The following is a 288358-nucleotide window of genomic DNA, read 5'->3' on the forward strand; positions in this document are numbered from 1 at the left end:
GGGCCTTTTAACCATTTCTGGTGGGATGGATAATCAGTGAGAAAACATACCCACATCCCAAATCCTGAGTCTGTGTGTGCTGAGTATGACAAAGTTCATTAAAATGGCTTAGGTGTTCAGGCTCTCTAGTAGGGTAGGAAGGTACACACAGAAAGAATTCAAGGTGTTTCAAATTAGAATGTAAAATTTAGCAATCGTCTCGTGTTATGACACACTCTCCCACCTCATTCCTTGCTGTGTTCACCTGAAACCGGAGGTGAGCATGCAGAAAGCATGGTCATGTCTGTTGCTCTGGGCAACTCTTGGGGTTCTTGGTCTTACTCACTTACATTATATTGAGAGTTTTCAAAGTCTCTTCACTGATGAAAACTAAGCTCATTTTGCTTGGGGCAATCACACTTACCCTTCCAACAATAACTCCTTTCTTTGAGAGGAGCTGTGAATGTTGTGGAACAAGATACAAGTGATTGAAAGTGAGTTTTACATACAGAACTGAATTTCAGTTCAATTGCAGGAGCTCAAAATAAGGACAAACTCTTACAGCTTGATGTGAAGTTTCTCCAACAAGGTTTTAAATAAGGTGTCTTAATGACAATGCAGGTAAGTTAAAGATAAAGGAGTGTTTACACTGTTCAACTTTCCCCTTTCAGAAACTCAACCATTAATAAATGGTCACTTTTAGTCTACATTCGCCCTGTCTGGTACAAACTGAATACAGCTGGTCTGTACTAGGGAAGTATTTGGCATTAATGAATGACCTTGTATGTATTTTTACAGAAAGATATGTGTGTGTGTGTGTGCGTGTGTGTGTGTGTGTGTGTGTGTGTGCCTGTGTGTAAATGTCTGTGTGTCTGTGTCTCTATATATGTCTGTGTCTGTGTATTTGTGTATATGTGTGTGCATGTGTGCATATTGGCACATCACTGGGTATGTACAAAAATATCATGTTTAGAAATGAGTATGCTTCAGGGAAGGGTTTCAACTGGAGATAAATAGAAACAGGAATACATTTGCCAAGTTAACATTCAGGAAACAATCAGACATTTCTGATGACAAATGTACTTCTTTGAATAACATGTTTACTTCTTGAAGTGAAAGTTACCTATTTTTGCTTCAATAAAAACTTGTTTATCTTGTTCTACAGCAACCAAAGGCTCAGAAAGAAATATTTTCTCAAGAATGTTCTGTTCTGGAAAACAGGGTCATTTAAACAGTTGAGAACCTGCTGAAGGCTCCAAACATTTGCAGCCTGTACACAGATCAAAGGACTCTGAACCATTTGATATTCATATTCACCACCATTTCTGCTGCAGAGAGGACTTGCTTGATTATATTTGTGTTAAGAAATATATGTATTACTTAACAACTGAATTTAAATAAACATGCATTTTCCCCTGACTAAATATATACAGCCTAACATTTCTCAAAAGGTATTGAGCAATATATATATATATATAATTTTTTTAAATAAACTTGAGTGTATAATGTATAATAATCTCTTACTTTGTATTTCCTGTAATTGTATATCCCAAGTTCAGTGCTATTTAATGTTTCCCAAATATCTTCAACTATGCAATATGTATGTGTGTATGTATGTATGTATATATATATATATATATATATATATATAAAATTGTATTTGTCAGTTTAGTGTTACCATATGAAAATACCTTAAGTAATTAATTATAAAGAGAAAAAGATTCTAGAGTTAGAAGTTTGCAATCCAAGATAGGGCAGCCCTTGACTTTAGGACCTCAGATGAGGTAGGCTTGTGGTAGGATCACACAGCAAAGGAAACCTCTTCATGCTCATTAGCCTGAAAGTAAAGCAAAGCAGAGAAAACAAAAAACAAACCAGGAGTCTCACAAACCCCTTGAGGGCATGTTCCCTGTGACCTCTTACTTCTCAAAGTCCCCACCTTCTAAAGATTCAGCATCTTCCAATAATGTCACTTTGGGGATCAAACCTTCAGCATATAGACTTGGGAGGACACTTAGCCAAACCAATGAGACTGATCTCTTGACATTCACTTCTTACTTACTCTCCTTGGTTTTTTCCTCTTCTAAGAAGATAGAAAGAGGAAAGAAATTGCCAGTATCTGCTTAATAGAATGGTTAATGAACGGCTTAGCAAGCAACTCTAACGCCATACCTCATTTGTGCTTATCATCAGTTTAGGGGGCGGGGCTCTTTCTTCAAGGCCAGCTTTGGTGTCCCTTGTGAGGCTCCACTGTCTCTTTTGCTCACACCAGTAGTTGGCAATGACACAACGTTTCTGCAAAGCCAGTGCTCTCTGTGCTACATTGTTGCCATCCCCTCCCCATGTTGAAGCTCAGATCTCATCTACCTACTGAAACCAATATTGAATTTTAACTCTTACAGGAACTCGTAACTTAGGAAAGGAAGGGGACCCACAGCCAATTTCATCTCATTCTGCTAAATGCCACCTCTAAATGAGTCAGGAATAAAAGCGCTCCTGGAACTAATAAGTGAGTTCATTAGGCCACACGATCACAAAATAAAGAAGAAAAAATGATAATATTTCTATATACTAGCAATGATTACATGTGAACTAAAATAAAAATATACTGTCTACAACTGCTAAAAGTAAACGTATATATAAATGTAAAATAGTGTATAAGACTTGTACACTGAAAATAATGTAACTCTGATAAAGGAAAGAAATCTAGATAAATGGAAAAGCCAACCATTTTATGGCTTAAAATGTTAATATTGTGGAGCTATTATTTCTCTTTATTTGTGTACAGTTGACAGAATGACTAAAAATCATTTTACTATTTTTGTATATGTGAAATAACTTTGTAAAATATTTTAACAAAGAGTCAAAGAAATTGGACAATTTTAAACACTAATAAGAAAGTGGTAAGACTCGATTTGCCCAGTTGCAAGATTTATTTTACGCATCTAATAACCAAGACTGCATGCTACTAGTAGATGTAGACAAGTAGATCAATGAACTGAAGACTCCAGAGAACCAATATGCCCAACTAGCATCTGCAAAGCTGTGGAGAAAGTTCAAATGACTTAAAAGGAAAACTTTGAATAAACCACAGACAGCAATTGAACTATAAATTTATAAAGGAAGTATCCTGCTGTAAACCTCATATCATGTGCAAAAATTGAATTATAGTTGAGCATGAATTTAAACATAATGTACAAACTATAAAATATATAAAAAAGCAAAACTAAAAATGTTTCATAAAGCAGTAGGTTTTTTAAATTCCATACATTTATACAATGCATACTATGTATATCTATCTATACACTATCTCCCTCCAACTCCCCACTAAGGCCCTATTTCAACTCTTTCTGACCTCATTGTGGTAATATTGTATTCCCCAAAATATTGTGCACCCTAATAAACTTATCTGGGGTCAGAGAACAGAACAGCCACTAGATATAGAGGCCAGAAAATGGTGACACACACGCCTTTAATCCTGTCACTTGGGAGGCAGAGATCCATCCATAACTCTGTGAGTTCAAAGCCACACTGGAAACAGCCAGGCATGGTGACTCAAGCCTTTAATCCCAGGAAGTGATGGCAGAAAGCAGAAAGGTATATAAGGTGAAAACCAGGAACTAGGTTGGTTAAGCTTTTAGGCTTTTGAGTAGCAGTTCAGCTGAGAGGCATCCAGTCTGAGGAAACAGGATCAGCTGAGGAATTGGCGAGGTGAGGTGGCTGTGGCTTGTTCTGCCTCTCTGATCTTCCAGCATTCACTCCAATACCTGGCTTTAGGTTTGATTTTATTAATAAGACTTTAAGATTCTTGCTACACCTCATGGCCTCTTTTTATTTATTTTTTGTTAGAAACAACACCAAGTCCAATTAATGCTGCCCCTGTGTGCATGAGCGTGTGCCCATCCACTTCTGTTTTCCCTGAAAAGACTCAGAGTTTACAAAGACAAACAGAAGACTGGGGAAGGTATTTACAAACTACATATTTAACAAGGGACAGGAATATAAAAGACTAAAACTCCACCATCAAGAAAAGCAAATAATATAGCCAGGCATGATGGCACACACCTGTAATCCCAGCACTCAGTATGTGGTTGCAGGGGGGAATCACAAGTTCAAGAGCATCTTCAGGTACATAAGGAGTTCAAACCCATCCTGACCTGTATAAGACACTGTGTCAAAAAAGAGAAAGAAAGCCGGGCGGTGGTGGCGCACGCCTTTAATCCCAGCACTCGGGAGGCAGAGGCAGGCGGATCTCTGTGAGTTCGAGGCCAGCCTGGGCTACCAAGTGAGTCCCAGGAAAGGCGCAAAGCTACACAGAGAAACCCTGTCTCGAAAAACCAAAAAAAAAAAAAAAAAAAAAAAAAAAAAAGAGAAAGAAAGACTAATATGCAAATTAAACCACAATGAGCTACCACTATACAATAACCAAAGGGAGCAGAGAAACTGAATCACTCACAACACTGTTCTTGAAAATGTAAAATAACTATTCTAGAAAAAAATATAGGCAGTTTATTCTAAACAATTAAACATGCAGCTATAATATGACCTGTTCCTGAATATTTATCCCAAAGCAAAGACTATTTATGTTCACACAAAAACTTCTATATAGATGTTTACAGAAGAATTATTTGTAATAGTAAGAGGGGAGGTGACAAGCCGAATTCCTTCCACAGGTGAATGTTTAACCTGTAAGTTGTATTATATCATTTTCCTGAAGTACTATTCATTAATAAAAAGAGTACATTGGCATAATTCTCTGGAGAGTCATCCAAGCTCAGAGCATTAAATGACTTGGGTCCATTTATATAGCTTTCTTGAACTGGCAGATGCACAGAGGAGAACAAAGTGATTGTGAAGGGGAGAGAGCAGATGTGGCCATAGATAAGCAATGTGTGGATCCTATTGATGACCAAGATGTTATTTTCCATGACAGCACTAGTGTCAGTCAGAGTTGTAGAGCTCCAGAAGATGCTGCCACTAAGAGAAACCTGGCAAACAGCACACAGGGTCTCTCTGTAGCATTTCTTAAAACTAATGGGAATACAATTACTTCAAAAGTTCTTTTTAAATGCACTGAAAGAGTACTACACACCACTTGAATGATTAAAACTAACAATGAATGAAAAAGCAAGTGTCTATAAGGATGCAAAACAAAAGCAATTCACATTATATTCTAGGGAAACTGCTTACTATTACCTACTAATAACAAGCAATTTACAACTATATGCTTACCCTAGGGGAAAAAAAAGTGTCCCCAAACAGAGACATTTTTCTTAATACTCTCAGATTGGAAAGAACCTAGGTGCTAATCAACTATAGGGTATATAAATTTTAGTAAATATAAACCTCACAAGCAGAAGATTGCTTGAAAGAGATCAAATGTAATGTGTGTCGATTTTTATTATTTCCAAAAGATAAGCAAAACTAACTGATGAAGCTTTAATGGTGCCTTGGAGGATGAAGAAAAAAGTTGCACTTGGAGGTAGTTGAAGAGAATCCTTAACCTTGTTGATTTCACTTTTTAAGAAACCTCTGTGGTGAGCACTATGGTTTCCCATGAATGTCATGTGCATTTCTATATGTGTATTACAGGATTTTAAGTCTAAACGAAAAATAATAAAACTGTATCTGGCATGCTATCTTAGCACTTAGGAGGCCAAGGTGATAAGACTGACTAGAGTTCAAGACTAGAGTGAGACCTTGTTTCAAAACAGAGACAAAACGTAGAAAACTTTGGCCACTGTATTCTCTATGAGGAAGATGCTACTGCACCAACCATTGACAGAACCAATAGAAGAACCTTCCAGGGGTGCAGATTTCGATAAGAAAATCAGACATTGTATCAATAATTGGAACACACAAGAAATGCTTATAAAATGTTAACTAGACTGCTGCCTGGACATTCTCTTCATGCTTGAATTTATTTCCCCTCTCTAGGAATCAGGTTTTTCATTTCTGAAACAAGACATTCACAATTTCTTTTTCTTTCAACACTGTACCATGTTCCTTAAATCAGGAAACACAGTGAATCACGTAAAAATTACAATAGAAAATAAAAAATCCAACTAGAAAGCTGTTATAAGATCTTTAAACTGCTTCTTAGCTTCCCTGGGGACCTGGCCTCTTAGTGTGGACCCATGGTCCTCCCAGATATTTACTACCACCCTTCTCAGCTTTCCCTCCTAGCCCATCTCCATCCATTTGCGTCAGCTGTCAATCCACAGAAACACTGTCTACCAGGGACCCCCAGTGGCCGCACTAGACTGGAAAGCACATAGGTAATTTTCACTTCCTCCTTGCCCTCCATTCAGGTCTCTCAAGAGTTACAGTTAGTCCTGTAGCAGCCTGCCTGCAGGACTCCCTCCCCCCACCCTACCTCCATTACCAGAGACTCTGCCTCTTAGTGTGTCCCTCTAGTCCCCCTAACCATCTTCCACTCTGCCTCCCACTCTTTCCTCCTAGTGAATACCCATTTGGCTGACTTACAGAAGCTCTCTTTACCAGGGACTCCATAGCCACCACACTTGCCTAGGAGCCAGAGTTAGCAACAGCAATCAAAGAATGGAACATGCATCCAACAAAGTCAAGAAACAGCAAGAAACACCAAAATATCATAACTCCAGGTGACTAGGTCCCAGCAAAAACAATAATAAACAAAAGTCAAAACAAAACCAAGCCAAGCATGAACAACCAAAACAATGCACCTCTTGCAGAAGCTAGTAGCACTATTATAAATGGGACCTTGGAAAAGCAATTTAACTTAGGTACAAGACAAGGACTTCAAAACAGCAATAATGAATAATGATCAAGAATCGTAAAGAAGATATGAGTGAATTCCATAATGAAGACCCTGAAAATACAGTTGAATGAAATAATGAAAATATTTTAAGACAAGAAAGAAGTAATGGAATCACTAAAGAAAATCCAAAATGAAATAAAATTGGAAATTAAAAACTTAGAATGTCAAACAAAAATCTCAGAGGTAAGTCTCACCAACAGGTTACAAGACACAGAAGAGAGAATTTCAGGTTAGTAAGACAAGTAGGAAGAAATGATAGTTCAGAGAAAATGTTAAACCTAAAAAATTCTGCCACAAAACATCCAGAAAATATAGGACACTACAAAATAAAAAAAAATGATATGAATAATAGGGATAGAAGAAGGAGAAGAAACCCAGGTCAAAGTCACAGGACATATTTTTAACAAAATCATGGAAGAAAATTTCCCTAATTTAAGGGAAGAGACTTCTATCAAGTTATAAGAGGCATACAGAATACCAAATAGACAGGATCAGAAAAGAAATTCCCCATGATGCATAATAATCAAACAATAAGTGTATACAGCAAAGAAGGATAATAAAAGTTGCAAGGGAAGACCAAGTTGCAGATAAAAGCAGGCCCATTAGAATGATATCTGACTTTTCAGTAGAGAATCTGAAAACCAGTAGGGCCTGTGCTGATATTCTACAAACTCTGAGAAATCACAAATGTCAGCCCAGATTACTATACACATCACAATAGATGGAAGAAGAAAAATATTTCATAATAAAACCAAATATCTACCAATCCAGCCCTACAGAAGGCATTAGAAGGAAATCAGTCTGAAGAAATTAACCACACCCAAGAAAACACAAAGAAGAAACAACCCCAGGATAGTAAATCAAAAGAAGGTGAAAACGCCCACACAATAGCAATAAAATAACAGGAATCAATAAATACTGTTCATCAGTAACTCTCAATATTAACAGTCTCAATTCCCCAATAAAAAAGATGCAGACTACAGAAAACAGGATCCATCTTTCTGCTGCATCCAAGAAACATACCTTAACATCAAAGATAGACAACACCTCAGTGTAAAAGGACAGAAAAAGATATTCCAAGCAAATAGACCCAAGAGGCAAGCCAGTTTAATATCTGAATAAAACAGAGAACAAGCCGGGCGGTGGTGGCGCACGCCTTTAATCCCAGCACTCGGGAGGCAGAGGCAGGCAGATCTCTGTGAGTTCGAGGCCAGCCTGGTCTACAGCGTGAGATCCAGGAAAGATGCAAAGCTACACAGAGAAACCCTGTCTCGAAAAACCAAAAAAAAAAAAAAAAAAAAAAAAAGATAAAAAAAAAAAAAAACAGAGAACAAACCAAAACTAATCAGAAGTAACAGGGCAAGGACACTACATACCCAATAAAGGAAAAATCCATCAAGATGATATTGTAATTCTTAACATCTGTGTACTGTAGCAAGAGGAAATTGGCTCCAACCAGTTGCCCAGGCATGCACATGATGTACTTCCTTATGAGCCAACCTGGAGTCTGCCTGAGGGCCTAGCAACAGGTGCTGTTAGAGTTCCTGATCACTGTCAGAGTTCCTGATTGTGCTCAGCCAATGAGAGACAACCATGCAATGCCACCAGATTGGGACATAGTTTGGGTCTTATAATAAAATAAGGCCTTTCCAGTTATTGAATAAACGAGTCTGCTGTTTGCCTTCAACTGACTCCCAGTGTCTGTATCATTGAAGCTACGCCTTATCCCTTCCTCCCCAAGGGAGCTCTTAGGATCCAGCAACAATGCACCAAACATAAGGGTACCCAAGTTCATAAAACAAACTCCTATAGCTAAAATCACACATTGACTCTCATGCAGTGATTGTGATTGGCTTAAACACCCAATTCTTGCTGATAAGCAGGTCATTAAGACAAAAATTGAACAGAGAAATTCTGGAGTTAAAAAACAATATAAATTAAATGTCCCCACCAGACATCTATAGAATGTTCTACCCAAACACTAGAGAATATACTTTATTCTCGGCAGCTCATGGAACTTCCTCCAAAGTACCACATACTAGGACACAAAGCAAGTCTCAACAGATGTAAGAATTTAAATAACACCCTGCATCCTATCTTACCACCAGGGATTAAAGCTGGAAAGCTATAACAGAAACAACAGAAAGCTTACAAACTCAAGGAAATTGAACTCATTAGTGAATGAGAAATGAATCAAGACAAATCAAAAAATTAAAAATATTTTAGAATTGAATGAAAATGAAAACATAACATATCCAAATATTTGGGACACAATGAAGACAGGTCTGAGAGGCAAGTTCATAGCACCAAGTGCCTACAAAGGAGAAGAAGGAGGAGAGGTCTCATATTAGTAACCTAACAACACACTTGAAAGCTCTGAAACAACAAGAAGAAATAATAAACTAAAAAAAGTAGATGGCAAGAAATAATCAAACTCAGGTCTAATGTCACTGAAATAGAAACAACAAACAAAAACTAATACAAAGAATCAATAAAAAGAAGAGTTGGTTCTTTGAGAAAATCAACAAGATAGACAAACCCGTAATCAAATTACCAAAAATATGAGAGAGAGGATCCAAATTAAACAAATTAAAAATGAAGAGGGAGACATTACAACAGCCACTGAGGAAACTCTGAGAATCATGAGGGTACTTTATATATAAAGTGTTTATATATATATAAAAAAAACTGTACTCTACCAAACTGGAAAGCCTAAAGAGAAATGGATTAATTTCTTGGTATATTTGATCTCCCAAAGTTAAATCAAGGCTAGATAAGTCTTTAAATATTCCCATTATCCCTAGTAAAGTTGAAGCAGTAATTGAAAGTTCCAATAAAAATAACAGAAGGCCAGATGAATTCAGTGCAGATTCTACCAGATCTTCAAAGAAGAATTAATGCCAATAATCCTCAAATAATTTCACAAAATAGAAACTAAAGGAATGTTGTCCAATTCTTACTAAAAAGCTACTATTATCCTCATACCAAACCACACAAAGACCCAACAAAAAATTATAGAACAATTTCCCTTATGAATAAAGATGCAAAAACTTGTCAATAAAATACTTGCAAGCCGAATCCAAGAACACCTCAAAAAGATTATCCACCACGATCAAGTACTCTTCATCCTAGAGATATAGGAGCAATTCAATATATAAAAGTCAATAAATATAATCCAACATATAAACAAACTGAAAGAAAAAAATCCACATGATCATCTCATTAGATTCAGAAAAGGTCTTTAGCAAATCCAACTCCCTTTCATGAAAAAGTCCTAGACAGATTAGGAATACAAGGGACATAACCTCAACATAATAAAGGCAATTTACACCAAGTCCATAGTCAACATCATCCTAAATGGAGAGAAACCTGAAACACTTCCACTAAAATCAAGAACAACAGTTGTGTAGCTTGGTCTGCTTAAGGAACCTCCTGGCAGTAGAATCAGGATCTATCCCTGTTACATTAACTGGCTTTTTGGAGTCCATTATCTATGGTGGGACACCTCGTTCATCCTTGATGCAGCAGGGAGGGACTTGGTCCTGCCTCAACTGATGTACTAGTCTTTGCTGGCTCAGCATGGGAGGCCTTAGCTTTTCAGAGGAGGGAATGGGGCATGGGTTGAGGGGTAGAAGGCTGGGGAGGGGGGTGGTGCCGGAGGAGGGAAGAGAGGGAGATCTGTGGTTGATATGTAAAATGAATAAAAAAAATCTTAATAAAGAAAAAAAAAGAACAAGACAAACTTGCTCATTCTCTATGTTACTAAACTAGTCACTGATTGTACAAAACCTTACTCAAAGACATTTGACCCTTAAAAATCATGGGGACTTTGGTACTAACTCTAGTGATCACGACATGCTATATCCAAAGAGCAAGCCACTGCTAGAAGGTTCTACACTACGCAAAAGAACCATATCTACCAGTTTCAATTCATAATTAGGTTAATTTTCAAAGTTACACATTTCCACAAAACCTTTATTGTATCTAGAAGTGGAAAATCTGTATATTTACAGTGATTTTTTTCATCCTATATAGCAACAAATAAATGAAATAATTGGTTTTGTTCCTAAAGGGTTGGTTGTGATTGTTAGATTTTGACTTTTTAAGGTAATGTAAGGTTAAAAGATATCTCAATGTCCTCACAGTATCCCAGGAACATTTACTTCTAAAGGAGGAGCTGTGATTTTGGATGATGTACTGATTATGATCCATCTTTACATTTTTGAAAGCCTGATGGTTTATTGTACAGTCTAAATGTTTCATTTTGGACACCATAGGAAACCAAGTCATATGACATTGACTTAACTACTGTACACAGCCAAAGACTCTTTAAAATCTCCCATGGTCAGCATACATTAAATCCCCAACCAGAGGTTCTATATGAATCAAAATTTGCAAAACTATATTGTAAATGAAAGACTCTTTAAGCATTTAAATACCTTAAAATCTTTGATTTGTTTTTTTTTAATTTATATTTTATTTTTGGCAGAATTTCCTTGCTCTTCATCTTAAGAATAAGAAACCATAGGTCAAAAGAAATGTATTAGCTTATTAAAGGTCATCTGGATTGTAACCACTGAGACACAGCTCCATCTCTTTGATGGCTGTTAACTGTGCACCGGTTCCTGGAGATCTGGCAGAATGGGTCTGTCTAGGGTGATCTTGGATGTTTTCTCATGTTGTAAATGGTGAGTAAACAATCACAGGTGGGAAGTCTGCTTCCAGGTGGAGCCCTAGAATAGTTAAAAAAGAATTCCCCTCCCCCTAAATTATCTGAATATCATGCTCATACTGTTGAATACTGTGATGGTCCTTTAAAGTCATGTCTAGGCTACAAAGACAATATGTTTGCAATAACAATAGTGGGAACCGATGAAAAAGATTACTTCAGTGCCTAAACAACTACTCATTTGGGTATGTGTGTATGTGTGTATGTGGTGGGGTGGGGGTAAGTCCAAATTTACCTATAAAATTTGTGCATTTGAATTATAAAGTGCTTCACTGCTACTGAGAGTGTTACATACTTTTCACTAATGTAACTACTCTACCTTTTGGGGGGAGATATTCTTATTCTAATTTTTAACCATCTGGAAGCAGTGTCATTACTCTTTCCTGATTGCTATTTTAGATAGTAAATGTCTGACTGATGGCTTTGGAAACTTTTAATGCTAAGCTCTTTAATTGATTAGGGATTTTTGTCATGTGGTAATTATTCCCACCTTCTGGCAAATTAGGCTTTCTTCAATTGCTTAAAAGCAAGTGATGCTTGGTTGGATTTTCACACAAATGTGTACATAGATTGCATATAGGCAGTCATGGCATGGGACTCCAGGAGCCGTGATGATGAATTATGTTACTAGACGGTAACTGAAACGAAATGAGCCTGGAAAACCTGACCTGGTCTGGAATATATCATTACCATATCAAATCACACACATACACACACACACACACACACACACACACACACACACACACACGGGGGGGAAGGGGAGTGGAAGAGAAAGGGAGATGGGGGAAATAGATTGTAGCATACAAGTATGTGTAGATTGCACCATGAAAAAAAAATGGAATTAGGAAAACAAAGAAGGACCTGATGAGAAGGCAATAGTGTGTGCAATTTTGGGGTTATGACCTCAAAAACAATACAAAATTCACTAACTCTGGATGGTTTCTAATGAATAATAAGAAAATAGAAGCACACTTTGCAGAGTAGAAGAGCATGGTTTGAGAAGACAGCACATGTGTACTGTGGCCTAGAAGACATTTTGCAAGACAATGGGTGACATTTTTTTCTTCCACATTTGTGTACAAGACTTAACTTGCCAATACCAGTAATTGGAAGTATAGGATCCACAATTCGTTTGATGATCTAGAAAGCTCTTCAGTCTCTTTAGGGCTTCATGAAAGCATTAAGCATGATCCAGTGAAAATGTCTTCGTCTGTGAATGCAGACAGCGAACCCAGCTGAGAGATACTGTGAACAAAGCAAAATAAAGAAGAGAGTCCTCAGGCAACCAAACTCCAGGCAGTTGATAGCCAAGAGGATGACCCAGAAAAGTTGATATACAGTTCCTCTTCAGTTCTTACTTTCGTAATGAGCTCTGTGCTTCCCCATATCTAGCCTTTGCAAGACTATCCAAATAATAAGCTTCTCCTACTTCTCAATCTTACCCTTGGCTTTCCCACCATATTACTTTAATGAAACTTCATGAATTCAACAATGAATTGTTTCTCTTGGCTGTTATAGTAGCGCAGTCATACTTTACCTGTATCACGGTTCTTCATTTGTCACATATCTGACTCAAAAACTGCTGTTTTACCTTTCTATAAATTTTATTTTGTGGTGATGTATTGCTTGTAATCTAAGAAATAAAAGCTTGCCTAAAGATCAGAGAACAGAGCTAGCTACAGAGTTAGCCACAGAGGTCAGGCAGTGTTTGCACTCAGCAAGCAGAAGCAGAGATCTGTCTGGATCTCTTTGAGTTCAAGGCCACACTGGGATACACAAGATTAATCCAGCCTAAAAGAGAAACAGCTGGGCAGAGGTGGCACACACCTTTAACTCCAGCACTTGGGATCACACACCTTTAATCCCAGTTCTAGGAAGGTCAAAACAGGAAGTGATATAGTTGGGCAGAGAAAGGAATATAAGGTGGGAGGAGACAGGAGCTCAGGTCTTTTCAGGCTCTTACAGGCTGAGGAATTGGTGAGTTAAGAAGTGGCTTACACTGCTTCTCTGATCTTTCAACTTTCACCCTGATATCTGGCTCCGGGTTTTTATTAAGACCGATTAGGATTATGCAACATTATTTTTTATCATTTTTGAGCATATTTTAAGGCAGCTATTATATTTTTCAGCTAGTGAGGAACTCTCTACATTTTTTTCAGTGACCCTAGTCTATCTGTGTGATGTGTCAGTCTTAAGAGAGAGTTTGAATGAACAGAGTTCACCTATTCCCAAGTTCTAATTAGTGTAGAAAATTCTTGGTAGCATTTTCACTGTTAACAGAATTCTTTCCACCATCATCAATTTTTAAGTAGCAGAGCTCATTGGGAGTGATTGGAAATGTAGGGTGGATTCTTTGAGGAACTGAAGGGTTTTTCATTCATATAAGGCTTTTCTAAAAACACAACCTCTCTATGTGATTCTAGAAGTCCCCTTGGCTGTAGCTACAAGGAAGTAGGAGTAACGTGCCTGACTGAGCAGGTAAATGAGCAAGCACATGGGACCGAAGACCTGGATAAAGGAAAAAACTGATCTGTTGGATTAACTGCATTCTCTGTTGGACTACTTTATCTACTTACCTAAATAGACACTAGACACGGGCTAGATTCTGTGTTACCTGGTTATAATGGAGACACGTGGAGATAATTTCCCAGCACATGAGTCTCTTCTTCCCACTATCAAGAGTCACTAGAAAACAAAACAAACAAACAAAAGGGACCATTCCTTTCCTTCCTTGTTGTTGGATGGACGGGATGGGTCTAGACTTGTCAAATGAAGACTTTGAAATAAGAGTGCAGAGAACTTGACTCACAGCTTTGAGAGCCTCCTTCTGAAATGGGTGGGATGAGAGAATCGCTGAGTGTGGTCTGCCTCTCTGCAGAAGAGAGAAGGAAGCAGAATGAACAGGAGAAGAATGGAACAAGAAGGGGAGAGATAGACGGAGCAGGGAAAGAAGAGGCCTGGGTTGGATAGGAGACACCGTGAGCAGTGAGTGAGCCAGGCTCTGTTCTAGCACCTGCCGAGCTCGGCTGCACGGCTGAGTTTTTGTTCTGTTTGGTTGCTCTTCCTTCATGCTCAGTCTGGCTGGCTTTGCCCTCTGCTATAGGAAACACAGAAAGCCCCAAAGGCAGATTACTTCAAAATGGAATTGAAGCAATATTCTTAAATTCTGGAATGACTTCAGAGAGATACCAAGGAAACAAAAATGATTACAATTCTGTTTTAGACGAACTAAAAATGCTTTTTAATGTTCATTCTTTTTAATTTTAATAACTATTAATTTTTTTTACCTGATATTTAGGAGTTAGGATAAAATTTGGTAATGTAAAACATTCAACCTGGCCAGGTGGGGTGGTATACAACTTTAATCGTTGCACATAAGAGGCAAAGGCAGGCACACTTCTATGAGTTTGAGGCCAGCCTGATCAACAAAGCGAGTTCCAGGACAGCCAGGGCTACACAGAGAGAACCAGTTTCAAAACAAACAAACATAAACACACAAAACATCGATCTGTAGTGAAGAAATGAGGATAATTAGTATGTCCCTATACTTACATCATATATCATGTCTTCTCAATGAATTTAGCACATTTATGTTGCACATAGGTTGCTTACACACAAGATGTATATGACTGAAGTCCCATCAAAATTGTAGCTATGGGACTTTGGAATTTTTCTCTGATCTTCCCCAATGTGATATTATATAGTTTAATTACTTTCTTTACTTCTTGTCTGTACTTCCCCTTAAATTGTAAGCTAAGTTGATTTGGTTCTTTTAAAAAAAAGTTTTATGTATTATTAAGTCCTTGGTGCTTTAGAAAAATAATGCCCAACATTGGTATGTACTTGGTGAGTAAGAGTTGAAGGGAAGGGATGAATGGATGAACTCAGTCCATCAGCCTGGCATGTCTGAAAGCCCTGGCTATTTCAGATGTATTAAACTGTATGTATTTTTGCCGGGCGGTGGTGGCTCACGCCTTTAATCCCAGCAATCGGGAGGCAGAGCCAGGCGGATCTCTGTGAGTTCGAGGCCAGCCTGGGCTACCAAGTGAGTTCCAGGAAAGGCGCAAAGCTACACAGAGAAACCCTGTCTCGAAAAACCAAAAAAAAAAAAAAAAAAAAACTGTATGTATTTTTAATGAAAGTGTGTATATGGATGGGTGACACAATATTTTTCAGCTTTCACAGTGGCCTTCTTCAGAACAAACATCTTCCTGTAGGAAAAAATCATTCTGATTTTTTTATCTAACAGAGGTCTGCTTCCTTGTTTCTTACCAGAGCTTACAGAGAGAAACTTCCTTCCAAGTATATTGAAGAAATTCATATCTATAGTAAGTGGGAGGAATCATTATAGGATTAATTATTCATAGAAAACAAAGGAATGATTGTGATGTCTATCTCCACATGTATGTATCTGCATTTATACTTCTGCCATCCACGAGTCTGGCTTAAAAAGGAATAAATAAAATGTAAATGGAAGCCGATTAGACAGTAATTGTCATAAAACAATAGTTTCTCATCCTCCAAAATTTATATTTAAAAATTGCTAAATGTATCTTTGTTCACCAAGCACTTTAATTAACACCTATAACATGGTGATTATATTATTCAACATTTAAGTGCTTAATTTGCAATCTGGAATTACAGGCATTCCCTGATAAAGATATATTTTCATTTGTTGCATTTGTATTTTTAGTAGAAGACAAAAATAAGCAGATACTTATATGATAATATGATGCTAGATCCATAAACACAAGTTTTCCTCCCTCCTTTCCACTGCACTTGAGACTAAAACACAGTAACATCTATTTTTATGTACTGAGCTGTTGGATTTTTTTTTCACATTGTGAGATGTTGAAAGTACTGTACCTGCCATCTACTGGAAGTCTATGGGAGGTACATTTCCCTAGGAACAACTCCAGTCCCACAGAGAGAGAAAGAGAGAGAGAGAGAGTCTAGAAAAGGCTACCAGTGCTATTTGAGGAAATTATATCACAGGCGTTGAGGTCTTTTAGTGCTATTAAAGAAAATTAAAGAAAAAAATGACCTCATTAATCACTGGTACAAAATGGACCTACTAAAATTTGAAAGGGAAAAAGGAAAGAGTGACTCACCTTTGAAATGTTAAAGTTACTACAAGGCCAAGAGGGAAAAGAGCAACAAATGTCCTTCCCAGCATTCCCACTAAAAGGAGTGCTCTGGCTTCGGATGCTCTCTCTCTCTCTCTCTCTCTCTCTCTCTCTCTCTCTCTCTCTCTCTCTCCCTCCCTCTCTCTCTCTCTCTCTGTGTGTGTGTGTGTGTGTGTGTGTGTGTGTGTGTGTGTGTGTGTGTGTGTGATTACTACTGCAGGAGGCTCTTGGCTCATGAGGCAACTAGGATTCTAAGTCTCGTTGGTGTCTTCTGTTGAGCATTTCTGGCCTTCATTAGATTGTGTGACTAAGGCCAAGTATAAAAGTAGGAGGAAACAGGATATGGAGGCTGTACTGAGTGACAATGAATTGCAAAGAATGAGACACCACAGTTAGTTCTTTAATTACAAGCTCTGGGGACTATATTTAATTCCTCCACCTATGCTCTGGGTCAGATAGTTCCAGACCTTCATGTAACCTCCACACCTACTAGGCTAATTAACAGACTCCTATTGAAATTTCACCAGTCCATTTTCTTACCTAAATAGTTTTAAGTCAACCTATGTAAAGACTCCTTTTTCCTGAGATGAGAAAAAAACTCCACTGGGTTGCCATTTGACTCCATTTTTGTGAATGACTTTAAAATTATTGTTTTAAAGATTTAAAAGTAGGATTTAGTATTTCCATGCTCTGATAGCTAGATGAAAATCTCAGATGAGTTACATATTTTCACCTCTCTCTCTCTCTCTCTCTCTCTCTCTCTCTCTCTCTCTCTCTCTCTCTCTCTCTCACACACACACACACACACACACACACACAGCTTGAGAGTTTTAAGACAATAGTATTAGGAAGGATGCTTTCATTGAAGGTCACACTTAGTAGTGTACAAGCTCTAGTTTAGTCATTTCACACCAGCCAGTGCTATTTCCATTACCTCACATTACCTCTAATGAAATTGTAAAATAAACATCTGATTTGAAATTGAACCAGGAATGTCCTTGAGCCACTGTTATGTGAGCAAAGGAAAAAACTATGTGCTAGAAGTGTCCTTGACATTGTGCACTAGGAGTATGCACTCAAACTCAGAAATACAAACAAGGAGACCACTCTCCACACAAGGCTCAGCCTTGAATTAGCATACTCGAGCATATCAGAGAGAACACAGTGGCAAATGTTATTCCCAGGGCTAGTGGGACTGTCAGAAGGATGAGTCGCGCAGAGGGTTCCGATGCTAAGTGATGAAACAGTGGGACTTTTATGTTGAGTCACAGGACAGATTAGAGACACAGAAAATCCTCTGACACAACATCAGGAAGTATTGGGGGAAAGCACAAAGAGCCATGTTTAAAATGCACAGCCAAAATTCACAAAGACATACACAAAATCCTCAGGAGCTAAAAGCAAGGAGACAAGAGAATGGATTAGGAAACCACTGCTGCACTTTAACAGCTTTTCGGGGTGCAGGCGGGAGTAGGGAGGCATTAGTCAGTTCTGCAAATTAAAGGAAGATGATAGATCATAAAACAAGGCTTGGGAGCTGCTTGAGCTGGAAAGTAAGACTGTGCAAACCTTCACCTCACACACAAGCTTACAAAGCTGGGGCACATATAGGACTATGAGCTCCAGAAGGGGCAGAGAGGGGACAGTCTATCTACCAGCAAAGCCAGTGGGGGAAAGTTTATTAACTTGATCTGGGATCTTGACAGGAAAAATTATTTCACGAAAGATTATCCATTTAAGGAACAAAGATCAGAATTAGACCATAGGGACTTCAAATGATAAATTTGAAGGAATTGCACAATTAATTTGATTGAAATAGAGGAAGGAATCAAAAGTCTAAGAAAGTAATACAATATTACCCAAAGTACATATAAAGAGTTTCTATCTATCCATTATCTATCTATCTGCCTCTCTCTCTCTCTCTCTCTCTCTCTCTCTCTCTCTCTCTCTCTCTCTCTCTCTCTCTCTCTCTCTGTGTGTGTGTGTGTGTGTGTGTGTGTGTGTGTGTGTGTGTGTGTGTGTATACATATAGAGAGATACTTGGAAATTTTACTCTTAGAATCAGGTATCACACAGGGGCCAGAAAGGTGACTCAATGGTTGAGAGCCCTTTCTGCTTTTCTTGAGGACCCACACCAGGTAGCTCAGGACCACCTGCAACTCCAGGTCCAGGGGGATCCAATGGTCTCTTCTCATGCAAATGGCTACACACATACATATGGTACATACACATACAGATACACATACCATTAATAAAAATAAAAGTAAACCTTTAAAAATAAATGTTTTGGGGCTCAAGAGATGGCTCAGTGGTTAAAGGCGCTGGCTGCTCTTCCAGAGGACCTGCATTCAAATCCCAATACCCACCTGGCAGCTCATTACACTCTGTAATCCAGCTCAAATATGACAACCTTATACAGACGTACATGATGGCAAAATACCAATGCACATAAAATAAAAAAATAAATAAATGTATCATAAAATATATAATTCCATCATTGTTTAAAACATTAAAAAGTCACTTGCATGTTTGCATAAAGGAATTTTCTTTATATCAGACTCAATCTAACTGCTTTGTTTTCTATACTTTTTACTGAGAATAATCAAAGATGATTGCTAGGGAAAGCCTGGAACAGGAAAATTTGGGGAGAAATAAATAGTAACTTATAAAACTAAAAAATATTGGGCATGGCTGAAGAGTAACTCAGTGATCAGAAAATTAGTTTAATAGCAATCAAAGGACTCCTAATGACATTCTGCTGTACCCATAAATCAGTGCCTCGCTTGACCCTCGTCTCAGAAGCTGCCTTTGCAGCAGATGGGAACTAATACAGAGACCCACAACTGGACACTTTGCAGTGAGTGAGAGACTTTGGAGCACTCACACCCACATGGAATGTCAACATCAAATCCCTCTCCTCAGGGACCTGGGAGCTTTGAGTAAAAGGAAGCAGAAAGATTCTAAGAGCCAGAGAGGATGGGTAAGCACAAGTAAACAGCATCTTCCAGACACAGTGGGACTGATGCACTTGTGAACTCACGGAGACTGTGGCAGGACGCATAAGGCCTGCATAGATTTGGGGTCCCACCCCTAAGCAAGAGTTTTCTGTAACTGACACTCAAAGGGTATTGATACTGTCCAAGGGGAAAATCCATTTTCTTTAATGGAAGTGTCACTGGGTACATCATCCCCATGCCCAGGAGAAGGTGTTCAACATAACACAAAATCATATTTTTGTGGACCTTTTGTTTTGTTGTGACTTGTTACAGGTTTGGGCGGATTTGTTGTTGTTGCTCTTATTGGTCTTTTGTTGTTTGTTTTGATTTTTGGTTTTGTGTTATTGTGTTGATTTATTTGGTTTATTGTTTTTGTTTGTTTTTGCTTTCTTCGAGTGACAGTGAGATAGAAAGAAAGAGAGAGAACATAAAGTTGGGTGGGTACAGCAGTATGAGGATCTGAGAGGAGTTGGAGGAGGAGAAAAATGATAAAAAAATGAAAAAATGTAATTAGGAAAAGTAATGAAAAGGGGAAAAAGCGGGGAAATCAGTTTAACGGTTGAGAAAAACACAGAGACTAACAGGAAAACACAGGAGGCCAAAGACAGAAGTAAAATGAGAAAGTTGCACACACTGCTAAGGGTGCTCCAGAGGAAGAATGCACAAAGTCCAGTCAATAGTGGCTGGAAGTGATATGCAGTTCTCAGATTCAGGAAATCCCACTGTGGTGGTATTTTATTTGTGCTGTAACAAATAAAGCTTGCCAGGGGATCAGAGGACAAAGTCAGCTACTATATTAAACATAGAAGTCAGGACATAGTAGCACAAGCCTTTAATCCTAGCATTCCGGAGACAGAGATTCATCCGGATCTCTGTGAGTTCAAAGCCACACTGGGAACAGAGCCAGGTATGGTGGCACATGCTTCTAATCACAGTGCTAGTTAACCATAGAGGTCTGGAGGTCTGTACAGACAGACAGGAAGTGATAGAGCTGGGTGGAAAGAGGAAGTGATGTAGCTGGGTGGAGAGAGGAAGTAAGATGGAAGGATACAGAAAGGTATATAGGCGTGAGTATACAGGAGGTAGCTCTCTTAGGCTAAGGATTTCCTAGCAGTGAGAACATGTGGCCGGCTTGTTCTATTCCTCTGATCTTTCAGCTTTCACTCCAATATCTGGCTCCAGGTTTTGTTTTGTTTTTTTATTAGTAAGACCTTTTAAGATTCGTGTTACATCCCACAAAATTCAAGTCGTCTCTAGAGCAGCAGCGGCAAATAGATGACTGCAAAACACGCGAAGAGGAGACACAGACAGCCATCAACAGAGAGATGGGCTGGCTTCTCAGCAGCAGCAAAGAGGGGGGAGATAGTGACTTGCCCCCCCCCCTTCGTGAGCTGAAGAATGTTTAAACTCTCATAAAAACAGGTATTTTGGATTCATCTAATATCATGTAAGTTAGAATCAAATGACAGTTCCACAAACGGAAGTAGATTACAATGACTATCCAAAGACCCACAGAAGGAATTTCTCACTAATGTTCTTCATGCAAAAAGATGTTGATTCAGAAGAAAACAGAGGGAGAGGAATAAAGAGTGAGTAAATGACTTGGTACACAGTAGACAAGTCCAAATGACCACAGCTTTATTATCATGGAACAATAACAACCATTTACCTGAGAAGGGGAAACATAGCAAGACAAAATCTCAGCAAAAAAAGACAAAGGCTCAGATAACCTTGACTGGTACTAAAGTCCTAAGGCCATTCTATTTCTGAGTGTCTTGTGAAGATACCAATTTCTGTTGGATAGTTTGTCAATTGGATATGCTAAAATTTTCAGAGTAGCTACTTGAAGGATGAAAATATATTTAACTCCTGTCTTAGTCAGTTTTCTATTTCTGTGAAGAGACACCATGACTGTGGCAACTCTTATAAAGGAAAGCATTTAGTTAGGGCTTCATTACAGTTCAGGGGGTTAGCCCATTTTCATCATGGCAGGAAGCATGGCAGCATGCAGGCAGACATGGGACTGGAGAATAGCTGCAAGTTTTATACCTGGATTCACAGGCAGCAGGCAGAGGGGGACACTGGGCCTGGCTTGAACATTTGAAACTCCAAAGCCCACCCCCAATGACACACTTCCTCCAACAAGGCCACACCTCCTAATCCCTTTCAAGTAACACCACTCCTGAATGACCACACATTTAAATATATGAGCCTATGGGAACCATTCTTATTCAAACCACCACAACATCATACCCAGTAGAGGGGGTGGGAAATAGGGAAGCAGAGAAAACAGAAAGTGGAAACTGCAAAGTCAGCAGCACATTGTTGGTACTATCAATAAATATAAACATACTAAGGTGGCAGCTCAAAGACTACTGAGTCAGAACTCTTTTTACATTGTTTTCAGCAGACAAGCTTGAAGTCTAAGGATATGCAAATGTCAAATATATTCCTCATAAGTTACCTCAAAATACAAAATTTTAAAGATATCTTAAAATTTAAGAAATATAAATAGAATTGCAATGAGTTAAGCAGAGTCAAACCAGATAATTCTAAAAGTTCTCTCTTTCAGTTTACCAAATTAACAAAAAATCATGAAAACACAGCAGTTTAAATGACACAATTAAGTATGATCTACTTGCTACAATAAAAAAAAAAAGAGCTGGGCAGCAGTGGTGTATGCCTTTCATCCCAGCACTCAGGAAGCAGAACCAGGTGGGTCTCTGTGAGTTCAAGGCCAGCCTGGTCTACAAAGCAAGATCCAGGACAGGCACCAAAAGTACACAGAGAAACCCTGTTTTGGAAAACAAAACAAAACAAAACAAAATAATAATAAAATAAAATAATAAAGAGAGAGAGAAAGAAAGAAAGAAAGAAAGAAAGAAAGAAAGAAAGAAAGAAAGAAAGAAAGAAAGAAAGAAAGAAAGAAAGAAAAGAAAGAAAGAAAAAGAAAGAAAATGGAAAGACTAGTCAGTCATATCAAAACCTCTCAGGATTCCTAGGAAAAGTTACTGAAATACCACAGGGCAATTATATCCAATACCCCTAAGAGCTCAAGTTGTGGGGAGTAAACACTTGAGTTTTCCAAGCTGAGAAAGAATGGCAGCTGACTTGAAATCTGACTGGATACAAAACAACTAAGAGTCAGTAGGAGAAAAAAGGTTACAAACATTGCCGTTCATGGTCTTGGGGATAAGTGTGGAAAAGAGTATATCATCTAAACATATTTGTTTAGTTTTTGCTTTTTTTTAATGAACTCTGAACAGTAATCAACAATTTTTTCTTACCTGTAATTTTATCTGAGGAATCTTGGGATATGAGAAACTACATTGATGAACTCCGAAAGTACAGTGGGGTAGCAGGTTCAGCAAGTCCTTGACTTTCAGCAGAGTTTTACACTGGGCTTAGGTATGTGGGCTGCATCCCAGAAATACTGACACCTTCCGGTCTGTTTGTATCAGCTCTTCATGTTGTTGTTGTTTGTTTATTTGTTTGTTTGTTTTTCCTGTTAAAAAACTCTCTTATCCTTATTTTTCCATTACTTCAATGCTTTCTTTTTCTTTTTTTGTAATAAATTATCTGAATTAAATCACTTACTTGATGTATTAGACACAGTTATTGCTTTTCTGAACAGACTGTAACTGTTGTAATGTCTAGGGATTAAATAACAAAAGTAGTTCTGTTTCTTCAACAGATACACACACACACACACACACACACACACACACACACACACACAATCTTTCACTGTGCATTAAAGAGCTAAATGTTAAAAGAAAATGTGGAACAAACAAAAAAAAACAACATATTCTGATCTTCAAGTTTAAAAAGATTTTCTTTCATAAGACAAAACAGAATACAATTCAAAAGGAAACTATTGATGAATTTGACTGTAGCAAAATCTAAAATTCTATTCACTGAAAGACCATGCAAATTGAAAAGATAAGCCATAAATGGAAAAAGACATTTCTAATTCATATAACAACAAAAGAAAAACACATCAATAATATAAAAATTTCTAATCAAAAAATGAAAAACAAATCTCAAAACTGCAAAGGAGAACTACTTCTAGGAGAAGAAATCCAAGAGGCAGCTGGATGTACTGTCGGCGGATACACAGAGTTGAGGAATGTGAATTGAAACTACAAGGTCTTTACTTCAACGAAGTAGGAAGTCAGAAGTGGGATAATGCCAAATATTGATGTGATATGAAACCAATAGGAAAGAATACACACCACCCTTGGGACTGCTGTAAGGAGACACAAAACTTTTGTAAGCAATTTGACAGCATCTAATAAATTTGAGAAAACAGCGTACCCTTGACTCAACAAATCCACTGCTAGCAGAGATTCCCAGAGACTGTCACACGCTGTTTATTATTACCAAAGACTAGGGATGCTGAAACACGTGTGTAGGGTAATATGTGGATGCTCCTAATATGATTTACACAGGCCTACCAAGACATGCATGCTCACTACCTGCAGGACAGAAGGGAGCTCTTGGAAATCATGGCTATGGGCAAAGTTTATTTGGGCCACTGTGTCATGCAAATGTGATAATTTTATAAACATAATGCAAGTTGAAAATAGGTTTAAATTATCAAATCTTTTTTTAAAACAGGGATTCAAGGTTTCTGGGGTTTTTGTTCTGCATTTTTTTTTTTTTTTTTTTGGTGTCTATTAACACATACTTTGCAACTGTTCTGAAAACACCTGCAATGTTTTCTTCTAGCCATTACAGTTACTGTGGGAGATTTAAACAGTTCTTGTTTTACTATGGCCAGTGCAGGAAAGGTGACCCCACAGACCCCAATAAGACAGCAGGAGGGGAAGCTAGCCTTCCCTAATGTTCGGTAGGCAGGATGTTGGTCTCTTTTCCTTCATGGTCATCTAGGTTCCTTGGGAAATATATCAGGTGATCTTTGGAAGGGAAGAAGGAAGGCTTGAGACACTGAGTGGGAACATTTTCTTTCAGCCCCTTCAAAATTAGCTGGAAAACCTGAAACCCGAGAGTGAAAAAGAAATTAGAATGAAGAATTTTGAAAAGAAATACAGTAAGTATAAGCTATGGTTATAATAGACAAATTGAAAAATTGGTCTCCCCCAGTCTCCTAGTGTCCAAAGTAGTAGTCATTTAAAAAATTCTACATTCCCGTAAGGAAAAAGAAAAGGGGGGGCTATTTATAGCACCCAAATATTGTTGATTATCTTTTATTTGTTTGACACAAGGCAGAGTTTTCCAAGGGGCTCACGCATTAATTATCTAGAAAAACAGCAGTCCCTATCTGCTTTTAACAAGTAAGATTGAAGATACATTCATTATTATTAAGTCTAAAGTATAAAAAATATAAATGTACCAAAATCAAACATGAGGGGAGGGTTCTTACCTCTGGTGGATAATACATTTATAGACCAGGTATAAAAACTTGGACATTGAAAAATACAAATAATGAACATCTCTGCACAGTTTAAAAGAAAAATGTCAAAGGACTAGGGACTAGGGATGCTGGAAGTATATGTAGTATAATGTACTAATGGTCCTACCATAAGATATTATTGAGAGATGGACATGCCTATGGAAAAAGGTCATGAACAGATAGTGAAAACATGTCCAACAAATATAAAAATATTTAGCTCCATTAATAAAAATTCTATTTACAGGACTAACATTTTGTTAAGTGGACAGTGACATTGAGAAAAATCCTACCTGGGACCTAAAGTTACAATGGCTATGTGAGTCTTTAGAATTCACAACCAGAGGGTACTAATGAATTTTACTCTTTGTTATAAGCAGTTAGTGTCACCATAGGAAAAATCCTGTAGGAGTTCTATAAAGAACCTGTTACATATGAACATGGCTTAGGAAACCGAGAAGGTATGGTACACACTCCATGGCTAGTGACAACATGATGTGGACACACCCTCAGACTGAAGTCAAAAGACAGAGGAACCCCAAGAAAGACACAGGGATCTCCCAATGACAGAGAAATGGAATGAGATCTACATGAACAGCCTGGACATGAGTGGGGGTAGTGAAGGGCGAATGGAAACACATGAACTATGAACCAATGGCTGAGGGGTCACCAACTGGATCAGGCCCTCTGAGTGGGTGAGACAGTTGATTGGCCTGATCTGTTTGGGAGGCATCCAGGCAGTGGGACCAGGTCCTGTGCTCATTGCATGAGTTGGCTGTTTGAAACCTGGGGCCTATGCAGGATTGCTTGGCTCGGCCTGGGAGGAGGGGACTGGACCTACCTGGACTGAGTCTACCAGGTTGATCTCAGTCTGTGGGGAAGGCTTTGCCCTGGAGGAGATGGGAATGGAGGGGGGGGCTGGGGGGAAGGTGAGGGGGGCGGGAGGGGAGAGAACAAGGGAATCCGTGGCTGATATGTAGAACTGAATTGTATTGCAAAATAAAAGTAAAAAAAAAAGAAATTAATAAAAAAAAAAAGACAGAGAAATTACTAGAATTGTAAAATAGTTAAGAGAGGTCAGGAGAGGTTGCTTGGCAGGACTACATCTCTTGGTGGAGAACTACAGTCACTATGAATGGAAACTACCAGGGAAGCAGCTGGCAACAAATACCCTGGCCTTATCCCACTACCACCCAGCCATGGTGCCTGGCCATTGCCTTCCCATTGCAGGAATTCACCAGGAGGCAGAGTGCAAAGATCACAGGTACAGTCCATCCAAATCAGACCCCAGGGCACAGAGGAGGGCAGAAAAACATGTGAATCTGAAGGCACATATGGCATTTTCAACTATGCTAGCCAAACTCTCTGAGACTGCCTAGAATTATAAGGAACACAGAGGTGTTGCTGGGTCCTAACAGCTCCCTCAGGGGAGGGGGGGATGAGAAGGTGCAGAGTCAACGACAAAGACCCTGGGAGTCAGGTGTAAGGCTAACAGCATACTCCTTTATTTAGTAACAGGGAAAACTTCATATACCCTCCTCCCAGCACCCAGGCTGTGTCCTGATCTGGTGACATTGCATGGTTGTCCCTTATTGGCTAGGCATGATCAGGAACCCTAACAGTGCCTGCTGCTAGGCCCTTAAGCAGATTCCTCATGATCAGGAACTCTGGACAGTGCCTGTTGCTAGGCTCTCAGACAGAGTCCAGATTGGCTCATGAAGAAGTACATTACGTGCGTGCCTTGGCAATTGGTTTGAGCCAGTTTCCTCGACCCTATGGGCCTGTCCTACTACACACAGGTTAGCTGAAGAAAACTGTCAGTCTTTGCTAGGATTTTTGCCATTTTGATATGAAAAATCTTAACTACATTAGAAGATGTAGGAATCATTATTTCTTACACAAAGGAAAAGAAATCTAATGGTATTCACTCATGGAGGAAAATACAATGAGGGTTTTTCATCAGAAAATATTGTGGAAGTTGGGTAGTGTTGGTGAACAACTTTAATCCATCCCAGCACTAGGGAGACAGAGGCAGGTAGGTGTATTTCTGAGTTTGAGGCTAGCCTCATCTTCAGAGCAAGTTCCAGGACAGCCAGGCCTACCCAGAGAAATCCTATCTCAAAAAACAAACAAGAAAACAAAAAAAAAAAACCAAAACAAAATGAAAAAAGAAAGAAAGAAAGAAAATACTGTGGAAAAGAAACAACAAACCACCTACTCCCTAAACTCCTGTATTCTAGACATGAACTGAGCAATGACACCTGAGACCAGCATAATTTCCTCAATTTAATTTCCTCACCTTTTAGGTATAAGGCTGAAAACAAGACAAATACCTAAAAACTTCTGGTAAATTATGTTTGATTGAGAATCACATGTGTTAAAGTATTTGATCAGGAGCAGAGTCCTGAACTTTTATTTTTCTGAATTTATATTAAAGGCTCAAAGTCTAGCATAGCCTAGATTTGATGAAGCACAAGCACAGGACTTAATCCTTAATTGGGGTAGAAAATTAAAAAAATAAAAAAAGGTTGAGTTCATTCTCAGGGAAATCTGGGCCTGGCCATCTCTACGGAAACAGGGTGTGTAGGTCTTTAATTGCAGATAAGACCACATGGGTTCTTCAAGTTGTTCAAGTTGGCAATTATATCTGAGTCTCTGATTTTTTTTTCTTCTTAAGGCTCCAATGGCACTCAGTAAAAACTTCCCAGTTCCACATAGTTATCTATGTCTTGATACTCTCAAGAACAATCATGTGAAAATCAGCACTTACATGGCTAATATGCCAACAAATGACCAACACTCTACCAGTATCCAGGAATGCAATTTGTGTGTGTGTGTGTGTGTGTGTGTGTGTGTGTGTGTGTATGGGTGTGTGTGTGTGTGAGTGGGTTTGGGGGTGGGGTGTGCTCTCTGGCTAGAGAGAAATCTACTTCCAGACTTGCATTTGTGTAGATTGCTTTCTAGAATCATTCCTGATACTACCCTTGGTTAGGTTTCCAAAAATCAAAGCCAAAGATTGAACTTCTTGTGCAAATGATTAGCATGGGATTCTCTTTGGAGAACTGAGTTATAAAGAAAGCAGGGTAGAAAAGAATTTTTTAAAAATGCATCCTTGGAAGATGCAGCAGGAAGAAGCCAAACCTCAGCTTGATTACCTGAGAAACTACAAATCATGAATTGAACCATCCTCCCATGAGGCAAGATGGTTGTGCGCCCAGACAAGCCTTCTCTGAAAGGAAGAATTTTCGGGGTGAGAGGCTCCAGCAGGCCAATGGCTATCCAAAAGTGAATGGTCTACTCTGCATGAGCTGCTAGCAACTGCTTCTTTTTCATAGCTGGTCTACAGAAAGGGATGAACAAGGCACCAATGCTCAGCTACAGGAAGAATAAAACTCCCTGCTGAAACATTTTTAAAAAATGTTCCATGAAGATGCCAATTGGCTTGTAAAGAAGAAGAAAGAATTAATTAGGCAGACAATGAGGACGCAAGGGTATTCAGGCAACAAGTTCTCAGGGTTCAAGTTTGGAGAGGATTTATATTCAGAATCAAATACACCTGATTTTAATTCTTCTGAATTCAGGAGAAGCTTATCTACTGGGTGTTAATTTTTGTTTCCTTTTTTTTTTCTTTTCCTTAGACTATTTTCTTTAAGCTAATAGCCTGCCAATTCTTCTTGGCAGTAGTATCATTGAATATAGCTAGTTAATTAGGTACACTGGGGTTAGTTTACAACATTCATACCAATTAAGGTATTTAAACATCTCACTCGAGTAATAATAGACACCTTATAGAAAGGCTGGCTACTTTGGCAGCTTAAAAAAGTGTGTAAGCAAAGTTGTCTTGCTATTGGCCCCAGACTTTCTGAAATCATGTGGCATAGAAAGGTTCAAGTTTAAAGAAAAACAGTCAAAGGGAAACATACAAAGAGAAGCCTGGAAAACTTTGAATTAACCCAATTTATTATTTTTAGGAAAAAGTAAAAAAAAAAAATTAAAAATAACAACTGTTCTATAGTATCTACTTACAAAATATCTAAATCTAAAACTCCTATAATTGAAGTTATCATGTTCCCTTATTATATTGACATTAGGATCATCATTACTCAGTTCAGTCACAACTCCCCCATGAAGAAAATGGTTTAGGGAGGTAATGACTCAAGAATCAATGTTATTTTTGGTGAGAATGCAAATTTATATGCATGCATATACATATTTGTGTTCATGTGAACCTGTGTGAGGGATACACACACACACACACAGAGAGAGAGAGAGAGAGAGAGAGAGAGAGAGAGAGAGAGAGAGAGAGAGAGAGAGAGAGAGAGAGAACTTATATCTAAGTGTTTTTATTTCAAAACCAAACATAAATTGTTTCAATTCTAAATTGTTTGTGCGTGTGTATCTCTGGCATAGCATGGAGGTGATCAAGAATTGACACCACGATACAGTTAGCATTTGAAATTGTGAGATAAGAAAAGCCTTCCTTTAGAACTTGCCAGCCAGGATCTAATGTTGTGCAGTTGGGAGCTGTGGGTTATTAAATGAAATCAAGAGCACATCAGGCCAGCAGCGCCTTACAAGCCATTAGTGTTTCATTTAAAGGGAGTGTCTTGTTTCTGAAATATTCATAGCTGGAATCCACCACCACTGCTGAGATTTACATCTTCTTTCTCCCTATTATGCTTGCTGAATCTCCTCAGTTGCTATTGTAGGAAAAATATTCAAAGATTTATAGGCAGCAAAGAGAAGGCAGCAAATTATGACATCCATTATTGGCATCTGCTCTTGTCTGTATCCCCAGGAAATGCAAATACAAACGGCTTCCAATTTCCTACTACAACTGAGTTGCAAAGGGAACTGTTATATGCAGATGAGGCAACTTCTATTTGGACAGAGATAAAATGGAAGAAATTTCATTCTACCACACTTGGCACACCATTTGCATAACTCAGAGAAAGCTGTCACAAAGGAATAATAAAAAATCATAAAGCGCTGAAAGAGCCACATACAATGCCGGTAGCTAGACTGCTTACCGCAGAAAAGGCATGGCTGCGAGTTGTATGGGCTGGTGCAAGATCTAAAAACAAAAGGAAGACTAAATTTAGAAGCTTCTATATTCACCAGTACAGTGATCCCACTTCACGTGCCTGGCAAATGGATTACGCTAGGTTTGAAAATAACTTATAACTCAGTAAGCAGAAAATACACAACCCACATGACCAAGTTTTAAGAATATTTTGGCATGGATTATTGCTTCTCCCAGAGCAATGACTATAAAGTTGATTCTGTAGTTTGTTTTATTTATTTTTTTGTGAGGGCAAAGACTGTATGTATCCACTGTATTCTTTATCCCACATGAGTTTTAAATATAAATAAATGCTATAACTGTTTAGTGATCAAAACTGAGTGGGTTCAGGAGACGGCACCCTAGGGTGGCCTGTCTCTATGAGACTGGTCCTTGGCTCCTGTGTCATACGTATCCCAGTTGTTTGATGGTTTGGATATTGTTTATCTCCTGGGATTACAGGTGCTGCAACTTGGTCCATGGTAGTTGGTGAATTGTTGGGATCCTTCAGAGCTAGAATAGTGGAAGTAATGAGCCCACAAAAGTACTACTCTTAGGAACTGGTTAAAGCTGGCTTCCAAATTTGGGTCAGGTCTCATGGAACTTCTTATACCCAAGAGTACGTTGTTACAAAAGAGAAAGACTGACCCCTATTTTGATATTACTTCTTACCTCATCCTTTCTCTCACTTTCTCACAGACGCTCTCTTCCTGGTCCTGTCAACTCTCCCTTTCTTTGTGCATTCCTATCATAATGCCATCTTCATGTTCTGATCAAAGCCAAAATGCCTTCACCAGAAGCCAGACAGTCTTGAAGAGGTTCAGCCTCTAAGATTGTGAGCTGAGTCAACCATTTTCCATGTATAAAATATCCAGCATCAGTTATTTTGATATAGCAATACAAACACACCAACATAGTTGGTTCAGGAATAATTACATGAAATATCATGGTTTACAGCCAGCACAATACCTGATACAGATTTAGTACTTGAGACGTAAGTTCTTTTTTCCTAGGCTTCTACATCTTCCCCAAAGTGTTTCAACTTGAAAAATAAGAAAGTTAGAAGTTTTTGACAATTTTAGACCTTAAGCTCAGGTTATCCAATTACTTGTTTTCTCCCTGTTCTTGTCTATAAGGTTCTCTCAGTCTTAAAGCCACGCCCAGATGTATGAAAACTTTGATCCTTGACTCAGTTTTCCTTTTATTCAAGTCATGACCATCTTGCTGGATAACTCAATGTCTAGGTAAATGACACATTCTATTTTTGAATCATGTTATATTCATCTTGCTGGTGAGAGCTGATTCTGACCATAGTGTTATGCGAATGAAAAACACATGACAACCAAAATTATATAGATGAGAGCCACAAGAAACTCACAGATCAGGGCAGAAGAACACCAAATGCCACACAAAACCACATGGGCTGGACTTGGGAGCCAAGCAAACCACCAGGGTTACGAGGAAGCAGGTGGCAGAGTATCTTCAGAATGAAGCTCCTCTCAGTTCCCATGGGAGGTTATGAGTAGATGGAAAGACTATTTCTGTTGGCTGGCACAAGATTGAAAGCTATTCCTTAGGAATAAGCAGGAATAGTGTCTGCCCCCATGGCAGGGCTTTCTTGCTTGGGAGATGCTGTCTGTGGGAAATAAGAGGGCCCTGGGGCTCTATCCATAGCTGTTGTTAATGTCATGGTAGCACATAAAATTGACCTCCATGTAAGCTGTGTGCCTCCAAACTCATATCTCATGCCCTCAGCTCTTTGAACTCTTGTACTGTAAGACTCTTAGCCTCTGTTCAATGGCTGTAGCATTTATACTTCCACCTAAATAATGTTCAGCATCATAATCACCAGTCTGTTCCTTCTTACAGCCTGCCCAGTTCCAGCTAACTGTTCTACCAGCTCCCCTCCAAAGCCAGGTCTGAATCTATTCTACCTCCTGAGTTCAGAACTACTAGAGAGAAAACAGAGCTAATGACTCTGTTACTATATTACTGGACTTTCACTGCCAGTGGTTTGTAGACTGCCTAAAATCAAGTGTTCTGATTGCAAGAATTACTGGGTAAGGTCATCAAGGGCTTGAGAACAGTCCTAATGATTCTATCTACACTGCAATTCTACCTTTAACTTCAGTTGAAGGGGTAACATCTCTCTTGTTCCTATGACCCAGTCCCACACTGATCTAGTGCTGCAAATCCTTTCCCACCTCATCTCCTTGACAACCTCATTCCATCCTCACATTTCTTCTTTTGGTCCTCAATCTCCCTCACTCACTTGTTCTATCTTAGAAAATATTATCTTTGATCTTTATCTACTGTCATATCTTTCTTCCCTTCATAAACAGGCTGCTTTTAAAACCAGATTTCATTTTTTTCCCATAAACCCCTCTATCTACGTTCCTCTCAGAACATTAGGGAAATGCATCGGCCAAAACACACTGACAAACTGGCTTTATCAGGCCTCCTGGGAGCCTTAGAGTCCTGAGTGTTCTAGAACACAGGACAGCCAATTCCATAGCTTTGCTCCACCCGTTTTTGTTTTTTTTTTTTTTTTTTAACTTTCTAAATAGTTTCTTATATGTCCTATCTCCCCCACACCTGCCCACTCTGCATGCTCAGTCCTGATCTGTGTCCCTGAGACCATGGTAACCACACCTAGCATGGCCCACTCTCAAAGTAGTGTTTCTACCCGGAACCCTCCCCCTGGCTCCTCAAATTCTGTGTACCAGCGAATAGCCACTTTTTGTTTTGTGTGTCCCAAGAACTCGGGCCACACTAAGCTCACCACTGGTTTCCTAGAGTCACCATTGTTCCACTACCTTGATATGCCTGCATTTCATCTCCTGCTGTGGCCATCACATTGACACCTGTTCCTCCTTGCACTTTCAAATGTCTCTGTGTTTTTGGGTTTTTTTTACAATAGTGTTGGATCTTTGACCAGTAGAGAGGTTTTAGTTCTCCATGGAGTTGAAGATTTCTTTATTCAGTTACTTCAGACCTGAACTAATCTAGACACCTTAAGAAAGATTTTTAACATAGATTAATTATATATACAAATATGTTCTTCTTCCTTACACACAGTAAATCGGGAGGACACAAGAATAGTATTCATTTGAGTTTCCTCAAATTATCACTAAACTTTCCCCCCAAAAAACACTGGATGCCCCAGAGTAAGTATTGTTTATAATGTTATTTCAGAGAGAGATAGCTCTTGAAGGATTTGCAGAATCGCTTAGAAATTGATGACATGTTGTAAACACGATCTTCACATAAAATTCAAAAGGTGGGGCTAGGGAGGTAACTGGGTTGGTAGCGTGTTTATCTAACATGCATGGAACCTTAGGTTTGATTCCCAGCACCAGGTAAAACCATACATGTTGATATAAACCTGCAATCTGGAGGTGTAGGCAAGAGGATCAAAAGTTCAAGGTAATTTTTCCCTATATAGGGATTTCAAAGACAGCCTGAGATACATTATACTCTGTCTCAAAAAAAAAAAAAAAATAGAGGCCATGGAGATAGTCCAATGGGCAAGGTTGTTTCTGTGTAATAGCAATCCTTGTTCCCAACCCTAGCACCAACATATAAAGCCTATAACATTAGCATCATGGACATAGACAAGATATAATGATAGGGGAAGACCCCAGACAACTTCCTCTAACTTCCATATCCATGTGCACACGCACATACAACCCAACACCATATGTGCATAACACACACGATAAAGAAAGAAAATTAATAATATTAAAAAATGAACTACTCATAGCCATGTCTACATATACTCAATAGAATCTCTGTATGTATTCTCATGTTCCTACAATTACCCCCTACTACCATCCTCTTTCCTTGAAAATGACTGACAGCTGCTGACAGTAACCAAGAAACTCCAAATATTCATTGATATTCATCAGATCACATTATAATCTTACAGCATAAGCGAAGATGAGATTCTTGAGGTTTTCTGACTCCTGGTTTTGCACAGTTCTTACTGAACCAGTCCACTGAACCAGTCTAAATCCTAGAGACAGGTTATCATCATGTCTTCTTTAAATAAGTCATTCCAGTAGCTTATGGAATTAACCAACATCTCATTTCCTCATTATCAGAGTGTTCAGGCAATCAAATCTACTCTCAAGCCTGTGCCTTCCAAATCAGTAGAAGGTTCAAATCTGAGAAGTGAATACATTTATCTAAGCAGAGCCTGTCAGAACATTTTTAATAAAGACTTGGCCCAATTTCAGAGCTTTCTTTTCATTAGGGCAGGTCTGAAAGCAAAGGCCTTGAAAGTGGTTAGAAAAACATAGTGTAATCACTATGGTCCCATTATCCTGTCCCTGGGTAATCATTAGGCATCAGCTTGCCAAAGCGAAGGGCGGCAAATTATTCATTTATTGTTGCCTGAGCTGTGCAGAAGATTGAAACTGGACTACTAATGATTTTTTTCACCTTATTTGGGAGGTTCTGTAGAGGAGTTCACATGCAGCACTGAGTCTGACTGGCTTAGAGGCCGTACTTGGAGAAAAATATGAACGGGAAGCAAAGCATCACCTTCCTGCCAAGGCAAGCCCAGGAAATGTCCCCACCTCACCAACACAGCTCTACAGAACAAAAAAAAAGTGATTAAGGTCTGCAACCAGGAAAGAAACTAGTGAGGTGGGTCTGAATACCTCTTCATGGACTCCAAGGGACCAGATATTTAAACACAAATCAGGGTTAAGACAAATATTTACCAAGTGCAGGAAAAAGTTATTTTAAATATCATTTAGTTTTATGTTCAGTAAAGATTCCAAATCTAGATGTGGGGATAAACAACCAAACGTTCCCAATTTCATTAGAATATTTACCTATTCTAGCATGAGCAGGTAAGCTTCTACATACCAAGTCACCCATTACTAAATTTATATCTACCTCCAAAACAAACATCTGTCGTGAGCGTCTGAGTAGATCTGACATGTAGGACCAGAGTGAAATTTCACACATCACATAAGGGAATACAATGGACTCTACAAAGCAGATCTGAGTATTTATATGGCTGTTCTAACTGAGGTGAAATTACTAAAAAATAAAGCTTATCAATCTAAATGAGCAAAATGGCCCTATTATAAGTAAAATACAATTTATATATGGAGTCCGATTCTAAGGTAGAAAGGTGCTGGACAATCACTGAAACAAGCAAGAAGGAAGGTTCTGGAAAGTCTTAGGTAGTTTTTTGAAGTCAAAATGTTACATTTGAAAGTAAAGATAGAAAGCTTCTTGCTTCTATAGGAAATGGTACATTGTCTGGAATGGGGATGTAGGAATCAAAAGGCATTGATTTCTATTGCCAGCTCGGCTGGTGACTGCTTCTGTAGTCTCAGGCAATTTCCTTAGCCTATTTGTGACTAAATCTCGGCATCTACAAAATGAGGTTAGTAATCTTTTCTGCTTGAGAACAGCGAGTATTATTATTAGGACTTTTGTTCATATTATTAATGTTTGCGATGCCTTCAGGGATTTTCAAATAAAAAGCATTATGGAAGCCCTAGTGTATCATTAATACTATTTTCCATGTTACTGCAAAAGCGTGCTGTGGAAGCTGATGAATTAACATTTGCAACATTTATTTAGAAATAAGCTGGAATAAGCAGCATTATTTAATGCATGGATTTCACCCTTGAATAACATTTAGGAAATCTACATGGACTAGCTTCTGATCAACTTTATATTATGCAAATAACCAAATTCAGAGCATTTAGCCAAAGATTTGGCATGTTTATCTATTTCACTTTCTAAACTCGTGGCTCCATTTCAGTCATAACTTAGATAAAATATGCATTATGATTTGTCCGAAACTCAGAAAGCTCTTGTTATTGGTAAACTGCAATCCTTTCTTTCACCGTGGATTGCTTAAAACATGTCTGATGCATCCTTATTCAGTTTTCCAACTGACTGTAACATGATGATGCCCTTTGAGGCTTGGAAGTTTTCAGAGCTTGCTTAGCGTTTAATGTCTTACGATGCTGGGTGCATTCTGATGGCACCTGGCTTTCGAGGGCTATTAAAGAGTGCATTATGGGCACAGGGCTCCTTCGATTTACGGTATTTTACCTACGGAAACCATTTGTAGGGCTCTCTATTGTAACATTATCATTAAGGTTACCGGCCCTCTGCTGCAGACAACATGATTAAATCCTATTGCAATTACTCTTGTTAGGAAATCTTCTGCTTCTCGGCACTAAAGGTGCACAGAGCCTTGCAGGTGGTGATGTGAAGAGGGACAGCACTAAGCCCGAGAGTTTGGGGAGCTCTATGCTTGGAAAGAAAATGGATCCCTGAAGTAAGGCATTACTGGACTCTCTGGGGACAGATTTGCTTTTAAAATCCATTTCATGATACTAAAGTGGGTTTTATTCTTATTTTGTTTTCCTCTCTGGAGGAATGAAGGAGAAGGGCCCAAACAGGAGGAGGTCTTGCCAAAGAAAGACACAGAAAAAAGTCCCAAGGATGACTGGGAAAATGGCATGCTGTTTTAAGAGAAATAAAAGAAAGTCTAGTCAATGAAACCATGCTTCACTTTTCATATACAAGGATGGTGCTCCTTACATATGGGGTTAATGAAGTGTGAATTGGGACCCACAGCTCCCCAGCTCTGGTGGTAGGGAAGGATTCAGCAATCCTCACCTAGAAACAGCATCTTGTACCACAACTGACGACAGGGCAGAGACATTATAAGTTAAATTTTCTTTTGCAACAGTTTAACTTGACCTAGTCAGTCTCTTGATGTAAGCATCCAGAGTCCAGGCAAACAGTGTGATCCTAGTGAGGGTTGCATGTGTGTGGACACATGCCAGCAGGTGCACAGGATTGTGAGAGTAAGTGCAGAATGCTGGGGAAAACTCCCCAGGTGTAGAAAACTATGAACATTTACTTCCAACCTTTAGTGCTTATTGGTGCATTTTTCAGGAGAATGATTCTGTTTATTGTCTCCATTTGTTTCCTCATGCTTGTCAGGGTTTTTGAGGATTGACTCCATTGGTATTGATGAGACACCCAGAAGCATGTAGGTGCTCTTGAAAGTGTCATACTCCATTGGGTGCAATGGTGTGCTGTGCTGTTAAAGTGTTCCTGAAGTTGCCAGGCACAAAGATATTTAAGTCAAATAGTGAAAAGTGGCATTTTGTATATTTTTTCCTATTGTGTTTTATGAACAAGCAAGAGTGAGGAAATCCAGCAAAAAATAAATGGAACATATGCATATGAAACTATAACAAATTCTCTGGAACAGAAGGTGTTTAACATAAAAATAATAGCCAATAAGTGTTAAATGAACCTGAAGTAGAAGTGTGCCATGCACCAAGTGCATCAGTTCACTAAATCCTCCCCATACTTCTCTGAGTACTAGCTTGAGTTTACTAAGAGAAAAATGAGGCACAGGGAGATGAAAACCTCATTACTTAATTATAAGGAGCTAAGGTTATCCTGAGTTCAGTCTTCTGAATTAGCTCCCACATATACACACATAACATACATACATACACACATGTATATAAAATATACAATATACACATGTATATATATATATATATCTTTAGTTTGTAACTACACATACACAGTTTAGTTCAATTTACAGTTCTTACTCTTTTTAAAACAATTTTTATTCTTGTTCGTACATCTTGTGTACACATCACTTGCAAACACAAAGTTCTAGGTCCTATTTTGATGTGACCATATTTTCATGTATGTTCATTTGTACCTAAGTGTGAAATAACTGTCTGTCTTCTTGCGGCTCATTATGCTTGCCTGGCTCCTTTGCTAAGGCTGTGATCTTTCCCAGGCACGGGCTGTAAAGAGTTAAACTACCTAGAGTGACCTTAAAAACAATAATAAAACCTACTGACGTCCAGTTTACCTATTCTCACCACCAAGCAATTCTAAATTATGTTAGAGACGATGACCTGATCCTCACCACATAGTCCTTTTCCATCCCAACCCCTTTAGGAGGTCACTGTAGATCACATAGTAGGAAATTATAGTATGATCAAAAGGAAGTACATATAAATTAAAGTTCATGCTACTGTCATTCACACATCTATTTTGCATATTGATATTAGGACTATTCTGATACTTTCATTACAGAACAAAAATAAAACTCTTATATAAACAAACTCATAAGCTTGGAGACAAAGGCAAACAATTGTCTGCAAATCCCCATTGTTCAATCCATCCCTTATGTCCACAAGGACCTGGAGACAGGTATCTGCCTCATTTTGTTCCTGTTCTTTGATGAGGAGAGGAGAATAGACGAAGTAGTTGAGGATAAACCCTTTCCCATTTAGCTGCTCCATTCTTCTCTTCTCCCCAAGGAGGCATACGGAAAGGAACAAGAATTCAGAACAGTGTGACTAAATCACACTTGTTAAAGTTAGAAAAGCCCCGAATAGGTCAATTTTACTGACTTCACAGAGGGAAGCAACATAGGAACCTTTTCATGAGGGGGAAAAGGCACCGCACCACCCACCTGAGTTTACAATTACTGTTTACTCACCTGCCTACTGCCATTATTGTCATCAAACTTTATTGATAAGGTCATCTCATGTCAAAACTACAAAATACAGGAGTTCTGTTCAGGCTATCTGTCTTTCAGAAGGCGCCTGCGGTCTTTCTAGGCCCCATCCCTGAACCTCTACAAGCTTGCCAACTGTCTTCAGCATCTCTGTCACCACACACAATATCCGAAAAATTTTGCCTATATTTTTTGTTTTCAATTGTCTTTCCTTCTTTCCCCTATGAACGTATTCACCTTCTGCATCCCGTTCAGCACCTGCCGTGTTAAAACCACTGATGGGAAGCAAATCAGATAAGCCAATCTCTGTACATAGAACGATTAGCTACTGTTGCTAAAGCAAAAATAATATATTTGCTAATAGGAATGGTATTAAAATAAGTTTAAAGTAATAAAAATATATATATAATATGCATTGTTAGTTTTTAAAGGATATTTCTTAGCCATTTTTGTTTTTCCTACTGAGAGCTCTCTATTAAGATCTTTAGTCCATATTTTAATACATTCCTTATTTTTTAATTAAAATATGATTACATAATTTCCCCTTTCCTTGCCTCCTTCCCACCCCTTCCCTATATTTTACCTTGTCCCTCTCATGTTCATGGCCTTTGCTTTTAATTGTTATTACATATATGCATAAATGCACAAATATTCTCCATTACTAGGAGTCCTCACTAGGGTCATCCTCATAGAAACCTGGGAGTTTTTACTGCAATAGGTTTCCATATCGCCCCCCCCCAATACCCTTCAATTTCAATCATATCTCCCAGTTCTCTCTTTCTATCTCCCTCCATCTGATCTCTCCTGTTCCCATTCTCACCCAACCTCTAATCCACCCACAAAATCTGTTCTATTGCCCCTTCCCATGCATAACCCTTACAGCCCTCCTTGTTACTTAGCCCTTCTGAACCTGTGGATTGTAGCATGATTACCATTTATTAAGAGATAATATCCACTTATAAGTGAGCACCTACCATGTTTGTCTTTCTGGGCCTGGGATACTTCACTCAGGATGATTTTTTTTCTAGTTCCATCAATTTGCCTGCAAATTTCATAATGCCATTTTTTAACAGCTGAGTAATACTGCACAGTGTAAATGGACCACATTTTCTTTATCTATTCTTCAGTTGAGGGACATCTAGGCTATTTATGATGTCCATAGTGGTTGTACAAAGTTACACTCCCACCAGTAGTGGAGGAATGTTCTCCTTGCTCCAAATTCCCACCAGCATGAGCTATCACTTACGTTTTCTATCTTAGCCATTCTGACAGGAATAAAATGGAATCTCAAAGTAGTTTTGATTTGCATTTCCCTTGTGGCTAAGGAGGATGAACATTTCAAGTGTTTCTTGGCCATTTGAGATTCTTTTTTTCATTTATTATTATTATTATTATTATTATTATTATTGAGATTTTTCTATTCATTTTACATACCAACCACAGATTCCCATGTCCTCCCTCCTTCCACTCCCCAGTCTTCCCCCCTAACCGACCCCCCATTTCCACCTCCTCCAAGACAAGGTCTCCCATGGGGCATCAGCAGAGCCTGGTACATTCATTTGATGCAGATCCAAACCCCTCATCTCTGCACCAAAGCTGTGCAAAGTATCCCACCATGGGCACTGATGGAAGCAGATGCAGCTATCCACAGCCAGATGCCAGGATGAGCTCCAGGAGTCCAATCAATAAGAGAAAGGAGGGATTCTATGAGGAAGGGACATCGAGACCATTTGAGATTCTTATATTGAGAATTCTGTTTAGATCTGCGCCACATTTTTTAATTGGATTTTTTGGTTTGTTGATGCCTAGTTTCTTGAGCTGTTTATAGATTTTAAATATTAGCCCTCTACCAGATGAGGAGTTGGTGGAAATCTTTTTCCATTCTGTAGGCTGCCTTTTATCCTACTGATGGTGTCCTTTGCCTTGTAAAAGATTTTCAGTTTCATGAGATCCCATTTATTAGTGGTTGATCTCAGTGCCTGTGCTATTAGTGTTCTGTTCAGGAAGTGGTATCCTGTGCCAATGAGTTCAAGGCTCTTTCCCACTTTCTCTTCTATCAGGTTCAGTGTATCTGGTTTCATGTTAAGGTCTTCGATTCACTTGGACTTGAGTTTTGTGCAGGGTGTTAAATATGGATGTATTTGCATTCTTTTTTAAAGTTAATTTGTGTTGATTCTTTGGTAATTTTATATCATGCACCCTAATACCACTCATTTCCCAGTCCCTTAGTATCCCTTCACCCTTCACCCTTGTAGTGTTCCCCCAAAGGAAAACTTCAGAAGAAATAATAAAAATAAAATAATAAAAATACAAATAATATTAATTAAAACAGCCCTCCATGAAAACAAATACAAAAACAAACAAAGCAAAAACAAAAACACTTCCCTCCTCTGTCTTTCCCTCCTCTCCATTGCCTGTTCATTCATCTTAGTGGCATTGGGACCTGCTGTGTGTCACATAGTAGACCCTTTTGTACAAACAGCTTAACTTATGAATGTTCATTGCAGTGAGTCGTAGGTCTCCTTCAAGGCCTCTGACTTCTGATACACCATCAATACTGGACCCTCACTGAAACTCCTCTGGGATATCCTGCTGTTGCCACAAGTCATGGAGATTCTGCAACTATGGTTCCACAGGGTCAGTCCCTTCATGCACTCCAGCAGGTCATAGATGGGGTAAATGTTGGGGTGTGCCAACTCAAAGCCCTGGACATGGGCTTGGGTGGTAGCTGGGAGCACCCTCCTCAAGTGAGGAGTGGAGCCAGTTTTCCCAAGTGTGGGAGCCAGCTCTCCTATGATGGACAAGGCAGGGGTCATAAGGTTCTACTATTCCAGGGCCTTCGAGGGATGAGGTCAGCTGCCTCTCTGGTGAGGGTGGGGGGCTCTCTCAGGGCTCAGCATGGCTGCCCTCATGCTTCAACACAGGGTTCAACACATGGTTCAACACATGGTATACATGCCCCCCCCCACCCCTGTGATAACATGGGCAATGGACATCAACACAGACCCCAGCTACAGCAGGACCATGGATCCAGAAATTGCCATAAGCAGCAGCTTGTGCCCAGATTTCACCACGGCCTCAGGTGGCAGTGCCGGCCTCTCAAGAGCAGCATGGGCCCCGCAGCAGCATAGTCCCTGGACTCTAACATAGCCCTAGGTGGTGGCCCAGACTCCAGACAACCTCATGGCCTTCATGAAAACAGGAACCACAGACATCAAAACAGACTGTGGGTACAGCAGGGCCAAAGACCCAGTCATGGCCTTTGGCAGCAGCCCAGGCTCAGACATCACCATGGCCCTGAGTGACAAGCTGACTGCCCACATCGGCCTGCACCTCACCACCTTCACGTCTTCAGATCTGCCTCTCTCCACAGCATATAAACAATTTTGCATCTGTCTCTGTCTGTCTCTGTCTCTCTCTCTCTCTCTCTCTCTCTCTCTCTCTCTCTCTCTCTCTCTCTCTCTCTTTCTCTCCCATACCCCACCATACATTTGTTTATCATAATGGCAACTTGCAGTGCTGGACAGGCCCATGGTCTCTACTACCTGTCCAGGAAAAGTGGCTCCAGAGTATTTGCATTCTTCTACATGCACATATCCAGTTAGATGCTTTCTTTTTTCTGTTGTATCTTTCTGGCTTCTTTAAGAAAAATCGAGTGTCCATAGGTGTATGGATTTATATCTGGGTCTTTGAGTCCATTGACAAGCTATCTGTTTTTATGCCAATACCATGTGGTTTCTAATTACTACAATTATGTAGAACAGTTTGAGATCAGGGATGGTGATGCCTCTAGAAGTTCTTTTTAATGTGTAGGGTTGTTTGATCTATCCTATTTTGCGCGTGTGTGTGTGTGTGTGTGTGTGTGTGTGTGTGTGTGTGTGTGCATTTCCATGTGAGGCTGAGTATTGTTCTTTCAAGATCTGTAAAGTATTGTATTGGGATTTTGATGGGGATTGCATCTACTCTGCAGATTGCTTTTGGTAGGATGGCCATGTTTACTATGTTAATCCTACTGATCCATGAGCATGGGAGATCTTTCCATCTTCTGATATCTTCTTCAATTTCTTTCTTCAAATATCTGAAGTTACTGTCATACAAGTCTTTCACTTGCTTGGTTAGAGTTGCCCCAAGATATTTTAGATTATGTGTGGCTATTGTGAAGAACGTTGTTTCCCTGATTTCTTTCTCAGCCCGTTTGTCATTTGTGTATAGGAGAGCTACTGATTTATTTTTTTAGGTTAGTCTTGTGTCCAGCCACTTCACTGAAGGCATTTATCAGTTTATAGGATATATCATCTGCAAATAGCATTATTTTGACTTCTCCCCTTTCAATTTGTATCTCTTTGATCTTCTTCAGTTGTCTTATTGCTCTAGTTAGAATTTTAAGTACTTTATTGAATAGATATGGGGAGAGTGTATGGCTTGTCTTGTTCCTGATTTTCCTGAAATTGCTTTGAGTTTCTATGTAATTTGATATTGGCTGCAGGCTTGCTATAAATTGCATTTTTTTTATGTTTAGATGTGTCCCTTGTAACCCTGATCCCTCCAAGACTCTTACCATGGAGTGGTGTAGGATTTTGTCAAAGATGTTTTCAGCATATGATGAGATGACCCTGTGGTTTTTGTCTTTCAGTTTTCTATATGGTAGATTACATTGGCAGATTTTCGTATTTTGAACCATCCTTGCATCTCTGGGATGAAGCCTACTTGATCATGATGGATGATTTTTTTGATGTGTTCTTACACTCAATTTGCAAGTATTATATGGAGTATTTTTGCATCAATGTTCGTGAAGGAAATTGATCTTTAATTCTCTTTCTTTGTTGAGTCTCTGTGTAATTTGGGTATCAGAGTGACTATGTCTTCATAAACTGAATTTGGCAACATTCCTTCTATTTCTATTCTGTTGATAACTTGAGAGTATTGATATTAGCTCTTCTTTGAAAGTCTGGTAGAATTCTGCTCTAAAACTATCTGGTTCTAGGCTTTTTTTAGGGAGGGACTTTTAATGACTGTTTCTATTTCTTTGGGGGTTATTGGTCTATTTAAATTGTTCATACGATCTTGATTAAACTTTTGTAAGGGCTATCGATCAAGAAAATTCTCCATTTCTTTTGGATTTTTCAACTTTGTGGAGTACAAGTTTTTAAAGTGTGACCTAATGAGTCTTTGGATTTCCTCTGTGTCTGTTGTTATGTCTCTCTTCTCATTTCTGATTTTGTTGATTTGGATATTCTCTGTGTGTGTTTTGTTAGTTTGGATAAGGGTTTGTCTATTTTGTTGATTCTTTCAAAGAATCAAGTCATTGTTTCTTCATATTGTTCTGTTTTAATTTTATTGATTTCAGCCCTTAGCTTCACTATTTCTTGCCAACTACTCCTCATGTGTGCTTACTTCTTTTTGTTCTAGAGCTGTCAGATGTGCTGTTAAGCTGCTAGTATGAGATCTCTCCAACTTTTTTATGCAAACACTTAGTGCTATGAAATTTCCTCTTAGCACTGCTTTCATTGTGTCTCATAAGTTTGGAAATGATGTGTATTCATTTTCATTGAATTCTAGAAAATTTCTAATTTTTTTGGTAGTGGTGGTGGAGTGTGTTTTACTGTGTGAGATTGACTGTGTGTGTGTGTGTGTGTGTGTGTGTGTGTGTGTGTGTGTGTGTGTGTGTGTTGTGCTTCCCCTCTTTTGGCTTTGCTGGTGTGAGATTATTTATTTCCCATGTTGTCATGGGTGTATTTAACTTCCTTAAGTTGAAGTTTCCCTTCTAGTATCTTCTATAGGACTAGATTTGTGGACAGATATCATTTAAATTTGACTTTATTATGGAATATCTTGTTTTCTCCATCTATGGTGATTAAAAGTTTTGATGGATATAGTAGACCTTTTCCCTTGCAGCTTTTAGTATTCTTTCTTCATTCTGTAGGTTTAGTGTTTTGATTATTATATAGTGAGGGGACTTTCTTTTCTGTTCCAATCTAGTTGGTGTTCTGTAAGCTTCTTGTACCTTTTAAGCATGTCCTTTTTTAGGTTAGGAATATTTTACTCTATGGTTTTGTTGAAAATATTTCCTGGACCTTTGAGCTGGGACTCTTCTCCTTCTTCTAATCCTATTATTCTTAGATTTGGTCTTCTCATAGTATCTCAGGTTTCCTGGATGCTTTGTGTCAGCTAATTTTTAAATTTAACATTTCCTTTGACTGATGTTATCTATTTCTTCTATTGTATCTTCAATGCCTGAGATTCTCTCTTCCATCTTTTGTATTCTTTTGCTGATACTTGTGTCTGTAGTTCTTGTTCGCTTCTCTAGATTTTTCATTTCCAGAATTTGCTCAGTTTGTCTTTTCTTTATTGCTTTTATTTCCATTTTCAAGTCTTGAACAGCTTTATTCATTTCCTTCATCTGTTTGTTTTTTCTTGGGTTTCTTTAAGGGATTTATTAATTTCCTCCAATATTTGGTTTTCCTCAGTTTATTTAAGGGATTTATTCACTTCCTCTTTCAGGACTTCCATCATTCTTCATAAAGTTGGTCTTAAGTTCTTTCTCTAATGCTTCACCTGTGTTGGAATGTTCACGTCTTCCTGACATAGGATAGCTGGGCTCTGGTGGTGACATATTGCCCTGGGTGTTGTTGATTGTGTTCTTATGCTGGTGTCTAAGCATCTGGGTTTGGGGTGATTATAGGCCTAGGTGCCAATTTCTGAGCTTTTCTTTGTTTGATGGGTATTTTGTTCCTTGGTTTCTAGTATTCTGGCTGGTGTGGCCTTTGATTAAGCAGGGTTCTCCACCAAAGTTGGAGGCTGGACTTCTGTTTATTGGCATAGCCTCTAGTCAAGCAGGGGGGTTTCTGCCTGAGTTGGGGGCTAGGACAGGGCAATGAAGATGTGAGGGGTTTGGGGGGTAGGGTGGGTGGGCACTAAAAGAATGATGGAGGTCTGTATGTTGCAGGGGGCCTACCTTGGTTTCTGTCTGCTGGCCAGCTGGTTTGACCTCTGGCTGAACAGGGGTCTCTGCTCAAATTTAAGGCTAGGACATGGTGACCTCAAGATTCAATTCTTAATAGTACATATTTACCTTTGATCTGTCATCATGCTTATTGATTCTTTAATTTGAAATCTGCTGTTGAGTGATTGTATATGAAATTCTAAACGGTCTTAGTAAATAAGAAACACAGAGCCAAATACAGCATTAAAGCCTAAGAGATCAGAGCACTAGCAAAGCCCAAGACTACCTTTAGCTTACCAATTGCTGCCATCTCTTCCCCTGAGAGAGAGATCATCTCCTGCGTGACCTGTCTTTTTATTGTCTTTCTGTTCTATCTTCTCATTGGCTCTAAACCCAACCACATGATTTCCTTGTCACTGCCTGTCTATAGAGATCTCCAGGTCTCTATGCTTGGTACTGGGATTAAAGACTCAGGTCACCACTTGGCTGTGCCCTTGACCACACAGAGACCCTGCCTGCCATGTGATAGGATTAAGGGTGTGTGCCACAACCGCCAGGCTTCTGCTAAATGGCTTGCTTTTAGCTCTGATCCCCAGGCAACTCTATTTATTAACATACAAATAAAACCACATTTAAGCACAAATAAAATATCACCATAAGTGATGATGGTAAATTTTCATTTTAGTTGTTGTTCTTTTCAAGTTTAAAATTCCCATTTGTTTCTTTTTCTTTATGGAGACTGTCAATCTTAATTTTATACCATTTACATTATATGCCCATGATTTCCTTCAAGCATTGAACATTTTTGCAGGGACTATACCAAATTCTTTATCTGATTATACCAAAATGCAAATGTATTCCAAGTCAGGATCTATTTTTTTTTCTCATAGAATCTAAGTTGCATTTTCATTTCTTTCCATGTTCTCTACTTTGTTTAAAAACTTTAGAGGCTGCATTATAGCACCTCTGGACTCTGATTTTTCTAAGTGCTCGGGTTAAGAGTTTCTCTCTACTGCCTTGTTTTCATCTTCTGTTACTTGGTTGGACCTACACTGCATGACTCCAGCCCTTGTGTTATAAGCCACCACTAATGTATCATGTAAGATGTTTTAATAATTTTGGCTTTTCCATGGTCACCTGCATGGTTTAATAATCAGCCCATGACTGATCAAAGATTGTACTAAACACCTTGACCTGTAAAATTGACCTTTTACTTATAGACATACATGTGACTGGAAGAGGACATTCAAAGCTAAGATAGCTTTCATGTCATTTTCATTTTCTTCTTAGCATCCTTGGGTCATTCTGAGTACATGCAGTCCCCAATACATCAAGGATATGTACAAATGCATTCCTCTACTGGTCCCTCACTTTCAGCATCTCCCAGTTGAAGTCCTAACACTTTATCAGTCTTCCTCTGATCCCAATCAGGACTTCAGTCTGAGCTAGGAAAATGGCCAATTTCCTCAACCACTTCTAAAGAATTTTGCTTTTATTGAAAACACTACTAGACACTTGCTTTTGTTTTCAGCTCCAAGCTAATCTTCCTGAACCCTGGCAGAAAAGCTGATGGCTTTCACAGGCAAGCCTATCTTTTTCTACCTACTGTGCTAGCCATGGTTGTGGAACAGGAGTGATGGACTGACTCAGTCCAGGCTTGTGCAAGAAGGCCACTCCACACTACTTCTGCCCAAAGTTCTAGCAGCTTTTCCTAAGTACATAACTGTTTATATATGTTTCTGGATCCCTAAAATGCTTAGGCATTTTCTTAGATAACTGTCTATTTCGTTGTTAGATCTTGAAAATAAGATTCTGTACTTTCGACCCATCCTTGTTCTAGAGTATTACCTCTCAGTCATGTATTTTATATTCTACTGTGACTTCTTTTCTGTCAGTTTGAGGTATGGGAGAAACTGTTACCTGCAGTGTCTGGTTAAGGAGGTACAGAAAGTGGGGCTAGACATCTCTCAAGTAAACAGAGGAAAAAAGTAATGCCTGTGGTGAAAAGTACCATCATGCTGTGAGAGTCTGGTAGCTGTGGTTCATGGCAGAAATGGTAGATAAAATACAAAATGGACTGAAACAAAAGTCTAATGATTTTAGAGATTTTCGAGACAAAAAAAGATTACTATTAGTGTTCAAAGTTAGGCATACATCTTCATCTCAATGTGGTTTTAATTTGATTCCATGTCCTCTTCCAGAAAAATGTCTTCTACAATCAAAACAAAACAGAAACAGAAACAAAACAAAACAAAAAACCTGCATGCTTATTTTCTTCAAGAATTGATAATTGTTCTAGTTGAAGCAGACACAAAGAGGATGCAATTTTAGAATAGAGTAGTCTTACATGAGTCCAAAAATTGGGGGGAAAAACTAACCATAAGAATATGAGCTAAAATCTGAAATATTATGACTAATACTGCCTACTTGGCTTTAATGAAGGCTCCCATTGCAAATCTGAGTTTCTGGTAGCTCATCTTATTCAATCACCTATTTTCCTCTGTAAGTCAGCTTCCTTTCTGGTCCATGATCTTTCTGATCCTACAAAATGTGACAGTCTTGGATTGACATTCACTTTGATCTGTCTACAGACACTGCAGGTCCTCCACCTCAACAGATGCTTAGAGCTTACTTTTCAGCTCTCAAAAGGAAAGATCTGAAGCATGCATTTTTTCAATTATCTGTGGTCTGTGGATTGGAAATATTAAGGGACATATGATTGTCTCTAGTCTGCCTTCATGAAGGAATATATATATAGAGGGAGTTTTCTTAGGAAGAGTCATAGAGTGAGAATAAGAACAATAATTAACATCTATAATTTATTCTAAAATGAGTTTCTCTAAAGCTATAGTTTTCCCCTTCTGAGGCAGATTCATATATACAGAATGTTTATGGAATTTGCTCTTGATAATATTTGGATAGCAAATATTATATTTTGTTTTCAAATTTCCATAGTTTAGGTTCTCTCCCCTACTTTGTTTTGAATCCTAATTTTTTTGACAGATAATTTTACAAAAGAAGCCTTTGTCTCTTTTGAGTTACCAATGATTGTCAGCAAGATTTGGCATTCACCATTTCAATTTCCGCCGCAGTCTTCCCATGACTGTTCTCTCTTTGTGTGCTTTTATGCACCTCTTCTCCTTGTAAGATGACACTCATTGCACTGAAGGGCTGTCTGATACAATATGGCATTATACACACATCTAAGAAGCCTATATTTCCAAGTAAGATCACGTTCACCGCTAACAAGGGTTTACATCTTAGTAGTTTTTCCTCAGGCATACATTTAAGGCTCCAACAGTGTAAGTAGGAAGTAGTTCAAATAGAATAGAGGATATGATCAATAGAAGCATAAGGAGAATCGTGGGAATGGAATTCATGAGACCCAAGTTATGAATATTTATGGTGACATTAAAAATCTCTTCCAAAATTGCCTTCTGTAAAGTAGCCTATAGAATTTATGCATATTGGAAATATCTCTTCTAAAACTCCATAGTGTCGGCATCTTCTCCACCGCTCTTGAGCAATGTTGAAGGATTTCACTTTTCATTGTTTAATACTTTCACTGCTTCTTTTTTACTGTGAATTTTTACATTTTTCTCTCATATTTTTAGACTATTAACTATTACTGTATCATATGTGCTCTTACCAAGAGCCTATTCTTAACTGCACTCAAGATGGTGCCCCTTCTACTGTTCAGGGCCTCTGCTTCTTTACAATTAGTTTACTTTGTTGTTGTTGTTTTAACCTAAAATGTATCATGCCCTTTAACACATGTAAAGATCACAGTGTTAGTTTGGGCATAAATTTAAAAATTAACATCATTCCAATTAATGTGCTAGATACTGCAAACACACGTTGTTTCCATTATAGCAAACCTCTCTTGTCTGCTTGCTTTCTCCATCCCCTGGTATCCACTCCATTCTAGATTTCACGACCATGGCTCCACTTAACATGTTCCTTTCATGGTAACCGATAGAATTCACATTGTTAAATTCAACAGTCAATGCTGAGTCACCATCTTTGACCCATCAACAGCACCTGGCACAGTTGGCTACTCTGGTTTCCTTATTGTACTTTGACTTCTATGACATTTTATTTCCCTGAATTTATTTCTTTACTTCAGTATTTACTCCTTCTAGTCTCCACTGATGTTAATTCTTTTCCTGCCAATTAATATCTGTGTTTTTGAGAGCTCAGTTCTAGCACTGAATTTTTCTTTCTGTACATACTGCTTTGGTATGTCATTCTCTTGGCCTTAAACGCCATGTATATGATAATTCACAATTTACAACATTGATCTATCCCTTGCCTGTAGATGAATTTCTAAACAGTCTTATTAAATAAGAAACACAGAGCCAAATACAGAGTTAAAAGCCCAAGAGGTCAGAGCACTAGGAAAGAGATAGGACCATCTTATCTTACCACCTGACTGCTGTCACTTCCCCAGAGTTTTTCTCCCTGTGTGACTTGTCTTTTTATTGCTTTTCTGTTCTGCCTTCTCATTGGCTCTAAGCCCAGCCACATGACTTCCTCGTCACTGCCTGTCTATACAGACCTCCTGGTCTCTATGGTTGGTGTCACCACACTTGGCTGTGTCCTTGAACACACAGAGACTGTGCCTGCCATGTGATCGGATTAAGGGCATGTGCTACCACCCGGATTTCTGCTTAATGGCTCGCTTTTACCTCTGATCTCCAGGCAACTTTATTTATTAACATACAAATAAAATCACATTTCAGCACAAATGAAATATCACCATACTTGCCTCTGTGCTCTTGGGTCTCATTGACTATTTCAATATCTGCTTGAGAATATAACACATCTTGCAGATATATTAGAAGCTAAAATCAGCCTGCCAACAAACCTGCTTCTTTTGTAGTCATTTCCATCTCTGATGGCAACCTTGTTAGTTTAGATATCTATGTCAAACACTGCCTGCATCAACTTCCCCTTTTAGTCCACATCCCACATCCAAACCACAAAAGTTTGTTATTCAAAATATAAAGAAGTTTCAATGTAATTAGAATCCAACCACTTTCTCTATCTGTACTGGCAGATAAATCCCCAGAAATCCACTATCATCTCTTACTTGGATTGTTATTGTAGTATCTTCTAATTGGCCTGTGTTTACTACATTTTCCCACATTCCATTTTCATCATATCAGCCAGACTACAATTTCAAGAACCTGAGTCATACAACATCTCTTATCATCTCAAAATCCTCCAATGGTTTCCTAATTTATGTATAATTAATGGTCTTTATAGGGGCCACTAAGATGCTATAAGAAAGGACCCATGACATCTTGGACCTTATCATACCCTGTGTTCTCCAGCACTCATTCCACACTAGTCACATTGGCTTTTTCCCATTCATCAAACATGCCAAATTTGCCCATGTCTTCAGTCTCTTGCAATGGCCCTTCTTTCTGCATAAAGTCCTGTTCTGGTTATAGTTCTAATGTTTCACCCCTACAAATCGAATTACCCTTTTCACAAGGCTTATTTTAACAATCACCAAAACTCCTTCCAAGTACTCATCATTTTGTACTTACCATTGTTTATGCATTACATATTATTTATGTAATATAATTTGCTTACTGTTTTATTTATGAACCATGAATGCAAGACTCACCACAGAAATTTCCATCCATTTTTCAACTGATATATTTTGATCACTAAGACGCTTGAATACTTTATTTAGCCTTTAAAACTCGACCATCAGCTTCTGAAAGGAAATAATATTTATTTTCTGCTTTTCTCTAGTAATTCTACCATTGGAAGTATGCTCACCCTCTAGAGCAGTGGTTCTCAACCTTCCTAATGCTGCAACCTTTAATATAATTCCTCATGTTGTGGTGATCCACCAACCATAAAATTATTTCATTGCTACTTCATGACTGTAATTTTGCTACTGCTATGAATCATAATATAAATATCTGATATGCAGGATATCTGATATGTGACCCCTGTGAAAGGGTCATTGGACTCACTAAGGGGTCATGACCCACAGGTTGAGAACCAGTGTTTAGAGACAGACAATATAGCAAAGAGTAACGCTCCTTTGGCACACTGCTAGACCTAGTTTCAGAGCCCTTTGTATTGTAATTAATCCATCAGAGATGTTCTGAACAGAAGAATGTGGGTGGAAATGATGTATTGTACTTCCTAGGTTGATTCCTTTAATCTCCCTTGTGATTTTTATTTTCTCCCCCATCCCCTCTTGAGCTAACACAAAGGAAATTTAGGGAACACTGGGAGGAAATATGGTGGGTCTCTGAATCACGAAGTATAGGTTGATGAGGACTGAAGCCTTTTAGTTTGAATTTATTGATTACACTAGATTGTTATGACATCTTCTAGTTATACCAATAGTGCCTATTCCTAATATTGTCATCTTGGGAAGGTAGGATGAAACCCAATTATGCAAAATTATGAAAATGGTACATATTTGGTTTCAAAGAAACTTGAAATCTTTGATAAAGTGGAATTACCATTTCTGAAGCAATTTCTTTAACTAAACATGCAATATACTAGCATTCTTTTTGAACTGAGAAGGTTTGTGCCTTTGGGGCTTGAGATGTGAATCTCTGGCCTGTTATGATTCACCTTTCAAAAGCGGTGTCAATAGGAAAGTGAGGTGGCTCTTTGTGCTTGGCACCACCTGGCTGCAGTTACATCGCTCAGCACTGAACATGCTGACTGTGTCAGAGTTGAGTACTGTCATTCTGATGAAGTGGGGAGTGTGTTGCCCTAGTAGGAAGCCTTTTAAATTGAATGACAAGGTTTTTCTTATTTGTTACATCCCCAGGCCATTGTCAAATCATATAATGCCAGCCCAGGAAAGTAATTACAGAACTGTAGTGAGGCTGTTAGCAGCTGCTTTTCATTTTCCCCATTGTGACTGGGAGGTGGTGGAGAAAAATTGGGATGACTAAGAACCACAACACAAACGCCACCCAATCTACCAGGCAGTCACACACAGCACTCACATTCAGGTAAAAGGAAAGGAGCGGGCTCCTACAAAGTTATTATGCATAGGTGCTGAAGAAAGGACAACACCAGGGGGGTTGCGGGGGTGGGCTGCATGCATTAAAGCATCAGCAACATTAGGCCACAAAAATACTTATTTCTAAAAACAAAATCATGTGTTGATCCTCGTAAGAAACTTCACTTCCTCTTAAACATCATTCTTTTTTTTTAATTCTTTTCTCACTACTTGTGAAAAAGCCACAACAAACCTTGATATGTTACTCAAAGTCTGACAGATAAAGTTGCATGATACATTCAAATTTTCATTAAAACAGAAGGACTAGAATATATGAAAGGGAAACAAATCATGTTTAATCTTACCAAATTATCTCAGTCTGGTCTTTAGACCCTTATAAACCCACCAGCGCTTGCTTTCAAGGTCAATTTATTTGCTGAGTTCTCCTGGCATTACATTTTAAAAGAAATAAAACAAAAATATATGTGGATTACTTAAAATTTACAAAGACTAAAATTTACAGAAACTCTTTAAAATTCTTAACACAACTGGGTGTTACGTTTCCAATCCATTGACAATCTAATCAGGATAAAGCTTGTGACAGTCATTATTCATTTTCTTTAAATAAAATTGTTTAACTAACATGTTAACGTGCTACCTAGCTATTGGGTTCATATATAATCCTCTCTCACTCTGAATGCCATTGTTTTCCTCTCTGGCTATTGAGATACGGTAGGTATATCTGTCTGTTCTAGAGAAGTTACAGAAAGTCATCCCTTCTCAGGTTCTGGACAAAACCTCTTCTACTCAGGATGTGGAAGCCATTTCCTAGGATACAATTCATCTGCAAATGCCGAAAGTGGCCAGAGACTTGGGATCCAACAACATTCCAAATGAAAATAATTAGAATTTGATATAGAGTGAGATTTGAAACCTGTCGGTACACATCTCTAAGTAGAAATAAATTATGGCTTGTCAAAAATGACAGATTTCTGCAAGGTGCTTCCTTTTCTCTTTGAGTAAGACCTTTTCCCACCCAGCAATTAACTTTATTCCCATTAATATTCAGTAGCATTGACAAGGCTGACAGAGTAAATCTGGGTTTTATAAAACTAAAGACAGATTGATGGAGCCTCGTTACTTTGTCTAATAATTTTATCATTGTAGGTTAGCTCTTAATAAATGAAGAACAGAGCTGTTGACTACAGCACTGAGTTGTTGTACCAGGTAAAGGACTCAAATTTTCTGTGTGTAGTTTCTTTTTGTGATTCATAAATTTGTTTTTGCAAATAAACAGTAATTTTGCCTAAAGGGTTGCAGAGGTGACAAAATAATATATTTATACCATACCATAATACTCTTACTACTGGCATGGTTTTCTTTAGATATTTCTTCACAATCTGTAAATAATAATTATGCTACACAGTTAAATTAAATAAAATGAGTGACTGCATTCCAACGACCCTTTGATTATAGATTGAGGAAGCCTAAGAGCAAGAATTTGCTTGTGGTGTGGTAGAAAATGTGTACATGCTTAACTAACAATGGAACGGATTATAAAAACCAAACATCTTGTTCTTTCTTTCTGTATTGTATAAAAAGTTAGAAATTAAATTGAGCAGGTTTCACAAAACTATGAGATGTGTCAAAGATGCCACTGCTTGGAGATATAACATCTGTTCCTTTTTTGTTTTTGTCATACTTCCTAAAAAATTAAAACTGAAACATGTGCTTCTCTAGGCCTGAAGACTCGTGTGTGTGTGTGTGTGTGTGTGTGTGTGTGTGTGTGTGTTTAAATAAGAACATTTTGGTCGAGTTTAGCTCTGCACTCTCTTCTGGAACTGTGAGAAAAAAATTCTCACTGTTGGTGAGAAAGATGTGATATTTGCCCATAAAATCATCTTGCATTTTTTTAACCTGGAAGTTTCTAATTTGTTCTTCTCCCTTGCTGTGGCAGGTGTCTTTGCACAGGTGAAATCCTGTCAACATTCTTCAAGAGTTCTGTTTCCTTAGTGCTATATAACTCAAAAGATTAAAAAAAAATAATAATGCCTTCAGCTTATTAGTGAACCCTAGGTGTCCTACTGACGCAGAATGTTGCCACTTGTATTTATTTTCTCCGCTGTGACAACGTTCTGTTCTTTGGTAGAAAAGACATACATTTAGTCTTGATCAAATTCATAGTTTTGGCATAAGTCTCATTTTCGTAAGTGAAAATTCATGTAGTGAAAATGAAATCGTTTCACACGGGTCTCCTCTAAAGTACATCCACTGCAAAGCACAGCTCTTTCTTTCCCTTTGCACCGGGACCACTCTGCAGATGGGCAACTCACACCTGAACACCTGGAGCAGAAGGTCTGTGGGGACCACAGCTGTGACTTTGACTTGTCCACACCTTGAGCTTCTCCTGAATGTTCCTTTCTCACACCCCACAAACCCTGCATCGTTAGTTCCAATTACCTCGTGTGTATTTTATTTAGTATGATCTACATCTGCAATTTTAATTTTATTTAATTCCATTGCTTTCTGTCTGTTAAAGTCTCTCCAAATTGTAGTGCCAATATTTTCTTGAAGTAATTATCTTCCTTTCCTTGTGGTTATTCTATTTTTAATCTAGTTATGAATTTCCTTCTGCTCTTCATCAAAGAAGCCTTCTTAGAGAAGATAGCAATTATTTGAAATGCTGAATTTTCCTATTAGTTGAAAATGTATTGAAAAACAGTGTGGGAGGACACGGAGGTGCTTCATCTGGTCTTACCCTCCAGGAACCGCTAAGCCTAACAGAGCCCTATGGCATGCCATTGTGCTGGCTAGGTTTTGTCAACTTGATACAAGCAGGAGTCACCTGGGAAGAGGAAACACCAACTGAGAAAATGCCTCCATAAAGACTGATCTGTAGGCAAATATGAGGGGCATTTTTTTTTTTAATCAATGATTAATATAGGAAAGTCCAACCCATTCTGAGTAGCTCTGCCTCTGAGCAGTAGTCCTGGACTTTATAGGAAAGCAGACTGAAGAAGCATGGAGTACAAACCAATAAACCAGAGTCCCCGCTCCTTCCTCCAGGTTCTTGCTTTCAGCTCCTGCTCTGACTTCCCTTTGTGACAGACTGTGATACAGAGACATAAAACAAATTAATCCTTTCCTCCCATGCTGCCTTTGTTCCTGCTGTTCAATCACAGCAACAGACAGCAAACAAGGACAGCCAGTCTTTGATCTAGGCTTTGATCCATTTGCCCAATACACCTTAGCTTTCAAAATGTATACTTTATGATTCAGGAAGTGAAGACAAGAGATACAGATACTGCTGCCACTAGAGAGATAGTTTGTTACTCACAGTTCTCAAAGAGAGACGAGGACCACACAGAGAAACATCAGGCTTATTTTTATAAGTAAAGGCAAAGTGAATAGAGGAAAATGTGGTTAAGAGTCTTTATTGTAATTTAATGATTTGGGAAAGCCCACAGTCTGTAGTAGCTATCCCGAGTTGTTTGAATCTAGGATGATTAGGATAGGAAAATACTGTCACTGAATGTAAGAGTCTGATGGAAGAAGTATCTGGAATGTGGGCTCTGAATTGGTGGGTTTGTGTATGAAGAGTATACTAGCAGATAAATTAGTTATTCCCACTGGGACTTTCTTAAACTAAGATGGAATTGTCTACATAGCATCATTAAGGCACAAAGATCAAACTATTAGAATTTTTGAAAGGAGACTCAGTACTATTATTATCTTCATTTTATAAAGTAGGAGATTGAGGTATATGGTTTTAAGAGACTTTCACTAAGTCACAAAACTAGCTCTATTATTTTCTCTCTCTCTCTCTTATTCTTTAAGACGCCTTAATAGATGGGTATAGCAATTAGTCATTAGGAATCTGTTTAGTATTATGTTCATTTAGCAGGATAACTGTAGCCGGTTCTCCCCTAGAGCATATGACCTATCTGGCCACAGGTTCTTGGCCTAATGACACCAGGTATGGGTTTTATTTTGTGAAGTGGGTTTTTAATACAATCACAAAGTTGTTGGTTACCCCCATGTTGTTTGTGCCACTAATCACCAGTGGACATGTCTTGCCAGGTCAGTCGTTATTGTAGTTTGCAGGGTTCACAGCTGGGTGAAACCAATAGTTATGTTTATCCCCTGGTCATGTGCACAGCACTTCCTGGCTCTATGAAATCTAGCCAGTAGTGATAAAGTTTCTTAATTCTATGCCAAGAGACTGGGATTTAGCTCAGTGATGACGCACTTGCCTAATATGCATAGGACCCTTAATTTTATTCTCCACTACTAAATAAATGGATAAATTCCATTATTATTTAATTATAAGCCATGTTGCTCCATTAAGGAACTTAGAATAAAAAAATTCATTCAAACCCACCCCCCCCCAACACACACACACACATACACACACACGAGATTCCAGAACTCAAATGAAGGTGATAAATCATGCAAAGGCACATGCAAACATTCAAAGGAAAATAACAATCAAGTGTGCATTTGAAGGAAGGCACATATGCTTAAACAAAAGTGTGGAGATTTAAAGTCAAGGGATCTGCAAACCATGAGCAAAGCCTGTGTACAAACCATTAAGAAATAACACCAAGAAAAATGTCATCTTTAGAAGGAAGCAGTACTTAATTCAGTAAATAAATTTGCAACTAGTAAGAGGTGTTCGTAGTTGTTGTATGCCTTTGATTGAAATGGGCATGTCATCACACCTGTGCTTCAGGGGTTGGTTACCCTGGTTTCCACGGACAACATTTGGAGGAGAAACAGAGGTGAAAACATCAATTGAAGACATAATTAACACTTGGAGCTGGGGAGATGGCTCAGTAGTTAAGAGACTATGGATTGCTCCTCCAGAAAAATCAGATTTAATTCCCAGCACCATATGGCAGCTTACAACTGTCTGTAACTCCAATTCCAAGGGCTCTCACGCCCCCTGACCTCTCCACATGCACATGGTACACAGACATACATGCAGGTAAAACACTCATACACATAAAAATTAAATTTAAAAAAGAAATTATTGGATTTATGTTGAGGACTTTGATCCACTTGGACTTGAGTTTTGTGCAGGGTGATAGATATGGATCTATTTGCAATCTTCTACATACTGTCATCCAGTTATGCCAGCACCATTTGTTGAAGATGCTTTCTTTTTTACATTGTACATTTTTGACTTCTTTGTCAAAACTCAGGTGTCCATGGGTGTGTGGATTAATGTCAGAATTCCATTGACCCACATGTCTGTTTTTATGCCAATACCAAGCTGTTTTTATTTCTATAGCCCTATTGTAGAGCTTGAAGTCAGGGACGGTGATGCGAGGGAGAAACCTAGTGCTAAGGAAATTCCCAGGAACCCACAAGGATGACCCCAGCTAAGACTCAAAGCAATAGTGGAGAGGGTTCCTGAACTGGCCTTCCTCTATAATCAGAATGATGATTACCCTCATTGTCATCATAAAACCTTCATCTAGTAATTGATGGAAGCAGATACAAAGATCCACAGCTAAGCACTGGGTGGAGCTCCAGGAGTCCAGTCAAAGAAGGGAGGAGGGATTATATGAGCAAAGGGGTCAAGATCATGATGGGAAAACCCACAGAGACAGCTGACCCAAGCTAGTTGGAGCTCACTGACTCTGGACCTACAGCTGAGGAACCTACATGGGACTGAACTAGGTAGGCCCTCTGGATGTGGGTGACAGTTGTGTGGCTTGGGCAGTTTGTGGGGCCACTGGCATTGAGTGGGACCAGGATTTGTCCCTAGTGCATGAGCTGGCTTTTTTGAGCCCATTCCCTTTGGAGGGATACCTTGTTCAGCCTCCATGTGTGTGGGGGGAGGCAGGGTTTTGGTCCTGCCTTAACTTGATATGCCAGACTTTTTTGACTCCCCATGGGGGGGCCTTACCCTCTCTGAAGAGTGGATGGGGGATGGAGTGGGGTGAAGGTAAGGGGTAAGCTGGAGGAGGGGAGGGAGGGGGAACTGTGGTTGGCATGTAAAATGGGAAAAAAATCTTTTAAAGAAAAAAAAAAGAAATTATTGAATCTCAAGAGATTGAAACCAATCACATGAAACTTCAGGATAATATTAGAGAGACTGATTTTATAACCATTGTAGAGACAGTATTTAAGGGACCCTGTTGCTGATGTTAAAACCAACCCAAATAAGAAAAGGAAAAGGGAACTGAAATTTGTTATGTAGGAGAAAAGGGCAGACACTATTATTCATCTAAGTTAGACCTCAGAGGCTACTCTGAACTCCAAGGTGGAGGAGAACGAAAGCTTGCATAGGACACAAGAATGTGTGCACTTTATTCATTTCATTAGCTGATATTAAGTAGTAAAATGGAGCCTTGACTACACAGTGATTCAGACAACTCTGTTACTGAAATTAACAAAATTTAATTGGTAGCAAGATAAAATGTATTTCTTTATCAAATGTATCTTGGTAGCAAGATAAAATGTATTTCACTCCAGCAGAGCTATCCCAGAAAAGTAGATGACACAGACCTACATATAATGACTACATTTGGATTAGGAGCACTAATATCAGAAGAATTTTACTACAAGAAATTCAGGAAGACACAAGAGTCAAAATTTAAGTGGTTGCTAAAGAAACAAATTAGACTTATTTGTCTATAAGAAAAAAGGGAAATAATCTTAATTGAAATACAGATAACATGCCAAGACAAATTATAGACTTTAGAAATAAATGTGAAGTATGATATTAGCACAAATGAGCTAGGCCTTATTTATAAGAGCAATGTCAAAATAATTCTCAATGTTATGATGGGATAGTGACAAAGTAGCTCTGAAAACATATCTCCTGCCTTGAAATTCCTCCACACACTGAGACTCACAACCAGTTTCTGGCTCTTAGAAAGACCTAGAAAACCATATACATTGGTAAGTTACAGGGATCAAGGATGTACTGTGAAAGTGAGCAAAACCACACACACACACAAAAAAAAATCACAATTATACTGTGGAAGAAGGAAGATCTATGAAACGGTAGGAAGAGCAGATAACCCAGACATACATTAATTATTTGCATATGAACATAAATGAATTATCTTTTCATTGCTAGTCAAAAAGACAATTAAATACACTTAACAGTGAGATCAAAAAATAGTCTTTACTAATAAGATTTACTGAGATGTCTGCATCTTACTTTCATTAAACAGTACTTAAATCCAAGTCTATGAAAGAGAGCTTTAAGTTTCCATCATTCTATATTTACCTGTGGCAGCTATATTATCTGACTAATACTGATATTTCATGTTGGTGACTCAATGCTCAAAAGTGTCATTGTTTTGACAATGTTGTTGTTGTTGTTTTATAAATGCTGGACAATATTCAGGAAACTCAATGCACTATTCCTTTCACTCTAATAGTTTTGATTCACAATGTCTCAATATCTGTAAGTGTGAGGGAAGAAACTTCAATACGATATGTAAAATTATTTTCCAGACTCTCAAATAATTGTAAATGTTTCCCCCACCTGAATATTGATGGAATATTTGAGAGTCTTGCTTTGTGAGCCCCACTGTGCAAAGCTAACACATATCACAAAACATCTATTATCACTGTTCCCCTCTTACCCTATGTCTCAGTCACTGTCCTATTCCTGTGAAGAGACACCATGACCAAAGCAACCCTTATAAAGAACACATTTATATAGGGGCTTGCTAACATGGAAGGAAACATACAGGCATGGACCTGGAGCAGTAGCTGAGAGCTTTGCATCCTTCTTCACAGGCAGCAGACAGACAGAGATACTCCGTGTGGGGTTTTGCACTCTCAGTGACACTCCTCCTCCCATAAGGCCATATCTTCTAATCCTTCCCACAGTTCAACTAACTGGTGACTAATCATTCAGTGTATGGGTACCATTCTCATTCAACCACAATACCCTAATAATAGAATTATCCTGAATTTCCCATGGAACTAAAAACAAGCACATAATTTAAAAGCATTCCCAGTAAAGAATCAGTGGTTTCAATAACAGAGTTCAATGTAAGAGGTCCTTGCCATAGGACACCTTCAAGCATGTGCTAAAACACTTTGGCAGTTGATCAACTTTGGTTGTTCATCCTTTCCAAAGCTCAAAGTGAAATTTAGCTGCCACGGTAATGGAATAAAGAGGAAGCTTTAAGAGGCTCCACCAATCTGTGCTTGTGAACAGGTAAACATTACAACAGATCCTAGAGAAATTCAGGATATTGTAAGGGAATACTTTAAAAAACTTTACTCCATTAAGCTAGCAAATCTAAAAGAAATGGGTGAATTTCTGAATCAAAATTAACCAAGAACTCAGCAACTGAAACAGAGCCATAATAAATGAGAAGACTGAAATGGTAGTAAAAGTTTTTCCAGCTAGAAAAAGTCTAGTGCCAGATGGGTTCACAGCAGACTTTTACTAGGCTTTCAAAGATGGTCAATAGCCAGTCCTTCTTAAACAAAAGAAAGAGAGAGAGAGACAGAGAGAGAGACAGAGAGACAGAGAGAGAGGGAGGGAGGAAGGAAGGAAGGAAGGAAGGAAGGAAGGAAGGAAAGGAGGAAGGAAGGAAGGAAGGAAGGAAGGGAGGGAGGGAGGGAGGGAGGAAGGAAGGAAGGAAGGAAGGAAGGAAGGAAGGAAGGGAGGGAGGAAGGAAGAAAACTGTAGTCCAATATCCCTGATGAACATATACTCAAAAAATAATAAAATACTTGAAAACAGAATACAGGCATACATAAAAAAAAGATTATCCGCCACAAACAAGTTGGCTTTACCCTGGAAATACAAGGATGTTTCAACATACAGAAGTCCACAAAAGTAATGAACCACATAAATGGACTTAAAGACAAAAATCAAATGACCATCTCAATAGACTAAGAAAAAGAAAAAAAAAACCTTTGACAAAAATCCAACATCCCTTCATGCTAAACATTTGAGTGAATGTCACATTAGAGGGAATATACCCCAACACAATAAAAGCTGTGTATGTGAAATCCATAGCCAACATCAACCTAAACTGAGAATAGCTCGAAGCAATTCCACTTAAGTCAGGAATGAGACAAGGATGTCCATTATCCCTACTCCTTTTCAATATTCTGCCTAAAGTCCTAGGTGAAGGAATGGACAAGAAAAGGAAATTTGGAAAGGGATACAAATGGGGAAAGAAATCAAATTATCCCTATTTGCAGATGAAATGATATAATTTGCTAGATATCCCAAAATTCTACCACAAAACTTCCAGAAATGATGAACACATTTGACTATGTGGCAGGATACAGAATTAACTTTTACAAATTAATAGTTTATCTGTATATCAACAATAAATGTACAGAGAAAGATATCATGGACACTCCCATTTACAATAGCTTTAAAGAAGTAAATCAACCTCTAGTGAAGGAGGTGAAGGACATCTTCAGTGATAAACCTCTGAAGAAGCAACTTCAAAAATTAGCCTGTGGTTTTCTTCAAAGAAACAGCAAGAATTTTCAGAAAAATACTGTTGAGTTTGTAGCTCAACTTTGAGAGTAGTTTTACTTCATCCAGTTTCTGCACTGATTCATGAGGATGGGCTATAATTCTTTTTATTTAGGTTCTTTTAAAATTCTTTTTATCAGTACTTACACTTTGTAGATTATATGTTTCACAGTTCTTTTGTTAACAGTAGTTCCAAATATTTTACTGTTTTTAAGTATTTATTTTTTCCAACCAATTAGTTCATTTTTATTTATTTATTTATTTATTTATTTATTTATTTATTTATTTATTTATTTATTTATTTATTTATTATGTATACAGTGTTCTGCCTGCCTGCATGCTTGCAGGCCAGAAGAGGGCACCAGATCTCATTACAGATGGTTGTGAGCCACCATGTGGTTGCTGGGAATTGAACTCAGGACCTCTGGAAGAACAGCCAGTGCTCTTAATCGCTGAGCCATCTCTCCAGCCCCAGTTCATTTTTTACCCATTTCCCTTATGTTCCTTTAATGTATAAAATTATTCTACTAGCCTAGTTGCCCTTATTTATTTTCTTGAATTAAACCCATAACCTAATTCTTTTAGCTCTCTGTGTCTTCCTTCAAACCTATGTGTCTTTCACAATTTGATTCTTCAAAGCAAATATTTCCTGATTAATAATAGCCTAATACTCTACAAGGATTTGTACAACCAACACCACTCTGACATATGCATGGTCATGGTATAACTGGCCATTTACCCTGTCAGTGCTTATGGTCTCCAACATTTTATTTCTCATATTAAATTCTAGGCTCCTTTTAGTAGGATCAGTGCTTTCTATTTTACTGTCTTAAAAAACAAACAAACAAACAAACAAAAACCTCACAGAGTCCTTTCTCTATGCACAAGAAAATTCTTCAAAATTTATTTCCCATTTGGTTTTCCTTTTGTGATGAGACACAACTTACTGGAATGAGAAGAATATATTTTTGTCTTGAATCCTTGGTTTACCACTAGAATATTGCATGCTGGATGACTTTTCCATCTATAAAATCAAGGGGCCAATGTTTAATTTAATGAACTATAATAATAATTAAACATAAGCAAATAAAATGTAAGGCTACGGAAGAAATTTGGTAAGTTGTGGGAGCCCACAGAGGTTTCCTAGTGAGATCTGAGCTTGCTTTACCAGCAGGGCTGCATAAGAGTGTGATTGAACCATGAGCCTGGGTACCAGGTGTTTGGAAGGGTCTACATTTTGCTGTATCTAGCAAAGGGGGGGTCTTATGCTCCACCCCTTGGCATTGTCATAAAAAGCCTTTTGAATAAAGTTCTGGGCTGGTAGATAAGGATCCAGGCCCTCCCAAGGCTATCCTGTGTTTCTATCTGTTTCTCTCCCGTCTATATTTCTATCTAAATCTCTTATCCCTCACTCCTCAAGAGTACCCTGGGGTAAAAAGTGGGAGCGGGTCTCCCACAGTAAGTGGCATGTATATTCACTACCAAAAAACATAATATAATAATAATAAATAAGCTTTGTTGCTCCCAGAAGCCATAGGTTATTAAATGAAAAACCCAGCGCTGGTGGTAGATTACTTCCCTATGAGTTAGTCAGAGAATTCTCTGAGGCCACCCAAACAATATGATACTACAATCTATAGTCCACCAAAACTAGGTAGCAAAACCCCAAGATATCGAATGCCTTGGTTATAGGATATAGAGAAATCAAGCTGGAACTGTCCCAGAATCACCCTACCCTCCCTGCTGGCTAGTCATCAGCTTGTTAGTAGGCACTGGGCAGGCTGCTTTTCCTGCATAATCTTAACCAGCTGTGGATCCTTTATGAAAAAATACTAACTTGGTCAGGCAGGATGTGTCCACTGACACAATAGTGGCAACTCTGTTATGGTGGTAAACAATGGTTCCCTGACTTGGTTTGATGCTTGCACTGTAAGAAGAATTCACGTCCTGTACTGTCAACCCAATCAGTAACAGCCCATGACTGGAGAGGTTATAGGCCCCAGTGGGACAGCTGTTGTTTATGTGTTCATCAAATTACCTTCTGAACAACTATGTTTATTCCCACATAATAGTGTTGCTGTCAACCTTGGTCAGAGAAGATTGTATTTGCAGTTGGCAATAGAAACTGCAGAGACTCATAACTGGTCAAAGCACTAAGAATAAATGATGAGTGCTCAGCAAGAAAGAGAACACTAGGGCTGGAGAGATGGCTCAGTGATTGAGGACATTGGCGTGCTCCCAGAGGACCCATGTTCAATTCCCAGCACCCACATGGCATCTTACAACTGTCTGTAACTCCAGTCCCAGAGGCTCTGACACCCTAACACAGACATCCATGCAGGCAAAAAGAAAATCAATGCTCATAAAATAAAAATAAATAAATCATAAACAAACAAAACAAGAAAGAAAGAACAAAAGAATGGAAGGAAGGAAGGAAGGAAGGGAGGGAGGGAGGGAGGGAGGAAGGGAGGGAGGGAGATAGGGAGGGAGGGAGGAAGGAAGGAAGAAAGGAAGGAAGGAAGAAAACATCTCTACTACTCCATTTAATGCTCAGCAATACCATGGATGAAAAGACGGAAATAATGTAAGACAGAGCTAGAGGAATGTTGGTGGAGAGGTATAGAATGCTGCCTTCGGGGATGACATAACTGTCACATTCTTAAACTCATAGTAACTGTGATTACCTGTATAAGACCTGTACAATATTGGGTCTGTCAGTGCCTTGGCACAGAATGGGGAGGGTCTAATTGGGCACTATCTTTCCCTAAGGATTTAACACAGTTAGTGGCTGATGGTGTGGGAAAGATGTTCTTTTATATGGTGTAATTACTTATAAGGTGCCTAAATTCCTGTAAACACCCCCTCTTACTACTTAATGAAATTCATTAGTCACACATACACACACACACACACACACACACACACACACACACACACACACACACACACACACACAAAGAACTCTGTAGAAGGGAGAAGGAAGGTTATTTGGGAAGAAGTGTGGAATAAAGGCTCTGGTAGGGAAACAAAAGACAGTAAAGTGGGGAGTATGATTCAGACACATTATGTACTTGTTCGAAAATGTCACAATAAAACCTACTAATATATATGATTAATATAGTAAACTAAAATAAACATTTAAATTTAGTTTAGAAAATTTTTTTTAAGTAGAAAAAGGGCAGAGATAGTGAATCCCTGGAGCAATGAGCCTGGTCAGACTAGCTGGAAGTGCAAGCTTATTTCAGGATCTATTTTAATGTCACATCTAAGATCAAAATCATCTCCTTGGAAGTCTTCATAATTCATTTCAGAGATAATACACAACACTGGGTAAGAAGTGTGACATTTTTCACTCGCTCTAACCTAGTTTAGCCTTTAAAACCTCTGCATCTTAGGTTTAAACAGACAGATAATAGCACAAGACACAATATACAGGTCCACCTTCAGGGTATGTTATATCCATGACATGAAAAAATGTGCGGTGCTGAACCCTATTCTTTCTGAATCTTGACACCATCCTTTACTAGCAGTAAAGGGCTCAGCATCACACATTTCAGAGGATTCTGGTGCTGAAGTTTTCATATATGTTCGCTTTCTGACACAACACATTGCTGTCAATCAGCACATGGCTTCTGTTCTTATAATTCACACAAACTTAATGCCTTTTTCATCGGATCTAAGCACTTATCACATCGTAACAACATAAGGTTTGCATTTGGAATCAGAACAACAAAACCAGCATGAATTTATTTTTCTTTCTTTCCAGCTTCACAGGAAGAAGATTTCTTCTTACTGCCAGTTTAGTGACCTCAACATACATTTTCTTGCTTTATTAAATTAAGACCCTTCATCTTTCACGTTTAAACAAAAAGCACTTTTCATTTTCTCTTTGGCAGATCCAAATTGCCAGCATTCACTACTCTTTGCACTTTGGGACCATTATGAAGTAAACTATGGATTATCTGGGCACACACACTTAAAACAAGACAGTTGATTTGAAAATTGAGACAACCACTAAGTTTTGGTATTTTGGTATTTTGCTCAGACATAAAATGTGAACATTCTACAGAATGGTGATACATGTCCTCTGCAGGGCAGAGCTTGAGATTTCATCAAGCAACTCAGAATGGTATGCAATTTAAAACCCATGAATTTTTTTTATTTCTGAAATTTTCCATTTAGCATTTGCATGCCATGGTTGACCAGAGGTAACTGAAATCTCAGAAAGTAAAACCATAGCTATTTAATGTCAGTATTAAATGTCAAATACAGCAATGTTTGAAAAATTCTCCTCAAAACCACTGCTTCAGTTTGCATTGGAAGAAGCAACCTAAGGTACATTTATTGTTGGCAGTTTCATCTTGGTATTAGTCAGCCAGAACATATGCAAAAGGTTTTTTTTTATTACCCTATTTCTTTTCTTTTTCAACAAAGTACTGAGATAAAGAATTGTAGACATTTATTTTATTTTTTTTTTGTTGTTGTTGTAAGGACAAAATCTAACCAGAAAAGAATGGTAGGACTAAGTAAGAAGCAATACTGTGTTTTCCCAAGCTGCAGCACAGTGAGACAACAGGAACCATCTTCCAAAGGAGAAGGAAGCACAACATGCTAAAGAGAAGGCCAACAGATGTGTGGAACAAGTTAAAAAGTCACACATTCTTGCCCTTCTCTTCTGCCAGTTATGTTTTTTAAATCACCCCTCTGTGGGTGATGGACTAAATTCTAGTCTTCCCAGAGCTTTAAACATCCACCCAATCAAATCTGAAAGGTTATTTAACATGTACTAAGAAAATGACATGTATCGTGGAAGACTAGGCAGGAAGCAGAAACTAGAATAGAGATGTTGGTGCAGCAGATTGGCTCTGGATAACAAAAGAGCAGAAACAAGACGGGATACTGGAGGCTGCCCAAAGATTCACAACAGCAGGAATGGTCTACTGTTGTAGAGTATTATTATAAGGTGTGTTACTTGTATCTAAGTTGCATTTGTTTAACTCTGTGAAGTTTTGTTACTGTGCCTGTCTAAAACACCTGGTGGTCTAATAAAGAGCTGAACAGCCAATAGGGAGCCAGAGGAAAGATAGGCAGGGTTGGCCGCAGAGAGAATAAATAGGAGAAAACTGAGAAGAGGAAAAAGAAGAAAGAGCAAGAGAACAAGGAGAGGAGGAAGCAAGGGCCAGCCACCGAGCCAGCCATGGAGTCGGAGTAAAAGTAAGATATACAGAAGTAAGAAAAGGTAAAGGCCCGGAGGCAAAAGATAAATGGAATAATTTCAGAAAAGCTGGCTAGAAACAAACCAAGCTAAAGGCTGGGCATTTATAAGAAATAATAAGCCTCTGTAATTATTTGGGAGTTGGGTGGTGGGCTCCCACAGGAGTAAAGAGCCAAGGAGTAAAAAGCCATCAACAACAGTCTACGCATGCAAGGACAGTATCACCAGCACCAGAGGAAGCCATGGCTGAATTGCCTGCCAACAGTCAGTTTCATGATGTGCCAGAAAGCAGAGTGGTATCCTGCAGGGCTTGTCTCACTGTACCACTTCCTCCACAGTCACTAAAGTTGGCTGAACACAAACAGTACACCTTCAGAGAACAGGGCCCCTTAGCCCATCGCACAGGAAGAGAAGCAAAGGAAACGGATGTGTGAGGCAAAGAGTTCCAGAAGAGTCACATCAAGCAATTGCCTGTGAGAGTGTAGAAGGTGTGGGGGCAGGTGAGTGACAGGTGCTGGAGCAGGGAAGGAGGAATGAGTCTGGCCATTTCCATTTGGGTAGAGGACATTAACTAAACCCTTGAGATTTATTATTTTATTAAACCATCAAAAATCAGGACTGAAAAAGCTGTTGTTCCTCTTGAGTTTGTGTTTTACCCTAGATGTACCAGTACTAGTATAATTTTCATTTTAGGTGGACAGCAGGGAGAGGTCACAAATGTTACTGTCTTATCACAAACCTTTGGTATCCCAGTGTGTTGGATAGTTTTATATAAACTGGATACAAGCTAAAGTCATCTGAGAGGAGGAAACTTAGATTAAAAACATGCCTCCATAAGATGGGGCTTTAGGGCATTGTCTTTTCTTTCTTTTTCTTTTTTAAATTTATTTAAGAAAATTTTTCCATTTTACATACCAACCACAGATCCCCCTCTTGTCCCTTTTCCTACTCCCCCACAGCCTTTCCCCATCCCCTGGCCCACCCTACCTCCATCCCCTCCTTCAAAAGGGTAAGAACTCCCATGGGGAGTCAACTAAGTCTGATGCATTCAGTTGAGGCAAGACCAAGACTCTCCCCACTACATCAAGGCATCCCACCATAGGTAATGGGCTCCAAAACATAGAGCATTTTTTTAGTTAGTGATTGGTGCAGAGGGTGCAACCCATTGTGGATGGTACTATCAGTCACCAGCCAATGTTCTATAAGAAAACTGGCTGAGCAAACCATGGCCTCTGCATCCAGCTTTGCCTTCAGGTTTCAGCCCTGTTTGAGCCCTGTTCAGATCTGACTTTTCTTCAGTGATGGACTGTGATGTAGATGAATAGGACATGACTGCTCCTAGGTATGGTGGAGGAGAAGGTTTATTATAGATAAAAGAGAGAGCACAGCCAGAGTCAGGGACATCTGGAAGAGTCCAGAATAGACATGACCCTGAGCTGGGCCATGTGAGAAGGGGGAGGAAGAGGGGAGAGGAGATGCCAATCAAGAGGGGTGGCCTGGGCTAAGAGATTGTCGAAGAGAGTAAAGGGTAGACAAAAGGGCTAGGCAACCAAAATCGCTGGATTATATAGGGAAGGGCATCCTGCAGAAGAGCAGCCCAACCCCCAGGCTGGAGAAGTTTGGGGTGGGGGGAGACAGGGACTGAGGGAGAACCTGACAGCTAGATCCAAAAGCAAGTTGGAGAGGAACTTTTGAGTTATTTGGCTTATACTTCCACTGTTAGGTCTCAAACTTGGGACAAAAGACTGAGGTGCTTACTTACTACATCAAAGTGGACCTGGTCAGCAAACAAAGTTCATAAAAATACAAATAACAAAGTCAGATTTGCGGTTTAATTTTAAGGTCAGATTTTTAAAGTACAAATAAGTGGTTGTTTGAGATCTGTGCTGTGGATATCTGTGGACATGTCTATCACCACTGGCTATTACTGAGAGCCGGAAGTAAAACTGTGTTTTTCAAATATACATATAAATGAAGTAAGGAGAGAAATAATAGAGCCAAAGTTTGGCAGTATACATAAAAGATGGAGAAATAGTTGTCAGTAAACTTCCATGAGCCAATAAAAATGTAAAGACTAAGACAGGAAGAAAAGAAAGGAAACACATATGACCATTACACACATGAGAAGATGGTCACAGTTAAGGGAGTGAGTATTTAAGAGCATAAAAACAAAACGTCTTGTAAGGTCTTTTAAGGTAGGAAAACAAAAACTTAACTTGTCTATGTCAAAACTTACCGTGTAGTTCATGTGGCTGTACAGTCCTATGGGCTAGACCGGCCTGAGTAACATTTTCCTGGGAATACTCAAGGGAGACATTGGCAGTACTGGGTGCTCTAAAGTAGTCTTGGGGGGGGGGCAGGTGGGTAGAATAAGAGCTTTAAACTAACGACTAACAACTACTTATGATGACAAGTTGACAAAGAATTCACCCCACCTTCCATCTCGCTTGAGGGAAGACAGGTTGGTGGAACTGAGTCCCAGGACTTTAGACTGGCAAGCAATGACTGGCTTAAATGTGTTACGTAGCCAGCTGTCTTCATTTGCTTTCTATTGCCATGATAAAGCACTGACCAAAAAACAGCTTTAAGAGGAAAGGATTTGCTTTACTTTTGTCTCACATCTCGCGGTCCATCATCGAGGATAGCCAAGGCAGAAACCTAAGGCAGAAACTGAAGCAGAGGCATATAGGAGTGTGCTTACTGGCTTGATCCTCATGGCTCTCTCAGACTGCTTTCACAACCCTCTACCCAGGGATGGGGCTGCCCACATTAATCAGCAAAATACCCCACAGGACAGTCTGATGAAGGTGTTTTCTCAGTTGAGATTCCCTCTTCCCAGACGACTCTAGCTTATGTTGGGTTGACAAAAAACTAGCCATCACAGCAGGTTACCCTAAGCAAGATCAAATAACTCATCTCTAAGGAGCTCTGTGGGAGTCCAGCTCTGTCTTTGGGAAGCTAGCCTACAGGATATCTGTGGCATGCAAAAATGAGCAAGGGTATGGCACAATAGCTGTCTTTACACCACCAACAGGTGTTTTAAGTTCTATTGTTGCTTGGGTGCAAGAAGCTTGCTTACTATTCTCTTACAATGCTCTGAGGCAATTTCAAGACTCCAGTGAGAAATAGCTGCAATGTTTCCAATCTCCCCGTGATGGGTGATTGCAATTAAACCAAAATTCCAAAGCTGCAGCACACCACTGAACTCAATGGAGTATTAACTTGTACAGTGCCCAGTAGAAGCCAGTGATGACGTATGACCAGATAGATGTCCATAGGATCTTCCAGATGCCCTGCCATTGATTCATATATCAACTTTTCCTGTAGCCTTTTAGTAGAAGAATTTCAAGAGAGATAAATTACCCGGGAGTCCATTAGAAACTGAATTGACTTAAAGACAGTAAATAATTAGTATAATTCCTCCAAATACTAATATGCAAAGTTAAGTTTCATTCAAACTTTATTTGGTGTTCTCTTTCAACATACTGTGTCATATTCTGGAGGACTGATTCATATTACAAGTCTGTGTCTTGATGTGCTCCATGACAGCCATGACCTTCCACAGTAAAGCTCAGCATGTTGCAATTACGACAGAGCCTAAATAATGATTTTAGTCTCTTTTATACTTTGGTTTCCTGTGTATAAAATAATGGATGTTAGTAATCATTAGGTAAGTGAGACAGTGCTTATAAAGCATATAGCACTTTGTTCCCGATTAGTACATCAGGATCATTTTCATGACACAGAAAACTGAGGAAAAAGGAAAAAGGGGGAAACCCCTTCTCGGTGCTATTATTTGGATAATTTCCTGCACAGTTGCTTTGTTATAGTAACAAGAACGTTCTTTAAAAGCATTTTCATACAGTTTTTCAATGAACCAAGAAGATTTATATTGTTAATTTACATACACCGTGCCTCAAATGTGTGAAGAGTGATGCCAACACATCTGGAGAAATCTTTCAAGCCTCTACCCCTACATGAGGAGCTAGAGGCAATTAACAGATGCTGAAATAGAAAGAAATCATTCTTCTCTAGGGATGAGCCACCTTATAGGTTATCCAATCCAAAGTGATCACACCTAAACACATATACATATAAGCAACACTAAATAGACTCAGCAAGCCCTATTTATATATATATTTGTATGTTACATATGCATTATATATTTATATATAGTAATTAAAGATGAGTCAATAATCTGAGAGGGAATGGGGGTACAGGAGAAACTGGAGGGAAAAGAAGGAGGGGTGAAGATGATGTAAATAATAGTACTCATGTATGGATTTCTAAAAAGAAATAAAAATTTTAAGTAAAACCCAAAACAAAAACAAAACCTAGGGCAAAAGCGAGAACTTCGCCACTCATCTCAGGCCTTTTGTCATTGTTCCTAATGCATGCAAATGACGATCTGTTTTACTGAGAATCTGATTGCCTCATCTATTTGAAAAGTCAGCTTGTCCCTTTTATTGCTGTAGAATAAAATGGAACATGCATGTGACATTGCTAGCCAGTTCACAATTTCTGAGACCAGTGTTTCTCTGCAAGGCTTCCTTAAACTCTTAGTGAGAGGCACAGCCCCACTTTTCCTCTGCACTCATTCTGCACTTCTCGGGCATGTTTCTTCTCCTTTCCTCATGCGGGGAGAACAGCAGCTCCAAAGCAGTTCATGGAGCTCACACCCACATCACTGTCCATCTTCAGTTTCTGTGATTCAGACGAGGAAACCGATGGACTTAAAAGCACATATGTTGACAGGCTGGGTCTAGATGGGAATAAAGCAGCTGGTAACTCGTGCTTTGCCACTGTCCTCCTCCTCCCAACATTCCACATTCAGTCTTTTGGGAGGGACTAGACAGGCTATCTATTCCTTCCTCTGACTCCACGAAAACCTGGTCTCCAGCAAGGTTTACCTCCCCTACGTTCCCAGAGTCTCAACACAACAGATCACACCAACATGTACAATCATCCCTGTCCCACAAATTGTCCTTGATCCTGATCTATTTCTCTGCTTCATGTGTTAAGTGACTCTTTTTAAGAAGAGTTTTTAAATTAAGAGACATTTATAAGTCTTTCTTAACTTCTTGCACTGAAAGATGCAGCACACGGTCAGTGGTTTCCCAGCAAATGGGCATTTGCTATATTAAAAGCCTTTAAAGGTGTCAATGACGTACAGGCTACATGGATGACAGTAAATGGCGAAAGTCAACTCTCTTACACTCCTCTAACCTAGCATATACTTATCTATTTTTAACTGGTAAAATCCAGTGAGTACATAGATAACACAAATTGGACTTTTTTTAATTTTCATTTTTATTTCTTTTGGGAGGGGTTACAAGAGTGAGGGGGCAGACATGCAAGGACAGAGAAGAGAGTGTGATCTGGTTCATATGAAATTCCCCCAAAAAATCAATAAAAATATTATGTTGAAAAAGTTGTAAGTACTTGTGGTATACATACACACACACACACACACACACACACACACACACACACACTAAAATAGCTAAGTGAAGCTAAATCAATATGGATTAATACACATATGAAATTTTGTGGGAATATTTGAAAACTAAGTGATTTTAATTATGTTATATAGTAACTGTAGTCACCATAATGCACAATAGATGGAATGAACATATTTTTTTACTTTTTTATAAAGCAGAAATTTGTCTTTTGACCTATATTTCCCCAACTAGCTCCTTCCACCCCAGCCTTTGGTAATACCTATTTTACTCCCTGGCTTCTTTGTATTCACTTTGAATTTATTGTTACTATTGTCACTGTGTTTATGGGTGTGTGTGATGTGGCCAGGTGTGGAGGTCAGAGGTCTTTGTAGAGTCAGTTTTCTCAATTCACCTATATGTGGGTTCCAGGGGTCTAAATCAGACCCTAAAGTTTGGATTGTTGGTCAGCAAGAGTCTTTACTCATTGAACCATCTTTCTGGTCCTTAGCTTTTAAAAGTCTGCTAAACTGAAATGTTTAGAGTCCACATATGAATGAAGTTATGCAATATTTAACTTTCTGTGTCTGATGTATTTTTCTGGACATAATTTCCTCTTGCTTTGTTGATATTGTCATAAATGACTTACTTCTGCATACAGGTCAACTAATATTCCATTGCATATAGATGTACCTTTTTTGATATTTCTTCATCTGCTGATGGTCACTTAAGCTGATCCTGAGATTTTTCCTACTGAGAATAATGTGCAATAAACACAAGACTGCACATATCTCTTTGATGTACTGATAATGAATCCCTGGAATATCATTTGGATGTATATATAGTAGTGAGATTTCTAGATCACGTGCTATATCTGTCTTTGATTTCTGAATAACCTCTTTGTTGCCTTCTTTAGTGACTGTACTAATTTAATTTCCAACCAACAGTGGGTAAGAGGTCCCTTTCCCATCTCATATCTTCACCAGTATAGCAAGGACAATGACACTGTAGTAACATGCAATGTGATATCTCATATGGTTTTAATGTACATTTCTTCCATGCTTATTGAGGTTATCTCCTGTGTCTTCCTATCGGGAGTGGAAAACGCATGGAAGAAAATATATATAAAGCCATTGTGTCATCTAATACAAATTATAAGGTACTCATATCCAGTAATTTGCTAGACAAGTACAGTAGTATAGACCATTTGGTTATTTGTGTAGACCACTCACAAAAACACACATGTAGTAGATTCTTGTGTTGGCTAATTTTATGTCAATTTGGCACAGGCTAGAGTCATCTGAAGGGTGAGAACCCAAACTGAGAAAGTGTCTCCATATGATTAGGCTGTAGGCAAGCCTGTAGAGCATTTTCTTAATGACTGATGTGGGAGAACTCATCCCATTGTGGGTAGTGTCAGCCCTTTTGCTGGAGGCCCTAGAGTCTGAAAGAAAGCAGGCTAAGAAAGCAGTGATGAGCAAGACAGTTAGCAACATTTCTTACTGGCCTCTGCATCAGCCTCTGCCTCCAGGTTATGGCACTGATTGAGTTCTGTCCTCACTTCCTTCAATGATGGACTACAATGCAGAAGTGTAAGTCAAATAAACCCTCTGCTCCCCAACTTCCTTTTGGGTCATGGTGTTTCATCCCAGCAATAGAAACCATAAGACCATTCTAGAAGGCCCACTTGTCTAGTTAGCAGTGTGTATTCCAAGCTAATTAATTGTGCCTCCCTTTCCATGGGCAAAATCCTGAATAAAAGGTACATAGACAGTAAACTTTTAAATATAGTTGGCGGAACAGAATAGCTGAGAGGTTCAGGTTTGTCCAGCTACCCGAGTAATGCTTGAACTAACACACTCTTATAATGAAGGGCTTGAGGATAATTAATAGACTAGATAGGTCACAGGCCTATGGGAAAGCCTACTACTACTATATTGCTAAAGGAACATAGCAGCTAAATGACTCCTAATAACATACCACTTTACCCAGAGATGAGTGCCTCACTCAACCCTCATCAGAGAACCTTCTTCATGCAGTAGATGGGAACTAACACAGAGACCCACAACAGGACAATGTGTGAAGACTGAAAGACTTCTGGGCACTCGGTCCTAACTGGGGTGTCTTTATCAAACTGTTGCCTTTAGAATTTGGGGGGCTCTTTAGAAGAGGAAGTGAAAAGGTGATGGATGACTCAGGCAACAGTGTCTTCAAGGGACAACAGGACTGATGCACATAGGAACTCACAGAGACTGTGACAGCACATAAAACACCTGTACAGCTTCAGACTGGAAAAAAAATCTTAGCACTAAAAAGGGGAAACAGACATAAAGTTCCAACCATAACCAAGAAGCTATTTGTAACTGACACACACACAGGGAAAAGGAACATCATTCTTCTTTGTGTTGTGGCACAGGTGTATCAACCATACTCCAGGGCAGACTCCATGCCCAGTAGTGGCTGGCCCACACACAACAGACCCTGTGGCTTGTGTTTTGGTAGGGATCACCTTTTGTTTCATTTTGGTATCTTTTGGTCTTGCTGGGTTTTTATTTGTTTATTTTTATTTTCATTTTGTTTTTGATAAAGAAAGAGAGAGAAGGACATAAAGTTAGGTAGATGGTGAAGTGAGGAGGTCTGGGAGGAGTGTGGGGATGAAGTTAGGTAGATAGGGAAGTGAGGAGGTCTGGGAGGAGTGTGGGCATGAAGTTTGGTAGATGGGGAAGTGAGGAGGTCTGGGAGGAGTGTGGGGATGAAGTTAGGTAGATGGGAAAGTGAGGAGGTCTGGGAGGAGTTTGGGGATGAAGTTAGGTAGATAGGGAAGTGAGGAGGTCTGGGAGGAGTTTAGGGAGGTGAAAAACATGATCAGAATATATGAAAAAAAATTTAATTAGAAAATAGTTCTGAGAACATGTTATATTTAAAGACAATCAGCTCACACAAAGTAATATAATGGTAAAGGTTATTAATAATCATACATTCTGATCTTTTAGAGAATGCCAAAGTTTTGTTTTTCTGTGACTCAAATAATTACTGGCTCTTGAACAACTAACTTTATTACTTTATGCACTGAATTATAACTTATGTCATAAGAAGAACAAATGAGTAGAATAATGTAGATCCAAGTCTGTCTGAAAAGGAGGAACCGGGAAGGTAATATTTTCTGAGCATACGGAGCCAACACTTAAGTGAAACTGGTATTTTGGAGCCAATCAAGGAAGCAGTCAGAAAGGGAGGTTCTTTGAATTCCTCCCTTCGTTCCCGGAGGTGTAAAAGGATGCCATGTGGCTTCTTCAGTGCTGGAGGAGCTCCAGAGAAATATCTCACCAAGCTTTCATGACAGATAGGGGCCAAATGCATCCTGGATGATGTTCTCGTAGTGTGCAAAGGAGGTGTTGAAGAGCCAAGGAAAAGTCATTGTCAGGTTGCTCTGAGCCAGATAAAAAGAAAAAAAAAAAAGCACTACATGAAAAGAAGAAGTCAAACCTTGCTGTAGATGACTTTTAGTATTTCAGAATACTCAACCTGCACTCAGTCTCATTTTGGTTCCTGAGAGAGGTGAGCCTGTGAAATGCTAACCTCACCAGGGCTGTGAGAAACAATATTGGTGGGAAATAGAGTGGAAAGAAGTGTTGAAAAAAAATTCGGGGTTCAACCTAAAGAGCAAAGCCATCTGGCATAGACTCCTGAAGCCACAATGGTTCATTAAAGCACCCAAGGAGGGTGGGGGTAGGAATTGAAATACGTATAAGATGATGATGCTTAGGAAACTCCCCGCTAAGAAAGTGGAGGGCACAGTAAAGTTTTCTGGCATTGACCACCAAATCATTCTTCTACTGCATTCCTTAGACAGCTGTTTAAAATGAGTAAGGAGAAAAATCCTTTAGAAAGAACAAAAGCCTCCAAAGAGCTCCAAGCCCGGAGTGTTAGGATGTTAAAATACAAGGCACATTATCAAGAGATGAAAGTTCAAAGAGGCCTCAGCTTCATGTTGGATAAACAGGACCATATGCCCAGCCTCAGAAATATTTCAAATGTGTTGTGAAACTTCACTCAGTTATGAGAGAAATGTTAGAGTTCAAGTGTGAAAAATTCAATTGCATTTTTGAAAAAAGTAGGTTCCAGGAAAGACCACAAACTTCCTAAGCATGTCAGCACCACTTTCCATGACAGCAGACAGAAATGAAAATGTTACTAAGGCTTAGCAAGGCTTTCTGCACAATGGATCAAGTGAGCCCACATAATATTGAAATGTCACTGTGGGATGTATTCCTGTGAGGGAACAAAGTAAGTCCATATGAAGGATATGAGGATGTTGGAAATACTCCACAGTTACCCAGTGTGAAAAGTTCACACAGTTAAGAGAAAGGTAGGCAGTCATCCCACATACAAATTGACACCAAGGCCCCATTGTGGAAGACAACACCTATACAACTCATTGAACATGAAAAAGTTGAGCTGGTGCCTACATAGAGCCTTCACCCCTAGTATTCTTGGTAGAGGAAACTACTCTGCATGCTACCAAAAGAGAAATGTAAACACCAATCCAGCCAGAAATACTTGCATAGACATGGTGTCCTATCTGTAAGACATGCTATGGAAATGGTGGCACAAAGCTTGTGGGAGTAACTGACCAATAACTGATTTGACTAAAGGCCCACTCCACAAGGTGGAACCCATACTCAACACTGTTTTGGTGATCAAGAACCTGAGACTTGATACCCAAGAGACTTAGAGTAAAACCAAATTATTATTCTTAAAAAAAAAATGTGAATTTCTGCATGCTCATAGATCAGTACTTTGCTCAGCTGTGATCAGAGGAACTTCCTGCAGCAGATGGGAACAAATACAGGGACCCACAGCCAGATGTTATATAGAGTGAGAGACCTTAGAACACTCAGCCCTAAACAGGATGTGTCTTCATCTCCCCTCAGGGCTGAGTAAACCCTACAGAAGAGGAGGTGAGAAAAGCGTAAGAACCAGAGGGGATGGAGGACGCCAAGAAATCAAAGCCCTCTCTCAATCAACGAGATTGATGCACACATGAATTCACAGAAGCTGAGGAAGCATGGCATGCACAGGGTCTGCATGGGTCTTCATCTGATGGGGTCTATGGTCGTTTGAATAAGAATGCCCCCCATAGAGTCATATATTTGAATGCTCGGCCATCTGGAAGTGGTACTACTGAACGGTGATTAGGAAGTGTGGCCTTATTGGAGTGGGTTAGAGGAAGTGTGCCACTGGTGGTGGGATGTGGGGCTTCAAATGCTCAAGCCAGGCCCAGTGTCTCTCTGCCTACTGCCTGCAAATCCAGATGAAGAATTCTAAACTCCTTCTCCAGCACCAAGTCTGCCTGTACACCACCATGCTCCCCGCATGATGATAATGGACTAAACCTCTGAAACCATAAGCAAGCCTCAATTAAATGCTTTCTTCTATCAGAGTTGCCATGATCATGGTGTCTCTTCAAAGCAATAGAAGGCTGACTCTGGGGATATATTGTGTATCAAATAAAGCTTGCCTGAGTGAGGATCAGAGGACAGAGCCAGCCACTAGATTAAACAGAGAAGCCAGGCAGTGGTGGCACACACCTTTAATCCTAGCACTCCGGAGGCAGAGATCCATCTGGATCTCTGTGAGTTCAAAACCTCCCTGAACTACATGAGACTGATTCAGTCTAGGAGAGAAACAGCCAGGCAGTGGTGGCACACACCTTTAATCCCAGTACTTGGCAGTCACACGCTTTTAATCCCTGCACTTGAGATCTCATGCTTTAATATCAGTATTTGGGAAGCACACACACCATTAATCCTAGCACTAGAAAGTAAGTGAAATGGCTGGATGGAAAAAGGCATATAGGGCATGAGGAGACAGGAACTAGAACTTTTTGGCTGAAGACTCAGAAGCTTTCAGTCAGAGGATAAATTATGTGAGAAAAAATTATTTTCAACAAAAGGGAAAAAAGTTAGAGATTTTCTTAGAGAAGGGTTAATTAAAAGGAAGAAGAAAACAACACACAAACATCCAGTTTGCCTACAAAGTCCTATTCCAAAAGAATTTTATGGATTCCTAATTTGTGATTGCCAAAAAGAATGCACATAGCTGATAACCTTTCCCTAATCAAGTTTCTTGGAGTGGCTTATATTTCAGTTTCCTTTGGATGCACATACTTAAGTTAATATTCCATGAATAGTAATGGGGAAGTCAGTAAAATATATTATGAATAAAAAGTTCGTTGAAGGAACACCTATGTAAGTTGGATAGTCCAGTGACATAAAGCCATTCCTCTGCTGGGAGAGGGGGGCGGGTTTCATAGTCTCATGCCAATGACTCACCTTGGGTTCCAATCTGCAATAGGGACATCCCAAAATCTGAGCTTTTTCTTTTAGAGCTCTTAATTCACAAACTATCTACACAGAAACAGAGCAGTGCCGATAATTGCTACCCAGGTCCTGTCCCTCTCCTCTCCCTGAAGCTAAAGTGGTATTATGCTAATCTAGAAGAGAAATCCATGTTGCTCTGCCACTGGGCCAAATGTTTGACCTTCCAAAATTAACATCTGCATCTTGTTGTGAAAAAAAAAAAGTTGAGAGAAGAGAACACAGTCTAGGAGGGAAGCAAGGTTGAGGGGAGCACTTTATAGTAAGGTACTCTTCTGGAAACCAGATTGCTCACTCTGCATCGTCTCCCAGCTATACTCACCTGTGAACTCTGGTCCTCCATAAGCATTTTGTAGTAAACCCATGAAAATATACTAAACATGCAACACACAAATGCACAGTCTTCCATCATCTATGTACTACTCATTTTCCAGAATCGACAGATGATGCCAGTTTGTCACTTTGGCTCAGAAAATAGAATACAGATGAACTTACAATGATGCATACCTCTCCTTCCCACCAATTTCTCTCTCTCACTTACTCTTCTATGTAGAAGAGTATGTACATTTCTTTGGGTGCTATTCCTGACTGCATTCATTTGCCCATATGCTTCAACACTGTTTAGGTTGTCCTAAATTATACATATGGAACTACTTTGTTCACTTTAGCAGCTGCTTAGATGACATTCACTCTGCAACTGGTGAGTCTGTTTCTAGAATCTCCTATTAGACTTTTTTTATACCATTTTATGCAATGTGTATGGATATCCTCCCACTTCCTTCTGCACACTTGCAGGAAATCTACATGGTGCCTCTTCCCTCCAGGAGGCATTGCTGGATGTAGTGTGTACACGTTCATCTTTGCCATATACTGCAACAAACACTACATGGTAGACCTTCTATCATCCTGATGGCTATGTAATGCAATCTCCCACCTATGTGAGCTTCCTTAAGGATAACCAAGCTTGAGTATCTTTTCATGATTGGCTTCCTATTTTGTAAATTGTCCTTTTATGTGTCTTCTCCAGTGTTCTTTTAGATGTTTGCCTTTGTCACACTCATTTGTAGTTCTTTATATATTCTAAACACTATTATTTGTCTCATATGTGTTTATAAATGTTACCTGCATAAGATCTGTTCTGATTTTGTTGAGATGTATCTGACATTTTAAATACTTAGTTTCTTTTGCTTTGTTTGAAATACACTACAATAAACATATATGCAAATATATTAAATGTAAATTAGCATACACACAAATATTGTCCGTGTTTGTCACTTCCTGTGATAGTCTACAGTAGTTTAAGTTCTAACCATGCATACTTCTTCTGTTTTCAAATCTATGTTATAAAGCTGGGCTGCTGTGTTGCCTACCAATTTCCTCTTATTGCAAATTCAGTGCCTATGACTTTAGCAAGGTGGAAGGACTAGGTATCAGAAACACTAAGATCAAATCTCATGCCTGCCACGTGCTCCCATAGACCATAGCTTCTCCATGCTTTATGTCTCTCATCTAAAGCATGAGCTTTACCCACATTGATTCCCCCATTCATCCTAGCCTTTACTTCTTTATCTGATAACCCACAAAGGCAAATGACAGAAATACTAGTTTTAGCTTGGTGTTCTTCATTTTAAAGACCGGGAACCTGGGCAGCTGAGAGTTTAACTAACTTAATTGAAGATACATAGGTGCCACAGTTACCGTATAGTAGATCTGATACCCAGACTTGCACATCAGGCTTTCCAGCCCATCACAACACTGCCTCCTGGGATTTTGTCTTTGCAAGTGAAAGGAGTGTGAGCCTGCGGTCTATGGCCTGATGCACACACATTTTATAAAAATGTTGTTTATTTTTATTTCCTATAAAGGGTATTCTCAATTTTTCTACTTCATTCCAAATTTGAATGAACTTACATTAGAGGGCTCTAGCACACTTCTACAGCATACACATAATCTAGAAATCGGGTTAAATCACAATGTGACAAGACTCTCTTCAAGTTTGTCTTCTATTTATTTTTTCTTGGGTGGGAGGTGATATTTATTTGAAAACAGGGTCATGCTACCAAGCCCAGGCTTTACTTGGACTCATGATCCTCCTGCCTTGGCTCCTTTGAGTGATGGGACTACAGGTATGTGCCCCCATGCTCATCTCTCTTCATTCTTGTCCTGTTTCCCGCTCTACCAGTGTTATCCTCTATAACTTCTTCAAAAGCTTGAGAAACTGTAGGCCTAACTTGAAATATATAAAGGAATTAAAGTCCTGAAAGAAAGTACAATATCTGAAGTACTTCATGTGCTTCCTAACGCCAGCATTGTGTCGGTGTGTACAAGGAAAACCATTTCTTCCTGAGATGGCCTTGAGCATCTGCTGCAGTATGAACAGGGTGAGGATAAGGGAGAAAGCAACAGTAAAAAAAGAAGCCAGCTAGCTTCCATCAGTTATTCCATGGTCAGTGTCTATTATCCTAACACTGGTTTCTTCCTCTCTCTTTCAAGGCTTTAAGTCTTTTTGCTCTTTAATTCCCCATACAATTTTACTTACTTAATTAGTCATCAGTTCTAAAGGATAAAAATGCTGCCATTCAGCATAGACAGAACACATAGACATAGAAGTTCATTCTATCACTCTTGAGTTTACAGGACAAGGAAAATATAATCAAATAAATTGGATAAAGCCTTCCCCAGACTTTGTTTACACAGTCTAATTTCTTACATATTCAGGACCTTGGATGACACTTTCCCACATAACATGGTCCTCTGAGCTGCCCTGTGATGATAGTCCTCTGCTGTTGTTTCTAAGACTTTCTTCCTAGGCTTTGACCTGTCCTCCAAGTATTGACATGAATGTGGTCACAGTAACCAAGAGATAGTCCTCTGCTGTTGTTTCTAAGACTTCCTTCCTAGGCTTTGACCTGTCCTCCAAGTATTGACATGAATGTGGTCACAGTAACTAAGAGTTACGACTGTTTCCTAGAAATAGTGACTATTAAAGCCATCCTGATCCTAGAAAAATCAAAATGTGAACAAAAAATATAAATGAAGAACAGAAGAAAATAAAGTGAAGTAGATCATTTTCCTTAACTTGTAATCTTAAGAGGGACCAAAGAATAGGAAAAGAGGAAGGAAAGGAGATAAGAAGAAAGGGAGAGAGGGAAAGGGAGAGAGAGAGAGAAGACAGGGCCCAATTATCCCCCATCTGTCTCCTTCCTTCCCTCTCTGTCCCTCTTCTTTTCTTTCTCTATCTTCTTCCTTTCCCTATCTTCAAAACAAAACAAAACAAAACAGTATGGTGCTTGTCAATTTAGTAACCTGTATTGTCAGTCATTTACCAGTGATTCTGAGCCAATTTGTTCGTTTTGCTCACTATGGTAAAGGTCATATTTTTGTTCATTATGATTTTTCGAAATTTGACTGGTGAATGAGCTTTTCTTTCATAAGACAATGGTTTAATGAGGTATTGGCCTATAAATATTTGATATACTTTAATTTAGACAATTAGCAGATCTTAGGACTATGATATAATTATAGATTTTTCCAAACTCTGAATCTGTTTATAGCCAATACATTTTCTTTAGAATTTTAGTAATATTTAGGACAAAGTGACTAATAATATATTAACTTATTTACTGTATGTATATAACAGTATATTTTATTATATAAAATCATAGTCAAATGAATACTACAATTAAGCCAATTAATACACCTATCACTTCACTTAGCTACCTTTGTGTGTGTGCATACACATATGTATATATTGTAAGATCATCTAAAATTTTTGTCTTAGCAAACCAGTTCACAATATAATGTCATCTATAATCTTCATGCTATATATTATATCTCCAGGTTTATGAATCATACCCAATTACATATTTGTACCCTTTGATTTTACTGTATTTTACTATATATTAAGAAGTGCTCCAGGCCACATCTAACCCCTCCACCTACCCAGATCCTGCATATCCTTCTCCTGGGTCTAGCCAGAGGGGGTCTGTCTGATCCTTAGCTCTAGACCCAATCCCTAAATATAGCTCTAAACTCCAGGCTTGGACCAGGACACACTGGCTCAGTTCTCTGTGTCTACCTGACTTTATTCTGCCTAAGCTATCGCCAACCTAAACTGACTCGAAAGATCCTCTCTTCTGTCCCAACCTGCTCTGTCCACATATAAGAAACAAGACTAACAAAAAAAGAATTCCATGTGCCTATATCTTATCACAAAAGTACACACAATATAAGGTCAAGAAAGTATATCCTGCACAAACCCACCAGTACTGTAGAAAGGTTTGCTAATAAGAATGACCTAGATTAACCTTAGAACAGAGAATTTGAAAGAATGGTCATAACCTTCGTAAGAGAATTCAAGGAGTCTAATGAAGACATGAAAAAACAATTAACTTGAGGAGAAAAAAAGCTAATGAGAATAAATGCCTGAGTGATACCCAAGAAAACACAAACATCAGGCTGATAGAAATGACAAAGACAGTCCAAGATTTGAAACAAGAATTCAATATGAGATAGAAATATTGAAGATAATTCAAGCTGAAATGCAGATGAAATTGAAAAGCCCAATAACTCAACTAGACCTCAAAGGAAAGCCTTACAAGCAGAATGGATCAAGCAGAAGATAAAATATTAGGACTCAAAGATAAAATAGAGGACCTAGACAAAGTAAGTAAAAATATGAAAAAAAAATAAAACACAGGAAAGGAACATACAGGAAATGTGTGAAACCATGATAGGGTCAAATCTTAAAACTATAAAATTGATGAAAGAAAAGAATCCCAGGTCAATGATAGAGACCAGATATTCAACAAGATCCTAGAAGTGAACTTCCCCAAACTAAGGAAAGATACATCCATACAGATATAAGAAACACACTAAACAACAAATAAACATGGCTAGAAAAGAAAATTCCTACAGCATATCATAGTTAAAAAACTAAGGGTACAGAACAACAAAAGAATATTGAAAGTTAAAAGAGGGGGAAAAAGAAATTACATACAAAAGGAAAACTCATCAGATTAACAGTTGATTTCTCAATGGAAAGTTGGAAAGCCAGAGAGCCTAAAACAATGCATTCCAATTCCTAAAAGACCATGACCCAACCCAACATAATATATACAACAAAACTATCTACCATGATTGAAGGAGAAAAATTAAACTTTCCATGATATAAACAGCCTAAAAATATTACATTCAACGAATCAAATACAAAGAAAACACGGAAACAGTGTCTTTGACTGAAGAGAGGAATGAGCGTATGTAGCCCTAAGATAGTTGAAAGAAATACAAAGCTATAATTACCAAAATACCAGCACCACTGGGGACACAAACAACAATACAGTGATGACAATCAACACACTTTTTGGAAAGAGAAACAAAACTCATCTATCTGTAGTCTATAAGAAACACAACTTTAAAACTAGACACTGTCTTAGAGTAAACAGATAGAAAAAAATCTACTCCAATCAGACAGGACAAGGAAGCAAGCAGGTGTCACTATCCTAAAAGCTGACAAATAAGACTTCAAACTAAAATTTACCAGAAGATAAAAAGGAGGACACTTCATTCTAACAAAGGAATAGTTGAACAAGAATATATCGCCATCCTAAATATACATGTACCAAAATCTGGTGAAAAAAATCCATTAAAAATGTACTACCGAAATTAAAGACATAGATGAACATCAACTCATTAATAGTAGGTGACTTCAGTAGCCCACTTTCTTAAACAGACAAAAAAAGTGGATATACATCAGAATTAAATGATACCATCCATCACTGGACTTAACGTATCTACATAATATACAGTCACTCAAATACAAAGGAATGTGCATTCTACTCAGCTGCACATGGAAGCTTCTCTAAGATAGACCACATCCTAGTTCACAAAACAAGTCTTTACAAAATCAGAAAGATTGAAATAACTCTGTGTATCCTATTTAACTATAATATAATAAAACTTAAAATTGACAGAAAACAAATATTTAGTAAACACATAAACTCATGAAGGTTAAACAACTCATTACTGAATGATGAATAAGTCAAAGAAGAAATCAAGAAAGAAATAAGAAATTTCTTGGAACTAAATGAAAATGAAACCACAACACAACAGAACCCCTGGGACATATTAAAAAGAATTTGGAAAAACAAAAATAAATCAAACCCAAACTCACTAGATGACTGCTGTGGGATGTCGTTCTATATGTTGTGACTATGTGTTGCTCTGATTGGTTGATAAATAAAACGCTGATTGGCCAGTAGTCAGACAGGAAGTATAGGTGGGGCAAGGAGACAGGGAAAATTCTGGGAAGTGGAAGAGTTGAGTCAGGAGTCGCCAGTCAGTCACAGAGGAAGCAAGATGACAAGGCAGAACTGAAAAAAGGTACAAAGTCATGTGGCTAAATATAGATAAGAATTATGGGTTAATCTAAGTGTAAGAGCTAGTCAGTAATAAGTCTGAGCTAATGGCAGAGCAGTCATTAATAATATTAAGTCTCTAAGTGATTATTTTATGAAAGGGCCACAGGACTGCAGGGTCTTGGCAGGACTGGAGAAACAATTCCAATTATAGATGACAATAAATAATAAAAAATCAGAGCAGAAATTAATGAGAAAGAAACAAAGAAAAGAATCAATGAATCTAACAATCGGTTCTTTGAAAAGATAAACAAAAATGACAAACCCTTGGCCAATTAATAGATAGATGAAAGAAAGAAAGAAAGAATGAAGAAAGAGATGATTCAAATTAACAGAGTCAGAAGTGAACAGGGAAACATTACAACAGACACTAAAGAAATTCAGAATATCATCAGGGAATACGTAAAAAACCTATACTTCACTAAGCAGGAAATTCAAAAGAATTGAATAATTCTAGATTCAACCAAATCACCAAAAATTAAACCAAGAAGAGATAAACAACCTAACCAGACTCATAGCAAATGAAAGCTTTAAATAATAATAAAATACCTTCCAGCTTAAAAAAAGTCCAGGGTTTCAGGGCTAGATGGATTCACAGCAGAACTCTACTGGACTGTCAAAAATCAGCTACAACTAAGCCTCTTGAACTTTTAAAGCATAAAAACAGAATGAATATTCTCAAATTCCTTCTGTGAAGCCAGGATTACCCTAATACTAAAACCAGGTTAAAAAAAAATAACAAGAAAATTACAGATCAATATCCCCTAAGAACACAGATTCAAAATGTAAATAAATACAGGATAGTAGCAAAATGATCATCCGTCATGAAGTTGGTTTTATCCCTGAAACACAGATGTTGTTCAAATACACTAATAAATAAATTTAATAAATTACATAAATGAAGTTAAAGGCAAAAATCACATGATTATCTCAATGGATGCAGAAAAGGCCTTTGACAAAATTCAATATAGCTTCATGATAAAAATCCCAGAGACAGTAGGACTAGAGGGAACATACTTCAACATAATAAAAGAATATATGAAAAACAAAACATGACTAGGGATGAGGCAGGGCTATCCAATATCCACATTCCTTTTTAATATGGGACTTAAAGCACTGGCTGGAGCAATAAGGCAAAAGAAATAAATTAAAAGGATATAAATAGGAAATGAAGAAATCACGCTACCCCTGTTTACAGTTGACCTATTACACATAAGAAAACCCCAAAATTCTGCTAGAATGCCTCTAGAGATGGTAAACAAATTCAACAACATGGCAAGATATAGAATCAACTAATCAATAGCTTTGCTATACACCAAAAAGATGGTGGACAAGCTCCCATTCACAGTAACCTCAATGCAAACAAATTATCTAAGAATAAAACTAAAGCCTTGCTGAAGAAGTGAAGGACTTCTACAATGAAAACTTTTAATTTCAGAAGAGAGAAAGAAACAGACAGTAGACAATGGAAAGACATCCCATGTTCATGGATTGGTTGGATGAGTATTGTGAAAATGACCATTCTACCAAAAAAAAAAAATGTGTAGAAGGAATGCAATTCTAATCAAAATCATTTGCCATAGAGATAACTATCCTAAAATTCATATAGACCCACAGGAGATCACCTTAACCAAAACAATCCTGAGGGGGGAGGGGAAGCTGGAGGGATTACAATTCCAGGTCTCAAGATAAATTATATAGCCATAATGATTAAAAAAAAAACAATATGGTACTGTCATAAAAACAGGCATGTAGACCAATGGGGCAAAATTGAAAAACCTAACATGAGTACACATAACTTGAGCTGTTAAATATATGACAACAATGCCAAAAACATCCTCTAGAGAAAAGACAGCATCTTCACCAAATGAGGCAACAGGATGTTCACATGTAGAATGAAATTAGACCAGAACCTATCATCTTGCACAAAACCTAGCTCCAAATGAATCAAAGGCTTAAATGTGAAACTTGAAACACTGACGCCATTAGAAATAAAACACAAGTGGTACCGCCACTAAATAAATCTCCCTTTTAACTAAGTGGAGTGGCCTTAATAATTTCACCAATACTAGATGATATAGGTACAGGAAAGGACTTTCTGAATGGAAACTCATTTACCCAGGGAATGTGGCCAACAATTGGCAAATGGGATCTCATAAAATTAAAAGGCTCATAAGGCTCATACACAGCTAAAGAAAGAATCAATTGAGTGAAGAGGAAGCCCACAGAATGCAAGAGAGTCTTTGATAGCTATATATCTGACAGAGGATTAATATCTAGAATATACAAAGAACTAAAAAAAATGCAAATAAAAACAACTGGGATGGCATCTTACCCTAGTGAGAAAGGCAATGATCCACAAAACAATGTAAAACAAATGCTAGAGGGGATGTGCGGAAAAGTGAACACTCTTTCACTGTTGGTGGGATTGCAAACTAGTCCAGCCACTCTAGAAATCATTGTGGAGAATTCTCAAAATAATAAAAAGAAATGTACCGTGTGACCCAACTATACTACTCTTTGACATATTACCAAAGACTGGAAACCCTACTCCACAGATCCATGGTCAGTTATATTCATTCTATTCACAATATGTAGGAAAAGGAAACCACCTAAATGTCTTCCAATTGCTGTGGATAATGAAAATGTGGTACATATATACCATGGAATAATATTCAGCTGTAAAGAAAAATGAAATCATGAACGTTGCAGGCAAATGGCTAGAACTAGAAAAGATCATATTTAGTCAGATTTTCCCAGACCCAGGAAAACAAACACTACATGTCTCTAGTCTGAGGTTCCTAGCTCCAAAGCTTTAGATGTGAGGATATAACCTGGAGTAAGTGCAGAAATCAGAAAAGTAAAAAAGAACCATTTGGGGAGTATGAGGGAAGAGCAATAGAGAGGGGAATGTGAGGGTACAAGTGATCTGAAAAGGGAAATGAGACAAATGAGGGGGGCTTTGATTAGGGAGGAGGGACAGAGATAAATACAGGGAAAAGGGAGAGGAGGAGTCATAAGGAATTATACTATTAACTACCTAAAAATACCTGTAATACATGTAGGTTGGTAAACACATATACATGTGCAGTTGAAATGAAATTTTCCCACCGAGACTGACAATGCTTCCCTCAAGAGCCATAGATTATCTAACAAAATCCTCAACACCAGGCATGAGAAGCCTCTTTTGAATTGTTGATCAGGGTTGTCTATCAGACTCCCAAACATTATAGGTGACAGCTATTGCCTTTGGTTGCCCCCTAGAGGTAGAAGTTAACCCCTAGTGTTGAAGACACCATGACTTTGAACAAAGAGCCCAGAGGACCCAAGCTAGATCTAACCTGAAAGCCTCCTCCTGGAGACTAGTGTTCACAGTGCCAGAAGATGCCATGCAAGCTTCCAAATACAGAAGCAACCAATAGCACTACCTAACTGTGAAGCCGATAAAGCACAACAATGACCAGCATAGCACAATAACTCTAAGGGTGCAAAAGTTGCACCCATACCTTAACAATAAACAAGAGCTCTCTAGTTGGACTTACGGCCTACTCAGCAAGAGGGAAATCATGCTTGGTACCAAAAACCTTCCCAAATACCTAGGGCTAGTGAAGTCATGAATCTTGGAAGAGAACCTTCAACAGCCAATTTACTAAATCTGCATAATCCCTAACTGCATTATGGATTCATCTTTAAACCCACAGATAAGTGTGTTCTCACCCCTCATCAAGGAAAATTCTCTTTGCCACAGATGGAAACCATTATAGAAAACCACAGCCAATCAAAATACACTATTATAGAGCCCAGTCCCAATTGATAGATCTACACCACAATTTCTGCATCTAAGGCGTGGGGATCATTGTGCAAGAGAGGGTAGAAGAGCCAGAGAAATAGGAAGTTTGCTGTGCCTGTGTCTTCTAGAAGTATGACAAATTAAGCCTCACCAACGTGACTGCCTAAGCATTGTCTGGACAAGGAGGACACCAATAGACCTACTAACATGGAAGGGGACAAGCTCAGGTGACTTCAACCCGAGATAAAGACCTACAGCAACCTAGGAATGCTGAGTTGGAGAAATAGCCTCCCTCAGGGAAAAACACAAGTTAGTTTACCAAATGGTGAGCCCTGAAATCATATATACAAGTAATATACAGAGAGATCAGGTTGTATTCATAAATTTAGGAACACACACACATATACACACACTAATGAAAGAAAAAGAGATTTCTGAATTTATAGGATATCAACGGGGCAGTATCTGGAGGTTTGGAGGGAGGAAAGAAAAGGGAGAAAACGCTTTAATTACATTATAATCTCAAAAATGAAATATCATTTAATCATGAACAAATAAGCAAATGTGTAAGTAAAAAAATGAAATGCTGAGAAAATTTACAAGATCTTAAAATGGCTACTTCCAAACTTTAGGAAATTGGATTTACTTTTTATCTATTAATAGATGAGTTATTTAATATAATGTTGCAAAAAATTGTCATAATAACTCATATAGAAACACTTAACTTTTTTTCAGCTCATACAAACTTTTATATTGGCCTCCTTAGACCCCTAAATAGTTCTGAGTCATTTCTTCCAGAACAAGGGAACATTTTCCTTCCATTCTTTTCTTTCTTTTCTTTTTTCAAACTCAATTTCTTTGTTCCATTGTTTCTTTTGTTGCTGTTGCAGAATGGAACCTGTTTTCTTTCTTTCTTTTTCTATTAAGAGATTTTCTATTCGTTTTACATATCAGTCACGGAATCCCCTGTCCTCCCTCCTCCCACCCTTCAGCACCCCCCCCCCCAATCCCACGCCATTCCCACCTCCTCCAAGGCAAGGTCTCCCCTGGGGAGTCAGCAGAGGAATCTAAGTTTTCAAGTGCATGCTAATAAGAGCTCTATCACTGAGCTACATCGCCAGCCCTCTTTTTACTTGGTATTTTGAAACAGAATCTCAGTGATGGATGACCAGACTGCCTTTGAACTTGGAGTTCTCCCACTGTAGTCCCCAAAGTATCTGTGATGAAAGGCCTATAAAACCTGGTCCAGGCACAGTGGAATATTTTAAAGCATAAATCTAAGCATCAAACCCAAATAAAATAAAAATAAAAATCCTCAAATAATGAAGAATCATTTCAATCCCAATTTCCATCCTCAGAAAAAAGAGCAAAATTAACCGTGGATTGATGAATGTTTGAAAAAAACGAACACATTCATATACCATAACTGAATAAATTGGGTCATCCATTCTAGATAATATTTGGACATTATGAAAGCTTTAATTTATATAAATTACTTGATGTAACAATTAAAATGCTTTTTAATTCATCTATTTTACTGAAATAAAAGTAATCAGTGATTTAGACAGAGGGATATTTATTTGTTCCAGAATAGAGAATAAACAGAAAAACAACTATAACTGTAACTACAGTTAATGACTGAATTTGGGCATTTTGGGCTTTAAATTTTTAGTTAATGAAAATTATTAGTTAGATCCACATTTCCTGATGAGGCAAAGTCAGCAATGGGTGTGAAATGTTTCACTTGCTCCTTTTATTTCCCAGTGCTCTTGTCCATAGGTGAACTCATGTCTCAATCAGCTCAGTGAAATGAAGTAACTTATACCATTTCCAATGGGAAAAAATGGCCCTTATGAGATTGTCCAACCTAATTCTTCTATTTCCTTACACACTAAGGACACAGGGGCTTCCAAATACTTCAGCTTTAACACTTCAGAGCCTCCATCAGCCTGGGTCCTTCTTGAATGTGTAACATAGAACTTTCCATTAACCTACTTGGGTTATGTAACACAAGCATGAAGTACACATTTGTACTAAGATTGTGTTACTGTGGCATAAATTGGCCAAAGTCTAAATAATAAACACTTGAAATGCTTATAGCATATTCAATGAAGAAAGCATTAAGATGTAATATATCTACTCTCAATGACTTACCATTATACCTATAGATTAGTGCATCTCTCAACCCTCATTAAAGAAGTTTTATTTTCCAATAGATAGGATTAACACAGAGAATCTCTTACCACTGGCTAAGAGATAGAGAATAGGAGACTACAGAATTCTCAATCTTAAGTGAAACAGCTATATCACATCCCCTCCAAGCAAGTCTCAGGGATCATTTCTAGAGAGGGAATGGGAAGATTCTAAGAATCAGAGGTGCTGGATGGTTGCAAGAAGTTGTTTTCTGGACACAGAAGGGCAGATGTACTTATGAATTCACAGCACAATGCCTGCTCACACTCAAACCAGGCAAAAATCCCACCATGGAGAAAGGAGATGGGTGTGAAGTCCCACCACTAGTTGAGGAGCTATTGGTAATTGATAGATGCGGGGACACTGTATTTTCCTTAAGTGTATGGTCTGTGGTAGATCAACCACACTCCAGTGCAAGGCCACACATGCAAGAGTATATGTTCAAGTAAAGTAAACTTGGCAGATTTTTTTTAAAATAGTAAAAAGATAACACAAAGGCAGGGAAGCATGGAAGGGGAGGCCGATCTGGCAGGAGCTGAGGGGAAGTGAACAAGATCAAAATATATTGTACAGAATTCTCAAACTAACAAAACAGAAAAATTGTATAATATACAAAATGTTCATATAATTTCATTTCATATAGTCATATAATGTCACCAGATTTAATTTTGTTTCTTCTAATTATTTTAAAAATGATCATGTTTTATGACTTTAATAATTTTTCTTTAAAAAATTTAGAGCAAATTATATAATATACAATATTAAATAAAAACAAATTTCACTGATTGATAGATAAATAAAATGCATGTAAAATTCACAAGCCTGTTTACAAGGCAGCAGTTTTAGCTACCTGGGATACAGAAGTGGACAGACAACCATGTTCCATATGGCTTGGGGGGCAGAGAACAATGCACATGGGTGGTTATAGGCTGCAACCCTGAGGTAAGTCCAAGAAGTTTCTTGGTTGCACTTGTAAGGCTGTGATACCATGCACTGGGGCATGGAAAATTAAGAACAAAAGTTCTCCTTGTGGAAATTCCTTGAGGGTAAATATGGGTCTGGAGTGAGGAACAGAATATGTAATTATCCAAATGCTGGAGACGGATCTGTGTAGACTGAGATAAGTACTTAAAGCAAAGCTTCATGGCCCTGATGAAATTCTAGACACTAGTGTTCTCCAGTCCACGCAGCCCTGCCCCTCTTGCTCCCCTCAGCTGCCTCTGTCCCTACCTTGACTCTGTACCTTCAGCTGCCATTCCTTGTCCGGGTCTTTTCTTGCTTTCTTCACTCCCAGGAGCCATCATGCCCTCAGGATATTTTCCACTACTCAGTACTGTTTCCATTCTTCCAAATCAGTCAAAATGACAGAGACATGCACGGCCTTTTAGATGAAAGCAAAGTCAGAAAGGTTTCTTTCCACTCCTGCAAGGCGAGATGGAAGATTTCCTAGAAGGATGGGGAAATGAACATTACTGATTTTGAGAATTCTTGCCCCAACAGCAGAAGATGGTTAGGTTGGTTATTATCAGGGGTGCAACTGTGAGGAGCGATTCTTTGAGGCTGTATTCATACACACTGGCTTCCTGGGTTACTTATTTTCCAGACACTGAAACAAATCCCTAAGCAAGGAGCACCCTAGTTCTCTGACATGGCATTGATGTAAAGCTTTAGATACTTTACATAAAAGCAGAGAGAATGGGATGGGAGTTTGATTCCGTGCCATGGTGATAATGAGGATCAGCTCAGGAGGTCTGTTGCTGGCAGAACTGGTGTGTGCTTTAAGTCATACAACAGTGCCAAGAAACAATGCAAAGTGTGAGAAAAAGCAGACTGAGTCACGATCTATTGCAGACTCCAAATTGTACACTTCTGTCTCTATATATAGTATATCCAAAATGTCATTTCCACTGTCATCAAAACTTTTTATATTGTCACCACTGTAAGCACAGTAACAGCAGTAGAATTTCTTTGTATCAACTGCATCTGAAACCTGCAGAAAAATTTAAAAAAAATGTATTTTCCAGGGACATGTTTGATGTATTAGTCTAGGAGACTCTGGAGAGAAGGGGACCCTGATTCTTGATTCTGTATAGAGAAGGTTTCTGTTTGACACCAACCACACGGTCTTGTACTTTTCTGGATCTAGCTGTCAGAAACCTCCAACTATGGTGTGAAAGATGTATAATATTCTTTCAACAAGCTTGTTTTTTTTCCACCCAGTATTATGTGGGTTTGAAAAAAGAATGGGAGCAATCTCGTTAATAATCCATCCACATCCTCATCACACAGCTGAGGTGCTGGAGGCAAGGGGCTGTCATATTTCCAAATGTTGGGGGAAAGAAAAGCATGTTCAGGGGTCAGGTAGACTTCTCTTATTAGCTTGTCTTTTTATAAAAGACAGTTTTGCTTCATTTAGGGCATAAGGTCTCATATGAAAACATATTATAAAATAAAGTTTGCTTTTGTTATAGAAGACAAAACAATGCTGGAGAATACCTTGGGGATGCTTTCATGATTTCTCTTATTTCCCTCTTTGCCTACAGTTGTGAAATTATGACCACAGCCAGTGTACTCCCCAGCAGCCTTTTGTAACCACTCTGTCGCCAGCACTAAACCCTAGTCACCATTAATTTGTTTCCTGTGCCCATTATTTTTGTTCTTTTCATATAAATCAAACCATATGATGTCATCTTGGGAATCTGTGTCCTATCACTTAGCAAAATCCATTTCAGTCATCTGTATCATTTAGTTGACTTATAGTGCATTCATTTCCATTGCTGAATAGAATTTCATTACATGGATGCTTCAACCTGCTCATCCATGTAGCAGCTGAAGGGTATGTAGGGCCCACCTCCCTCCCGTGTGTGTGTGTGTGTGTGTGTGTGTGTGTGTATGTGTGTGTGTGTGTGTAAATCACTATAAACATTAATGTGCAGGGTTTTGGGTAAACGTGACCTTTTATTTCCTTTGGATAAACACCTGCAGGAGGGTTGCTGAGTCTTATGTTAATGCATAAGGATGGGCCAATTGTAGTTCACAACAAGAGCAACAATCTATTTGGTCAGCATGCTCACTTACACTGAGTATTACCAGTCCTTTTAAATCTTATGCATTCTAATAAAGTGCTAGATAAGATAGTTAGATGATAGAACCTACACATCAGTACATGCATAGTGACATTTTATTATAGTTTCAGCCTACACCTCCCTGATGACTGATGGTGTTGAACATTATTGCATGTGCATATCTGAAACCTATGTGTCTCTTTGATGATTTGTGTATGTTTTTTTTTTTTTCTGCCTTATAAAAAATGGATCCTCAAGTGTGGTGCCATATACCTTTAATACTAGAACTGAGAACTGGGGAGGTGGAGGCAGAAGAAGGTTCAGGAATTCAAGGCCAGCCTGAATTACACGAAAGTTTAACAAAACAAAACAAAACAAAAAAAGAAGGAAGGAAGGAAGGAAGGAAGAAAGAAAGAAAGAAAGAAAGAAAGAAAGAAAGAAAGAAAGAAAGAAAGAAAGAAAGAAAGAAAGAAAAGAAAAGAAAAGAAAATGAAATAAGAAGAGGTAATTACTCAGTTTTCTTATTGAGTTTTGAGAGTTCTTTTTTATTCTGGAAGTAAGATTTTTGTTTTTTAATTCTGTTTTTTTATCTGCTTGTTTTTCTAGATGGGGTTTCTCTGTGTAGTCCTGGCTGTCCCAGGACCAACCTGGCCTTGAGCTCACAGAGATCCACCTGTCTCTGCCTCCCCAGTGCTAGCATTAAAGGTGTGCGTCACCACCACCTGACTCTGGATGAAAATTTATTAAATATGTATTTTTGTGATATTGTGATAAAGCCTGCCACTTTTTATTTTCCTGGCAGTCTTTTACTAAATGAGCTTTCACTTTGAAGAATTCTAAATTGTCTTTTTTGCTGTTGGTATTTTGAGTAGGATGTCTAAGAAAGCTGCCAGGTTCAATGTCATATATAATTTTTGTCACAGAAATTCAATAGTTTCATATTTTCTATTTCAATCTATGATGATTTGGGTATAATTTTGGCATGAAGTATGACATGTGAGTTAAAGCTCAGTTTTTGATATAAATATCCAATTCTTTTATCATTATCACTTGATGCAAACACCATATACAGTCATTGTCATTGGACTATTTAAAAAGCCAGTTGTTCTGATGTACCGATGTCTGCTTCTGATTTAATTCTGTGCTGTTGATATATGTGTCTGCCTTCCACCAACCATGCAGCCTTGGGTACTGCAAGTTTATAATAATTCTTGAACAGGATTGCACATCTTTCAACTTGGTTTCTTTTTATTTGTTTTTGCAAAATTGTTTTGGTTACTGTGGTTCCTTTGCTTTTCCATTTGAAATTTAGAATCTGCTTTTAGAATTTTTTTCTATCCAAAAAATATTCCTCGAAATTCATTTGGGTCTGGGTTCAATATACATAAAATGGCTTTGAGGACTTCAAGAAACTTCTGCAAACCGTGTTAAAAATCCCAAAGGCTGGGGTGGGAGAGATAGCTAAGTAGTTAAACACAGCAGAGGACTAGTATTAAGTTCCCAACACTCACATGGTAGATTACGACCCTTTCTAACTGCAGTTGTAGGGAACCCAATACCCTTTTCCGATCTCCACGAGCACCAGGCACACACATGGTGCATATCCATACGTGTAGGCAAAACACTCAGACACAAAAAATAAAATGAAACCATGAGTCATCTTAGGATCAGTCTACATGAGCTAATATTCCTATTTATAAACTTGTCATTTGATTGTTATATAACATCTGCCTTTACAATAGTATCAGCACTGGAAAAAACACTAAAATTCCAAGCTAATTTCTTTGTTCAGTCCATTTTAGTGGCATGTTTCATCATAAAAGAGAACTTGTTTCTTAGGTGGGTACCTCAGCTGAACAGACCTTAACCATTAACATTACCAGTTATGTAAAAGGTTGTTCATTCCCATCACAGATTCTGTCTGCTTGTATCAAACAGCGCATCTCCAACCGGAAACAATGCTCTCTGCCCAGGAGGACTGAGGGATAGCACACAGAGAATCACCATTTCCTTTATGTTCCAGCATGCTTGTCCTGTTTGAACAATGACAACACAGCTGCTTAGAGAAACAGACTCTAACTCAGATTGCGAAAAGAGGTATAAAGTACCTACGATATTAGAACAATTCCTAATTCAAAGGGAGCTTATGTAAAGCAGCCTGAAATAGATGTTCATAGTGCTGTGGGCTCACTACCATGCTTACATCACCAAGACAATGGCAGGCACCCTTTCCAGTGTTCCAGCTACCCAGTGCCTGCTCCTTTTCAATTGAGTTACTGGACTGACTGCTGGTTCTCCTGGTTTCCTGTAGAATTCCATTGTAGAAGCTGTGAAAACCTTTTAATTGCACCAAACTAAGTACCATCCTTTGTTGAGAGGAGGGTAGCTTAAGTCTTGAGGAGTTTTCAAACTAAACGTGTGGCTGAGAGTACAGCAGCATGTTGTGCACATCGAAGAGGGGAAAAACTAGCACAGAATTATTCTTTTTTTCTTCATCACATGCTTCCTGGCAGCATTTTAAATTTATTTATAATACTGCTGTCATTAATATTATGTTCACTTGGTTGCAATTATTTTGTTTCTGCCTTTGGAAATAGAGCTGCTCAAAGCTGATAAATAATAACACATTATATAAGTACTGTGGATTATTTAACATTCTGATTAATGAGATATTTTCTAACCCAAAATGACAATCTTTAGAGCTATGCAGATGTAAGCTTGTCAATCTCAGATCATGAATAGTGTTTACATTTGAAAGATGAATCTGAAACATTGGTAAAGTGGTTCATTTTGCCTTCAAACATTTTTCATATAATAATGGATGGAATAATCAGGATAAAAGGTTCTCATTAGATGCTGACCTTGTCTGTATGGCGCTGAGCCAGACCAGATGACACACGCTCATCTGAAATTTCAAAGAGTTATTTTAGAATATAAAATCAGATTCTGCCCTTAGAAGAATCTTTCTATTTTGGTTGACTATGAAACAAGCACAGCAAAAGCTGAATAGGGGGTCAGGGGGTACAAGTGGGTGGAGTATAAAAGAGAGGGGGTGTGGAACAGAGCTTCCTCCCTCTGTAGCCCCTGTTGCTCTGCCCTTCTACAAGAATGCATCTAATGAGAGGACATGGAAACCAGGCTCTCTTCCTCTTCATGCTTTTCAGCAGGAGGATGGAGAGTAATAGCACTTGAGCCCCCGCCCTGTAGGTTATGAAAAATTCTCACTTTGCCTGGTTGTGGATGTTTGGCCGACTTTATCAGCCTTTGCTATCTGGGCCATGACATAGCACAGGCCTTCTCTCTCCAAATGTGAGGAACTTAGAACCATGTCTACTCTGTTCTCATTAGGCCTCGGCTGCTTTGTCCAGCAGTCGTGGGCGGCCATCTTGGTAAGCTTTAGCCTTGCTTTTAGAGGCAGGTGTGTCCATGAGCATGTTTTAACAGATCCCTGGAACTTGTGTCTAATTTTTCTAAGAAGCTGAAAGTTTTGGGGGGAAGTAAGATGGAGGCAAAAGGGGAGCAGCCCCATAATCCTAAACTCAGTTCAACCCTGACTGATTCTGGGCTTATTTTTTCAGAGGCATGTTTTTAAAATGCTCCATGCCATCCCAGGGTCATGATATATACACAAATAAAAGATGCACATACATACAAAGTAAAAGCTTTAAAAAATTGTTTTAGAACAAAATTCCTCTATCTAGTTTTCTAGGCTCTAAATATTCCTATGCCTCTGGGTTCTTTGCTTTCAGTTACAAAAAAGTAAAAATAAATTTCTGGATAGCATATTTTTTCCAACCAGGTTGAAGAGAATAAAATTATTCATGTGAAAAGTAATTTTCATAGTGTCAGGAGCATTTCTATTCTTTCAGTGAGTGAGGAAGATCCTTCCCCACTGTGGAAGGTGGTTTCTAACTAGTGATCCTCCTGCCTCCACCTCTTCAGCAATATCTTACTGGCATATTCCCCCAGAACTCACAAGAGCTGCCTTCTAAACACATACTCAACTCAATGCGGTCCAACATCTTGGTCAGTACAGTCTTCTTCACAGTAGTGTAGCCATGTTTTGTCAACCCTCAGCACCTCAAATGGAAGAGGGCAACTGAGGGCAGGGGACAGTGTGGCTGCTGTTAGGAAGGACTTAGAGAATACGTGAGAAGGGAAATGCTCAGTGTGGAAAGGATCCTGGAGAATTCAAAACCTGGACAGACAAGGAAAGGAACAGCTGTAAGGAAACGCTCCAGGGAACAGCCCCACCCAGGCCTGAAGACAGTGCTTCATAGAATGTAAAAAACAGTAGCTTTTGAAGGGAAAAGAAAAATTAGGAGTGTCACCAATTAACTTACTTCCACCTCTAATGGACAAAATGTAGCATGGCTACAGAATGCAAAACCACAGTGTCAGCTCCAGCACTGGAAGTGAGAGAAATGCACAGATTTAGGAACATGAGTACTTCTATTGCACTGAAAGTGACTTGGAGGGCCCATTGGTGGTTTCCATACCACAAGGTACTTGGGGAATAAATGTAGAAGATCCTGAAAAGGGGAAACAAACACTAACACCCTACAATTCACAAGAATGAGGTAGGCCTTGGGGCCGTGACCACACAAATAGAAAATGTATGGATTTTTTATTTTTGGTCTGGAGCAGATGGTCCCAAGGAACAGAGCTTCCAGAGCAGTGAGTCCTCTGGAAGAAACGGAAGTGACATGAGTCAAAAGGAGGCTATCTGGAGGAAACACCTTCCCCAAATAGGTTTACTACAAGAAGGAGAGCTCATTTTGTGAAATGTCTAATTTGGGTATATATATATATATATATATATATATATATATATATATATATATATATATATTTCAAATATCAACAGGAACAAGTTGAGAGAAATAAAATGTCATGAAGGTGAAAAAAATTGTTCAACTAAAATCTGCAAGGAGGAATGAGCAGAAACTTAGTGAAGCAGAAGGGAAGATTGAGAAATTAGCCAAAGATAACAGATAAAGGAATGAAAATGAGTTATTTCTGTGGGGAAAAAAATCTAATTATATATGTAATAGATTTTGGAACAATAGAAGTCAAAAGTAAAAGATAACCCTAAAAGCAGATAGTCAAAACTATCAATTGGTATAGACCAAATCTACACAATAGAAAATCAACCTATAAATAAACAGAACAAAATATTTTTTAACTTAATGAACTTTATCTACAACATTAGTATCCCCCCCCCAAAAAAAAAAGAAATCACATAGCTTTTGAGGTAGACAAAGCTCATACTTGAGCAGGATCCTCCGGTGATATCTCCCCATGGATACAGCAGGTCAAACAGATACTCATCCGATAAAATACCTTCCGAAGGCTGAGGAAGTCAAGCAAGGAGTGCAGTATGGATTGGGGACATCAGGAAGGGAGGAGTCCACCCCAGCCTGCAGCCTGGAGAGCTTTTCCAAGCTCAGGGAGAGAGAACTCATGATTTGGCTTTGGACCCTAGTGCAAGGACTGTCAACCACTGTAAAGTCCAGTGCTAGCTATTACCCAGGCTCCTTATAACCAGGCGTATTTCAATGGGCTCACATGATGGGGTGAGTTCAGGCCGGGTGGTCACTGACTCCAGCACCCCACCACAACTGGGGGCTGCCAACCAAGGTATGGGATACCATCTGGTACAGAGAAGAATAGGAAAGTTGACACAGTGATTGGATTGGAACCCCATGGCCCCCAACTGCACCTGAGATGCAGACACTCGATTTGGCCTCAGGATTTCTGGCATTGGTATAAATTAGGGGAATGCTATCCTTTCACCAAAGAGAGTAGGGGATTGGTGTGGGGGGGAGGGGGGTCTCAGGTGCCCACCCAGCTTAGCTCTACCTTTGGTGCCAGGAAATGGGTTTCTCAGGCAAAATATTATTCGAAGTCTTTTCTTTGGAAGTTTTATTTAGTAACACGGAGTGTTCCAAATGATGTGTTCAGCACTGTGCAACTCAAAGCAGCCCACCTGAAACCTAATGCATTTTATAACAATAAAATTAAACTGAAACCAAATCTAATTATGTCAACTAAAAATACAAGGCTAATTTAGGTAGCAAGTACACACACACACACACACACACACACACACACACACACACACACACACTAAAGATCCTAATTTCTTGGTAGTAAAGAAGTTGACTAATTAAATTCAAATTTGAATTTAAAAAAGCACTAGATTTTTCATGTAAGGCAGTAAAAATGAAAGGAAGTATGGTTTCATTCTTATTCACAGAAAAATGTTTTAGTAATTTATTCAGTTCAGAATAAAAATTATTGTTCCCAGAACAGAAGAAAGCATAGGTTGTTAACTTCCATGTCAGCATTTTCTTAGATAATGGGGTCAGAAGAATGTATTACTACTGTTTAGATGGTTTCTCTCTTTAAGCTTATGCCCATGTTACTGAGCAAGAGAAATCTGGACCTCTTTCTGAACTTGACCGGTCAACACAAATGAATGCAGGGGTATTCCTCAAGCATTTTATAAGTACTGGTGTCTTGTCTCTGGAATTAACATATCTTTCACCACCATGTTCCTAGGAAGAATCAAAACATGAAGTACTATAGTCATTTTTTTTTTGTATTTGGATACATTTCATATTTAGCCTGTGTTCTCTCTAGTTCCTCAGATGTTTTGGGAGCTGGGTAGCACTGTATAATCCACAGAGAACATTGTATTCTGTTTTCTGTCAGTATTCTACAAGTAAGCTGGCCTTCCTGGTTCCCCATTCCCAAAGAAGAACAGTAAGAAACCAAAAAAGAAAGCATATTGTTTGAATGTGTGCTAGAACCAGGAGAGTTAGGATAATAACCATGGAAAAGCTAAACACAAATAGCCATAGAGAAAACGGGCTATTTTCTTGTGGTTGAAACATGACATAGGAAGAGATGGTTGAGGAGAATTCCAACTTCATACAAACTTTTTCCTACATACCTTACGGCTGTCGTTCCTCCTGGGATTCATTCACTCTTTGTTGTGCCCCAAAACCTTCCACAAAATCTGATGGTGGAAAGGAAAAGCAAACACATACACACATTAGAAACACTTTTATAAAACCAGGAAGAGGGCATTTGTGAGGAGGCAGGTGTGGGAGGTGACTGGTAGGCTAGTGTTCACGTGATCAGCTGTCCATGATGTCACTCTAGAGCTCTCAGAGCTAAGCATCATCGGCATCACCAATCACCAACTGTGACAAGATGATTCAACATTTCTCATCCCTATTTTGATAGAGGAAGTCCACCAGGAGAAATCATTAAAAATGGGGCAAAAGTCTTGTCTACCTGGAAAGCTACCACCAGTGTTCCACTCATCATGTCTTCATCTCCAGTTACACACCCACAGTTAGAATTCCCTACCTGTCTCCCTTAGCGCATTTTGGGGAATAATTTTCTTTTACTTTGACCAAAATAAACTGTCTTTCTGCAAGGCTCGGTCTCATGCTCTCTTAAAGGAAAAGCTACCTTCTCTAGCTCATTTTCTGTGGCATTCTGGTACAGAGAAAGGCCTTCCTAGACTTCTTAGCTTGCCAGCTCCAACCAGATTTATACTCCTTCTATGAATCTCTTTCCCTGGGTTTTGGAACCTCAGTTTCTCTAGTTTTCTTTTAACCCCTGACACATCCAGGCAGTTCAATTAGACTTTATGTAGGCATGATATGTTTGAAGTTGCTTAATTTCAGAACATCTGTGATTGTGTTATTTAGAAATTTAACAGTGATATTAATAATATTTTTAAGGGAAAGGCAAAAAAGGACTTCAAAGCATGAATCTTAGTATCTCTCCTTTTTGCGAGCACAGCTTGTAATTTAGGATTTGCTGTTGAGTGTGGATAAGAATTCTAGCTTACCTGAAGCAGCTGCTGCCACCTCATTTTATGCTCATGTAATGAAGTGAGAATTTTGGCAAGTGAAAACCGTTGTTTAAAACCTAAGAGGCTGGAAGCATCTGTCAGACAGTGTATTGAGGCCTGAGCCGAACGGTTTACAAAGCAGATGATAAGTGTGTACATGTTGTGAATTGAGGATGTATGTTGCTTTCCTAAGTTTTGTATACAAAGTGGTGAAAGTTTTCATTCTCTTAATGTGACTCATCAATACAGCAGATGAAATGTTTGATAGAAACATTGCTGTCATTTCTAATGAATTCATAAGCTATTGTTCAACTCCCTTTTACACTGCAAGCCCAGCTGAGGGCTCAGGAGTTCGTGTTCAATCAACACAGTGTCTGCCATTCTCAGAATATTGGGATAATGACCAACATCTTTGTGTGTGTGTGTGTGTGTGTGTGTGTGTGTGTGTGTGTGTGTGTGTGTGTATAAAAACAAAGGCAAAATTGTCAAATTTGATTAAGAAGTTTAACTCTCTGATGGAACATTCTCTTTGATGGCCCAATTTATATGAACTCTTTTAACCCCCCTATATATGTTTGAGTATACTTTGACTTTCCTTTTAGAATAGCCAAAAATACCTTTTTTGCAACCTCGAGTATAATACACAAGACATTACAGTTGATAGCAGGAGTCAAAGCAGAAGGTCAGGCTACAGAAAGTATAAATAATGTTTTCACTGAAGTGGGAGACCCAAGGAATAGATTTCGAGAACTAATGTTCACATCTCTGGCCTCCAAGCAAGGCAGCTTTAACTCATACCCATGTGCCCATGAAGATGAGACTCACTGGTGTATCAGAAAAAAAAGTACAAGCATCTCCTATATCAAGCAAAGTTGGCCATCACCATCCCAACAGGAATTGCCAGATGTTCTTCTAAATGTCTGCAAAGCCCCACAGCATCTCGGCATTTTCCAGTGTCACCTCACTCAATTAACTGTACACACATTTTTGACTTAATTACCTGTGGATTGCCATTGGTCTCAGATCACGCTTGCAGAAGCAAAGTGGCTGCTTGACAAAGAGTTGCTGTTTAAGTTAGAAATGTCTATTCTATGAAATATCCGATTTGAATTAACTTCCTCAAGAACAGCATGAAGGCGAGAACAAACCACGTGGAATTTAGAACCCAACACAACTAGAAAATGTGAGGACAGAACGGTGTCAGGGAAGGTGATGGGAATGAAAGGGCTGGAGGAGAACCCAAATCTCTCCATGCATTTTCTCTGATTGTAAGTATCTTGAACATACTATCTTCCACTGTTGTAGGCTTTTATCCTCACAGCAGGGAGCCCAGTCACTGGTCTTTCTGTACTCAAACACTTTCAGACTCAAAACGTGATGGAGCTTTTCTGTCAGCTTGAAGAAATCCCAAGAGAGGATTGTAACTCGTCCAAGTTGGGACTCAGTGTCTAGATCAGTCATTCCAGCCTGAATGACTGCATACTAACTGTGATGAGTTTAGTGAGGAAAAGAGATTTTGATTAGCAGTATCCATCAAAGAGACATAGTTAGCATAGAACACTTACACTGAAGGAGAGAGAAAGGCCATAGGGAGTAATGATGATTGACATCAGGAGTGAGGGTCCTAAAGAACAGTCCAAGTAAATGGACTCAATTAAACAGAAATCACTACTAAGAAAGATTATCATGGAGCAGAGGAAAATTCTAACACACCTGTGGTTTACGTGATGGGTCTGCAAAGACAATGAATCCAACCAAGACATTGAATTTATTTTAAAATAAAAGACTATATATATATATATATGTTTATACATATATCATATTATAACAATTCATTTTATTTTGACAGTAGCCTTATTAAGTATATTCTTATTCCCATTTCATAGGTAAGTAAAGTGAAGCTTAAGGGTTAAGCAAGTTACCACAAATTATGAAGTCAGCAACTGAGCCAGATAGTAATATACAGAGTCTGCTGTGCTGCACCTCAAAATTAAGAAGCACCTACTATGATAGTATATTCATATGATAATATGATAGTATATTCATAGACAAGAATGAAGGGACACTTAAAGTCAGGATTTTTAACTATGCAGTCACCAGCCAATGTCTGTGTGGAAATCAAAGAGAGTGAAGAAGTTGTCGCAAAATGTCCTGTCATGTGCCCTTTCATGGTCTTCTGTTGTAGGTTTAAACATAAAACATTCATCTGCTTTTTCTCTGTCATACATTTAAAAAATATAAATTGTGAAAGATTAGGATTTTGTGTTGTTATTAGGATGCAAATACATTAAATTTAATTTTCTAGAATTCAATACTAGAAAGGAAGCAAAACTACAAAATGAGGTGTTAAGACCTCATACCACATCCCCATGGCAGTATCAGCTCAGAAATGCCCATATGGTACCCAATGATAACCAGATATAACAGCAATAATTGGGATCCATGGCAACTGCTGGAATTGAGGTGATCCAGAGGAAAAGAAACAGGTCTATGCATCTTAATCAACAATTCACAATCTAGAAATGCATTGCAGTAAACAAACTAAAATATACACTCAATTGTCTTCACTGCAATGTTATTCAGAAGTGTGAAAGCTCTTTGTCTTGAGTGAATATCTTCATGAGCATGACTTCAGCAACAACAGACGATACATAGAGTAAAATACCCTAGGAAGAAAAGCTTTAGCATGTAAAAGCACAGTCAGGAAGAGACAGCAGACTAATGAATTATTTTTGTAACACACATAGGGATCAAGATGTTAATTTCATTATTAAAGAGATCTTGCTAACACAAAGGAAAAAAATAGCAACACAAAATAACAGTAGCTAAATCACTGAAGTAAACAACTCATAGGGCAAATAAATTATCAATACCAGATAAAATGATACTTCATCAAAGAATACTAAAAAGTAAAACACAGAGCTACAACAAATCAAATCAAAACAAAAATAAATCAACAGCAAGATTAATCAGACCCAGAGTCGGTGCATCTCAACGAACTTCTAGACAGTTGGAACAGCCATTCTGAAGTTGTGGAGCTTCAGTTTAGATTCCATAGTTTTACTGTCCTGTGATGTTCTTTTTTAATTTGTTACTTTACTTAAACCTTTAAGTAAAGTTTTAATTTATTTAAATTAAAAAAACTATGAGAAGCCAGGCAATGGTGGTGCATGCCTTTAACTCCAGCACTCAGGAGGCAGAGGCAGGCAGATATCTGTGAGTTCAAGGCCAGCCTAGTCTACAGAATGATTTCCAGGACAGGCTCCAAAGCTACACAAAGAAACTCTGTCTCAAAAACAAACAAACAAACAAACAAAAAAAAAAAAACCAAAAACCCCACAAAACTATGAGGAATCAATGTTTAAAGAAACGAGTTGAGAAAAAAATTAACAGATAACAATTAGTGTCAGGGAAAATGTGGGAAAGCTAGTCTTCTATATCAGCACACATTGATCTAAACTGACCCAGCTCCTCTGGTGAGCATTATGCAATAATTCATGTAATTAAATATGCACACTATGATTTTACCATCAAATTCCAGAAATGTATTATAATAATTTAAAAATATATAATCAATGATATCTACAGCATTACTTCTCAAGTGTAGAATATTGAAAGAGATTAATTATCCTTCAATAGACTTGATTATATACCTACAAAATTTGTGAACTTTGAGTTTTATATATATGGAAAGATATAAAGAACCAAATCTTTCCCATTGCCTATTTTTACAACTAAATGGTAGTTTGGTTACAGCCATTCATTGACTTATTTGTTATGGCCACTTTGTGTTTAAAAGTTATGAACATAAACCCTCTATAATCTACAGTATTTGGTCCTTCACAGAAAGTTTGGCAATGCCTCTTCCACTGACATGCAATACATTTGTACTTATGACAACAATAAAAACCAAGATATATATAGATATATAATTAATGAAAAAAATCATGCAGAAACTTATGTGAATCAGCCTTGGATGATCATATTTACTTTAATATGATTGAATCATGTACCTGACCATAAATATTCAAAATAAAGATGGCCAGTCATAAAGAATATAAACGATCAGTGCAAACAGGTAGATTGTATAGATGACTGAGCTGAGACTAAACTTAGATAAGAAATGAGTAATAACACTCTATAGTCATATAATAACCAGAACACTCAGTATGAGAAATGTATCCTTAAACTGACTTGTTCTGCTAACGTCATAAAGTATAGCTACACAAACCTGGAAAATATATACTACTATAATATATCTAGCCTATGTGGAAAAGCCTATTGGTCCAAAAATTCAAGCCCACACAGCATGTGATAGTACTGAATACTGCAGACAATTGTAATAATCCATGAAAATATATCTAAGCTTAGAAAAATGTGCAGTCAAAATACCAGTCAAGGGGAATTTTTCACTCCGCTATGCATTTATGAGATCATCATGTATGCAGTCTGGACCAAAGCATCGCTATGTAGACTGACTTAGTCAATCTGTTGTTGCTGGGAAGAGACACCACCCACGACCATGGCAACTCTTATAAAAGAAAACATTTAACTGGTACTGGCTTACAGTATCAGGGGTTTAGTCCATTATCATCATGATGGGAAGCATGGTGGTGTGCAGGCAGACATGGTGCTGGAGAAGGAGCTGAGAGTTCTACATTCAAATCAGAGGCAGCAGGGAGAGAGCCAAACTCTGGGCCTGGCTTGAGTTTCTGAAACCACAAAGCCCACCCACAGAGACCCACTTCCTCCAACAAGGCCACACCTACCCCAACAAGTCCATACATACTCCAAGACCTTACCTCCTAATGCCACTCCCTAAGTATTCAAATATGTGAACCTATGGGGGCCATTCTTATTCAAACCACCACAGACCACGACTGCACATCAAAGCATATGCTCTTTGGGGCGATTTTATGTCATTGTCACATATTTTCCCCTCTCTTAAAAGTTAAATTGAAGAAAAATAAATGTTTTTGCATTAATATATTAAGGACATGTTGTTAAATATGTGTTCCAGAATGTACAATAGAACATTGAATCAGAAAATGGACATATTCTTGTAGTTAATTTTTTATTCAAACTGTTTTATTAAAATGATTGTTCCTTTTATAATGTAGTAAAATCTTCAAGTGAAATTGAAAGAAACCTAGATGTGTGCGACTGAATTATCTCCTAATTGAATGCAATAACTTTTGATTAGCACTGATAAAGTTGGAAGTAGTGCAATTTATTATAATACATTTTTTATTGTAATCCTTTCTGCTATAGCCAAAACACTTTTGGAATGGTAGAGTTCAGAAATGAAAAAAATTAATTCAACTTCATATTTCAAATCACTCAAGAGCACCTTATTTACTCCCATATAGACCCTCTTGTATATTTTACCACTTCCAGCACTTAGAAGGAAATATTTGACATTTCCTTCCACAAAGTTCTTTCTCAGTGGGCTATTGTAAATGTCAACAAAAACAGCGGGAGAGTCCATGATTTGGAAAGAGCAATTGAACAGGCACAAATGACCCCTGTTTGCTTAGAATAAAATGAAGTGTTTACCTCCAGGCTTGACAGTTTTCAAGAATTTTCACGAGTAAAAATTATGCTTTAAATCTTCAAATCCTGTCCCTCAGCACACAGGACTTCTGTGGTAGTGCTTCAAGAGCTGTTAAAAATGTAAATTTCTTTTAAAAATATACTTCAACTGTTTTAAATTTAAAAGTAAAGGCAAGCATAAGTTATTGATTTCTCTCTCAAATTCTCATTCCCTGGAGACCATGAAAACTATTGGTTTGTGTATCTCATTTTTTGCTTCGGCAACATAGCCTGGTTCCATTTTCTGATGTGGTACAGGATAATTAACACAAGTCTTTGCCATAGAACTTATGGGTGGGCTCATAAACCTAACATTGGGCAGATCCCAATGTGTTCCTTTCCAGGCTTGCTTGTAGACAGAGCTTCTGCAGCAGCCCAAAGGAAGATATGTGGCTCTGATCTACTGGAATTCTACTCTATCTAGTATACCCTGTGGCTAGTTGCATTAGTCTTAAGTCCATGATATCATTTTATTTGTTATCTCAAGGCAGCATAGGCCTTGTTCCTATCCCCATGTAGTACTGTGGGTTTAGGGGATGTCATCACTTGGTGGTATTAGTGGTCATAGATGTAACAAAGGGAGTCTAGGGCTGGTCCATTGAGAGCTGGGTAGTATCCCACAATGTTTGGCCTTATGCTAGTAACTGATCAGAAATCCAAAACCAGCCTAGGCCTGGAGAGAAGCAGGCAGGTGGGGGGAGGGGGTAAATTGCTCTTTTTAGTGCTCTTTTGGTTCTTTTTGAACAACACACCAACAGTGTAAAAGACTTGAGTTACCCTCTGTTACAGAAATAGCAACAGTACACCAGCAGCATACTCATCCACATTAGACCATGTTCTAGTGTGGCATGCTGTAGAAGTGGCTACTAGCTCATAGAAAAATAACCTGCTTAGAATCTCTGGAAAGACAGAGATGAATAAAGCCAGATTAAGAAGAGTGTACAAATACCCAAAATATCAATGACCCAAAGATGTCGCCCAATAACAAACATCAAGATTCTCTTGAAAATAATAGTTTCACTTCATTCTCAAAGTCAAGGATGGAATCATCATGAGTCTGGGAGAATTCACAGAGATATTAAGAAACAGCTATCTTGAGGAAGCTCAGTGAGCTTAAAGAAATAGAAAACCATTTCATTATTCTAATGAGAAAAGAAACTTCACAAAGAGATGGAAGTATGTAGCTGAAGTTTTCTCCAGTCCTGCCTGGCCCACAGTCAGGATAAATCTCTCTCACCCACCAGTCCCGCAGCCGCTCAGACCCAACCAAGTAAACACACAGAGACTTATATTGCCTACAAACTGTATGGCTTCTTGCTATCTAGTTCTTCTATCTTAAATTAACCCATTTCTATTAATCTATAAGTTGCCACATGGCTTGTGGCTTACCGGTATCTTTACATGTTGCTTGCCATGGTGTTGGCTGGCAGCATCTCTTACTCAGCCTTCCTGTTCCCAGAATTCTCTTCTCTGCTTGTCCCGCCTATACTTCCTGCCTGGCTACTGGTCAATCAGTATTTTATTAATACAGAGCGATATCCACAGCAGAAGTAATTAAAAAATAAAAACGACTTGTTGAGTTAAAATAAAATACTCTCAGTGGGCTTGGTCCTAGTCACACATCTTATGCATCAGCCCAGTTTGGTCAAGTCTACTTGTGCCTTCCCCAGTTCCCAGCTTTGGTCCTTGTCTGACACTCTGTGTGCCAGCCTAGTCTAGTCAGTCCAACAGACCCTGGCTCCCGCACTGCATTCAACATCCATGTCTTTTCTGGCTGCACTAAAATCCAGTCTAGTGAGTTCCCTGAGCCCCAGGCCACCTGTTTCCTTTCTAACCCCCTAGATACAGCCCAGGTCACACATCCTGTTTACCATCCCAGTGTGGTCAGTCCTACCTGCACCATTCTCAGACCCAAGCCTTGGCCCCAGTTGTACACTCTCTGTGCTGGTCCAGTCAAGTGAGTTTCCAGGACCCTGGTTCATCTGCACCATTCATCTTCAGACCTATCCCAGGACACATATCTGTATGCCAATCCAGCTTAGTGAGTCACTGGAACATCACCTTCCCATTGGCATCCCAAATCTTCAGGTCTTACCTCAGCTGCACATTCCAAGTGCCAGCCTAGTGTGGTGAGTAACCAAGACCCTGACCCACCCATTCTACCCTCCCACCCCCAGGCATAACCTTAGTAGCATAACTTGCACAGCAGCCCAAGCAGATCCTGGTTCCATTCTCATGCTTTCTTATATACCACAGAATTGGAATCACCCCAAATCCTTTAATCTAAAATATATACTGAGACTCTGAAGGACTGGCCTACAAATTCCTCATACTTGATCTTTTGTTTGTTTGTTTATGTTTTGGAGACAGGGTTTCTTTATGTAGCTTTGGTGCCTGTCCTGGACTCACTCTATAGACCAGGCTGGCCTTGAACTCACAGAGATCTGCTTGCCTTTCTCCTGAGTGCTGGGATTAAAGGCATACGCCACCACCGCCGCCGGCCTTCATACTTCATCTTAAATCAGGCTTTGCCTTCTTGTGGGAAGGAGTGGGGGGTGGGTTGAGAGGGGAAGGATGGGAAGGGGGCAGGAGGAGGGAAGAGAGGATCTTTGATTGGTGTGTAAAATGAATGGAAAATTTCTTATTAAAAAAAAATCAACCAACTTTGGGCAACAAAACAAAAAACAAAATTCCAGTCAATAAAGTCAGCCTAGATTCTCTCATCAGACATACACAAATAAAAGAAGTATACATGTTCAGGTCTACCTCCGAAAGCACAAAGAACATGAATGGTCAATACAGTACATTTCCTCCCAATCCACCAGTCATATAAAAATGCTCTTAAGTGAAAATTACCTAGATGAACTCCAGAGCATAGAACTTAAAAGAATATCATAAGTTTCGTCAAAGAATTCAAGTGCTTTAAATGAAGACATGAACAAATAGCCCAATGAACTTAATGAGAATAACAATAAATGTCTGAGTGATACAAAAAAAAGTATGGCTAAATAAAATGATGGGGTTAAAAAACTCAATAACCCAATTAGAAAACTCAGGGGAAAGCCTTACAAGTAAAATGGACCAAGTAGAAAATAGAATGTTAGGACTTGAAATAAAGGAGAGGAATTAGATCACACAAGGAAAGAATATATATATATATAAGCATGATGACACACACCTTTAATCCCAGCACTAGGGTGGGAGAGGCAGGTATTAAGTCTCTAAGTGATTATTTTATAAAAGAGCCACAGGACTGCAGGGGCTTGGCAGGACTGGAGAAACAATTCGAATTATAGACCTGGGAGTAGATGGGAGTCAAGCAAGGAACCAGGGAAAGGTCTAAACTGAGATTAGCTGGGAGCAGGAAGTTCTAATGTGCTATTACACAGTAAGATGACCATAGACAGCAATAATGTACCATACATTTTTAAAAGCTAGCTGCTGGCCATGGTAACACATACTTTTAATTCTAGCAGGGGATGGGGTTTGGTGGTGGTAAAGCAGGAGATATGAGTTCATGGCCACCTTGACTTATATAGCAAACCTGAAGCTAGCCACAACTACACAGTGAGACCTTGTTTCAAACAAGCAAGTGAAAGGAAACAAAAAGCTAGAAGAAAGGGTTGTGACAATTTTCATCATAAAGGAAAAATATAAAGAAATTACCTATGTTTGAGGGACATGGGTGTGATGCTGCAGCTAGGCTAAGTGTACCCTAGAGAGAACAGAAGAGGAAGGTAGGGCGGACAATTTTAGCCTAAGTGGTTTCTAACCAACTGTGGGAGTTGTGGGATCTCTGATTTAACTGTACAGATTTGTGTCTGCTGGACCTGGTTTCTGAGGACCTGAAAGAATGGAGTGGACTACAGTCTAATGCTGTAGACAACCTTACTTCAGTGTTTCAGTGTACCTGTATACACAAATGTAACCAAGAAAGCGATAATCCAAGAATGATTGTTTGAGTTCAGAAAAACAAACATGTAAATAAATGTCAGTAAACACATACTGAATATTAACAGAGCAGCTGTTTCCCAGAACTTTCTCAGGACAGATCAATTTAAACACATTGCCTGACATGTACTATATATTAAATCTGGGAGGGCAAAAAAGCAAGGCAGAAGGCCATATCCAGATTCAGGATACACTGACGAAATTGGGTTCTATAGCTATGATCTGACATCCAACAAGAATAAACATGTCTTATAAACTTAATGTAAATGTTTGTCACAGGAGGCATGAAATCAAGTCCAAGAACAATCCAGGGAACAAAATGCACCCGAGGTAAAAGACCCTCTGCCTTTTCCCCTGGAGCCTCCCTCACAGTTCCCCAAGGCATTGTTCACCATGTGTCATTCTTTTGACCGTGTTCCAACAGAGGCAGTCTAGAAGAAGGGCAAGCATCACATTTCTTGATTGATCAATGCTATGTACGAAATGATCTGCACCTAACAGCCACTGCCCATTAGTCTACAAGTGTCTCTATGCATACATAGAATGTAAAATATTAACAAGAAGCAAGACATAATAATGATAGAGACTCTTGGTAAATAGAATTGTTTGCCCAAGCCAGCAACAAAGAGAAAAAATAGCATTTAAAATATCCTCCTGCCCTCCAGAAATTTATGTGCCAAGGAATAATCTCATTAAAAGCTTTCCATTAGATTAGTCCATCAATAACACTTTCATTTCCTTTCAATTAAACTGAAAAATCAAAATCATTTAGAGGGAATGTGCAGCACTGGCAGCATTAAAAATGAGAGCCAATGACACTGGTTCATGGGTCCCTTTAAAATGAACAGTTGAACAGGAGTGCATTGGGAACTAACTGAAAATAAGACAGGACAGTGTTAGATGATAGAGTTTGCTAGAAATTCTACAGCAACAACTCCAAAGAGGCTGGTGGAGCCCACAATGGTGGGCTGATTTTTTAAGAGTCAGCATCCTCCTCATTTGCTAAGTTCAGAATGACTCAGGCTAGTTCATGTGTTGTATGTGATGGATTTTGAGCAGCACATGATTATTGTGAAAGCTAAATTCAGGAAAAAGACCCAGACGACCATTTTTTCCCCCTACAAACTAGTTCATGGTTAGATATTGTTTATTTAGCATTTTCTGAGCAAAAAAAGAAGAAATAAAAAAGATGAGTGCAAAAATTGCAAATATACTCATATATGCATGAATATATTAATTTATCCTATACATAAGTATGCAAATGTGTATATATACACTTCTGTAACATTTCATCACACACATATTGACTCACCCTTTTCATTGTTTTGATCAAGGGGTATACAGAGAAATGAGACAGGAAAGAAAGAGAATTGAAACATATTGTCAATAAATGGAGTCTTGTTTATAGCAAGTCCTTAACATTTGTTTTACAACAGTTATTTTCATATTCAGCCCACACCAGCTGTTCCACAAACATAAAGTTTTTAAAACTAATATGCTTTGCACCAGCACAATCTTCTGTAGACTGTATGGTGCACCATGATTTTTGTCTTAGTGCTACATTTGTTCCATCTACATGCACCCCATCCCATCCCAAATCACAAAAGAATTTTTGGGAAAGTAGCCGCATGTGGAAGACTAAACATGATTAACAAGTTTCAAACAAAAAACATCAGGTGTCTGAACAACATGACTCACCCATAAAAAATGCTTCCTGTACCAGGGTTGTCTTTGGCCTTTAAATTCAATTGTGAATGTGGAACCAGATGCGTTATTAATAAATGTCATCATTTAGAGTGAGTTCAGTATTAATATTGACACAAACTTTCTTCCTGCTCTTAATTTGGCATCTCAAAAAAGATATGAATGTTGGCAAGCGCTACTATTGACAATTGATAAAATTATGCAAACACAATGTTTTTGCAGCTTTTGAGTAAATACTGCATGCTAATGAATTCAGAGTGTTTGCTGAGTTCCTGCAGGAGCTGAGTTTGTGTAGGTGGACCACACCACTAATGTGCTTTTCTAAGCCTACTGCACTTATCTCAGCAGAGCCATTGCTTGCCGCCTAATAAGCAATTTGGTGGTTTTATCATGAGCTCTGAGGCCCTCCAAAGATCATTTCTATAATAGCATCTTGTGGAAGCAATGCTTTTCAAGGAACTTTTTGAAGGTAATAATTATCTTATATATTTGTACAGTAGCAATGGGGTCTTCGAAAAAGCCCCCTGATAATTTTCACTCTAAATTTGATGCTATAGGTTTATTCTTCAGTTGTAGTAAAATGCCTATGGCCATAAAGGGACAGACATTTTGAATTAAAATTTTAAGATATGCAATTTGGAAAGGAACATATTCAGCTAGCTAATGATTTTTTATATTCACATTCTTGTGTTTCTAAGAGATAATTCATAGAATTAATATGTCAATACACTGAAGAAAATCCAAGCAAAGAGGAAGTAAAAGTAATTAAGAGTAGTTTACAAATACCCAAATGACGCCTTTCTACATCTCCACATTGGTTCCTTATATTCTAAGAAAGCAACAATTTGCAATGCTTGTTCATGAAGCTGTGATCATTCTGACCTACTAAGGGACTCTCTGGGATAAGAAGAAATAAAGAAACACTGGGTGAATTTAGTAGTTGTATTAATTATTATAGTCTTAGAAACACTATGTTCATACTCTGATGTTTACTTCAATATAATATATAAGTTGCTACCTGTAAAGAGTCTTTCTGAAAAGAACCAATTAAAGTTATATTTTAAAACAAAACTATAATATCTTCAGTGGTTTTCCAATGTTTATGGTGGAAAACAAAAGTCTATACCTGCAGGATTCATATGATATTTATAAAGATACCTGTATAAATTACATATTCATAAGTATTGTATGCATTAGAAGACATTAAGCAGGGGCTGGGGAAATAGCTGTTACTAAAGTGTTTGTCTTACAAGCATGCAGACCTGAATTTGATCTTCAAAATCTGTGTAATTAAAAAAAAAAGGCAAGCATGGTGATGCATTTGTTAAAGCATGACATTCCAAAAGCAAGACAAGTGTCATGTCATCTAAGATTAACAGAAAAGGCTAATGTCTAGCCTTTACATAAATGTGCGTACACACATGCACACGTGAATTCGCGCGCGCGCGCACGCACACACACACACACACACACACACACACACACACACACGGGGGGGTGGTCGCAGAGGGGTGGAGAGAGAGAGAGAACACAAAGTCAGAGGCTAAAGAAGCTATAATAAAATATTTTAAAATGTTGAACTTCCTAGTCTCTGAAGGGTGCTTCTCCTAACAACAGTGGACACCTACTGGGTCAATTCCCATGCTAAGAGTTGTAGACAGACTAACCTGCCCAATGCTCACCACTGCCCTACAGTGAGTGATACTAGTATCTTCTAAATGAGGAATCAGAAACTTGGATGTCTTAGATGATGCTTAATGTTACACATTAGGACTTGGATGGACGTTTTTCGCTCACCAGGAAGTTCAGCCTACCATTACCTGCTAACTTACCTTTAACTACACTATTTGAAACATCAGTGTAGTATTACTTTAAAGTAAATAAGAAAGTAAGCTAAAGTGCTTTCCATAAGAACATATATTTTTTAAAATACAAGATAATTTTTAACTAGTGCACACTAATTGAAATACTGGGCTTCATTGCAAAAGATACCCTTATTTATTGTTTGTGAGAATGTAAACTAATACAGTCACAATGGAAGTTCCTCAAAAAAGTAAAAATACAGCTACTACACAATCCAGCTGTAGTTGTCCTGGTTACATGTACACAAAAGAATCTGAGTCAGCCTATCAAAAAGATGCCTGAACACTGATGTATACATATGTGGCAATACGCACTAGCCAAGTTACAGAACCAGCATAGATGTCTACCCATGGATAAATGAAGAAGATACATTTACACAAAGATTATTCAGCTGTAGAAAGCATGTACTTTTTGCTCTGTTTATCTCCCACAATGTTTCCCAAATTCCTCCCTTATAATTTCTTTGGAGCAGGCATCCACAATGCCACAAATGACCTCCTAATGAAAAGGAAAGAATATATATGACCCAGGAATGTTTTTATATTCATTAATTATGGCATCTCATTGATTTAATGTCTATTGTCAAAATGGTAAAGACAGCAGTGTATTATTTTCCTTGAACTGTGGTCATGATTTAGTTTTAATCTTTAGTTCCACTAAAAGAATAAAGAGGTCATTTGATTATTTATACTTAACATTATAAAGCATAATTCCAGAAGAAAATGCCTCTGTTGAATATGTGGTTTCCTGCAAGGCAACATGAGTCTAAATATTTGCTTTTTTTTTAGTAACTATCGGTTTACAAACATATATGTTGAATTGGCTCCATTCATTTCTGATGTGAGTACAAAAAAAAAAAAAAAAAAAATAGAGGGTGCCTGAGCTGACCTACTCTGGTGATCGGATGGCTGAATACCCTAACTGTCATCATAGAACCCTCATCCAGTGACTGATGGAAGCAGATGCAGAGATCCATGGCCGGGTCCCAGGCGGAGGTCCAGGAGTCCAATCAATGAGAGAGAGGAGGGATTCTATGAGGAAGAAATACCAAGACCATGATTGAAAAAGTACAGAGACAACTAGCTAAACTAGTGGTAACACATAAACTGTGGACCAATAGCTGAGGAGCCCCCAAGGTACTGGACTAGGCCCCTGGATAGGCGAGACAGTTGATTAGCTTGAACAGTTTAGAGGGCCCTGAGGCAGTGGGATCGGGACCTAGTACCTGAGCCGGCTTTTTGGAACCTAGGGCCTATAGTAAGACACTTTGCTCAGCCTTGGTGTAGGGAGGAGGGACTTCGACCTGCCTCAACTGAATGTACCAGGCTCTGCCTTGCCTTGGAGGAGGTGGGAATGGGGGGTGGGTTAGGGGAAGGCTGGGGGACAGGAGGAGGGAGGACAGGGGAATCTGTGGTTGGTATGTAAAATGAATAGAAAATCTCTTAATAATAAAAATAAATGGATATAAATAAATATATTCTAAAGTAAGAAATAAAAAAAAACAGCATCCTTCTTCTAATATAAAAGTGGCAAAGAAAAAAAAAGGTTCTTTTTAAAATTTGGCCATCCTCAAAACATTTTTACAGCAAAGCTTAATTGTATTTGATTTATAAAGTTAAGGGAGAAATTGCCCTAGTCTTTGATATTCAGAAGTCAAGTCTTAACAAAATGAAATAAAACAAGCCTGCTGTGAAGGACCACCTCTTCTCTGTAGCCCTCTGTTCTATGTGTTCATGCTGTTTCCTTATTATTCCCAATGTAATTTCATCCGGCCACTTCCTTCAAAATTCAAGCAACAGAAGTAGAACAATCAGAATATTTCTGTTTGCTTTTACCTACGTGACATCTGAAGAGTACTGGGTATAGACAGGCATCTAACAAATACTGCCCAAAGCTGGTACAAGCAAATCTTCTTGTTATTTCAAAACAATCCTTCAGAAAGATCACTTGTTGTTATGAACTCATCCACTTCAATCACTGTATTAAAGTCAGAGTGAAGCTGCTAGCCAAACGCAAGTAATTTTAAATGCTATACTAGAATTTGATTTTGTCTTTATTCATAAAAGCTACTGTGTTCTCAAGAATTTTGGCTAACCTTCGCCATCTTTTTGCCAAAAACCTTGAGAAGATACCTCTGAAGGAAAAGTAGTTCAAACCTCATTGAATTTTCAATTGTGTTGGATGGCCAACGCGCTGAATTCTACATCTAGTCCTACCACAAAGCAGTTAGATGATCTAGGTTGAGGTTCTTCGCCACCTTGGGTCTTCATCTTACTATTATTGTGCCTAGGAGACAAAGTGTGAGTGAGGAGATTATGAACATCAAGAGAATCTAGAACTCTGCTCTCAGGGGGCCCACTAGAGAGTGAATATCAACACCATTATCCTGGATTTATACCTAGAAATAATTCCCTACAAGGAGGAAGAGGAAACAAAAGAAACAAAGAGGACAAGAAGAGGGAGGACGAACAGCTTCAGATTCTCCAAGATTATTTAAACAGCTGAAATCTGGATTCATAGCATCAGGACTTCCAAAGCCTGATGCTACAGCCTCCTGGAAGAGCGGTGACCATCTTCTCATTGGTTTTAGCATTGTTTTGAACAGTTATCTATGTGAGCTAAAACTTCGGTCTTTCTGTAAAAGTCAAAGCATGTAGTGACTTAAGGAAAAGGATTTTTTGCACGCTGAAATAAAGGGTGCTGGAACTTTAAATGCCATGGAATGGCTGTGATTAGACAACTCCTGTAAAAGCAGAGCAGTGTTACAGTTCTGAATGCAGTCCCTGGTGACATGTTACTTGACTCATCCAAAATCATGCCCTTCCCACTCCAGTTAAAATGTTATCTCCCATCAAAATATGACATCCAAAAAAACAACATGCCAGTAACTGTAGGCCCTAGGGAACTGCCATGAATATCATTCAAATTAATTCTGACTGACATTTTGGTAAATCACCTCTGGAAGTCAGAATGGGAACATTTCTAAAGCACTCAAGCAGTGCCAAAATAGTAAAGAAAAAAAGAAAAAACATTCAGCACTCAGGAGGTGAAGTGCCAGGTGAGTCAGAAGCCAGAAAAACATCAGCCATACCAACTAAACTGGAGCATGAGTGAGGTCCTCATCAACAGCTGTGTGTTGATTTATCGACTCCTGTCAACTCCTGTGGTATAGCAAGTGAGACACAATGTGAAAACAGAAATACTTGCTTATACACGTATCTTAGAAAAGCAGTTCAATAGTTAAAACAAAGCCTTGAAATCAGCAAGAACTAGTTCACATGTGGGCTCTGCAGTTTACCAGGTGCTGGACTTTTAAGAAAGTTAAATTGCTAAAGCTTTTCTCTTCTTGTCTTGCAGCAAGATGTACAGGATGGAAACACATATTTTATATGGTTATCAGGACTCCGTGAGAGATTGCATGTGACAGGCCCAGCAGTGCCAAAGCATAAATTAGCCAATGAATGAACTTTGGCTATTGCTTCCATCCCGTGTATACACATTTTCCTCAATGTAGGATGGGATTCCAATCCGATAAACACATAGTATGTTGAAAATATGCTAAGCACCTCTACTGACTGTACCAGGCTCTGCTGACTCCCCTGGGGAGGCCTTACCTTCTTGTAGGAGGGAATGGGGAGTGAGTTGGGAAGGAGAGGCTGGAAGGAGAGGAGGAGGGAAGAGGGGGATCTGTGATTGGTATGTAAAATGAATGAAAAAATCCTTAATAAAATAAGACTTCAGACCCTTAAAAAAGTAAAAAGCCAAATTAAAAAAAAAAAGGAAAGTATGCTAAGCATAAATGCAGTTAATGCACCTAAACTACCAAACGCCACAGCTTAGCAATGTGGACCATTAAAGTTCTCATTGTCTAACCTGTGATTGTATGAGACTGGAGCAAGCTGCTACTTGCTACCAGTTCCCAGCATCAGGGGAGAGTGTGACATTTGAATATCACTGATCAGGGAAAAGGTAAAAATGAAAGGCTTCTCCTGCAAACCTTTAATAAGTTGAAGATTTACTACATTGGACATAGTAGATCAGGAATGGCCTGCATATGTTTTTAAGTTAAATTCACTAAAAATTGAACTAATTACCTAGAATTCCACTTATGATTCTGTTTATAAACAACAATCCTTTCCCAGTGAGAAACTAAGTACTTGTCTTAGTTGACCTTGGCCTCTGCTCATCACCGTGATGGTCTTTGCATATCTCTCCATGTTAGCTCATTTAATTCTACTGCTATGAAGAAACTAAAGTTTTAAGATTTATAACAATTTGCCAATGGTAACACAGTTTTGCCAATGGTAACACAGCTGATAGTTTTTAGACCCAGGATTTGTCCCTTTATCTCTCCTTGAAGCCAGTAAGCTCAAACGGAACTTGAATTGGGGGTTCGAAACGGTTAGGTGAGATCACACCACTCCCATTAAGTACATTCCTTATTTACTATCTTGCACACACTGCTTTGGTTCAGATGAGCCTTCACACAGTATCACCTTCACTGAGAGAATACTAACCTAACTAGGTTTTCCCACAGAATCCACTAGCCACAGTCCATCCCCATTTCCAGTGACCAAAATAGTCCTCCTGAAGTTCAGTTTCTGGTGGGGTAACCATTCAACTCTTCAGTGATTATCACCACTGAGCAAATTCCATTCACACACATACACTGTCCTTCAATTTTCTCAATGACAGGTGCCAATCTTTCCTTTCATTCATACTTCCCAGTTAAGTGTTACACTTTGTCTCCTGGTGGATACTCAGCTGCCTTAGATAACCTGCACATGTTCTGTTTTGTGACTTTTAACAATAGTCTAGACTGTACCTGTGTTCTGGATTGCTAGCTCAAATGCCACCTCACTGACCAAGACTTTTCTGGTATTTCATCACACTTTGTGATCATTGCCTCCCCTCCATATCCATAGCTCCTTATGTTCTTCTCCATTTTGGTACATTGTGTTTTGAATGTGTACTGTCTTGGGCTTCCATTTTCTAAAAGGTAAAAATTGAATCTGTTCATTAAGCATCTCAATAAGCTGAAACTGTAAGAATAGTTACATCTAACATTTATGTATAATTTCCCCAGATGCTGTTCTAAGATAGTTCACATATTCTAACTGACCCCAGAGGATAAACCTTTGAGGTAAGTGTGGTAAACAACCTCCACGGTAGCCTGAAGTTATCCCAAGTTCCTAGTATTCACATCTACCTGTTAGCACCAACTCTTGAATTTGTAGTTAACAGACTGACTTGCTGCTAACAAACACACTATAAGACAACCGACAGGATGTCACTCCTCAAGCTTGGTTACAGAAGCCATGGCCTCCATGATGCGTTCCCTCTTTCTGTGTTTGATTGAGGGAGGCCATCTGACACTTCATAAGTTATGTTACAGAGGAGTCCACATGACCATAGACTGGGAGATACATCTAGCCAGCATCTAAGAAGACCCTGAAGGGATCAGTCTGATAGTTTACCAAGAGTTTAATGTGTAACATGACCAGAGAAAAAATAAACTGGGTCTTCCAGATAGGCTGCTCACCCTAAGAACTGAACTTTCTAAAAACCAATTGGCCTTGGAAGTAGATCCTTACCTGGACAAGATGTGAGGTCACACCATGAACTTACTGACCTCCTCAAGGCAGCTTTGTAATAGACCTGGACTTGGAAGCTGCTTATGTCTGTGACATAAAGTTGCATGGTAATTTATTATGTGGCAACATATGGTATAAGTTACTGTTTCATGCCTTTTGCACACAGCATCACTGAGGCTTATTTACTTAGTAAATAGCAGGGACAAAGCTTTAAAACAGCATGGTATGACTCCAACCTACACTCTTAGCCACAAAGCTACACTGCCTCATAAATTAAAATGAAAGCACTTTCCTTAAATTAGATTATGGACTCCAATATAGGCAAGTGATTAGGAGTTATCTGCTCATCTCTTTCTATAAGATAATAGGCTATCTGTGTGTCTTTTAGAGACATATGTAAACCTTCTCTTGGGATTATCTTTACCTCATTGTATATTTTGAGAATAAAACATAGTTGATACTAAGTATGGTGAGGCTAGAAATTACTTTGGAATCTGACTAGTCTAGACTGGAAGCCTTCTTTTGACAAGATCTGTCTGTGTGATATAGATTAGATACATGGGAAAAATCTCTCTAAGCCAAGGCTAGCCATTGTGCCAGAATAGGTACTATATTACTGTCCTCACCTAAGTCTATGGTTTCATTTCTAATGTATAGCACATTGCTTGGGCCTTTAACCAGCCATTTTCTCTCTAAAGTCTTGCTCAGTTCTCATGTCTTCAGCACACTCTTCCTTGGCCACAGCAGTTTAAAATGGCTGACTCCTTCTCCAACCCTCCCTCCCCATCATTTATCTACCCTACTCATAAGGACCCATAATGATTACAATGTCTGCTGTAAGTCAAAAAGACATCTTAGTATCTTTATAATATTTGATCAAGCTATTTAGTCAAAAAAATTTTAATTGAACACCATGTGCAAAATTTGCAGAAGAAATCCGCAGTAATGAGGAAGTCCTTAATACAGTAATCTAAAGAAAGAAAGTATCCAGGAAATATCTATTAGAATTATAAACATTTTATATTTTACCATTTCACCATGAAGAGTTTTTAAAAAGAAAACAGACTCATGTGATGTATTTGAAGATAACTGAACCGAGGTGATGGACAAAACATGAAAGGGTACCTTGAATGTGGTACAAGTTCCCAACTGAGTGTAGCAGCGGCATTACTCTATTTCCACTCATTTCTGCATTGTGGGAAGGATGGCTGCAACTGCATTTCCACAAGTCATTAGTTTTTGAAAGGCACTCCAACACATAAGCTCATTTCTCTATGCCAGCTGCAGGCCAGAAGTACATATCTAAGTTGTCCCTTGCCTTTTTACCTTTGAGTATTTCCACCAAAAAGTGACCACTCAGTGCTGTAGTCAGCTGCACTTATTGGCTGCAGCTACCCTGTAAATCCTATTAACAGCAGAATTTCTTAAAGTACTTTCTACAATGTTCCACCCTCACCCTTCTCAATGTGTCAAAAAAAAGTAGAATTCCATAATTCCGCAAAGACAGATCCATAACTTCTAACCAAACATGCCTTGGCTGAACTCAGACTGACATCCCAGGCTATGATTTCATGACCTGGCGGTAATGGTGGTGTCAATCCCCAAACAGAAGATGTTTCTTGATTGTTTTTCCCTAGGAGAAGACATTAATAATAAGACTATAATAAGATTTCCATTATTAAAGTTCTAAGTACCCTAAGTACCCTAAGTATGTGTGAGTTACATTACTCTTCCTATTGCTGACAAGTTCGTCACTTGTAATTTTGATGATTCTCCAAATTCTTTAAGGAATAATTGTAAAGAAGAATTTAAATTTATGAGTTATGTGATACGGATATGAAAAATTGTAAAAAAACAAAGGATTTAAATTTATGTAGTATGTAATATGGATTACAATGAAAACACAGTCTATCTCTAATAACAACAGCCTGTGTCTCGGTCACAGAACTAGGCTGCCTGGCTTCTAATTTCATTTCTTCCACATATTCAACCCCTTTTTTTTCTTCTCATTAAATGGAAATCAGATCATGTAGTGCAGCCAAATAGAATAAATGAGTTAATGTATGAAAAGTGTTTAAAGTAGTATCCAATACTACATACAGTGAGAACCCCATACAAGATTCCTATGCTAATATCAGCTTATATCACAGTACTGCTGTCAATCACACCAACAAGAAGAGATCAGAATTCTGTACCCCAGATCCTTAACTGTCATCTGCTGCCACCAATCCCTGATGGCAGGTTACATACAGCACTGGCAGAGTCCCATGCCAAGTGTTCCCTTCATGACTACCCTTGGAGACTCACCTCATTGGGCTTCTTTTCTAGCTTTGCCATATATGTGAGCTAGCACAGGAAATGTCATTGACAATGCCTTTTGCACAGTCTTTCTAAATCTTTTCTCTCTAATGATTTGACATGGCTTTAATGTATAGATAGCTAAAGCTTTAAAGTAATGATATATGCTTAACATGTGTTTCTCTTGTGTTTTATTCCAGACACTATGTTAAATAGTCTATGTGCATCAGACACCCTGAAGAGACCAGTTGTCGTGTGCCACAAATTTTAAAAGAGGTAAGAAAAGTACAGAAATAATAAATGCAGGTAAAGATGTGATGAAAGGGAACACTCCTATCTTGTTAGTAGGGATGGAAATTAGTACAGCCAACATAGAAAACAGTATGGATGGTCCTCAAAAACTAAACATAAAGCATCCATATGATCCTGAAACCCCACTTCTAGCTGAGCTGTATACCTAAAGCAAGTGAAATGTGACTGTAAAAGAGACATTGGTACTCCAGTGCTTATTGTAGTACTATTTGTAGTAGTCAAGAATTGGAATCAACATGAATAGACGACAATGTAATATATACATACATATATACATACATGTATCCATATATGCTGTCAGTATATGTGTCTGTGTGTGTCATATAATGCAATGCTATGTATGCACACAAATACAAAGGAATTCTACTAATCTCTAAAAAGAATGAATTCTGTAATTTATGGCAAATTGGATGGAACTGGAGACATTATGCTAAGTGAAATAACTTAGGAACAGAAAAACAAATACCAAACATTCTTCCTGCTATGAGGAGACTGAAATGTTGATCTCATGTAAGTAGAGCAGAATGGTGGGATGGTGGTTCCCTGACTGCAGGAATGGTGTAGGGGCAGGGAAGCAAGGAGTGGCTAACCCATGCAAGGATGCAAGGAAATAAAGAGTGGCTAACCCATGCAGGGGTGCAGGGAAATAAAGAGTGGCTAACCCATGCAAGGATGCAAGGAAATAAAGAGTGGCTAACCCATGCAGGGGTGCAGGGAAATAAAGAGTGGCTAACCCATGCAGGGGTGCAGGGAAATAAAGAGTGGCTAACCCATGCAGGGGTGCCAGGAAATAAAGAGTGGCTAACCCATACAGGGGTGCAGTTGGACAGGAGGAGTGATTTTTAATGTTGTACTGCAATCCTCCTGTCTCGGTCTCCTGAATACTAGGATTACAAATATGAGCTCAAGACACTTGGTATTTTGAAAGCTTAGTGCATAAATAGAACGAAAAATAATCCAATTAGCAATTTTGTAGAGTTGATTAAATGTTGAAATCATAGTATTTGGGACACACTGGGTTAAATAAAATGTCACTGAAGTTGTAAGAAGAAGAAACAAAAATACCAAGGGAATAAAAATGTTACAGCCATCCAGAAAAAGTATATATAAAGCCAAGCCCAGGAGTAATGAATGTCTTGCTCAAGGGCACATAGCTGATAATAGACAATGCTGGTTACATCCAGAAAGTCAGTCTCAAGTGGCCTTGCTCTTGGTCATCACATGAACACTCAGGCAGTGATCCTACTTGGCCTCCTGATTTCCACAGCTGACAGGAGAAGCATTTTCTCAAATCAACGAAATTATTAAAATCTCTGAGCTCTTCCTCTGTCCACTGAAAGCTGCCTTTTTTTCTATTATGTAGCTCAGTTTGTCTATTATGCATGTTCTTCTATTTAAGGGGAAGAAAAGGTTATGTATTTAAAAAAAGGTGAGGAAGCCATCGGAAGATGCCATAAATTTATTCTGTCAGCAGGCCGCGTTGTGTGACAGTTAGAGAGATGACTTGATGCAGAGAGGAGAAGTGTGACTTTTTTTGACTGTCACACTGGATGAGATGGATGGATTTTGGAACACATCCCAGGAAGCTGAGACATTCATGTGGTCAAGTGTTGGTCTCTCTGATCAAATCTGACTCGCTGTCTCTGAGTTGCAGGAGTCTGCCAGCCCTGCAGATGCTGCACTGTGTGTCTGCAAATGCAATTGGTGTGATACCATCTGCAAGACCCTGCATACTTCCTCATACGGCCAGCCATTGTTTCCTGTGGAATTGATGGACATTCTCACATTCTACCTGTGCTAATTGAGTTATTTTCACACATGCTAATGTGTCGGTGACTTGGGGTCTAGTTCTCATACACTCTGTACTGGGGATGCATGTAAATGGGAGAAATCCTAGACAATTGCTGCCAAAATCCAGATAGCCTACAATTTAGTGAGCAAGAATAGCTAGTGTTTGAATTATAATTCCAAACACAAGTGTGCCAGAGGCATGCTTTGAGGAGTTAACGAGTATGAAGTTACCTAGATACCCACTACATAATAAGCTGATCCTGAATAAGGCTCTACGTTTACCCATAATTGAGATTCTTACTGTGGATCACATGGGTACAGTGATATCTTTCCATGATCTAAAGTTATTTCAAGCTTACATCATCAGGAAGCAAAATAGAGGAAAATACGTGTGAGTCTGGCCTCCCATTCAAAGATGTTTAGTTAATGAATTACCCAAAATACTTAGGTATAAGGAAAGTTCACTTATCTGCTACAGTAGATGCTATGTGGTCTGAAGCAAAGGGGAGCAATATTGATTCAATTAACACCCCACAGCTTAGCTAAAGGTGACTATGTTTACAAAGATATACATCATACCCAAACATTTCACTTTAACTTAAAATATATAATAGTGCATTATTTTACCAATATTTTGATGGGAAACCATACACAATGTGGCTTTCTCTTTCAGCAGACCTTCTCATTGAATGTGGATTGGTCTGTTGACCACCATTTTCTTTCATCTTTATTGTTCATCTAAACAACACCCACAATGCGTTTTCTATGAATTCTACTTTGAGTTGATCCAATTTATAGAGACCTGTATATGTTTTGGGAAACCATGTTTCTCCAATGCATTCAATTTAGTTGTCACAGAAACATGACCTTCTTTTCTGCATTCATAATTCATAAATACAGACTATAATTACATTGTAAGTAAATTATGTTGTTAAAATAAACATGACACATGGGCTTGTGGACAAACACAATATATTTGTGATACACATACAACTCCTATTTGATTAGAAGCGTGTCGGGTACCTGACATGGATCCCATTGGTTACCAGAACTCCATATATGATCATCCGTCAGCATTTTTTACTAAAGGGAGAAAGGAAGATTAACCCAACGGCTTGATTATGTCTCACACTGTACTCGCCCTGACTGCACATCATCTGCTATGAAGTTCCTATTTTGTAGGTCTGCTTGTCCAGTACTTACACTGGACAAGGTCATAAAGGACATGTGCCTGCTTTACTAACTTCAAAGGTTCAAAACACATTTGATGTATATATATATATATATATATATATATATATATATATATATATACACAATTATGACTCACATGAGTTGTTATTTATAATATATAATGGAGTAGTGGCTTTTTACATCTGGTTACCTGTTACCCAAATAAAAAAATGTTACTAGTCACTCAAAATACGTGTTAGATAAAATGTACAAGTCTTATTACATGTTCTGGTACTAACAAAGCTAGCATTTTACTTCTATCCTTCCCTCAAGCCACAATAAAGAAGAGTTTCTGTTTTCACTTTTCACCCTGATTCGTTGAAGATGGAAAATTCTTTGTAAGATATCTCACCGCACTAGGGATGTCCCAGAAACCCAAACATCTCACCCATCCAATAACTCCTAGGTAGTTTCATTGCACATAAAAACACACCAGAATTCCAGAGCATAATCAATTATATGATTATGTCGAAATTGGATAGGTCTCATGCATAAAAGCAAAGAAATTAAACCATCAATAGATATTTATTGAAGATCTCCAAGTACTGAAAGAAGAACATAGTGCTTGGGAGGAGAGAGAATCAGTTGATGCCATACATTGTCTGCAAAGCTCAGAAGCAGACAGTTGAAGAATTGCCCATCATCTTGCTGATGAAGTACAATCACTTTTAAAATTCTGTTTGAAAACTGTGAAGGAGGGATCATGTGGCAATCATTCTTAATGTTTTTCTCAGATTACAAAAGAACAATTTCAAAATCTCTGGAGATTGCTGGATTATAAAATTTGCTTGAGTGACAAATTATCACGAAAGTTTCTGTGTTTTATTCTATGTGTTCTTGTGATAAAGAACTACTTATACCATTTTATACGTGCCTAATGTAGAATGCCAGTGGATGGAAAAATTCAACAAAACATATGAGAAGATATAATTTAACAAACTTTTTAATATGACATTCTATTTGTCTGTTTAATATTCCTTGCTGTGCACAACATAAAATCAGTTTGTCATAATCTTAAAGCATTCTTTGCTGGTTCTGAAAGCTACAGAACAAACTGCTATTCTTTTACTTTCTCAAGCACAAAACGAAAGCAGAATGTTTTCCTTTTTTCTTGGAAAAGATGAATTACCCTAGCTTGACAGAGGGTAATTAGTACACCCAGTGCAAGTTAAGAGAATGGGTTGACAGGCACAAAAATGCTGAGAAAACATAGGCACATTGTGCATGTGTTTTAATACAGAAATGATTAAAAACATAACTATATATGTTAATTGCCACCAACTGCAACACAACCCTATTGGAAGACAATATTAAGTCATGGAAAACAGTACATCTTTAATTATTTGTCTCGTCTACAAACAAGTTTAATTGGAATCTAAAAACAGCAAGGGACAAGAGCTCAGTTCATTAGGGACCAACTAACTGTAAAGGGCAGATGAAAACCTTTTGTCTGATGTAGATGTACCTCCTGAGCACCGTAAGAAAGCACCAGGCAGGGCACTAATCAGAAATAAGAGGTGTTCTCATTATTAAGCTTATAAAGCATAAAGCAGGTCACCACAAGCTTTGAAGGTACTGATCATCAATTATTTCGCTAATTGTTTGTTCTGTTTGCATGTCTCAGGGTAAAAGGAAAAAGCCACCGAAGCGAAAAAGAGACACTGATAATTGCTACCTCAGTGACAGTCGGTCTTTAGTATCTCATTATTTATGATTTGTTTTGTTGTGCATATGTGACTTTAAGTCTTCTGTATTAATGTATACCCGAAAAGCCTATTGTGTAACACTTACAAAAAAAATTATATAAAGTAACCAGCAAACACAGGCACAGAACTTGCCCTCAAAGAGTGTGAGAGTGTGTGAGTGGTTTTGTTGTGTGTGTGTCTGTGTCTGTGTGTGTGTGTGTGTGTGTGTGTGTGTGTGTGTTAGAGAGAGAGAGAGACAGAGAGAGAATGTACATGTTGTGAGAGTATGTGTGTGAGTATGTGTCTGTGAGTGTATGAGAATATAAGTGTGTGAGTGAGTGTGTATGTGTGTGTGAGAGAGAATGTGTGTGTTGTATGTGAGTATGTGTGTGTGAGTACGTGTGATTGTATATGTGTGTAAGTGAGTTGTGTGTGAGTGTGTGTGAGAGAGTATGTGTATGAGTACATGATAGTATATTGTACGAGTGAGTGTGTGGGGGTGTGTGTGTGTGTGGGTGTGTGTGTGTGTGTGTGTGTGTGTGTGTGTGTGTGTGTTGTGAATTCAGGAACCCTCACCTAAAATTTCTTGCAGTTAAGAAAATAGTATATAGCATTTTACAAACTAAAATTATAACCTTTCTGCTTAGGAGACTCTCCAAGTTTACAGATGTCATTAGGAGCTGAGTCAATCATCTTTAAGGAACACCTGTAACATAGGTATCAAATCTAAATTAAAAGGAGGCAAAAACACAGAATATCCCTGAATTCTGTAACAGAGTGTAACTTTTTAAGCCTCCCCATTAAGGAGTCACTCAGGACAAGCCCATTTCCTGCTTGGGTGGTGGGAGTCACCATTCTCACAGCAGCCATTTCTGGACATTCTATCAGGCAACTTTTATGCTCATCTTTGAATTTTTCCCATTTTGATGTTCAGTCAACATATTAAACATTTCCTAAAATGAAAAGCCACAGTAGTTCCTATACTGAAAACAGCACATATTTAGTAGGAATGTTTCAAAAATGTGTTGTGGGATATTTGTCCACTGTGGGAAGGTGTATTGCTGTGATTGGTGTAATGAAAAGCTGAATGGTGAATAGCTAGACAGGAGGTATAGGCGGGATTTCCAGGGAGAGAAATGAAGAGGAGGAGAATCTAGGTACACAAGAGACACCAGGAGACACAGAGAAAAAACAGGAGGTGCAAGATGGAAGAGAGGTAACACCACATGATAAAACATAGATTAATAAAAATGGGTTAATTTAAGTTATAAGAGCTAGTTAGGAACAAGCCTAAGCTATAGTCCAAGCTTTCATAATTAATAAGAAGTCTCCATGTCATTATTTGGGAGCTGGCTGGTGGGACAGAAAAAGACTCACTACAAAAATGTATATAGGTTTTTTCCAAGTTCTGGATGTCATGAATAATGCTGCTATGAACATGGTTGAGCAACTGGCCTTGTAGTATGATTGAGCATCTTTTGGGTATATGCCCAATAGTTGTATTGCTGGGTCTTGAGGTAGGTTGATTCCCAATTTTCTGATAAACTACCATACTGATTTCCAGAGTGGCTGTGCAATTTTGCACTCCCACCAGCAGTGGAGGAGTGTTTCCCTTACTCCACATCCTCTCCAATATAAGCTGTCATCAGTGGTTTTGATCTTAGTCATTCTGACAGTGGTACAATGGTATCTCAGTGTCATTTTGAAGATGCCCCTCAACTGAAGAATGGATAAGGAAAAGGTGGTGTACTTACACAATGGACTATTACTCAGCAGTGAAAAAAAAAATAATGACATCATGAAATTTGTAGGCAAATTGATGGAACTAGAAAGAATCATCCTGAGTGAGGTAACCCAGACCCAGAAAGACATACACAGTATGTACTCACTCATAAGTGGATACTAGATGTAAAGCAAAGGATAACCAAGCTACAATCCACAACCCCAGAAAACTAGGTAAAAAGGAGGACCCTAAGGGGGACACACATGGAGGGCCCCAAGAAGGTAAAATAGTTAGGATCTCCTGGGTAAACTGGGAGGGGAGGTGGAAGGGAAGGGATGGGGGATGGGAACAGGAGGGACTGAGATGGCCAAGTAGAGGGAGGGACAGAGAGGGAGAGAAATAAAAGAGATATCTTGGCAGAGGGAACCATTAGGAGGAAACCTGGTGCTAGGGAAATCCCCAGCAATCCACAAGGATGACACCAGCTAAGACTCTCAGCAATAATAGAGTTATTATTACCTTCCCCTCTAATAAGATTAGTGACTACCCTACATCCAGTAACTGATGGAAGCAGATGCAGTGATCCATAACCAAGCACTGGGCTGAACTTCTAGACTTGAGTTTAAGAGAGAAAGGAGGGATCACAGGAGCAAGTGATGTCAAGACCATGATTGGGAAAACCACAGAGACAGCTGACCCAAGCTGGTGGGAGCTCATGGACTCTGGCCTGTCAGCTGGGGAACATGCATGGGACTAAACCAGGCCCTCTGAATGTGGGTAACAGTTATGTGGCTAGATCTGTTTGGGGAGCCCCTGGCAGTGGAACCGGGTGCATGAAATGGCTTTTTGGAACACATTCCCTAGGGTAGGATACCTTACTCAGTCTTGACACAGAGGGGAGGGGCCTGGGCCTACCTCAATTTAGTATGCCAGACCTTTTTGACTCCCCAAGGGAGGCCTGACGCTCTCTGAAGGGTGGATGGGGGATGGGATGAGGGGAGGTGGGGAGGATTGGAGAAGGGGAGTGAGGGGGAACTGGGATTGGTATGTAAAACAAAAAATTCTAAAAATAAATTTTTAAAAAGGAAAAAAACTAAAAAAATGTATATAGAACATAATGCAAAGGTTCACTTTGCAAAGATTTGGGATGATAACAAGATACAAGTTATGATTATAAAAATACTATCTTTTGTGTACATATTTGACTTCGGAAAAGCCTAAAAAGGGTTTCCTTTGTGGAGAAAATCTTCAAGGTCCTCTTCTTCCCACCTTACTCTGAGTTAGTTCCACAAAGAATATAAAAATGATGTACAGTTACATTCACACAGTTAGTTTCTTTATGATATGATATGGAAATGTTTAAATCTTTAGTAATAAGCACTTGGAGACTTGTCCAGAAAATATAAAAGTCAAGAATTATTATGGAATTAAACAGGAGTTCTAGTAGCTAGACAAAGCCATGGCCCTTCTCCATGAAGTTAACTTCTTTGATGGAATTAAGCAGATGAGGAACATTTTTTATTCCACAGGAAATAAAGCACAATTATCCTACTAAGTAGGGAAAGGGGAAGAGGTTATTAAAAGATATCTAGTTCCCTTTGTAAATTAACATGAGGAAAGAAGTGTTTAAGTACTTTGTGAGAGAATACATTTCAGGTAACTGCACCTGTACTGTAGAAAATTACTCCTCAATTGCGCATAGTAATTAGAGTTGTTGTTTAACTGTTATGAAAAGCCTGCAGTGTGCTAGAAAGTGCAAACAATTCCTGTAAAGATTCTGTCATTGGGGTAGGTGAGAGAAGATGTAAAGAAACCTTCTGGGGAGCAGCACTCACTCACACACAGTGAGCACTACCTGAAGCACATTTAGCCAACATGCACTATGCATCCAGCAGGATTATCAGAGTAATTAAATGCATGACATTAAATTCTCTCATAAAAAAAAAAGATGCTCTGAGCTGAATGGTTCAACATAACGGCTATCATATATAACAGCTGATATGTTGTTTTCAACTGGGGTTTTCGGACTCCACTCCAGCTGATTTTAAAATTCATTTTTTACGAGACCCAAATAAAGGACTTGAAGGCACTGTGTTGTCACAGAGTAGACATAGCAAATATCATCCCAGTAATTATCGACTATTAACTCCACCAAACTCTTTACTCAAAGAGGTCAAGGTTTCAAGCAGTTTAATTGACAGTTAGGAATAACAAATCGTACAGAAACACCTCATCCCACCACAGTTGTCTCCCACTTCCGTTCCTGTCAGGTGTATCACCACAATTTTGAACCACCTAGTTTTTGAAGGAACAGCAACTATCCTTGACGATATAGATGGTACTGAAGCTACACTCCTGGCTAACGTGAAACAAAAAGAAAGGCAGTCAAATATGATTTGTCATTGAATTCCAATAACCACAGCCCATGAAACCCAAGAGAAGGGACCTATTCTAGGTCTGCCTCCTACCTTACTCTCCCTGTATTTCTAGTACTGTGTGCATTTCTGTCAATATTATCACTGTCCTCCTCAACAACAGTAAAATTGATAAGTGCTGTAGGAAAAATTGAACCAAGTACCATTAAAATTTGGCTCAATGTTGTTAAAGAAATCCTAACTGTTAATAGCTATAAGCTCGTGTGCTCCAGCCTGTCCCTTTCATTTATACTGCCAATGAACTGTCAATCAGATACTCGTTTCTGAGACCTTTTACTTTCTCTTTCCCTTCATGGTATCAGTGACTGAGCATCGCAAGCTCCCATTTGAAAGCAGCAGTTTCGGCGTTATTGATGCCAGTGTGAAACCCACACTGCATGCTTTTATCTTATGCGGGGGGCTTATAATTGAGTTGTCCGTGTTTTGCACTTTCATTTGCTAGCTGTTCAGTGGGGTAAGATGCACAATTTAAAACCATCACCTCCCTCAGACCTGATTGTGCCTGAGTCCCACTGAAGTCAAAGGGTGCTTTGTGTAGACTCAGACTGGCCTCATAATGAGCAGAGTTGATGAGAGTCCAGCTTCCAAGATAACTAGTGCTAAGTCTTCAAGGTCATTCATCATTTTCATCTGAGAAGGAGGACCCTTTATTTGTGATCTCTTCTTAAATAGGTACACAATTAAAAGAGGAATTATTCGCCTTGGTGGCAATCACTTTATTTACAAAGGGCATGTTGAGCCGCCATCTCCTCTCATTGCCAGATGGTCTGTGTGCCCAAGCAACTGCAGGCAGCCTCAATGAATATCTTACATTTTTCTCTCTGAACTGCTGGCTCTATTGCTTCTCGACCGGCCACAGTGAAAGAAAATCCTTGTAGGTTTGCCCCGCATCACTTAATTTTTCTTTAAGCTCTGAGTTAGCAAAACCAAAAGTGGCACCTCTTTAAGTTGTCTGCCCAATAATTAAGTTCAAATTTTTATTTCAGGAACATACTTTTTATTACAAAAGAATCTCAGATTACAAGCACGCATTTAGAATTGTCCACTACACCCCAGGCAGAGAAGCAGTTCTAAAACAATAGGGAAAAACGTCTATCCCAAATAATCCACTTCTTCAAACAGATCCAAATGACACAATGCTTATGTAAAGCAATTTTGGGATGCACCTGATAGGATTCTGGACTTCCGACAACGTCACGAAAGCTGATGTGAGTGAAAGACTGAGCACTGACTGCAACTGAACTGAACAACTGAACTGTGTTCTGGGTGGTTCCTGCGAATGGCAGTGCACGGTCTCTGGATGCACATCACTTCCAAGCAGCAATAAATAAAAGACAAGGAGGGGCTGAAGCTACATCAGCTGGTGCAGACGCCTTTGTGGAAGCCTGACTACCTCAGTTCAATCTCTGGCTCTCACGAGGTGTCAAGGGAGAAACAGATCCTGAGAGTGGGACTCTGGCTTCCACATATTAACGGTAGCACATACATGTCTGTACACACACACACACACACACACACACACACACACACACACACAAATAACTTACAAAGGTATATAGTAAAATATGTGTCTGTGTGTCTGTGCATACATGCGTGTGGTGGTCTGTGTGTACATGCTTTCGTGTGTGTGTGTGTGTGTGTGTGTGTGTGTGTGTGTGTGTGTGTGTTGTCAAGGACATGATAGTAATAAACAGATGCCCAAGTTTTTGGGGCCAAGAGTAAAAATGTCTACTTCCACTTTATATGAGGGTTTCATTACCATTCTTTGAAGTTGTTCTCCCAGCAGTGACTGAAATGTGTAGGTGTAACCAACCATCTTATTAAATAAGAAACACAGAGCTGATTCAGAGAAGAAAGCCAAGAGGTCAGAACTAAGAGCCTTATCCTTCCTGATTCAGCCAAGAGAGCTCTCCGAAAAGGACCTATTTCCTGTGTGTATGTCTTTATATAGTCTTTCTGTTCTGCCTTCTCATTGGTTGTAAACCCAAACACATGACTGCCTCGTCACTGCCTGTCTGTAGAGACTTCCAGGTCTTCTATGGTTGGTATTGAGATTAAAGGTGTGTGTCTCCAATGCTGGTTGTATCCTTGAACACACAGAGATCTACCTAGCTCTGTCTACCAAGTGCTGGGATTAAAGGCATGTGCCACCACCGCCACGCTCTTGCTATGGCTCTAATAGCTCTGACCCCCGGGGCAATTTTATTTATTAACATACAATTAAAATCACATTTCAGTACAAATAAAATACCACCATAGAAATGCCCGAACACCTTTCATCCCAGAGCTTTGCCATCTTACTGGCAATAATGTGCATCTCCCACTCAGTCCCTGCTGGTAACAACCATTCACATGTCCCCTTTCAAATGAAGGGTGGTTGGAAAAATGTAGGGGATGTATTCAGTGGTCATGAACTCACACTACTACATACATTTTCTAACATAACAAAGAAATGAGCAATATTTTGATAAACACATAGTGCTATTTATGCCAATATGCTTCCTAATACACTCTTCTTGTCTGAGGTTTGCACCAACAAAACCTAAAAACATAGGCCTTACATTTGGGGTTTCCTAGCCTATTGCCTTTGGAGATATCCTTAGCTTTCCTAAACAATTCTATCTCTCATAGTATAAAAATAATAGTAGATTTTTTTTGGCAAGTATCATCAGAGGCACAAAGATAAATTTGATAAGAATTAAATGAAAACATATATCAAACATCTGGAAAACTCATCTATTTAATATGTCCTATTCTCTGCCTGAATAAAGAGCTATATAAATACATATGTATTACTTTCACTTGGAGGAATTACAGGGTAATAATTAGGAGGATGGACTCTTGAATCCAAGTCTTGGTCTAGTGTGAGATGAGTCACTTGATTTGTAACTTGTAGCTAGGAGATTTCCTGTGTCCCAGCCTGTTGGTGGTCTGGACAGATCTCTCTCACCCACCAGTCCCACAGCTGCTTAGACCCAAGTAAACACACAGACGCTTATATTAATTAAAACTGTTTGGCCTAATGGCTCAGGCTTCTTGCAAGCTAGATCTTACAACTTAAATTAACCTATTTTTATAAATCTATACCTTGCCATGTGGCTCATGGCTTACTGGTATCTTTACATCTTGCTTCTCATGGCAGTGGCTGGCATCGTCTCCTGACTCAGCCCTCCTATTCCCAGAATTCTCCCCTCTCTTTGTCCCGCCTATACTTCCTGCCTGGCTACTGGTCACTCAGCACTTTATTTATTAACCAATCAGAGTAACACGTTCACAGCATACAGAGTGATATCCACAGCAGTAACTTTCTGTTCATCCCTTTGACACAAACCACACAGCAAGAACTCTCTGGCTTCTTCCTATCCTGAGTTTTGTTACTGCCACAAATCCAATGCTTAACCACAAAGAAATATAGTTCAGAGAATAAGGGGCATGTCAGCTCAATGGACAATTTCCTTTGCCCCCTAGTATTTTGAATTAGGATGACTCCAGTGCTTACTGTTCCAGTCTTGTCTGGTCCAACTATGGCCCACCCTTGATCTGAATGGTGTATGCTCTTTTTAAACGCAAGGAGCCAAAATACCATGTTGACCTCTGTCAGTGTTGGCTCCCCAAAAGTGGCTCCTAGTAATACCTTACTGTATTCTTGAGCATACCCAATCACTCCCAAGAGCTCCAGAAATAAGTTTCCACAAACAGAGGAGAAAGTATTTAAGCTAATACCTATTTAATTTCTATTTGGTGTAAATGAAAGATTTGGCAGGGTAGTCTGACCCTGGTTAAACTTAAGATGTCAACTTTATATACACGAAGATAAGATGAACTATAAGATGCAGTTTGGGAGGAAGTTAATCACAACTGATAGAAGGAAAGAAAAAGTAAAACACCTTATGGCAAGATCATCAAGGGTATTTTTTTCTACTACTTTTATTTCTCTCTGCATGTGTTTTTCAGAAAAGGAAAAACAGAATTCAATTGCAATCGTGTAATATTTCCTTTGGGGAAATAATTAGTGGGACATCTTGTGACTTCAGCATAGTTCTTTTCTCCTTTACTTTCACTATTATTTAAGTTTTTATGTTTGATTTTCCCTTTGCAATGGAATGTCTCATCCTTCTCAGCACAATGATTAAGGCAGTGGATGTTTCTGACAGGTAGGTTTGGGGTTATAGCATAACTCAGTGTGAAAAGTATATCTTATGCTAATTATGAACCTTTAGACAATACTACATACTACACATCATTAGTGGGCCCCAAAGACTAGCATGCCACTCACCATCCTTATTTGGAAATCAGGTCATTACTAGTTAAGACCAAGTCATATGGAGTATGATGAGCCCTTATGAAGAGAGAATACTACATGAAGAAACAAGCAGAGGAAAGGTCACCACATGACAACAAAGACAGACAGACAGACACTATATAGCTACTGGTCAAAGAAAGCCAAGGACTGTCTGGAAGCTCCAAAATTTAGCAGAGAGGCAGGAACACATTCCCTTCAGTCCCACAAAAACCAAATGTCAGAACATCTACATTTGGGCTTCAGTAATTAGATCAGTGAATACCCTGAGTGTCATCATAGAGCCTTTCTCCAGTAACTAATGGAAGCAGATATAGAGATCCACAGCCAAACACCAGACCAAGCTCCAGGAGTCCAGTCAAAGAGAGTGAAGAAGGATTCTATGAGCAGGGGGCATCAAGATCATGATGGGGAAACCTACAGAGACAACCAAACCAAACTAGTGGAAACTCATGAAATTTAGACTAACAGCTGTGGAGCCTGCATGGGACTGGAGTAGGCCCTCTGCACAGTGAGACAGTTGTGTAGCTTGATCTGCTTTAGAGGTTCCCTAGCAGTAGGATCAGAATCCATCTCTGGTGCATGAGCTGGCTTTTTGGAGCCCACTACCTATGGTGGGACACCTTGAACAACCTTGATGCAGGGGGAGGGGCTCGGACCTGCCTCTACTAAATGTACCAGGCTCTGTTGATTCCTCATGGGAGGCCTTTCCTCTTATAGAAGGGGATGGGGGGTCGGTTGTGGGGAGAGGCTGGAGAGATGGGAGGAGGGAAGAGGGGGATCTGTGATTGGTATGTAAAATGAATAAAAAAATTCTTAATAAAAAAATACATAAATTAAAAAAACTTTGCAAATACACATTTTTATTGTGTTAAGCAGTCTGTGGTAACTTATTACAATAGCTATAGAAATGCCATGAAATAGCTACCCATTTTGATGCAGGAAGTGTGTGTGGAGTGTCTACTGTGATGGCCAGTACTCAACACTAACCCTTTGCTCTTAAGCATTTACTACAAGAATTATTCCTCACAGACTACCAGCACTGTCCGCTTTATTCAGACGTTTCACATAACAGACATTGTGGCAATTAGAGTCCTCCTCTCTAAATTTCAAGAGTAAAATAAAGCATGTAATGAGAAAAGAGCATTAAATGTTCCAAGCAGAGTTGGGGCACTCCATATGAGCCACTTCATAGAATGAAGCCAAAATGATCTCACCAAACGGACAAAGAAAGGTGGATTTGAAAAGTACCTCAGTCAGAATCCCAAAGCTGGAAAGCATTAGCCATATAAAGACTTGAGGCGGGAAGCATACAGCTATAGATCAATTGTTGACAAAGTAAGAAGAGAAACGAAGCCTGAGGAGCTGATGGAAGAAGACAAATATTCACCCAATCAAAGGTCGGATCCAGCAGACTAGGAGCAAGAGGGCAGCCCTGCCTGAGAAGAACATCCAGACGCGCTTCCTTCCTTCATCCCAGTGTCATATATTAAAATGGTAAGCTTATTTACCTTCAACTCCAAATTCTTATTTTCAAAAAGAATTTCTGAAGATATTAGGAAGCACAAAAAGAAAAACAGAGTCTCATAGTGTTCATAAACAGAACCTGCTCATAGCCCATCAAGTTAAGTTCTTAGAAAACAGGAGCATGTACATCTTGCTTATTGAAGTCTCCCTTTCCCTGTAAGCAGGAAGTCTAGAAGCAATAATTGTTTGCTAAAATGACAAAATGAGATTATTTAGTATATTCTTTCTTGATTTTTTTTTTTCAAATGTATGTACCTTTGAATTGGCAACCCCGGCTGTTCCACTATGAACTCAAGATCATGATTCCTACCTTATCTATTTATCTCTTATACATGCTGGCAGGCTGGCTACTCCAGGCATTGAGAAAGCTACAACAACAGTAGTTTGATGGATATTTGTGGCAGTGCTAGTTTAAAAAATTAATGTTTGGCCGGGCGGTGGTGGCACACGCCTTTAATCCCAGCACTCGGGCGGCAGAACCAGGCGGAACTCTGTGAGTTCCAGGCCAGCCTGGTCTACAGAGCAAGATCCAGGACAGGCCCAAAACTACACAGAGAAACTCTGTCTTGAAAAACCAAAAAAAAAATTAATGTTTGTTTTTATTTCCATTTGTGATTTGTGTCTCTCCGTGTGTCTATGTGTGTTTGTGTGTTCACCATACATGTGCATCAGATCCTTTGGAGCTAGAGTGACAAGCAGTTGTAAGCTACCCTGTGGGGGAGCCGGGAAGCAAATGCAATTCATCCAGAAGAGCTCTTAGCTGCTGAGTCATCTCTTCAGCCCAGGCACTGAAAGGTTTATTGTCTGTTCTGATGCTTAGCCAGATTTCTTTTAACGACAAACAATGATTTAAATTTCCATCCAATGCTCCTCCTCTCTTGCTGTCTTCTGTGACTTATTCCATGAACAGTTGCCACAACTACTTGACGCATAGTAGCTTACTACGTGTTTATTATACCTTAATATATGCTGAAGTTTATACTTAAAGATAGAGTGACTTCATGTTGAAATCAGGAGGAAATCCTCTTTCCTTGGCTAAGTTCAAGTGTTCTGACAAACATAGAAATGTTACATGATTGAAAGGCTGGGAGAAATCCACAAAATGTCAGGTTGTGAACCAAGGCCTTGGAGTGCTAATTCTAGCTTACGTTTAATAAATGCACTCAGACACTCAGAGAGGAAGAATCCCTGAGACTGTGTGAGGTCTGTGCATTTCATGAAAAGCTGCAGGTGTTTCTTGTGAGACTAAAAACAAGAAAGCAAATCACAAAGAAAACTCCCCTTAGAAAGGAACCATGTGCCCCAAACACCAAAAAGAAAAGTCGGAAACTAAATATCTTTGGTTCCAATATAATCTGATTTATTTTTGTTTTTCAATTTTTTTTCTACTGTTGGCAATGATCCTTTTGTCCGAAGTTCAGAGCAGAACTGAGAAGCTTCTTGAAAAAGTTTCTTGTAGATATTTCTAACATGAACAAAACCCTGAAAATTACACCCTTTCAGGATGAAGTCCTGACAGAAAGCTAGGTGAGGCATTTGAACTAACTGAAAGCAAAGGTTTGGATTCCACCCACTGCTTTTCCTAAGAAGAGAATTTCATTTCATTAACTCAGACAGGTGGGACTTGACAGAATAATACACTGCCATGGGTTCTTGCTTTGTTGCAAACTTCTTGTAATTTTAAAATGTTTATAAATTCCATGAAAGGATTAATATCCTAAATAAATATGGAAATAGATTTAGCCCTTGACATTAAAACATCTTTTGAACATTTTTATGAAGCAAGTAGTCAATAGGATTACTTCAATTATTCTGTTGGAATAACTAAATAATAGGAAAATTAAGCTAAAGGTGGTTGCTACTGATACTATTAAGTTTTATTTCAATCAAAACAAATTACAGAATTAGTGCACAATAACTGTATTTTAGAACTTGAATAAAAGGTTAAATTAAAATAAAATGGATGAATTTCCATCACCTAAGGAACAGTACCACAATGCTCTCATTTACTTCACTTGAAAAAGTACACACATACATGTAAACCTTCTTAATCAAAAATTAAATGGACACATCGCATACTTTTATGTAACTTGAATATTTTCAGCAAAAGTTTAAAATGTCTTGTGAGTGCCCTTCCATGAGAAAACTGAATACCTGCTTTGACAATGCTGTGGTATTCTCTCATGTGAGTTTGGCACATCTTAGCTGATAGCATGTGCAGAGCTAGATACGGACACTACAAACAACACTGTGACAAACACCATTCTCTATAAATGCTTATGTACCTGTATAATTACTTCTCTCTTCCTTAGAAGTGTTAACTTGATTATTTTAGAGCTTTTAGATATCACCACCAAGCTGCATTAATAAGGACGTTTCCATTCATACCTCTACCAAAAGTGTATTATTTATCTCACATTCTCGTCCATTCAGATTCCTTCACTTGAGTTTTTTCAGTCTGATAGCTATAGAACAATGTGTCAATTGCAGTAGACAACAATATGTATGTTTTTGAAACAAACCCAAATCAGCCATTAAAAGAAGAAAACAAATAAGCCGTTTTATGATGGACATAAAATGCAAAGTCAAATATATTAATTATTCTAATAAAAGAGAGGAAAAAAGAATGAAGCCCATCAAAGAATAGAGTTTAGCAAATCAGTAGCACAATGATAGATTTAAACGTACTAATAGCAATAATTAAATGTAAATGATTCAAATACTCGGATAAAAAGAATGCAATTTCGGCCGGGCGGTGGTGGCGCACGCCTTTAATCCCAGCACTCGGGAGGCAGAGCCAGGCGGATCTCTGTGAGTTCGAGGCCAGCCTGGACTACCAAGTGAGTTCCAGGAAAGGCGCAAAGCTACACAGAGAAACCCTGTCTCGAAAAACAAAAAAAAAACAAAAAACAAACAAACAAAAAAAAAAGAATGCAATTTCTAGATTGCACTTTTTTTTTTATCAGAATGACAACTTCACCACACACAGTGGCAATATGAAGCATATTCTCTGTTTCAGTTGACTATAGTTTGAATCATTAACAGAAAACTTTCTGGAAAATCCTCCAAAAGTTGGACATTAAACAACTGTCTCAACAAGCTATGGATCAAATGAGAACACAAGGCAATTTAAAACATTTGAAAGGAATGAAAATTAAAAAATGGCATATAAAACTGTGGGATTGTGCTAATACCAGCTTAAAGAAATGTTTCTAGCAACAAATACTTTAAAAAGACAAAAAGATGAGGAACAAGAAGAGTAAGTGACACCCAAAAGAAACCTACGAAGGGAAATTAAAAAACTAAGCTTGATATGATAGCTCATATTTTTAATCTCAACATTGCAGGAGGCTGAGGCAGAAATACTGCCATTAATTTGAGTCCAGCCTGGGATACACAGGGTTTCATACAAAATAGCCTGGGATATGATACATGACACACACATATCACTTACATACATGGAGTAAGTATGAGGAGTAAGAATACTACAGAAATATTGAGATTATGAAAAACTTTCTCCCAGTAAATACAATAATTTAGATGAAATGTATAAAATTTTTGAAAGATATGTAAACTACAAAAACTCAATAAAAAAAACTGAATAAACCTATACTATACCAATTTGAAATTAAAAGCTTCTGATAAAATTCGGAGCTGGATGGCTTCATGACATAAAGAATGAATAACCATGTGATCAGTTAGGTTTATTACAGAAATTCAAGATATTTTAGCATTCAGAATTGTCACAATTAATCAAATTAAGAAACTAAAAAGAATCATCAAACAGTGACATAAAACAGAATAAGCTTCTGTTTAGCAAACATTTGGCAACATGTACTATTTACTCATGATGTCAAACGCTCAGCCAAGAGGGTAGAGAAGATATTGTCCATTTGATAAAAGCACATACACAAAACTACTGCTAACCTGCTGGAAATGCACGCCCAATACCTGTACAGGATGAAACCAGCCTAAACCCAGCATGGAGCTATGGGCAAATAATGGCTGCTGGGGGAAGGAGAGTCAGTTTTCTTAGGCTTGAGAGGCTACCCACAATACTTAAGTCATACGGACAACACTAAGTGGACTCACTGGGTCTAAAAACAGAGTCCACAAGGTTGAGAAGGAGAGGTGCTAGGGAGGATATATGAGAACTTGGAAGAAAGGAAATGGGGAAGAGGATTTGATCAAAGTATTTTCTATGCATGTGTGAAAAGGGAGGTGGGTTTGATCAAAACATGTATACATGAATAAAATTCACAAACAATTTTTTAAAGTCTCCGCCAAAAAAAACCCTGCCACTAGCATTGTGTTTGTGTTGAAAATCCAATGCTCTTTAACACTTGGAAGGCGATAAAGTGTCTGATGCTATGACTTCTGAGCAATGTGTCCCTGAGGTCCCGACACTGCAACAGGGAATCAACAAATTAATACATTCTCACAGATTGGAAAGAAATAAGTAACATTATGGCTGTTCACGGTCAACATTATTATATATGTAGAAAACTTCTAACAAATATTGAAAGGGAATTTAGAAATTTGGGATGCATGATCAATAAAGACAACATGGTCCTATATACCTTTAAAAATTGAAAATTAAAATTAAGACACTTTAAATATGTCATTTACAACATCATAAAAAAGTAGTATCTACTAGAGATATATCTGACTGAAGATGAAGAATTGTACATTGAGAAGTAGAAATTAAAATAAGCTCAAAATACATTCAGAGGGACAATATGCTCTTGGCTCAAAAGATTCAATAATGTCACCAAGTCACATCTTCCCACAATTAATCTATAAATTCAACCTGCTTCTACTAAATATTTTTGTAGGCTTTTTTTTTTTTTTTTTTTTTACAAAACTATCAAGTAGATTCAAAGATTTATGTAAAAGCACAAAGGTCATAGAACATTCTGAAGTAGTTAGGGTCAGACAGCATTACTGAAGAACCCACAGAAAGGAGAACCATAGTAAGGACTAGAGAGATGGCTCAGCAGGTAAAGAACCCATCACACAAGTATAAGGACATAAGTTTGCATCCAGAACCCAAGAAAAAGCTTGGCGTGATTGAGTGTATCTGTAATCCTAGTACTGTGGGTGGCAGAGACAGGAGATCCCTGGAACTCACCGGCCAACCAATCTAGCCAATCAATGAATTCCATGCTTGAGGAGAGACCCTGTCTCAAAAGACAAGGAGGAAAGCAGTAGGAAAAGATGCCCAGCATCAACCTCTGGCTCCCACATGCATTCACATACAGATGTACCTGTATGCACACGTGCAGACTCACACAAACATACACACATATGGACTACCCACAAAAACACTGAAATCCCACTTGTAACCCAATTATAGCAGCTAAAATGATAAAAAAAAAAAAGTATAAGAACTCCTCAAATGAATAAGATCATATGAGGTGTGAGCATGAATGTGGAACAGGCCAAGTTTCTCTTTGGAGTGCAGTGTGTCAGTATCTTGGAAACATAAAACTGTATTGCCTGCAGTACAACCTGTTCATTTCATTAGCCCAAGAATCAAAAAAATATTTCCACATAAAGATGTGTACCCTAGTGTTCAGCCTAGAGTTATTTAGCTCTCTCTCAAAACAAAACAAAAACCCAAAATCCTGACCCTCCAAATGTTCTTCATTAATGTAGTATGCAAATTATGGCACACCATAAAATCAAACTGAGAAAGTATGAACTATCCTACACACAACATGGATGAATCTTAGATAATTATACTGAGTGACAGAAGTGAGACAATAAACATGTGCAATCTCTGTGATTTATTTATGTAAGTCCTAGAAAATGCTACCTAATTTATAGTGACAGAAAGCACACCACTAATTGCCTGATGAGGAGTACAGGTAGATCCATTACAAAGGGGCACAAGGAACCTCAAGGGTGATGGATATGTTCGTTATCTTGATACGGCAATGGCTTCACAGGTACGACAGGCATGTCAAAACTCATCAAGTTGTATACTTTAAATATATGCACTTTATTTTACATCAATTACACTTAATGAAGCTGCAAAAATAAGTATAAAAATGTCCTCTTCTGTGCTCACACACATCAGGGCACGTGCACACATTCAGTATTAGTTTTTGCCAATTCCATCACTACAAGATAGCACCTCATTTTTAAAATTCCACTGAGAACAATCATAGACAATTACTTCTTATATTCCATTCCACCAACACTATTTTCTTACTACATATTACTCCTTATAAAAACTTGTTGATCTATGGTCACTAACATTTAGAAAATACCTACCTGAAATGATAAAGAGCAGTCTAGCCATGTGAAATTTCCCCAATTTTGTCTTTATATCTAGTCAACCTATTAAACCCCCTTTCCTATAAGTCCATTTAATTTTCCCAGACCCCAAAACTATATTTACTGTGTTTCACAGGTGTGAATGTGTGTACCATTTCTTCAATAGGCCACACCACAGATGATTACACAGGGGCCTTACATGTCTTAGAAGACCCATGTAAAGAAAAATCATTTTCACACACACACACACACACACACACACACACACACACACCAAAAAAATTGAAAATGTCTAAAGGGAGTTAGTTGGAGATGCCCAGACATTAAGTTTAATTTCAGTTTAGTGCTTGTTTTGAAGATGCTTATCTAAAGTAACAATGATTATACTAGACTGAAAAGAATAAATCTCTCCACTGTCAAAGTTTGTGCTGTGCCTTCTCTGAAATTAGTTGTGTAATCAGAATACCAGGATCTTGATACAATATGTTCCAGGTAATGAAAAAAACGATGATGGAAATATTCAACAAATAAGTAAAACAGCCTGGGGATGAACATATACAGATGACAGCTGAAACTTAGCTCCTGCGTGCATTCAAAAAGGCTCGTGTTAAGTTTAATACCTCTGACTAAACTGTCAGTATAGACTTATGAAAGCAAAGGGGGGAAATGCTGAGAAGTTAGTGTAGTAGAAAATGTGCTTAGACATTTTCACCATTATCCTTATGAGTGGTAGATGGTCTCTCAGGTGTGAATCCCATTTCTCCTACTTAGAGACCTTCAATTAATGTGTCTAATAGTGTATCTTATATCCACATGCATTTTCTTAAGGAACTTACTTTAAAGAACATTTAATAGCCCTCAAATGAATATCACTGTCATAAAAGTATTCTGAGGCAGCTTTTTCAGAATAACTAGATTTTATAATAATTTACACATAGTGAAAATCATAATGACAGCAGGAGCTACTTCTAGTGGATCAGGCACTATGGTAAGTATTCAATCTTTCCTAGTGATTCACATTAATTGTTTTTTATTCCAGAAAATGGAAGTGTCTGCTCACAGCACACCCTTTCCTTTGCTTAAAGTTTAGAGTGCTCTTTGAAGATGTTCCAGGTATTTCCTAACCTGCTTAACCTCAAGGCATCATTCCTCTCTTTTTCCCTCTTGAAGGACCTAAGTGTTTGGCTTTCTGAGTAAACCCACTAGAGCAGAGAGAAGGTAAAAGCCAAAAGTCATCTTTGTTAACCATCAGATGCCATTAACTTCTCTAAGCAAGCACATTTCCCTGAAAGGAAGGTTGCATAGATCATAATCACCATCATCATCATCATCATCACCATCATCATCATCATCACCACCAACAACAAAACAAATATTGGTGGCTGGGCAAGGGAGAGAGCTCAGAGGAAGAACATTTGCTTACTTGCATAAGGCCCTAAATCCAATCTCCAGCCACACAAATAAAATAAATAAATAAATAAAATAAAATAATTAATTTTTTTAAAAAAAGGCCGGGCGGTGTTGGCGCATGCCTTTAATCCCAGCACTCGGGAGGCAAAGCCAGGTGGATCTCTGTGAGTTCGAGGCCAGCCTGGTCTACAGAGCGAGATTCAGGACAGGCACCAAAACTATACAGAAAAACCCTGTCTCGAAAAATCAAAAAAAAAAAAAAAAAGAAAAAGAAAATAAATGGTGCTTTCTTTGTGCTTTTGACTTTTTGACTGTACCTAACCTGTATTTTTCATACAGCTTCCATAGTCATCTTGCCCTAAACTGATTTTTATACAACACTTCCTAAAGACCATGATCTCTGTCTTGCAGAATGTGGTACAATGACAGCTTTCTTTTATTGATCCTTCCCTGATACAGATAATACAAGCAGCAAAGTAGAAAGAATATTAAAAGAAGACAACTGTAAGAGCAGAGCAGTGAGAGTGATTTGATTGGCCGGCATAATAGTAATAAAAAAAAAGTTCACTTTGGAGGGGTAGAGGTAAGGTTGTTACTCTAAGCTTCTTACAACTGCACCCAGTCTGGACCCAAGAATTATTACTTTCTTACATACATTCTAGATCAGTGGTTCTCAACCTGTGGTTCACGACCCTTTGGGGGTTGCATGTCAGATATTCTGTACATCAGATATCTACATTATGATCCATAATATGAGCAAAATTGCAGTTATGAAGTGGCAATGAAATAATTTTATGGTTGGGGGGGTCACCACAACATGAGGAACTGTATCAAAAGGTCACAGCATAAGGAAGGTTGAGGACCACTGTTCTAGATCCATAGCCTTTTTAAAATATTTACTAATTTCAACTAAGTTCAGAACCCCATTGCTTATAAACTTTTTAATACCAATCTAGATGTGGGCAAAATATATCCTCTGTGGTCGTCAGCTGGATATAAAGCACGGTGCCATTTTTAAAGACGCTTTCAACTCATGAAGAATCACAAACAGCTCTGTGGGACTGCATTCCTCAGCAAGATTTTGCTTTCATATAACTGAAAACTCTGCTATTAATACAGTATTCAAAGATAGACCAAGAAATTTTTATTCTATTTTTTTCTTCCAGAATGTCCATTATGTGCCTTTGACTGGGTTTCTTTACACAGCTGTCAATCTAGCTGCCACAGCCATCAGTGGCCTTAGCAAGCCAAGAAGCCACACTTAACTGGAAATATTAACAAGCAATTTGTACCAATATTGGAATAAAAATAAATTATAAAAAAAATCAGGAAAAAATATAAAGATTTTGAAGGGAGGTGACAGAGGCGTGTTTCCTTGAGGGTACATGGGGCTGATCATTCAAGGGAATTCAGTACATAATCTCCAGAAGCACAGTCACCTCCGATTGTTTTTTCTTGTACACAGAGTGTTTTCCAAATGTGATTCTCCTCCCAATCGGCAACCATCGGTCCACCCTGCTTTCCTTCCGGTAGGGAAAGCCTCCCGGCCGAAGTCCTCATGGGTTGAAGAACCCAGCCCCTACAGCAGAGCAAGCACTGCGTCCTGGCTAGCCCAAGCTCTGCTCCCCGGAGCCCCGGCCATCTCGCCTTACCACAGCACGAGGGAAAAGCTGCAAGAAGTGGAAGAGAAGGAGCGAAGAGCGCGGAGAAACAGGCAGAGAAAACCGGAAGCCTGCTTGCGTTTGCACGGCTCTCCGCCGAAGCTGTGGGTGTTGATAGCATTATTGTTTAATCTCTCTGAAGAATATGTGGGAGAGGAAAGCACAACATCCCCAAGTTGTTACTTTGTCACAACTTTACAGAATACATAAGCACTTCAGTAAATACACAGATTTTTTTCTTTTTTCTTTTTTTTTTTTTGCAAACTGTAAATCATCTGTGAGCCACCACTGTTCGACTAATTACAGCAAGAAGCTGTGCTCATTAGCTGTTCTCATCTGGCTCACTGCACGACCTAAATAGTCCGTAAATGAGCCGGCAATTATTGCTGTATTACCACTACCAGCTCCGCTCACATCAAAATATCTCCACCAAATGTTACGCCTGTTGGTATTATCAGGTTAGAAATTTCATAAACATATTGAAGCAGTTAATTGGGAGATTATTAAAAAAATGTGAAAATAGAATCATCAGTGAAAGAGGTTTCATCAAAGCCCAGATAGGCGGCTCCACCTATAGACAAGAGGCTCAGAATGCAAGCTCTAGGAGGCTCTTGTAGCCTGCCGCTAACCTCTGGGAAATAAGGAAGCAACAGAAATCTACCCACCTCCAACAACAGGAAGGCAAATCATTCATTCTTCCTCCACCTAGAGACTGTCTTCACATGGTCAAAATTAAACAGATGCATGCACTGAGAGGTCTGGGACGGGAAAGAATGTAGAAAGCTGCTAGCTACATCAGGGACTTTATGTTTCCAAATCCATCCTTAAGCATACATACATTGAAGGAGATAAGAATCTGTTGTTGTTTGTTGATACAATTTACTTTAAGAAATGTTTGCATACATATGAACGGTGGAAAGAAATGAACTAAAATAGTTTGAAGAACGATTTCTCAACACCCTCAAATACTTTTGAAGCATCTATTTATAATATCAAATGAATAGCTAATTAGTTGCATTCTTATTTATTCATTAGAATGTCCTCTTGGAGCTTCATTTCAGTTTTGTGGATATTCAGAAGTAATACATTAAAAAATTTTGCTATAATTCATATTTTTCAAATTTATCCAACTTTAATTAACCCAATTTAATGAATTCCTATTGTGAACATTTTCTGCACAAAAATAAGGGATCTCAATATTGGAATGCTTTATCTTGTTTTTCATTATTACCATATCAGATTAATCACTTATTATGATCCTAAAAAATACAGAAGAAATAAAAAATGCTGAAAGTTAATGAGTGTTATGATTCTATTGGCATCTCCTGCCTTATCAGAGAAAATAACAGTTTAATAAATAAGCATTTGATTTGATTCTTGTACTAGTCACATTCATACAAAGGAAAAGTGGTCTGCACTGGGTCATACATTGTCGTTTACCTGGGTCCTATGCTGGCACAGACTGACAGACTTTGGGCAGAATGTAGAATACTATCAATTACTAATCTCTAATGATAATCATAGCAATGACAAGCAATTCTTTTTAAACAACAAATTGACATCTGGACAAAGGAATGTGCACCACATTTGTTCAGCTCTTCCCAACTGTTGATTTTAACAGGGAATCCTTACTCTGATCAGTGAGTAAGAATTATGCTTTCCATGATTGTCACAGTCTTTTGATGTAATATACAGCCATGGCACACTTCAAACTGTGCACTGAGTTATACAGTGCAGAGAACATAGTTTTTCATAACTGCCAAATTCATCAACGCTATTGTTGTGTTCTCTGTGTGGGAGTTATTAACCCATTTTCTTTCTTCTTTAACATCCTTAGAAAGACAGCTCACTTCCCTTCCCACCTTTCTCCTCTGATGGTCTTTGTGCTGGGTAGTTTTGTGGCAACTTGACACAAGCTAGACTTATCTGAGAACAGGGAACCACAACTGGAAAAATGCCTCTGTAAGATTGGCTTATCTGCAAACTATGAGGTAATTTTCTCAATTAGTGATTGATGAGGGAAAGCCCAACCCATTTGTGGGTGATGGCACCCCTAGGAATGTAGTCTTGGCATGTACATTTAAGCAGGCTGAGCAAGCCAGTAGGAATAAGCTGCTAAGCAGTGTTCTTCCACGATCTCTGCCTCAGTTCCTGTATCCAGGGCTCTGCTTTGAATTTTCAATTCCGTGGATGATGGACCACAAACTTTCAGATGAAGTAAACTCTTTCTTCCACAAGTTGCTCTTTGTCATGGTGTTTTATCACAGCAACACATAATGAAGTAAGACAGACTGGCCTTGATACAGAGAGTGGCAGCTACAGAACAATTTTAGCTTCCCCTGGAGAGTTTGGAAATACGAAGTCTACAGCTTTAGTCTAACCCAGAGAGGCAGAATCTACAGCTTGATTGCCTAAGAAACACTGGCTAGGTAAGGGAGCATAGCAGCCCTCGTGGTTCTTTTCCCTTCATAAAAGAAAGGCCAAATCAATGTTCATCCATAAAACTGAAGACAGAACAAAGCAGACACGTGGTCAGGACTGTCAAAACTCACTATCAGTGTTCTCTGTGGGCTTTGTTCAAAGGTCACTCTTTTGTGTTCATGAAAGTATGTTGAATCCTGTGGAAAGCTGATGATAAAGATAATCCATTAACTGTTTGCAATGTAATATCATACCAACTGGCATTTAAAAGTGCCTGTCCTGTGCCTACTGCTACACTCAATACAATGGAGGATTTATAAGCACACTCACCTCTCACCATTGTCAAGGACCTTAGTTTCACTTAGGAGGGTGGTTCCCAGTGTCCTGTCAGTGAGAGCATGATCTTACCAATGTGCCTCCTGCTCACTAGACCCTCTTCCCTTCTACAGCTATAGTTACACTGAAGCTTAGGTGCCAAGTATTCCTAAAATTATCTCAAATTTTCAATTATTTTATATCTATGGTACTATTTTAACATAATATATTCAAGAAGATGTGATCTATTTAAAAAAAATACATTGAGGAATTAAAAGCCTAGGGTTATTTCGTGATTGCTCAAAGCCACCATCAGACTAAGAGGTTGGTTTAAGTGAGGTCTTCTAAAGCTTAACTTTGTATAGCTGTGATACCAATGGAGTTCAGTATGTTTGAGAACATAGTGCATTGTCTACTATTTTGACATCTGGCTCTTCATGGGATCTATGCATCAAACAGCTCTGTGCATATCCCTCAGTGGTAGAAATACACAAAGGATACTAAAGTTTTAGTAGATGGTGTGGAATGATGAAATAAGACTCAAATAGGAAGGTAGAGAACTTCTCTGAAATAACTCTAGAGGGAGGTACTTTTCAAGTCCTTGAGGAAATCAGAGCAGTTCCCAAGAGGAATAAATTCAAGCTGATATGTGTCCTGAATTTTCTAAACAGAACCTCTGCTTGGGACAACATAATTGAATGTCTGCTCATGGAGCTCAGGGTATTACTTTGCTCTAGTTTTAAGGAAGGAGGGGGTGGGAACTAAAGTAGCTCATTATTCCAGCTCATAAGCCTGGTACCATGGAAACATGTACATCTGTTTATGAAGGGAAGAGGGTCTAGTGAGCAGGAGGCACATTGGTAAGATCATGCTCTCACTGACAAGACACTGGGAACCACCCTCCTGAGTGAAACTTCATGACTCCAAAGTTCACAAGTTGCAAAAGACTAGGAAGGATTTTAAATCTCATGGGATCAAGAAATAACTAGAAGTTTGAGTTGTTTTCTGTAAAAATCCATTTCCTTTTAAGAAAAAGGTGAAAAAAAGAGGATGTGTAGCCATCCGTTAGTATTTAGATAAATACCAACTTATTCAATGGTGATGAGGAGGAGGAGGAACCTGTTTTAACATAATTATGTCTTTGAAGATCCCCCACCCAACTCCCTAGTAAACATTTCTTTGAAAGAAAGTGCTAAACTCTGCTCAGCTGAATTGTAAGGAAAAGGAAATGGCGTCCTCTCCAGTTGGGATACATTTAGTATCTCCAGACCTAGTTAATGCAGTACAACAGCCCCATGTAAGCCCTTCTAGTTAAGCTCACCCCTTCTCAGATACCTGCTGTGCCTCTGGAAGGGAGATCCGAGAGCCAACATTCATGGGCAGTGTCCAAGTGCAGGCCGTGGGACGGTTTCTATTAGCTACCTCCATGTTCCTTTACTAAAGGAGTAGGAAGAAGATTGCATATCGAACACTTTCCTTGCCTTCTGAATTTCCAACCACTAAGAGACACCCAAGGAGCAGGCAGAGGAAACCATCAGCACTCTAGTAGACCTTGGAGTTAGACAGATAGTACGGAACACTCCTAGGCTTTCCCTGTGAAAGTCTGTCAAACTGGGAACAGGATCTTCCCATGGGCATCTTACTCATAGGAAAAGGACAAGGACGGGGCAAAGCTGAGACTCTCCTCCCACCCACCCATCTTTTTTCTGTTAAATCACCTATGTGATTCAGTCAAAGAAAGGAAGGGCAGCAAGAGAAACCAGGAGCTTTTCATCAATCTGTTCCCTTCATGTTGAAGGGAATACAAGAACAGGATAGTAAGTTTCTATCACTCAGCATCTCTTAGCTCTTGAGGTCTTGAACCTATCAGAATAATTGTCAATGTAATAACAAACTGAAAACAGTGCTCTCAGCTAAAGTATAATGTTATATACTTTCCATAATAGTTCTCAGAAGGCTTGGGTCACAAGCTTGAGGCTAGCCTGGCCTACATAAAAACACCTTGTCTCCAGAAAAAAAAATAGATATCCCCAAATATGAAATCTAAAGCATACTACGAGGCTATACCAACCAGATTTCCAATAAGCCACCATCCAACAGCAACCCCTGTCCCATTTAAGACTCTCTTAAGTTAGCTAAGCACAGACTGTGCCTCCAGAATGTTATGAAATATAGCATTGCTGTGCAATGGATTCAAACTTCTAAGGACACGTATATTAGACATTTTGCTGCTGTGGCTTATACGTAAGACAATTTTAAGAAGGAATGATTTGTTTTGACTCAGGCCTGGATAAATCTGCTGCTTTTAGACCCAGAGAAAAACTGAAATACCATGAAAACTGACGTAGCAGAAGAAACCTGTTCTTCTCACAGCATCCAGAGAACAGAGAAGGGGTTAGGAAAAGATAAAGCCTAAGGCCATGCCTCAGGTGACCCATGTCTCAATAAAGCCATTAGATTGCAAATCCATCAGGGAATTAATCCATCAGATATGTAAGAGCTACCAAGAGCCAATCATTTTTCCAGTTGACAACCAATACAGTAGTACATGAATACATGCGGGACATTTCACATCCAAGCCAGAGCACTATTTTCTAAAATTTAACCTTCATAGCTATTCTATTTCTAACTCCAAATAACTGTAACATAACTCTCAGAGGTTCCACAATGAGATCAAATACAAACTAGTAACCAAATAGGAGTTGAGTCCTCAGGTTTGAGTATTAACTCTTTCAGTTATTCATTTCTTAAGACACTACAAAATAAAAGCTATCTGTGCCACACTTTCCAACTATCCCAAATTAATTACAACAAATTTGAAGGAGAACAAAAATTCTTATCTTCCCATTGAATGTTAAATTACAAATATTTCAGGGAAATTGAGCTCAAGCATCCTTTTCTGTTTGGTCTCTGCCATAGCTTCTTCATTAGAAGACTTGGTTTCCCTTTTTTTTCCCCAAGCCCTCTGAGCAGGTCTGGAATTTTTCTGTTATAGCCTCTCTGCAGCAAACCCCACACACAAGAATTTGGGCTCCAAACACCACAGGAGTTAGCCACTTTTGCACAGTCCCCCATGCACACAGCTGGCTCTTTGACTTCTTTTCTCCTGGTAGGTTGTGGGCTTTCCCTAGACCCCCTTCTCTGGCAGCTGCCAAACTAAGTAGCTGCCTTGAAACCTGCTCAGGCTCCCACTGTTCTACAAAGCAGCAGTCAGCTTCACATTTCACCATCATCTGAATCAGCAGCAGCAACAGATTTGGTGAGACAATTGGGAATTTTTAAAGGAAGGAATTAGTTAAAAGAGAGAGTTTTTCCCCCACATTTAAAAATGGGAAACGTAATTACAATGGGGGAGCTAGGTCTTTGTATGATAATATGCTAGATGGTTTAAAAGTGGAAAAAATAAATGAGAGAATAATTAATTTAGATGGGATTTATGTAATATCAATCATAAACATTATTGGTTTTATCATTTTTGTCTTATCACTAAAAAAGTTGATTAATATAAGTGCTAAGATACAAGTTTTAGAAAAACTTATTAAAACAGATCACAGAAATGTTCAGACCCAGACAGAAGAATTTAAAGGAGAACCAATCTCAGCATTGCATTATAAGTTTAGAGCGGAACAGCCTAAGGTTTTTGACAACCAACATTAATTTATCCAGGATTTTACAAGAATTAACAAATGATAGATATTTCCAAGGCTGTATAAGAGCTGACTGGACTCCTATGGAAATGTTATATTTAAGGAGATTCAAGGAAGCCATAGTCTCATATGGCATGCTTTCACCTTTTGTGAAGCAGGTGTTAAACTCATGATCAACTTGTAATAGAATTATCCCTCAAGACTGGAGAGACTTGGTTATAGCAGTCTTGGAGCCTGAGTTTCAATTACAATGGAGGACCTGGTGGAAAGATGAGACTAAGATAATTGAACATTGAAGTAGGACTAGAGGTATGCAAATCTCCCAAGATCAACTTCTTGGAGGGAGATTATGCTAATATACAAAGGCAATTTCTATATGATGACCACACCCTGGTTTTATGCCATACAGCAGCCTTGAATTCTTGGGACAGAATTGAAGAAGTAGGAAAGAAAATTGAGTCATTTACTAAAATTATATAGGGCCCAAAAGAAACCTTCACTGATTTCTTACAAAGATTGACTTCAGCAGTAAATAGTAAATGATACCAAATTCAGAAACTAGATAAATAAAAATTGAATCTCTGGCTCTTGAAAATGCTAATGCACAAAGCAAAAGGGTGATTAGGCCATTAAAGATCAGCACCCTTGTAGAAATGGATCTGCGATACAATCAATATTGAATCTTATAACCATGATGATGCTTGGAGAGGAGAGGTGATTTCAAGAGGTTTGAAGAAAATTGAAATGTCAGAAGTTCAAATTGTGGTAAACAAGCTCACCTAAAAAGGGATTGTAAACAGGGCAATGTTTTTTTAAGACTAATCCCAACAGAGCACCAATCCCTTCTGAAGTATGCAGAAGGTGTGGCAAAGGCAGACATTGGACTAAAGAATGTAGATCGACAAGAAGCAGTCAAGATAACCCTTTGCCATAGGGAAATGCCTTTAGGGGCCTCTTGCAGGCCCCATGTCAAATTTGGTTCCTATCATCATGGAGGAAACTCCTTCCCAGAGCAATAAAAGAATCTAGTGCCTATTGTAAGAAAATCTACTCTGGATAATAGAACAGCTATAGAAGAGAGAACAAAAAATTCAGGAGAAACCATAAAGCAAAAATTTTGGCAAATTTATATAAATGAACAAAGACCAGAATTATATATACAAATAAATGAAGTCACTGAAGGACTTATAGACATAGGCACAGATGTAACAAAAATTGCACCTGAATCTTGGCATCCAAATTGGCCTCTTCAGAAGGTAAATGTTCAGCATTTAGGGATTGGAATGTTATCTCAGGCAAAACAGAGTGGAGACAGGTCGAATGTATAGGGCTAGAAGGACAGAGAGGAAAATTAAAGGCATATGTGGTTAACACCAATGAATGTATGGGGACATGATTTGTTACAGCAATGGAATATTCAGATTAACATTTCTCCAATCTTAGAAACAAACCATAAATTAATGTATGTTTCTTAGAAAAATATTAGAAAGTATTATAAAGAACAGTCACAAACCATTCAGGTTTTACAAGAACAGGGTGTAATAGCTGGTGATCTTTCAAAGGCACCAATGTCACTACCTTTAAAAGGATTAACAGTCAAGCCTGTATGTGTTCAGCAATGACTTTTAACATCAGAGAAATTGTAGACCTTAGAACAGATGGTACAGGAGCAGTTAAATGTTCAGCATAGGCTGGGCGGTGGTGGTGCATGCCTTTAATCCCAGCACTCAGGAGGCAGAGGCAGGTGGATCTCTGTGAGTTCAAGGCCAGCCTGGTCTACAGAGCAAGATCCAGGAAAGGCACAAAGCTACACAGAGAAACCCTGTCTCAAAAAAACAACAAAAAAAAAAAAGTTCAGCATATTGAAGAATCAACCAGCCCTTGAAATTCTCCTGTTTTTGTTATTGAAAAGAAATCTGGAAAATGGAGAATGATAACAGATCTAAGAGATGTTAACAAGATGTTTCAGCCACTAGGTTTTCTACAGCCTGGAATTCTTTTGCCTTCTTTATTACCTAAAGGATGGCCTCTTATAGTTATTGATTTAAAAGATTGTTTCTTCATTATACCATTTCAAGGAAAAGACAGAGAAAATTTTGCCTTCATGGTGCCTACTTACAATAATTCTCAACCTTTTAAGAGAGATCAGTGGAAGTTTCTCCCACAGGGAATGTTAAATAGCCCCACCCTGCTTAATATTTTGTTAGTCAGCCATTGGAAATGATACATAAACAGTTTCCTCAATCTATAGTTTACTGTTATATGGATGATATTTTACTAGCTGACTCGAATGTAGATACTTTAGCGAGAATGTTTGAAGAAGTAACAAAAATTATGCCTTGTTGGGGATTACACATTGCTTCTGAAAAAATACAAAGAGGATATTCTATTTATTATTTAGAATATAAAACAAGTCTACAGAACAATTTGACCCAAAAGGTGCAAATTAGGAGAGATCAATTGCCAACTCTTCATGACTTGCAAAGATTGCCGAGAGACATTGCCCATCTATGGCCCACTATTAGAATGAAAAAGACAGAAGTGAGTAATTTTTTCCAAACCTTAAAAGGTAACAAGGACTCAAATAGTCCAAGGGAATTATCAGTTGAAGCTGAGAGAGAATTGACTTTGGTGGAAAACAAATTACAGGATGCGCATGAGGATCCGTTGGATCAAGAGCTTGATTGCATTCTGGTTATTTTACCCTCTATGCATTCTCCTACAAGTCTCCTATGTTAATGCAGAGTGAAGATATTATCATAGAATGGATCTCTTTACCACATAAACAGAGTAAAAAATTAAAAACTTATGTGGAAAAGGTCTCTGAGTTGATTCTAAAAGGAAAATTGAGACTTTGTCAATTAGCAGGAATAAACCCAGCAGAAATTGTAGTACCTTTCACTAATGATGAAATTGACAAATTATGGGCAGAAAGTGAACCTTGGCAAAGACCTTGCAGTAATTTTTTTGGGAGAGGTTAACAACAAATTTCCTAAAAGCAAGTGAAATCAATTTATAAAGAGAACTAACTGGATCCTTCCTCACATTGTATGGAGAATACCTATATCTGGAGAATATCTGGAGACCCTACATTTTATACTGATGTAAACAAATCAGGAAAGGCAGGTGGCTCAAAACCCTTATGATTCTGTCCCAAAGTCAGAATTATACGCTATTCTGATGGTATTAATGGATTTTACAGAACCTCTTAACATAGTTACTGACTCTCAATATACAGAAAGAGTTGATTTACACATTGAAACTGCTGAATTTATTCCTGATGAGTCAGAATTAACTTTGTTATTTATTCAGTGTGGTGATATTTTATTTGTGCTGAAATGTGATATTTTATTTGTATGTTAGTAAATAAAGTTTGCCTGGAGATCAGAGGTCACATAATGAGCCATAAACAGAAGTCAGGTGGTGGTAGCACATGCCCTTAATCTGATCACATGGCAGGCAGAGTCTGTGTGGTCAAGGACACAGCCAAGCTTGGTGACACACACTTTTAATCCCAGTACCAACCATAGAGACCTGGAGCTCTGTTTAGACAGGCAGTGATGAGGAAGTGATGTGGCTGGGCTTAGAGCCAGTGAGAAGGCAGAACAGGAAGACAATAAAAGTGCAGGTTAAACAGGAAGAAGCTCTCTCTGGGGAAGCTACAGAGTGGTGGTAAGCTAAAGCTAATCATGGCTATTTGCTATTTCTCTGATCTCTTCAGCTATTATCCCTGTATTTGGCTCTATGTTTCTTATGTAATAAGACTATTTAGAAATTCATCTACAATTAAGTTACAAGAAATAATTAGGAATAGGAATCATCCCTTATATATAATACACATCCAATCCCATACGGGTCTTCTAGGCCCTCTAGCACAAGGTAATGAAGAAATTGATCAATTAATGATAGGAAATGTGCTGGAGGCCTCAGAATTTCATAGAAAACATCATGTCAATAGCAAGGATTTAAAAAAGGATTTTTCCATCACTTGGCAACAAGCCAAGGAAATTATAAAGAAATATCCTATTTGTTCTTTACACAGCCAAACTCCACTACCTGCAGGAAGTAACCCAAAGGGATGAAATCTGGCAGATGTGTATGTTTCATTTTGTAGAATTTGAAAAATTAAAATATGTACATCACACCATTGATACCTATTCAGGATTTCAATGGGTAACTTCTTTGGGTTCCAAAAAGGCTGATTTTGTAATTACACATTTGCTAGAAGTTATGGTCATTACGTATATACCCATATAAATTAAGACTGACAAAGCTATGGCATATGTCTCTGGTAAAATGAAACAGTTTTTTCTTTTTGCTTATTATAATATAAAGCATGTTACAGGTATACCACATAATCCTAAAGGGCAAGTAGTCATAGAAAGATCAAATCAAACTCTGAAGTATATGCTAAATAAACAGAAAGGGGTGATAAAGACCCACAGAAATAGATTGCATAATTCTTTATTAACTTGGAATTTTCTCAGTGCTAATGAGAAAGGAACAACAGTTGCAGAGAGACATTGGATAGTAGAAAAAACTATGGAATTTAATTAGTCTGTATGCTATAAAGATGTGCTGACCTTAGAATGGAAACCAGGATATGTGTTATGTCGGGGACAAGGTTTTTTTCTTGTTTCCACAAGAGAAGAAAAGCTATGGAAACCATCACACTTGATAAAGGTTTGATTTGAACAAGAGAGGCCTCTTAATTAGAAGAGGTGATAGTTCATCAAACAGTGTGACCATTCAATCTAAACTAAACTATAAAACTTACAAATGCTTTTCACTTAATCAGACATAACTTGCCATAAGGGAACCTCCCCAAAATTAGGGTTGAGGAAGGGTTTTGTTTTTGTTTTTCAGGAGAATAAAGGCATCAGGAATCTAAAGGCCACTGGACAAATGAGACATCTAAAGTAAAGGAGAAATTATCCAGAAAAAAATGTACCAAGAAAAAGAGTAAATTAGACTACTGGTATATCACATTTCTAACAGAATAAAATTTCCTAAATCTTCCAAAATGTTTGTTTCTACTTTTCTCTGCAGACATATAATGAAAATGGTCTTTTTGTAGTCCCTGTCCAATTAAAAATTAAAGCTGACTTTGGAGTTGGAGTGTGGCTCTCTCCTTTTCTAAACCCAAGCATGCTTGTTAAAGTCAAATCAAAAATCTTTGTCTCATGTAAGAAAAACCACCTGATATGGGACAGAAGAAAAACAAAAAGTTAGGGACTATTTTATTGTCACTAATAAAATCATAATGAAATCATAATCCTTTGGTTTATCTTAACTCTTTAGAGCTTTTCTTAAAGTATAAATATTATTCCCAAACTTATAAGCTTTATATATATATATATATATATATATATATATATATATATATATATATATATTTTAATTACTTACTAATTCTAGAAAAAGTCTTCATTTAGCTTCCTATACATGATTTCAGGTTTAGTCTGCTGATATCAGGTAACTAGGAATTATGTTCTGATACTCTGGATCACCTCTTTGAGATCTGCTGCATATGACATTTAAAATGTTTAAGTTTTCAGCAGTGAAACATGACCATGCCAACAGTGACCTTTGAAGTCTCCAAAAGGATGACGGGGTCCCACAATGACAATTCCATCAGGGCTATGATAATGCCATTAAGCTGACAAATACCACCTAAAGATTAGCTTTGGACTACAAACTGCTCAGGACAATTTTGAGGTGACAAATGGAGATGATCCAGCTTCACAGACTACTTTCTCCAGGACTTGAGACAGCACTGCACTTTCCCATTGCACAAGACTGGAGAACAAATGATACAGCTACCTCTCCCAGGACTTGACAATTAACCCAAATTTTTCTTTTCAGGATCCCCTAAAGATTCCATCACCCCTAGACAGCAGGAAATAATTTTAAGAACATGATGCTCACATTCCCAAGAGGTAAGGTGGGTGGGTGGTTTTTGGTCTTTCAATGGGTTGTAGATATTTGTCATTGTTTGGGGGGGGGATAGTTACAAGTTGTTATTGGTAATGGTCAGGAAAAAAAGCTGAACAAAGGAGACTTGATTCAGGAGAATATAGAAATGATAGTATAAAAGAATAGATTATTAAACCTACTCTGAAAAGAAAAAGACAAGATATAGATATGATAGGATAAGTGCAGAATATTGAATCTACTTTTAAGCCAAAAAAGCAACTAATAGTCTTAAATATTTTACATTGATATGGATTTTTGTTTATTGATACAAATTTAAGATTATTTTTTGTTAAAACATACTGTACATATGTTTCTAATCTTTTTCAAGGTATTGTAACTATACAGCTCATTTAACAATGTAGCACAAATTTCTAGTCCTAGCACAAATTTCTACCAACTATTTAGGATAATAGGGATATTCAGGTTAGTAATTAGTCACCTATTACAATCGAACTTGTAGTCATATTAGGTATGTTTTCAAGGTCAAACAGAGATATATTTTAGATAGACAGGTTGTCTTCAAACACTTCAGATATCTACAGAATATGGCATTTAAAATATTTAAATAACATATGTTCTTCTTTTTTATGACAATGAGACATGTCTGCTCCTGGTAGCACCAATCTATTTCAGAGAAGATGATGGGCACTGAAGAAACTCCATATGGGGTTTACTTTCTTTGTGGCAAAAGTTAGCCACTAGGCAAGAAAGTGCCCTTGCTTCAATTGCTGACAGTATGCTGTCCAAATTGGACAAGCAGGACACAAAGGAAAGTGACTGCCAAACTTTGCCAAGACAATGTAAGACAGCCCTTCAGAAATTCCTGCTTCCACTGCAGACTGTAAGTAGCAGTGAATGAAACTGTTATAGCTCCCTGGAGTCTGGCTCCCTTTGGTTGGGTCCTAGCCTTCTGTCTAAAATCTTATCTGGCTCCCTCTGATGGGTATCTACAGAGCCATTCTTGATCTAGTAGCAACTACTCTCTACTAAAATACATTCCCTTTTGATAATGCAGGTTTTACAGGAATAGTTACTTGCCTATTACTCACCTATAATCAGTGTTGACCTTCAATATTTGTTTTCTCCTCCATCTTTGTCCTGTCTGGTGAGTTTGCCCTCCCTGTTGCTGCCATTCTTCACTGCCATCAGGACTCAGCATCTTCAGTCTTTCAACATGCTCTGAAGACTCACATTTCGCCAGGAATCCTCAGCCATCAGCATCAGACTGGAGCTGCGGAGGCCCCTGGCCTAGTGGAGTGGAGCTCTCTGTCTCCCAAGTGTGAAGTCCTTAGACAATTCAGACCACACTATGTAAGCCAGTCTAGTAAATAAGTTTACATATATTCATTCTGTTTGTTCTGTTCCTCTAGTGAACCATATTGAGACCAACCTCTCAATATTCTCAGCCAACAAACAAGGCCCTCTTATTTTTCTGAACAGAAATTATGTCCTAGAGTCACAGCCTCTGTTTTACAAAGTGAGCCAAGTGTGGCTACGCTAAGAGAAGGGCCAGAGGGACTGAGCTAGCATGCCCATTTCTGTGACCAAACATGTAAGGGATGAGTGAAGGAGCAGAGAGAGGCCATTTTGTTATTCATGCCTCCCCATATAAAGGAAGAATGAGGAAGAGAAGGAACATTTTACATAAAAATAGAAAAACAATAACATTATATTTGTATTTTGAGACAAGGTCAGTGCTAGTAACAAAAGGTGTGTTTGTTTTGTAGTTTCTCACTGTCAGCAATATTTGAATCCTGTGTCCAATAGGACAGGGCCTCAATTTAAAGACAAATAGCCTCCTTTCTTGGATGCCTGGCACGCTCAGAATAGACTAGGAAACGAGGAAGAAATTATCAGAGAATTAAGGAACTAGGAAACTGTGGGAAGAGAAGACAGTGAGAGCCATGACAGAAGAAAGACTCCTGGAATCAGAAGAGTGACTCTGAGGATAGAAATAGGAGATGACCAGACAGTCAGCCTCTCCAATCAGTGAGCATTAAGTTCCATGACAGGTCTTGTCTCAGAAAAAAGAAAAGTAGAGAGCTATAAAGAAAGCCAGCCAACATTGACCTCTGGGCTCCCTCCACATAAGCACAAGTGTGCATGCACACACACGTACCCTCACACACATGCACTCAAACAGAAGTTGCTAAATTCATTGCATCTTTATCTTCAGGGGTTTACCTGAAAGAGTTTCAGTGATCTATGGAAACAGAGGTAAGGCAGGAGGAAGGAGCCGTCACATGGGAAGTAGGCAGTAATGACTCTCAGCTGCCTGTCTCGAAACGCTTGAGCACATGAAGCAATGTTCAATACATGAACATTGTATTGCCATGTACAATGTTTTATTGAATGTTCTAAAGAGACTTTAATAAGCCAAACATACACCTCCAAAAGCTGTTAATTAACTTTTGGGGGCCTTCAGGGTGTGAGCCAGTAAATCAACAGGGTTCCTACACAGTATGATACTGCTGAGAAACAGGAAATTGTATGAAGCTTCCAACAGTGATTAACAAATTTAGAGTCATTTAGAACTTTCACATGTGAACTGAACTATCACCCTTTAATACTGTAGCAATTTCTTCTTTTTTTATTCAGATGCATTAAATCCGATTGACCCTGCAATGTTTAGAGGTTAAAGGACATCTTTTATCCGAGTATACACAGGATAGACGGTGTTAACTTTCCATTGTCATAACTATCTGAGATGAATCAATTTATAAAGAAAGAAATTTATTTCAGCTTCCAGTTTAAATTCTTGGTTGCTTGTCTCTGCTGTTTTGGTCCTATAGTGGGATGCTGCATTATGGGAAGAATGCATTCCAGAGACAGCTGTTCATCTCACAGTAGCTCAAAAGCAGAGAAACAACAGGCACAGGGCCTCAATATACCCCAATAATCTAACTTTCTTTAACTATACATCATTTCCTGAAGGTTCTCAGACTAGAGAACAAATCTTCAACACATGGGTGGGTAGGATATGAGTTGATGGTAGAGTGCTTGTCTCACATGCTTGAGGCCCCGATTCACTTTCTTAAAAAAAAAAAATGAGCCTTTGGGAAACATTCAACATCCAAACTACAGCAAAGAAACATTTTTAAAAATGGGCTAGAGAGCTAAACAGAGAATTCTCAAAGGAAGAATTTCAAATGGCTGAAAGACATTTAAAGAAATGCTCAGCATCCTTAGTCATCAGAGAGATGCAAATCAAAATGACTCTGAGATATCATCTTACACCCGTCAGAATGGCTACAAAAACACTGCAGACAGCTTATGTTGGAGAGGATGTGGAGCAAGGGGAACACTCCTCCACTGTTGGTGGGAGTGCAAACTTGTACAGCCACTTTGGAAATCAGTGTGGCAGTTTCTCAGAAAATTGGGAATCAATTTTCCTCAAGACCCAGCTATACCACTCTTGGACATATACCCAAGGAATGCTCAATCCTACCACAGGGACACATGTTCAACTATATTCATAGCAGCATTATTCATATTAGCCAGAATGGAAACAACCTAGATGCCCCTCAACTGAAGAATGGATTAAGAAAATGTGGTATATATGCACAATGGAGTACTACTCAGCAGAAAAAAAAACAATGACATCATGAAATTTGCAGGCAAATGGACGGAATTAGAAAATATCACCCTGAGTGAGGTAACCCAGACTCAGAAGGACAAACATGGTATTTACTTACTCATAACTGGATACTAGAAGTAAAGCAAAGGATAACCAGACAACAACACACAACTCCAGAGAAGCTAGCTAACAAGGAAGACCCAAAGAGGTGTGCATGGATGAGATCTCCATGAGTGAACTGGGAGTGAGTGGTGGGCAATGGAGAGTAGGGGGTGGGGGATGAGAACATAAGGGAATGAGATGGTAGAGCTGGAACAGAGATGGAGTGGGAAAGCAATGAGAGAGATACCATGATGGAAGAAAATATCATGAGGATAGAGAGAAACCCAGTGGTAGGGAAATTGCCAGAAATCCCAAAGGATGACACCAGCTTGGACTATTGGAAAAAGTGGAGAGGGTGCCTGAACTGAACTGGCTTGCTCCAGTGATCAGATTGGTGAATACCCTAACTGTCATTACAGAGCTTTTCTCCAATGACTGATGGAGGCAGATGCAGAGATCCTCAGCCAAACACCAGGAAGAGCTCCAGGAGTCTAGTTAGAAAGAGAAAAGAGAGATTCTATGAGCAAGTGCATCAGGATCATGATGGGGAAACCTGCAGAGATGACCAAACCAAACTAGTTGGAACTCATGAAAGTTGGATCAATGGCTGTGGAGCCTGCATGGGACTGGACTAGGCCCTCTGCATGGAGAGACAATTGTGTAGCTTGATCTGCTTGGGAGTCCCCCTGGTGGTAGAATCAGAATCCATCCCTGGTTCATGAGGGGGCTTTTTGGAGCCCACTACCTATGATGGGACACCTTGTGCAGCCTTGAGGCAGGGGAAAGGGTTTGAAATTGCCTCTACTGGATGTGCCTCCCCATGGGAGGTCTTGCCTTCTTATGGGGGGGGGAGTGGGGGCATGGGGGAAGACTGAGGGGCAGGAAGAGGGAAGAGGGGGATCTTTGATTGGTGTGTAAAATGAATGAAAAAATTCTTAATTTAAAAAAAGCAACATTTTCAATCCAGACTGAGAGAAAACTAAAGCTGAAGTAACCCATCAGCTCTGCTAAGGACATATTTTTCAACTGATATGACTGATTTGTTAAATGTACTTCCCCAGCACAATACAGATATCGGTGAGAACTTAACATCAGGGCTTCTAATCCCTCTTTTGAGGGCAAGAACAGTGGTTTATTCTAACAAGGATAAATTACAGAGCACAAATGTCACTATGGATACATAGAGATGTTGAGGTCACTGTGTAAGTGTCCCCAGCTCTGCAGTGTGAATTAGGATGTTTTTATCAACACCAATACCCTAAGATCTGCTCTTCACTTGGCCTATGCAATCAAAGGCTTTCAATGTGCACTGTGATTGGAATGAAAAACAAAATTCTCAGGTTTTGAAATTTCCAAATCTTACAAAATTAGTAGCAGAAACAACCTATTATATATCCTAGCGGCCAGAAATTTTGACAAATTTTACTTGTGAATTGCTTATTTGAGGATCAAATACAAACCCATCAATGAAACTTGCATACAGATTTTTCTTCTAGAAACAACATTTAACTCATTGCATACTTATCTAGATTATCCACTTGTCTGAGAAAATTTAGAGAGGCCAATGGATCAGAAAGAAGCAGTCTGTTATCTAGCAGGAAGTGAGGGATACGGAGAGCAAGGTTCAAGTAAGGAACTGAATTGCTTCATTTTGTTATAGATCTCTTTTTTGTTTGTTTGTTTTACTCCTTCCCACATTTTTTGTCTGTTTGTTTCTGTTTTTCGAGACAGGGTTTCTTTGTATGGCCCTTGCTGTCCTGGAACTCGCTCTGTAGACCAGATGGCCTCCAACTCACAGAGATCTGCCTGCCTCTGCCTCCAGAGTGCTGGGGATTCAAGGTGCATACCCACACCACCCCCTGGCCTCCCTTCCACATTTTGTTTCCTGAGAGATGGTGAAAGGCCAAGAATTTTAACACTTCCAGTTAATTAACACTTTGTCCAGGGTCGGAATTCAGGAACAGGGTTTCTCAGAACTTGGGAATGTCTAGCTTCCTCTTGTTTGAGTTTCCACATCGTTGTAGAGTAGAGGCTTCCATGTAGTTACTGAAGGTGATTTATAATATCTACTCTCCCATGTCTCTGGAAACTTTCCACATTCTTTAGACCTTGGTCTTGTAGCATCTGATAACGTTTGAAATACTCCGTTAGAATCTGATCAATACTTTTCTGTAAATACAAGATTTTAAAGTTTGAATAATTATAAAATACTGTTCTCTTGGCGAAATTCTGTGTGTTTTCTTTCTGGATCAACAAGACAGTCAAGTCTTTCTATTCAGAAAACTTAGAACATTTTTGTTCATTTTTAAATAATTTTATCCTAACCATTTTATCAAATATTACCTTTCTGGAACTTCTGTTAATTGGAATTATTTCTCAAATGACTACATTTTCTCTTTTGATTTCATCTTTTAGTCTATCCCCAGTGGGCTGGGGTCAGGTGCATCAATTAGCAATCAAAAAAGTGCCCCCACAGACATGCACATATGCCAATCTGATGGAGGCCATTCCTCAAGGGAAGTTCCTTCTCTCAGTTAACTCTAGTTGGTGTTGAATTAACAACTTCCAGTTTATCTAAGTAGAATAAATAAATTTATGTCATTTCAGGTCACTAAATTTGTGACAATCTCTATGAACAATAGAAAACTAATACATTTTACTAGCATAATTTTAATTTTAAAGCATTTGTCCTATTCCTAAATATTGTCTTTTTATAACATTCTATCTTTACTCTATGAAATAATTTATTTTGTCTTTGATGACATTGAATGTGTAGTGTGGTGTTTGGGGCTTGTGTATCAGTTCTATTTTTTTCCGAAACTTTTCAGGTCTTTATACTTCTTGCCTTAGTCTGTTGGAAAATTTCCACAAAAGCCAAATGTCTTTGACTATATTTTTGTTTTTTAAATTTTTTTCTTTAATTGAAAACAGACTATTTTCACATAATATAGCCTGACTACAGTTTCCCCTCCCTCTACTCCTCCCAGCTTATCCCCATCTCTTCCCATCTGGATGCCCTTTCTGTCCCTTTTTAAAGAAACAAGCAGGCTTCTACGAGATAATAATATAGTATGATATGATATGATATGATATGATATGATATGATATCACATCAAAAACTAGCACATCAGAATTAGACAAAATAAACAAAAAGAAGGATAAGAGTCCAAGGGAAGGCGCAAGGATCAGAGACCCACGAGTTCACACACTCAGGAATCCCATAAAAACACTAAACTGGAAGCCATAGTCTACATGCAAAGAACCAGGTATAGACCACTGCAGGACCTGAACATGCTGCCTCACTCTCTGTGAGTTCCTATGAGCTTTGATCAAGAAATAAATCAACAACAAGAAGGGGGGGCTGTTTTCTTGTTGTCCTCTTCCCCTCTGGTCCTTGCAACCTCTCTGCTTCCTTTTCCACAGGATTCCCTAAGTCCTCAGAGGAGGAATTTGATGGAGACACACCCCTTCTAGGGGTGAGTGCTCCAAAGACTTTCATTCTCTGTATATGCCTGGGGATGTTTTCCTATGCTTGGCTGTGGGTCTCTGGGTTTGTTTCCATCTGCTGCAGAAGGAAGCTTCTCCGATGATGTCTGAGCAAGGCAATGATCTATGAATGTCATTAGGAGTCATTTTATTGCTACTTATTTTTCAGGACAGTATAATTTTACCCTAGGTCCCTTGCATATCTGGTTTCAGGGTCTTGGTCACCCAGTCATTGTATATGTACCATCTCATGGAGTGGGCCTTAAGTCAACTCAGTTGTCTACTCACATAAGCTTTTGTGCCACCATTTCCCTAGCATATCTTTGTAGTTCAGTGGCTTTGTGGCTGGGTTAGTGTTTATGTTTCTCTTTTGGTGTAGTGCAGAATACCTGTACCAAAGACATTAGAACATAGGGGTGAAGCCTTTATGTAGCTACCAGCTGGACATCTCCATTTTCAATGAGTTGTATGGGTGTTGTCTTCAGCAATGGGGCCTTGCTCTACCTTCATAGAAAGCAACTTATAATCTTGAGAACAGCTTGGTTGTTTGGGCTTCCCATGGGACCCTTATGGCCAACATCTCAATTAGATGTAACCCCGTTCCTGTACTAGAAGCTTCATTTGGTGGAATGGGATAGCCAGTTAGAGCTCTCTCTCTCCTCCATTATTTGGCAATTTCATGTAGGTCTCCTTTCTATATGTATGGATTTCAGGATTTTCTACTGTATTAGGTTTCCATACTATCCATCAAAAGGCCCTTAATTTTAGCTGTCCTTCATGGTTTTCCATCCTCATCCTGCTGTATATAGGAGGGCTACTGACTTTTGTGAGTTAAATATGTATCTGGTTACTTTTTTGAAGTGTTTATCAGCTTGTAGGAGTTTCCAGGTGAAGTTATTGGGGTCATGTATGTATGGTGAAGTTACGTATGTATCATATCATCTGCAAATAAAGATATTTTGACTTCTTCCATTCCATTTTGTATCCCCTTGATCTCTTTCAGTTGCCTTATTGTTCTAGCTAAGACTTAAAGTGCTATATTGAATACGGATGCAGAAAGTGGACAACCTTGTCTTGTTCCTGATTTTAGTGAATTGCTTTGGGTTTCTCTCCATTTAAGTTGATGTTAAGCATTGCAATGTCTTCTTGCTAGTTTTTTTTTCTTCGATGAGTGTGTCCTTCACTATCTCTTCAGATGTGTTTTGGTTCGAAGTCTATTTTGTTAGATATTAATAGGGCTACACTTACTTGCATCCCGGGTCCATTTTCTTAGAATATTTTTTCCATATTTCCCCCTGAGATGATGTCTATTCTTAATGTTAATTTGTGTTTCTTAGATGCAGCAGCAGGATGAATCTTATTTTCTAGTCCCTTCTGTTAGTTTGTGTCTTTATTGAGGGAATTAAGACTATTGATATTGAGCGATATCAATGAGCTGTGTTTGTTGATTTCTGCTATTTTATTGTTATAGCTGCTGTTGTTGTTTAGTGGTGGTAGTAATGGTGGTGGTGGTTTGGTGATGGTGGTATTTCCTTCTAGGGAATTCTGTATGGCTGGATATGTAGATAGATATTGACTTAAATTTGGTTTTACCATGGAATGTCTTTTCTCCATCTATTATGATTAAAAGTTTTGCTAGGTATAATAGTCTGGGCTATGATCTGTGATCTCTTACAGTCTTTAGAACACCTGTTCTGGTTCTTTTGGTTTTTGGGATCTCCATTAGTCTTAAAAGTCTGTCTTTGGGGTTGGGGATTTAGCTCAGTGGTAGAGTGCTTGTCTAGCAAGTGCAAGGCCCTGGGTTCGGTCCTCAGCTCTGGAAAAAAAAAAAGTCTGTCTTTATATGTCTGTCTTTTTACCTTGCAACTTTTTTTTAATATTTTCTTTGTTATGTAAGTTGAGTATCTCGATTTTTATGTGCTGAGGGGACTTGCTTTTATGGTCTAATCTATTTGGTGTTCTGTATGCTTCTTGTACTTTTATAGACATCTCCTTCTTTAAGCCAAAGAAATTTTCATCTACAATTTTGTTGAAAATATCTTCTGTGCCTTTGACCTGAGTTTCTTCTCCTTACTCTATTCCTATTATTCTTATATTTGTTCTTTTCATAGCGTCACAGATTTCCTGGATGTTTTGTGCCAGGAGGTGTTAAAATTAACATTTTCTTTGACTGTGGTGTCTGTTGACTCTATTGTGTCTACAATGTCTCTTCAGTCTCTTGTAGTTCATTAGTGAGGCTTGCCTCTGAGATTTCTTTTTGAGTTCCTAAATTTTCCATTTCCAGAATTCCCTATGTTTTGGTTTTCTTTGTTGATTCTATTTCCACTTTCAGAGTTTGAACTGTTTTATTCATTTCCATCCACTGGGTGTTTGCATAGATTTCTTCAAGGGATTTATTCATTTCCTCTTTAAGGACCTCAATCTTATTTAGAAAGGCTATTTTGAGGTCTCTTACTTGTGCTTCAACTATGTTGGAATAATCATGACCTGATGTTATAGGGTTGCTGTGCTCTAGTGGAAACATGTTGTCCCGGTTGTTGTTGATTGTGCTTTTGTGCTGGAGTCTAGGCACCTGGCTTTGGGAAGATTGTAATTCTAGGTGCTGATATTTTTGTTGGGTGGGTATTTTGTTTCTTGTTTTCTGTTGCCCTCTCTAGTTTTAGGGGAGTGTGGTAGCTGTGTGCTGCCTGATACGAAATTCTTCTGGGATCCTGATAGGTGTGGCCACTGGGGGTCCCAGGTAAAATGTATTTCCAGGTTTAGGGAGCTGACACTTAGAAATGGGGATAGGCTAGAGGGTGGTGGGCTGGGGGAGGACCACAAGAAGAAGGGGAGCAGGGTATTCCAGGAGGATCAGCTTATTCCCCTGGAAATGAGAGTAGATAGTACAGAGAGGCCAAAGCAGGTGGTCTGCTACAGAGCTGGGGATGAGAGTGGGGAGATTGGGTTTGGAGGACTGAAGATCTGCAGTTAGCCTACCTACTTTCCTGGCTAGAGTGGCCTGAGGGGTCCCACAAGTGCCAGCTAAAGTTGGAGGTTGGGATAAAGCAATGAGAAGGGAAGTTTAAAGGGGAAGATCTGTCTTATTCACTGGAGATGGGGGTAGGGTAGGCAGTCAGCAGGTGGTCTGTTATGGATGAGATTAGGGGATTGTATTTATAGAAGAAGAGGAATTGGTGAAGATCTGCAGTTAGCTTACCTGTTTCCCTAGACAGAGCAGCCTGTGGAGTCATCCTCTATCCCATCCACATATCAACAAACTTTTCATTTGTTTGTTCGCTGACATATTAGACAATTTGTTTTCATGGAAAAGGGAACTTTTTATCTATGTTTCATAATTCCAGTTCCTTTTGTGCTTTTCTATATCTTAAAAATTCACATAATGAATAGATAACTTTTCTGTAGAGAACAATAAATGTTATATTTAAAGATTCAGATGACTGGAGTCTAGTAAGAATATTTTTCAAATAAAGATTTATAATAAAAATGCCTTTCACTCATTCTAATTTATTTTATTTACTTTTAATAATGTCTTTATAAGGCAATCATTTCAAGGCTATCTCACCTATGTAAGTGATCCAATCATCCATTTGCTAATTTTTTCCCAAACAATCTTTATTTTTAAAAGGCAAATAATTTTTGCAAAGATGTTAAATTATTAGCACTTGATAATATAGCATATTGCACAAAGCGTAGTTTACAGATTTAGAAAACGTGGCAACTAAGTGAATTATACAGTGATAAGCTAATGTGTGTTGAGTACAAACACATACAGGTGCCATTTGTGTTTTACACAGGATCCAACAGAAGGTTTGAAGGCTTATGCAACTTACAGACTAATTGGATGGAGCCATTTCCTCAGTTGAGGTTCCCTCTTCCTGAATATGTATAATTGACAACAGGTTGGCCATCACACACATGCAAATGAGAAGTGGGACTAAGCCTCCCCCACTGCCCATACTGTCTCAGTGTGACATGGATTTTTGTGTGTGTGTGTGTCTCTTCTCTTTCAGAATCAATACGAGGCATTAATAATAAAGACATAAGCAATCAAAAGGAATGTTAAAACAACAATTGAGCATCATGTACCAGAAAGAATTGTTCCTAGGGTGGGCTGCATCACAGGTGGGGCCTGGCCCAAAGAGGGGAACTAGCAGACACTCTGCTGATGAAAGATCCTCACTCTGCATTTTCCTGTGCTCTTCAAGGCTCAGCTGCTTCAGTATTCCCTCAGCCTCTGTTATTATCAATGCTTAATTTTAATGGGTGAAGGGAGGATTTGGGTGTGGGTGGCTCGCTTCTTCTTTTTGTTGTTGTTAAATGTAGCAACAAACAATCAAATCAGAGGAAGGAGAATACAAAGAAAATGGGCTGTGAATGCAGAAAAAGGTCAGGGCTCTAGTATTTAGTGCGGTGTCTGGGGAACTATTAACTGTGTGGTGATTGGCAGTTTTAACAGTACCTTCTGCTCTCTTTTGCCAGCAACTATGCAATTATTCCAGGTGTTGTAGTGGAATGACTCTACCAAGTTTTATAGGATTAATCAGCATGTAAATGTTGGCAGGCTTCAGGCTCAGATCCCAACTTCAGGTGCAGCACTCAGAACAGATGGAGACAAACACTTCTTGGGTTTGTTTTTAAAGGGGATTTATAAATTGGCCACACTGCCTTCACCCCAGATCCAATTTACTTCATGACATTTTGTTCAGATCAGTCTCTCTTTTGAGATTATACAAAAAGATCATCTGTGTGCTAAGTGGTAAGATCAGTCCTCAGTGTGGCCCGTCCCTCTGCATCACAACTGCCCATCTCCTCTGTGAACTTTGGGGATGTTTAAGTTTTTTCATCTGTTGTTTATAATTCCATCATTTGCCATAATAGCAAGTGAAAAAGGCAAACAAGGTCTCTATTACATCCATCTGTCAGTTCTTCCTTTGGTGGTATCAAAGGAAGACTTAAGAAGGATTTGGAACACTGTGTAAGGCTCATTGACTATTATGTAACTATTTGGAATAAATTCTTCTACTCATGGGCTTCCAGGGGCTCCTAATTGCCTACAGCAGTAGCTTTGGATTATTTGTTCTTGCCAAAAGCCACTTAGTCTCTGCCTGAGTAACTGCTCCCCTACAACAGAACCACACAGTGCACCTTGGCCATGGCAGAAGAGAGTAGAACAGAGCCATGATGCTTCACGGGGCCCTTGTAAAAGTTGGCACCCCTTCCTCACCTCCAGCTGTAGCGGAGAAGAGCTAGTCCTGAGCACATAGTTCCAACATTTGTCTCCTGTTCAAGGATGTTGAGCCCTGGTTTAACCTATCTGCTTGAATGTCCTTTAGTCCTATTCTATAACAAAATAAACTGGCGGGGGGGGGGGGGGGATCCACATTGATCAACCAAATATTTATTGCTGCACCTAGTATTTTCCTTTTGACTTCCTTTCCAAGTGGAGGACCAGCTTGGCCTCACCTATTTTAGACTCCTTCACTTTCCCCAAACAATCCATTCTTTGTATAAACTGTTTCTTTGGGCCTCTGTTGGTCCATCAACATGGGCTGATTTGAGACTCATTGAGAACAGATGTTAATAGGCTCTTTAAATGCTAGGTCCTGAGCCCTGTGTGTTCTAAGTGGGTGCTTTTGTGGTGCCACCATATTTATGTGAAAATCCTTTTGCATTGCCTGATTTTTGTTTCGTTTTCCTCTGTGTTCTTAGTTCAATAGTAATTAAAGGACCACCAGCAATTAATAAAGAAAGTTTCCTACCTGAAGTGGAATTAGAAGTAAATTTAGATATCACTGAACTCCTTACTCTGTGTGAATAAGGAACCAATACTTTCCTGTGTGAAAACACAAAGCTTTAGTGGCCTGAATTTAGCAACTTTTTGTGTGTTATGGTACATAACAGCACTGTGAGAGGAAAGTACCCCAAGGTGACAAATGTCCTCCTACAGAAATACAAAGTCTTATGGAACTCATGTCTGTGGAGGGGACAAAAAGCACAAATATTAATGTCCAAATAAACAAGGGAAAATAAGGCCGGAAAATGAGACTAACAGGAGAGACATTAAAATTTAGTCATAATACAGATCCCAGCTTCTACTTTTCTTTTCTGTAGTCTTTGTGGTCTTATGTAAGCACGAGTAAACCATGCACGTGTGCCATTTCTTCACAGTGTGGCATGGTGTCAGGAAGGGTGACTCCAACGGCCAGGCTATGCTGCTCTTTCCATGACGGTTTTGTGGTTCTTGATGGCTGTGTGAGTGATGTCAGCAGTAGGATTTGTTGCTCAGCAGCAACACTTCAACTCCTTACCAGTGTGGGCCAGGACCCTGGGAAAGTCACTGGGAAGCATGCATCAGCTCCTTGCCAGTGTGGACCAGGACCCTGGGAAAGTCACTGGGGAGCATGCATCAGTTCCTTGCCAGTGTGGACCAGGACCCTGGGAAAGCCACTGGAGAGCATGGGCTTTGTCTCCTTCCTGCTCCCATAACCATTGTCCAGCATCAGGTTCTGGCCCTTGAATCTTCTCCATACTCTGTGGTCAATACGTCTGGATTTTCACACTGTGCACTTAATTTTGATATATGAATCTGGTGCCAGAACTTCTTGGCCTTCCTTTTTTAGGACCTTGGGCTTCACCAGAGGTCGGAGGGCAATCATGATGCCGAGTAGGATTTGGTAGCTACTTGGCAGATAACACCAAGGAAGAAGCAGATCGCCTTTTCTTGTCTTTTACTGGCAAACCAGATCTGATTTAGGAAAGACAGTAAGATGGAGTATGGACTGGAACCCAAAACACTGAAGGCGGGAGCTGACTGAGAGCTTGAACTAGGCATCGGCAGTGCTGTGGAAGAAGGGAGGAGTGGGGAACAGCTTTGGAGCAGACACAGCAAGTCTTGGCCATGCTTGAGCTATGACTGAAGGAGAAAATGCCCCCAGAGTACAAGCATATGACTGGGATGGCAGGACTGTTCTGAACAGGATAGGGGAAGGTGGCTGGGGCTTGCTTAGAGAGCAATACATGGCCACAGTGGAGTTACCTAACTATTTTAAATTACAATTTAAAGGGTGACTTTAAATCCGCTAAAAGGAACTTGTAACTGTGGCCATCTAATTCGAGGATAAAAACCACATGACTTCAGCTAGTATTATCTAAGATGTCTTCAATACCTGGCATGTTGAGACTGTCTATTGGCAATGGCTAATCCCTTTACTAGAACAGCTAATGGGCCCTGAATGTGTCTATTTATCAGTCCATAATCAAGAAAGTAACCCATAAAGAAACCCAAGAAAGGCCTTTGGACCACAATCATAGATGGCAATTACAAAAAGTGTTATAGCATTATACACTTTTGTAGTTACTCAATATTTGTTTGTTTTACTGGGAACAAGGAGCATTTATGGGTGGATTTTTTTTTTATCAACTAGGAATATATAAGGTTATACTGCCTTCACATAGAAGTGAACACACATAACACACACACACACACACACACACACACACACACACACACACACACACACACCCCTCAGTGACTTAAGTCAGCTAAAATGTACTTCTCAGTTATATAACGGCCTGTTACAGCTTGCCATGGAGTCTATTCTTCTCACAGTTGCAGCTGAAGACATTTCATCCACACAGGGAGAAAGACAATGACTTGTGCATATGCTTGGAAGACAGCCACCAGCATGTATCAAGTGTTACTATGACTCACAATGCTGTAGATAGTGAGTGACTCCTGTAGCGACCATTTAATATGTTAGAAAAGTACACTTTTGCCATCTGTCTGGAAAAGCGGGAATTAGGAAATCTGGGTGATAGCATCCAACTGATACGAGGTCATGCTTGTCAAGAGGTCATTAAGCTAGACATGCTATAAACACATAAGGTGTTAATATTATCACACTACAAAGTAAATTAGCTCTGAACACTTGCAGTAACTGACAGATGTTTTGCACTTTTGAGAACAATGCTACATATCTACTGCAAGGGAGAATAACCATTTCCTAAGGAGTTTTGGCTAGATGACTAAGGAGCTTAACAATACATGTTTACTTACTTCTGTGATGCATCTCCAGGCTGCTTTGCCACTAACATCTCAAGAACAAGGCCATAGTCAAAGACTCCTTCAGTTATTGGCCAGTTCTCAGCACCTTTTTGGTCCTACCACATGCTGTTCAGAAGCCTATCACCTTCAAAGATGGCAGTCTATCCTCTGTGGCCTGTAGGCTGTGGTCCCGATCCTTGGAGTTTGAAGTAAAATTTATGCTAACATTTTAGTATATGCTTCTACTGAGACCAACTACAAGGGCATGATTCTATGCTTATTTGCACAGTCAATATCTTAAGACTATAAAAAAATAACAGTATTAAATGTCTCTTAAAACAGTGAAGTTATTTATACTCCTATTGTGTCCGTGTGTGTGTGTATGTGTGTGTGTATGTGTGTGTGTGTGTGTGTGTGTGTGTGTGTGTGTGTGCGCACGTGTGTGTTCTGTGAGCTTTAGATGTGCTGATAAGTGACAGAATTTCAATGCTTATGGGTCATGTGTATTTTAAGAACAGGGCTTTAAATTATACAAATGTACTTATATACAAATTGAAAGTCACTTAGAATAATTACGCTGTAATAATCCTATATCAGCCATATTTAAAGGCATTTGACTCTACACTTAGAAAAAAACATGATGAGTTTTAACAGTCAGCAAAACTCTTTGCTTTGTCAGCACAGCACCCACGCGTGTTTATGAGCAGCTAGTCTAGGCATGGCAGCAAAGCCAATACTCGACCCTCTTTGATAGATATCAAAATCCCAGAAGACATCAGAAAAATCCGCAAAGCCCTTCTAATCTCCGTAGCAATTAAATTATTCATTTCCTGACTTCAAGGCTTGTCTATCTTTGGACTGCAAAGCCCCTGTTAATTCTTGGAAAGTAATTCCCAGTTAATTGGTTAACTAACTGTAGCCCACAGGTAAAGTCCCTCATTAACAAGCATGAAAAACAAAGATTGGACATAGCAGAGAGTCCGAAACACAGTATTTTGTTAATCTTTCACCAGAAATAGTACTTTAGGTACACTTTTTTCTGATCTCCTAAGTCCAATGGTCATAATAAAATATCTCACAGTGTCCTTTCTGTACCCTGGGAGAGGAAGGCAAGATGTGATCATGGCCATTAGAATGCATGCCACACCAAGGAAAGCAGGAGCTAGTTAGACCTTTCCTTGCCTTTTCCTCTAGAACTTTCTTTCTCTTCTCCTGTCCATAAACCAGCAGATTTCCCCAAAAGACATATAAGGATTTGGTTACTTACTTAGAAAAGTAGGAAATACATGCCTCTTGCTCCTTCACTGTCTGGGCCAAGGTACCAATTTTCCAGGAGGAACTTGGTATCTAGACTTCCAGCCACAGTCCAACACACTTTCCCCTCCTCATGCAATAAAAATATGAGCATAGGGAAAAGTTTCAGGAGTATAACCCTGACTTGCATAAATGCTCTCGGCTCAATTATCCTATGTCAAGTTGCCCTCACACCTCTCTGAGGAGCAGACTTCAGCATTCTGTCGGTCTTGTTTCCTGGAGACAATTCCATTTCAGAAATAAAGTTTTCTTATAAACTCCAACACATCTCTGTTTAAATTCTCAACTCTGAAGAATTGTGTGTATAAACAAACCAATGAAAGGGCCTGTGCTTCAAAAAGGGACTGTCTTAGTCAGCTGTGATGAACACCATGACCAAGAGACACTTGGGGAAGGAAGACTTTATTTGGCTTACATATTCTGATCACAGCCTGTCACTGGGGGAAACCAGGGTGGAAACTCAAGCTGGACAGGAACCTGGAGGCAGAAACTGAAGCAGTAGCCATGGAGAATCCTGCTTACAGGCTTGCTCAGTTTGCTTTCATAAGTAGCCTAAGATGACGTGCCCAGGAGTGACACTGTCCACTACAGATGACAAAGGAGTTGTGAAATGCACGATGCTAACTTCTGTGCTACACCTGCAGGCTGCTCAGTTATTCACACTTCAACAAGAAGCAAGTCAAAGTCTTCTTCAGTCATTGCCCAGTTCTCAGCAGCCACACCAATCATTAATCCCACAACTATTCATCAAGAAAATGCCCAACAGACTTGCCTACCCTTTCCTGTTTGTTTGTTTGGGCACTTACCCAATCTTCTGATCCACAGTGTAAGATCACCAAGAAGTCTTTTCTGAACTGCCCCTCAAAGACAGGGACTGTTCCTTCTATTCTTTCTTAGGTACCAACCTTCCCTATCATACTACCATTTAGTATATGCCTTTAGTATATGCAGAGACACCAGGACTTATTGTTTCACATGCAAGCACGACAGGGAAATGGGGAGCAATGAGAGAGACTCAAATATTTCTATGACGGACTTTTTAGAAAGAACATATAATGTGTATGTTTAAATATAAATCCTGGAAATTTTTTCACTATGACCGAGCACCCATTAACATTTAAAAAGGCCTTTATTCTCCGCCTGTGTTCTCCAGGCACAACGTCTTCTGAAATCATTGGTATACGTTAAAACATGGATCTGAGATCATTTACAAAGAAACTAGACTAATAGCCCTGCTAGAAAAGCCTAAGGGCAATTGGAGACTGATTGATTGTGCATTTCTTACACTTACTGCTCTGTCCTCCTATGTTCTGGGCCTTGATACTTCTAAGATTTTAAAATATTTTTTCATATCAGTACAGGTGATGTGCCTTAGCAATGCAACATGTACATCAGAAAATTATTCTGCAAATCTTTCTACAAAGTTCTTCATGTAAAAACTAGTAATTTTTTTTCCTGTGAAGCTCCAGAATGTTAATAAATGTTGCATAGGAAAAGGATACCATAATGATGGAAGATTTAGAGATGTGAAATAAAGTCAAATAAGAAATTTAACCATAGGACATCTATGTCAACACACATTGCAGAAGAATGTAAGGGCCAGGGCATAGGGAAGAGTGCTTTGAACTGCGGGATGTGACATGGCCACTGTGAACATGATGAGTTCACAGAAGCTATGGTTACCTCTCCAAGATCAAACCCGTCAACATTCCAAGGTGGAGGGGTGGGCTCATAAGGCCTCACTCCCGGGTGAGAAGCTACTGGGAGGTGATGCTTGCTGAAGGATGGACAAGTCACTTTTCTTTGAGGGGATGCCACTGGCAGGTTGCCCATTCCCCAGTGAATGACCCTACAGCACTATATAGGCAGCACCAACTGGTTTCAGTGGATTATAAGATAGATAGATAGATAGATAGATAGATAGATAGATAGATAGATAGATAGATAGATAGATGTAAAAGAGTTGAAGCTGGAAAGGAGGTATTTAGGGGAGAGGGTCAACGGGTGTTGGAGGGAAAGAATGGGATAGAAGTAAAATATGAAATTTTCAGAGAATAAATAAATTTTAAGATAACAAAAAGAGTGGAGAGAAAAAAGTTAATTGCAGAATTTAGAGCTTTTAGTGGTTTAGGTGCAATATGAGTAACTAAGATCTAAACTACAACATCCCCAGCGCCTCAGGGCCACACGATTCAAGGACCAGCATTGGGGGCTGTGAAAATGCAGTCACAGGTACCAGATATCTCACTGCACATTAGGAGAGCCAATAGTTTCCCTGCGTGCCTAAAGCTTGGGAATGCAAACATCATATTAGCCTGGAGGAATTTTCCAGTCTCCTTAGATAATGTGAATGTTTTAACCTTAAAACACTTCTTGCAAATTAATGATAAACCTGAACTATTTAAATAGCATGAGGGTTCAGATATGGGGGAAAACATGTTTCTGGTGAACAGAGCGTTCAAGCCTTTCTTCCTCACAAGGCCAAAGTTAATAATGTCCAGAGTTAACACCCTCTCAGTTAAAGATGGAGAGGAGAACACGCCTTGAAAATGGACCTTCTGTAGTCTACACAAGAGTGAATGTGCAAGAGAATTAGAAGCCGGACACCGCAGGAGGCAGCGGATGTTCACTCCTGCACCTAAAGTTCTCAGACTTTATGTGACAATTGAAATTTTATATATCAAAAGTTATTTTTTTTCCATTTTTTATTCTTACTTTTCCAGAGCAAACCATATTTTTTTAAAAACACACGTGAAGTATTAATATCGACCTTTTCTTTTCCTTCCAATAGGTTGACAGTACCTAATGAGTTTTGACATTTCTAAGAAAGAAAAGTAGAATAGAAGAGGTTTCTTTTTGTGGAGTCTAAGAAGGCTGTGAAATATGTATGGTTTTATAAAGGACTTTTCATCATCATATCATCAAAGAGCAGTGGTGGCAACAAGATGAGAGGAATACGCCTCAAACTTTCAAGCTGCAGTATCCTAAAATGATACATCAAAAGCCTGTTGGAGACAAAAGTTTAGATTTAGAGTGCTGTGTGGATACCTGTTTTTCTCAGCAAAATAATTCAGCCATTGTAATTATTTTTAACAGAATTGGGCTTCACACTGTGGGATAATGAGCTGGAAAATGTATTTGTTTTAAATAAAGGCATTTTCACACTACAAGAACACACAAACATCTCTGAAACCCAAATGCGCCCGTCCGGCGTGCCTGGTAAAAGAGCCAATTTGATGTTATTTCCAACTGTGTGGAAATAATTTGCTACAAATTCTGGCTACAATGCAAACAGGTGCTTCTTGAAAGAAACCCCATGAGTCTGGAGTTGCCAAGGGCTGGAGACAGCTGGGAAACACGAAGATGTTTCTTCTCTTAAACGGCACCCAAACTGCTCGAGTCTATTGAGTCCCATCTCTAAGCAGTACTTTAGTTGGCCACTCATCATCACAAGCCCAGGCTGGACTCCTCCGATGCCCCTGCAGATGTTGCAGAGCTGTGCATTTACCTGAGTCACACAAAGAAATCATGATTTTTTTTTTTTGGGGCGGGGGGTGAGACAGGGTTTCTCTGTGTAGCTTTGCGCCTTTCCTGGAACTCACTCTGTAGTCCAGGCTGGCCTCGAACTCACAGAGATCCGCCTGGTTCTGCCTCCTGAGTGCTGGGATTAAAGGCCTGCGCCACCACTGCCTTGAACCGAGACTGGATGGGAAAGAAGTTCCTAATAAAGCCCAGGGAGACAGTAAGAAAAGTCAGATGCAATAACCTTGAGACCAGACTCCAACAAAGTTGAAACCAGCAAAAAAAGCAGGGTGAAATGAACAGCTGGAAAAACACGGACAGAGCAGTTGGAATAACAAGAAATAAGTGGAAAATCATCATGTTATATGTGGTTCAAAGAAAGGAATTGAAAAATCGTATCTGGATTTAAAGGCAAACTTTCAGGAGTCCAAAAATATTGTAAGCAGAGAGTGTTTAGGTCTATGCAATGTTCAGCAGAGTGCTAAGGAAGTACTGTTCACATCCATGTTTCTTGCATGCTTGGAGCTAGGTTGTTAGCATTGCCAGCACTTACCCACAGCTCTGCCTCACCTTTGTTGTTGACATAATAAGCTGTTGATGAGCAACCATTTCAAGTCATCTTCTTGCAGATTTGATATCTTCTCCTCATCCCCTAAGTCATTCCTTTGCTGGAAGTATGGGTATCTCAGCAGCAATATCCATTCTGAACTCGAAAAGGAATTCACCACTTACTGAATGACAGAGTTCCTGGGGAGATGTAAACAGGTATCTACTCATGCCAGATAGGGAACCAATGGCAGACCAAAGTAAAGATGCTGCCAAATAACAACTTGGTGAAGCAATGAGGTTTTGCATTTGTTTGTTTGTTTTTCAGATTACTTACATGACCAGAGATGACTCAAAGACAGCTGCATCACCAAAACCCACCCAAGCATGAGTGATGGCACATAAAAGCTGGAGACCTGGAGCTTGCTCCACAACCTGCAGGTAGCATAAATGGCTGGAGAGTGTCCTTTCCAGGTGGGCCAGTTGCTCTGAGCCTCTTCCAAACAGCTCAACCGGTCTCTGCATCGTCCAGGCAGCTTGGCTCATCTGCTTCTTCCAGATAGCTCAGCTGAACTCTACTTGCAGGTGACTCACGGAGTCAGAGCCTCTTTAGTGGTTCAGCTTGTCTGAGGTTGTCTCTCAGCAGTCAGTCCTTGCCAATTATATGCCCTTGGGAAGGGAGGGTTCTAGTACATTGGTTAGTGTTAGGGGGTTTCTGAAGCCTTTGATTTGTTTGCTTCCTGAGCTTAAGGAGTTCCCTGTAGGGTGGACTGTGTCACCTTCCCCATGAACAGCCTGTTGTTTTACCTGCTCTCTAATATCCTGTGTCTTAATGAGCTTCCCTGCAGGGTGGAAGGTCTTCATCTCAGAGGGAACTACTGCACAACACCGCTGCAAATAGAATGTCCCCAGAATGGCACCTATGTACCCTGAACTGATTCCTTATCAAGGAATTTCTAGGTAACAATAAGGAATCCAATGAATGCACTTGAAAATACCCCAGATTTCCAAGGTCCACTTAACCAAGGCAAAGACAGCCTTTTGTAAGGCAGCTGGCTGCACAGACTGAATCATATTATCAGCTTCATTGTCACATGACTAATTTATCTACAGCCTAAGTGTTGAAACAAATGTAATTAAGTGAGCTTTAAATGTCATATGCAGTGAGAACTTTCCCCTTTATTTTACATTGTGTCATACATATGAAAATAACTTGGTTGTATAAAACCAACTATTACTAAATTGGTTTAGTACGTCCTGATGGCTCACACATGGAGCAAATATTTTCCTATAGCATTGAGATTTCTGCTTTCCCTGGTGTTTCTTGATTGCTTTGGGTAAGGAGTGTTGCAAAATCTTAGCAAAGGAGAATTTGGAAACAAAAAGCTTAGCATTTGAATTTGATCAAGTAAAGAGTTCCCAGGACCTGTTACTTGTCCTTGAAGAAAGTGCATTATTTTGGCAGGGGTGGGAAGTCACATCAGAAAAAAGTGTTGCCAACTACCATGACCTACATAATTTAAAATCTCAACTCTTCAAGAAGGCTGAGGCTTTTTATGTGGACAGTCTTTTGTTTTACTCAGCCCATATTGGTCTTGGGGAAGTTGAGGTAGTAAATTCATAAGAGATGAATCTACTCTGTAGAGCTGAATGGAAAGGAATCGAAGACTATTGAGAAGCAGTTTCTCTCATGCCTCCTTTTAATTGCACAGATAGACATCTGTAAGAGTCAGCATCTCGGTCCCTCTCTCATTCCTTGACTTCCTCTCAATGATCAAGATTCTGACTCTTGCGGATATCTGCACAATTAAAAAGGAGCATGAGAGAAAAACGTGCTACCACTGCCTGGCTCCATTTCTCTTTAAACTGGATCAATCTTGTGTAGCCCAGGGTGGCCTTGAACTCACAGAGTGCTGGGATTAAAGGTGTGTGCCACCACTGCCTGGCCTTTATGGCTAACTGGTGGCTTAGCTCCATACTCTGATCTTCAGGCAAGTTTTATTTGTTAGATCACAAACAAAATATCACCACAAGTTCCTCTGCCTGCTTCCAGTTTGGGCTTTGAGATGTGAGCTGTCAGCTGCTTCTCCAGCCATCCTATCTGCCTACTGCCACAGTTTACCACTGTGATGGTAATGGACTCATCTTTCTGAAACTATTATGATACAGTGTGTGGCAGGCTTTGGTGGGTAGAGCCAAGGTGCCCCATTGTGGGTGAGAGACAGAGACACCATGCAGGCACTTTGGTGGGAGAGGGAGAGGAAAAGAGAGGGGAAGAAAGACAAGGGAGAGGGAAAGCGAGAAACGGGAGAGAGGCGGCAAGGGTGCACATATTGTGGGAATGGAAAAAGAGAGGGGGAGGCGGAGTTTTCTTTTTTAAAGGGGACTTTATATCAGGATGCTGCGTGAAGCCCCCAGGGGTGGGTCAGAATATTAACATTCCTGTAGATGTAACCAACCATCTATTAAATAAGAAACACAGAACCAATGCAAAGAAGAAAGCCAAGAGATCAGAGCTAAGAGCCTTACCAGCCTGCTGCAGCTAGCCTCTTCAGCCAAGAGACCTCTCCAAAAGAGAGCTACTTCCTGTCTGTTTGTCTTTATATAGACTTTCTGTTCTGCCTTCTCATTGGTTGTAAAACCAACCACATGACTGCCTCATCACTGTCTGTTGTACAGCCCTCCAGGTCTTCTATGGTATTGAGCTTAAAGGCGTGTGTCTCCAATGCTGACTGTATCCTTGACCACAGAGAGATCTACCCAGCTCTGCCTACCAAGTTCTGGAATTAAAGGCGTGCACCACGAACGCCCAGCTCTGCTATGGCTTGCTATTAGCTCTGACCCTCAGGCAGCTTTATTTATTAACATACAAATAAAATCACATTTCAGTACAATTAAAATATCACCATACATTCCTCCATTTTGATTATTATAAAAAGACTATTTATGGATAGCAAATGGGGGGGGGGGTGGCGGCGCCGAATTCTCTAGAAAGCTCCATGCGAACAAGGGGCAAATTGGGGAGGGGGTATGTTAGGAATCAGGGTCACATGCAGCAGGAGATCTTGGGCATGGAGGTCTCAGGAGTCTGTTCCTTGAGGGAGCTGAGAAGGCAGGGTGCAGCAGTGATGTTCCAGGAGCTTGGGGGAGTGGTATGCCAAATCAGGAGTACAGAAGCCATTGCATCTGCTGTTTCTCTGGAGGTCAAGTGGGAGGAATGAAACTGTAAAATATGCTCGAAAATGGGTGGGATCAGAAATGGGCTCTGGAGATTGTTAGTTTTCATCAGAATAGATTTATTGATAGTAAAATAGCAGAACTTTCCCCAGGAACCTGCAGGTATCTGTAAGACAGCTGGAATAGATTTAGTGAAAGGCTAAGGCTTTGGGTTAAAAGGTATGATCATTTCCTGGCTTCAGCCCAATGAAACATATCTTTAAATCTACAACCAGAGCACATTTACTGAATGGAAGTGGTTGAGTGAGTGAAGGAGGAGGGAGGCTTCCCTAAACATCATCAGATCTGAGAAGGATATGTAAGTGAACAGAAGTGAGACAGCTTTTCTATACTAAGAGCAGTCAATAATAAGAAGTCACATTGAAATCTGTTCTGTGGAATTATCTGATTTGGGAACAAGGTAAATCATGTCTAGACCTAGTAGTAGTCCTAGGAGAGGGGGACCTGTGAGTTTTACATAGAGAACTGAAAAAGGAGCTGAAGCAAAGCCTGGTTGTCAAATGACATCGGAGATCTGAGAAGGATAAATTTTACCTGTGTTAGCAATTGGAAGTGACAGAGACTTGCCTTCTGGCTACCTAGACAGCCACCTCAGGGTCCTCCATGGTCATTGAAAGCAGAGGTCTCAAGGCAACAACATCCATCTTTGGCTGCCAGGCCTAGGTCTGCCAGGACTCAGAAGATCTGATGGTTGTGGGGTAGGAACTTGTGGGGAGGACCAGCCTATTTTGTCTAGGCAAAAGTGAGGCAATGGGTTCCCAGAGTTCTGTTGCCCATGGTCTGAAGAAGGCCCTGGCAGCAGTCAAGGTTCTTCTGTGTCCATCTCAGTGACTGGTACTGCCATTCTGGAACAAGTTCTGGGTGGAGATTTTCCTATGCCCAGTCATCTTTGGAGGAAATAAAAGTGCTGCCAGGAGTCAGCATATCTGTCTATCATGAAAGACTTTTTAATTAAACATTCTAAACGCCATACTCTGCAGATCTCTGAGTGTTCAGGACTGCCTGTCTATTAGGTATGAATGGCTGACTATCAGCTTGTATTCCCTAAGTCTCCCATATCCTAGCAGCTTCTATAAGGCTAGGACTTGCTGTCTCCTGAGAAGGCAAAGACGAGTGGCAGGGGAAAGATCCCAAGGCCGAATGGGAACCGGAGAAAAGGGGCTTGTGAGTCAGGGTGAGTCTGAGAAAAGGGAAAAAAAAAAAACCCTTGGTGGACCAGGAACTCCATCTTGAATGATTTACATAGAAATAATAATTTCTCAAGGTTATGTAATACCTCTTTTGTTCTGCATAAAGGTCAAGTGTCTTATTGCAGAACCATTTTAAATAATAAATATCAATTGACAATAATGGGTCCAGCTTCCTGGCATATCAATGGGCATTAGGTAGCCAATTGGTCCCCTATACCAGGGATTCTGTCTTTTAACTTAGTCCTCTAGCCTGTCCTGGAAACAGGGAGAATAGGACAATGTATTTTTCTCCGTAACTGCTTCAAGCTGAAACAGGGCACAGGTGTTTAGGACCCTGGGAGCCAAGAGGCTAATCAAAGGTAAGGAGGGAACCCAGGCAATGGGGTCTTTATCAGAAGTATGTGGTCATCTGACCTATCCACAGAGAAAAGAAATAATTACATTTGACTGGACTGGTCCACATCAGCCTTCAGCAAGTCCACATCTCACAGGTTGAAGTCAGTAGAATTCTTTCAACCTCTGTGAAGTAGATCTGATGGCTTCTTTTGATCCTCTGAGGCTTATATAAATTTTTATTAAAGGACATAAAAGTTTTAGCTATATTAGCAAAATTACAGATTTGAGTTAAAACCATGTACATCTTTTTGTTTATACTGAGAGAGCCAAGTATAGATTGGACAGAGATTTCTTTGGGCTGATGAGAAGTTTAATTTTTTATTTTTATAACTGGTATTTATATCCTGAATCATTTATCAAGAGACCTAAAAACTGCTCCCAAGAAAGGGTTCAAGATCTCTTAAATGTCTTCTTGCAATATCAAAAATAAAGTACATGACATTTTAAAAAGATTTAAAATCTCTCAAGTATTAGTGCTGCTACACTATCCCAGCATAGGAGCCCGATACCCCCTCCCTTACCTGAGTCAAAAAATGACTTACCAGTGCCCTTAGTAATGATGGAGGTGAGGTCATATGACCTGTCTGTCTTTCACCTTAGTAAACATAATGTCTACATGACCACATGATGGCCCTCTGGCGCCTGACCATGTGTTCATAATTTTATTTTTAGGCATACAGAATATGGGACAGATAAACTCAAGCATACAGAACAAATATGGAACACAAACTCAAGCATTCAAAAGTCAGTCAGGTGTGTTAATATTCTGATCTGCCCCCTGAAATCCCACCCCTTGGTGCCACCCTGTGTCCTGATATAAAAGCCTCATTCTAAGAAAAAACTCCACCCTTCCTCTCCCTCTCTTCTGCTTTTCCTCCTACAAGGTGCACACCCTCAACCTCAATTCTTCCTCCTCCTCCTCCTCCTCCTCCTCCTCCTCCTCCTCCTCCTCCTCCTCTTCTTCTTCTTCTTCTCCTCCTCCTCCTCCTCCTCCTCCTCCTCCTTCTCCTCCTCCTCCTCCTCCTCCTCCTCTTCCTCCTCCTCCTTCTTCTTCTTCTCCTTCTCCTCCTCCTCTTCCTTTTCTCCTTCTTCTCCTTCTCCTTCTTCTTATTCTTCTCCTCCTCCTCCTTCTTCTCTCTGTCTCTCTCTTTCCTATCTTTCTCTTCATCTCTCTATTATAATAAACTCTCCACATGGATGTAGCATCTAGGTTGTGAATTACTGGCCACTGCTGCTGCTGCCACGCCCACATGACATGCTCCTGCCCAGCCCACCAATGCATCCCCCCAGCATGTTTCTCCACACTTGAGGGATGCCCTTGAGGCCCCCATGCAATAATTCATAAAATTAGTGCCCAATGTCACCAGGCAATTCCACTGCTTTTTCCTGCCCATCAGCAATCTGAGGAGCTCTGGGATCCTGTATCACCTGCCATTTTCAGGTTGGAGCACCACCAGGGACTCTTCATCCTACTAGACTGGTAAGATTCCTCCCTTCCCTTCTAGCCATTTTCCCACAAACGAGGATTCCTCTCATTTGCTTGCTGACCACGTGTCTTTCAGGCTCTAAGCCCCTCAGCCCCTGTCCCTATGATGGCACATGGAGACAGCCTGTGACCTCTCAATTCCATGGCTGATAGCCATTGACACAACAGTCCATTGGCTAACTTGTACCATTATTGTTGGCCCTCGCTGACTGTCTGGGATGCCAGAGGTCAGTCCACTGGGCCTTGTACCTCATTGTAGAAAAATGTGCCAATGGCCCCCTGCCCTCACCATTGCCACCAACCCATGGCTTGGGTTCGTTCCCCTGTGACTGCTTGCACCACGCTGCAGCCGGAGTGGGGGGTCCTTCTCTCCACCTGGCTACACTGTTACTTCTCCGTCTTTCTTTCACAAAGTATTTCCTGAGTGTGAATGGAAATGTATGATTGATATGGCCATCTATATTTCTTTCTGACTGACTTTTAAGTGCTTCAATTTATCTGTTCCTTATCTGCTCAGTTTATTTTGGGGAAAAAAACCAACATGAACATGTGGTCAGGTACCATATTTGATAGGGGCAATCATGTGATCAGGCAGCACCATCTTAAATAAAGGCAACCATATCATCAAGGCACCATCTTAAATAAGAGCAACCATGTGGTCAAGCCACCACCTTAAATAAGGGCAACCACATGGTCTAGCCACCATCTTGGCTAAGGTCAAAATAGGCGCAGGTCATATGAACTCACTACCATTTTTACTAAGGGCAGCATTGCAGGGCCCAGTGACATATGCACTCTCCTCCAGGACATCAGCAGAATCACATGCATGCAGTATCATTATATTAAGTTTTTAAAATTTCAGATCTTAACATTAATACAATTCTGATACACTTTGGGTCATAAGCTCAGGATTTTAAATTTTCCTTGGCTACTCATTACCTGCTTTTCTACAATTTGGATTTTGGTACTGATTGATAATATTAATTTATATAAAACTCTTTTTTCCTCACCTGTCTATTCCTGAGAATGATACTCCTCTCCCTCCTGGTCTTCCTTTCCCAATTACTAAGACCATGGGCCAAGAGGTCCCCAATAAATTCATAAAATTTTAACTCCTGCTTATAAAATTTTAACTCTCATCTCTACTCTATATATTTCAGCAGGATGGCAGAAACATAGAAGCAGCGGTTGTAGACCACAACCTGCAGCACTTGCCCTGCTATGGATGCCAGCAGAGACTCTTGTCTATGTGATGTGGACCAGCCCAGCCAAATGTAATTGTTCCCTGCCTCAACAGCCAGGTCAGATGACCACATGCCTGGGTTCCCTCCTTACCTTTAACTAGCCAGAGTCCTATGGAGAACACATCATTGTGTGCTCCCTATTCCCAGAACAGGCTGGAGGGCTAGGTTAGGGATGGATACCCCAGCATAGAGTCCACCAAGAGGGTCCTTTTGCTTTTCTCAGAGTGTCCTTTTCTCAGAGTTGGGCTGCACCCTGACTCACAAACCCCTTTTCTTCTGTTCTCATTCAGCCTTGGGATCTTTCCCGTCACTCTTTTTTGCCTTCTCGGGAGACAGCAAGTCCTAGCCTTATAGAAGCTTCTAAGATATGGGAGACTTAGGGAATACAAGCTGATAGTCATTCACACCCAATAGACAGGCAGTCCTCAAATGCCCAGATATCTGCATAATATGGCATTTAAAATGTTAATCAAAAAAGCTTATTATATCAGAGACTCCCAGATATAACAGTGACCCAAGGTCTCTGAAGAAGATGTCTCCACCTGGACGATGGCAACACTGACCTCTGGGCAAGTTGCCCAAATGTGACACCTGCCGCCATGACCAGCCCAGACTGTGGACAAACAGTGGGACATCAGGGAATTGATTGCACCCCTTTTTGCCTAGACAACATAAGATCAGTCCTCCGTATGTCCCTCTTCCATGGAAAAATTCACACCTCATGGTCTTGATGGATCAAAGACTGATGCTGTTCTGATACTTCTGCCAAAAATGTGGAGACCTGGGTATGGCTAACTGGGTATGGACTGGTCCCTGTCATTTTTAGCAGATTCGAAAGCTGCTTGGTCTGCACTCAGTCGGGTACGATTTATCCTTCTCAGATCTCTGATTCCATTTGATGGCCAGACTTTTCTTAAACTGCTTTCTCAGTTCTCTGTATAGAATTCAAAGGTCCCCCTCTCCTAGGTAGCTGGAAAGCTGTCTTACTTCTTAAATTTATCCTTCTCAGATCTGACTATGTTTGCTGACTGGGGTATCAGTTTAACAGCCCCAATCCCAAGATCATATATATATATATATATATATATATATATATATATATATATATATATATATATATATATGCTCTCCAATTACAGACAGGTATGCCTCATTCACAGACTTCATGGTACAGGATAGATTGGTTTCAGATATAACTCCAGAGGTTCAAAGTTTTAATACTGATAAATGCAGGTTTGATAAACTGATAGAACACTGACTACAAAGAATTCTTAAAATGGATTTTTAACCTCTTTGCCATGATGTAAATCCATTCCAGCTTTCTTATAGATACCTACAGGCTCCTGGGAAAAGTTTTGCTACTGAATCAAGAAATCTGGTCTGATGAAAACTAACAATCTCCAGAGCCCATTTCTGACCCCACTTATTTTTCGAGCATATTTTACAGATTCATTGTGCCTGCCTGGCCTCCGGAGAAACAGCAGATAACATGGCTTCTGTACTCCTGATTTGGTGTGCCATTTCCCCCCAAGCTCCTGGAACACCACTGCTGCAACCTGCCTCCTCAACTCCCTCAAGGAACCATTCCTGAGTTCTTCTACTGCCGTGTGTGACTTCCAGTTCCCCTCCCCACTTCACCCCTCGTCAGCTTGAAGTAGCCTCGAGAATTCAGTGCCTTGTTCCCCCACTTGATCCCATAACTCACCTCTTTTTATAATAATCAAAACGGAGGAAGGTTAATATTCTGATCCACCCCTTGAAATCCCATCTCTTAGCGCCACCCTGCATCCCGATGTAAAAGCCTCATTCTAAGGAAAAACCCCTCCCCTTCCGCTCACTCTCACAGCTTTTCCTCCCACACGGTGTGCACCCTTGACCTCTATCTCTCTCTCTCTCCTCCTCCTCCTCCTCTCTTTCTCTCTGCCTCTCTCCTATCTGTCTCTTCATCTCTCTATTATACTAAACTTTCCACATGGATGCAGCATCTGGGTTGTGAATGGCATGCAGGCTGCTGTTGCCATGCCTGCATGCCATGCATCTGCCCAGCATGTTTCCCTGCATGTACAGGATACCCTCAAGGTCCCCCTGTGCAATAATTTGTAACAAGGTGGCCACCTCAATCATACATTTCCATCCACACAAATGAAATAAACTGTTTTAACAGAACAACAGACAAAACTCCAGGAAACTGTCAGCTATCCAACTTTAAAAAGCCAGAGAAAAGAATGTACAGTATAAAATGAGCTGTAGGACTGCAGGCTGAGAAGCAGCAGGGTGGGAGAAAGCCAGGAAGAAGCAGAAGTTAAGCGAAGCATCCTGGGTCCCCTGAGCGGTGGCCGTGGGGGCAAGGGCTATGTCCGGCACTGCTCGCTCCAATGCCATGAGTGGTGGTGGCTGCAGGTGGGAGGAAGGGATGGGAGTGTATAGCCCAAGAATCTAATTCTCCGTAAGTGAGGAAGAGGATACAGGCTGCTGAGTGATTCGTCAGTTGCAGAGCAGGGGTACGAAGGATGCTGAGGTCCAAATGAGACAGCATAAGCTATTGCAACGTTTCATCAGAGAACTGGGCTGGAGGGCAGAAGCCTGAGGGACATGTGATTGCTCAGTACTGAGACTTATGAACGCGGCCAAAAGACGAGAGACCATGGTCGAGGAGACGAATCCTCAGTCATGGTAAATGGCCAGAAAGGGGGCTTACTGATTATGGTGGTGTTGGATAAAGCTGAGTGTTGAAGGTTCCAGGGCCCCTCGCGTGTCTCAGACTGCCAGCAGGGAGGAGAAACGCACCAGGAGGGCCTCTGCTGAGTCACTGGCACCAATGTTAGGATATGGCAGTGGGAGGTCATGGCTAGCCTGGCCAAGGTGCCTCACGGTGGGCGAGAGACAGAGATGCCATGCAGACAGCCCTCAGTGAAAAGTTTTATTTGGTGGGGGGAAGAGAGAGGAGAAAGGAAGAGGGGAAAAGATAGATAGGGAGAGAGAGAGAGTGTGTGTGCATCTCTTGGAATATATAGAGAGGGGGGGAGGAGAAGGAGTTTTCTCTTAAAGTAGGCTCTACTTTAGGATGCACAGAGTGAGTCCCCAAGGGCAGGCCAGAATACTAACAGTAAATCCAAAGTAAACCCTTCCTTTTACAAATTACCTTAGTCAGGGTATTTTATTACAGCAATAGAAAAGTCACACACACACACACACACACACACACACACACACACATATACACACACACACACACACACACCAATAACAAAGGAAAAGAGGCCATAAGATGGACGGAAGTGGAGAGAAGGGCAAGGGAGGGGTTGGGGGCTGGGCACGGGAAGGAAAGGAAAGGGGGGAATGATGTAATCACATTTAAATTAAAATTTAAGAATACTTTAAGTAATTGTTATGTTTTCTCAATAGGTTGAGAAGAATTTAAACTCTGAATTAATTCCCTAAGAGGTTGTGTGGTTTCATTTTGAGTAAGAGAAAAAGGCTTCCATTATCTTACATATCCTCTTACTCAAATAATAACACTTTGGGTGATCTTTGGTAGTTATTTTTTTTAATGGATTCTTTTTTTTTTGTCAAGACAGAGTTTACAAAGTTTTACAGACACAGGAATATCTTGTTCTTTCTAAGAAATGAAAGACCTTGTACCTCAGAGTAAACATTATTTTCTTGCATTTACCTTTCAGAGAAGGCACACAGTGAACTTCACTACTTAAGTCAGCAGCTAGAGTATGTCCTTGGCAAACAGAAAAGAAATACTGGAAAATATTAATTTCGCAATATTAAAAGTAGATTATATTTTTATCAGGGATAAGTTTAGAAACATTATTTTGTCTCTATACTATGGTTCTGACTTACTTGCATAAGCAAAGAGATATTGTTTTGTATGTAATTTTAACAGTCTTTAGAAAGAAGGTAGACTCAGAATCCCATAAATAGCAGTAAATCAGTTTATTGAAAAATCTGTTAATAAGATTTTAGCTTTACCTTACTTGCTCATTGTATCAGTACTATGTCTATAATACTCATGAGATTATCATCAAAATATATGACTGAACATTTCAGCTTCTGCTCACTCACTGAAGCTGTATGTTGCTAATTGCTTTTGTTTTCATACACTTTTATTTTTAATCACAGTGTAATAATGTGAACCCTCATTGGAAAGATATATATTTTTAAAAAGGAAATCCTGTCTTCCCCTCCACTTACACGCTATCTGAATTCTACTCCCCTCATCAGAAGAATTACCTTCAATTATTAGAAACTTTAATCTGTCTAATTCTATTACACAATGATCAGAATTTGTTGTTTGTACATTTCTGGCTTTAGGGATGTCTCAATATTATTGGCTTGGAGAACTCTACAATGTTAATATAAGATCCTCAAAAGATGTGTGTTTTCTCAGTGTGGGTTACAAAGGCAGAAATAGACATAGAGATAGAGATTGAGATACATCAGACCACAGTTGCTGATTGTGACTCAAATTTCATCTACCATCATGTTCTCTTGATCATTCAGATTCTAAAAGAAATACATTAAGGTTTCAACTGTGATTTCAGATGTTAGTTTTTGCTTTTATTTTAAAAGATTTTCTTCTTTATAATATTTAAAGTTTCCTTAAATTCCTATGGACTTCTTGGATAAAGTCTTATGTCTGAAAGTGATTTAGTTTTTCTCTCACATTTTAGTTATACTTGGGATATTTGTCTATATTAAAACTTTCTTCACTAATGGAATATTTTAAAGATTAAAAAGAAGAGAATTCTGTCTGTGTCTGTGGGTAGACCTTAGGGTACAATGCTAAGTGAGATAAGTCAAGAACAAGACTATATGATCCAACTCACATGAAATCCCTAAAGCAGTCAAAATTCAGAAACAGAAATAATAAAGGGTAGGGAGTATCAGAGGATGGATTTGTACCTAATGGGTTTCAGTTTTGCAAAATGATAAAATCCTAGAGATCTGTTGTACAATGTGATTATGCATAAAACTACTGAACTCTACACATAAAAATGGCACAGATGGTCAGTTAAATGCTTTGGTTTATTCATGGTGCTCTGACTCACCATACTGTGTCTTGGTAAGCTTCTCTTCTCAATCACTGTGTTCAACATTTGTTTAGCTCTACAATATGAAGAATTAAATCCTTCTCAGTACAGGAAAAATTTCTTCTTTTACTGATTGCTCATAACATGTTGTCCACCCAGAAAACCAAGAAAGGATGTGGTTAATAGCCAGGTGACCTTTGTACTGTCTGTATGTTCAAGACCACACTGGATCCTCCCCTGGACCCTTATAATAAGCTGGATTTTTTTTCTCCCTCCCCCACCCTCCAGTTATCAGTAACCTTATTTTTCTGAGTCAATCTATGGAACCCATCTTTATGGAAAGTGTCACATGTACTTTGCAAAGAGTTTTGATGTAGTCATGCCCAATATTTATTTAGCTTATATTGTGCACAAGAGATTGAGTTCATTATCAACAGGAAGGTTTTCACCAAATTGTGCTGTGCTTCAATACACCTAAAATAAACTACACTGGGTCAGACTCCCAAAGTTTGAACCAGTACCAGCTTAGTCATGTTGAACTGAACTACCTTCTCACCTCCTGCAGATTGTTACTCTGCTGGCCATGGTGGTCACAGAGACCCCCACAAGCATCAATTTCCTCCTTCCAAAACTTCTTGGGAACTTCATTTCTTTCCACCATGCTTCTCAGCTCTTTCTTGGTCACCATGTTTCTTGTAAAGTTCGCCTGGATCCTGGGTTGTGATCTTCTCTTCATATTCCAGATCATCAATGTATTGTTTATCAATGTCCTTTCTGTGGTTCAGACTTCTACTGGATTTTCTTTAACAATAATACTTCTAATGTCCATGTGCTGTATTTTTCCATCTTTTACTATTTTCTTTGTATAGCACATTATTCTTGGTATGTGGATGCCTCTTTAATATCTCTAAGGAGTTATTATGATTTATTTAATGTCTGCTGACTTACTTCTTTGCTTTTAAATGTCATGTAATTTTAAATATTTAATATTTAAATTTGTTTTTAAATATCATGTAACCTGCCTAACATGTTTTTATTATTGTTATAATTATGGTCCTCCAGATCACTCACTCTCATTCCTTGAGAAATCTAATTTCTGGTATGCTATCTCTCTACCCAACAGACCTGTGGCCTTAACTCTTGACAGTTTCCATGTCTATAGGGGTGAACTTCTCCCCTCTGGTAACTTACCATTCACCTTTCTCAGCCATTGATACTAATGGCCACATCTTAGACACTACTAACAATTTCAATCCCTTTATGGTCTTGATTTCATCAACTCTTGTTGTCAACCTTCAAAGTTAGAGAGTTTCTTTTGTGTTCCAACCCAAACAATACTTTCACCCAACTTAGATCCCTACTCCGTTATTTCTGCCACATTTTCTCCTTTGCTCAAAGTTATGAAGTTTGTTTTCCCCTTAAGTCATCTTGAACTCTACTTTTAATCACTTTGTGAAGTCCCTTGATTATTCATTTGATTCTCTTGTCTCTACCACCTCACTGAAGTTGTTTGGTCAATCACAAGTCTAGATCAATCCAATTTTCTACTATTCCAAACCTATGCTTTTGTACCTGCATGTGTCTGATGATGACATCTCAAGCTTAAGGAGGGTTTTAACACACAACAATCACACTGTTAGACTGCAATGAAACAGACAGGAACTCAACCTCTTTTCTTGCATGTGTTATTCCTTTATATCTAGCTTTTGAGTAGATTATAGAGCAGACTTTACTATAATTTTGGGAGAGGTGACAATAATTTGTCTTCCAAACAGCATAACATTAATCTTTTAAAAAGTCCCTTAGTGTTGTCTACTTGGGCTCCAGGCTCTTGCAATATTGGCCTGCTTCTTTTTCTCTCCTGTCTTTCATCTCCCCTCTTTGTACTTCTATCCTAAGCAATTTGTCAAGGTAGTTGACTAAGCAAAGATTGATCTTTCCTTCTGGGGAATTTTGGTGGCAATTGCTAAGACAATTGGATTTACTTTACTGCTGTTGATTGACTGGTAGAAGACATCAGTCATAGACTTGGTTGAAAATTTTTACACAATGCCTTTATATTGAAATGACAACAAAAAAGCAAAGCATTTCCTTTTGCTAGAATTGATAATATCATGTAGTACCACACTTTATGACACTAACAGGAATTAATCCAAAGCAATACGTACAATGCATAATCATTAAAAGTAACTATGGTATCATCTCTAGATTCCTAAAGTTGGCAATAAACATGTGATAGTATGTTGGTTTCCTTGTGTAGCCTGCATTTAAAGATAGATAAGTAAATGGCTATATTTGGTGTACAATGGTTTTATATCCATTTAATGGAAATACAAAAATGGTTAAGAGACTTTAAAAATCACAAATATGTAATTTCTATCAAAGTGATTGAACCAGGCAATAGCAACTAATACATAAAACCATTAGAAGAAAAGTTTGATGGCAGCTTAAAATAGAAAGCTTAGGTTATGGCTACCACAACCCTCTGATGGAGCTATGTGTCAGTGAAAGTAGAACCAACAGTTACTAGGTGCATTTGCTTTGTGTTTGGGGAGAGGTGAATAATTTCAAATCCTGTGCTCACTATTTTAAGACCCTAAATATTCTGCTTTAAATTTATTTTACTTTTCATATGAGTTCCAAACTGTTATTCCAATTTCAGAGGAAGAAAACTTGCACAATTGGATGCTGCTTGGCTTCCCACTTAATTCTCCTAATGCCGGCATGGCTTGGCAGTCTGCAGAGACAAGGTGCTAGGGGAGAAACAAATAGCGAGCACCTCTCCATGCTGACAATGCAGAACAGTAAGAAAACGGGGCATACGCAGATGTCTGTGTTGGTTACAATACACGGTGGATGGTGTGGTAAAGATATAATGGAACACTCTAGAAGTAATAACTGAAAATTACACATGAGCTTGATCACAAAGGACTTTGCACATTCTGTTAAAGAAGACCTTAATTTTTATACAATATGCTTTGGATGTTGCCTTTATAAGCAGAAAAGAGTGAGGGCTTATGTTTTCTTTTAACATGATCACTCCAGAAGTCTTGAGAATGAAAAACAAGTTGAGGCAAGGGGAGAGCTGAGTGACTGCCACATTTGTGTAATGATATCAGAGTGGCAAGAATGAGGTCAAAAAAGAATAGATGGGAGACAAAAAAAGAGAGCACATATGTCCATGTTTGATGTGCAGGTGATGAAGTGTACTGATTTAGTGGGTATCAGCTCAAAATATATGTAGAGAAAATCTCTCCCAGAGCATCCTCATCTGTGTGTATGTTCCAATTAAGAATACCAAAACCAGTTGCTGAATGGTCATAGCTTATAGGTGTCATTATTTTACAATAAAATGGAGAATCAGGATCTAGAAGATTCTCCTGTGGTCCAGAACCAAACATCTTTCAGAGTGTACTAACAATGACAATTGGAATGAATTAAGCTGTTGATTCTCACCTCACACAAAGAAAGAAGAGAAGGGAACCTCAAGGAGACATGGTGGCATGTGCTGGTAGGGACAAGCCCTGCATTCTAACAGTGCCTTGCAGTCCGGCTTTTTTACAGCAGCACATTGTGGCAGCTGCAGGGTGGTTTTACTTACATCCATTTCAGCCTGTGCATTTAGCTGCCATGTACCATTCATTAGGTTTCCTATCTTTAGAACATTATTCAGGGCTGTCAGACATACAATATTCCAGAGGACTTATCTGCAGCGTCAAGGGCAAACACCAAATGGATGGAAACTAATTCTAAAATCTGGTGGTTTATTTAAGTATCTGCCTGGCTTTTGAATTCCTGTGCAGCACCTAAGTCTGAATATTATAACACCATGCCTAATTCTGATATATCTATGTGGCTCAGAAAGGCAATCTGATAGCAATATAGGTAGTTGGACCTCAAACATGGATGTAGTCTACCACCAATTTTTCACCCATTCTTTCTCCTAATCATTTGACTTTCCCCCCAATTTTATTCTTCCTTCTTAGTACATCCCTTTATAGTCAATAAAACTGAAGGGTAAGGATAGAAAGTAAGGAGAGCGGAAGGCAGGAAAATCTCATAAAGAAAATGTTGAAGACAGAGAAATCTGGAGTAAGACTATTCATCTCTCTTTGAACAAAGAATAGAAAAGCTACTTGAAATCTATTGCCCAATTCAACACATACAAAGAAAGAATTCTAAGAGGAAACTACAAAATATTTGCACAGAGACAGACAGAAGAGATAAAATTGTCAATACCGTAAGAAGAGGATAAATGAAATTAATGTCCAAGTACTCACTCTGCAGAGAGAAACTCCAGTACAGAGAGATGGACAAAAGCTTTGGGGCCACCGTGGCCATATGTCAAACTCTTCCACTTACCAGCAGAGTGACATTGCAGGTGTTGTTTAGAATTTAAGCCCTGGCTACTTTATCTTTTATAAGGACTTAAAACTCTGGAGTAAACTAATGTCTGTGAAGCAGTCTGTGTGCCTCCAGTCTCCCTAGCATCATAGGTGCTAACGAGCATTTGTTCCCTTGCTATCCTAGCGTCCTGCACAGAGCTGTCTGCAGGAACTGTACAGGGCAGAGAAGAACGGGTGTTTATGGGAGAATTAGAACATGAATACAGAAGAAATTCATGCTTGAGAAATGAAGGGGAGTATAGCATCTGGTTAGTAAAAGCAAAGCCTCTATTGTCTTGTGTGGACCATCACTGTTCCTCTTGGGCTATAAACTAAAAGGCTTCTTGCCCTTCTTTTCAGAATGTCAGATGTCAGTGGTGTCTTGATCATGACTACTAACCTAAACCATTTTCACATATCTCTACCCTTTCTTACTGCTCAATAAATAGGTTGGGTAGATGAATGTACCAATCAATCAACTGTTCAATTTCTAGCTTAGAAACCCAAAGCAGCACCCATCTTAATGCATGGAATAGTATTATTCTATCAGAATCGCCACACAATGGAAGCCATGGCTATCAAAGCTAGCATTTCTCAGCAAGCCAACCTGAATTAAGTGGGCTCTATTTTACTCTGGCCTGTTATTTAAATATGCCATAAACACAAACTGTGAAAGTGTCCAAAAGCCGAGTAACTTTCACTCGGTGTCTAATGGTTACCATTCATCATCTAAAACTATTCCAACAGCAGTGATAATGGCCTAGCCCTCTGTGACCTGGAAGCCCTCCAGGAATCAATTTACATTAGCAAAGCTTTGCCTCACCAGGCCTGGCCTGCTCCTTCACAGACCTCCCCTTATGCTGTGCTGGGAAGACATTGCCCTCATTAGCCATGGAGTTCCCCATTTCTTTTGGTGTGAATCCAATCCCAATGTTCAAATCTCCTACAATCCCACCAATAACACACATAAGATAACTATCTCGTTAGGTCTCAAACCCAGAACAAATAGCAGAGGTGCTCATTTAACACTAAAGCAGACCTGACTGCCAGGTTCTCCCAGCATCCCTCAGTCCCTAAGGGTATGGCTGGCATACATTGCTCCCTACCCCAAACTTCTCCAGCCCAGGGGTTGGACTGCTCTTTCCCCAGCTGTCCCTTCCTGTGTAATCCAGCCCTCTTGTCTACTCTTTACTCCGCAGGTGTCCAGGCTCTCCCCTCTTCTCACCTCCCTTCTTCCCCCTCACAATAACGGAAGGTTATCTGCAATAAACCTTCTCCTCCATCATTCCTAGGAGCAGTCTTGTCCTTCCTGTTTAATTTCTCTTTTTTTCATTCATATCTATAATATAATAAATAATTATTAGAAGGCTCTTCACAATGCCAGATTAGGTTGTCATATCATGGTGTGTCAAAACAAGAAAAGCATTGCTAGGACGCCATCCTGTGCCCTTCTCCTGTGCTTTCAGGGAGGTAGCTGTGGTCTGAATGCTTGTATCCCACGCACGTTTGCATTTTGAAACCTAATCTCCAAGGTGATGGCTTTAAGAGATGGTGTCTTTAGGAGGTGATTGTGTCATGGGACTGGAGCTCTAAGAAGCATGGAATAACTTGCTGGTTCTTTTTGCCCTCCCACCACAGGCTCTCAGCAGACAATAAAGGTGCTCATGCCTTGACCTCTGATTTCTCCCCTGTCCAAACTGTAAGAAATAACTTTCTACTGCTTATAAATTACCCAATCCAGCTTATTTTGTTATAGCATCCCCAAAGGTCTACAACACATGGTAATGACACACTGCATCTCACAGTAGCTCCTTCTTGTCCAGAGTTGATGAAGATATTATGTGGCATCATGGGAATGTGGCCTGCATATGCTGCTTCCTCTCACAACCAGCTGTAACTCTAGTTCCAGGGAATCCAACACCCTCTTCTGGACTCTGCTGGCAACAGGCGCAAAAGTGATGCACAGACAAGCATGACAGCAAAACAAAACACCTATAGAGCACATAAAATTAAATTTAATAAACTCTAGTGAAATGCAAAAAATAAATTTAAATAAACTTCAAAGGCTGTGACCAAAGAGGGCTCCAAATTCCAAGAAGAATCTACGAGTGTTTCCATGGAAAGTTGTGTGCCACCAGAGGTACTGACTCTTTCTTCAGTCACATTTGATGGAGCCTGGACTTCTAAAATCACAGACCATCTCGAACTTTTGTATTATTTTTGGAGCCCTTTGTAACAAGTCTTTCTCTGTCCCACCAGCCAACTCTAGAATAACGACATGGAGACTTATTATTAATTATGAAAGCTCAGCTTTAGCTGAGGCTTATTCCACTAGCTCTTATAACTTAAATTAACCCATTTATATTATGTCTTTCCTCATGGCTTTTTACCTTTCTTTCATTCTGTATGTCTTGTCTGACTCCGCTGTGTCTCATTGGTATCCTTCTCACTCCTAGAATTATCCCAAGTTCCTCTCTTTTTCCTGGAAGTCCCTCCTATCTCACATGCCTAGTTATTGGCCATTCAGTTTTTTATTGCACCAATCACAGCAACACATCTTCACACAGTGCACAAATATCCCACAACATTCCCCCCTTTTTGTCTAAATAAGAAGGAAAGGGTTTAGCTCTAGCACAATAAAACTATAATAAGAACAATTGTCAAGGAAGAATTACATTTACAATATTTAATCTATATGCATTTGGCATATTTGGAGAAAATACTCTATTTTATATCCCATCTTGATGAATCTAAAATTTTATACTTAAACTTCTTTATATCAGAACTTGTATTACCATCTTAAAAATAGACTTAAGAACATTTTTTCTTAGAACAACTTAAGCTTTTATGTCTTTCAACCTTATGCACTTTATATTTTTTATGTAAGTTTTTTTCTTCATTTGGTAGCAAGGAAAACCATAAAACTAGAACTATTTAGTCTTCAATCCCCATTTGAGATGCAAGAAGGATAAAATATTACTTGAGTAATCAGGAAGTACAGAGCAAACAACTTCTAAAACTATAGAAATGGCAGAAACAGCTAGCTGCCTAGACAGTCACTCAAGTTTCCTCTGCAACATTGGGACATTCATCCTTGGCCTATAGACCTAGAATATCTGACAGAATTTTCTGTGAAGCAGGAATTTTGAAGGACTGTCTTACCTTGTCTTGGCAAAGTTCAGCAGTAGCTTTTTTTGTGTGTCCTGCTTGTCCAATTTGGACAGCACATTGTCATCAGTTAAGGCAAGGGCAGTTTCTTGCCCAGTGGCTAACTTTGCCACAATGAAAGCAAACTCTATATGGAGTTTCTTCTATTCTCATCATCCTTTTTTTTTTTAAGTAGATTGGTGCTGTCAGGAGTAAATGTGTCTCACTGTCATGAAAAGCCTAGGTTATTAAAGCATTTTAAATGCCATATTCTGTAGCTCTTTGAATTATTTGAAGACCATCTCTCTAGCTAAAATATATCTCTGCTTGACCTTGAAAACATACTTAACATGGCCACAAATTTGATTGTTAGATGACTAACTACTAAACTGTATTTCTTAATTATCCTAAATAATTTGTAATAATAACTTTCAAGGACTAGAAATTTATAATATATTGTTAAATGACCTGCATAGGTACAATGCCTTAAACAAGAGTAGAAACATGTATACAATATAACAAGAATAGCCTTAAATTTATAACAATATACAAAAATCCATACCAATGTAAAATATTAGAGACTAGTGGTTGTTCAAAAATAGACTCAACAATCCACCCTTTTATCTCATCATTTCTCTACTATACTCCCCCAACTTTTCCCTTCCAAAAGAGATCCCTGATTCTAATCTCCTTTGTTTAACTTTTTTCCTGGCCATGATCAATAACAATTTGTAACCAACCCTCCTAAATGATGACAAACATCCATACTCCACTGAATGACCAAAACCACCCACCCCACCACTTAGGAATGTGAGCATCATGTTCTCTAGACTGCTTCCTACTGTCTGGGATGATAACATCTTTAGGAGATCCTGAGAAACTTGGAATAATGATCAAGTCCTGAAAGAGCTAACTGTATCATTTGTTGTCCAGACTCTGTGTGATGGGAAGGTGCATGGCTTATCTGAAGTTCTTCCTGGAGTAATCTGTTAGGCTGGACCATCTTAGCTAGCAGCGTTGAAGATTTTCTGAATACAGAATTTTGAGGAAACTGCAACAGAGGCATTCTGAGAAGCTGGATAACTTGGGCTGCTTGTTTTTACTAGTGTCTGGCCCTTTTTTTCTAAAAACACACAACCTTTTAAAGGTAACATATATATCTGTATTAACATAAGTGTGGAATTGCGGTGTGCATAAGTCAGCTCACGATGATTTTTTTGTTGTTGTTGTTCTATGTTTGATCAAGTAAAAGGCATCTGACAATTTTATAAGTCCACTTGGACTGCATAACCAAACTGCAATATAAATGTCCATCCACGCCATATGAAAGGATGGCATGTAATAATAAGTCATAAGGACTCTAGAGCCAACAAGATTTATTATGTCTCATCCAGTCTCAGAGCTGTTCCTATGTCAAGGGATCAGCTTATGCATTATCTATCTTGTAGTCTTTCTTGGATTTTTCCCTCATGTCTATAGCCAAGATTTTTAGGAGGTCTCCCCCAATCAAATCTGATCTTTACAAATTTTGAAGAGAACCATAACTTTTTATTTTCCATGGAAACAAAGGCATAACCTCTCCTCCAATGTAACATATTTTTTTACTTTCATTTTGAAGTTATGACATTTTTTAAAATATATAGATTGGTTTAATTTAACAGTTTCCATAATCCAACATCTCTCAGCAGCTATTTTTTGTACATTAGCATTTAAAAAATTCGAAGTCAACAAAACACCATACAGAAACCAGACACCCTGTGTATTTCTCATCTTTACATGGCTTATTTTTTATATTATTTTACTCTCTCTTTAAAGACTTTATTATTTTTAAACTATTTACTTTTTTCTACGACTGTCTAAACCTCTACACTCATTTTCTTTCTTTTTTAGCATCTAAACACATTTTTAAACATACTGTGCCTTTTAAAGGTTTTCTGAGTCTGGATCTGGCTTTACTAAGTGCCTGCAGCATTCTCTGACCGTGTGAGGCAAATCTTAAATTGCCATGTCCGCCACAGTACTGCTCAGCTTAGTACATGGTGCTGGTGCAGGGTGCTGGTGGCTGACTCCAGCCTTCAGGCAACAGCTGGTAACCATGCCTCTGTACACTGAGCACTGGCTCACCTGAGAGGCATCAGGACTAGGAAGCCACATTGGGCTTCTTGTCCAGAATTTTTCTTAGCTTTCTCAGGCCCTGTGATTGGACATTTGAGCCCCATCATTGGGCACCAACCCTTTAGCATCCATTCCCAATGTTTCCTACTTGCTGAGATGGGAATCATTTGCAGAGTTTGCTGGAGTACAGAGCCTAAGCCCCGCCTCCAAACACTTTCATTCCGGAAATCTTGGGAGGGACTGGGGACCTGGCATTTCTCAGCCACACAAGTTTCAGGATTGCCTTATCCTATGGAAGAAGACAGAGCCACATTTACTTCAAACATTTAGTTTTTGCATTACATTATCTAGCTTTTTGAATAGTTCATCCTTCTCACAAGGTACCACTTATCAAAACTCATCATCACTGACTACATAACCCAATTAACAAGGAATTTGGAAATCTTACAGATCTTGATGCGATTTCGGTCAATTACCCATCTTCTCTCTAATCCTGTGGTCACAGATTTGGGCTACATGAACCCACCCCCTGTTGCTGTAGAGATTCATATCCTCCACTCTCTGATAGAAGTGCCTTCTCTGTCTCTCCAAAAATGAAAAATAAAGCAACAAGCATTAACCTAAAGAATTCACAGAGACCTGGAGCTATGAAGGAGGCCAGATTCAAATGAAGTCGGCTTGTGTCTCCATGGACCCTTGCCTTACCATAGAACAATGCAAATATGTAAGCCAAAATATTTCCAATATTTTTGAAGCTGGTTTGAGTTGCATTTTCTAGTCTTGAAAGCCTAACAACTCATTTATTGATTTTAGCCTACAGATAACTTCAAAGGTTTATGATCTTTCTCTCAATGTCACATTCAAGTCCAATATCCTTGGGAAGAACACTAAGTAGCCTGTTCTGATAACTGGTACTCAGGTTTGATGTGCTAGTTTTCTCAAGCCTTTCAGGTCTGTCTCGGGGATTGTTCAGGATACTGGACTTAATCAGTTTTCTTCTTGTTTTAACTTGTGACTTCTTCTCTGTCAGCCTGTCATCTTCTCCAATTTCAGCATTCAGGGCTCAGACCACTTTTTTCCAATGTCTTCACTTCAGACACATTTATATATGAGAGCTCCCAAACACAAGTTGAAATAGATCATTTTCCAAATCGCCACACTCAGACATCAAACTACCTATGTGACATATTATCTTCCATGACTGACAGACTCCACACTTAGTGTTCCAAGATAACTAAACCTCTGCTTTCTTTCCCTATGAACCTTCAATACATACTCTATCTCAAGCCTTTATCTTATCTTACATCTGCCTTTCAAACTGCTTAAGTCAAAAGCTGTGGCAAGCCAAGCACACTCAACTTCTACCTTTTTTCTCATACCTTACATTCTGTCAGTACATCCCTCAGCCTGGCCTTCAAAACGTGTATAGAATCCAGTCATTGCCTCACCACCTACACTTCCACTCTAGAATGAGCAAGTGAGTTGCCAGTGAGTGGAGCCATGTATCTTCCAGAAATAAACCTATCTTAGCAACAGTTATGAACTCTTGTTCTAGTTAGTTTTTGTCAAATTGACACAGCTGGTATTATCTGAGAAGAGAGAATAACAAATTAGAAGATGCTTCCACAAAATTAGCCTGTAGGCAAGTTTCTGGGACATTTTCTTAATTAGCTATTGATGCTGGAGAGCCCAGTCTATCATTGGCTGTGCCACCCATTGGCACGTGGAACTGGGGTATAAAAGAAAGCAGACTGAGCATGCCATAGGGAGCAAGCCAGTAAGCAGCACTCCTCTACCAGCCTCTGCATCAGTTCCTGCCTCTAGGTGCCTGCTTTCAATTCCTGCCCTGACTTACCTGGATGATGGGCCCCAAGGTGATTTCAGTCCTGGTGCTTTATCATAGCAATATAAACCTTAACTAAGACAGCTCATTGTCTGGATACAAATTATCAGGTTGTCCACTGACCACCACACAATCACCACGGCACAGACGCAAGTATGCTTTAACTTCAAACGAATAAAAAATAAATATGATTTTAAAACAAATAAACGAAGAAAGGTAGAAGTAAGTAATAGACAAAAGGGACTGTACTGGCTCATTTGATGTCAACTTGACACAAGCTAAAGTCATTTGAGAGGACTGAACTTCTATTGGCAAAATGCCTCCATAAGAGCAGCTGTGAGCAAGATTTTTGTGGAGCATTTTCTTAATTAGTGATTGCTAGGGGTAAGCCCAACCCATTGTGGGTGCCCCAGGTTTTTTATAGGAACACAGACTGAGCAAACCATAAAAAAGCAAGCTCATAAGCAGCACCCCTCTGTGACCTCTAACTCGGCTCCTGCCTCTAGATTCCCATGCGATTTGAATTCCTGCCTTGTCTTCCCTCAGTGGATTGTGTGATTCAAGATACATAAATCAAATGAGCCCTTGTTGTTTTTGGCCACAGTGTTTTAGCACAGCAGTAGTAATCCTGACTAAGACAGGGCCTATTGTTCTACTGGGTTTTAAAAGACACTTTTTTGAGTTCATGTTTTTATTCTAAATTTTCTCAAATCGTTTAGCACCTTACATTTTATTTAAGCAAATACATGTTTTGGGGGAAATGAAGGAAGCTGTGAGTGTTTGAAAGCCTGAGTGGGAATGTGTTGTTGACATGAGTCAGACATGTCTAAGACCAAAGCCTCATAAGAAAATGACAAAGCCTTACCCAGGATAGGCTCAGGGAAACAGTGAAGCATTCCCCCAGTTCAAGTGCGAACCTTTAGAGTGTGTGCAGAAAATATCCTCCATAGCTTCCTCCCCACCCCCACCCCTCAGTGTTTATGGCCTGAAGATGGCTTCTCTACAGAGACAGCTCCTATTGAGATTAGCTAAGCCTGCCTCCTGGATCCAGCTGTTCACCGTAAACCCACCTCTTTGTCCAGCTATGCACAATAACCTCGACTCCCTGCCGGGCCACATATAATACACACACCAAGCTTCCCAGATGCTGTGGCTTCTCCAGCAGAGAGCCCAGTCCACTAAATCCCAGCTTTTCTGTGTGCCCTGTGTTTGTCTTTTCTTTATTCCCTCACTGCCCCCATCAGGTCCATCCTTGGAACTGAGATGAACACTTCATATATTTGTGTTTATATATTTCCCATTGGAGAATCCCATGCTCTCCTCTGGTGCATATCACTAGAAATATATATTGTGTGTTTAACTAATCTAAACTTGAACTATAGGAGCACACCTCTATACATGTGTCAAATTCAGACTTTCCAGCAGGCCTTATGGAAAAATTAGCCAGGACTCTAGCTTTTGAGATGAACTATAGAGGACTTACCTTTTGTGATTTTAATTTTAACATAAATTATAACCAATCATACTCAGTTTTGTGTTTAAAATATATACTTATGCCATCAGATATGACACAGTTTTGAACTTTGATAAAGCACTGAGCAGATGCTTAAGATTTTATTTGTGAGAGCCGGGCGGTGGTGGCGCACGCCTTTAATCCCAGCACTCGGGAGGCAGAGCCAGGCAGATCTCTGTGAGTTCGAGGCCAGCCTGGACTACCAAGTGAGTTCCAGGAAAGGCGCAAAGCTACACAGAGAAACCCTGTCTCGAAAAACCAAAAAAAAAAAAAAAAAAAAAAAAAAAGATTTTATTTGTGGAAAACATAACTAAATGACTTAATGAGTGATCAAATAAGTAGATACTGACAGAATTCCTATTTCCCACATGGCTATTTGATATAGCTCATCTTCTGATATTATAGAATTAAATCACCCATTAGAAAATACAAGATATATTTTTTAAGAAAAATTTGTGAGTTTTTTATAGTTCTTGCTCCAAAAAGTAATATTCAACAATTCAAAAGGATAGCATCACTGGGGTGTGCCTTTCAATTAATATACCTGCCATTTATAGTGTTATAGCCCATGATAAGTACCTTTTAAAGACAAAGTGGAATAGTTTGAGGGAGGCAGTCATACTCATTTGTGTGTACATATGGGAGCACACACATTCATACAATCACCTGTGGAGGCCAATGGTTGGGATCAGGATGCCTTTCTCAGTCACTGTCCACTTTATTTTCTGGAAAGGTCTCATTTTTTTTTTAGAATAAGATCTACTTTATTATTTTTAAGTTATGTATGTGTGTGGGGTATGTGTATGTAATTCCAGGTGCCCTTCAGAAGAAAGAGGGCCCTGGATCCTTTGGAGATGGAGTTAAGCAGTTGTAAGCTACCCACCATGGGTATTGGGAACTGAACTCAGGTCTTCTGAAAGTGCAGTGTGTGTTCTTGACCACTAAGCCATCTCATCAACCTAAGACAGTCTCTTCACTGAACTTGAAGCTCACCATTTTGGTTAGGCTAGCAGCCAGTGAACTCTAGGGATCTACCTCTGCCTCCTGCCCTAAGGTTATAGATGCTTGTGGCCAAGTCTGATTTTTTATGTGGATTCTGGGGATCAGAACTCAGGTTCTCATGCTTGTGTAATGATCTCTTTACCAACTAAACTATCTACCCATCACCTAAAACATTTTAAAATTTATATTATAGGCTAGAGAGAAAGCATAGCAGTATTTGCTGTTCTTGAAGAGGCTTAACATTCAGTTCCCAGCTCCCACATGGCAGGTCACAACTGTCTGTAACTCCAGTTCCAAGATATCAGTTGCCCTCTTCTGGACTCCATGGACACCAGGCACACATGTGGCTCACAATATATACATATAGACAAACAGTAATATGCAAATGATTTTAAATTATATTACAAAATAGATTATCTCAGACAAACTGGAATGTGTGCTATATTTTAAATTCCCTTACAATTGGTCAGAAATACGTTAAATGCTGAATTAGATGTCTATTTTGAGAATGTATGTTTATTAATCTAGATTCATTAAGAAAATGAAGCCTGCCATCTAAAGCCATGGTGATGTCAGGGCCCATGCTGCCACAGAGGGCCGTGTATAGATCCATGATCTTAGTGCAGCCATGTTCATTAGTCCTAGGCTACTGAAGGTCATAGGATGTCCATGGTCTCTGCTGAAGCCTGAAACCATGTTGATGTTCCTAGGCAATGCTGCTGCCAGGGGCCACATCGATGTGGGTGACTTGCACTGCCACCTAGGGCCATGGTGATATCTGGCCCATGCTGTGACTGAGGGCAATGTCTAGGTCTGTGGTCTCACTGTGCCCTGGGTCTGTGTTGATGTCCGTGGCCTGTGTTGCCACCAAAGGCTGGGAAGATGTCTGTGGCCTATGTGGCTACCTGAATCCATGTTGATGTCCATGATCCCAGGGGCATCAGAGGGCCTTGTCTGGATCCATGGCCCTGATGCAACTGGGAGCCTTATTCATGGTCCATGCTGATGCCAGAAACCACGAGGAAGCCCATGAGCCATACTCCCATGGACTGTGAAGAGCAAATAAGCTATTTTGGCAATGATATTGATGACTGAAGATACATAGTTGAGAAAGAGGGACATGGAAGACTTCTGTGATAACCCCTACCTCCAACCCAACAACCCCCCCCAAAAAAAGTAACAGTCTAAACATGAAGCCATTGAAGAGAACTCTTAGAAAATATGACAGGATGCCAAAGTGGAGGAAGGACTCAGTTCTATTTAAGGAGCAGGCCACTGAGAGTTTGACCACACTCCTGTGAGTATACAGATAGCATGAATTGGACTTTTTTTTGGAGGGGGGCGGTCACAAGGGCAGGCGGTGGACAGGTAAGGACTGGGAAGCGAATGTGATTAGGGGTGTATAATGTGAAATCAATAAAAATATTATGTTGGGGGAAAAAGGAAGGAAGAAAATGAAGCCACCCAAGTATTTTGACTAGATAGAAACTGAAGACAGAATTATATGCCTACACAACCCTAGAAAGGCCTGGGCAGTCAGGGTGAGAGGGTCACTCTCAGAAATCTCAGAAGTAGGGTGACTGCAGGGAAGCTGTAGCCCATGACCTTAAGCCACCTGCAGATCCCCAAATGCAAAACACTCAGGAAGAGCCCCAAAGTCAAAGCAAGCCACCGGTCATCATCCTGGTTATCTGCTCTTGGCTGTTTACTGAGTCATGCACAAACCAACATGGAAGAGGATAAGCAGGTGTGCCAGGAACACCTTCACTTCATTAGGAAGACAAAGACCAACACTAATGGAATCCTGGCAAGCAGAGGAAATTGCACATTTCCTAGGAATGTGGCCCCACTCTCTCTGGTTGTTTTTGGAAACTCTTCATTCTGTGAAAAATTATCCACCCTGATGTGAAGATGTGAACCTGGCAAGAAATGAGCCGGTCTTGCCTTCAATGGAAAAGCCCAGGTCCTAGATCATTCAGATGATTGTGTCTCATCAAGATCATTTAGATTCAATTTATTTGGCTCCTGTCAACACACATTTAATAGTTCCAAAAGTAGTTTATGCCAACCTCACCCCTCACTTCAGGACCCCGTGCTCTGTGTGTTCTTCCCACACTACTCATAGTCACTCTGATAACTCCACACCTGTACTGTTCTGCCATGGTGCAGGCTTGACTTAGCTCCATGTTTGGAAGTGCGTAAGTATAAAGAGAAATGCTGAGGGCTAATATTTTGTGTATGCCGTGCAAATTTATGTGTGACAAACCCATCAGGGACTTTAGGCAGGGGATGTGATAAAAATTCTCATCCCTTGAATCTACTAAAGCGGAAAAAAATACCAGAACGTGGCGAATAAGAGAAGCAGCAATAGTTAATTATCATGACACACAGCTCATCTGTAATTAATCCTTTTCTTCAGCAGGATTCTGCAACTGTAGCATAAAAAAAAAAGCAGGTCAGATGATGCTTTAATTAAGGCTGTGCAGTGTTGCTGCTTCTACAGCAACAAGAACTGTTTTTTGTCTATAGGTGTGTGTGAAGCACTACAAATATTTTCTTAACATCTTTACAGAGTGCTGTTTAAGCATCTTTGCTAGCATTATGTCTGCAGACAGACTGATTACAATTCAAAAGAGTTTTCAGTGCTCCTCACACCCATCATAGGAGCCACTAAAACAATCTAAATGCCATGCCAGTGGGAGGAGACACTCTCACCAAGGAGCTATCAGGGAAACATGAGGTGCTGCTGCAGTCGAGAATGCCATGCCTTGAAAATTGACAACTCGCTTACACAGCCTCCCAGCTCAGGGGCAAGGGCCTGCAGTGTAGGCTCACTTGACAAGATCTGACTGTGGTGAATCTCCTACTGTCCTTGGGAACTATTGATCCACAGTGGCAATAATCAGTGTTGGAACATATGTGGAGGGACGGTGACACAAGAATTCCTTTTTACAGGCATGCTCCTCTGTGTGCAATTCTTTTACAGATTATTACATGATGTAGGACTAGTGGAATGTCTGAGCTAGGTATCACAATTGAAAAAAAATAATCTGGCCTATAATACAAAAAATCATCGCCAATGCAGTTACCAAAGCTGAGTGCCCTGTGACAGACAGAGGGGCTCACCATGACCTGTGCTCCTGTCTTCTCTGGTACATTTGAATTCCCCAGACCCCTACGATTAGGTTCCCATGGCCTTTTCTTCAATGCTGAACCTAAAGGAAACCATACGTGTCACCTTGACGCTGAGAGTTTTCAGTGGTTATGTCTTCTCCATATTCTCTTTCCTCTTTATCAATCAGTTGAATTCAAAAGAATGGATGGTGTCATTTGAAGTTCTTTAAGACATAGGAAATCTGTAGAGAAAACCTCATCTACTCCACCAACTTGTGAGTTTTTGTCATACTACCTGGCCTATGCTGAGTGAAATATGCACTGTGCCACCTGCCTAGTCTTCCAGCTCTTGGGATTTGCAATATAAATTGATAAGGTACATGGATAAATAATGGGATTGGTGAGAGTTCTGTGTGAGAATGTCTTTGCAGCAATGCCTCTGTGCAGTGGCAAGCTAATTGTCTTGATCTTACAAGCCTTTGTGTTCCCCTTGCCCATGGTAAGCAATTTTGAACCACCCTAAGAAGTGACCAAGACCTGTTGTTAAGCAGCCCATTTCTAAATTGTGGAAAAAAGGTCTGCAACACTAACTTCAGTTCATTTAATGTTTTCTGTTCAGTTCATTTGCATGTTATCTGTTTAGTTGATTTGCATGTTGTATGTGCTGCTTTATCTAGAATTGTGAAGTGGTCCTTACTTGGAGAGCTCTAGAGATGTCCGCTGTCAGCCTTTTGCTCTATGTTGCCTATCAACAGTTGACAGTCATTCTTTATCTAAAGCAGGTATATCTGTAACTAGTAAAGCACTTGACAAACCGTGGGGTGGGGGAATTGGGAATCCTTTCGTAACTCTGTTGACTGTATCCTAGGCACAGAGAAAATTTGCCTGATGTTTTCTCCCAAGAATAAAATTCCGTTCCCCTCTGTGTTCTCCTCTATGGTGTTAATAACTGACTCTCTGAGACTATGTGTCTGAGGCCCTCAATTTGACCCAATGTTTCTGAAATATATGAAGACCTTAGCTTTCTGGGGACACAGTGATGGAGTATGAGATACTGGAATGAAGACAAGAATGAGGATTAGATGTTAAAGTCTTGAGTTCTCTTTTTTTATGCTATATCCCCCCAAAATTGAAACTCATCAAAAGTAACTCTTGGCAGATCATTTCCTTATTCACACTTCTCAACAGTGAATAGGTGGTCACCTTAATTCCCTTGCTCTCCTTCAATGGCAATTAGATCTATGGAATATAGAACTGACAATCAGGCATTTTCTATCATTTGCTCAGTCCTTGTCATGAAAAGGGAGCTCACCCTCAGAGATCAGTGGAGATGCAGAAAGCCGGAGTCCTCTCTACCTATTGGTAGAGGTTGGCAAAGGCATATATGGCATGTACAGCAGCTAAATTTTCCATGGGAAGGCAACAAAGATATGTTTATAAGATTCACTTCCTTTTCTTAGAAAATGAAGCCTTTTTACCATCCATCCCATTGTTGGTTTGTTGTCTGCTTACCATGCAGAGACCACCAAAATTCTGTGACTTTCCTGAGCTCTAAAACCCCATCAGAATAGATTCGAACAGTAATAGTCTTGAGATGTAAAAGCCAGAGGAGAAAGCTCTGCTATTGGTGTTAAACCGGTTTAGGCCCTGGAAATTAGTATTAATTGAGCTTTCTTTATGTGAATGGCGACAATGCTTTGGAAAGCCCACATTTCGGCCATGCCATAACTTACGCAAAATATGCCCACAGTGCTCATACTATTGTTGGTAAACAGACACAACATTGCAGCAGTTTCTATAGCTCAAGGACTAGCTCATGGAGATCCATTGTTCAGAAAGCGTGCTGATAGTGGCACTTGGAATGAAAATGTTAGAAATACCTTCTTGGTTCTCATTATGGCCAGAGGCCAGTTGAGCAGTGACGGTCCACTTCTAACACATAGCTCTTCCAAGCCCCTTTTCTCATTCCTCTCCCAACTCTCCAATTGTAGCAGGGAAAGAAGAAGGAAAAGGAGACAGTGTGGAGGGGGAAAAGAAGAAAAAAAGAAGGAAGGAAGGAAGAGGGAAAGGAAGGAAAAGAAGGAAGAAGAGAGGGATGAGAGCATAAGTAGGTGAAGGCATGTATTCTATGTAGCTGGGCAGCTGCAGCACTCATAATTTATATTTTATTCCTAACTCTTACGTAGAATAATATTGGCTTTTATATACATAAGTGATAAGGTTCTCTCCTGAAATCCTTGCAAACAGTAATAAGGAATGCATGTGTAATTGAAAACCAGGTAATTCAGAAATCATTCCAGGAAATGATTTCTCTGATTCTCCAAGAGTGGACCACAAGAACAGACTTTTCTTTTATATATCCCGTGCATAGTCTAGTGTGAGAGCATGGTGCTGTAAAGTAGACCAGGAAAGAGAATCAAATGTAATAATCCATATACTCTTGTAGAGAAGACTTACACTTTAGATAAGATCACCAATTCATTTATAAACCAATAAACTTTTCACTATAGAAAATACTAAGGAAAAGTTATGGCATAAACCCTATACAATAGAAATGACTGTGTGTTTTAAGAAATGGTATTGACAAAGAATAAAATTTTCTTTAAAAAAATTTTTAAAGAATTCTAATGGCAGTCAAAACTCACAAAATTAAGATAGTCTATAAAACCTGAACCCTTTCCAGGGTCACATGCTGTCTTATATGTGCCATAATTTTCTACCCACATTTGAGTTGCCATATAGAACTAGACAGAAGATCCCATTAACTGAAGACACATATTCCCAGCTTTCCTTTGGCCCACCGCAGACACTTGGGAATGCCAATGGTGTAAGTTGTAACTCTCCTATATCTATGCAACAACAATGTTCTCATTGACTCTCCTAAGCTATGAAATGTAAGAGTCTCTATCCACACATACATGCACATATGCTCAGACACTTTGTTACTGTTGCCTCCCACCTCATACTACATACACACAAACGCACTCAGTCTTTTCATTTCCGTTCTTCTTCCTAAACAGTTGAACCTCAGAGATACTATCAAACACAGCGCTGGTTCTTTGGCAATTGAAGGAGTTAGGCTGTTACTTCAAACAGTTCTAGTGCTTTAAGTATGCTCTCCATAATAGGATCCAAAGGCCTATTAATTTTGTAGATGTGATGTACACAAAGAAACTGTCAAGTAGCCCAAACATAAACATGATCCAACATACAGGTAAGCATCACAAAGGCCAGAGGAGCCTAGCACTTGACCACAAGACCTACACTCACTCACACTCTGTGTTGCTGTGTTCTCTCATGGGGCATAGGACCCATGAAATGGAGTGTTTCACTGAGCCTTTGGCAGGCAAACTGTGAGTCAATAGAAAGACCCATCCTGGAAGGTAAGGCAACTGGAGCCATGGACCACTTATACTGACTGGGCCCTGTGTTTCAAATTCCTGGTCTTTCTGCTAGGACAGAGACTGAGATGGGAATTGAGAACTGAGAGTGGGGGCCTTATGCTGTCTTTTCTATCACCCCACAAAAACGGAAAACAATAACGATGTGATCCTGCTTTCTTTGGACTTCCCATCCTTTGATTTCTTGTCTCAACATTTTTCCCTCATTTATAAAAACAGACACTAAAGGAAGTGTGAGGTGCAAGCATAGTCTTCTTGCAGTGTAATTAATTGGCACTGTCAGGCTTGATCTCACTTATTCTATGAGAGACTTCCTTCCCTCTCCTGAGGGCAGGTACACACACACACACACACACACACACACACACACACACACACACACACACACTTCTGCCCCCGGGAGCTTATTTGCAGAGACATGTTGTCACCTGTTGCGATTTGAGACTTAAGTGGTCCTTGATGCTGAAGGGGGACTTTTGGAAGCTGGGAAGAGACCACGTGTTCACTGCCTGCTCTAGACAGGCTGTGGACTGTGGCGCTCCAGCAGGGAGCTCAAACCTGTGCCTGGTTCTCTCATCTCTTAGGATCAGTCTTGAGAAATAGGAAAGCATTTCCATATTCTTAAGGCACCGGTAAAGGCTTAAAAGGAATTTTGAACCATTCCTCTGAGTATATAATGCTAATACAGGAAGGGAAATTTTTAAATTTTCTCAAAGCAGATTCTTTTTTCCTTTTAGTAAGAATTTCCTGATTGTTATAGACTGGAACTTGATTTTTATAGACTAGGACTTCTTCCTACTCCTGAGTCATGAGCCTTCTCCTTCTGCTTACCTGTTTATTCTCTATAATGATCTAGCAGGGTAGTATTACAACACTGGGTGAATGTAAGCAACTTAATGAATTACTCTTTGCTATTTACGTATGATGTCCCTTTCAGGCAGTAGCCATTTCTGAGTACTTTCCTGGAAACAATACTTTATTTGCAGGGGCAGGACGGAGGAGAGATGCTTCGCAGGGCTGCAGGCAGCAGGTGGAAGGCTAGCGTTTGTTTTGCTCATGTGTAAGCCAGGTGTGAACTTACAGACACAGAAGTCAGGAGAAGATCTGTATCAGTCTCTCTGCTGAGTGCTTGTTTTTAAAAGCACTGAGTGTATAAATTACTCTTGCTGTATGCTAAGTTGGGGGAAATCAACCTCTTGTTCTATTGTCTTTGAATCTGAGTTATACCACAGGGTTTGTGTTTAGTTTCTGGATTCTACAAAGTCTGCGCCTGGCATTTTTTCCCTATAGCAATATGATCCAATTTGGACAGTGGTTGTCTACAAGTGGCCCTTTGTGACCAGCTAAAGAAGAGGTGGACCCATATCACTAAAATAGGCAACCCTCTGAAAATAAAGCAACACAGCTTCTTTGTTGCCTTTGAATGACCGATAGATTGCATCTCCATGCCACAACTCATGCCCAGATGCCTGTAGATGGGCCTGATCTAGAGTGTGCCACCACAGAAGGCACAATCACAAAGAATTTACAGATTTAGATGCTTCTGTTACAAGAACCCAGTATCCTGATATGAGAAAATGATAAGCACTACCCTCCCAGATGTGATACTCTGCCTGGGAAGCTTGTTTACAAGGGACAAAAGAGTAACATCTAAACACACAAGCTGGTGTAGCTAGAGTTTTCTCCAATCCTGTCCAGCCCCATGGACCCCACAGCTGCTTATAAAATAATCACTCAGAAGCTCATATTTATTAAACTGCTCAGCCATTAGCTCAGGCCTACCACTGTCTAGCTCTTACACTTAAACTCAGCCTATTTCTGTTCATCTATATGTTGCCACATGTTCCGTGACTTTATCTGCTGCCTTTACATGCTGCTCCCTGGACGGCAGGCTGGCGTTTCCTCCCCCCAGCCTTCCACTTCCCAGACTTCTCTTTTCTCTTTGTCCCGCCTATACTTCCTGCCTGGCTACTGGCCAATCAGTGTTTTATTTATCAGTCAATCATCCACAGCAAGCTGGCCTGTGTGGCAATGGACTATAAGGCTACAGATACTGTGAGGGCCAATTGGGGACAACTTTGTACACTATGATGTGAGGAAAGTTCTGATTAAAAGCTTGAAAAGTGGTGGACGAAATGAAGCCAATAGATGAGAAGAATGCTTTCACTCAGGTCGTTCACTCATCAAATAAATGGGATGTCTTTACCCTCCCAGGAAGAGTCTGCAAGGTGATGAGGGTTTTGCATGAAGAGAAACATTGAAAAGCAAGAGTGCCAACAAAAGAATCGAGACTTATTTATGTAAAGTCAATAAATGAGATACTTTCCTTCACCAGAAAAAAACAAACTGTAACCCCCATTTAGAAAAAAGAACGCTGTTGAAAAAGACCAGTTGTCTTATTTGTAAACAAGCAATTAAGCAAAAATAAACCCAGGAAGATTTTCTTTTCTTTCGTAGCACTTTTCTTATTCCAAAGTTAGTGGAGTGCTAGATTTCTAAACTTTGTTTACTAAATAATCACACAGTGCTTGAATTCAAATGTTTTTAACCTAGATTTTTGAGACTTAGACGTCTTCACATAAAAGCCAAGAACAGAATACAGTACAGAGCATTTTCCTTATTACAGTTATTTAATTTATTTATGTGTGGGAATCAGAAGACAACTTTCAGGTGTAAGTCTGTCACCATATGGCTTCCAGCAATCCAACTTGGGTCATCAGGCTTGGCAGCAAGTACCCTTCACTCTGAGTCATCTCATCTGCTCAGTGTTTTGTTTGTAGATACATAACATCATGGGACAAGTTTAAAACTTGGAGCCAACAACTAGTTCACATCCCATGGGTATATTGACTATAATCTTAAGCATGTGACTAATTATCTGTCAACTTCAGTTCTTTGCTTGTAGAAAAGAAAATGCAAAATGCAGAGTTATCATGAGAACCAAATAGTGAAAATGTCTTGTGTACCAATGACACTGGACCAACCGTTTACAAGCAGTATCATTATTGTCTTTATAGTAGAGGAGATGTTGTCTGGTGTTTGAGGGCTCATTTTGTTTTTAATTTTTCTCTTTTTCATTATTCACTATCATGTGCTTGGCATACAGTAAAAGACAAAAGTTTGTTGAATGGAAGAACGAATACAAAGATTTTGCTTTGATCAGCATGATAGGATTTTGACTATGAATTGCTTAGCTAAGGAGAGTGAGGGAGAGCCCCTGTGGCTAAGTACAGTCTGCTATGCATGGCTTTGGAAATGTTTGGGCTTTGCGTCTTGGTAGATTGTCAAATGAGCCTTGCTGAAGCAAGCTTAGTGTCTCAGACAGCAGCTTGTTCTGATCAAGAAAATGCACAGCCAAATATGGCAGCATGCATCAAACCTAGCCCTCTAGACTAGGATGTGCGTAGGCTTAAGGGGTCACTTTCTAAATAGTAGATAAGAGCGTGAAAAGTATGACATGTGCCTCTTCCAGGCAAATTAACGTAACATGCTCACACTTTCACCTTCCCACCAAATCATAAGCTGGGAATTACAGAGTGCTTTCTTCCTAGATTCAATGCATCCAGACGTTCAGACATACCATACCCCTCACTTCCCTAAAATTTTCACCTCTGTGTAGTGCACACAGACAGATGGACATATCAACAACAACCCTGAAGGAAGCTGCAGCCACCCGGCATGTACATTTTGCAGTTCCTTCGGCCTGTTTCCCATCCTGCCCATCCCCTATACAAATCAGGTTTGAATGCCCAAGCTTGTCACCTGGTACACAAAAATGCAGTCTAACACTGTGTTTATTAGCAAAGCCTCTCCCTTATGTTTAATTTATTGTTACAGTTTTTAAATGTACAAACAGTTATACCAGTTTTATACACAAAACCACAGGTACCGTTTTGTATCTGTCAAAATTCCAGCAGCCTGTGGCGAGAGACTATCGAATAGATGTCCTGTGCTGCCACCTAGTGCTTTTGTTAAGACATGGCCTTGTTCACGCCTCTGGAAACTGGGAAACAAAGGCACCTCGAGGCACGCACAAATCCTGGGATAGCCACTCAAAAGCATTATCAAACAGACGCACTTAGGATACTTGGACCATATTCCCTGCAACCACACCACCTAGCTTGTTTTCACACAATGGCAGCTTACATCCCTGCTCTTCACTGGCAACACTTGGGCCTTCTACCCTGGGGACACCTGGTTTAAATCCAAACTCACTGGGCAGGCAAACCGCTCTCAGTTCTGAACCTCTTTCTCCAGCTCCCATCTGGCCAAGGTTTCCTTGGCAAGTGTCTCCTCCTGGAGGGACAGTTTGATCTGAATGTCTGGCCTATTACTTCAATGTGGGTAGGAGTTATAAAGGAGTCAAACAGCTTTAAAAAAAAATCATTATCTTTAAAATCGACTAAAACAGCAGCCATTTTCTTTGCAGCAGCCAAAAGTGAAGCTTCTGGATTTTCTTTCTCCTCAGCACACAGGGCATGTGCCACAAGTTAGACCCAAGGCCTGCCTCTGCGCCTCGCCCCTGGTCTCTTCCTGACTCTCCAAAGAGCCATTCTTCTCCCCAATTAATAAATTAGCATGTTGCTGTTACACAAACAGTATTCTTAAAAGTACTATATTAGGCGCTGCTTAGTGGGTGGATAAAGGAAAAGAAAATAGCCTTTCAGTGTGTCTGTGGATTGCCACCTCCTGTCTCTTAGTCTACAGGCCCTCTCCTTCCCAGACCGTGACCCTCTTAGGCTCACTGACCCTTTCTTCTCTTTCTCGACCTATATCCATGTCTATTCTTGTAGAATACACGCACTTCACTTAACCTCTTGCATAACCCCTCATCCCAGCAAATCTCTCTTCTTCCATATTGTACCCCAATGCAATGAGCTCACCAAGCCCTTATGCTATTGTCTAAATATGCAAATGAGAGCCAGCCCTTTTCCTAAGGCCCGGGAACTGTGTGCCACGGCTGGGCACAGCTTCTGAGCCTGATTTCTGACAGGAAAGTTACCCTGGGAGAGCTCCAAGCTTCTTTCAGCCTCAGCTGTGTCTTTCTCAAACAGCATTCTGGTAAGGAGGTTCAGCCTCTCCTCTCTGGCAAATCCCCTTTCCCTTCCGGAATTCACTGCCATATCATGGCTCCATGACTGAATCTCTCTCTATTTGTTTATTCTATTTGTCAAACACCCATTGTTTTCCACCTTTTTGTGGTTTTTTTTTTTACGTGAACTTCATCTAAATTTGAATTTTGTCCATCCATATGTTTAACTGTATAAATACGTTCACCCACCCCTCCTTGGGACTAATACAGGCTTTTTGACGGTGGTGACAGCAATAGTGATGGGATGAGTGGTTCATATGCTGCCCCTTCTTCAAAAGCATGTCCTAAGTCATCTATTTCTACTGGGGTTTTTCTAACCACTTTCCAAGTCCGCACCACATTCATCTTCTCAGCAAGACGGTGGTGGTACCCATATTCGTGAATCTCATCCCCTGAACGGTACCTTGCTCAGTCTGTCCACTGCTATCAGAAGCAACAGCAGTCTGAAATTTCAATGACGTGCAGCTACTTAAACTCCCTGGGTTCATACTTATTTAACGCCCCCAATCTTTTTCTACATCTGTAGCCAGTGAAAAAATCTGTTTACATTCATTTAAGTCCTTATTGCCTTACACAGGGATTACAAAGATCTTTCCATGGCAGAACCTTTGGCTTCTAATTCAACTTTTATACCCATTCATTTCAGAAAGAAACTTGGCTAGTCTTTCAGCTCCTTTGCTCTCATGTAACTCACCTGTAAAAAGCCACAAACACATCTAGACTCTCACTATATTATTTGTATCATTTCTATGTGAGTGTGTGGTTATAGTTTCTACACTAGACACTACTCCAACTCCATCCATTCTCTCCTACTTGTTCTCTGAGCATGCCCCACATTCTAGTCAAGTCCATCTTCCTGACATTCCCTGTACAGAAATATTTTGCACACAGCATTTCTTGCCCCCCAAATTCTCATTCACACTATCTGAAAACTAAGTCTTACTAACATCTCAAAATGCACATACAGGGAGCAAAGACAAGACACAGCTGATAAAGTGTTTTCTAGGAAAGCATGAGGAGCTGAGTTCAGATCCCTACACTCACATAAAAGGCCAGGCACTATGGCATCCACCTGTCGTTCCAGAGACAGGGAGATGGAAACAGGAGAATGTGGCCATATAGTCTAGCCAATAGGTGAGCTCCAGGTTCATTCTAGCCAATGGGTGAGCTCTAGATTCAGTCTAGCCAATGGGTGAGCTCCAGGTTCAGTCTAGTCAATGAGTGAGCTCTAGATTCAGTCTAGCCAATGGGTGAGCTCCAGGTTCAGTCTAGCCAATGGGTGAGCTCCAGGTTCAGTCTAGCCAGTGGGTGAGCTCCAGGTTCAGTCTAGCCAATGGGTGAGCTCCAGGTTCAGTGATGATCCTTAAGGTGGAGAAGCTGTTGAGGAAAATACCTTATGTCAAACTCTGGCCTTCACATGCACACACACACACACACACACACACACACACACACACACACACACACAAACACACAAACACACACACACACAAGAAACTTACATACCTGAAAACAAATTTAAGATGGATCACACCCGAGCCTGCCGTCCCTCTCTGAGATCTTCCTTTCTCCTCTCATTTTCCTGGCAAATGCCAGGAGATTTCCAACAGGCCATTGTTTGACAGCTAGCTTGCTCCAGTAGCTGCTCCATGTCTCCTGGCGCAGGTACATGGTGTTATGCCTTACCAGGGCAGCCAAGTGGTATCTGACTTGTGTATCTCGGTGCTGAGGCAGGATGCTCATGCCATTGCAGCCTGCTTGGGTAGTATCCGGAAACAGTATTCCTCCAACATGTCCTAGGTGACCTATGAAGATGAGGTAAGAGAGTAGTCCAAGAAGACTTTTCGAGCACTGTGATTTGATGCATCCATTTACACGATCATTTTAACAGTATTTACTTTACACCAAGCTGGTAGTATTGATGTATCAAATCACTTTTTCTTTGTTAAACCATTACCAATTAACACAGAATCACTATCTCTGAGTGGCCTCTTCGCTCTCATCATGATGCATATTTTAAGCTCTCAATGTCCATTGGCAAGCAAGAGGCTAAAATATTGAGAATAAAGTCAAAGCCATGTTTCTACCTTTCAATTTATCTGGCACTGAATGACTATGCCAAAGCGGCCAGGTCTAAATGTCATGACACAGCGGCCACTCTGAGGTGAGATGCCAAGTGTGACACGAAAGCTCTCAGTGGATTTCTGCGGGCACGACACCTGGTATAGATTCTGTCTTAAGCTGTTAGAGATAACGCCCAAGAGGAATCATGGTCAGTAGACGGTATTCTCAACGTAGAGATCTTTAGATGTTGATACATAAGTAACTGGTCCCTCTAGCAAGATCTGTTGTCCACACACGTAATAAAGCTAACGGATATTTAGCCCAATGATACCTGGAGTTGCCTAATCCTCCTATATCTAACATCAATCAAAATTCAGTACGAGTATCTCTGTCCTCCAAATTTGGAAGCAATGAGAAAGAACATGGCTGAGAGGGCTCTAATGGGGTGACCCTTAGTTTTTATCAGCACTCTTCTATGTATTCCATCTAAGGAGAGTTCTTAGCATCTAGCTTGCTTATTTTTCATGATGTAGTATTCTATCAAGTCTACATCTTATGTGGTAGTCTGAGTCCCACCTATTCTTGCTCAGTATTAATTAGTGAAAGCTATTTGGCCCTCAACTTCAAAAGCAGCAGTCGAAATTTGGAAAGATAGATCCCACACAGAGAAATGGGGGGGAAATACAGGTGATTAGAGAGAATTTTGTATGTCAACTGGCCTGCTCTTCCTTGTCCATTGTTAACACAATGCCCGGCTTCCCACATCACCCCTCACTAGGACACCAGCTCTAAGAGCCAGGGCCACACTTTATCAGTGTTACCTTAGCACACAGCATGTGCCTGGCCATAGAGGTCTGGTAAAAGATTATTGAATAGATAATGATTTTTCCAGTAGGGAAATTAGCTCTTAGAACTACATGCAATCCAAAAAGGGAACGATTTGGTCCATTCCAAAACAGCTTTGTGATTTGCTATGTTTTTCTCTGGCCTTTTACTGCTCAGAATCCATGCCAGGGAAGAAATGCTAAAGCTCCCATTTTTTAAATATGTAGATCCCTGACATTTGGTTGCTTCATGAATTTTGCATTGCATAATGACAAGTGTTTAATTTTATAAACTGCTCCTGTAATAGATCATTTTCAAGGAGAGGCCTAATCTGGAAATGCAGTGCAAAGAGCTGTTGCTGAATTAGACAAATGTCTTCCCTGAGCCAGCGATCCTTTCTGTAGTAAATGTTTTCAAGCATTGACGGATTGGAAGCCATGGAAATATTCTCAACACCCAGCTGGTTGACTGCGTCAGAAATGAGATGTCCCATGGATGCTTGGTCTTCCAAGCTAGTGTATAACAACCCTCAGAAAATCTCCAAGTGAGATAAACACAAACAATTGATTTGTTTTGGGAGGTCCAAGTGACCATACTTGATCTGATTACTAATTCATTTTCATCACCACAAAAACTAAAAGCAGAGAGAGAAGGAACAGAAACATTATTTCTGGGCTCTATAAGGGGGTTGGTGCTTTTATGTAAACTTTAAGCAAACAAGCCTTGACCTCAGACCATATGTAACTCCTTAGACAAGTTCATGCTCAGCTGACCCTCTTTGTCCCTTGGTTCCTTTACACAAAGGATATATCTGAGTTTTACCTATTTCTGATTCAGAAAAAAAATAGGATTAATCTTCAAAATATGATGTCTGAAATATACATAGATGTAAGAAATAGAATTGGCTTCATAAAATATATGCAAAAATTGTTCTTTACAAATGTTACAATCAAGATTATCCTTATTGTAAATATAAGTTCAATAGAAGAAATGAAAATAAAATATGGTGTGTCCATAGTTAAGGATGTAGATTCACAAGAAACATATTTACTATGGCTTCTAACCAAATGAGTTCTTAGATGCCCACAATTACTGTTTAGGAAATCAGTCAGTCAAGAAGGAGACATGTAGCAAACAGAACTGTGGACAAGACTCAGGGGAGCTGGGGCTAGAGAGTTGCCTCAACAATTAACTTGCTGCTCTTGCAGAAGACCCTGTCTAGGTTCCCAGCACCCATGCAGGGTGACTCACAACTGCTTGTAATTCCAGTTCCAGGGATTCAGTGCCCTCTTCTGGCCTCCTTTGGCCCCTGCACTCAAATGTGTGCATGTGTGTGCACATGTGCATGCACACATACACAATTTCAAAAAAGCTTGAAAAGGAAGAGATCTGAGACAAAAATCTGTGAAGTAGCCACCATGCTTCAGGCACTAGTATAAGCATGCTTCAAAGATGACCTTATTTAACCCCTATAAGGATATTATAATCATTATGATTATCTGTACATCATTAATAACAAGAGTAATTTTCACACAGGCTAAGAAACTTGCTCAGAGTTGAAAAGTGGGTATCCGGAAAGTTGGGATTCAAACTTCAAAAGTCAGATGCCAGAATGATGCTCTCAAGCACTATAACACTTGGGATTCTAATAAAACCACTGCTATCAAGGAACACTCAGTTCTCATGCCTAAGTTTCAGTTAACCTAGATGATTTCCAAAATCATTCTGCATACAAAGTGAGTTTATTTAATGTTATATTGTATTAAGTAACCTATTCTGCTTTCTTTTCGGACTGATCAACACATTCTTCTTTGATTGGAAATTATATTTATAATCAATCTACTTATTTGATATGTATATTCCATTTGTATGTGCAGCACTAGCTCTTTCAACCCCCATTTCTGCACACCTGCTCGACAATCTGTCCTTACCAACCTAATGCTTTGCCCAGAACTGATAAGACCTGTGTACAGAATTTTCTGGGAATATATTAGACTCATGCTTTTAGATATCTCTCTAATTGTGCCAAGGTCAAGCTTCTTCAGTGGCCTTGCCTGCTCTTCAGAGTTGTTCTCCCCTGAATTAGTATCCCCTAGCCTATTACGCACAACAGGCTCTGCAAAGATAATCTTTCTTTCAACTTCTCTGAGACCTGGTCTTCCTAGAATCCTCTGTAATATTTCCTGTTTCTTTTCATCTTTTGTCCATTTAAAGGGAAATAACACTTGTCTTTTCTTTCAAAGGCATGTCCTTTGCCTGCTCCATATGGAAACATGCTCCATTACTTTTCTTTCCTCTTATACTTTCCATATCATAACTTCTCCTTTCTTCTAGGAACATGTTCACATTGGGTCTGTGGCAGGCCTGGACATGTCACCTTAGTTCATGACTAACATTGTTGAAGATCTCCTGTGTGCCAGATATTAGACCATTTCCACATAACATTTCATTCTGTCATCACAGAAACCTCAAAAGGTAGCTTTTTATTACTGGCATATTATGCATGAGAAAATTGTGCTTAAACACGTAAGTACATTGGCTAAGGTCATGTAGAAAATAAGTGGGTAGTGCCAGGATTTAAACCGTGTTTGCTTCCAACTTACATATTCTTTCCACTGTGTCTTACTTGTTTCTTAAAATAAAGAAACCAGCCCTCTGCTACAACCCTGCTGTGTGAAGCTCGCATTTTGTCTTTCACTGCCAAACTTCAGTTAAATACTGCAAGTGTTTATTAAACATTAGTTCTGTGCAAGTGACCGAGCTGTATGCTTCCCCCTGAGGGAAGACAGAGATGAACAGAATCAACTTGATCTGCTAGAAGCTGGCAACCTAATGACTGTATCAGATATGTAAATAACAATAAAACCACAGAAAGTAATGCTAAATAAAGTCAGTGGGATTTTCTGAGAATTCAGATGAAATGCAACTCACTTTAACTAACGGAGAGTAGGAACAAAGAATTTCATAAACTAAGCTCTGGAAGTCTCCCTGAAACTAGCCAACCATTCCCAATCAACCTGGAATTTCACCTTCCCGATGTTTTCTTCCTACCCTCTCCCATCCTACCACAGAGCCTCAGAATTGGTCTTTCCAATTCCAGACCTTTCCATTTTTCACTTTCTGCAAGTGTTCCTTTCTACTGAGATGCTTCATTATATCCAGCTGAGAGCCCTCATGGCCTGAATAAATAATTTCTCTGCTACCCACAAAACAGGAACACACTTTTTAATTTCATTCCAAATAATTGTAGCCCTACTTTTCAGGGTTGTTAAAAGATCCAATGTGATAATGTATGGGTAAAAGATGTGAAAACCATAGTCATTCTATAGATAGGCTGTTATTAACATTATTATATAGTCAACACTTGGGTCAGCATCTATTTCCTGAACTGCCCTTTGCCTTAGCCCATTTCACTCCTGCAGCTATAATTTGGACAAGCCGTTGTTTCATTTCTAAGTCTAAAACTTTGCTTTAGATGTGTCTCAAGGTTCTGCATCAGAGCCAGTCTAGAGAAAACAAGCTCTAGTAACTCAGTGAATGATTGGGCTGAAGATCATCCTTACCGCATTACTTCTACCTTTCCCAGTGCCCATGGCACAGCAAGCCATGTACACACGGTTGTGTATCATAACTTTATTGATTGCCTATGGACTATTTTACTGGTAGGCCCAATCTATTTATCTTGGTACGATTGATGTGCCCTACGACAGAGTTCAGTGTATTCACTCTAATATTGTTTCATGTAAGAGAAAATTGGGATGTTATGCTGCCCTGTGGTAGAATAATTTCAGCAGAAACCAAGGGAGGAATGTCTCATCCATTCTTTGCTGGGATTTAATTCAGATGATATACATCCATAGAAAATAACCCCATTGTGACAATCATCCCAGAGAGAAGAAACTCTGCTCTTCCATGATTTTTCCGGTATCATAAGCTGCTGGAAAAGCCTAAATGGCAATCATTAGCTTTGCCATCTTTTTCTCAGAAATTCATGATTCATAAATGGAGGCTATTTTGAAAATCAAAATGAGTTACAGAAAGTCTCAGCAAAAGCACCCATTTTCTATAACTCCCCCTGCTCGTTCTCTCTCTCTCTCTCTCTCTCTCTCTCTCTCTCTCTCTCTCTCTCTCTCTCTCTCTCTCTCTCGTTTATCATAAGTAACTGGCGGGGTACTTTAAGTGAAATCTTGTTATAAACACTTAAGTCAAATGATGCTGCTAGGAAAAGGTTGAACCCAAAGAGATCCAGGATTATGGTCAAAGCCAAGGGCTTCCTTTGTCTGGTATAGCCCAGAGAGCTCAGGTCAGACTTTCCAAACTGGCTGTGACTCACAGACCAGGCAGGAAGCCAGAGGATATCTGAGCTCTCACTCATGTGAACAGTGGACAATACCAAAAACCTACAAGTCAACCCCCAGGTGTGCAGACAGTAGATGAACATTGGCCTTTCACTGGGCCAAAGGTCACCTCGTGACTGTCTTTATTGCCCTGTTTGGAAACAGATGCCTCCTTCCTGCCTTAACTTGCAATTCACATCAGGGCTTAGAAGCAGGCCATTGCAGAAGGAGACTGAGTTCCTCTGTTGGCTCCAGACTTTGTACATTGATGTGTTTCTCCCTGATACTCACCCCAGTGTCTCTATTCCCTGAGTATCCTCTAGCAGTTCACACACATCTGTAAATGTGCTGTCTTCTATGTCTGCAGAAGGTGGTGTCATGGACATACGGGGCTGTGAAAGTTTCTTTTCTGTCCATGCTTTAAAGCAAAATTAAATTTAAAATATGCATAAAACATCACATGTGGAAACAGGGTCAGCAGAAGGAAACAAAACTTTTGTCAAGTGTCTTTTTATATGCTTGTGCTGCCAAATTCCAGGAAAAAAATTTGAAAAGTCCCAATCACCTTCTTGCCAGAGGAGCAGAATCAGGCTATGAACAAATAGCAGAGCTTCTTTCTGAGGCTATAATTGCAGACTGGCCACACTATTCCGTCATAGACCTGTGTTGTGCAAATTCAAGAGTTTTCCAGGCGTGCTGAGGAGGAAAAGCAATCATTTCATTGAGTTCCAGGTCAGAGATCTTAAAATCAATGGCTTTCTCAGTTTCCCAGAAGCTAAGCTCCTTGCCTTTCGAGGCTGCTGACTGAACCTGCTGCTTTCTGGGCTGTACTTAGTTCTTGGGTCCTCTGACACTTCGAGGACCCTGGTGGCAGCTGTCTTCCGTAACAATTTTGTGAGCCTACCTCAAGCCACTCTCTGTGATGCTGCCTCTGAGCTGAGCACTCAGCAAAACTTGAGCAATAGAAAGTCAAGCTTTCATCAAGCATCAGAGGACAGTTGCTAATGAAAAGCAGAGCCACAAACTTCAACTAGCACCTAAGTGGATAGAAGAATAGAGTCATCTTATTTAAACCTTTAAAAGAAATCTGTTCTTATGATGCATGCAGTCTGAATGGGCCATAAGGAAGTGAACCAAGCAAGAATGTAGAGATGGTACCAGCACAATTACCAACTAGATCTCTCTGGCTCCTTAGTCCCAATGCCTGCATTTGGAATCAGGATCCTTGTATAATCCTAGCTCCAGTCAAGGAGATAATGCTTTTCATTTCCTATGGCTATATTTTAAGAATGACTGTATTTTAATTTAAAGCAAGACGGTATTTCAGGAAAGGTATCTATAGCTCTCACATCTAATCAGAGGAACTTCAAAGTATTTTAGGTCCTTTTATCATGAAAGTACTAAAGGAGTTATATAAATGTAGGTTATGATTACAATCCAATGACATTCCTCTCAAACAAAAATTCTTAAAATCCACAGGCTGCACAATGAAGTACACATACATTCAATTAATTAATTAATTAATAATTAAAAAGCACATAAACAATTTACTCAATCACAGGAATATCCACTAATCATAATAAACATGTGGTCCGGAAAATTCAATTACAGTAACTGTTTAACCTACCACAATGCAGGAAAGAAAATGCTGAACTTATTTCCTCCTACCCTCCATTCTCCTTCTATATCCATCACACACATGCACACAGACACGCAGGCACACAGAGATGCACACACACACACACACACACACACACACACACACACATACATGCAGGCACACAGACACACACACAGAGATGCACACACACATACAAACACACACATACACGCAGGCACACAGACACACGCACAGAGATGCACACACACATACACACACACACACAGGCACACACACACACATACACACAAACACACACACATACATGCAGGCACACAGACACACACACAAACACACACACATACATGCAGGCACACAGACACACACACAAACACACATACATACATGCAGGCACACAGACACACATACAAACACACACATACATACACGCAGGCACACAGACACACACAGAGAGATACACACACAGGCACATACACACACACATACATACATGCAGGCACACAGACACACACAGAGAGATACACACACAGGCACACACACACACACACACACACACACACACACACACACACATACACACAGAGGATTAAAATGCAGATTCTATGGTTTGACACTTCCCATTGACTTAGGACACATCAATAGTCTGCATTGAGCTGGGAACTCACCCTACCACAAGGCGCCTTGTGAATCTGCAGAACACAAACAATACTTGCAACTCTCTATCAACCCTGCTAACAATGCAAGAGGAGATCAGACAATAAATATAAATTACTATAAAGTTTTGTTTTTAATTTAATAACTTGTATTTGACTTTAGAATGTGGAAGATTTAGTTTAGAATTGCTTCATCCCAAGCAAAGCATGTAATCAGGGGAAACAGACCAGAATCACAGTAAACAGAGCAAATAGTTTAGCCTTCCATGTACCACTTGCCACAGTTAATGTTGGTAGAACATGGACAGCCTTTTCTGTCTCACAACTCATGCAAGTTGTATAAACATCTGCAATCCTGTGAGTATAAATGGTAGACAGGCACACACAGCTCCATGTGAGTGTACCTCTGAAAGAAAGCCTAATGTCTTTTCTCCAGATCCCATTTCTGAATGTGTTCATCATGGGTAACTTTTTCTCTCTTTACCTTGAATATGTCTATAATAAATGGAACTAGTTTTGTGGTCACCATATTAATCCAGGAATAAGACATGGGAAAAAACCCATTTCCTATTCTATAATTCTAAATACAAAGTAGCAGCAAAACAAAAAAGCCCTCTAAATCTCTTATGGATTCTGATGTTTCAGAAATATGCAGAGTACTTGAAAGCAATAAAAGAAATAACCTAGGAAAATTAAGCAAAATGAATTTGCAATTAGTTTGTGAAATTGCGATAAATGCATTTTGAAAGCAAAGAGTAAAATGTAACTTTCTTCAGTATAATTTGAAATTGCCTTTTGTGCTTAATATAGTTCATTTATAATTAGATGAGGATTTTGTTCTGGTTTGAAACATTCAAAGTTCCATCTTGAGATTGCTATGTACTATGTACACAGAACTTTTCAGCATGAAAGTCTGCTGCTGCCGCCGCGTTTGCTTTGACAGCCTTTATCCTAGTTTTATAGAAATGAAAGAGTGAAAGAACACAGCTGGTTTGAACAATGGAGCATGTTCAACATTAGGCCAAACACTTCAGATATTGCAAAATATTGCAGGCTATATTTATAGCTCTTAGCAGGTTTTTGAAATTCATGCTGATACCGCCTTACTCCTTCTCATTGGACCAAACTGCCATTTAATGATTAAGTTATCTTTGGGTTAAAAAAAATGTTTTCAAAGGGTATGATACTCGAATTAACCTCTTGGCAATATCCAAACAATAGTGACTTGAAATCCCTTCAAAAGTAGTTCAGGGTATCTTTAAAATTCAGATCACTCTAGTTACCTAGGGTTTAAGTTTTTATGTTGATCTGATTTTTTCCATAAAGAAAGAGAATATTGTCTTTCTGAAGACCTTTCTCCCAGTCATAAAGCTGGACACTGACTCATACACTAGCAGTTTCCAGAAAACCTCCCAAGGGAAATAACAGAAGCCACCTTCAGGTAATTGACATACTTGGCTTAAACTTTCTCTTTCCATGGCAGTTGTTTTTAATAGAAAACTGTTGGATTTTCCAATATACTGTTGTGATTTTGAGGAGACTAGCAAGGTCTCATATTCTTTCACATTAATAACACTAGGAGCCATAAAAGTAGGCAGTGTTTATAAGCTTAATGACTAGGAAGAAACTGAGCCGGGTAGTTCAGGATAATGGGATTTCTGCAAATGTAATCAACTGCCCATGTGCTTGGAGGAAAGCTCCAGTGCTACCCCCTTCCTCTAGCCCAGAATGAATGTCCGCTACCCTTGGTCACCGCTGTGCTAGTGAGGCCTCAAATATGTTCCCTTTGCCTCATAATTCAACAGTAATTACACTGGCTACTCAGTGTACACTAAGTGCACACCAAGCAATTACTGTGCACTATATATATATATATATATATATATGTATATATGTGTGTGTATATATATATTAGAAAGATTTTTTTAATTCTTTAGCTTTTATTTCCAGTTGTGTACTAATGCATAATAAACTATGCCCCAAGTCAGCAAGTATTATATCATACAACACCGAGTTTTTGGTGAGTGGCTCTTATGTTGACCTACTGGAGGATCACCTGGGTGGTTGGCATCATCCGAAAATGTGACTAGGGTCCAAGAGTTCAATGTAGCCTCGTTCACATGTTAGAGACTGAAAGTGACTGTCAGCTGGGGATTTTCTGATCTGAAACTAGTACCCTTTCTACCACACCAAGCATCACTTCTTTCTAACAGAGGAAATGTTTCCTCATGGCTGTATTGGGTCACCCTTAGGCAGTGGCTATCTTACAAGCTACCCAAGACATAGATTACCAAGACTTATATATATTAAAGGAACCTGACAAAGTGCTGTTGGCTTGTAAGAAAAAGAGTTACCTAATTTTTGATGGAGTACAAAATACTCCAGCTGATTCTCCCCAGGGCAATTTGGCTTACTAAGCCATGTTTTCTAGCTTAGAGGAGTCACCCTTTGAGAACCAAAGGGAAGGGCTTCCAGAACACCGAGGCCTCCAAAGGCTCACTCTGTGCTTCTCAGACCTAATTCCATGTAATATTCACACAAGCACATCTACAATCTCTTGATTGCTGTTTTGAAATACGAGTCCTAGTATGAGTCTAGGACTCCTAGTCCCTTAAACTTCCTTCAGGAGCCCTCAAGGCTGGTGTGTATCCATCAAATCCAAGGAATCTTTGGAATAACAAGCTGGCTCTACAAAGTTTGTGAGCTAATCACACAGCCCAGTCAAAGGTAAAAAGAATCACAGTGGCAAGTCAAGCAGATGATGGGTTCAACCCATCCACTTGGTCGTGGGTAGTAGATGCTAGAAATGACCCCACCACAATGCTCTAGTAAGCACTGTTATCATCAGAAACAGTAGAAAACTATCAGCTGCCCCCATACCCTCAATACTTGAATATCAGACAAGAAGGGCAAGTTCCCTGGGTCCTAAGATCACGTGGGGGATTAGAACATAATACTGAAATCAAGCATACCACTGGTCTCATTGAGTCCTTCAAACTCAGGCAGAAGAACAGGCATTCTAACAGCAAAATAGAAATTTATTTGACTGATTCAAACTAAAAAATTATTATTTCTCATTTTTTTTTGCTGTTTTATTCCTGAAGGGAGTTAGGGGATAACTATGCCCTCCATCCTTTTATTTTCTATAATAACAGATACAAAGCAGGTTCTCATGACACTGTTGATACTTTGAAACAGCATTTTTCTAAGCTATCATCCTTTGATTCCTTTATGATGTTGACTCTGCCTGGAACAGTCATTTGAGGATCTATTCATCTACCAATCTCCAACCACCCTGCTCGTTCCTAAACAGAAATCCAGACAGGCAGGAACTGATTCCTTTTCATTTAGGAATCATCCCAACTAGCTGGTTAAGTGACCATGGCATAGGAAGCATGGCATAAATGCCTTTTGAATCCATTCCTTCTGAAAGTGTTCATAAAAGCAAAGCCGGTGTTGAGGGTGCAAGGTAGGGGATAGATCTTATAGCCTTTGTGGAGACCTGGGAGTAAAACAATCAATAAACCTTTTCCTTCGCAGATTTGCACGTGGATATGATGAGGTATTAGTTACCAACGGGCAGCAAGACAGGTAGCCAGCTGAAGGCACTCCCTTCTTTAATAATCCTCGCATGCATGTGTAATCAAAATAAAAACCTCGATTGGATGAATCTTGTTTCTCTTCCTCTTAATATGCCTTGAGGTGCAAAAACGATTTCTCATGATATAAAATTCTGTACTCGGGACATAGTAAAATATCTTCTGTAACCAGGGACCTTGCATGACAAATAGGCTAGGGAAATAATCTATCTTAATTTTTACAAACAAGTTACAAGATACCAGGATATTGAAGCCTTAGGGTAGTGCTCTGGGATACAGTCTGGAGGCTGAGAAGAGGAGGTGAAAACATGCATATTTATGGTAGTTGAACTGTATGGCATATTTAAAAAATTAATAATGGCTTTAAAATTTTTATTTATTCCACTTCTTCATTCCAAAACTTGGGTCTTTAAATATTATCAGCATTTGCTCATCAGTGTTGATGCTGTCATTCCCACATGAGCATCACTACATCATTCACCTGCTGATTGAAGGAATAACTTAGTTGAATTATTTTCCATTTGATTTAAGTGGGGAACATGGTGTGCACCATTTCTCCTTACTTTATGCACAAACATCACAATATTTTAATCTTGAAAACTGTGACATTGAAGCATATTTTCAAGAATGAGTATCTTTTTTTAAAGAACTAAGCAAAATCAGCATGTGATAATCCATATGAAAATGAGCTCACCAGTGTCTGAAAAAGATAGGGCTATTCCTCAAGGGGGCAAAGAAAAAGAGGACAGATTCACTAGGATAAGAATATGTCTTGTAACATCACTCCTTCCTCAGTTATGTCTGCCTTTAGGACAAAGATTAAATGCCATCTTCCTGCAAAACCTTAGTCTTGCTCTTTCCTCAAAACAATAGCCCATCGCTTTCTCCCCATATCATATCATAGTGTGTGTGTTTTTATTCCAGAACTATGGCGATGAACAGTGACTGAACATTCCTCAAACATTCTGTATGGCACATGATAATAGGAAAAGCATGGCACTGCTTATCTTGTGGCTGTATAATCTAAGTTCTCCCACACCTAAGCTCCATAAGGAATAGAGATGTCTCTGCTCAATCAGCTGAGCAAGCCAAGGGTGGCAAGTGGGGGGAGGGACAAAGCCCCTCCCATATCTACAAGGCCTCACTTGCCCTAATTAGTTCCTTTCCCACTATATTCAAAGTCAGCATCTCCCCTCTTCCCTGGATGCATCATCTGATCCCATTTCCAATATATCTTCATTCGCCCTCAAGGAAATCGTGTCTGTTATCTTCTCTCCATAAAAGTCTACCATCTCCTCAATATCCCACTAGAGCAAGCTGAAGGAGACTTCCCTCCAAAACTTTACAGAAGTAAACACTGGTAGGTCTTACCAAAAGGTACTGGAGTGCTCATCCCCCTCTTTCAACCTCCACTGGTCCTGTCTCAGCTTCCTTTTCATCTCCTGCCTGGACTCCACAGCATCTTAGTTGATTGATACTGTGTGCTATCACCTCACCCATTTGTTTCCTATTCTGTGATCGAGTTTTCTGTCAATATAAGGGATCATTTGTTTCTCAGCACTCTTTTCCTCCAGAAAGGTCCCGGATGGTTTTCATCCCCTCTGAAGTTTTTGATACCTTCATAATAAGGTACTGAAAAGCCCAAACCATCACCATAATAGAAGGTTCATGAGCTGGCCTTGCTGTTGGCTAAACTTTCTAAACTAGTGTGACTCACTCCGAGTGAGAATGCATATTAAAGGTGCCTAGGCTGTCTTCAGGGAAACTTGATTTGGACATGTATAAATTGTCTTGGAGGTCATTTATCATGCTGCTTCAGAAACAGGACCATTATCAAGTTCTGTGATGGACAGAGTGATTCCATTCTGCACAGACATGGATATTTCCATCACTGTCACAGAAGAAGAAAACACCCAGAACAAACTGAGAGGGGTGTCTTCTGAGTACCTCCCTTCCTTTCAGAGCCCTCATCCCCTATGTAGAACATTTATATTCATAAGACATGATCATGGAACTTGAAAACTAAGTACTAAAATAATCGAATCTAATCTCTTCATTTCATGGAGAGAAAATTGAAATCAAGAACAATGAATAGTCTGTACAAACTCACAACTAGTAAATATTCCTTCCCTTCCCACAGCCCCAACAAACATAAAAGGAATGGGTTTTATAGCACTGAATAATAGTTTCATTTGTGCACCTTTTTGTGAGGCACAAACTCATTTGTATGCCAAGGCTTCTGTTCCAGTGTGGCTTCCTTGCTGAAACTCACTTCTTATTTTGCATTTTCAATTAGATACAAGGTGAAATGTCTCTTTATGGAAATCTTGACTCACTTTTACCTGTCGCTGTGGGTGTATTAAAGTATATGAAGTTATAAAAAGATATGAAATATGAATATAATCTAGTTTAATTATTTCCATCCTCCAAAGACGATGATTGCAGTAGGATGTCAGTGAAATCTCCAGTGGTTGATCTCCATGCTTAGAAAAATAGTGAGCAGAATAAAAGGCTAGAGAGCAAGGCGTGGATTGGGGACTACCAAAAAAGAACACTTATCTTACCAAAAAGAGCATGTTCCGATCATAGAAGAACTGCAGCTTTGGATAATATCAGTGAGTCAAAGATGACAACATTTGGCAAAAGTTAATCCAATCCAAGCACAGCCAATGCCTATAGATAGAACACTGAGCTATTTCTTAAGTAGAAAAGCACTTAAAACATTATTTGATGACCTTAGACTTCCTATCTGTTCTTTTTCCATTAGCAGAGGATACATCCCTTGGCAAATGAAGCGCAGATGCACCTGGACAATCTTGCTGTCCAGCAGGCTGGCATCAGCAGCTCCTCTCATTTGAACACTGATCTCCATCTTTATAACGAGTTGCATCTGAGTTCTGTGCATCCCTATCTGTGTTAAACATCTTTTTCTTAGTGGAATATTTTGATCCCTGGATCTCACAACCTAGGGAGCTGGAAACCAATGTTTTCCTAAGAGGTTCGTTCTATGGGCCGTACCTTCTTAGCTTCCATGCTAGGGAAGCAGTTTCAAACACCACTGCTCCCTGGCTAGAAACCTGAGACAAGTGTTCTTAGCCATCAACCTCAAAACCAACAGTCTTTGGAGGTTTCTACTTCCTGTGGTGTTTTCACTGTCTGTGCAACATTCTTTTCATTCTCTTCTCTTTAATTTTGCCTTCTGTTCCTAAGACTCTTTTTATGCATACGCATGCACTTAGCATCTTCCTTACCTCCGTGTCCAACACACAGGTCTCACGAGACAGCTTTACCTGCCATCTTGCGTCAGTTTAAATATGCTACCTATGTTTCAATGCACAGCAGTGCCCCATCCTTAACTAGAGAAGAAACGTGACTTCTAGTCTAAAATCAATGTCCAAAGCGTAACCTGGGAGAGTGCGGGAAGGGTACTTTACAGCTATTATCAGAGCTGGTAACTTTAGAGGAAGCCTCCTCTATCAGGACTTTTTGGTTAATTTTTCTGAATCCAGGAGGCAACAGACTGAAGTAAAGGAGGGAGCTATCGCCAGGTGTCAGAAGACTCGCATGCACATTCATACTTGGCTTGCCCTCTCCTTTCATCACCACGTTGAAGCGACAGTGCATCAGTAGCTCCCTTCCATATCCTTGCTCTCAAACTGCTTATTGACTGATTACTTTTCATTGCTATTTCCCTTCCAGGCTCATTGAATTTCATCATTTCCTGTGCACGAAATGGCAAGGGGTGGGCAGTAAGTAGCATAACTTTCCTCAATAATGTACCTTTTTAAGGGTAATGCTGGCTGCTAGACTAAACTGCCCTACTCTGTGTTCATCCACGACACACTCCTCAGTTAGAACTTCAGGAAATCCAAATGAGGTCTAAAAATCTACCCCTGTGGCCTCAAGATATTATCAGACACCAGGTAATAAAAAGCCAACATAAAAGATCTTATTAATATATCGATGACTTGATTCTCCTGAGTGACCTCAGTTTCCTAGATATCTAAGCTATTTTTCTAAATTCATTTTTTACTCTAGAATTTTAAAAACCAAAGCAACAGCAGCATATGATAGACCTAATTAATTGGTCTATTTTATAACACTTCTTGAACAACATGAAAGAATATTCATTTTGTTGAGTATATAATCATATTTTAACAAAGAAGAAAGATAAATATGCTTCCAAGTGTTCATTTCTGAAGTAGATAAAATAATTTTGCCTTCTAGGATTATTATGGAGGTTAAATATCATAATGGATTTAATGTTCTAGAATATATCATTATGTGTGATATAGGAAAGATACTAATTAATGTCATGTTATTATTGGATCAGGGATCTTAGAAGTATTTATTGTCTATACATACAACAAATAATGGCATTCAGTGGCTTGTGCTTAAAACTCAGAATGGACATGGTGATAACTTTGTATTCAGTATCAAAATAACTAGGTGGTTGACCCAATTTTTCATTTTCAATGAGTTAATGTGGTATTATATAAACCCAACCTAAGTAGACCACTTATTCAAAAATAACTGAATGATGAGCCCACACAACTGACCTGCTTTCTACCCCTTTATAGTGATGGTAATATTTAGAGTTGAATCCAGTGGGTATTTAGGTGCTAGTGACCATTGAAGAACCATATCCCAGTCATACACACTATCACTTCTCAGCTCATGGGTTCCTGGGATTGCAAATGAGTCTGGCTCTAGATATTTTATCTTATGCTCTTGATGTCTCTCTCTCTCTCCAACCTATCCTCACTCCATTTCTCCCTTTCCTCCCTCATATTCTTCCTCCTTCCTTCCTTTCTCCCTTGTCAAATTAAAGCTGAGTGGCAGATCACCTCTATTTTGCTGATCAACTGTCATCAATGGAAATTTTTACCCCTTGGAAACTTAGATGGAGACGGATTCAAATGTTTAAACATTCATCAGGAAAGGGTATTTTGATTGCTTGGTGTTTTGATGTAGGAGAAGAAATTAGAGATACTCTAAAGTCCATTCACTTATTCTGGACTGTAAAAATTCTAAGTTACATTTAATTTTTAAAATTCTCAAATGTTCTTACCAAGAGACACTCTAATAGAGAAGCTCTGGGTTACACCATACTTGCCAAAAGTACTTTTAAATTTTCCTTGCATGTCGTAAATTTACAAATGTAATACACAATACAAACAAATTAAAAGACAAAAACCACATGATTATCACATTAGATGCAGAAAAGGCCTCTGACAAAATCCAACACTCCTTCAAGATAAAAGTCTGGAGAGATTAAGGATACAAGTGACATGCCTCAACTTAGTAAAAGGTATTTACAACAAGCCAACATCAACTTAAATGGAGAGAAACTCAAAGCAATTCCACTAAAATGAGGAACAAGACAAGGTTGTCTACTCCTTCCATATCTATTCATTATAGTACTTGAAGTCTTAACTAGAGCAATAAGACAATTGAAGGAGATCAAGGAGAAACAAATTGGAAAAGAAGTCAAAGTATCTTTATTAGCAGATGACATATAAGTGATCCCAAAAGTTCTACCAGGAAACTCCTATAGCTGATAAACACATTTAGCAAAAAGTTGGATACAAAATTAACTCACAAAAATCAGTAGCCCTTCTATAAACAAATAACAAATGGACTGAGAAAGAAATCAGGGAAACAACACCTTTCACAATAGCCTCAAATAATATAAAATATCTAGGGGTAACTCTATCCAAGCAAATGAAAAACTTGTATGGTAAAAACTTTAAGACATTGAAGAAGCTCTCCGAAGATGGAAAGATCTCCCATGTCCATTGATTGGTAGAATTAATACAGTAAAAATGGCCATCCAAAAGCAATCTATAGGTTCAATGATATACCCATCATAATTCCAACCTAATTCTTCACAGATCTTTAAAGGACAAATTTTAGCTTCATACAGAAACACACAAAACCCGGGATAGCTAAAAACCCTCCTGAATAATAAAATAATTGCTACAGGTATCACTATCACTGACCTCAAGTGTACTACAGAGATATAATAATAGAAACAGCATAGTATTGACACAAAAACAGACACTTTGGTCAATGGAATTGAACTGAGGACCCAGACATATACCCACACACCATGGGCATCTGATTTCTGATGAAGAAGGCAAAAATACACCCTGGAAAAAAGACAGCAACTTCAACAAATGGTGCTGGTCAGACAGGATGGTGGCATGTGGAGGAATCCAGATAGATTCATACTCATCACCCTGTACGAACTCAAATCCAAATGAATCAAAGACCTCCACACAAAACCAGATACACCTAATCTGATAGAAGAAACTAGCGAATAGCCAGGAATTCACTGGCACAGGAAGAATTTCTGAAAATGACACCATGAGCACAGGCATTAAGACAGACATTCAATAAATGGGACCTCATGGAACTGAAAAACTTCTGCATGGCAAAAGACACTGTCATTCAAACAAAGTAGCAGCCTAGAGACTGGGAAAAGATTTTTGCCAACTGCATATCAAATAGAGGGCTAATACACAAAATAAGTAAAAAAAAAAAAAATCCCAAAACTAGATATCAAGAAAACAACCCAATTTTAAAATAGGGTACCAAAACAAACAGAATTCTCAAAAGAGGAAACTCAAATGGCTAAAAATACTTAAAGAAATGTTCAACATCCTTAGCCATCGGGAAACACAAATCAAAACTATTTTGAGATTTTTATCTTAGACCTGTCTGAATGGCTAAGGTTGTTAAAACAAGTGACAACTCATACTGGTGTGGAAGTGGAGTAGGAGGAACACCCATCTATTGCTGATGGGAGTGAAAACTTCACAACCACTATGGAATTCAGTGTGGTAGTTCCTCAGGATGATGGGAATCAATCTACGTAAAAATCTAGCTACACCACTCTTGGACATATGCCCAAAGGACACTTAATCCTACCACAGAGACACTTGCTCAACCATGTTCATTGCTGCTCTAGTTATCATAGCCACATATTGGAAAACATGTAGATAACCCTCAACAGAAAAAACTGGGTAAGGAAAATGTGGCATATCTAAATAATGGAGCATTACTCAGCCACTAAAAAAAAATGAAATCATGAAATTCACAGGTATATGAATGGAACTAGAAAAAAAAATCCTTCTGAGTGGGATATCCCAGGGCCAGAAAGACACATATGGTGTGTATTCACTTATACATGGATATTCACTTTTAAGTCAATGATACCCAAGATACAATTCATAGAACCAAAGAGGTTAGGTATAGAGTAAAGGAATAAGGGGGAGCAGAGAGCTCTCCCTAGGAAAGAGAAATAGAATAGACAGCTAAGATTAGATTGGGGGAAGGAACTGGAACAGGAGGATCAAAGTGAAAAGGGGGATGAGGGAATACAGGGAGAGACAGCTAAAATTAAGGGCCATTTAAGGAGTGGTATGGAAACTTAAGTCAGTAGAAGCTTCCTAAATATATAAACATATATGAAGGCAATCTAACTGAAACTGCCAAATGATAGGAAGAAAGAGTCCCAACTGCCTATCTCTGGTCACCAACCAAAGCAACCAGTCCCAGAATTGGTTTACATCTAATTGAATTGTTGGCCAATAGGGTTGCATGGGAATCCCCAAACAACCCAGGCTGATGCCAAGACTACATGCTGCTCTCCACAAACTGATGACACTGGCCCATGACTGGAGACAACACCCATACAACTTATTGAACCTGTAGAAGTCAAGCTTGTGCTTACATAGAGCCCCCACACCTACATTCTAGCATCTTTGGCACAGGAAGATACTCTGCATGCTACCAAAAGAGAAACATAAAGACCAACCCAGCCACAAACCTTTGATCTACAATGGTGTCCTGCCTGCAGGATATACCAGTGCAGTGGTGGTACCAAGCTTGTGGAAGTAGCCAGCCAATGTCTGATTTGACTTAAGGCCCACTCCATGAGGTGGGACCCATACTCAGAACTGGTTGGGTGGGCAAGAACATGAGACTAGATAGCACAGGGACCTAAGGAATACCGAATACTAGTGTTCTAAAAATGGGGGGGGGGGGAGCTTAGCAATAAAATGACTCCTAATCACCTTCTGCTATACTCACAGATCAGTGCCTTGCTCAGCCATCACCGGAGAAGCTTCCTTATGCAGCAGATAGGAATAAATACAGAGACTACAACCAGACATTTGAAGACAGCCAGAGACCTCGTAACTCTCAGCCCTAAAAGGGATGTCTATCAAATCCCTCACCTCGGGACCTAGGGAACCCCTCAAAAATGGAGGTGGAAAGAGTGTAAGAGTTAAAGGGATGAAGGACACCAAGAAAACAAGGTCCTCTAAATCAGCGTGAGCAAAGCTCATAAGAACTCAGAGACTGAAGAAGCATGCACAGGGCTGCACTACATCCTTTGTAGATAAATTACAGCTTTCAGTTTATTGTTTTTATGGGACTCCCAAGTGTACAAATAAGAGGTCTCTTTTTTTGTGCCTTCTCTTGGGCTCTTTTCCTTCTGTTCATTTTGTCCAATGCCAATGTGTTATTTTTTGTTGTATCTTATTGTATTTTATTTTATTATCCCTGAGAAACCTGTTTGTTTTCTAATGAGAGACAGAAAAAGAGTTGATCTGGATGGGAAGTGAAGTAGAGAGGAACTTGGAGGAGTAGAGAAAGGGGAAACCATTATCAGAATATATTATGTGAGAAAAAAAACTATTTTCAATAAAAGGAAAAAAATTGCCATATATGTAACTGCCACCAAAGATACTTCAATATGTATTTACAGAGTTGCCCCTGACTTTGTCTAAAGCAGAAGGAGGGTCCCTGAGATCTGGGCTTTTTCTAAATCACAATGAGAAGAGATACTAAAATATCTCCTTGCTTTTTTTTTTTTTTAACTGAGGAAAATTGACTCCTTAGCACCACCACCACCCAGGTGGACATTTTCGTGTTTCAAGAACTGAAAGGGGAGAGTTACTTTACTTCCGGGGAACAGATTCTTGTAACAGAGGGATGGGTGTTTCATGCCCTTAGCTGGAGGAATGCCTGGATTATCTCTGTTGTAATGTGCCTGGAGGCAGGCATTGTGGATTATGGGGTTGTAAGCATTGAGCTGACCCCATAAGTCATGATTCTGGCATGATTCAATATGAGTCTGGCATCTAGAGCTAAAGTTAACTATCCTTTCTCCATTCTCCCTCTAAGATGCACAGTAAGGACCAGTGTGTCTCCATCTGGACAGGGCTGGTTAATAACCACAGAGAATAGCCGTGTGAATCAAAGCACTACAGGAACCAAACCCCGGGTTTTTCCTAACTAAACCTGTATTCAGGTGAGCAAACTCCCAAGATCAAGTCTTATGGAAGAAAATTAAGAGACATGGGCATATTTGTCCCTATGATTTTTAAAAATCAGTGCCTATGGATTGTAATAGAACCAAAGCTTACAGATAAGTCCTGGTATATCTTACAGCATTATTTCGTTATTTACCTGTGGAATCAAACTAACTCTTCATATTCCTAATTACATCTGGTTGGCATCCTACCTCCAAATCCCTGTCTCTGTCACTCTAGTCCTGAGTCAGTCTTCAGGTCAAGATACAATGAATTCTTTACCAGAGCTAATGGCTTCAGTCACTCTGTCACCTAATCTCCCTTACCACCTACACATTACCTTTTAACTCTACCTGTATCAGTCAAAATCCTACTCCATGTATGTGGGGTGCTGGGCTCAGAACTGGAAGTGTGGGGGAAAGTGGATAGCTAGGTACTAGACATGGTCACATTTTTATCAGTTGTAGAAATCTTACAGAAAACAGTGTGTCTGAAAAGCATCTGTGGAGACCAGAGGAGCTGGAACCCTTTGTGGAGCATTGAGATAAAGAGAATTTCAGAACTGAAAAACAGAACTGGCAGCAAAGCTCTGCAAACAGGAAAGACTGGCACCCGAAGGGCAGAACCCAGCGTAAAGAGCTTCCTTTCAGTCAGTGTGCAGCAGAAGTCTCTGAATCCACTCATCAGGGTAACGGTATTATCTGAAGGACCTACGGGAAAAAAATGCTTACCTTTGTCTATTTTAATTCAATGCAGCATTTACTAATCCCCAGGCGATGTGTGCACTATTGAAAGTGTTACTGGAAATGGGGAACGAGTAAAACAAAGAAACTCAACTATCTACAAACACAAGTATTGATTTCTGCCTGAACTGCCAGCCGGAATCTTACAGAATGGCACCGAGCTTCCTCCCTGAGCGTCTGAGCCACGAGACCCGTCATCTACTTTCTGCCTGGTGTTTTCAGTGAAAGCACATCAAAATTGTGCTGTATCAGCCTCTCACTTTCTGACCCCTGGACTCCAAATCCCATTCCTCACCATTCCTTCTGCCTGCCTCCCTCTGCTACAATCTCTGAGTTGTAATAGCCTTTACTAATAATGGGAACTGTTCCCAGCAAACCAGCCTGTCTTGGTTCCATCATCTCCTCGAGTTTACACTTCTGTCAAAATCTTAGGATGAGTCCACCCGTGTTTCTTTTTCAAAGATTTACTTAAGGTGTGGGACTTAATACGCTGACTCTCCTAAGGGTATTACAATCTTACAGATTGCAAAATCTTAAGCAGAGGAAACAAAGTTCTAATGATAAATTTTAGATTATTGGAAAACAGAGACAGGAAACCTTGTGGTGTCATAGTTTTCCCAAAGCCCCCTAGATACATCTGGATCTCTAGTTCCATTATTCAAAGCCCTTCTCACTCGTCAAAGAGGTGCCCACTGCACTGGTGACCCTGACTCGGGCCCTGGCCTGTGCCTTCCCTGGGTGAAGCTCTCTCATGACAGCCAGAGCTACTTATCTGCAGGATTCTCCAACAGAGCCTGAAAATCAGGACCACTTGGAAGCCTCTCTAATGCCTGGAAGGTTTGGGAATGAAGGAGTTAATACTCTTAAGTGCCCATCAGGGCAAAACTAATGGTCTAAACAGAAACTTGAGTAGGAGACCAACCACCTGCATTCAGGCTGACCACTTTTCTATGGAATTCTGGGTGGTCTGCCTAAGCAGGTTTACCCCTACCCTAGAAGGCTGAGACACGGAGAAGAATTGGGTTCAATAAAGGGCAAAAGAATGATTAACAGTGCTTCCTGCCCTCAGGTAGAGGCAGTGTGCAGCAGGGTGCTGGAAGAAAAGCAAACAGCTGACTATTGAGTTGCAGTGTGGACTAAAACCACTTACAACTTAGATTTGATATCACACTGGTGATTGAGGAATGGAATCCAAGCCCACTCAAAGACTAGCAAAGCAAAGAATAAGTTCCTGCTCCAATTTGTTGAATTTTGGTTATTTTGTTCACTTGATAAAGAACTTTTTCATACTCAGTAGCAATGTCTTCCTTATTATCTGAAAAGGCATAGTAACTATTTCATAGCACATTATACTTCAAGTGAAAAAGGAATTACATGTAGGGGCCTTCTTAGTGGATGTCGATTCTATAAATATGCAGAATGCATGCTTGTGTTTATGCATAATAGATTCTAAACACCAGTGAGTCCATACTGTCAAGTGAATCTGAAAAGCATGAGAAATCAAAATTCTAATGAGTTATGCCAAGTCTTTTCTCCTTCTCTTTCTTCCTCCTAACCCTCCCATGAATCAAGGTGGTGTGTGTCATTGCAATTGACAGTTTAAATAATCACAAAAGAAATTAGATGAAAAAAATGCTGGTAGCCTAAAAGTCAAATTTATGCCAGAAATCAAATCTAAAACACAGAGAAATCTCAGTATGTACCAGAGAGTGCATACGCATCATGAGAGCTTGTGCTAGTTATCTGCATATCCACACACTCTTGCACATGCACACACACACACACACACACACACACACACACACACACACACAAATGAGAGAGAACTTTGTTCAAGAGTACATTCTTGTGAATTCAAACCAGACTCTGCTGCTAACTGGCTAATTTAGTAATTAAGCTTCACCTCAACTTTTACTCCCTATTTGCTCATCAATAAAATGAAAGAATTGGATAAACTCATGGTCCCCTACTACTTTAAGAGCCTAAATATCATGCAGCAGAGATCGTTACTAAGCAATTGTGAGGAGCTCTGTCTTTAACCACATCTGATCAACCCCATCCCTGTATGCCCAGCTGCAGATGAACATCAAGTACATTGAGGTTTTTTGTTCTTGTAGTGATGTAAAAGAGAATTGGAACTTGGTGAGCAAAAAGTAGCCATCTACATGTAGAGTAGAAGCCACCCATGATTACCATGGAAGCATACAGGCTTTGTTGCATGGAAGAGCTTTCTCTGGAGTAAACGATAGCTGAAAGAGGAGCAGACACACAGGCTTTGAAGTTGGAAGGATTCATGACCAAGGCCCAGCAGTACCACCTGCCAGCCATGTATCCCTTTCTACACTTCTCTCATTCTCAGTTCTTCTCATCTGAGCAGAGTCTGTCCTGATGCCTAATCTCAGCAAGTGCTTTTGAGGCTCACATGAGAATGTAGATGACCCTTTCAGAAGATTTCCAGCACAAAGCAAGTAGATAGTAATCCAAATCATACTAAAAAAAAGATAGTAAAGCACGCATTTCACATACATGCATTGCAGGTACATGCATACACACAATACATATGTATTCTTTGATATGATTTAGTCACTTGATTTTGTGAAAAATAGCGCTGTGGTTTGCCAATGGAAAACTGAAATTAACCGTTCATGAAGGATAGTAGCTTCATTCTCTAAAGAAACAGGAATTTTTAAATTAGGAGAAAATGCAATGGGAACGAATGGATCGATTACTGAGCACTGTCTTTTGAGACAGCACCAAACCTTGAGAATTGTTCCATGGAACCCCATAATGATTGCTAACACCATGTCTCTGACTGCCACTCTCCCTTTCCTCCCTAGGCATGGAGCCCCAAAATTGAAGCACTCTATATACCCATGTATTTACTAAAAACTTCTTCCCAGTTCCTCCATGATGAAAGCTCCAGGGGTGGCCATGCACACCATGTGATCCAGGGACCAACGCCTAGAACAATGGCTGGTCTGTGGTCGGTGCTCTGAGGATGCAACTCCACAGACTTTGAATGCACTGTTCCATTGTCCCTTGTCCATCCCCTACTAATAAGTGAGAGCCACAGTCGGTGAGCATTGCTTTGGTCACCCCGTGTGCCTAGGGTGGTGCCTGGCACATGATGGGCACTTCAGAAATGTTTTAGGATGAGGGCTTTGGGAACGAAGGGAGTTTCTAAATTCCTGCAATTTAAAAACATTAAAGTCTCAATCATCCTGCCTGCTCAAGGAGTTTCTTAACCTTTAGTTTCAAATGGATGTTTCAAGGAAAATGACTTCCACTGCCCCTTAAATGCAGAGCATTCAGCTAAATAACTAGACCTTTCAGGAGTTTCTGAGAAGATGAAGACAAGGGAAAAAAATTCAGCTCCATATCCACGGTTGCAAGGGCTGTGCCGCATTCATCCAAACTCGAGCTCTCCTACACTGGTTTGTCAAATCCTTTATTTAAATATCTCATTATCTAAGACAATTTTGTACTTACTGTCATGAAGGCTTATGAAACCTGCAAACTTGTCTTGCTGGAACAGGTACAATTTAAGCCAGTGATTGTTCTAAAGAGAAAGGAAAGGTGAAGCATGGCACCATTGTAAAGATTAGAGCAGGAAGGTAGACAGCCCTCACAGCTAACCTCTGTTCTCTGGGGTGTTTGTTTAGGCTCCTCAGACAATGCATGTAGCCTAAAGAAAGAGGGAGAAAAATTGTAAGTCTTCATGTATAATTTTTGTTGTTATATCTAAACTGATAGTTGAGGGCTAGGATCTGAAACAATATTTTATAGAAGTATCATGTTGAAGTTTTTGCAGGTTTCAAAATATTTAAATATGTAAATTTCAATGGAGAGATGTTCAGATTTTTTGATAGTCTAATGATTTTAAGCATCTCATTTCTAGTCACACACTGACAAAAGATGTTCAGATTGCAGTGTGAGTAGGTTTCTATGGTTACAGTTGTTTCCTAGCATTTTAGTGACATCTTTTGTGAGCATTGGCTGCTTCACTTATTTGTCACTAATGTATGTGTAGAACTATAGTTAATAGCCTTGGGCGGACAAAATTTTTTTTTCTGAATGGCTGTATTGTTTTTTAGCAGCATTTCTCAATAAGGTGACAATGCATTAGAATACTAATGGTATGGATGGTATTTTAAGATGTCAAGTTTTCAATAAAATGATAATGAAAATTTTGCATTTCATTTAATAGTTAAATATTCATGAATTTTCACAGCATGATGAACTGAGTGAAAAATAAAGAAACTGTATAAAGTATAATACTAAACATCATAAATTAAGTTTCCTTTCATAGAAGCTATTCAAGAGTGTTTAATATATGGTTCTTCATGAATTTAGACCAATGTGAGCTAAATTAAAGGCATCGTAAAAGGAAACTTGTTTAAACCAATTTAACATATTTTAACACAGCATGTTTACAATGTAACAATATAAAAGAAAATGACACATTACAAACAATATGTGCATTATATAAAAATTATGACGACTAAGTGAGGGTGTAATGATTATGCAAGAGCATTTTGAAAAAAGTAATCATGAAACAGGAGATGGAGGGATGCAGAAGTAGGGGCTGATGACACAGCCGTGAGTGATGGGATGGAAACAGGCAGGATTAAAGGTTCTGGGCACTGACTCACTCACCCACTAGGCTAATTTCTTGATAACCTAGGGGTGAGCACTGTGTCATCCTCGGCCCTGGACTAGTCCACTCCTACATGAAGGTTAGAGTAAGGCAAAACCATTCTCCCAGCATTGGAGGCTTAAAGACCTTCTCATTCAAAATGGATAGCAATTCCTTATAAACAGATCTCACTGATTCTCCTCTACACAATTCTCCTCCCTGCTGGCTGACAAGTGTCCCAATGACCCATCCCATCAAGACCTGTACTGAGGGTATTATTAAATATGAGTATATATATATGTGTGTGTGTGTGTGTGAGTGTGTGTGTGTATAAATGCTTGTTTCTGATTAATAGGTACTGATAAGAATGTGCAGATAATTATAAGTAAAACAAATAGTTTTTTTGTTTTCTTTTATTTTTATGAGAACTTGTACTAAATAGAGAAGGATTGTTCAGTACCAATAGTCAAATACCCTAAGTAGAAAGAAGTGCCCTAGGGCTGAGCATGGTAGCACATGTTTGTAATCTCAGCACTTGAGAAGTAGGGGTAGGAGGATCAGACCTTCAAGGTCATCTTCTTCTATGTGGTGAGTTTGAGGCTGGCCTGAACTACATGGGATCCTATCTCAAAAAAAACAAAACAAAGCCACCACAACAAAAATAAATAAAACAAAAAGTGTCCCCAAAATAAAGATATATGTGTACTCAATTTCTCATGTCTTAGGGCTTAAAAAGCTCTACCTTGCCAAATTAACAATAATAAATCTTTAATACAACAATTTAGTAGAGATAATTTTTTCCCCTTGCAGTACCACCAACCCCTACAACCTGCTGCAAAGGATGCCCCTATGCTAAGTATTTGGAGATGCTGTATGGGGAGTTCAGCTATCAGAGAAGTGAAAAATGGGATCCTACTGGCTAATTTCTATGATATGGAAGACTGAGAAAGACGGTATCACTTACATTCTTATCATTAGTTAACGTGTCTGCACACCTCCTAGATGACAGGACTCAACTGTTCCCTGCTGGCTGACAAGTGTCCCACTAACCCATCCCATCAAGACCTGTACGGAATTGAGAGAGACCTTAGACTGTCACAAAGAACACAGACATGGCCCCCTGCTCAATGGAAAATCAAGAACACAAAGTAGATAGAAAGCCGTGTCCTGGTAGGTGCTACTCATCTGCCAAGAAATACAGACTTAAGAGACAAAATTTCTAGATTCGGTGGCACCATTACTACATTATTGAGCTCAGAATGCCAATTAGCTCACTACTACCCTCTTCCCCAGAGGTATTATGGTGGTTAATTCCTTAGGCTTTGTTGTTTGTTTGATTTTGAAAAAGGCTAGCCTCAAACTTGAGATCCTCCTTCTTCTTCCTTCATGATACTCTCATTCAGATGTGCATGGCTTTGTCCTGCTACCAAGTTCTTTAATGTCTAACATAGATGTATAAGAATACAGATTGGTAAGTGCAGGAGAAAAATCAAAGGTAATCCCTTAAAGACTTTATGTATTTGGTACTACTTTAGCCCTATTATTGGCAATTCATTTATCAGCAACTGAAACTATGGCCAGTAGACAAATGATGAATGAGAGATGTTAAAGATTTTCTGAACCTTAATATTATTAAAATTAGTATAGGCTGTCTTCGTTAGTGTTCTAGTGCTGTGAAGGGACACCATGACCAAGGCAACTCTTATAATAGAAAGCATTTAACAGGGTGAGGGGGGAGCAGATTGCTTATAGTTTCAGAGGTTTCATCTATTATCAACCCTTCAGAGATCATGGTGGCAAGCTGGCAGGCACTGGAGCAGCAGTTCAGAGCTACGACCTGATCCATAGGCAGAGAGGAGAGAGAGAAAGAGAGAGAGAGAGAGAGACACTAGGCCTGGTATAGGCTTTTGAAACCTCAAAGCCCACTCTCAGTGACACATTTATTCCAATAAAGCCACACCTCATAATCCTTCTAATTCTTTCAAAGAGCTCCACTCCCTGGTGACTAAGCATCCAAATATATAAACCTATGGGGGCTATTCTTATGCAGAACACCACATAGGTGTAGTTGGCAATTTATATCTAACTGGAATAAAATGCATTTTAAACTAGAAACCAGCAGAACCAACTCAACTTTCTAATTAGCAGCTCTCTTCTCCACAAAAGTAGATTGGCATCATTAATCTTTTTCTGCTCTAGCGTGTGATGAGTTCAGGATTTAAAGAAACCAGTTGCTTTAAAAGGACAGACAAGACAAAAAGACAAATTAGTATGATTCTCTTTACATGAGGTACCTAAAGTAGCCGAATTCACAAAATGTAAAACAATGTTTGTGGGGATGTGGTAACAGGGAGTTATTATTTAATAAGGCTGTAGCCTGAGAAAATGAAATGGTCGTAAAGATCAGAGTAATAAAGGGTTCATGACATGGGTGTATTAATACTTGATGATATAAACTGTATAGTTAAAGTGACTAAAGTAGCAAATGTGGTATATATACGTTGTGACAATAGTGCATGTGTGTGTGTGTGTGTGTGTGTGTGTGTGTGTGTGTGTGTGTATGTGTGTGTGTGTTTAATCTAATAGACTAAGTTGAAAATTGCCTTCTTCACAATTTTGGACATATATAGTCAAATAACCAGCATATATTTTAGTCTGTTAGCTTGGTACTCATGACTCAAAGTCTTTGATTTTAAGTATAGTTTTATCAAAAAGACCCTCATTAATTTTAGATAAACACATTTGGCTTTGGGACTGTGGAATAAAACAATTACAGCATGCACAATCAAAACTCTCCACTTTAGAGCCTTAGGAAGTGTAATGAAGCCACTATGATTGGTGCTCCTAGCAAGGCAGTCTCTTTAGAATACATCTGTGTCTGTAACAGAATGAGCAAAAAGAACAGTATCAACACAGATTGTGGCTAATGCATTTTTATGCATTTCTAGACTGAGAACCAACCCCATTAAATATCACCCCACATGGTTAGGAATGTTACTGAACTGGAAAAAAGGAGACATTTTCCTCCCACACAAACATCATCCAATGTGAGTGTTATGCTGATGTTTTTGTTTTGTTTTGTTTTGTTTTATTCTGGGGCAATTCTGGGAGGCATCAAGAGAAATGAGACTAATGTCCTGTATGCGGAGACTCCACAAAAGCAAATGCTCTTCATCCTCAGCTAGGACTGGGCTAATAGCAAATGCCATCTTTGGTTTTGAAGCTTTATCCCTTTACCCCAAGGTTGCGCTGATTGCGAAATGCCCAGCTCTCTGTTTTATCCAGCAGCAGCAGTCTGCCACCGCCACTGTTATTACGGCATTTCCGCCAACTAGTTTCATTGCAGTTGGAGAAAACACGTTGTTGAGACCCAAAGGAAAATCTGCCACGCTTCCATTCAGACATATGGCAAGAAAAAAAAAAAGCTTAATAACCAGTAATCAGAGTCTGCCTTCTCCGGGTGGAAATCTACTGCGGACAAAACAATTTGCGGTGCACTGGACGAAAATAGTTCATCGATGTTGTTCTTCAAGAGATAGTAAAATAACCCCTGCTCATCTGATATCCCAAAACCAGGGGGAAAGAGTTCAGATAATGTCGAGATCGATAGAGTCACAAAGCAGAGTCAGGTAGGAAATACATCTTGAAATTACTATCTCACTCCCTCAGCACAGAGGCAGCCAAAGGGCCATTATGAAGGGCAGTATTACAACAAGTTTTACTTCAGAGAATCACAGAAATTAAAGACAACAAAGCTATAATATGTACCCACCTAGAGCAGTGATTGCAATGATCAACAATCTCAAGTGTTTTTCCCTTTCAGAAAATAGACCTCTGATTATTGCTCACAGCTGAAGTAATTCAGAAGACTGAATCACCAAAATTTACCTTTTAATGCATTTCCAACTGACATTTGAATATGAATGTATATTTCATACAAAACTAATTTAAACAGGTTAAAGAGGCCTCACTAAAGTCCAAACTGGGGTATAATGAGGCAATACTCTTTCTTCACTATGTGATAGACCCTGGAGTATAGCTTCTCCTCAAAGCATTCTATTATCAGAATAGTATCCCTTTGGCCCATGCCTTCTGACCCCTTTAGGCAGAAATACACCTCCATTCAAGCTACACAGAGCACACGGCCCTGCAACGGAGATTTCCCTGGACGTACAGTGAACTGTGGGGTTCTCTTGACAATAAAAGAAAAGGTGTGTAATTCTTACTGTCACTGGCAGTGCAGAAAATCTGAGTATTATAAAGAACGTGCTCAGATCAACAACATACCCATTAAATGAAAATATCTGCTAGCAGAGGCCAAATCATTCTGTTTTTTAATTTTTCTATATAATTGCAGACTGCAGCAAAGTTTGAGAAATATCCAACTATTATTAATTATTTACTGATAAACCATCTCTCCACATCAATAGTCAACATTTGGCATTCTTTGCTTTCCTAGCATTATTCAGTCTTTAACAATGCCAGGAAAGTTCACGTAAAGTTGAGCTCTCAGGATAAAATAATAAAAGCACCCCCTTTAACCTTAACTCAGGGTGATGCTGTGGCCCCCAAGACACTTTGTAGTCTACTTTTATGCATATGTTTTACCACCCTTATTCTAATAAGGCAGCACGGACTCTAATATTTACTCCTACATGGGCAGAGTTTTATCTAGGAATCCTGTACATTGTCAGTGTGCTTTAGTTTTCCTGTGGTTTTAATCCTGTTCTGGTAAAAGGCAGAAAGAGCCAACCACACCCATAGCCTCTGTTCTTTCTGTCCTCAGACTCTAAATGCTTCATTTCTGCCCAGAAGCATTGTGTAGATCCCTACCTTACCCCTTCCATTCCAGAAAGTAATATAAATATCCTTCATTTAAAACTCTTGTTTTCCACATTTCTGTGCATAATTTATCTCAATAAAACAGTTCAAAACTGATTTTCAATAAGCATTAATTCCTCAATTAAAGTTCATTTCTATATTTTGCTTGAAAATCTTAATTCAGTAGATAATTATATTTACTGCATTCATTAAACAACCACTGAGCTGGAGTTGGGAGATGGCTCAGGAGGCAAAGTGCCAGCTGAGCAACCATGGAGACCTGAGGCAAGATCTCCAGCATGCACTCAAAAGCCAGGTTCATCAGCCTATCTCTAGTGCTAGAACGGTGGAGACAACCCCTGGAACTAATGAGACAGCCAGTTCAGCTGAATCACTGAGCTCTAGGTTCAGCGAGAGACCCCGACTCAAAAAATAAGATGAGGACCAATAGAGCAAGACACCTCAACCAACCTGTGACCTCCATATGCAACTACCCACGTAAGTGCACACATGGGGGTGGGTGGGGAGGGAGGGAGAGAGGGAGGGAAGGAGGGGGAGGGTGCTAGGGAGAGAGGGAGGGAAAGAAGGAGGGGAAAAGAGAAGGAAGGAGAGAGGGGAATGGGGAGAAGGAGAAAGAGAGAATCACTGAGCTACATATCTGTACATGGACAGGACATCCTGGTCTGTCCTGTCAAGCTGGTTGATGCCTTTTGGAAATAGTCAGTTTTATTTAAAAACACTTTTACCTTGCTAAATCTGATCATTTTATTTCTTTACTGTCTCTTCCTTTTACTTTTTCCTAATAATTAAACATGTAAAAATAAGAAATTAAGAAGAACAGAGCCTTAACTGGCCATCTTCTGTAACCAAGTGTCTTAGTTATGGTTTCTATCACTGTGAAGAGACACCATGATCACAGTAACTCTTATAAAGGAAAATTATTTAATTGGGTGGCATACAGTTCACAGGTTGTCTATTATCATCATGGTGGAACATGGTGCTGGAGAGATAGTCAAGAGTTCTATATCTTGTACAGGCAGCAGGAAATGGTGTCAGACACTCAGCACGGCTTGAGACTATATGAGACCTCAAAGCCTGCCTCCACAGTTACCCATTTCCTCCAACAAGGCCATACCTACTCTAACAAAGTCACACCTCCTAATAGTGCCACTCCCTTTGGGAGCCATTTTCTTTCAAATCACAGCAGGCAAGGTGTCCAGTGGTGGGAGTAGGATGTCAACCCAGCCCGTCAACCAACAATGTGTCTGGCCTGCAAGATGTGCTGAGGTAATAATGTTGGCACAGAACTTGAGGGACTGGCCAACCAATGACTGGTCCACCTTGAGGCCCACACCACAAGAGGAAGCTCATACCTGAAACTGCCTGGATAGCCAGGAACCAGAGGCTGGATAGCTCAGAGACCTAGGATAGAACCAAACATGACTGATGAAAGAAAGAAAGAAAGAAAGAAAGAAAGAAAGAAAGAAAGAAAGAAAGAAAGAAAGAAAGAAAGGAAGGAAGGAAGGAAGGAAGGGAAGGAAGGAAAGAAGGAAAAGAAGGAAGAAAGAGAAGAGAAAAGAAAGAAAGAAAGAAAGGGAGAGAGAGAGAGAGAGAGAGAGAGAGAGAGAGAGAGAGAGAGAGAGCAAAGAGAAGTCAATGAAAGGATTCCTAATGATAATATGTTATACTCAGATCTGTGTCTATCCCAGTTGTCATCAAAGAGGTTTCATCCAACATCTGATAGGAGCAGATGCGGAGACCTATATCCAAACATTAGGCAGAGCTTGGGGAACCCCACAGAAGAGGGGGAGGAAGGATTGCAGGAGCCAGAGGGGTCAAGGACACCTCAAGAACACAGTCCACAGACTCAACTAAGCACAGAGACTGGAGTGACAATCACAGAGTCTGTATGGATCTGAGCCAGGTCCTCAGCATATATCTTATAGTCGTATAGCCTGGTGTTCTAGTGGGACTCCTAACAGCTAGAGTTGGGGAATAGTGACTCTGCCTCTTTTGCCTGCTCTTGGGACTCTTTTTCTCCTACTGGGTTGCCTCATCCAACATTGATATGACTAGGTATGTGCCTGTAATAATGTAACTTATTATGCCTTGTTCAATTGATATCCCTGGGAGGCCTGCCCTTTTCTGAAGGGAAACAGGAGGAATGGATCTGAGGTAGAGAAATGGTGGGGGTGGGGAATGGGAAGGGTAGAGAGAGGGGAAACTGTGGTCAGGATGTAATGTATGAGAGAAGAAGAATAAAATAAAATAAATTTTAAAAACTAAGAAGAAAATTTAAATTGCCCCTTCAAAAATTTATTGGACATCATAGAGCTAGTTAACAATAGACACTAATTTTTAAAATGTTATCAACTGAGTTAATTCTGTCTTATATCAGTATATCTGAGTTCATTTCCTGGAGTCTCCTTAAGAAATTTTGAAAGCCTATGTGAACTCAAGAGTATTTTGGTTTCTAAGTTTTCATGTAATACTTTTTCATTCTCAAGTTTGAGGAGCTTGTGCCTACCTAGTCCCTCATGTGAAAGAAAAGTACATCCTGAGTCTGTCTGAGCAAGGTCCAGGAATGAGCAGTACAGGAGAAACTGGGAAGACAGTGAGAAGGGCAGAGGACAGCAGACATAGTCCCACATGACAGTCTTTCCAGAAGGTTGAAAGAGTGATGCGTTACATAGCCTATCATGAGTCTAACTAGAGTGAACAAAAGTCAAGTACTTACCAAAGACCTGCAGAGTGCTATACAAGGCATCAAAAAGTATGTAGAAAAAAAGGTGAACAAGAATTGCCCCTGGAGCGGTGGTCTGGTAGAGAATAGAAGCCACTGTTGATTATAAGCATACAGCTCTCTAACCAGTGAGGAAAACATGTGATTGATTAACATTTGCTGTGCCCCCCAAGCATTGATGTTATAAACTGGTTACTGACTTCAGATGCTCATATACAAGCAATGCAATGAAAGTTTTGGGATCAATGGCATAACATACGTGCATGAAGTGACAGAAATGTCCGGCTGAATCCAGCAGAGTACTTCTATAGAAGCCACTGCAACAGAAGCCACCGCAACCACCTCATTGTTTGTGAATGGTAAAAGCAAAGTCTTCAAAGAAGCGAAGAGGGTGCACACATTTCCTAGGGGTGCATGTCATGCCCAGTTGGCAAATTCCTTCTTGTTCCCTCTTTATGAGATAAGAACGTCAAATGTCACATTCACACCTGGCATCCTTCTCATCCTACATTTAAGACATCTCCCATACCTGTCTACTCTTCAGTTCTCACATTTGGTGTGACCTCACTTCTTCCACGTTCTCCACCAAATCTCTCTCAACACTCAAAAGATGTGTCATCCACACCCACAACTGCATCCTCAACATCTCAACAGTGTAGGGATGGCAAGATTACTGGTGGCAGACTACTTAGATTGGCATTAAAGGCCTTATAATATCTGACCCAAACAGATTTGTTTTTTTTTTCCCTATGGAAACAGCAATTCTCTTAACATGTTTCTATTTAATGGACTCCTATCAATGATCTCCATTCCTTCTGCATAACATGACCCTCCAGAAGCCTGGCTGATTAAGCACTCTGGACTAACGAGTCAAGCCGTATGTTGTGGTTTTTTGTTTGTTTGTTTGTTTTGTTTTGTTTTTCCCTACCAATTAGTTGTACTCTTGCCCAAGCTTATTTATATTAGTTTGACTCATTCTTACAATTATGTGATTTAATTAAATATGAAAACTGATAAAACAAAATGTGAGTGCAGAAAGAAAATTGCTTCTGCAAAAAACTGTTAGGTGTTTAGTTTCAAGATGTCAATAAGAGATGATACCCAAGTGTAAATGGTTGAAAGGTGGAGTGATTGGAGGAGAAAAGCCCTAGACATCCCCAAGGACATCACATTTAAATTGTCCTCATCTCTTGATTTTGCTCCACAGTCCAAAAGCTGTAAAATGTTTCATTTGACTCAGAAATGCCAGTTGCAGATTCACACTTCAAGAGCTTGATTTGGTCAGGTGTGGTGGTGTATGCCTTTAGTTCCAGCACTGGAATGCAGAGGCAGGAGGATCTCTGAATTTAAGACACAGTGAGTTCCAGGCCAGCCAAGGCTGCATAGCAAGACCTGGTCTCAAAACAAACAAATAAGACACCACACCAAAAACGGGGGAAGAGAAAGAAAGCGTTTTTACCCTTCAATAAAAGTTTAATAAAGGAATGTGTGCTCATACATTTATACTACAGGATTTGCACATGACACTTTCTGATGATTTCCTCACTTTTTCCAGGCTTTCGATGTATGAAGTAGCCATTGGTCCCTACACAGATAAGTTCAGCTCCTACTCTGGGCAGCCCTGGGGCCCTCACCACTTCTTCTACATGAAATGAACTTTTCCTACATGGTATATTGGTTAACCCTCCAACACCTGGATGAAGTCTCATCTCTTTGAAATATTCCCTAAAGTCTTCCTGCTAGAATTAGACACAGTCACCTAAATCTTCTAATGCCAGTCCTTGTGTGACCCGAACCTAATGTAATAGCTTCCATTTCTTCACCTGTAAAATGGGGATAATATTTACTGCATAGGGCACTGACGGATTTAACGTATGGCAGAGTAAGCACAGTTGCTTTCGACGACATGCAGAAAACAACAGATCTCTGTCTCCACCCACGTCTCCTTTTGGAAGTCTGCCGATTTTTATTATTGTTCGTGTTTCTCATTCTCTCTTCCGTATTCTCACAGTCTCCGCACATCTTTGAATCCCTTATTGGATAACATAATCTAATCTGCTCAATGGCACAGAAAATAATTTAGGATGTCTCATATGATCTACATTTGACTTGGTACAAAACTCTGTTTGATGGGACGGACAAGACGCTCAGTTACAGCTGTTTCAGGGTACGTGCTCCTCTCTCCTCTTTATCTTTGCTTTCATGTTCATTTTGATTTCTCCTAAAAATGTTGATGGGTTAAATCACACCTGACAGAAGACCTGGCAGCCCCTGGAGAATTCCATCTTTGCAATGCAACATGCTCTGGGAAATGGAAAAAAAAAAAAAAAACTGTACCCGTTCTTCCCCTAAAGGATTGAAATTCTGCATTCTCTTTAGTTGACAATTGACTGGAACATGTTGCAAATAAGTGCCAGGCCTCGATGAGGTGTAAAATCCTGACTGTATTAGCTAGTTATTTAGAGAGATGTGAAGATGCTCTTGCCAACATACATTCAATTTAGGCTTTGGATGCTTCGCATGATCTCCCAGGCAGCGCTTGTTTGAAAATGTTGGAATTTAATTTAGAAGTTTCCTATTTGCTTTGTGTTCTGATTTTTAAAAGCTGCAACAACTCTTTGGTTCTTCAAAGCAGAGACTTCAGCATTAATCTCAGTATTTATTTCTAGGTCTATGTGTTTACATGCAAAATGTGGAGGAAACCACCCAATCTGATTTTTTTTATGTTTTTACTGACATCTAATTTTTGTCATTGACCTTAAACTCATAATGCTAGATACAGAATTCCAATAATATTTTTGTAGAGATGATCTTTTACAATCCATACTTTTGGGTTAACTACATGAATTCATGAATAATTTTTTATTAATAGGCTACAAGGTTGCTGAATGGCACTGAAATATCTTCCTATCCATCCATCACAGGTGGTGGCATATGGCAAGACCCACCTAAGCCACATATAACCAAAATTCTCCTTCAACCAGGAAATAAGCACCATGTTTTTTAATAAAGTCATCTCATATTATCAGAAATTAATGTTTAAGATAGTGGAAATATGTGGTGATATTGTGTTCTCCAATAAATTGTGCATCCTAATAAATTTATCTGTCATCAGAGAACAGAACAGTCACTAGATAAACATAGAGGCCAAAAAATGTTAGCACACACACCTTTAATCCTAGCATTCTGGAGGCAGAGATCCATCCATGGTGACACACGCCTTTAATTCCAGAAAGTAATGGCAGGAAGCAGAAAGGTATATAAGGTGTGAGGACCAGGAACTAGAGCCTGGTTAAGCTTTTAGGCTTTTAGCAGCAGTTCAGCTGAGATTCATTCTGGATGAGGACTCGGAGGTTTCCAGTCTGAGGAAACAGGATCAGCTGAGGAATTGTCGAGGTGAGGTTAGCTGTGGCTGGTTCTGTTTCTCTGATCTTTCAGCATTCACCCCAATACCTGGCTCCCGGGTTTGTTTTTATTAATAAGACCTTTTAAGATTCACGCTACAGAAATATATGTTTGTTTGCATATGTAGAAGTATTTCACTACAGCTACTGTCATAGTATGAGGTTCAGAAACCTCTGGGCCCCTTTGTACAGTGTTGAGTTGGATTTACCCAGAGCTCATATGCTGCACAAATTCTCAGAAATTGTTGCACAGTTCAAGGAGAGCCAGTCACATAGCCGATTCTATGATAACTTTTTCTGGATGATTAGTAAGTATTCTTGGATGCTAAGATTCCAGTATATTTAGAAAACTTATGGGATAGTCTAACAAAACCATTATTTGAACATATTGGGAGAAAAGATGTCATCTTAGAATGAAAGTAGCTGAATAATAATGCAACAGTCGAGCTTCTGGGAGTTCTGGTCACTAAACAAGCCTACTGTAGCTCACCCATTCTAGTGACTTCAGAAGAAGCCCTATGAATGAAACTAGCTCAGAGCTATGTCACACATTCAGCAACTCTCTGAAGAAGTCAAGTAACATCACAGTGAGCTTCCTCTCTCCTTGAGAAGATAGATACTGCTATCTTACTTCAGTCAAGACTTCTGCTTTATTATGGCCTCATGGGGACTCAATGTGGGTAATTAGGCCATTCAGGAGGAAGCCTTGATTTGGGGGAACAGGAACCCTGGGTACAGAAAAACAATAGCAGAAGGGATAGCAGTTTGAAGAGCGACAGCAAAGCCCTAGATGTCTGTGTGCAATATTCAAAACAAAGAATGTCAAGAGCCAAATAGGGTCTATGCCGACTGGAGACTTCCAGATCTGCTAGGGAGTCAGTAGGTTTACAAGCAACTGCAATTCCCATGTGAGAGTACAAAAACTTTCTAAAGTCACACAGTTACACAAAAATTAGGATTAGAAGTCATTGAAAAGGTCATAGTCATTCATGACCTCAGATACTCCACATAATAGAATGGTAGTCCTTGCATCCAACAGAAACCTGGAAGAGCGAGTCACCTCTAAGAGTATGCTATAATGTTATCAGCATTATCTTTTTAGACCTAATTTGAGAATTATCTCATAGACATGTGTGTTTTAAAACATCAGTAAACAGAAAAAATACAAACATATATTCTACCCTTATACAATTATCCCACTAAGAGATCCTCCCCCCAACTCCCTGTGGCAGTGACTAAAGCCTGCCAACATGGTTCATGACTCACCTACCCTGTATAAAATTCAGTGGTCTAAAAGAACATTGAAGAAAAGTTTTGGAACTATTTTTAATCTTCCTCATTTCAACCTGCTGGAATGACTAATGACTGAAATTAAGGAGACTATTCGAAAGTTTTTTAATTGAATATTGGTTCATATGCTTCTACTGTTTATACACAATTTCATGGGCTTGGGAACCAAGCCCTACTATGTGGCCTTTGGATCATGTGGAGCCTCTTCCTCCACAGAAGACAGAGAGTAAAGTAAGATATGGAAAGGAAGATTAAGGGATGAGATAATGTTTAGTGGCTTTAGGGGAAATATTGCAGCTTAGAAGAAAGCACTGGTCTGCTCCTCAGCAAAAAAAAAATCTCAGTTGTTATCTCCTGTACTTGTAGGGCTCTGGAAGATGACTTTTGTTTTCTCATCTACAGTTGAGGATAGGAAAGCAGATGATTTCCAACTCTTTCTACCTCATTCTTATTGGTGATTTCCATGATGTTATCTTTCCTTTCTCTGTGTTTTCAGATGGAGAAGGCACTGAATAGCATTCTCTTGTAAGCCAGCCCTACTGTCAACTGTTTGGTAGGATTGGTTCTCCTAATATCTATGGGACATGACAAGCAAATAAGGAACTTAGAAATGTGCTTTGAAAACTTGAGTATGCTATACGTTAACATCTCAAGCAGGAAAATTTCTGTTTACACTTGGTATGCAATTTGCAGGATGTAAATGTCAAAGCAAAATCTTGGCAAAGTTAGCACACATGTAGTTGGATTAAACTGAGAACTCACACAAACCTGACCACCAAGATCAATTAGTTATCGTACACAATCACATTGAACTCGCTGCATCATAAAGAGCCGACAAAAATCTCATAATCAGGGATAGAATCAGAGGTCAAAGCCTAGCTTTGAAGACAACTAAGTGTCTGTAATGGTCTAATCCCTTTCCCTGAACACCTTGAAAGTTCCAGTTCCCTGACCCACTCCAAGTTTCTCCTTCTGAGGGTTACAAGGATAACATGGTCAGACTTCCTGTCAATAGTTCAAATGCTGATATGCCAGAGGACTGTCTGTTTTGTCCCTGCCATTGGCCAAGCAATCCACTGTTGGATAAGATACCACACTATTAGCCTGGGGCTACACTGTGTAGCATTTTGAAATATCATTCCATGTAATTTCCTTGTCAGTAATCATTCCTGCTCCTTTTTGTTGGGTTTGGAAGCACAGTAAAGTCCTAGAGTGTAAAGGATTCTTGATTAGTTTTTCTGTCTGCCCACTTTACTCCCACACAACTTTCACAAGAAGTAATCTTAAAAATCTCCTGATCTCTTCCTCTAAGATCTAATCAGTTTTGTACCTGGAGACACTGGGAAATGCTTTATATTTAGTCTGACTGTCTTGCCGAGGAAGAGGACCTCTGGGTTTTCAGTGTCCTAAAGCCCTTAGAAGGAAGGAGTCTGCCCTAGCTACTCAGCAGATTGCAAGTGCAAGACCACCCTAGGTCACACAGAATGTTAAAATAAAAATCAGTGTGGACAACACAGCAAGGGAAAGACTCACAATCAAAAAGGACCAGCGTATAGCTCAGTGGTAGAGGGTTTGCCAAGCATCTGTGAGGCCCTAGGTCCAATTCCCAAAGGCAGAGAGAGAGAGAGAGAGAGAGAGAGAGAGAGAGAGAGAGAGAGAGAGAGTAGCGTAGCTTCCACAGTCTTAATGCTAACTGCAGCATGCTATACTTGTTGGCTGATTCCCCTCTGCAACCATCTTGAGGATAAAAACATGTTACTTCTGCCGGGATCTCTGAGACATAACGCAATTTGTGACCCACAGACGATGATAGTCAAGAAATACTTAGTACAGTGAATAAATGTATCTACACCAGCCGCTGGTCCTCTTCCACCGCTCTTCGGAAGTGATCTTTTTGCTTTCTCCCATTTTAAATTATGAACATTTCACAAGCTTTGGATGAGGACTTGGAAGGCTCACTATAGAACCTCTCAGACGACATTTCTCTTGTGTTTCCGAATGTGTCTGCTTTGCATGACAGTCCAGATGTCAGCCTTTTCACGTTTCCCTGGAATTACCTTGAGTGAAATATGTCCCTCCCGTGTAGTTCCAAACCCTCTATCTGGGCAGGCAGCTCTGTTGTTCAGCTAACTGTCGGTGTTACGCTGCTGTATTCATAAAGGATTGTCAGCCCAGCGCCGTATTATTATGCAAGATCATTTGCTCATGTAAAGACACATTCAACCTAGCAGTTGCTTTGTCTCTTGTCAAGGGAGCTGTGTGCTGCTACATTAGAGATGAGAGTTTGCAAAGTCAACCTGCTGCTGCTGTTTCTGCTACACACTTCGAAAGAATCAACAATTCATGCTCGTTTCCCTGTTCTTCTTCTCTGGCAATAACTTAGCCACTATCCAAACAGGAATCTTTTCAGTGCTGGGAAGATAATGTCCCCTGGGCAAGGGTCACATCACACAAAGTAGTCTACTGAGGGCTTGTGCTTGGGGCTTGATCCTCAGCCCACAGGCCAGGGACTGCCACTTCCCACTGGGCTGCCCTGCACCTTTTCGTCAGGGCATCTGGACTGTCGTTGAGGACTTTCCTTTCTCTCATTTTCTCATTTTCCTTCTGGCTTTGTACTAGACGCCTCCTCCAACATCAACTTCTGATTTGAAACATCAGCTACTTGTTGCTTAAACTTTCAGAAACCTAATCAGCTGGCCAGAAAAAAGTCTCTCTGTCACACTGCACAGCTAGTTGATCATCCAGCCAGACCTGCAAAGGTGTCTTGGAACACAGTACACAATAGATACAGAATAATCCCATCACTGAACATAAAACTATTGAAAGAAAAACAAAATTCAGTTGCTACCTCTGCTTCCCCTAAGGTTTTCCTCCCACCACCAATCCTAAGCTTACTTCCCTAACCCTACCAAAGATGCAAGGCTCACACTAGCAAAAATAATGACAACAGATTTAAAGAATCAGAGGGTTTGAGGGAAAGCTGAGTTTGCAAATCGGAAAAGGTGTTAACGTTAGCATACCCATTGACCGGGCACTTTTCTCCTGCCTGGCACTTCGGTTGTTTTTAAGAAGCAGGAACACTGAAGAAGAAGAAGAAGAAGAAGAAGAAGAAGAAGAAGAAGAAGAAGAAGAAGAAGAAGAAGAAGAAGAAGAAGAAGAAGAAGAAGAAGAAGAAGAAGAAGAAGAAAACTGTATTTTCCTTCAGCAAGCCCCTTCAACAATATATTATGATCTATTATAGAATAGCTAGATTGCATTAATCACTTTCTTCAAGATGTAGTTGAAGCAGATAATAAATAATTTTAAAGTTTGGTCTAATACAAGTTTTCTGACAAAAAAGAAATCTGTAAAAAGTCATCCCTTTCTACTCCAGAAGCAGCCACAGCACACTTTTGAGCATGACTTCAGTGACCTCATGCCCTGTGCTCAGGGGTCTCCTTCTGACTTCTTAGTTTTGTCCTTGTCTCAGATTCCATAATGATTTAGCTAAAATAACAGCCAGGCTGCATAACTAGTCATCTTTCCAGATACATATTTCATGTGTCCCATAAACCAGTGGTATTCAACCTTCCTAATGCGCCAACCCTTTAATACAGGTCTTCATGTTGTGGTGACCTGCAGCCTTAAAATTATTTTCATTGCTGCTTCATAACTGTAATTTTGCTACTGTTATGAATTGTATTGTAATTACCTGTGTTTTCCAATGGTCTTAGGTGAACCCTGTGATAGAGTTTTTTGACCCGCAGGTCAATCGACCATGTGCTATAGGACGATTTAATCATTTTTTTATTCTAACTCATGGAAAGCCAGAACTTTACAGGTGAGAAGACTCTGTCTCCACAAACACATAAGAACAGGTGTGTTTCCAAAAGAATAAACACGAAGTGTGAGTCTTTTTAGTAAATAAGTGGGGGAGGCTGGAGGCATGGCTAAGCACTTCAGAGCAGGTACTGCTACTCTTTCAGAGGACCTCCCTCCATTCCGCTCCCAGCACCCAAGTCGGGAGGCTCCCAGCTGCCTGCAAATCCAGCTCCAGAGGATCCAACACCCTCTCCTGGCTTCTGAGAGCACTGCACTCCCCTGGACACATTTCACACACACACATGTGCTTCAGAAACTAAAAAGAAATAGCACACTCTGTATTGTTGCTATTCCTCCAGTTCAGAGAAACCTTATGCAATGTGCGTTCACTTCCAGACACTCAAGGTTTCCACCGGTCATTATACACATCTTCCTGTAGTACTGATGCATTATCATTTCTGGTATCTAAATCTATATGCTATGGTTTTAATCAATTTCTAGGTATAGATTTATATTTTGTCCTGGATTTAAAAAAAAAATTGTGAAGCCAAATGACTCTGAGCATCTTTTCTTATATGCTCAGTTATTCTCTTGAGCCTTCGGATTTCTTTTCAAATTCCATGCTTTTACTTTCTTTTATTTTTTACTCAGTTTTCCTTTCATCCCAGAACCTCCATGATTTTCAGTGAGAAAACACCAGTTTGGGGTCATATATTCCTGCCTTTCTATTGTCAGTTTCCTTGTCTGAGGTCCACAGTCTGGATCTATTTATCACAGAAAGGAATTCCAATCATGCTAGAGGTAGGAACTCGACACTGAGAATAGATATATGTATGCTGTTTTTAATGATGAGTTTGAATACAACCAAAGCATTCAACTGAGAACTTATTGCAGCCTCTCTAAAACAGGGGATGATAGAACTATTATCAACAGCTAGTTGTAAAAATGGCATTTAAACACATATATAACTACTAAAAAATAAAATTGTTAAGGAAATTCAAGTTAACACAGCATTAAGATGAAAAAATGTTGCCAACGAAATGGGAAAGATGATGCTTTACAAGATTGGCAAGAATATAGAGTAACCGATATGTCTATTTTTTTTACAACCTGGAGTTCTAATTGACAAAAAAACAATCAAAAATTTCTGTGAAACTTCAAAATGGATGCATTTTGGCTGGAAAGATAGCTCAGCTCTTCCAAAGGACTCAGGTTCGATTCCCAACACCCACATGGTGTCTCCCAACTGTCTGTAACTTCAGTTCCAAGGGATCTGAAGTCTTCTATGCCTTCTTCTGGCCTCCAAGGGCATTAGACATGAACATGGTGCACAGATGTATGTGCAGATCAGCACTCATACACATAAAAAATATTTTTAAAATTTTCTACAGATAAAAACACATGTTTAAATAGACCATATCCTTTGGCCTGGCAACTTTATGAGTATGTTCTACATATAAATTAATAGAAATACAAAACTGTGTGTTCAAAAGTATTTGCTGAGTGTATGATGATGTCAGCCCCAGGATCAATGAAATGGGAGCTCTACTGTGCTCTAGATGCATGATTTCTGGCCCTTACACTACTAGTTAAGATCAAAACTTCCGCAAGAAATGGCTCCTATAAGATGTGTAGAGGGTGCCTGGCACCTCACATGGACTTAGTGATATGAATTGTTCTCTTTGCAATGACGAAAATATTATTTAAATGCTACCCTATATTATTTATGATAGCAAAATACATGAAAAATTCAATTATCTACCAATCAAGGAATTGGTTAAATAAAATTATGTCTATTCTATTCAAATGAAGTATAATAGTCATTAAAATAATCAAATCAATCTATGTGGGGAATCAAAATGTACTATGAAAAAAGTCAAACTTCTTCGGCATTAATTTTATTATGGATGTTATGTATGTTGCAATTTTGATTTGGAGGCTGAATACACCCTCACCCAAAGACCCATATATGCATAGGAGACCTTGTCCTTAGGGTGAGACCATTGCAAGGTACAGGCACCTTTAAAAGATGAGGCCTAGTGACACAGAAGGAGACGGAAAGACCATAGCCCTCCTCACTCTTTTCTATGTGTTTTTTTTTACCTCTCCCATACCCCTGCTCCACCTGACCATAAAGAAAGTAGATTCACCCTGTCATGTATTCCTGTTGTAAGCCCCATGAGCCCACAGCAATAGTACCAATCGATTATGAGCTGGAACAGCCAAAACTGTGAACCCGAACAAACCTTTCTGCTCTATAAGTTAATTATATCAGAAACTTGTTATCATGGCGTCAGACTGACTTGTATTATTCTCTGTATGTGAAGAAAACAAAACAATTTATTTATATGAAAAAGAAGAGTAAGAAAATAATATAAACCAAAATATTAGTGGCAAGTATCTATAGAAAGTGGAATAAATTAATACTTTAATTTTTCTTCTGTCATGAATTTCTTTGACATTGAATTTCTGAGAATGACTATGCAATTGTTTTGTAATTAACAAGAATGTTGTTTTTGAAAGAGTAAAAGTAAATTGAATATGTGATGTAATACTTCATGTTGAACCATCTAATCAAACCAAATAGGGTAACACCTGTGTTCTTGTCAAGTCCTAGTGAAAAAGCTGTGTCAATGAAATGTTCTAGTAAACAAGAGAATAGACTGTTTGGTATTCTGCCTCAGTAGGTCTGATTTTCTTTCACTACATTGATTATGTGGTACATTGGAAGAAAAAGCCAAGGATAATAGAACTATATACGATACATATGAACATTTTCAAATAATCTAGATAGAAAAGATTTAATTTATTGATCTAGCTCCCTGTTTCTAGATTCAGACTCATCATTTTCAGTTGCACATATGAAGGAATTCAACCTCATGTTCTCAAAACCTAATTTGTAAAGCACACAATAAATATCCACTGAACGAATGCATGGAGCTGGCTGTTACTCAAATACACCTCCCATTACTTCTCAGTAGTCAGCCTTATACATCCTCCATCGCCAAAGCTGAAACCAGGGATGGGTATGGTGAGAAAGGACGGAACTGGAAGGATTTCTTGGCAATGTGGAAAAATGTTCCGTGACTGGGGAACTTTAGAGATAGAAGACTGCATAAAACTACTATGTGAACCCTGGTTCGATGAGGAAACTGAGTCCCAGAGAAAGTGAGCCACTGTAGGTGATCAGAGTCAGGATTTAAAACCACACTGTCCACTCATGCCTCAGTTTCTCTTCACGGCCAGGCTGTCATTCCCCACAGGAGTGTAATTACTTGGAGAAAGTGGGATTTCGCCCTCCTTCCCTGTGAAGAGGGTGACTATGATAAAGGGGGATAAAGACTTACTCTAGCAAAGCTGTGTTCCTGTCTGTGTGTATTTCTTCTTCATTTATGTTGTTTTCTCCCAATATTTACAACACAAATAGCACACGGTTGGAGTATCTCAAAGTGGGCTTTTAAAGATCTGTCTGCCTTCCTTTCTTCTGATCACATGATTGAAAAATGAGTCTATGTCCCATGAATGTCGTTTTCTTAATTTTTCCTAGGGGGAAAAATAGTAATACAGAAGAACATTTTCTTTTCCCAACATATAAACTCAGTGAGAATGCTACAGTGGTATTGGAAGTCTGGTCTTCATCTTCTGCCCATCCGAACACATTCCTTCTCAGTCATTATTCAATAGCACTCCTTCTGCCTCTGCTACAACAGCACTTATCATACCAGAGAAGATGTGTCAAAGCAAAATAAAGGTAAATGACTGGAAATGAAAGATGGAAACTGGGCTTGGCATGCAGGCAATGCCAGCCAAGGAGGAAGAAGAGATCTCCGAGCAGTAGTAGGAAATTTACTTAATGTGCTGGCACATGTGAGTCTGTCATAATACATTAGATTTTTTCAAAGCATATTAAACAGCTGATGTTTTTGAGACCTGGTATTCCTCCCCACCCCGCCCAGATTCTGATCCATCTGAATCAGGAAAAAGGGTGACTGGGTCAACAGTGTATCTTTCAGTTCCTCCAACCCAGTTAAGTTTTTTCCCGTTAACCATGTTCCATAAGGGCAACCCCACACTGGCAGTTTGTTGTTAATTACATTTGATGTGCAGTAACACAAGAGAGCTAATTAACTTGCATCATAAAAGCTTTATTTACTGTGACAAATTAAACAAACTCATAAAGTGTTCAGCCACAATGGATCTCAATTATCATGCCGTCCAAGTAACATGCTACAAACATATTCTCCAGCCTCTCTCAGGTATCACTCCAGCCTTACAGCCCTATGACCATTACAATTAAAAATGGGTCTTTTACTGAATAGAACTAAAGTCAACTGCCATTCATTTTGCTATCTTAGCATGTACGGGCATGTTATGTGTTCATTGGTCAAAATCATGTTCCTTCCCTCTTTACCTCTATGCTGTTATCCACATATTAAAGTCTTCCACATATTAAGCACATGCTGAATAATTAAGCCATACCTCCAACCCATATTTAATGTCTTAGCTCTTGATTACCTCACAGCTCAATGGAAAAGTCTTAGATATCAATTAAAGAACTCTCATCAATCCAAAGAAGAAAAATCCTAACATCTGTATTCTGTGTTAAACATGGTTGTCTAAAAGAAGTGACGTTAAATTCCTCTAGACAGTGTGGAGTCCTTCCGCATACCTTATAGCTCTGTGAAGACTCAACTGCTAGAAGCAGGGGGCAGCGCCTTCCCCTGGTGGGAGAGTGAGAGACTAAGAAGTGCCTAGCAGTGGACTGGAACAGAACTGCATGTCTTTGGAGCAAGAGCTTCTGTTACACCATTCTTTACAGAATAGGGCCTATGTAGCTGGAGAATTTCTCTCCAGCTCCCGCCGACAAGTCCCGCCAGTCCCAGAGCCCACTTATAAAATAAACACACAGACTCTTACATTATTTAAACTGCTTGGCCATTAGCTCAGGCCTGTCATTGTCTAGCTCTTACTCTTATATTTTGCCCATTTCTATTAATCTTTACTTTGCCACGTGGGTCGTGGCTTACCGGTACTTTACATCTTCCTTGCTCCAGGCAGTCTCCCTTCCTTCCTCCTTTCTCAATTCTCCTCTCTGTTAGTTCCGCCTCTATTTCCTGTCTGGCTATTGGCCAATCAGAGTTTATTTACATATAGCGATATCCACAGCAGGCCTAGGATTAGTTTATCTGTGTAAAGTATTTAGAAAAAGGTTTTTAAACTACTGAATCCTCATTTCCTACTCTTCAAAATGTCAATAGCATTTAAGACAGTGTTTAGAAATGGTAGCCATGGAGGATTAGGGTGAAGTGGTTTGCTGTGGTTGCCTTCATGAGTATTTGTTGATACACTCGGTACCAGAACACGATGCCTTCAGGCCAATTAATGACTAATGAGAAGAACTTTTCAGAGGACAGCTTGGCATACCTGGATTGCGGGAAGAGATTTATGGGGAATTTAGCCATGCTTATAGAATCCTCCAAAACAAATAAAGGTTTAAAAGTTGTCTAAGAGTTGATTCTCTTTAAAAAAAAAAAATGTTAAAAAAAAAAATTGAGCTGAAAGAGGGAAGGTGACTACAAAATTAATCCAGGGATCACTTTCGGTCATTTCCTTTTTAAGCTCTCCAGAAATGGCTTGCATGTCACCTTTAAGACAAGATGTCCCCATTGCTGCCCACCTCTTGCCTGTTGACATTTAGGAATTATCTGCTCTGCAGCGAAGACCCAGAGTCACTATGTACCTAAAAGACTTTGTCCTCTCTCTATCTAACTGGTGTTTTTGTCTTTTGGACAGACATTGGGCTTCCATGAAAAGAAGCTCACCAATAATGCCTTGTATTTGACAATAGGTCACAGCAGGGGCTGGGAAAGGAATCACAGTGGGAAAGGCAGCTGAGTGTGGGCATAACAAAATGTCCTTTATTTACAGGAGCACAGACTATAATATGCAATTTCAACACTGAGCTGTACCAGAGCAAGTTGAACAGACCGCTGGTTCTCTAATGAAAACTTTGAATGATTCCAAAGGTCTAGCTCTTTTGCACTGGGTGACTATTATGTAATAGCAAGGCAATGTGATTATTCCACCTCAGAATATTCATAGAAACCAGTGGCACACTTCCACCTCTGCCAATGTTTCCTGTCCAGGACATTAGAGCTCACAGCTACCACATCAGTCTTCTGATATAAAGGATGACAAAAGATGGAACAATCTTGTTTTCATTTTATTGACTTCTTCGTAAACTACATCTCCCTTAAATGTCTCCCAAAGACGTACAGTTCTCTCCCATCCCCAGGACAATTATGAGATAACATGAAAACAAAGACTCAAAACAGAAATAAAACCTTAAATCACTTACACAAATGAAGAGACACAACTAGTCATACTGAAAATCTTCCTGCCTAGTTTATGTGGAACAATCTTATCATTCACTATCCCATCAGGAAAGATAGGCACATAAGAGGCTGACCAATTTATTATAAACAGGCCTTTTTATGCTAGACTGATTGCAGTGATGTTACTGTAACTGAGAATTCTGAAGAGGACATTAAAATACAGCTACAATGCCAAATGGAGTGGTTGGATTTTCAGAGCTTTATTCAGCCTGAGCATGGCACTCCCTTCCTCGTGTGGCAGTCCATGGGTGGCCATTAAATCAAACTGAGCCTCTTACAAGCCTATTCATATTGACCAGAGTATGGTGGCTCATTTAGCCAATTCTGCAAGTGCATATTGCAGAGAGATGGAGGGCATGTAAAGACCCTTCTAACACTGCTCAGAGCTCGCCTTGATTACAGTGCTCCCTGTGGGACTCAGGTGTTACTCACCCCGCCCCCATGGCGAATGTTAAGAAATTCCAAGCCAAGCCATGACAGCACGTGTCTTTCTGCTCGCATCCCTCCACTGAGATCCAGTCAGTTGAATCAGCATCAGCTGGTCATTTGCCCTGAATTTTGGAGGGCAAAACTTCAAGAACACCCCAAATCCCTCTGAGGTTTGTGTCTTTTGGACAGACAATGGACTTCTCAGCACAAGACTTGCTGCGACTCTCTTGTGATACTCTGCCTTGCTGACTTCACGGAGAATTGAGAGGAAACACACAAGGCTGGGTTTTACCCATGAGTTTCGAAGGCTTTCTATCCTGGATGAGGCCGGGGTGATCCATCCTATTTTACGAAATTTAAAATTAGGTGGTTCTCTCTGCCCGAAACTTCCTGTGGGTCAGAACTAGAATCTCTCCCTCTCATTTCACAATCCTACTAGAGTTATCTTTTGCTCTACAACTCCCACGGAAATGTATGAAGTCTTGGAATAGAACCGGAAATGTGAAAGTTCAACAAAGTACAGCAGCAAAGAACAACAGTAAGAAAAAGCACACTCCCTGCCTGCTGCCATTTGGAACCTGTTTGGGGAGTTATCTTTAAATATTGTCAGTGAATTCGTGATTTCCCCCCCCCCAAAAAAAACTTGGACTCATTTATTATCCAGGAAAATATTATTTACATTTGACAAAAAAAAGGAAGGAAAGAAAGACAGAGGTGGGACTATAGCACTATAACAATAATTTTCCTGTGAAGTTCTAGAACTGATTCTAAAAGCAGACAGAAAACCCACTTAAGAGAAAAAGATATTCCTCACCCACACACACGTCTGCTTCTTTGCAAAATACTTATTTAATTTCGTATATACTTATTAAAAGTTGGCCAGTGACCAAATTGCAAAATATTTTACAACAAATAGCCCTACTAGTTCATAAGAGGCATTGATTCCACACTTGCTACAAGACCAGCAAGCCTTCTGAGGCTGGGGGTGAGACAAATTGCATTGCAGTAAGGGGGAGAAAGCGTGTGGACAGTCCACACCACACTGGGATTGATACTGGAGATGGGTTACCACCCTTACGGACAGCACAGCACGGCACAGAGGTGCTCCATTATAATGGCAAACACATAGCCCCTCGGTGCTCCAGACTCCTGCCACTCTTAAGTTAGGTCATTTCTCTTCATAGTCTTACAAAATAAGCTGCAAGATCTCTAAGCACACACGTTTTGTTTGGTTCCTAAATCAGACACATGTTTTTCCCCATTCCAGCTCCCAAGAGCTGAGCACACAAAAGGACTCCGTCAGCTGACTTAGGGCAACTACAGTGTTCCTCTTCAGGTCCTTGGGAAAAAAGCCTTCCTAGCTCCATCCTGCTTTAAGCCTGGGCAGCTCGATCAGCGAGGTGTCCGTGAGCGCCTCCTTGTGGCGAGAAGGCCGGAGCCTCTGCTTACAGCTGCGCTGTCTCCCACCCCGTGCGCCTGGCGTCTGCCCAAGCCAGCCCTGAGGGTGGAGGAGAAAACACTCCTGCCCGGTGCTGCCCAGAAGAGCATGATAAATATCTGGTGTCTTGGCTCCTGGAAATCCGAGACACTCCATTGTCCTAAGAGGGGTCGGCAGTGTGGCCTTTAACTGAGCCTCTATTCTCCACCCAGACCATCGCTCATTGCAATCTAAACTACAGCTTTCTTGTACCATGACACTAATGAATGTGCTTGAATCCATATTCTGATTTCCCAGTCGCTTGTGTTGCTCAAATACAGACTGATCATAACGGGATTCCTAGCTGGCGATTTTTTTTAAAAAAAATCTCCTATAACATTTAAATTAGACTAAATTCAGCTGTTTGAGTGCCCTCTGACAATATATTTTCCCTCAGCTCCACGACTGTTTTATCGCTCCGTACGCACTTGACCTAATCGGCAACATCCTGCACTCTGAAATGTTTATACTGTTAAATGAATTTTTAATCTAACTTTTACAGCATTCAATTTCAGTTTCATCAGCCATCCACAGTGCAATATCTAATGTTTTAAAATAAGCTAGACAGTTAAAAGGGAGGAGGGGGAGGGGGGAAGAATCGCCGTGTTATGAAGCAAATGATTAATTAAAGCAAATTAGATTCTGGCAGCTCTTGCTATAATGGTGCATTTCCCGACCAGACTAATAAATCTTCGTTGAGAATGTGAGCTTCCATGGGTTCAAGAGTCACCTGGGAAAGGACGTTATTGACTAATCCAGTCGTATTGCAGTTAGTTTTATTTTTCTCTTGCCCTGTGGAATAACAACTAATCCTTTTCAAACATTCAGAGAATGCATCCACGAGTCCGCTTTTGCTCGGTCTCTAAGGGCAGGTTTGAGAGAGGCTGGAAGGCTGGGAGAGGTCTTCCTATGTGACTGAAGTCAATCGCGGTCACTGATGGGGCTGGGACGCCGGCAAACATCAGCAAGTCCGAGGACCACGCCAGTCTGCCGCAGCAGCACAGTGACCGGCTGATCCTGAGGTTTCTCTGCACCTTGCAGCTCTGTGGGAGCCTTTCCCCTCTCCTGTTTGAGAGGCTTGCCTTCTCCCTTGTCCTAATAGCGGGCACCTCCTCCTTGAGGCAAGTCACAGCTCTCTAAAGCCAGCCAAATGCCACAGCCATCCACGCTGCAGTCTTTGCACTGTTTCTGGAGGCACAGAAGGGAGAAACTGACAGCCATTTCAAGAGAGTCCACATACTTGCCTTTATTTAGACTATTCAGAGTGTTGCCACCTTTAATCATTTCTAATATCAACTGTTGCGTTTTTTTTTTCAAATTCATACTTGTGGTTGCCTAATTTATATGTTTTAAAGCGTATTTCCTACAATTTCCCGTCTGCTTTGCCCCTGGCTTCGGTCCTTTTTGCCCAGATCCTAGCAAATGCCTGTGTAAAAACTAAGTGCTGTTCTCTATGCCCTTCACTCAATGAATGTCACATCGTCTCAAACTTATCAAGACACAGATTTATTTGACGTCTGTGGTGTTGTGACAGGGAGAAAACAGTTTTAAAACAATGGTATGCATACCCGGAATAAATTTATCTTGAGGATTATTCAGTGAGGAAGAGGGGAGGCCATAGATCTCCAGACTAAAATTTCAGATTGCAATAAATAATCACACAGCATTAAATGTTTGTGTTGGCTTTTAAACACTGTGCCCACGAAACCCCAAAATACAGTGCATTAATATACCTCAGATCCTTCAGGCTTTCATGTGTATTGAACCTCCACCTCCTGCCATCACTTCGCTAATTTTGATTACTAAGTGAATTGGCTGGGGGGGGCCACAAATTTAAATATATACAAATAAGTATTCCACTTTGTTCCTTTTAACGGCAGATTGTGAAGTGAGCTCCGATTACCCACCAATGTGAGCTCCCGGGCCCACCACCTCATCACTCTCCCATCCTCCACATTGAGCCTGCTTCTCTTCCCTGGGCTCCCTTTCAGCTTTCTGGAGCACAGACTCCTGGAGCTATGCAGAATGGAACGCAGCCTGTGGTGCTGCTCAGCATGGCAGCCCATCCCCTGGCCGCTGGGTTTTTGCAGACAGTTTTAAAATGATCCGGTATTGCATGAGTTAAAAAAAATTCCCCCTGGAAAAGCTAATTATTGCATGCAGATACTTCTTTGTGTGATCAAGGAGGGGACAATTTAATAGGCTCTGTAATACAACCAAGAACAAAATTGCTTTAAAGGAAGTCTCTTGTTGAGTGACAACTCTGTTGCCTGAGCCAATTAGGTCCCAATAAAGAGTGTTGAATTGGCTCCTGCTTTCTCATTAATTATGTTCTGTCACAGACATGGGGCTTGATTTAGCAATTTTGTATTACATTAAGATACTGAAAGGCTGGGAACAAATGGCTCACTCTGATAATAGGCATTCTCTACACGGTGTGACATTTACTATCCAGCTGTCCGTAAGGCAGCCTAGCACTTCAGTTCAGGGGTTTATTTGTCATTGCTTCAAAGGGACACTCAGCTTTTCACAAAAAAAGAAACAGAGAGGCTAATAGATAGGACAAAATGTACTGCTGATATGCTTTATTAGAGATGGGATGCTAGGGTTTTGCTAACAAGCTCATCCGTTGGGACTCAGCCGAGTTTGCTGCCAATCATCCTGCACACAAAGGCACACTAGTTAACAAGGAGAAATGAATTACAGACACTTATTCTGCCGGTGGGATCACAAATACACCAATCTGTGAAAGAGGCACAAACTCCAGAGACAAACTACATATTTGTCAATAACCTCCTAGAAAGAACCCTAGTAATTCTTTGAAGACCTTTGATTTCGCATCCCTCTAAAATACATGTATAGGAAATGTTTTCGTTACCATGACATTCTTTCTTTGTTATTTGTACAAATTTTCATCACATTAAAAACAGAAAACCAAGGAGGTCTGCAAATGTTTTAGTGGGTCTCTAGACACTACTCTTCATGTCCCCCCACAGGGAGCTGATGCTTTGCTTATTTCATTAAGACCAACAGAAAATTAAATCTTTAAGCTTTAGGTTTGAGCTGAAATTCAGTACCACATTAAATAATCTATAACTATGGATGTATTGTGCATACAGATTAAAAGAATCGGATTGGGGACCAAGTGGAAACTGAGTGCCTTTGGGCAAACAATTAGATGACATTTTAAGTTGGAAATATGCACACACACATACACATATAAAAATATGTTCCATATATATGGATACATACATATAAAACATATCCATATAAAAAGTTACAATCCATGAATATGAACCTGAATCGATATCCCTCTACAGTAAATATAGCAAAGCATTTTATACACTGCATTTAGGAGCCAAAGCCAAATCTCAGGCCCTGACATGGCCAGGCTTTTTGCTACTGGTGTTATTTAAGAAATCTCCTAAAAATACAGCACAGAGCAGGGTCTGTTGTTTTTTGTTTTTTAAGCCAATAACCATCAACTTGAGTTTATCTACTGACCACATGAGGTTAATCAAATCTGAATATGTCATGTTCAGATTAATTACAAAACAGCTCTCCCACACAGTTCTGGAAGCAGCACAGTGTTCGCCTGATTGCAAGCTGCATCGACTCACTTGATTTAGTTTTCCCTCCATCTTGGATGTGAGGGCATGAGGCTCAACAGTGGAAGAGATGAAGGGCAGGGAGGGCAGAGAGGGCTTGGAAGATGTCCTCTCCTCTAACGGGAGTTAAAGTGTGTGAAGATCTGCTGGGATCTGTTCCCACTTCGGAGAGAACCGTCCATCTCTCCACCTCAGCTGCTTTTCCTCTGCCAATGGCGGAAGGGCCTCAGGAAGCCCCAAGGTGCCGCAGGAGGAAGAACCGTCCCTCCTGGCTGCTCTGCCTCCCCTACTAACCTGTGTCCTCTTAGTTCCTCTGACAAGGGTTTATTCTCTTGTCTTTGCTGACTGATTATCACCCCAAGGAAAGGAGGCCATGGTGCAGAAATGGAAAATGCCACTAGTCCTGGAGGTCTATGTGACACACCTTTTTTGTTTGTTTGTTTTGTTTTGTTTTAGCGTTCCCCACTCCCCTGCAAAAAGGAGGGAGGGGGCTGGGCAAAAGACCTCTTACCTTCACAATCTCTAAAACTTGCCCTGATTTCTGAGTATTAAAATAACGCTTGAAAAAGCACACTCCAAATATCTACTTCATTTTGAAATGAGACCAGAAGCTAGAGCAATGACTCAGTCAGTAGCATGCTTGCTGTGCAGGTGTGCGGACCTGCATTCTGATCCCCAGCACCCACATAAAGGCCAGGTGCAATGGCCCAGGCCTGTAATCCAGTGCCGGGGTGAGGTGGTTTAGAAACAGGCAGATCTCTGGAGCTTGCTGACCAGCCCATCTAGTCAACCAGTCAGCAGCAAGTTCAGGGAGAGACTCTGCCTCAAAAGACAAGGCGGAGAGTGACTGGAGAAGACATCTGATGTCAACCTCTGGCCTCTAGACATGCATGCATAAGTGTACACATACACACATGACATGCACCCTCAGACACACATGACATATACCACACACACACACTCACAAGGAAAAACATGAAACAATGTTCTAAAAATAGAAGAAGGGAGGTAAACAGAAATGAAAGAAAATACAGTGTTGATATTTGGCCCATCCCTTCACTCCCCACCAGAAAGCACTTGTATGTAATTTCTCCACACCAATAATGCTTGAGAATTACATACTTTTAAAAAGCATACATAGAACACAGATCTGATTGAAATAGCTTACAATCTGAAGGGACCATGAAATTCTTTTTGCTCTAAAATTTACTATGTTTCTATTTTAGAAAAGCTTTCATAACAATAATATACATAATAGAGGCAAGAATCACTTTATCCTCACTTAGCAGGGGCTTTATCTTTGCAATTCAGGTGCTCCATAAGGTTGAAATCGTTGAAAAAGCCTGGCCACCCTCAGGCAGAAGCAAAGGTATTTATATAGACATTAAGTATTTATGCAGCAATTTACACTTCCAGAGCCGTAGTAACCATTCATTAGTTTATCCAAATAACTTCCTCCTGAAGTAGGTGAGTGCTTTGTTTCCTGGACACAGAGAGCCAGGTTCAGGAAGATGACTGACACATGACATGGAGGCTTTAGGTCAGACACAAAGAACTGGATCTGGGGATAGGTTTCCTGGGGGCGGGGTTGGGTGGGGGTTGTGGAACCCTCTCTTCCTCAAGACTTTAAAAACAGATTGAGCCCCTACAGAAATGCTTTGCTTGTGAAGACCTGAAGGTGGTTCCAACTCTCACAGCCCTCTTAAAGTACATACACCCACAGAGAAGCTGGGAACAGGCTGGATCTCAGAGGACATGGGGAAGAATCACACAGCTGAGAAAGGATGCTTGGGGAAACTGTTCTCAAAATGTTTTCCTAGAAACGTATCCCCATGGCCATGCCAAACCAAAGGTGGAGTGCAGGGTCAGTGTTCATGGCTGAGCTCTCCTCTGAAGACCCCCCCCCCCCCCCCCCCCGCGCCACTCACAGCAACTGAGGGCTTCAAGTAAATCCCTCTGTCCCCTCCTGCTAGATTGACACCTAAGGTACTGGGTGTGCGACAGCCTTCACTACTAAGGCATGACAGTACAGTGAGTGAAAAGAGTACTCTGGAGCCCTCAGATGATTCGTCCTGGCTGATTCTGTCACATGTGTCCCAGAGTGTCTTTTCTAGAACCCTGATGACTTTCAAGGTTGTTTCCGTTGCAATCCTCTCAGGCACTGAGACCTACATAGCTGTAGACCTATATTCTTACATTGTCCCCTTGGATCTTGAATGAACATGAACATCATTTGCTTTCTGTTATACATACAGAATCCAAACCAAGGGAGAGGGTTTGAAAAGGAAAGTTTAGGTTGGAGCAACACCATCAGCCTCCCTAAAAGGCCTGCCTCCCCCATGTCAACAGGTTCCTCAACCGACTGAGGTGGAGCTCAGGCCTCTGCCTTCCTCTCGTCACCAAGGCTGTGCTTGTACTACTAGAATGGCCCAGAGTCCCTCGTCTGCTTTCCTTTATTTTGGTAAGAGCTTTATTGAGGTGTAACTTGCATATCACATAGTTCATTCAACAGTCAACAATTCTTAGTATATTTACAGTAGTATATATCTATTGCTACTGTCAACATCAGGTTATATCATCCCCCCGCCCCAAAGAAACCAAATACCTGGTAACCGTCATTTTTCCATAGTCTTCTCCCTTCATCCCTTTCTCTGTCTCTAGGCAACACCAGTCTATTTTCTTTCCACATATCTACCTGCTGAGTATTTTACACAAGTACAATTATTCGTTATATCATCTTTGTGACTAGCTTTCACTTAACGTGAAATATTAATGCAATATTCATCCATATTTGTAACATATATTGGTACTTAAGGTACTTTTTTATCAATTTATAATATTCACTTATAAATATATCACATTTTATTTATCCATCTGTCATTGTGAGGGACACTTGGGTTGGTTTTGTTATTTAGCTTGGGTGACTAATGCTGCTATGAACATTAATGTACATGTTGCTATATGACATGTGTTTTCCCTCTCTTGGATGCATATCTAGAGTAGACTTGATCATACGGTAGCCGTGTTAGCAGTCTATTTCCAGAGTGTATACGCCACTTGGTGTTCTCACCAGCAGTGTAAGAGGGTTGCAATTTCCCCCCACCTTCTTCAGCATTACTATCCCTACCGCTCTCATTACAGCTCTGTAGTATATGTGCACACTGTAGTCTGACTTATATTTCCCTAGTAACTAATAATACAGAGAATATCCCCATGTGCTTAGTGGTCATTTGTAAGTTTTCTTTGGAAAGATGTCTCTTCAGAGTCCACCTACCTTTTAAATTAGGCTAGGTGATCGTTTTGTTATTGAGTTACAAGACAACTGGCCTTCTAGATTTAAAAAAAAAATTCCCTTAGATTCATGATTTATAAATATTTTCTCCCAGTTATTGAGTTTTCTCTTAACTTTCTTTCATTGAAAATACATTTTTCTTCATAAACTATATTCTAATAATGACTTTTCCTCCCTCATCCCTTCCCAGACCCTCCCTACTTCCTCAGCTATCCCACTCAACACCTTCCTTTTCTCTTTCTCTTCAGAGAACAAATAGGCAAAAAAAAAGCAAAGCACAGAACAAAACAAAAAACGTAAAGAAAAAGCAACAACAGTATACACACACACACACACACCAAAAAAAAAAAAAAAAACCATAATATGCAAACAAGCAAAAGACCAGTAAGGTTTTTAAAATGCCTAAACAAAGAAATACTAGACAAAAAAAATCTCCAAATACATCAGTGAGTTTGTTCAGTGTTGGCCACCTACTGCCAGGCACAGGGCCTGCCCTTGAAAGTTCTTTGTATATGCAGTGAGACTCCACTGGAGAAACTGATTTTGCCTTTGCAAGTGGTTGTCAGTTGGAAATAGCCTCTTGATATGGGGTGAAAGCTCATGTCAACTTCCCCCTCTCAACACTAAGACCCCATCTAGCCGGAACTGTGCAGGCCCTGTGCATGCTGCCCATGTCTCTGTGAGTTCATATGTGTGTCAGTCCTGTGGCATTTGGAAGACATTGTTTCCTTGGCATTATCTATTCCCTCCGGCTCTTACAATCTTTCTGCCTTCTCGAACCCTAAGGTGGGGGATTTGATGAAGACATCCTATTTTTTTATTATTATTTTTTTTTCCTTAATGGTTTTGTTTATTTTGTATACAGTCTTCAGCCTGCACGTATGCCTGCATACCAGAAGAGGGCACCAGATCTCATGACAGATGGTTGTGAGCCACCATGTGGTTGCTGGGAATTGAACTCAGGACCTCTGGAAGACCAGCCAGTGCTCTTAACCTCTGAGCCATCTCTCCTGCCCGAAGACATCCTATTTAGGATTGAGTGTTCCAAGGTCTCTTGCTCTCTGCGTATTGCCCAATTGTGAGTCTCTGTATTACTTCCCATCTACTTTAGGGGGAAGTATCTCTGGTGATCACTGAGCAAGACACTGATCTGTGAGCATAGCAGAATATTGTTAGGAGTCATTTTATTGCTAGGTTCCTTTAACAGAACAAGAGTATGTGGTTTTTCCCTAGGCCAATGACCAATCTATTCTAAGATTCTTGGCCCCTGAGCAGTGCCAGGCATGGGTTCTCGCTCATGGAATGGGCCTTAAATACAATCAGACAATGCATGGTTGCTCCCACAACATTTGTGCTACTATTACGCCAGAGTACCATGCAGACAGGTCACAACTGTAGATCACAGGTTTGTAGCTGGGATGGTATTTACCTTTCTCCTCTGGTAACGTGCAGAACACCTTCCAGTACCATGAACACTAGTCAGTAGGGGGTAAAGGCTCGCATTAGGCACCAGCTCAACTTCTCCATGTTCAACGACACATGTAAATGTTGTCTTCAACAGTAGAGCCTCACCATCAGTTTGTGGAGAGCAACCAATAGCCTGGGCAATAGCCTGTGGTTTGGGGTTTCCATGGGGTCCCTGTGTTCAGCAATTCATCAGCTGTAACCCATTCCTGACAATGAAGGTTTTACTTGGTGGCGAAATCCGTTAAGTTGGGGCTTTGCCTTTCTCGTTAGTTATTTGGTGACTACATTTTGATTTCTTGTATATATGTCTATATTTTAAGAAGCTTCTACTATAGTAGGTTTCCATATGACCCTTCAAATGACTGGTATGACTCTTAGTTTCAGCTGTCTTGTCCTGTATTCCCTTCCTCACTTCTCTCCTTCCTCCCACTTTCCACTTAATCCTCCCATTCTAATCTCCCCCAACCCTATCTCTCCATGACCATATACTCTATCTACCCTTCCTTAGAAGTTCCTGCCCTCCCACTATTCCCTTTCTCTATACCTATCTTCTGTGATCATGTGGATTATGGAATGCCTATTGAAGACTTTAACACTAATATCCACATATAAGAGAGTAAATACCAGCCAGGCGGTGGTGGCTCACTCCTTTAATCCCAGCACTTGGGAGGCAGAGGCAGGCAGATCTCAGTGAGTTTGTCGCCAGCCTGGTCTACAAAGTGAGTTCCAGGACAGTCAGGACTGTTACACAAAGAAATCCTGTCTTGAACAACAACACCATAAAGAGTAAATACCATATTTGTCTTTTGGGATCTGGGTTACCTCACTCAAGATGATTTATTTCGGGCTCTATCCATTTACTTGTGAAATTCATGATTTCATTTTTGACAGTTGAATAATATTCTACTGTGTAAATGTATTGTATTTTCATGATCCACTCATCTATTGTAACAAGTAGGCTATTTCCAATTTCTGACTATTATGGAATCCTTTGAAGCAAAGAGAGTTTTATTTTGATGAAGTCTAGTATTTCTTATTTCTTTAGTTGTGTGTGCTTTTAGTGTCATGGTTAATACGTAATTCACAAGACCAATGTCAATAAAATCTGACTCCTAAGTTTTTGTTTTGTGGTCTTCAACTTATTTAAGTTAATTTTTAATGGTGTGGGAAAAGGAGTCAACTTCATTTTTTTATATGTGGATGTCCCCTTGTCTGAATAAACTTATAGAAAAGACTGTATTTCCCTCATTGAATTGTTTTGGCATCCTTGAGAAAAACAAATTCATCGTAAATGTTGATGTTTATTTCTGGACTCTCAATTCTATTGCTTTGTTTTATGTGCTTGTTTCTGTGCTCTGGCCACACTGTCTTGCTTATCTCTAGCTCTGCCTCCCTTGAATTTCCCATGAGATATAAGCTTGACTTTCACATGTTTATCAAGAAGTGAGCTAGAAGTTGGGTATGGATTGGGTTGAATCTCTTAGCATAGTAGGGGTCTCACGGTTTTCCAAGTATAGTTTTATATTTCTTTTATACAATTTATTCCTAAGTGTTTATTGTCTGAGGATGCTCTTTTAAATAGAATTTTCAGTTTTCTTAATATAAGTTTTTTGATTGTTCAAGTTTATAGGTATACAAATGATTTTTCTATTTTGACATTCATGAAACTTTGTTAAATTTATTTCTGAATTCCTCGGGGTCTTATTTATTTCCAATACCTTTTATTTTATCTTTTGCCTAATTGTCCCAGCTAATACTTGTACGCCAACATTGAAATGATTATAGCAGAGTTCCTTGCCTAATTCCTGATTTGGACATGCAAATACTTTCAGATCCTGATAGCAAAACTCCATGTTTACAAGTGTCTTGATCTCTGTAATATGCTGTAATAAAATACCTTATCTAACAACAACAACAACAAAAGAAAAAAACAAAATTTATAAACAACAGAAACATTGCTAACAGTTCTAGAGAATGCAAAGTCCACAATCAAGGAAGCAGCAGCTATGTGTCTGGTGAGGACCATCCATCACAGATGGCACTTCCTCTATGTTCTCAAATGGCAGAAGCAGAAGGCAGAACATTGGTCACACTCATGAGAACAGAATGTTCATGACTAGACTAACCGTCACCAAAGTGCCACGTTCTAATAGCACCACCTCTGTGATTAAATTTCCCTCTGTGAATTTTTAGGGGACATATTCACAACAGCACATGTGATTAAATAGCATTTACTTTCTCCACACACTTGCCTATATGGGCAGAGCCTCCTTCCCAGCAATCCCACCTGTGGGGAGACCACCCCCCAGTAGAAGAGAACCAAAAGCTGGAGAGAAAAATATCTGAAGTGAAAAACTTCAATGGTTGAAGACAAGAGGCTGGACGCAGTGCGACATTTGTATTGCATAAGGAAGGCCATAAAATGCTCTTCACTGTACCATCGAAAACAAAAATCTAAGAACAGGGTCAGCTTGAGCCTTCAGAGTTGACAAGTCATTTCAGAGAAGCCTAAAATGAGCTCATGGTATCTCTACCTGTCGTCCACATGCTTGAGGCAAGCACTAAGGGACAAAAGGAAGGTGGAACTGAGTTCACAATCTTCTTTATAAAGTTTATAGGTCATCCTATAGGGCATTTTCTTTATGATCATGCAACCCCAGAATTAGAAATTTGTGATTATAAAAGGCTCTATCCAGCAGGAAAGTGTGATCTTAATTATTGGCCCATGAGAGCTGTGGAATCCAAGGAGAAATCTCTGTATTCTCCCCCAAATTTTTCCTTTTATTTGATAAAATGTAGGACTCAGTTTTTATGGAGACATAGAAAGAGTGTTAACATCCCATTTCTTGTCATACTCACAGAGACGTAACAGCAGCAGCTGACACCAGGCTATGGAGAGACGTACGCAGGAGCGAGTCTCTTAAAATCATCAAGTCCTGCCCGCTCCCTTCACCTCTTCTGAAGAACATGCACGAACAGCACACCACAGCCTCTACCCATCTGCTTCTTCATGGGAAGTCCATGGGTAAACAGGAAAGTTCCTTAGAAAGCCCAATACTTGAAGCAGGGTGAAAGTTTATTTATTGTTGTCATGTGATGATAACACTGTTGAAGACATCTACTCCTTTACATCTTTCATATACATAATCAATGATTATTCATTATAACTCAAACCCAGTTCCAAAAAAAAAAGATTTTTAGATTACATTTATTTATTTGTTTGTTTGTGTATTTATTTATTTATACGTTATTTTGTGGGCCTTGTGATATATATGAAGGTCAGAGGACAGCTGTCCATCTGCTCTCTTCCAAGATGGGGCTCCCAGGGGTGGAACTCAGGCTGTAAGCTTGGCAGCAGGTAAAGCTATGGAGCTAGACCAGAAACGGTTATCAAGACCAAGTCTAGAAAAGAAAAGAAAAGAAAAGAAAAGAAAAGAAAAGAAAAGAAAAGAAAAGAAAAGAAAAGAAAAGAAAAGAAAAGAAAAGAAAAGAAAAGAAAAGAAAAGAAAAGAATTCTGCTGAGATTTACTGAGGACTTTGATTTGGGGGACAGGGATCCAGTTCAGTGAGTAAAGTACTTGATGTCTAAGCATGAGGACCTAAATGCAATCCCAGCATACATGTGAAAAAGTCTAGTCCTCATGCTGGGAAGGCAGAGGCAGGAGGATCCCTGAGGCCAGACAGACCTCTTCGCCAGCCAGACCATCTAATTATTGAGCCCCAGGTCACGGGAAAGACCCTTTTCAAAAAGCAAAGTGGTCAGCTCCTGAGGACTAATGCCTTACACACACACACACACACACACACACACACACACACACACACAAATGCACATGACACACACACACAAATGCACATGCACTCCAATCAATCAACCAATAAAAGAACTAGAATTCCTATCATATTTGACCTTTAAAGATTTTTCTGTATATTTTTTAGAATGCAGTTTTTATTAAGAAAGATGCTTTGAAACGATTCACAAATTAATTTTTTCTTAATTACGTCTGGCAATGTCATTGATGCAAGCACGTCAGTTCAAGTTTTTGTCCTTAACTTTCATCGTTTGTGAGTCGATAGATTAAAGAGCACAACTACAAATCTTTTCCAGTGATAAAATTCCTACTTTTCAGATTCTAGGAAGAAGGCTAAGTAAGATTTTAAGCTGATTTGAGATTTTTCTAAAGACTAATTCAAGTAACTGTCTGATTGATTATAATGCCTGTCAATTTCACATATTATTTTTGAATTCTCTCTTAAATGGTGTCTTCTGGTTTTCCATAAATTAGCATATTTTCTTTAATATTAAATAGAGTACTTGCTTTCTAACATTTGACTATGTCCATCATGAGAAAACCTTCTTACTTAAAAAGTTTCAAATAATATCAAATTAATGGGGAAAAAAACATGAATTTGGAGTGAATTTCCAGGTTCTTTTGATGTCTACTTATTTGTGTTTACTGCCATCTATACATACTACTGTATAGCATACAAGCCTGTAATTGACCAAACAATAACCACACCGTAAATGTGAGTCTATCCTGAGATACCATCTTCCTTGAGTTTTAGCCCAGACCAGTTCCTCTGGCATCTATTACATAGTTGCTTATGTTTCCCTTTCACAACTTTGAATATCTAATGTTACATGTTCTTGTTTTAAAATTGCCAGTGTCTGTCTATCTGCTAGCCTAAAGGCCTTCCTTCTCTGGTGCTAAGGAGAAAATAAGAAAATAATGTCAGAGCTAGAATATATTTCTACCATATTCCCTTGGTGTCCTTCTTCTCCAGAACGAGTAACTATAAACTCAGTGATAAAAGCTAATTTCTCCCTGGGACTAGCACTTAAGCATCCCGTGAAGAGAGTGGCTGGGGGAACATGGCTTTAGCTCAGGTCCACCCAGCCCAGCCATTTAAGGTTGGGAGGATCAGTGAGGGCATCCAGAGCCACTGTCATCAAAGGGTCCATCCCGACTCAAAGGCAGACTCTAGAGGCCAGCACAACTGGCCCTGCCAATTTGTTCCTCTCCCTGTTCTAATTTGGTCATACTTCAGTATTATTAGCTAGTCTGCCTTTCCACAGAAGTCTTTCCCAAGCTTTCTGGGACCCTTTAACACCAAGCACTTCCAGAGCAGCGCCCTCAGCCCCAGCAGGACACAGAAGAAATCTAACTGCCCAAACTGACTTGGCTCAAGACAGGGTCCCAAGGCAGCCAACTTGTTCGTATGTACAAAACATCGTATTCAACACCAATTCTACATTTTATTCTGAAAATCAGTGTAAGCAAGATAATAAGGGCAAGTAAGCGACCCTCTGTGTCCATGTGTCCACCACATAGGCTAAACTTACAGGCCTTACATCAAAGATACGTATTTCTGCCTCCCATGGTTGAACAGCCCTAGCGATGCCTAAATAACCTGCGATGAGGATTAGACAACATGTCAGCTTTGGGCCCTAATGGGAATCACAAAAATTAAAATATACACTACCATTTTGAATGCATTTTGTCTGAAAAAATATATTAAGAAGACATAGTTCATATTTTTGAAACACAAAATTACACACTCTGTACATTATCATTTGAAGACTATCAAGGAATCTCTCTCACACACACAGAGAGAGAGAGAGAGAGAGAGAGAGAGAGAGAGAGAGAGAGAGAGAGAGAGAGTAGTTGAAGCCAAACACTTTGGTTAAAAAATGGAACTTGAGGGGTCCTTTTGTTATTATTTGGGGCCTTTCTGTTCACACTAAAATTTCTAAACATGTAAACCAACAGTTTTTATTTTTCTTAAATATCAGCAACACATATCAAGATAGATTAGCATATTTTAAAGTCTTTATATTTTTATACTTAAGAAGCTAATGTTCCTTAGAGATTGTTGTCATTCATTTGTATGTGGAGGGGGGGGCAGTGAGACAATTTGAGGAAGTCAGTCTCTCCTTCCTTCCATGTGGATCCTGGGGATCAAATTCAGGTCATCAAGCTTACTTAGAGACAAGCATCTACCCGCTGAACCATCTTGTTAGCCCATGAGAGTAGAGGGAGGGGGAGAAAGTACTCACATTAATAAGATTTTATTCAACTTGACATCAAAAGTATAAATGAACACAGCAGATGAGACAGGGTTTTGTTGGCGTCACAATAACAGACGGAAGAAGCAGAGGAAAGTATCACTTTCCGATGATGCTGAGCACGCTAAAAATCATCTGGCCCTGTCAAAACTCAAAATACACACTCTGGGAAAGCCCCTATGGTTAAAGCCAACCATGGTATAAAATAACATTCACACCGCATTCTTTTAATGTCATTAATAAGTAGTCATAGACATTTTTTAGTTAAGAAATTGATTAAAGAAAAGTGAAGTTTTAAAAATGTAGATATAAGTCAGGTTCTCAATAACTTAAAATATGTCTATAAAGTTCCCCCATGATTGGAGACCTAGTTCACAACATTTCCCATAGAAAGGAAGGTAGATCCAAGTCCTGAGCATTATAGAAGTCACACTGAGAGGGGCCTGTGGTATCTTGGTTCCTTCCCCTTCAGGAAACAGCTGTTGAAGAGTCATCATTGATCAAGGTGCTTGTTAGGAGCTATTTATACACTTGGAACTCCATAGTAGTTTTTACCCCAAATCACCTACATTCCGATGGAGAAAAACTCACACAAAACGAGTCATTAAGATGTTCTATGCACATGTCAAGGTGTCCTGAGGATGGAAGAGCTATCTTTAGGAGAGGGAATGGAAAATGTTTCATTGAAATGTGTTGCAGAACATCTTATGAGACCAAAAACCAAACTACCTAAGCAGGAAGCAGTTCAAAGCATGATAAGGATGGCCAGTGAGATACGTTTGTGGCTCGAGGTACTCTCACGTGGGCTTGATAACCTGAGTTTGGGATGAGGATCCCACAAGGTGGCAAGTGAGAACTGTCCAGCTGTCCTCTGACTTCCACGTGTGCACAGTGGTGCACACCTGCACCTGAACACACACATGAAGAAAGAAGGAAGGAATGGAGGAAGGAAGGGAGAGAGGGAGGGAGGGAGGGAAGGAGGGAGGGAAGAAGGAAGGGAGAAAGGGATATAGGGAAGGAGGGAAGGAGGAAGGAACGAAGGAAGGAATGAAGGAAGGAAGGAACAAAGGATGGATGGATGTTATTTTTTTAATGTGATATACAGGAGCATGGCCCTCCAGATCTTTAATACAGTGGGTGGCCCCAAGTTTTCTTCCCTTCACCATCTCTTCTCAGGGGTCTCTGAGTAAGATGCTCCTGATAGGTGGATATCCAAGCATCACCAGTGTACCCCGTTTTTCATGGAATTCTTTCCTATGGCTGAAGGTCTTTCTTTCAATTATGCTGAAATATTAATTGTCTGTAATTCATTTCTTCCAAATACCACCCTGAATCTGCCAATTGGGGTTTCTCTCTTCCTGGTCTGTTTGTTTGTTTGTTATTTGCTTGTTTGTTTGTTTGTTTACATTGGGCATTGTTTTTAATCCTGCACATGTAAACTAAGAACCACCACTGAGACAAGCAGCAATATTGTTCCCATTTCACAGATGAATTAACTGACACTCAGTAAGGCCAAACAACACATTCAAGGTCACACAGTAACAATGGTTTTGGTTTCTTGAGAACAAATTGCTATACAGAGTTGGTTTATTTCCTATTCCTGACAACTTTGTAAAAGAGCCCTCGCTTTAGGTAAGAAAGTGAGAGAAAGCTGAGACCTATGTTAATCTATCTGTTGCCATAAGTTTCTGCCCAGGACAAACATTTATGCCTTACTTATCACATGGCCCCTTCTTATCAGCCTTCTGATGAGGCTAATCCTTTGATTTCAAGTGAGAAAATTAGTCATCATTTTGATCGGCACCTGTGACTCCCTAGAACTCTAGAAACTGGATGAACCGCCAGGTGATACAGAAGCAGCTTAGCTTCAACAGAGGGAAGCCATGGCTGAGAGAGGGTTGAAAAGGGGCAAGCAATTGTCTCACTTGTGCCTACAGCGATCTCAGGTCATCACAAAGCTGCACACCCACATGAGCCCGGCTTTCCAGCAAGTGTGCCTGGACTCGACACCCCCCACTACAACGCCTCTGCTCCCCAGTTAAATTTACACTGTCCAGCACTGTGGGAATGAGCCCATAGCCTATCCTGTTGGACCAGATGGGTTGAGAGTCTCTGTCAACACCAATACTATTTTGTACTACTGACTAAAATACTTTCAACATTATCCCTGAGGACTTTTTTCATTACAGAAGTAAAATTCTGAAAACTTAACAAAGTGTTTCTTCCAAAATATTGGCATTTAAAATTTTTTCCATCACTATTCTGTATAATGATTTATGGAATGGGGCTTTTGTATTAGACAACCTTGAATTTGAGCCCAAAATATTCTATTTATTGTTTATAGGATCCTAAACAAGTTATTGGGCCTTGTTAAGCCTTATAACCTATAAAATTCTACATATTTTTCAGGGTCTTCATGAATGTTTAATTAAGGGTATAAATGTGTGTGTGAGAGAGAGAGACAGAGAGACACAGAGACAAAGAGAGAGTATGCTTATATATGTGGATGGGTGTGTGGATGTGGATGGGTGGGTGTGAGAGTGTGTGTGTATGAGTATGTGTGGGTGGGTGTGTGAGTGTATGACTGTGTGTGTATGAGTGTGTATATGTATGTGTATGCATGCAGTTTTAGCATAGTGTATGGCAGTGGATGGTTACAATAAATAATAAATGGATTTTCTTCTATGGAGTACTCCAGGGTTCACAAAGGTACGAGCCTCATTTTCTCAGATATAATGAATGAATCTAAATAGCATGCTGGGTAGTTAACTGTCACTGATTTTATTTTTTCCATCTCATGAATACTGATTGAAAGTC

At 39.5% G+C, this 288358-nt stretch overlaps 4 long non-coding RNA genes across 8 annotated transcripts; all 4 read right to left on the reverse strand.

Annotated features, from left to right (window-relative positions):
• Nucleotides 1–8169: 8169 nt before the first annotated feature.
• On the reverse strand, nucleotides 8170–14384 carry LOC128110470 (uncharacterized). The gene is made up of 4 exons (XR_008218215.1): nucleotides 14320–14384; nucleotides 14125–14195; nucleotides 12611–12755; nucleotides 8170–9906 (listed from the first exon to the last, which is right to left on the reverse strand). It is a non-coding gene; the product is annotated as an uncharacterized LOC128110470 (long non-coding RNA).
• A 9149-nt stretch (nucleotides 14385–23533) lies between these two features.
• Nucleotides 23534–148558, reverse strand: LOC128110723 (uncharacterized). Of its 5 annotated transcripts, XR_008218297.1 has the most exons (7): nucleotides 147778–147908; nucleotides 107982–108087; nucleotides 101511–101576; nucleotides 96433–96585; nucleotides 92718–92933; nucleotides 30076–30119; nucleotides 23534–24630 (listed from the first exon to the last, which is right to left on the reverse strand). It is a non-coding gene; the product is annotated as an uncharacterized LOC128110723 (long non-coding RNA). The 5 variants fall into 5 exon arrangements; XR_008218298.1 differs by lacking the exons at nucleotides 30076–30119; nucleotides 147778–147908 and adding an exon at nucleotides 148452–148558; XR_008218296.1 differs by lacking the exon at nucleotides 30076–30119 and having other exon boundaries at nucleotides 147778–147904.
• Nucleotides 148559–183227: 34669 nt separating this feature from the next.
• Nucleotides 183228–190109, reverse strand: LOC128110724 (uncharacterized). The gene is made up of 2 exons (XR_008218301.1): nucleotides 189998–190109; nucleotides 183228–183936 (listed from the first exon to the last, which is right to left on the reverse strand). It is a non-coding gene; the product is annotated as an uncharacterized LOC128110724 (long non-coding RNA).
• A 26356-nt stretch (nucleotides 190110–216465) lies between these two features.
• LOC128110471 (uncharacterized) lies at nucleotides 216466–220829 on the reverse strand. The gene is made up of 2 exons (XR_008218216.1): nucleotides 220453–220829; nucleotides 216466–220323 (listed from the first exon to the last, which is right to left on the reverse strand). It is a non-coding gene; the product is annotated as an uncharacterized LOC128110471 (long non-coding RNA).
• Between the last annotated feature and the right edge of the window lie 67529 nt (nucleotides 220830–288358).

Source organism: Peromyscus californicus, unplaced genomic scaffold, assembly GCF_007827085.1.
Source record: "Peromyscus californicus insignis strain IS unplaced genomic scaffold, ASM782708v3 Scaffold_15__1_contigs__length_86483966, whole genome shotgun sequence".
NCBI classification, from domain to species: Eukaryota; Metazoa; Chordata; class Mammalia; order Rodentia; family Cricetidae; genus Peromyscus; species Peromyscus californicus.